Source organism: Salmo salar, chromosome 02 (genome assembly GCF_965601325.2).
Source record: "Salmo salar chromosome 02, fSalSal1, whole genome shotgun sequence".
Classification (NCBI taxonomy): Eukaryota; Metazoa; Chordata; class Actinopteri; order Salmoniformes; family Salmonidae; genus Salmo; species Salmo salar.
Window position 1 is genome coordinate 63,884,671 of NC_138292.1, and position 286,595 is coordinate 64,171,265.

Genomic DNA, 286,595 nt, shown 5'->3' on the forward strand with positions numbered 1-286,595 from the left:
TTTCAATTCACTGATTTCCTTATATGAACTAACTCAGTAAAACCTTTGAAATAGTCACGTTTATATTTTTGTTCAGTGTGTGTGTATATATATATATATATATATATATATATATATATATATATATATATATATATATATATATATATATATATATATATATAAATAAATGACTCATTCTTCATTCTCATTGTACCAATACATAAAGAGCTTTTGACTGTAGCAATCTAATAAGACAAATTACAAAGTCCAGTCCACTGGATTTGGTGTTTTATTTTGCAGTTCTTTACATTTTAGAAAAAGAATCCAAGAATTTTCCCTCCTGTGTGTTTCCGTCTGGCTTCTTCGTGGTCCATGATGCCAGCTGAGGTGGTCAGCACAATGTATCTGAAGAAACAGACAAGGTGTGTAAGACATGAGTTTATAAACATTCACAACAGGCAGAACTAAATTAATGGCAAGCAGTAGGGAAATTCTACAACAAAAGTACATTTAACATTAATAGACAAAGACCATGAAACACCAGGAAAACTTGATGCCATACAACACTTAAGCAAGCATTTCCTAACCTCACCCTTCAAACAGCTGCTATAAACCAATTGCAGACCATCATTACCGTATCAAGACAACTGAAAACTACAGAGGGGTTTTTAAGGTACTGTATTGCTCTCCACTCCTGAACCAGGATCACTTTTCAGCAGTAACTATGTAGCCTACATTTATATTGTATGGAGGCCAATATGATCCTAAACATTAAATGCTTTTCCAATCAAGCAATGCATGTGGATGTACAGAGTGAAGCCTATCACAAGCAATGCATGTGGATGTACAGAGTGAAGCCTATTACAACAAGCAATGCATGTGGATGTACAGAGTGAAGCCTAACACAACAAGCAATGCATGTGGATGTACAGAGTGAAGCCTAACACAACAAGCAATGCATGTGGATGTACAGAGTGAAGCCTAACACAACAAGCAATGCATGTGGATGTACAGAGTGAAGCCTAACACAACAAGCAATGCATGTGGATGTACAGAGTGAAGCCTAACACAACAAGCAATGCATGTGGATGTACAGAGTGAAGCCTAACACAACAAGCAATGCATGTGGATGTACAGAGTGAAGCCTAACACAACAAGCAATGCATGTGGATGTACAGAGTGAAGCCTAACACAACAAGCAATGCATGTGGATGTACAGAGTGAAGCCTAACACAACAAGCAATGCATGTGGATGTACAGAGTGAAGCCTAACACAACAAGCAATGCATGTGGATGTACAGAGTGAAGCCTAACACAAGAAATGCATCAAGGCAGTAAAACTATTCCTGATAGTCACTATCCAAATCACATCCAATCTTTACTTTTAGAGGCAACAAACGTTATGAAGTCATACAGGGGGACTGGAATAAAAGCCCGCACACCCATTAGCTCTCCTGGAGGATGGTCGACCACCCTTTATGAAAAACATTACAACCAAATATGGCTCATGCCTTTTGAAATACATTTGCTCATTCAATATATCAAATGGCTATGTAGGCTACTAATCGTTTTATTCATCTGAATCAACCCCACAACATTTCTTCAGGAAATGTAGCTTTTCGAGTTTAGTCATATTTATCTTAGAAGTGTTTACTTTGCAGGGAGTCTAGCATCTATTGAGTTTCAATGTCCCATACATTGGAGGCCCAAATCAACTGGAAGTATATACAAAACAAGTTCCTAAAATGAATGTTAAGGATTCACAAATAATCTTGATTCGAATCCCAACTAATACAATGGCAAAGTGAATCATTTGTTTCTTCAAAAATAATTGAAATGAAACAAATTGTTAAGTGAATCAACTTTGCATGGCCTTATTCGCAAGCGTCTGAGGAAAGTTTTTTGGAACATGATAAAAACATTAATACATGCTATTCTTTGCTAAACCATTAGAGGGTACAAGATGTTTGGAATTGGCTACCTAGTCTGTTTTCGGTCATATTTTATAGACTAGGCCTACCTGCTGCTGCAATGTTTAACTGTCTCTCTCCTTGAGCAACAGCCCACACTTCTCACACATGCAGGTGATGCTCGCAAACTCAGACACGCTTAAGTGTAATTCTGATTCTGTCTGATGTACATTTTTATTTGATTGATAAAATATTTATACCATTCCTAAACCAATTGCATTAACAGAAATACAACTCAAACTTGCCCTAAACTTTTGGGATCCTGGAAAACACTATTTTAAAATTCCATGTCCTTTCCAGGATTTTCATGACCTTACGAACCCTGACCATGTTGCCAAAATTCAGTCCATCTACAATGGCGCAAACCATATAAGTGCGCTAAGTCACATCAAATGAGCACCAACCAGGGTCCAACACAAACCCTTTTCCCCTCACTGGCCTGGATATGGGGTAGTTTATAAATGCATTAGACTCATGCAGGACCTAGGTTGACATGCTTTCGCTCTATTTAGCTAGTATTAGGCTGCATTTAGTTATGATGGCATATAATAAAAAGCTGTGTAATATAATGTAGCAATGCAAGACATTCTATTCTTTAAAATTGCATTAATTATATAAAAATGTTTCTAAAGTACATCAATTTAAGGAATAGGACGTTGCCCCTTTAAGATGAGGGCTTTTCAAAAGAGATATTGACATGGCTACAGCAGGCCAAGACGAATGCTAGGTGTCTCTTTGTAGCTTTCTTTTTGCAGACTATCAATAGTTGCCATTAGCCAACCTATTGCAAATTTTTTTCAGTATTGGTTTACTTTTGTAAATCACTTTCCCTAAAACAAATAAGCGCAGCGAGTGGCTTGATAAATGCTTATTTCTACTCTGGACAGTTTGTGTGCCACGTGAACGCCTCATGTACGGCCAAGTTCAAGAAGTTGCGAGTTGAAGTTGAATGAACTGCCAATTATATTGCTCAAATACAAATAGCATGACTTTTCCGCCTGTAGCCTTCAAAGGTTTTCTATGGCAGACTGACACAGGTAAACGTCACAGAAGGAATGCCAAAATGTGCCAACTATAGATGGGTTAGCTGACAATGGCAAGAAAATGCACATGCTTTAAATGGGGCAGAAGTCCAGGCATTGTTGTGGAAGGCCAGATAGCTAGCAAGAATGACAAGAAACTGCCCTGTGGGGAATCGTGACTTGTTTCAGCTAGTTCATCTCATTCTTGATGCCATGTCTTGTTGAGGTGTTTTGACTGATTTCACGTCATTGCTAATGGCTAAAGTTCGCTAGCTAGCCAACCACTGTAACAATGTATTTGAGAGACAAGTGCTTATTGTGCAAATGTAGGTTTTCAATAAACATTGGAGACAAAATACAGTCCACATGTCAACAACCTAAGCCAGCCCAGTCGGTTTTCCCCCATAGTTGCGGACGAGTCATTGTGACACACCCATTGGATTTATCAGTCCACACATATCAATAAATCTGTGACCGTGCCCTCACTACATCCACCATTGGACTTAAGTAAAGCTGAGAGCAATTTCATGCGCATAGTGATATTGTCAGAACATACTCAAACATTCAACCATATTCACCCCCTTTCCTACATGCAGGTCAAATTCTGTTCAAGAGGCTGCAGCAATCATATTTCCATGGATGGATTCAGTAGAAAGTGGGAGCACACAGAGGACACTCAGTCCCAGGGACCCAAGTTGCCCATCCCCGACTTAGGATAAAGGTTTTAGTTCCCGTTGCCCAGGCTCCCCTCATCTTTTCAAAGAAAGTGCATTTCAAGGACAGTTCCAATCTCCAACCCAGCCAGCTCCCAGCATCAATAAATATTTGACTAATGCTGCATTTGCTTGCTCTCAATATTATCAGAAGCTGAACATTCAGGCACGGAAATAAAAGGTGATTAGTTTAGTTGCTTTGACATCCAAATAAACGTTTAGAGATTTAAAGTCTGTGAAACTCGGGGCATAATTTTATACACCCCAAAGGAGCACATTAACACGACATCAAGAGATGCATTCATACGTGAAACACCACAGCAAAAAAAGTCGCCACTGACCAATACCTCCCTGTTCACAAAGTTCCACTGCACAACCGTGATACGGCCACTCCAACATTCATGCCACCATTAGGGTGCTGCTGACTGATTCTCACCCGAACTGTCTTGAGGGCAGGAGGTTGTTCTGCCACTTCTCCAGATCCTTCAACTGGAGGTCAAAACGAGGGCTGATCACACCACACTGAAATGAGCAAAAGAAAGATTAGAAGTGACAGATTCAAATATACAATTATGCAGGTAGGCTGATAATGCCACAATGCAGAATATGAGCAGGGGAAAAAAACATGTCAGAGAAGATGAGCAAAACAGGGGGCTCAGATAGTCTATCAATCTACCCCAATACAAAAGATGCGTAAAATGAAGTAGAATGGCACTCAAAAGGTCTGATGGTAGTCCTTGTGATGCAGTATATTGAAAGTAAAAAAAAATGTATACCTTGTTCAGCCTGCCAGTGAGATTGACGACAATTTTCCCAGCTCTGTGGTCGTCGATGATCTCAAACTCACCAATGTAACCTGGGGAGACAAGGGAGGCAGGGAATCAAAACCAAGTACAGACACACAGCATTGTCGACAGGATGTTACAGGCCTCGAATTCAGATCCCTCAACCAGGGGTATGCAATTCCCCTCCTGGAGGGAAGCGGGTTATGCAGGCTCATGGTCCTACCTGTAACTGACACCTGCACATCTTGTTGACCTCCCCCTTGACTGGACCCATACCACTTACAAAACAGATGATACATTTCAGTAACTCACCGTGCTTCATCATGACGGTCAGGAAACGTACAATGACCTTCGAACACGGCCGGATCAGAACCTGGCGTTTCCCACGTTTCTCAGCATTGTTGATGCTTTTGAGCGCATCCGCAAGAACGTTCATGCGCACCATGATGCCTGTCGATCAGAGATACATAAAAAAGCTAATTAGTTCAGGAGTTGTAAGGTAGCCAACTACTGCCCAGCTAACTAGTTAATAGTAAACATTCAGTCTAATAGTGGTTTGTTCTCCTAATAACATCCTGTGAAAACTGGCAAGCTAACGTTAGCTGCCTAGTCTAGCTAGCTATTGATTTGACAAATAAGCCAGCCAATAAACTGATTGTAAGCTAGCTCAAATGTAGATAGATGGACACCATTGAGTATGCAATGACAATTTGAGTATAGGTTTACCTAACGTCAGCCAAGATATTGCCTAGCAAAGTATTGCCCAACTAGCTGGTTAGCTAACGTTACGTGGTTACTTTGGTGAAGAAAATAGAAGGCTACATACTAAGGTAGCAACCTCGATAGACATTATGCTAGCTAGCCAAATTATCTGGTTAGAGCTAACCGTCTACATTTCACTGGTCAAGACATAACATTCCAATGGCTAACGCTAGCACCAACAACTTTAAAACTGGGACAAACGTTGGGTCCTTTGATAAGAAATTAGAAGAGGTTTGCACGACCATGCAAACACGTTTAACCACCACCATCGTGACTGTCTACCACGCATGGAAGGTCTACATGTACGGGCCAAGCTAGCTAGAAGACTTGGTTGGCCAACCAAACTGCACTATTAACATTTATACCATATCTTGACAATAAAGCAAATTTGTCGACTACTTAAGAACACAACGTAATTAACCTAGCAGTATTAATTGTCGGGTTTTATTCATATGCTCTAGCTACCGACAAAACACACCAGTAAAATGGACAGTGATGGGGACAAAACGAATCACAAGGCAAACCACCAACATCTCACAACATATCGACACAATAACCATTTCATGACATTAGTACATTATTAAACGTTTATATAATTTCATAAATTGTGTTTTAGACGGCTGGATGGGTTAGATTTGGGGAAGATTGACAATGAGATTTTAGAAGGGGGCCTTACCGGTTCTGCAATATGGCGGAAAGAGGAAGTAGGAAGACCTAGCCATGCATTGTGGGCAAAAACTAAGATTTTTTACGACTAGTTCACGCGATCACCAGCTGAAAACCACTGGGTTTATGAAAACTTGATACAAAATAAGGTTGATAATTAAATATATATATTATATTTATTCAGTGATTTAGATGCAAATGCATCCTTATTTTAGTCTCATTACTTTATTTTCCCTTTAGTCTAATGCAAACAAACTTCCAAGTTGATAAAACAGAAGCATTCAATTCATGTTGCTGATTACATTTGTGCAAGAAATAGAGATGTCTACATTAAAGACAAATCTACCAACATTTTTTAAATGTGTCGGTAAGAAAATGTAAACGTCCAAAACATATTACAGCCTTTCTGAAACATCTCTGATGTCGCTCTTTTCATATTTACAGTAGTAGTTGGGGAGTCTGTAATCCCTTTTCAAACTATAGTATCTTATGTGGGGCTTTGGTTAAAATCTAAAAGATCGCCAACTAGTGGTTGGAGTGTGGGAAATAAATACAGTATGATGTTTTACCAGTAGGCCTACCGAGTAGATTATGCTTTATTGAAACTTGGAGGTTTTTCTTTCATCTCAGAGCTTTAGAATTTGAGGACGAATTTAAAATAATGATTTAATGACAGGAGGTTCAATCAAAGAAAAAGTAACAAAGCTCACTCTGAACAGGTTTTCAAGGATAATCCAACCTTTTATTTATTGTTCTGTATTCAATTCAACATACATCCACTATATAATGCCTGTCAAGTTATAGTTCTGTTTACAAGGTAAATATTTCAAGCAAAATAGGGTTCATTACATACAATTTTAAACAGTAGCAAATCAAACAATTCTGATTATAATTACCATACAATAGATTAGATATAATCACATTAAATGAATCTTTAATGATGTAAATTATGTTGATATTACAGTACATGACACACTAGCTGAGTAGTATCGACTACAGTGTTTTTGAAGAGGAAACATCACTTAAAAGGGCCCATGGGAAGATACATTAGGTTCAAACACACTTCACGGTAAACTCAAAGAAAGAAGAGATGGTCACGACCTTCTCTTGATAATATACAATATTATAAAGCATGACAATTACTCTTCATTTGGGCCACTTTTGCAAGATCAAACATCCCTTACTTCACATGCATATCAAAAATATATATATATATATATATATATATATATATATATATATATATATATATATAAAGTCAACGTTGTAATTGCAGCAGCAGTAGAAATGTGGGCAATATAAACTGTAGGCTGTGTGTGTGTGTGTGCGTGTGTGCGCGTGTGTGCGTGTGTGTGTGTGTGTGTGTGTGTGTGTGTGTGTGTAGAACACATTCAATAAAAGTTAGAGAATGGTCTTGGCACTGCAAGTGTCCTTGCATGACAGTCCTTCATTCTCTGGCAGTGTTTGAGCTTGGACATGGATCTAAAATAGCAGACTCATTTAATATATCCTTCCAGTCAATCATCTACATTAAAATGTACATTTCCTCTGAATACTGTACCAGTCCTATGTTGGCAAGATGATCAAATGTGCCAATAGCTTATTCAAAAATCCTCAAAAGCAGTACGTTTCACTTCACAAAATGTTGTTGAAGTTTTGTATAGTACATGTAATTGGGTGAAAGTGTGTTGCAGGTTTGGTGTCTGACTGGTTAGCTACAGGTACCTGGCACTCCTCGTTCTCCCTTGAATCAAATCAAATGTGAGACACAACCCAGGGGTAAACTGGAATCACTCCCCTCCCCTCTTTAAACTGTCCAGGAGGGATCCTGGAGGCAAACTGTAACGTTACAGACAGACATACTGTAAGCCCAGTGACATACCCACCGGTCAAGACGGCATGGTAACAGTGGAGCACAATGGAATGGCTGAGCGGCACAAGAGAAGTAACCAGATTCTGTACCTTTCATGGTTACGTCATAACTCATAAAAAATGACCCTTTACTAAGCCAGAGAGTGGGCTTCTATACTCCTTGTCTTAGCCACCGTTACTGACCATGCTAGTTATAGAGCTACTGTCCCTCCTGAGGTCCAGGCCTAGTTTCTGGAGGTCCAGGCCCATGCCCACTAACATCTGGAGCAGGGTGAGCTCCTGCTGGGTGGCCTGGTCCACCAAGGCTGGGCAGGTGGGGTTGCACTGGGGCCAGTGGCAGGTGTCGATCAGGTGGAAGGGACAGCCCTTCAGGGGGGTCTTGCTGTTACGGTTGGCTTCTTGGAAACTCTTATCCCAGCACTGCAGAGCCCGGGGCAGGGAGGTGCCTTTGACTTGAAACGTCATCCAGTTACTAATATAAAGAACGAGGGAGAGGGGGAGGGAGAGAGAGAGAGAGAGAGAGAGAGAGAGAGAGAGAGAGAGAAAGGGAGGGAGAGAGAGAGAGAGAGAGAGGGGAAGGGAGAGAGAGAGAGAGAGAGAGAGAGAGAGAGAGAGGAGCGGGAGTGAATGGGTGCCAGAGAAAGGGGAGATGATTGAAGTAGGTTACTGTGAGAAGAGAGAGAGCGTGTTGTGCCACTTGAGCCCTGTATCTTCTCACAAGCAGTTTGCCTTGGCAGGCTGTGTCTCAATTGGTACCCCAGCTGTGCCCTCCTTGTGTTCAGCCTCCAATACCACCACCATAACCACCAACATAGCCCTGCATTAGATTACAAAACTGTGAAAATATGATCCACCTACCACACACTAGTATGATTAGGCAACCAGCTCCTCCCATCTCCAACCCTGCCCTTTACTGTAACATAGGCTCCACCTTCTGCCCTGTCACTGACCCTATGTCCAGCTGGAGAGGTGTGTGTGTTAAGTATGCGTGATTTTATGAGTGTGTGTCTGTGTGTGTTCCCTTTTAAGTCTGTATGCGTTTGCTTGCTTTAAGGGCTGAGTTTGTGCACGTTTGTGGATTTTTATTTATTTATTTATTTCACCTTTATTTAACCAGGTAGGCAAGTTGAGAACAAGTTCTCATTTACAACTGCAACCTGGCCAAGATAAAGCAAAGCAGTTCGACACATACAACAACACAGAGATGCACATGGAGTAAAACAAACATACAGTCAATAATACAGAACAAAAACAAGTCTATATACAATGTGAGCAAATGAGGTGAGATAAGGGAGGTAAAGGCAATAAAAAGGCCACGGTAAAATACAATATAGCAATTAAAACACTGGATTGGTAGATTTGCAGTGGATGAATGTGCAAAGTAGAAATATTGGGGTGCAAAGGAGCAAAATAAATAAATGAACATGGTGGCAAAGTAAATACAATATAGCAAGTAAAACACTGGAATGGTAGATTTGCAGTGGATGAATGTGCAAAGTAGAAATACTGGAGTGCAAAGGAGCAAAATAAATAAATAAATCAGTAGGGGAAGAGGTAGTTGTTTGGGCTAATTATAGATGGGCTATGTACAGGTGCAGTAATCTGTGAGCTGCTCTGACAGATGGTGCTTAAAGCTAGAGAGGGAGATAAGTGGGTGGATGGGTGCGTGTGTGTGGGTGGGTGGGTGGGTGTGTGCGTGCGTGCGTGTGGGTGCGTGGGTGCTTGTGTGTGTGTAAAGCGTGCTGGGGGGTTAGTGAAAGTGTGAAATGTCATTCAGTGACACGCAGAATGCGGTTTGATGAACGAGCTACACAAAAAGAGTAGCATGAGCTCACTGGGTAGAGATGGGTCAGGGTAGGGGTGAGGGGTAGATGGGACAGTGGATGTGCTTTTCGGGGCCCCCAGGGAGTCAGATGTCCTTACCTTTTAGTGACCAATGTGTGGGACAGGCAGGAGGGTGCGAACACAGCCCTGCAACACACACCACAGCATAACGTCAGCACTGAGCAGCGTGAAATCTTTGATAGTGTTGGGAACATGTGGAGAATATTGCTGTTGATTCATTTTTGTTAATCTTCCATTTCAGCTGATCAATAGTATACACTGACAGTACAAAACATTAAGAACACCTGGTCTTTCCATGACATAGACTGACCAGGTGAATCCAGGTGAAAGCTATGATCCCTTATTGATGTCACTTGTTAAATCCACTTCAATCAGTGTAGCTGAATGGGAGGAGACAGGTTAATAACTTTTTTTAAGCCTTGAGAAAATTTAAACATGGATTGTGTATGTGTGCCATTTTTTTTCCTATTGTGTTATTGACTGTACGCTTGTTTATTCCATGTGTAACTCTGTGTTGTTGTTTGTGTCGCACTGCTTTGCTTTAGCTTGGCTAGGTCGCAGTTGTAAATGAGAACTTGTTCTCAACTAGCTTACCTGGTTAAATAAAGGTGAAATAAGGGTGAATGGGCAAGACAAAATATTTAAGTGCCTTTGAACAGGGTATGGTAGTAGGTGCCAGACACACCGGTTTGAGTATGTGAAGAACTGCAACACTGCTGGGTTTGTGTGTATCAAGAATGGTCCACCACCCAATCGACATCCAGCCAACTAGACAGAACTGTGGGAAGCATTGGACTCAACATGGGCCAGCATCCCTGTGGAACGCTTTCGACACCTTGTAAAGTTCATGCCCTGACAAATTGAGGCTGTTCTGAGGGCTAAAGGAGGTGGTGCAACTCAATATTAGGAAGGTGCTCTTACTTGTTTTGATTCTTGGCCTATATGTCATGGATCAATCTCAATGTCACATGTCTACCACATTCCACAGTCACTTGCGTGGCTGCAGCAGCACACTTACGTGACATCTTTGAGTGAGTTCTTGATATCCTTTCCCAGGTTCTGCATGTAGGTCCACTGCTGTTCTGACAGGGTCTGACCCCCCAGGTAGATATTCTCCACTCTCAACTGCTCCTCATCAAACAGCCACTGCACCACAAACAGAGGGGCTATGACACACACACACACACACACACACACACACACACACACACACACACACACACACACACACACACACACACACACACACACACACACACACACACACACACACACACACACACACACACACACACACACACACACACAGTATGAGAACAGAGTTAGGGTGTTGCTTGTACCTATAAGTGTTTTATTGAGTAACATGAGGGACGTAACATTTATTGGTATCTTGATGGGTAACATGATGGACATAAAGTTTACTAGCATTCTGATTCATGACCCTTCAGCTTTGATAGATGAAAGATACATTCTTACAAGATGATGGTAGGTAGTAAAGACACTCACAGGTCAGGGAGGAGTAGAGTTTGTGGCTGAAGAAGCACTGCCACTCCTCTCCTTTCTTGTACTGCTGCCGACACTTGTCTGGGACCACCCCGTTCCACAACCTAAGAAAACAGCCATTGGAGAATAATGGCTTCCAGTGCGCATTGAACATAGACAGGGCAACTGTTATATGCTAAAATGATTGGTGAACTTCAAGCCAATGGAAATAAAGCTACAAGTGTGATGAGATGCAATGCTTTGTTCAGGGCATCTGTCATTATAAGGTCCTATAGACATGGATAAGCTGAAGGGAGAGAGACAGATGTGCTTTACTTGAGTCCTCTCTTGATGGCATCTACAGGTGAGCAGGAGACACTGTCTGGGCAGTCAGGAACCCTCTGCTGTTTACTCTCCAGAAACCAGCCTGAATCCACCAGGCCTCGAACCTGGGCCTCTGCCCCCAGCTGCTCCAGCTGACTGGACACCCTCTCAATGTTCAGTAGCACTCCCGTCCCTCCAGCACTGCAGAGGAGCAAAGAAACTGGGTAAAAAGTCTGTGTCTGTGACCGTTTCCCCGCATTGGCACACTGCCAATTGGAGCCAAAATGGCCGACAGCTAGCCACAATAACGCTATGCTGTCACAGTCAGACTTAACTGTGTGTTCTCGTTTTAGTCCTCAGGGTGTCCCACCAAACATGTTGCTAACCTGGGAAGAATCTCCAGAACTGTGTCCTCCTTTATGGAAGAGGCCCCTAATAGACATTATGTCATTGTCCCACACTCTACGGCCAATACAGGACAGCAGGGCTCGTAAACATCTTTATGGTAGACAACAGTTACAGGACGTCCTAAAATAGACTCACTCTGTCAATGTGTGTGAGTGTGTGGAGATGGGTAGCGGAGACAGACGGTGCCAGACAACGGGGGTAGATTGGGAACAGACCCAAAGCAGAGGAGAGGAACTCACCTTGTGCCAGCCAGCATGACAACCTTGGCCTGTTTGATGCCTTTAGGGACTAGGTCTTTGATGACCTCACGGATGATCAGGGAACCCATGAAGGTATACTCAACTGGAGGGAAACATAGATATGCAATCAATAGAACAAACCACCGTATTGAAATGGCTTTGGTGTTGAGGAAAATAATGAGGATCTGCTGGTGGTGAGAGGACCTACTGGCATCTTTCTCCTTCTCTTTTCCCGGGCCTCTCTTCTCCTTGGTGGATGTGGGCCCTGTGCCACTCCACACGTCGCTGGAGCAGTACGGGATGAATCTGCAGAAGAGGAGATACACAGCCGGGTCAGAGCCACACACTCTCTCACACACACACACACACACACTCTCTCACACGTATTCATGTCCATATGTAATAGTATTAATGGGACCTACATCAGAGGTCCATCCCTCATTGTGAAGCAACCTGTCATGTTTGATATTCATCATCTCAGCCTGCAGTTGGCTTCTTCAATCACACAGATCCTGAGAACTTTAGTTAGCAGTCCAGTATGTAGGACAACATGTACCGGTAACATAAAACAACCGGCGTGTTAACAAGCATACTTACACAATATTAGTGTTATACCAATGAGGGTTTTCTTCCGCCTGGGCTGACAATATTCCACTTCCTGTAAAGCAACCAATAGAAAGTCAAGCAGAGACAGTGGTGACCTCTCATTGGACATACAGTAGGACACAACACTGATGTCATATGACAATCAACAACCCATGACACAATGTATATTGGGAATGGGACCAAACATGGACGCCCATGTAAAACATGTATGATGGATGATGAGGATGCATTCTAAAACAGAAGGACCCCTACCTACCTTTACGCGTTTGGGGCCAGTCGGATGAGGTCATGAGTCGCGGGATATTTTTATATCTGGTATCGCAGGAGTCTTTGTTGTAGCAGCACCAACCACCTAAAAATAAGACACTAATATTAGCTTCTCACATCCGGTTTCAGAAGCTCAGAAAGGGAGACCCCCTTGTTAGCCCATTTCAGAGGCCTGAGAGGAATGGGGGTTGGGAGGAATGGGAGAGGGAGGGTAACTGAGGCATCCACCTGCAGCTCCATCTGCTAGCCTCTGGCCAGGCTCCCGAAGTGAGGGAGTGTCTGTGGGGTCTGATGCACATGTACGGCAATTGACTGTTGAATAGAAACAGCAGGGATATAAATGTGGCTATTCTGTGACTGCTTCCTAAAATCCCACCTGGGGTCCATTAACGGTAGAGTTATAATCTTAACCATAGCTATGTGTATATGCATATCTAACATGTAAATAAAATGTAAGTCAAGTCTTTTGGAGCCATACCACCTGCTGAGAAAATGAACAAATGAACAAACTGTGGGATTTGTGACCTAATCAGATACTTGCCGTATAAAAGAGTGGACATCTTGGTACTTGTTTACCTGTATCCAACAGCAAAGTACCTCTGATGTAGGATATGTACGTTGGGACATTTCAACCGGCTGAAATGTTTGTTCTTAGAGGATGTGACACATCCGGTTCTAGGTCTCAGAATACACGTGTGATGTCACAACGCAATCCTCATAAATATCCTATAGCGACGGAGGGGCGAATGCCAGAGGAGGCGTCCAATCAGAGTGACAGACAGCCGCCGAAAAAGACGAAAAAGGGAAAGGAGATGACCACCGGTCCAGATGCCGATGAGGGCGTCACGCAAACATGCCACGCGCTGACCTCTCAAGATCAAATTAACCAGAGGAGTTTAAAATACACACCTTCCAGAAATATCAGCCATCGCTTACTCCCTTTGAACTCCTTTAGGTAAAACCTGTGGACCACAAATAAACATGGATGAAGGGCTGTGAATGGTGAAACCTAGAGAACACTGCTATATAGGGTCATGTGTTGGCCGATCCTCCAACCATAATCACTCATCATTGTAACTCTTTATCAAAAAAATGATGCTAAGTACCATAAAGTATGTGACAATTCCTGAATTATTTTATTTCTTCAAAGTTCAACCACAAACTCTAATTCAAAGTCCTTTGATAGTAATTAAAACCATTTACCACTTGCCGTCACCAACTTATATAGCCGATAGCTGAGGACTCGATTACTACTTTATCTAATATCAAAACACATTTCAGTGTAATAACAGCTGTAATAGCACTGATAGACACAAAAACATGAACAACTGAATAGTTATTTCAGTGTTTTCACGCCACTATTTGATTCCTTATCACATCCATTTTTGCTGATAGATTGTCTTATGTCCTGAATACAATCTCTAGAGCTTTTTTATTATCTAAACAGCCATCATTTGCCTCAATGAATAGTTTTCCAGAGCATCTTACCCTGCCGCTGTTCCATCGTTGCACGTGACCTGAGTGTTCTTGAGGACATGCAGCTTCATATCATCTGAAGCCTTGTTGTTCTGTGAAGCTGACTGCTGGGCTGCCGCCCGACCTCCAGAGTTACCCTCCCTGCCCGACTCCACTGGCCCAGGATGGGGCTCATCTTCTGGGGCCGACTGGGCTGCCTCGGCCCCCTGGTTCTGGTTCCCCTGGTTCTTCTTAGATGACTTGCCACTAGGTTTGGCATTGCGGTTGTTCTGGCAACAAATCCCTCCTATCAGCAGCAGGAAAACCACATGGCCCAGGATCTTCATAGTCAATCCAGCCTAAGAGGAGAGCACAAAACATGCTACATAAAACACTCAACTGACACTGAAACACGCCATCCTTACTCAATGGTATAGGCGAGAGATGCAGTTTGGTTTAGAGTAATTGGGCGCCAGCATTGCAAAACGAATGAAGGTTAATGATATGTTAGGCAAATTGACTTAAGATACCAAACATCCTTTTCAAAAGTTAAAAGAGATTAAAGCAATGATCAATAACAATCAGGATCCATTCAGTTCCACAGAAAATCAACATACCCCTTTCAGTATCCAGTCCTGAAGAAGGTCACGTGTGAGGAAGGATCCTTGGGTAAAACAGAGCAGCGGTGCTACTGAGGAGACAGGTTAGGAGAGACTGTAGGTGAATGGATGCTGGCGTTGAGGACGGCTTGGCCAGTTTTTGGTAAAGGCTCTGGGTTGGCGGTGCACTTTATAGTGCCACCATATGGATCCTATTTCCCAGCATTCCCTTTGAGCTGCTGCCAGGTTCTGACTGTGCTATGTGACGACACGCTGAGGGTGTTGGATGGTTAGTGGCGAGGAGAAAAGATAACACACGCTCTGCTGAACATATTTCAAGCACCCCCACCCACTACCGACCCACACCCACACATCCACCCACCTGACCCAGTCCCACAACAAGAAAAAACTATACCTCCCTCACCCCCTACTCTCCCCTCCTCTCATCCACCCCTCTACCCTCTGTTCGCCTGTGCTTTGATTTAAACACCTACATGGCTGGCATATCTGCAGCATAATCCTTTTGTGTGCCATGTATCCCGCAGGTCAAACACACTCCGACAAGACCGCATAACCCCTGTATGTTGAACTCATGTTGAAAGATCCAGAGGACATACACAAAGGTAAAGAGTGGTTGATGCACGTGGCAAAAGCATGTGGTGGCTGTCTTGTTGAGCGATGGGTTTCCAACTTAATAATGATATAGATAGAAGCTCTAAATTAATGTTTATCAAGCCGCACTTTACCCTTTGTACCTCAAATGTTCAATTTGCCAACTGAAGGAAATGTGTTGGGAAACAAATGACAGCAATAACAGTTATGTGAAGTATATGTGTTTTACTTTGCTTTCATAAAACTGCTAAATCAATGCACTACAGTAAAACGTTTAAACATAACAATAAGAAAATAACATGTGTTGAATGAAGGCTATTAATGTTAATAATATATACAATTATTTTTTAAATATATTGATTAAAAGTTTACAATATGTGCAATTGAATATGCTATGTATATATTTTACTTTTAGTCAAATTCATCATCATTCTATGACAGAGAACTAAAATGCAAAGCATCGAGCTAAAGCCATCCAAACAGCATTGCGTGCAAAACACTGCCATCAAAACCTTTTCTAATCGTGAAGGGTTATTCATCTTAAAACATTGTCTGGCTTGAAACACTGAAACAATGCTTGAAATATAACTGTCTGGAGTATAAATCACTGTTGCTGTTATTACTGCACCTGCTGGGGTAGCCTATATTGTGTGAGACTTGAATAGGACAAGTGACAGTTAAAAGCGTTAGAAAATGACTCATACGAATGATAAAGACCCCCAATAACCAATATTACAACAAATATAAGGATAATCATCAGGAAATTGAGAAATAAAACAATTGAGGGTTGTGGATTATTTTACAGTGCATATATTATCTGGCTCTGTATTTACATATAAATAACATAGGGTAAAGTTATAACATTGTTGTTTACTAATAATAATAATAATAATAATTTGTTTCTTTGGGATTCGTTAAAGCATGAAACGTTATGTATAATTTTGTAGTTACCAAATCTGTTTACAGAAGCACCAAAAAGTACCCACTGTGACCGTAATATCTTCCTCTATAATTTCCAGGCAAATATTTGTTGAAAAAACAACGCATTACCAGTAAAATCCCCAAATCCCCTTTACACCCTATGCAATATATTCTCAAGTCATATATTACAGATCTCAGCATATGCACAGTACAGAAGTAAATCCAAGTTCTACACGATATGGCGGTAGTCGACCGGCTGCAAGCTGCTTTACCTTTTGCTGTGCTCCTGTGGGGGCCAGGTTGGGCTGAGGGCTCCTGGACAGGACAGAAGGTTTGCCACTGAGGGAAGAGACAGGGTATTTGAAACCGATCTCACGTCCTCCCTGGGATAGCTGTGGGGTGACGTACTGATCAGTACAGAAGAAGTTCACGAGCCCGGCCTCTAAAATTCTCATCAATGAAATGCACACCATCCTGACGTGTCAATCAAGTCCCTTAACGAGGCCCTGGGACTGGGAGAGACAGCAGAGAGGCTGGGGTTAAGGGACTGGGATAGGGGCTGGGGATTTTGGGACTGGGGCTGGGGACTTGGAGAGAGGCATGGGATAGTTACATACGATATTTGACACAAAAGCATTGATCGCAGCACTAGGCAGCCTAGACCATTAGCGTTTTGACTACTTACAAAACACTCTCACTATTCCTTTAACTGAGCGTCGGGTACCTTCATCTAAACGGCTATGGGTTGTGCTGTGTTTGCACACTATACACCAAACAGTTACAGCAGACAGTAATCCAGGTGTATCTACAACACAGAAATTATATCCAGAAATGTTGGTATTTTGGTACTGGTATTTATTAGGATCCCATTAGCCGCTGCAAAAGCATCAGCTACTCTTCCTGGGGTCTACGTCAAACATGACATAATACATAGTACAGAACATTATTAGTCAAGGACATCAATTATATCCAGAAATGACATCAATTATATCCAGAAATGTTGGTGTGTCTAGTCTCGTAAACTAAATGTTATGTATAAAATCAGACATTTATAGTTAGTCTTATTGCTTTGGCATTTTCAAGAAAGGTATTATTTAAAAAAATAAATCTCATTCTGATTCACATTCTCACTTCTCAATAGAAAGCTTCTTCTAAAGCATTTTTTTTTACTTTCAAGTTATGCCAGAAGGAACATACGTGAAAATATGTCTGCGAGAAGAACGTATGTGTCGAAACAATAAAATGAAATCTAATGACACTGCTATTCTGAACTTGATCTACTGAGCTGAACAATTTCTTCATTCCTTCGGTCGTCTTGAAAGCATGCACACAACCATCTGTCTTCCCAGAAATCAATGCAACAATCTGTTTAACAGATACCTCAAATAGCTGAGAAACTAAAGAAAAAACTTGTTGTAAATCTATCACCTTTTCGCTAGAACGCCTTGAGCAGAGCGCTCGAGATGGCATTGCTGCTATTTTGTTTTCTTTGATATGGGATTCGACAGATGATCATTTTTTACGCACGGGCGGGCTTCAGATCAATAGCGAAAGCACATTCAATGTTCTCAGCTCCCCATGTTGCTTTCAACTCTCTGAACCAGCTAGAGGTCAGGGGCCAAGCCTCTGCAAACCACAGTGAGGACACACACACTCATCTCCGAGGTCCATTACCTACTCCATTACCTACTGCACTTTACTTGTAAAGAAAAACATTTAGCATAACCTCACACAGAATGTGCCGAGGCCGTAAAGACCTTGCTGAACTTAACACTAGCAGGGTTAGAAGCTTGACCCCTGAGCACATAAGAGGCATACTTTCTCCCTGTGTTGTTTTTTTCTCACGTACCCTACGCATCTTCAAGGTCAGGCTATAGACACCTAAAGCTTGGGTGGTCCAGGGCACTTTGTCTGCTGAGCATGTGTGTCATCACCAGTGTCAGTGAGCTGATGGCGAGCCAGAATATCTGTCGGCAGAGAGCATCAAAGAATTGACATACACCACATTTTATGGAGACACACCACAACACAGAAAAGGTTATGACCCACAGGTAACAACTTCAAAATCAAGCACCCGGCCAGTAAATGCCCACCATATGCTGGCCACATGGGTGTCCGCCGGTGAACAGTATTCATAGCAACTTGAAGTCAACTTGTAAGAGGACAGAATACAGAAGCTCTGTGGGTGTGAATACTGGCCGCAGTGACATACAAACCACACAGGAGCTTATATTGGCAATCTGCTACCACATCACCCTGATATCAGGGTTGTCACCAGCGCTGTAGGACATCGGTGAGGGGAGAGGGCCCGTGACTGATGAGCCAGGAGAGTGGCATGTTTACGAGCTGCATGAAAGCCAGGCTCAGCGGAGAGCAATGGAGCCCAGTGAGAAACATCATTGCCAGGACTCACCCTTCAATCAGCCCAGTCGACAGAAGGGACTTGACCGGGATTGGTGCAAAGTGTGAAACGGCCACTAAAGAGGACTAACAGGTGGAGTGGGCAACGCCCTCGACTAGAGCCAGGTGTTTAGAGGCCTTGCGTGGCAACCTTCTGCAAACTGTCAACCACTCAGCGTGATGGATGGTGGGGACTGATAGCAGTGAAAACGGGATCGGCTTCAGGAGCAGGGTAATGTAACGGCCATAGACACGGTGGCATGACATACTGTAGGCCCATAGGTATGGTGGGTCCGCGAGAGGCCACAGAGGGGTGCATCTAATGCTCCCACCTCTCAGCCCATCGTCTGCGTGCCTGGCGCATCTTTGCCAGAACAGATTTCATCAGTAGATGATGAACTGCACACCCCCTATCCTCCAGCTAGCAACTGTAGTGTGAGTAAAGAACGAGGCAAGACAGAGAGAGGGGGTATAAATCCATGACTTCAGAAGAACAGGCCTCTTTGGTCTCATACAACAAACCCTGGAACTTAAAGGTGTGAAAACAAATGACATTTTGAAAGCAAATACTATTGTCAAAAAAAAAGTTTCAACAATGTATCATCTGAGTCTTGAACCGAGCCCTGTGGCACACCGTTTACCAAAAAACACCCTATAAACCAAAACAAACTCAATGAAAACACAATAAAATACCAATTTTGTCTGACGCGACATACACTGGACCCTAAAAGTGTCAAAACAAATGAAACTTTGAAAGCAAACACCATTGTTAAGGAATATTTGTTATTTATTAATTGGGTGAAGAACCGAGCCCTGTGGCACACCTAGTAGCAAAAACACAACATTAATCAGAGAAATTGTACTTGCAAACGTACTAGCAGAGTACTGCTGAGTCCATGAACGGTCTCCCGTTGCCCAGGTCATTGTCCTCTTGCCAGGGTCCCAGGGGGGCCTGGGGACATGCTTCAGTGAATAGCTTGAAGAGTCGTTGGGGCTCATGACACAGAGGAGCAGCAACGTGGCCTTGGAGTCATGCTTGAGCGGCCGAGCACCCAGCCTGTCACTGTGCTGATGTATGTGCCTGCAAGGTCACACTACGCACAGAGGGAAGCAGGCAGCAGGGCCTTGGCCCTCACATAAGCCTCTTCCCAGCTGATCCACAACACAGGGTGCCAACTGCCAACACAGCTGCCCAGGCCTGGCTGCTGAGGACAAGCACACGTAATGATTGCTACCACCAATGAATTAGAGAGCTATCGGAGTCTTGGGAGTTAATGTTAATGTCCTGAATCTGTAAAAGTAGATTCATGTTAATATTAAACCTTTAATTTCAACCATATTCTCAATTCTTGTCTGATGATGATTGATAATAACAAAGTCTATGTTCACCAGTAATAATCCTCACAGTGAACGGTAAGACTACTAGTAACTGATCTTAAAAAATTTAACATATATTGACAAATATGCAATGATGTCACACTATAAAGGAGCCCTATGCCAGAGTCAAATCTATTTTGACCCTGACCCCAGCATCCATCCACTATGACTATGTGACCCTGCTAAACACTTCATAGGAAACATATAACCCAGATACAGAACATGACCTTGGCTGGATTTCTCTGTAGCTGGTAGATGACGGTCTTGCTCATGTCGGGGTGGCCGTAAATCAGGGATTCCTGCTGAGGTGATGTCAGTCCTTTACATCATGTGTTGTGGCTCCCCACTGTGTGGACACGTGGGCACAGCTTTTCTACGAGCCCCGCTTTCACAGGGGGAGGGAGGGGACCCACCAGCCCGACCATTTACTGGAAAGAGAAGTCAGTTTATGTATGAATGTACGGTATCTTTCAAAAAACATGTGAGCCCCGCTTATCATCTTTCACTCCCATGTCTAGCTAAAACAGGCAGTATAGATAAATGTTTTTTTTTTTTACTTTGACAACCAAATTTGGGTACAGAATTGGCCACTGGCCAACACCATTGTGTTCAGTGCTGCACTGGCTCAGATCAAGCTAATGGCCCCTCGCTTCTCAGAAGCTCTCATAAAGGTTGCAGGCATGAATGCTGTGACAAACAAGAACAGAATTCGAACATACAAACACTGCGTAGGAATTCTGCTTGAATTTATGGTAACGTGACAGCTAGCATCTGCGCTAGTACGCTCTGATAATAAATGAGGGACTCTCCCACTGGTCTGACTGATGTTGTGATACAAACAAAACAAAATATGATTGGCTAGTTGCCCTTGTTATAGCCTTAATCTATCAATGCAACTGTTACAAGATGTGTAAAATATATGTTTAATTTTAAAGTCAAATCAGTCTTTTGAAAATAATCGTGAATTATTTTTTTAGGTCAGTAAAACCCCCATAACAGTACCAAGCACTCGCACCTGGTTTTGCAATGTTTAAAACAGATAAAACCCAATAACTTTACAAAGAATACGGAAATTAACCAGAACAATGTACACAAAGAAGACAGATAGGAGGTGCTACTTTTTATTTAACATCAGAAGCATGGGTTTTTCGGCTTAAAAGTCAATGTCCAAAAAGTATCAACATACAGCATTATGGGAAAGTTGAATATGTTATTTTGATACAAAGTTGTTTTTGTAATAAAGAATCTCAAAGAAACAACATTTATATTTATTATTAAGGTAAATACTAGGTATATATAGCAGGCTGGAAAATGCCAATCGCCTCAAAACGTATACTACATTTTAGGAGCTTAAGACGGTCCATGGGGAAGCCTCTTGAATCCACAAATAAATGAACAGGGTCTTAACCTAACGAGTGGCTTCTTCATATCAAGAAACTCCGGTTATGTTCCAATATCCACACATTCTTAGTAGTATGATAGTGTGGATTTCAGAACTGAGCTCTACTGTGATCCTGCTGAGAGAATGGCACCGTATGATTAATGTCAGTCAGATTCTATCCCAAAGCAGGTGATGGACAACCCTGTAGATCTAGGTCAAGAAACAATATGCTCTGCATCCGAAAGCCTTTATGACTCATATGAATTTATATTGTCCACATGCACAAAATTTACAGCCTTGATTATTCACGGTCCCATTCGGGAGTTTTATTGCTATTTTCAAATTCTTGTTGCTGATTTCTCGGTCGATATATCAGCAGATTCCTTCTGAGGTGAATCTAGGCGAAGAAGCCGAACAATTCAACCACAGTTCTCCTGATTGCCATGTTTGGATGCTAAAAATAGCTTCATAATATTATGTAAAATGTCAAGGAAGAACGTTACTCAGCGTCATAAAAAAGATGCATTTCTGCTTGAGTCGTAACGAAATCCTACCGTTTATGGAGTATCGTTGCTAATTTAGAAAACGGGTGCTAATTTAGACGTTGGGTTTTATGGTTAACTGTTATTAACACCTGCATCATGACTGAGTCGTCACTCGTGTTTTTATTTAACAGCAAGTTTGTCACCCAAAGCTGTGCCAAAAATGCAGTTGTGCACTTGTTGCTTTTTTAAAAGACTTGCATCTTGGCTATAAAGCTGTCAACACTATTAATCTGGAACAGAAATAATATGTGACGATCAAACTTTAGTCGCAAAATAAATCCCCCCCCCGGCGCCCCACCATATGGGTCATGTATCTTATTGATAGAACCCAACTGTCTCATGCAGCTTATCTATAGGTGGTAACTTCCTGTTTCAATAAATAGTATGCAGCATACTTTTTATTTCTCGCTGTGACAAAGAGGAGAAAATGTAATGCCTGTAAAAACCAAAATATCTTCTTTAATTTTGAAGCTAGTAAGCCTGGCAAGAATGTACAGTACGTAGACATGGGAAGAGTTAGGAACCATAATAGCAGGACATGCATTTTCTATAGGACTCAGTTACATTGTCGCTTATTGGAACGATTTCATTCCACAACACCAGGTAGCCTAAGCCTGCTAAATATACTAAACTCAGCAAAAAAAAAGAAACATCCCTTTTTCAGGACCTTGTCTTTCAAAGATAATTTGTAAAAATACAAATAACTTTACAGATCTTCATTGTAAAGGGTTTAAACACTGTTTCCCATGCTTGTTCAACGAACCATAAACAATTAATAAACATGCACCTGTGGAAAGGTTGTTAAGACACTAACAGCTTTCAGACGGTAGGCAATTAAGGTCACAGTTATGAAAACTTAGGACACTAAAGAGGCCTTTCTACTGACTCTGAAAAACACCAAAAGAAAGATGCCCAGGGTCCCTGCTCATCTGTGTGAACGTGCCATAGGCATGCTGCAAGGAGGCATGAGGACTGCAGATGTGGTCAGGGCAATAAATTGCAATGTCCGTACTGTGAGACGCCTAAGACAGCGCTACAGGAAGACAGGACGGACAGCTGATCGTCCTCGCAGTGGCAGACCACATGTAATAACACCTGCACAGGATCGGTACATCCGAACATCACACCTGCGGGACAGGTACAGGATGGCAACAACAACTGCCCGAGTTACACCAGGAACGCACAATCCCTCCATCAGTGCTCAGACTGTCCGCAATAGGCTGAGAGAGGCTGGACTGAGGGCTTGTAGGCCTGTTGTAAGGCAGGTCCTCACCAGACATCACCGGCAACGGTGGGCACAAACACACCGTCGCAGGACCAGACAGAACTGGAAAAAAGTGCTCTTCACTGACGAGTCGCGGTTTTGTCTCACATGGGGTGATGGTCGGATTCGCGTTTATTGTCGAAGGAATGAGTGTTACATCGAGGCGGAGGGTCCGTCATGGTCTGGGGTGGTGCGTCACAGCATCATCGGACTGTGATTGTTGTCATTGCAGGCAATCTCAACGCTGTGCGTTACAGGGAAGACATCCTCCTCCCTCATGTGGTACCCTTCCTGCAGGCTCATCCTGACATGACCCTCCAGCTTGACAATGTCACCAGCCATACTGCTTGTTCTGTGCGTGATTTCCTGCAAGACAGGAATGTCAGTGTTCTGCCATGGCCAGCGAAGAGCCCGGATCTCAATTCCATTGAGCACGTTTGGGACCTGTTGGATCGGAGGGTGAGGGCTAGGGCCCAAAAACATGAAACCATGTGCAAAGCTGCAAAGTCATAAACACATGATGATTGTGGCCTGTGGAATGCTGTCCCACTCCTCTTCAATGGCTGTGCTAAGTTTCTGGATATTAGCGGGAACTTGAACATGCTGTGTACAGGTCGATCCAGAGTATCCCAAACATGCTCAATGGGTGACATATCTGGTGAGTATGCAGGCCATGGAAGAACTGGGACATTTTCAACTTCCAGGAATCATGTACAGATCTTTGCGACATGGGGCCATGCATTACTATGCTGAAACATGAGGTGATGGCGGCGGATGAATGGCACGGCATTGGGCCTCAGGATCTCGTCACGTTATCTATGTGCATTCAAATGAATATCAATAAAATGTCATTGTGTTTGTTGTCTGTAGCTTACGCCTGCCCATACCATGTCCCCACCACCACCATGGGGCACTCATAACGCTGACATCAGCAAACCGAGTGACCCACACGACGCCATACACACTGTTCGCCATCTGCCTGGTACAATTGAAATCGGGATTCATCCATGAAGAGCACACTTCTCCAGTGTGCCAGTGACCACCGAAGGTGAGCATTTGCCCACTGAAGTCAGTTACGACGCCAAACTGCAGTCAGGTCAAGACCCTGGTGAGGACGACGAGCACGCAGATGAGCTTCCCTGAGACGGTTTCTGACAGTTTGGGCAGAAATTCTTCGGTTGTGCAAACCCAGTTTTATCAGCTGTCCGGGTGGCTGGTCTCAGATGATCCCGCAGGTGAAGAATTTGTGTTTAGTGTATTTTTGTTTGGTGTATATTAGTAGCTAATTAGCAATTCGCTTGCCAGATATCCAACAATAGAATGTAAGCCTATTAGCAGCGTTTGCCAAATGCATGGCTTGCAGAGATGCCTTGTTTGTCCAACCCTCAGATTTATAGACTGTTTTGCAACAAGAGCTAAAACAGGAACTTTATGATTGATGATGGGTAGCCTATAAGTCAGCGTTTATTAATATTGAAAGAGACTCATTGGCGGTTCAGATACGTACACTTGTATCTTTATGCTGTGATATCATAAGGTATTAAAAGGTACATGAAAACATAGTACCAAGGAAGAGGGGAGGGGGTATGGGACTAGGTCACAGAGCAAACCAATCCATGTCAGTCTGTGTATCCCATCATGCCAAAAAAAGACTTCACCTACATATATACAGTTGAAGTCGGAAGTTTACATACACTTAGGTTGGAGTCATTAAAACTCGTTTTTCAACCACTCCACACATTTCTAGTTAACAAACTATAGTTTTGGCAAGTCGGTTAGGAAATCTACTTTGTGCATGACAATGCTCAAAAACCGCTATAAAAAAAAATTACTACAGTTTGCAACTGCACATGGGGACAAAGATTGTACTTTTTGGAGAAATGTCCTCTGGTCTGATGAAACAAAAATAGAACTGTTGGCCATAATGACCATCGTTATGTTTGGAGGAAAAAGAGGGAGGCTTGCAAGCCGAAGAACACCATCCCAACCATGAAGCACGGGGGTGGCAGCATCATGTTGTAGGGGTGCTTTGCTGCAGGAGGGACTGGTGCACTTCACAAAACAGATGGCATCATGAGGTAGGAAAATAATGTGGATATATTGAAGCAACATCTCAAGACATCAGTCAGGAAGTTAAAGCTTGATCGCAAATGGGTCTTCCAAATGGACAATGACCCCAAGCATACTTCCAAAGTTGTGGCAAAATGGCTTATGGACAACAAAGTCAAGGTATTGGAGTGGCCATCACAAAGCCCTGACCTCAATCCTATAGAAAATGTGTGGGCAGAACTGAAAAAGCGTGTGCGAGCAAGGAGGCCTACAAACCTGACTCAGTTACACCAGCTCTGTCAGGAGGAATGGGCCAAAATTCACCCAACTTATTGTAGGAAGCTTGTGGAAGGCTACCCAAAACGTTTGATCCAAGTTAAACAATTTAAATGCAATGCTACCAAATACTAATTGAGTGTATGTAAACTTCTGACCCACTGGGAATGTGATGAAAGAAATAAAAGCTGAAATAAAACACTCTCTCTACTATTATCCTGACATTTAACATTCTTAAAATAAGTGGTGATCCTAACTGACCAAAGACAGGGATTTTTTTACTAGGATTAAATGTCAGGAATTGTGAAAAACTGAGTTTATGTAAACTTCCAACTTCAACTGTACATACATGTGCGTCTCTGTTTGTGTCGTCATAAGTCATCACGGACTGCTAATAGTACGCTGGGTGGACGGGTAAGGTTTAAACAAAGTGTTCCCGGTATAGGACTCGTAATACGTTTGAGTAGTTTTGTCCATCTTGGGGTGTGTGCCAGCCGGCCCGCTCGGTGCATTACATGAGGGGAGGAGGGGCTATTTTTAAGGCAGAGGGCACAAAAAGAGCAGAGTTACAGCATGTTAACCTTTAGGGTCAGGTCTGATACGTAAACCCACCCCATCTAAAAAAAACTCCTCTGAACTCATGCTGGGGAAAATAACTCCCTGCCTGAGAACCAGCGGCCTGGCCCCAGTGAGAAATGACTCTTCAGTGGGCCATTCCTGGGCTGGTAGGGGCAGAAAACAGCTGGGGTACAGGTGACGAAACACACACGGACACACACAATGCCTAGTGAAGTTTAAAGGGATATTACACTTCCAAATTAAAGTTTGTCAGATTTTTTCAGACATCTACTGTAGTCTCATGTCAAGACAAAAGCACGTCCCTCGACATTGGGGCAGATAACAGTTCAGTGGGCTGTTCATGGGCCTTGGCTGGGGCGGCAGGAGCGGAAACAGTTCAGCGGGCCGGCAGGGGGAGAAAATACATAAGTGGGCTGTGGCTTGGATGCCAGAGGCACCCTCGCATACAAGGCACAGAGCCAGAGTAGGATCGGTACTGTCAAAGAATAATATACGTCAAAAACATGATATCACATTGTTCCTTTTGACCCTCTTTGTTGCACCAACAACAACGCAGCTTCTTTGTATTCTCTCTTTGCTACTTTACATTCTGTCGTAGACATTGCACGTGGAATGGAGGTCAATACGTCTCTCTGTGCTAACTGATGTGTACTATACACTGCATCTAAAGTGGCTAGGGCAGATCTCAGGCACTAGGTCAGTACAGAACATACTATAAGGACACTTCAATCCCTATAGTATTGTAATTACTTCGCCATCATGCCTATTTATTGCCTTACCTCTTTTATCCTACCTCATTTGCACATGCTGTATATAGATTTTTCTACTGTATTATTGATTGTATGTTTGTTTATTCCATGTGTAACTCTTTGTTGTATGTGTCGAACTGCTTTGCTTTATCTTGGCCAGGTCGCAGTTATAAATTACAACTTGTTCTCCACTAGCCTACCTGGTTAAATAAATAGTCAATACAGGGGTCTCTGGGAGTAAACTGAATCACCGGAACACTTTTCTCTGCAGTGCTGAACGGCATAGATTAGCTAGACCCCCCTGCCAGCACATCAGTTGTCAATCCTTCCTTCACTCTGATCTAAGGTACTGGAACAGCTGTGTAAGAGGCTTAACCATTCATCTGGACTGACAAGCCATTGTTCATTGTGATTTATGACACATAACGTGTGAAAGAGGATAGTTTGTTGAAAGGTATGGTGATGGCGTGACAATGCCAATATCGATATGTCCTCGTTAGAGCTATGTTAGATATTTATCTTTCGGGGAATAACAAAGGCATGGGTGGGGGTTTTCAGTGGAAAGGTGATTAATCATTCAAACAATTAAACCTAACAGATAGGTAATTACAGTATCAATGATGTTACAAAATGAACTAGATAAGGAAGATAGGTTCCAGCTCTGTCAGTGATGACCACAATACCTTAGTATAGCAGGATAACACACTACCCCCACCCCCTAGACCAGACAGAGGGTAGAATTACACCAACTTTCCCACCAATATCTCTTTGACAACTGGCTTATTCTAGGATGCCAACTCAGAGAGGTTTCAGCATTGAGATGGTACCTATATGGTTTGGCTGTTAGTGCTAGCATTGAAGTAAATGACAACATCTAGGTTACAATTGGACAAAAAAAATATATATATTTTTTATGGGAGTCCTTTTTTGGAAAAGTGCACTGACTATTACATTGTACAAAGTAGCCAGGTTCACTTTACATATCCATTTACATCACTTAAATCATTATATTTTTTAGACAACCATCTGTGAGAAACTGAATTAATGATTACTTTATAGGCGCTGAGACACGAATATTGCGGCTGTGCAGCCAAGTTGTATTGCACTCTTCAAAAGCTTGTATCCGGGGAGCTAAAACAAAAGAAAGAAAACAAGAAAACCTTTATCAGAAGAGTTCAAAGTATATGACGTTTGACAGTAAACAGTGAAGGAATGGAACACCACAGTGTTCCCAAGCCGCATGCAATCTTTCCCACCATGAGCCAGTTTTGGAGGAATCAAAGCATTTGAGTGGGAGATAATGAGACGGAATCCCTTCCTTGTTTTTATGGAACAAATTGAAAAGGAAAACCCATAATGATCCAGGGACAATAAACCACAACATAAAAAGACTGGGGAACACTGAGACATCACTATGCAACAACAACAAAACACAAAAACATCATTATTGACCAATCATGATATATTGCTTGCTTGATTTTTGCTCGAGGCGCTTTGAGATTCTATGGAAAGCGCTTCAGAAATGTAACAAATTATGATTAATTACTATTAGAACTGAACTCAATCAATTGTCCCGTGTGGCTCAGTTGGTAGAGCATGGTGTTTGCAACGCCAGGGTTGTGGGTTCGATTCCCACTGGGGACCAGTACGGGAAACAAAATGTATGAAATGTATACATTCACTACTGTAAGTCGCTCTGGATAAGAGCGTCTGCTAAATGACTAAAATGTAAAATGTAAGATTCACTCCACCAGCCATAGCTGTTGTCAATAAGAGAATAACAACAGAAGCTTAAGAAAAGGATTAAATGGAGTAAAACCTAAAGATCAAAGTGGGAAAGAGGGCTTACAGATTCAGCATCGTGCTCCAGTCCTGTATCATGATGTTCCATCTCATCATCTCGGAATTCCTTTATTAACTGTATGGAAAATAAATGGCCACATTCACTTCTCAGAAATCAAGACAACAAACACTCAAGACAAAGTACAGTATGCATTAGTAAATAATAGGGGTAGGGTTTTACCCGACCAGGAAAGTACGAGGGTCCTCACTTGCTTCTATAGCCACAAAGTCATAAATCCCGCCCATTTCTACAATTTCTCTTCTTAAAGTCTGATTTTAAAAGTACCTTAACCACACTGCTAACCTTATGCCTAACCTTAAATGAAAGACCAAAAAGCCTACATTTTGACTTTAAGGCTGTGGAATCTGACTTTGTGGCTATAGAAGCTACTGTAAACCAAGTAAGAGCCCTAGCTGGGGCACAGAATTTTTCTTGATAGAGCCCAGAGTTGTTCCTGGTCAGAAAAACTCCAGGCCCCATGGTATGAGGGATGGTTCATTATCTTACTTTTAACAGCTCTACGTATCTGTCTGGGTCCTCCTCCATGAGGGCTCTGATCTGGCTGTTGTAGTGCTCAGAGATGCTCTCCTCCACAGCCACAGTACAGGCCATGGCCCCTTCTTTACCCAGCAGAGCAGTGCCTGCTCCTGGGGGGGTCACACAACAGAATATGGTCTATCCCCCCCGAGTACCATATGTATCATACTGTTGTATTGGATTATTGTCTTATTGCAACAGAACTCACAGACACAGTATACATGACAATAGCACTTTTTAAGTACTTACCTACAGACCCATTTTATTTCATTAAACCTAGGCTACTTATTTTAGAATGTAAAATATACATCCATTCACTGTGTTTATTTGTCAGGGATATGTGACAACTGTTGACCGTCTTGTTCCTTACCTAGTAAAAAACCTGCAACGTTCCAGAGGGGCAACAGCAACGTTGGGCGAACTCTGTTCTCTGCAAGGATCTCATTGAATTTGGCAAGATGCTTCTTCTCTTGATCCCACATTTCCTTGAAGCATAGTGAATATGAATATATAATTGAGGATGCTGGAATGTCAACATTTTGTTTTTGTGGGTCACCAAGCACTGACAACATGATTACATCCATTCACTTTAATTGTTGTCATAATGTTAACTTTGGGATACTGGAATGGTAGCCAATAGTGACTCATCTAAAAAACAAAACAAGTAGTTAGGCTATTGTCGTCTGCCAGAATGAAAGAAAAGTAGCTACATCTGTGCATGTGTAATGCAGACTACCTATACCTGAATAAGCGGTCCTGTCTGTGACCTTCCCAACACTGCCATCTGGCCGGCGTAGATGCGGTTGGCACCGTATTCCCCTGCGTGGTCCACCCGCAACATACTGTGCAGCAAAGCCTTCTCTGCTTCGTCGCGCGGGGGCGGTATCACACTGTATGCCCGAGAATTGAGCTGTACTGGTAGTGCTTTAAACAGGACGAAAAAGTTTATTAAAATATGTAGCTATCTTACTTTGCAGTCGAACATGTCACCTGAAATACCGTTTTTTTTTTCAGAACAACATGGCTATAACGAATGAAGTGTCCCACCCCTTACAAAAGCACCATGTAAACAAAAGGTGAAATTGCCAGTTAAGTTAGTTTGTTAGCTAACGTTAGCTAATAACTAGCTCTAGCTGCAAAGCTCACTTGAGCTGCTATGAGGATGCAAGTAAGACAGAAACTGACCACTGACAAATTATATATGACTAGCTAAGCCATTCGTAGGTCAGCATTCATGTATGAACACTGAGCAGACTTGTTTTTAGCATTGTAGCTAACTAGCTAAACAGCATTGAGTGCCTACCTCTGTGCTTCAAACAACATTGCCGTATCCTCAAAGGACTGAAAACATGCGTCCAGTCATGCAATGCAATATGTGCAAAAACGGCTCGTTGCATTGCTAAGTGAATAGTTATTTGGCTCTATTACTCTGTAATCAACATATGTTACATATGCAGGTTGTCATTGAAATGTGCCTGCTGTGGAGGTGGCGCGGTCAAATGACGTCTCCTTCTTCCATGGTTTAATAGCGGCCCGAAAATAAAGGTTTAAGGTGCATGCCGCCACCTACTGTCCTGGCATGTGTGGTCAATCACGGTTTTCTACATTGTTATGTACAGTGCATTCGAAAAGTACTCAAACCACTTTACTTTTTGTACATTTTGTTACGTTACAGCCTTATTATAAACTGGATTAAATACATGTTTGTCCTCATCAATCTACACACAATAACCCATAATGACAAAGCAAAAACAGGTTTTTAGAAATATTTAAAAATGTATATAAAATGAAAAACAGAAATACCTTATTTACATAAGTATTCAGATCCTTTGCTATGAGACTCGAATTTGAACTCAGGTGCATCCTGTTTCCATCGATCATCCTTCAGATGTTTCTACGACTTGATTGGAGTCCACCTGTGGTAAATTCAATTGATTGGACATGATTTGGAAAAGCACACACCTGTCTATATAAAGGTCCCACAGTTGACTAGTCAGGATCGAAGGAAAGATTAACGGAGCAAAGTACAGAGAGTAACCTGCTCCAGAGCGCCCTAAGAACACAGCCAAGACAACGTAGGAGTGGCTTTTGGACAAGTCTCTGAATGTCCTTGAGTGGCCCAACCAGAGCCCGGACTTGAACCTGATCAAACATCTCTGGAGAGACCTGAAAATAGCTGTTCAGCGACGGGTCTGAATACTTATGCAAATGTAATATTTACGCCCGACTAGCATCACTACTCTGGACGGTTCTGACCTAGAATATGTGGACAACTACAAATACCTAGGTGTCTGTTTAGACTGTAAACTCTCCTTCCAGACTCACATTAAGCATCTCCAATCCAAAATTCAATCTAGAATCGGCTTCCTATTTCGCAACAAAGCATCCTTCACTCATGCCGCCAAACATAGTCAGTTTTACGAGGGTATCTTACCGATCCTTGACTTCGGCGATGTAATTTACAAAATAGCCTTCAACACTCTACTCAGCAAACTAGATGTAGTCTATCACAGTGCCATCCGTTTTGTCACCAAAGCCCCATATACTACCCACCACTGCGACCTCAATGCTCTCGTTGGCTGGCCCTCACTACATATCTGTCGCCAAACTCACTGGCTCCAGGTCATCTATAAGTCTTTGCTAGGTAAAACCCCGCCTTATCTCAGCTCACTGGTCACCATAGCAACACCTACCCGGGGTACGCGCTCCAGCAGGTACAGTGGGGGGGAAAAAGTATTTGATCCCCTGCTGATTTTGTACGTTTGCCCACTGACAAAGAAATGATCAGTCTACAATTTTAATTGTAGGTTTATTTGAACAGTGAGAGACAGAATAACAACAAAAAGTCCAGAAAAACGCATGTCAAAAATGTTATAAATTGATTTGCATTTTAATGAGGGAAATAAGTATTTGACCCCCTCTCAATCAGAAAGATTTCTGGCTCCCAGGTGTCTTTTATACAGGTAATGAGCTGAGATTAGGAGCACACTCTTAAAGGGAGTGCTCCTAATCTCAGCTTGTTACCTGTATAAAAGACACCTGTCCACAGAAGCAATCAATCAATCAGATTCCAAACTCTCCACCATGGCCAAGACCAAAGAGCTCTCCAAGGATGTCAGGGACAAGATTGTAGACCTACACAAGGCTGGAATGGGCTACAAGACCATCGCCAAGCAGTTTGGTGAGAAGGTGACAACAGTTGGTGTGATTATTCGCAAATGGAAGAAACACAAAAGAACTGTCAATCTCCGTCGGCCTGGGGCTCCATGCAAGATCTCACCTCGTGGAGTTGCAATGATCATGAGAACGGTGAGGAATCAGCCCAGAACTACACGGGAGGATCTTGTTAATGATCTCAAGGCAGCTGGTGACCATAGTCACCTAGAAAACAATTGGTAACACACTACGCCGTGAAGGACTGAAATCCTGCAGCGCCCGCAAGGGAAAGCACATATACATGCCCGTCTGAAGTTTGCCAATGAACGTCTGAATGATTCAGAGGACAACTGGGTGAAAGTGTTGTGGTCAGATGAGACCAAAATGGAGCTCTTTGACATCAACTCAACTCGCCGTGTTTGGAGGAATGCTGCCTATGACCCCAAGAACACCATCCCCACCGTCAAACATGGAGGTGGAAACATTATGCTTTGGGGGTGTTTTTCTGCTAAGGGGACAGGGCAACTTCACCGTATCAAAGGGACGATGGACGGGGCCATGTACTGTCAAATCTTGGGTGAGAACCTCCTTCCCTCAGCCAGGGCATTGAAAATGTGTCGTGGATGGGTATTCCAGCATGACAATGACCCAAAACACACAGCCAAGGCAACAAAGGAGTGGCTCAAGAAGATGCACATTAAGGTCCTGGAGTGGCCTAGCCAGTCTCCAGACCTTGATCCCATAGAAAATCTGTGGAGGGAGCTGAAGGTTCGAGTTGCCAAACGTCAGCCTCGAACCCTTAATGACTTGGAGAAGATCTGCAAAGAGGAGTGGGACAAAATCCCTCCTGAGATGTGTGCAAACCTGGTGGCTAACTACAAGAAACGTCTGACCTTTGTGATTGCCAACAAGGGTTTTGCCACCAAGTACTAAGTCATGTTTTGCAGAGGGGTCAAATACTTATTTCCCTCATTAAAATGCAAATCATTTTATAACATTTTTGACAAGTGTTTTTCTGGATTTTTTTGTTGTTATTCTGTCTCGCACTGTTCAAATAAACCTACCATTAAAATGATAGGCTGATCATTTCTTTGTCAGTGGGCAAACGTACAAAATCAGCAGGGGATCAAATACTTTTTTCCCTCACTGTATATTGCACTGGTCATCCCCAAAGCCAAAACTTACTTTTGCCACCTTTCCTTCCAGTTCTTTGCTACCAATGACTAGAACGAATTGCAAAATCTCTGAAGCTGAAGTCTTATATCTCCCTCTCTAACTTTAAGCATCAACTCAGAGCAGCTTACCGATCACGGTACCTGTACATAGCCAATCTGTAAATAGCACACCAGACTACCTCATCCCCATATTATTACTTACCCTCTTGCTCTTTTGCACCCCAGTATCTCTACTTGCACATCATCATCTGCACATATATCACTCCAGTATTAATGCTAAATTGTAATTATTTTTGCCTCTATGGCCTATTTATTGTCTATTTCCCTACTCTTCTACATTTGCACTCATGGTACACAGATCTTTATATTCTTCTTTTCTTTTGTGTTATTGACTGTACGTTTGTTTATGTGTAACTCTGTGTTGTTTTTGTCGCACTGCTATGCTTTATCTTGGCCAGGTCGCAGTTGTAAATGAGAACTTGTTCTCAACTGGCCTACCTGGTTAAATAAAAGAGGAAATAAACAAAATAAATTAAAATCTGAGCACAATTCTGACAGGTTGAACATCCTCCACTGCACTGGAGGGCAGCTACTATTGCCAACAATCCAACAGATTATACAGACAGTTCATCTGTTAGTTTTCTATATACTGTATCTGCACATCAAATTCAGGAAAGTAAACACCTCCTCCTGTGCGACCACAATCTGGGTCCTTGGAGCCATCTGTGAAATGCGGTAAAAATGCATAAAAGTGTCTACTAATGTAATTGTCAACCAGTTTCCCTATATCACTGACATCGGGCCAATCTTTATTTTTTTCCCCCCAAGGTTAGATCAACAATAAGAGCCAGTAGTAACCACGGAGGAACATCCCCCATCACCACAGAAGGGCCAAATTCCAACTCCCTCAGACCACTCTCCTCAGCAAGCTTTCCAACTGTTCATCCAAAGCCACTGCCTTGTCTACTAGTATTTTCCCAACATTCATCTAGAACAATAAAAATGGGCTGATCAACCTCACGACCTTTCAGTCTAATCCAATAAGATAATGATTTTTTTTACTGCGTATGTCCAAATGCATCTCTCCTGCCTCCACTAGTAATGCACTTACAGATGTTGATTTAAATGCACCAACACATATCCTTAAAGCGCTATACTGGATTCTGTCCAGCCTCTGAAGCCAAGTCTTCGCTGATGCTCCATAAACTATGCCACCGTAATCAATTGTCGTCCTCATCAGAGCTCTATAAATATCCATCAGCGATTCTGTCAGCACCCCATTCATATAACCCGAGACCGAGCACATAAGATTCACCACCTTCTTACACTTTGTTTCAACATTTATGACATGATCTTTCCATGTATCTCTCATTGAACCATATACCCAAATATTTGAAGGTAGAAAGCCAACCGATTGGCTGTCCATACAGAAACAACTGTATATTAATCAGCAACTTTCTTCTTTGAGAAGAACATACAGCAAGACTTAGCCACTGACAATTTAAAACCACAGTCAATCGACCATCTTTCAACAGCCACTATAGATTGTTGAATAGATTTGGTCACATGAGAGACATTCCTTCCCCACTTCCAAATAGCTCTAAAGTCAGCATATAGGGAAGCCCCAATGCCCCTACCCACATTCGTAAACACATTGTTAATCATAATATTGAATAGGACTGATAGCACTGCCTTGAGGAATACCATTGTCAACTCCATAGGCATTGCATAAAATGGATCCTATTTTAACTCTAAAAAATAGATTCAATATGAAGGCCAAACCCTAGTTATATAACCTCCCACCAATACCCAGTCTCTCCACATTGTGTCGTAGGCTTTTTCAATGTAAAAAAAAAAAAAGACAGTAGCCATTTAGCTACTTCTTTCATGACCAAAGTTTTTTCAACTTCATTGCTCACCTTTACTAATGCATCCAAGGTAGATCTACCTTTACGGAATCTACTTTGATATTGACTCAATAATCATCTATGTTCCAGGAAATAGGACAGTCTGTTGACTATCATCTTTTCCGTCAGTTTACACAAGTTAGAGGTCAGTGCTACTGGTCTGTAACTATCAGCACATGAAGGATCCTTACCAGGCTTTACAAAAGGTAATATTACTACATGTTTCCATCCAGAAAGTATAACCCCCTGACTCTAAATCTTATTAAATAATCCCAGGAGAACATGTATGACCTCATCAGGTAATCAAATGACATCACGTTCGCAATGCACATTTATTACCCTCCAAAAATAGCCCAATCAAAACATTTTTGGCAGTCAAATAACAAAGAAAAAAATATTTACATACAAAAACATTGTTATCATCTTCCATGAATACATCTTTCTTTTGTGAATACACTTGCTAGGGGAAAATACAGTATCTGTAATCTCATTCAACAATGCAATAATTCACCAATAATGCATTGGGAATATAACTTAAACTACCTGTATGCCAGTGGAGGCTGCTGAGGGGAGGACGACTCATAATTGTCACCCCTGCTCCCACTCTTCCCCCCTGGCGCTCAAAGGCACCAGGCTCCCCAGCATTGCGCACTCCTGCCATCATCATTACGCACACCTGCCTTCTCCCCGTCACACGCGTCGGCGATTATTGGACACACCTGGACTCAATCACCTCTGTCATTACCTTCCCTATATCTGTCTGGTTCACCGCTCTGTTCCCTGCTTCTACATTGATTGTCATATGTCCTTGTTTACCTGTGTGCTGATGCTGGTCCTGTCCTGTTACCTGTCTGTTCCTCATTAAATGTTCACCTCCCCGAACCTGCTTCTCATCCCTGGCGTTGGTCGTTGCAATAATAATGGCTGGAATGACATCAATGGAATGGTATCAAGCACATCAAACACATGGTTTCCATGAGGTTGATACCATTCCGCTGACTCCATTCCATCCGTTATTATAAACCATCCTCCCCTCAGCAGTATCCACTGCTGTATGCTGTTATCAGGGATGCTCTTTGCTGTTATTGTTTCAGTTATGAAATAATAATTAGTATTTCCCTATGTGACCCATAGATGGCAGTCTTATACAAACATATTAGGCCACACAACTTGGGACAACGTCAGAAGCCTAGAAATATCCAATAACTTTAATTTAGTGTGGATCAACAATTCAAAGTTTTGCCACAGTGAATGATCATCATATACAAACATCCAATAAATTGCATTGATATTTTATAGAGCAACTTCATGAATCGGGCCTTTTATGATTTACACGTAGACCGGCATGCAGCAGTCAGTCAGTCAGTCAGACACCGTCATTCTGCAGGTTTATAAAAGAATGTGCAGAGACATCTGAGGAATGGTGAGGCTGACTGAGATGGTGCTGTGATGGCCCAGGGTAAACAGAGATGAAACTGGTGAAGTTAACGGAATAGCTGAGGCTGGCTGTGAGGAAGACTGAGCTTGGGGCAGTTAGAGCTGAGGCTGGCTGTGAGGCAGACAGACTGAGGCAGTTAGAGCTGAGGCTGGTTGTGAGGCAGACTGGAAATTGGGAAGGCAGCGTGGTTGTGTGTGGGGCTGACAATGGATGTGGGGCAGTCTTGGACTGAGGGGTTTGGGCTAGGGATGTGGGGTGTGGATATGGGGCTGGAGCATGGGGCTAGGGGAGGCAGGGCTGAGGTGAGGGATGTGGGGCTGGGCAAGACGGATGGGGCAGGAACAGCGGGCTAGAGCTGCGGGGGGTAGGTTGTGGCGGTGGGAGGTGTAAGAGGTAGCAGGCACTTGATTTGGAGTGAAGGAAGACAGCTCTGTTCCTGCTGTCAGGCTGCCTGGCTGGTAGTGGTGTGGCATGGAGCCTCAGTCTAGTGCTGGAGGACCAATGTTCATTGTCCTGGCTAGATCCACATACAGTGGCAAGAAAAAGTATGTGAACCCTTTGGAATTACCTGGATTTCTGCATAAATTAGTCATAAAATTTGATCTGATCTTCATCTTAGTCACAGTAACGAACAAACGCAGTGTGTTTAAACTAATAACACACAAATTATTGTATTTTTCTTGTCTATATTGAATACATCATTTAAACTTTCACAGTGTAGGTTAGAAAAAGTATGTGACTTTTCCAAAAGATAATTGGAGTCAGGAGTCATCTAACTTGGAGTCCAATCAATGAGATGAGATTGGAGATGTTGCTTAGAGCTGCCCTGCCCTATAAAAACACACACAAAATTTGAGTTTGCTATTCACAAGAAGCATTGCCTGATGTGAACCATGCCTCAAACAAAGAGATCTCAGAAGAATTGTTGACTTGCATAAAGCTGGAAAAGGTTACAAAAGTATCTCTAAAAGCCTTGATGTTCATCAGTCCACGGTAAGACAAATTGTCTATAAATGGAGAGAGTTCATCACTGTTGCTACTCTCCCTAGGAGTGGCCATCCTGCAAAGATGACTGCAAGAGCACAGTGCAGAATGCTCAATGAGGTTAAGAAGAATCCTAGAGTGTCCGCTATAGACTTACAGAAATCTCTGGAACATGTTAACATCTCTGTTGACGAGTCTACGATACATAAAACACTAAACAAGAATGGTGTTCATGGGAGGACACCAGGGAAGAAGCCACCGCTGTCCAAAATAAACATTGCTGCACGTCTGAAGTTCGCAAAAGAGCACCTGGATGTTGCACAGTGCTACTGGCTAAATATTCTGTGGATAGATTAAACTAAAGTTGAGTTGTTTGGAAGGAACACACAACACTATGTGTGGAGGAAAAAAGGCACAGCACACCAACGTCAAAATCTCATCCCAACTGTAAAGTATAGTGGAGGGAGTATCATGGTTTGGGGCTGCTTTGCTGCCTCAGTTTATCAAGACATTTTGCAGGAGAATGTAAGGCTGTCTGTCCACCAATTGAAGCGCAACAGAAGTTGGGTGACGCAACAGGACAACGACCCAAAACACAGAAGTAAATCGACAACAGAATGGCTTCAACAGAAGAAAATACGCCTTCTGGAGTGGCCCAGTCAGAGTACTGACCTCAACCCGATTTAAAATGCTGTGGCATGACCTCGAGAGCGGTTCACACCAGACATCCAGAATATTGCTGAACTGAAACAGTTTTGTAAAGAAGAATGGTCCAAAATTCCTCCTGACCATTGTGCAGGTCTGATCTGCAACTACAGAAAACGTTTGGTTGAGTTTATTGCTGCCAAACCAGTTGTTAAATCCAAGGGTTCACATACCTTTTCCACCTGACACTGTAAATGTTTACACAGTGCGTTCAATAAAGACCTGAAAACGTATAATTGTTTGTGTGTTATTAGTTTAAGCAGACTGTTTGTCTATTGTTGTGACTTAGATGAAGATCAGATAACATTTTATGACCAATTTACGGAGAAATCCAGGTAATTCCAAAGGGTTCACATACTTTTTCTTGCCACTGCAGGTACAAGCCCCGTCTAGCCTTATCTCCCGGTGGATTTGTAAAAAGGCGTTGAACTTTCGTTGGTGTCTTTGTGACTGTGAACCTGACCCGAGCATCAAAGGATTATAGGGCAGGTGGTCTCATTTCAATCATGGCTGAATTAAATGTTATTTGTCACATGCTTGGTAACAGGTGTAGACTAACAGTGAAATGCTTAATAACTGGTCCTTTTCCAACAATGCAGAGTTATATAAAAAAAATTATAGAAATAGTGACATGAGGTATAAATGCACAGTGAATAACGAGTACAAATATCATGAGGGAGTACCAGTACCTAGTCGATGTGCAGGGGTACGAGGTAACTGAGGTAGCTATAGGTAGGGGTAAAGTGACTAGGCAACAGGATAGATAATAGACAGTAGCAGCAGTGTATGTGGTGAGTGTGAAAGTGTGTGTGTGTGTCGTCAAAATACATGTGTGTGCATGCTATGTGAGTGTGGGTGTGTGTGTGTGTTGGGGTGTAAGTGTAAGTATGTGTGAGTCCAGTGTGTGTGCATAGAGTCAGTGCAAGAGAGTTAGTTAAAAAAGGGTCAATGCAGGTGGTCTGGGTAACCATTTGATTAGCTATTTAGTAGCCTTGGGGGTAGAAGCTGCTCAGGGACCTGATGGTTTCAGACTTGGTGAACTGGTAACGCTTGCCGTCCGGTAACAGAGAGAACAGTCTATGGCTTGTGTGGCTGGAGTCTTTGACACTTTTCTGGGCCTTCCTCTGACACCGCCTGGTATAGAGCTCCTGGATGGCAGGGAGCTCAGCCCCAGTGATGTACTGGACCGTACTCACCACCCTCTGGAGCGCCTTGCGGTCGGGTGCCTTGCAGTTGCTGTACTGAGGGAAAGATTGAGAGAAAGCTTGAAAGAGAGAGGGCAGTTGTTTTCCCCTTGTTGTCTGCAACTGGTGAGTGGATCAGGGCTGTGTGCAGGTGCATGTGTGTGTGTGTGCTTATGTACTACACGCCTGCGTCTCTCTGTTTGTGTATGTTCGTATGTGTACACCCTTGCTCCAGGGTTCTGGTCAGACAGTGCATAGCTGTGGTGGGGCTCAGGCTAAGGACCCTTAGGCTAGAGTGAGTCAACACGTCTGTACACAGAGGGGGGGCCTGGAAGGCAGCACTACCTGGCTGAAGGACATGACATGTCTTGTCTGGTCCTGGTACGACAGACACCCAGTTTGTTTCCTAAATGGCATCCTATTCTCTATATAGTGCACTACTTTTGGTGAAAAGTACTGCTCTATTTAGGGAATAGGGCGTAATTTGGGAAGCACCCCCCCCGAGACTGTGTATGTATTTATGTATCCAAGTTGTGGGTCGTAACTCTGCTCATAGAGGGGGGCCAGGAAGGCAGCGTTGCCTGGCTGCGACATGACATGTCGTGCCTGATCTTGGTCCTCCCAGTCCTGTCAGGACACCCAAAAAAACAGAGTGTGTCATGTGTTTATGTGTCCAAGCTGGAGAGCATAGATTTCAAAACCCCAAGTCAACCCCAAGTAAACAACAAACAAGTATAGTCAGTTCAACAGCTTGTTAGTCAGCTTCTCCCTAGCTTGGGTTAAGATGTCAACATGTTGAGATTTTATATTGGTGGCACCTTAATTGGGGAGGATGGGCTCGTGGTAATGACTTGAGCTGAATAAGTGGAATGGTAACAAATACATCTCTCAATGCATAGAAACACCACAATTGCCCACAATGTTCGTTTCTATGCTATGGCGTTGTACCTATTATGTTTGAAAGTGGCATGTGGTTTACATACTGTATATGTTTTGATTCCGCTGTGGATTTGAGAGTCTTTGTGTTTCAACGTGTTGGCCTCTTAAAATCAATATCCCAAGGAACCGCAAACTGTACACACTGTACATGTGATTGTGTTTCCTTGCATACATACATGCATGCGTACTGTCATCTTGGATAACTGTAGGCACTCAGGTGTTCTGACATGTAGCCTTTGTTAAAGACAAAGTCTGTAAATGTTATTCACATGACAAGTGGACTAAGTCACCTATTCAGGAAACATGTCTTTCATAATCATTATACAAAGAGGCCTGGAGACGGTTTCTCAAAAGCATCTTACGTCTAACTTTATAGATTTTGATGGTTCTAACAATGAACTTAGCCTTCAGATGCTTTTGGCAAGCCCCAAATCCTCCTACATTACCCTCCCCCTAAACCTGGTAAGGAAAATTAGGTCGACAGACAGAAAAATCAAGGGTTACGCAACATCGGCCTCATATACAAAACTCTCAAAAAGTCAACCATTTTTATTGCTGTAGCGGTATCCTTCTGGAAAAGGCTAAGTTGTCTCGTAAAAAGCTAACAATTCATTTTCAGATTTACATTTCTGTCTCCCCGAAGCCACCCAACCCTTTTTATAGAGGCCTTTATAAGAATAAGAACTGGTGGAGAGTGATGTTTCTGGCATTATTGAAGTGTTGACACTCAAGAAATCACTTCATTTTGCGTTCCTCGGCACTCAGACCTTGTTAAAGCACCGTAAACAGACTGTTTTCATGAACATTGGCGATCCAGTGTGTTTAATGTAGCTATGTCTAGGGTTGAGCAAATAAGCCATTGCCTGTCTGAAAGTGTAGCTCAAGTTGTAATTTTCTCAGGAGAAACGCAGGCTCAAGGCCTTATCCCTCTGTAGAGGGATAAGTGTGAGCTGCATCTGTGTGTGAGCTGCATCTGTAGATGAAGAAGTTAACGATTTTTTCATGTCAGGACATATCTCACCCAGGTAGGACATTGGATGTCTCAATGTAACCACCCTTATAATAACTGCTATTACAGAGGAAATCGTTGGGCTAAAAAACAATTACTTGATTTGTTGTTGTATGGTTTCTATGGCACTCCTAAACAGATCTCCAACTCTAGGGTTTACACAAGTGGAAGAGAGAGCTAGTCGGAGTAAGTTGCAGAAAGAGGCAAGCAGGAACATGTCAATGGTTTTACAGGAGAAACTAAAGTTCTTCATGAAAACATCAACTACATGCAATGCTCTTGAGGGTTGATAGACCTCAAGCTGATATAATTTGAATAGTCAATATAACACAAATTAAAAGACTTGTGTCAACAACCATGAGGTATTATTTTTTATCTTATTTGTTTTGAAGACTCTTTTTTAAATAACGATTGATCCATTACTTAATGCAGTGGTTTTACAGTCTAGTAATGTTCAACATCAGCATACATAACATTGAGTCAAGCCCTAAAATAAGCCACATTTTTCTCTCCTATTTGTAAAGATCATCAGTGCTAACATTAGACTAGCTAAGTGCTAGCTAAGAGAAAACTGTAAGCTCAGGGCAGGGCCAGGGTTAAAGGGTTGTGATGGCAAACGAAACCAGACCTATTTATCATAAAACCTATCATTTACCAAGCATTACCTGTTCCTGTTAGTCACAGGATGTGGTCATCATGCTGATGTCTGCAGTGGTGGAAAAAGTACCCAATTTTCATACTTGAGTAAAAGTAAAGAAAATGACTCAAGTAAAAGTGAAAGCCACCTGGTAAAATACGACTTGACTAAAAGTCTAAAAGTATTTGGTTTTAAATATACTTAAGTATCGAAAGTAAATGTAATTGCAAAAAATATACTTAAGTATCAAAAGTAAAAGTATAAATCATTTCAAATTTGATTATATTATGCAAACAAAATGGCACAATTTTCTTGTTTGTTTTTTATTTATGGATAGCCAGAAGCGACTCCAACTCTCAGACATCATTGTACATTTTACAAATGAAGCATTTGTGTTTAGTGAGTCCACCAGATCCAAGGCAGTAGGGATGACCAGGGATGTTCTCTTGATAAGTGCATGAATTGGACCATTTTTCTGTCCTGCTAAGCATTCAAAATGTACTCTTGGGTGTCAGGATAAATGTATGGAGTAAAAAGTACATTATTTTCTTTAGGAATGTAGTGAAGTAAAAGTAAAAATTGTCAAAAATATAAATATTAAAGTACAGATACCCCAAAAAACTACTTAAAGTATTTTTACTTAAGTACTTTACACCACTGGATGTCTGTGGAATTATGGGAATTACCCCTAGAGTTCTGTAACTGACAACGACAGTTTCATGACGTCTCTTCCATTGAGATCCTATGATTCTATATGTAATTCTAAGCTCTCCTAAGCTCTCCTCATCCTTGGTTTAATAGAGAGCTATCTGAAGGGTTCCAAGGAAGTGCACACTAACGAGGAACTATACGAAGAAAATGAAGGGTTCGAGTGTCAAAACAAGTTCATATTTTTACATCTAATGTTGGTTATTTTTTAAGACATTATTCGAAAGCACATATGGGGCGTTCACATGCTGTCGGAGTTATCGGAAGTTCGGAGTTCCGACTGGGAAGTTTCACTTGAACGACTCTCCAAGTCATAATTACAAGTGGGAAACTCTGAGAAAATGTTGTTACCCGTGTTGCCGAGTTGTGACATTTCACCACGACCTTTCACCTTTTCAACCAAAAGATGACAACATATCAATTTTTGACAATTACAAACGTATCAATGCAGATAATGAAGCCCAGCTAGCAGTGGTGGTTGTAGCTTGTATGGCTCCCTGGGCGACCCCCCACTTCAGCCACAAAAAAGCATCCTTAGCAGCAGGATTTTGGTGGGGATTCTAATGGAGAGCACATGGGCATTAGTTTACACACGTTATTCACAGCATTTATAGTTTTATAGTGGTGGAACATCCCACATACATACCCAGTAATAATAAAATCATCATTGTTACCTACAATATGGAAGCATAAAACTTTGCAAAAGGGAAATAATTGATTTTGTTTATGTTATGCAGGGATGCACACATTAACACATGTGTGTGTACCCACACACACACGCATGCACACAAACACACCTGAAGAATCCTGCTGGGGAGAAGTGGAAGCAAATGGGTCTTCATCCTCATGCTCAGACAACATTTGTGAAGACACCTGTGTGGCTGAGGAGGTGGATAGCTCCTCATCCTGAGGCTCCGAAGTAATTTCTGAAGAGGCCTGTGTGGCTGAGTAGGTAGATGGCTCCTCATCCTGGCCTGTGCCAGAGGGTACTTCAAAATATTTAATAGATTCCCCCTCTCCCCCTAACTTGGGCTTCCAGTGGGGAGACCTGAGGTCAACCTACACCGCCCCCCTCCCCAACTCGCACTTCTGATTGGGAGACCTTCCCAGGCAGTAGCCTGCCTAGCTCACAAACTAGAATCAGGGCGCCAACTCCGACAAGGTTAATTGACCCACAGTCCCACACGGTGACATGATATCATTGACGTGACGTACAAATGAGCGATATAAAACCGATCGTGCAAATGTCACCATTCCAAATTTTTGGGTGCGGGCGCCCCGTGCCGCCGTGGGCGGCTGCCCATGTCACCTATACCTAAATCCGCCACTGCCAGCAAGTTTGACAATATTTTCAATTTATGCAAGCTAGCCAACTTTATTATTAGCATTGTTAGCTAGCTTATCAAGCTAGCTAAAACCTTATTGGTTGAAGAATTGGTGCAACTTCAAAAGCACTTCAAAACAGTCATGTTGGATTTACAACTTCCCAATTCACTTCTCAGCCCAAATCCCAGCAACATACCACCCTGTATCCCACTGCTAGCTTGTCTCTGAAGCTGAGCAGGGTCCATCCTGGTCGGTCCCCTGGATGGGAGACCAGATGCTGCTGGAAGTGGAGTTGGAGGTCCAGGAGGGGGCTGGCCCTCTCCCCTCTGGTCTAAAGAGATCCCAGGGCAGTGAAGGGGACATTGCTCTGCATAGGGTGCCATCTTTCAGATGGAATGTTAAAACGGGTGTCTAGACTCTCTATGGTCACTAAAGATCCCGTGGCAGTCATCGTAAGAGTAGGTGTCCTGGCTAAATTCCCAATCTGGCCCTCATGCCATCATGGCCACCTAATCGTCTCCAGCTTGGCTCAGTCATCCCTGCTCTTCCCCAGGTCATTGCTATAAAAGACATGTTCTCAATCAACTTACCTGGTAAAGAAAGGTTAAATAAATAAATAAAAGCCCATGAATGCCCCAATAGGCCATAGGGTGCACATACTGTATATATGTCACATGTTTATTATTACGGTGAATTTTAGGCGGGAAGTGAGTCCGAGATGGTCAGAATATAGGGGGAATTAAATGTGCATAGTTGTTTGTGTTTTTAATTGACATAATTTACATCAAATTTTACACAACCTTAATGTGTTATATATATATAGTTTGTTTTGGGGTGGAGGAGATAGGGCGCCTTCTTTTTTTGTTTAGGAAAATGACTATACGAGAGGTCGACTGGGCTATCCTGGGTTGGTTCTATATGAAAAGATATTGGTTAAAAACATTTAAGAAAATGGCTCTGGCGTTATTTTGCCACTTTAATCTAGGGTAATTGCTGTGTTTACATGTCGCTTCGCTGCTGTTCTTGTGCAACAGGCGGTTGCAGAGGCACATATGGGAAACAGCTGCAGAGTGAGAGAGGAGAGAAGGAACCAACGGGAGTGGACCAGGAAGTTCGACAGACCAGATAAATGATTCCCTTCTTCAGTCAGATAGAATCAAATCAGCTTGACACAATTCAAAACAATAACTTTCAACTACATTCTTTACTTCAAAATGTACTTTCTTAGAAAAGGAAGATCCCAGATAACGAATTACAGTATTAATAGGACCTTATATTTTGATGTCACATGACAAGATATTATATACTATTACCTTAAGCATAGAGTGGGACATTTCAACCGAACAACTGAACATATCTTACACCTAGATAGCCTACAGTAGGTAAAGTTTAACCCACTTTTATGTTAGTTTTCCCAGACAGACTCCAGACAAATCAGGCTTCTCTAGTCACAACCCTACAATCACATAATATACCATAACCCATATATTGAACCCCCATATATAGTACAGTTGGCTAAGTAAAGCTGAACCCACTTTTTGGTTTGTTTCCCAGACAGAGTCCAGACAGATAGGGTTCTCTAGTCTTACCTCCCTCTATAGACAGGAAGTGATGACGATGAGGAATGATGTTGTGATTACACCGTTGAAGAAAACCACAGTCTTGCGGAGGTACGGCAGCCAGTAGAATGGAGGTGGTGAAGACTCATCAACAAAATGGTTGTCTATTTTTTGCCTACTAAAGGCTCTTAAAAAGTATCTGACAAGCGGAAGCTGTGTTAATTAAAGCTTTGATGCAGTAATTAACGTACGCTTTTTTTCCCCTTCACATTTCTATATTCTCACATTACAGTGTAAGTACTGAGTCACACAGTGTGTGGTAAACTCTTCTTCCTCTTGAAGCTTGTCAGAATGTATATTCCTTTGTCTCATATTTCATAAGTACATTAGTGATATCATGGCTAACTGTTGTTGCTATTAGCTTGCTCCACCTTAAGCCACACAGTGTTTACATGTATCTTCTCTATCCCTTCTATTGTCGCTGACCTATCCGCTTGGGGATGTGAAGGAAATTGGGATCCTTGAAGTTAAGAAACATCACAAACCGAAAAATTATCAACATCGACAGGGCTGTAGTGGAACAGGTCGAGAGTCCACATCACTAAGGAATTAACATGGTCCACACACAACTTTACCCCTACCCACAACATCACACAACTTTAGAGAGTTGGGCCAGTAACTGAAAGGTTGCTAGATCGAATCCCTGAGCTGACAAGGTAAAAATCTGTCATTCTGCCCCTGAACAAGGCAGTTAACCCACTGTTCCTAGGCCGTCATTGTAAATGAGAATTTGTTCTTAACTGACTTGCCTAGTTAAATAAAGGTTAAATAAAAAAATACATTTAAAAAAAAATGTTGCCCACTCCTCTTCAATGGCTATGCCAAATTTCTGGATATTAGCGGGAACTAGAACATACTGCGTACACGTCAATCCAGAGCATCCCAAACATGCTCAATGGGTGACATGTCTGGTGAGTATGCAGGCCATGGAAGAACTGGGACATTTTCAGCTTCCAGGAATTGTGTTCAGATCCTTGCGAAACATGAGGTGATGGCGGCGGATGAATGGCACGACATTGGGCCTCAGGATCTCGTCATGCCATCTCTGTGCATTCAAACTGCCATCGATAAAAAATGCAATTGTGTTTGCTGTCCATAGTATATGCCTGCCCATACCATAACCCCACCGCCACCATGAGGCACTCTGTTCACAACGTTTGCATTAGCAAACCGCTCATCCACACGATGCCATACAAGTGGTCTGCGGTTGTGAGGCCGGTCGGACGTACTGCCAAATACTCTAAAATTACAGAGGCGACTTATGGTAGAGAAATTAACATTCAATTCCCTGGCAACAGCTCTGGTGGACATTCCTCCACTCAGCACGCCAATTGCACGATCCCTCAAAACTGTGGCATTGTGTTTTGTGACAAAACTGCACATTTCAGAGTTATTGTCCCCAGCACAAGGTTCACCTGTGTAATTATTATGCTGTTTAATCAGCTTCTTGATATGCCACACATTTCAAGTGGATGGATTACCTTGGCAAAGGAGAAATGCTCGCTAACATGTTTTTTTTTAACATCATTTTTGAGGGAAATAAGCTTTTTGTGTGTATGACTAACTAGGACCATAACCTATACACTTCACGTTGAATGGGTCTCCAGATTATAGCCTCAACTAGGGGAAAGAGGTATTATGCAACCAGTATAAAATGAATAGTTTTTTCTCTCAGAAAAATATCCCATTATTCTTTACCGAGGAGTCACACTAATAAATGTCACCGCATTCTTGCCTCCCCCTCAGTTTTCAGCGACGCTATTCTTAGGGTGCCATTCATTGAATAAAACCAACGGGTCGTCTGTGTCAACAGTGTCTCACCGCCACACCACTGTGTCGTGACTCGTTGTGACGTTGTGGAGCCTGCCTACGTCAGGGAAACCCGGTTGAGTGGGTGGAAGGGCCCCAGCCCGCATTAGGACGAGTGGAGCAGTCTCCAAAGTTATTGGCCATTATGACGGTGAGACCATCCCCATCCTAACGATTTCCATACCGATGCTATTTTAGGTTGAACCCGGGTCTGTTTTGACTTTTCTCCCCAAAGCCACAGCATTGTTAACGGAATTGAGCAATGTTTACTAAAAGGCTTGCCTGCCTCAGTCGAGGCAGATGGGCGAAGAGACTGATAGTAGGAATGTGACAAATGGAAAACATTTCTTAAAGTTTAAACTGCAATTTTTGGGGGGGTTTCCATTAAAATGTATACAATTCCACGTGAATTAACAATGGAGCTGTGCTGCTGCCAGCAACAGTTTGGGTCTCACAGTACGACCCTGAAGCACTGCACCTGTACTACCATTACTGTACCTCAATTGAACCTCGCAAAGTTTGCATTTGCTTGTAATATAAAGTATTGCCATACAGAACTTCGCTGCTGTCGCTTGCCTTTCTTTGTCATTTTTCCAACTGTTAACGACGATGATGTAGTGGTGGAGAGTCGACTCCAAAATAATTGATTCCTCGACTCCTTGCGCGTCGACTCCGGGTGTCAACTCCCATTTCTGAGTGTCGACTCCTAAGATTCAGTATTTTTGGAACTGAAGAGACTGATTAGTTGCAGTACTTCCGAGAACACAAACATTCACGTGTTTAATAGCGAGCATGCGAGGGATTGAGAGAGAGGGAGGGGCACAGTATAGGCAGGTCGGCCACCAGGCAGACAGTCGGAACCGTGCACTAGGCCTATCTATTGGCAATCAAACCCACTGGGCACACACTGGTTGAATCAATGTTGTTTCCACTTCATTTCAATGATATTACGTTGAACCAATGTGGAATAGATGTTGAATTGATGTCTGTGCCCAGTGGGAAAGCTGTATCTCGCAATTTCTTGGCTTGTAATGTCTCGCAACTTCAGAAAAGCAGGGTCTATTATCAAATGAATAGGCTAGGATATTTTTTATCAAATAACATTTTATTTGTCACGTTTCGTAAAACAACATGTGTAGACTAACAGTGAAATGCTTACTTATGGAACCTTCCCAACAATACAGAGAGAAAAATAATAGAATGATAACACCACCGCCAATGAGTAGCGTTAATTATGTGCAGGGGTACGAGGAGAGGACATTGAGGTAGATACTGTATGTACATTTTTCACTGTTCGTCTACACCTGTTGTTTTACGAAACGTAGCAAATAAAATGTTATTTGATTCAAAATTCACATGGAATTGTATACATTTTAATGGAAAACCCCTCAAAATTTCTGATCCACAGTATCTGCATATCTGTATTCCCAGTCATGTGAAATCCATAGATTAGGGTCTAATTAATTAATTTCTATTGACTGATTTCCTTATATGAACTGTAATTCAGTAAAATCTATGAAATTGTTGCGTTTATATGTTTGTTCAGTATATATGGTTATATACAGTGGAGGCTGCTGAGGGGAGGACAGCTCATAATAATGGTTGGAATGGAGCAAATGGAATGGCATCAACCATGTGTTTGATGTATTTAATACCATTCCGCTTATTCCGCTTCAGTCATTACCACGAGCCTGTCCTCCCCAATTAAGGTGCCACCAACCTCCTGTGGTTATATAGTATCACACGCCCCCACACACACACACACACACACACACACACACACACACACACACACACACACACACACACACACACACACACACACACACACACACACACACACACACACACACACACACACAGACACAGGTAAATCCAGTCTCTTTGAATAGGCAAGGCTCTATTGCAGGTGCCAGGACAGCAGGGTGGTAAATACTTTTGGAGCATGACACTCACAGTGGCATGTGAGACAGGTCTGGAGTCTGAGACAGACAGAGGCCTCACACACACACACACACACACACACACACACACACACACACACACACACACACACACACACACACACACACACACACACACACACACACACACACACACACACACACACACACACACACACACACACACACACACACACACACACACACACACACACACACACACACACACACACTCCCTCCTGTCTCATCTTCAGGGACCAGAGAGAGGGAAGGGGAGGGCAGGAGTCCAAACTCAACGAAAGAGGGAGGCAGAGAGTGGCAGCAGGGAGGAAAGGGGGAAGGAGTGAGGCGAGGAAGGGAGGGAGAGATGGAGGGAGGGAAGGAAGGGGGAAGGAGTGAGGCGCGGAAGGGAGGTAGAGATGGGGGGAGGGAGGGCGAGCAAGCAGTGGAAGACAGAACCCAGTTATAATAGCTTGCGTAGGCTGACACATCTGAATGTATTTTACAGCCTGCAGCTGGAGTCAAGCCACGCATCTTAACACCGCTTATGAAAAAATGAAAAAATACATATTTTGTTCGCTATGTTTCTTAATCGGTTTCAGCAGCCGAAAGCCAACCCTCCCCTGGTTGATGCTGCTGGTCGGATGCTATATTTATCCCCCTAGCCTAGCACTCCAGCCCCAACTTAAGAGCCCAAAATTTCACCATTTTTTAGACTAGACTGTTTTCCCTCTGGAGGAGAGGAAGAGGAGGAGGAGCAGAGAGGAGGAGAGGCGGAGGAGAGGCCAGAGAAAGTGTAGGTGACCTGGGTCGGTTAACCACCACTGGCAGGGCTGGCAGGGGCACAGTTGGTACCGACACCCTCTCCTCCGCCACCTCCCTCCTCATCTCTCGCTTGGCCTCTGCCTCCGACTGCTAGACCATCACAGCTACTATACTCCGTAACTGCAAGTGGCCCCAGTCCAGCGACAGCCTCCCATTGGCTCGTCCCGACCTTCAGTCTCTCCCCATTGATGTAAACAGCTGGTTAGTGCTGTTTTCTGTATGGTGTTGTGTTCTCTTTTCTGGACCAGATGGTCATTTTGTGGACAGACATACACCTTGGGGCTCAGTGGTTGGTTTACACAGTCTGGCATATATCATGAAGATTGTGTAAGTGTGTGTGTGCGTGTGCAATGTGCACCCTTGGTTCGCAGGATTGCAACACCTCCAAATCCTGACCTCCTCCACTTTCCTGTCTCTCTCCAGCTGAAACGTCTTGCTATAAGGCCAAGTCTACAGGCCATAGAGTTAATTCTGGACACAACTGTAACATTAAGCATTCCTCTGGACTCCAATATACACCTATGATTGACTGAGGTGAGAGTTAACGTTGTTAACGTTGACCAATGGACTTTTATAGAGGGCAGTTACAGACAGACAACAGACCAATTTCACATTGTTCGCCTGTGAGACACAAACGGTATATGTGAACTGGTAAAGTGAAGTGGCAGTCAGGTACACATTGAGCTCCTTAATGTTGCACAAATCCCCCCGAAAATAGATTCCCCGATTTGTCCAATGCACCAGACGTTGTTTTACTACCGTTCAATTACCAGAACATACTCCTCTGTCTGGTCTGGAGTTGATTAGTAAAGACTAACAAGCTTAGCCGCAATTCTTTTTAAAAACGTTTTATTCCCCCGGATGAGTGTGTTTTTAATCACAGATGGGGCCAAACACAGGTTTTGAGGCCTAACTTCTCCATAAGTATCACTTCTGAGCAATTACCAGAGTGGAGAATAGTGAAATAAACATCAGACAGGCCGGTGTTATGGTCTCTCTCAAGGCCCCCCTAGTTGTGGTGGTGTGTGCCTTGTTATTGCCATTGGTTGACTCGGACCATGTCCTTCCCAGTAAAAACACTCCACTCAGAACTCAGAGCTCTGGAACCCTGAGACATAACTGAGACAGGTCATTTTTAGTTCTTGTCTGGAACTGGTCTGTCTGGTGGGTGAAACGGCTGGTAGGGTTTAGGGTTGAACTTTAGGGTTGAGCATGTATTTGTCTCTCTTTGCTTGATGGTCCTGTCAGAGTTAATGGTATGTTGGCTCTAGTCACACTGATTAAACTACACTATATCCAGATAGCACATAAAAACATCAGACAACCATGTGTGTCCTAGAGCTTGGTGAGAGCGTGGTTGACCTATAGTTATTTCGTGATTATATTCTCAAATTGTTCAGAGAACGTTAATAAAACTTTCCATAAAAAAAACACAAGAAAACGTAAGAACGTTCCAAGAATGTTTTTTAAAAACATATATACATTCCGTTCTCAGCATCAACAAAACTCTCTCTATCCTCTGTTAAGTGTGTTCAGATGTGTTGGCCGTGCCCACTAATCGGCCACACCTGATCTTAATGATAACTTGTTTCCTTTGAAATGGGGTCTGTTTGAACAGACTGAAATGAACAGCTTTGTATGTCTAAAAAAACATGGCATGCTAGCTCCCTTCTAGTGGAACAGTGGACTAATTCCATGGATAGAAACCAGAAGATCATAGGGTCAAATCTCACTGATGTCGTGTCACAATAAAAAATAAATGTGTTTGCATTATTAATGCCTAAGGAATTGAATTGCCATGTGTCCTATCTGTGCTTGCAGTTAAAAAAGAAATACATAAATAGCATTGTTATTAAAAGTTGTAAGGAAGTTATTAAAAAACCTCCAAATAACCAATAATTTCCATTCTCAGAGTGTTCATAAAACTTTCAAGGAACCAGAGTAAAAGGTCCTCAGAACCTCACTGCACTCTACAAATAAATGTTCCCAGAAACATAGTGTGTGTATATATACAGTTGAAGTCAGAAGTTGACATACACCTTAGCCAAATACATTTATACTCAGTTTTCACAATTCCTGACATTTAATCCTAGCAAAAATTCCCTGTCTTTGGTCAGTTAGGATCACCACTTTATTTTAAAAATGTGAAATGTCAGAATAATAGTAGAGAATGATTTATTTCAGCTTTTATTTCTTTCATCACATTCCCAGTGGGTCAGAAGTTTACATACACTCAATTAGTATTTGGTAGCATTGCCTTTAAATTGTTTAACTTGGGTCAAACGTTTCAGGTAGCCTTCCACAAGCTTCCCACAATAAGTTGGGTGAATTTTGTCCCATTCCTCCTGACAGAGCTGGTGTAACTGAGTCAGGTTTGTACAACTCTTTGCTCACGCTTTTTCAGTTCTGCCCACACATTTTCTACAGGATTGAGGTCAGGGCTTTGTGATGGCCCCTCCAATACCTTGACTTTGTTGTCCTTAAGCCATTTTGCCACAACTTTGGAAGTATGCTTGGGTCTTCCATTTGGAAGACCCATTTGCGACCAAGCTTTAACTTCCTGACTGATGTCTTGAGATGTTGCTTCAATATATCCACATAATTTTCCATCCTCATGATGCCATCTATTTTGTGAAGTGTACCAGTCCCTCCTGTAGCAAAGCACACCTACAACATGATGCTGCCACCCCGTCCTTCATGGTTGAGATGGTGTTCTTCGGCTTGCAAGTCTCCCCCTTTTTCCTACAAACATAATGAAGGTCATTATGGCCCAACAGTTCTATTTTTGTTTCATCAGACCAGAGGACATTTCTCCAAAAAGTCCGATCTTTGTCCCCATGTGCAGTTGCAAACTGTAGTCTGTCTTTTTTAATGGCGGTTTTGGAGCAGTGGCTTCTTCCTTGCTTAGCAGCCTTTCAGGTTATGTCGATATAGGACTCATTTTAGTGTGGATATAGATAATTTTGTACCTGTTTCCACCAGCATCTTCACAAGGTCCTTTGCGGTTGTTCTGGGATTGATTTGCACTTTTCACACCAAAGTACGTTCATCTCTAGGAGACAGAACGCATCTCCTTCCTGAGCGTTATGACGGCTGCGTGTTTATACTTGCGTACTTGCATGGTGTTTATACTTGCGTACTATTGTTTGTACAGATGAACGTGGTACCTTCAGGCGTTTGGAAATTGCTCCCATGGATGAACCAGACTACCAGTACACCTCCAATTGACTCAAATGATGTCAATTAGCCTATCAGAAGCTTCTAAAGCCATGACATCATTTTCTGGAATTTTCCAAGCTGTTTAAAGGCACAGTCAACTTAGTGTAAGTAAACTTCTGACCCACTGGAATTGTGATACAGTGAATTATAAGTGAAATAATCTGTCTGTAAACAATTGTTGGAAAAACGACTTGTGTTATGCACAAAGTAGATGTCCTAACCGACTTGCCAAAACTATAGTTTGTTAACAAGAAATTTGTGGTTGAAAAACAAGTTTTAATGACTCCAACCTAAGTGTATGTAAACTTCCGACTTCAACTGTATATATATATAAACTCAGCAAATAAATAAATGTCCCTTTTTCAGAACCCTGTCTTTGATAATTCGTAAAAATCCAAATAACTTCACAGATCTTCATTGTAAAGGGTTTAAACACATTCCCATGCTTGTTCAATGAACCATAAACAATTAATGAGCATGCACCTGTGGAACGGTCATTAAGACACTAACAACTTACAGACGGTAGGCAATTAAGGTCACAGTTATGAAAACTTAGGACACTAAAGAGGCCTTTCTACTGACTCTGAAAAACACCAAAAGAAAGATGCCCAGGGTCCCTGCTCATCTGCGTGAACGTGCCTTAGGCATGCTGCAAGGAGGCATGAGGACTGCAGATGTGGCCAGGGCAATAAATTGCAATGTCCGTACTGTGAGACGCCTAAGACAGCGCTACAGGGAGACAGGATGGACAACTGATTGTCCTCGCAGTGGCAGACCACGTGTAACAACACCTGCACAGGATCGGTACATCCGAAGATCACACCAGTGGGACAGGTACAGGATGGCAACAACTGCCCAAGTTACACCAGGAATGCACAATCCCTCCGTCAGTGCTCAGATTGTCCACAATAGCCTGAGAGAGGCTGGACTGAGGGCTTGTAGGCCTGTTGTAAGGCAGGTCCTCACCAGACATCACCGGCAACAACGTCGCCTATGGGCACAAACCCACCATCGCTGAACCAGACATGACTGACAAAAAAGTGCTCTTCACTGACGAGTCGCGGTTTTGTCTCATCAGGGGTGATGGTCGGATTCGCGTTTATCGTCAAAGGAATGAGCGTTACACCGAGGCCTGTACTCTAGAGTGGGATCGATTTGGAGGTGGAGGGTCCGTAATGGTCTGGGGCGGTGTGTCACAGCATCATCAGACTGAGCTTGTTGTCATTGCAGGAAATCGCAATGCATAGCGTTACAGGGAATACATCCTCCTCCCTCATGTGGTACCCTTCCTGCAGGCTCATCCTGACATGACCCTCCAGCATGACAATGCCACCAGCCATACTGCTTGTTCTGTGCGTGATTTTCTGAAAGACAGGAATGTCAGTGCTCTGTCATGGCCAGCGAAGAGCCCAGATCTCAATCCCATTGAGTACGTCTGGGACCTGTTGGATCGGAGGGTGAGGGCTAGGGCCATTCCCCCCCAGAAATGTCTGAGAACTTGCAGGTGCCTTGGTGGAAGAGTGGGGTAACATCTCACAGCAAGAACTGGCAAATCTGGTGCAGTCCATGAGGAGGAGATGCACTGCAGTACTTAATACAGCTGGTGGCCACACCAGATACTGACTATTACTTTTGATTTTGACCCCCCCTTTGTTCAGGGACACATTATTCCATTTCTGTTAGTCATTGTTCAGTTTATGTCTCAGTTGTTGAATCTTGTTATGTTCATACAAATATTTACACAAGTTTGCTGAAAATAAACCCAGTTGACAGTGAGAGGACATTTCTTTTTTTGCTGAGTTTATATTCACACACAGTACCATTCAAAAGTCAAATATTTTATAGGGCCCCCCATAGAGTTGTTTATTAATCATTATTTGACCAGGTATACCAGTCAAATGTTTGGACACACCGACTCATTCAAGGGTTTTTCTATATTTTTCTACATTGTAGAATAATAGTGAATACATCAAAACTATGAAATAACACATATGGACTTGCCTAGTTAAATAAAGGTTAAATAAAATAAATACGTGGAATCATGTTTAAGCTGTCATCAAGGCAAAGGGTGGCTACTTTGAAGAATCTCAAATATAAAATATATTTTGATTTGTTTAAAGGTTTTTTGGTTACTACATGATTCCATATGTGTTATTTCATAATTTTGATGTCTTCACTATTATTCTACAATATAGAAATCAGGAAAAATAAGGAAAAACCCTGGAAAGAGTAGGTGTGTCCAAACTTTTGACTGGTACTATTTATACACAGTATATATATAGCAGTATGTACTATAAATGCACAATAATTAGACATACTGTCCTGTCTATACAGTATATTTGTAAGTCGCTCTGGATAAGAGCGTCTGCTAAATGACTTAAATGTAATGTAATGTATATACAACATCCTCATTCCATAGAGTCATTTGGATGCATCTAACTACTTCATCATGTTTTAGAGAATTCTAGTGCTACATCCTATTACTTCACCTGTATGTGACAACAGACAGCATATAGCATCCGTGACCATAGACTACGTTACCCACACACACCAAAACATGGATGACCCAGTAATTAGGAAGATGGCCTTTCATGATAAAAGCTAAAACATTTACCGTAGTGGTGCTGGTGGTCAGGGAGATATTGCTCTCCTCTAAACCCCTCCCCCTGTCACTATCACCCTGTTGCCTTATCAGCGATGTTACAGAGCAACCCAGAGTGGATGAGTCACACTTGAGAGGAGGGATATCAAGCACAACGACTATGACACATCTTTGACCTTTGTTAAGGAAGACACAAAAAAGGGGGCCAATGAAGAATATGCGCATTATGTCAGTATCACTCAATACATTTAGTATATATATGTTTTATTCTATAGGCCAGAACACGTCATAACACCTGAAGTTACATTTAATAGAATATATCTAATTGAATATTGAATTGAATTGAATATATAACTGGATTCTACACAGACTCCAAGGGAGAGACTACTGGGTAGTGTTACCCCCCAGGTTTCACACCATGGACAGACAAGTGACCTTGAGAAGAACTGATATGTTTATGACGATGATGATTCACGTTGAAGAAAAATAGAGTAATATTTTCTTTCACGCTCTTTGGACGTGGTTAGACACAGCAGAGGGCATGGTGGGTTGCTTCTGCCGTGCCATCCCTCCCTCTAGCCCTCCCTCCATCCCTCCCTTCTTTCCATGTTTCTCTACTGTGGTGTCGGTATTACCAGACACTGTCATACTTTCCCCGTGCACCATCTGAACTTTCCCTTGGGTCTTCACCAGGGTGATGGTCATCAGTTAGTGTGTCTGATGTTAGACTACCGTACCTATAAGCAGACTACAAAGACCCTTAAAGGACGAGAGACACAGACACTGTTTTTATTGGGTTTTAGCGAAATATTCCATGAGGTTCAGATGAGGATGGATGTCTGTTGGGGTCAGTGTTTGTGAGGAGTTTTTTTGAAGGTTTGGCTGAGGTTTGGAGGAAAGGGAAGTGCTGCAGGGTTACTCATCCTCACATCTGGCACTCTCCTCACACAATAACTGCCCCACACACATGCACGCGCACACGTGCACACACACATAAACGAACGAACGCACACACACACAGACGCATGCATGAGCAAGCGCACACGCACATACACACAGACGCACATGCACGCACACACACACACACAGAGACGCATGCATGAACAAGCACACACGCATATACACATATACACAAAGTTCCTCATACACACCCTCCAACTCCTTACACACACACTATCCATAATCTCCTCTCAGAATTCACACCCCAAAAAACGAATCAGTAAGTTGCTGCATTCCACACAACATCATGGACGGCTATATATCTCAGAAATGACACCCTCTCTCTCTCTGTCAACTCCATGGTGCTGGCTGGGGCACTGATACACTACTGTTGCCTGTGTGTGTGTATGTGGTTAGCTAGAGTGGCATGGCACGGTTATGAACTACTAAATCATTACTGTGCGTGTGTGTGTGTGTATATATATATATATGTGTGTGTGTGTGTGTGTGTGTGTGTCTGTGTGTGTGTGTGTATGTATATATATATATATATATATATATATATATATATATATATATATATATATATGTGTACGTGTGTTCCGCTCTTGCTCAGTGTTTCTCACCTGAATGCTGGTAGGAAATTCATGGCATTCCCATGGTCCTTTGTTTACATAGATGTCAAACAGCTGGACATACATATCTAGGTTATTAGGACAAGCAAGGGGCCAGGAATGAACTTTGAACTCTGAAAATCGCACCTAATTAACTGTGTCAATGCAAAAACAAAACTCCTCGTGGTCACAGAGGGAGATAAAGCTGCTACTTTACTACAGGGAGAGGACGGGTGTCGAGGGGAGAAAAGGAGAAGGGAGAGAGGGAGGAGAGGAGTGTTTCTGGGTGTGGAACAGACTGCCATCCTATCAAGGGGGAGTAGCAAGTTGTGGTGTTTTGATCAAGATCCAGCAGACGTTGGAGAAAAAGAGGGGAGAGAGAGAGAGAGAGAGCGACAGAGAGAGAGAACGAGAGAGAGAGAGAGAGAGAGAGAGAGAGAGAGAGAGAGAGAGAGAGAGAGAGAGAGAGAAATACTTCCACCCACCTAACAGGGAGACACACTCATAAACAGCGGAGACACAGAGAGGGACTCAGAACTGCTGGAGGAGCACAAGGTGTCAGAGAGAGAGAGAGAGAGGAACACTTGACTTGAACACTAGAACACTTGAGTGGCTTCACTAACATAAGTATTATACTAACACAGACACACACAGTGTACCTTAACACAGAGACTCACACAGTGTACCTTAACACAGAGACACACACAGTGTACCTTAACACACAGACACACACAGTGTACCTTAACACAGAGACATACACAATGTACCTTCATTGAGGAGAAGTCTAACACTGACACACACTGAGTGACTAGGCTACACCTGAGAGCAGCGATATTTTACTTCAGAAAGGAGGAGTCTTACACTCATACAGTACCTGTGCCCATCCTGAGAAAATATATTGTACTCCAGAGAGAAGTGAGGAGGAAGGAGAAGGGGAGTGGATGGATGCCTTTTGTGAACTCAGTGGCCTGGATCCTCTATGGGTGAGTGCATGATGGACATCATGTTCAAAAGTTCACTTGTTTGAGCAAGTACCGGTAGTCAACTGTTTGAAATCTATTTAGAATACAGTGCCTTCAGAAAGTATTCACACCCCTTGACTTAACTTTTTTTGTGTGTTACAAAGTGGGATTAAAATTGATTTAATTGTCATTTTTGGTCAACGATCTACACAAAATACTATGTAATGTGGAAGTGGAAGAAAAATTCTAAATTTGATTAAAAATGTATGACAAATAAAACCTTTGGAAGTGAGACTTTTTGCATAGGTCTTCAAGCTCTGTCAAGTTGGTTGTTGATCATTCCTAAAAAGCCATTTTCAAGTCTTGCCATAGATTTTCAATCCGATTTAAGTCAAAATTGTAACTAGAACACTCAGGAACATTCAATGTCATCTTGGTAAGCAACTCCAGTGTAGATTTGGCCTTGTGTTTTAGGTTATTGTCCTGTTGAAAGGTGCATTTCTCTCCCAGTGTCTGTTGGAAAGCAGACTGAACCAGGTTTTCCGCTAGGATGTTTCCTGTGCTTAGCTTAATTCCATTTATTTTTATCCTAAAACAAACTCCCCAGTCCTTGCCGATGACAAGCATACCCATAACATGATGCAGCCAAACTTGTGGGATGCATTTGCGGTTTGTTTTGGTTGTGTTTCAGATTATTTTGTGCCCAATAGATATCAATGGTAAATAATGTATTGTGTCATTTGGACTCACTTTTACAGTAAATAACAATGGAAAATGTGGATGCTACCATGATTACGGATAATCCTGACTGAATCATGAATAATGATGAGTGAGAAAGTTACAGAGGCATACATATCATACCCCCCCAAAAAATGCTAACCTTCCCTGTTATTGGTAATGGTGAGAGGTTAGCAATAGAGGTCTTCACGGGTCCAAAACGTTGGTCTCATTCGAAAATGGACCTGGGGATTTCCCACCCATATCCGATATGCATAAATACAGATCCGTTCTGAAGTAACCCGAGGAAAACTAGACCCTTTCTGTATAGACCTGGTAGAATCCTGAACAGGTCTGATCCGAGTGATGGGAGCAGCAGAAAAGTCCTTTGTTAAGCTACTTTATTAACCAGAGCTGATAAAGTGTGAGAGGAGGGAGAGAGAGGTGCCACTCTACTAGGCAGGGGAGGAGCCTTAACTGTGAGCGAGTGACACAGGGAGCAGGGAGTAAGAGATGAGAGACAGCAACCAACCAAAAAGCCGACTCGCACTATAGTAGACTAATAGCTGCCATAGCTAGGTTATTTATCATCAAACATGGTGACGTAGTACCTGTCTTGACTGCATCAAACCGGGTGAAGCTATTAAAGCTAATTAATTTTAGCTAGCTAGGCTAATTGAGGCTGCAGTGCATGCGCTTTCTCATCCTCCAGTTACAAATAACAACAACTCCATTCAGAATACTAAGCAGAAGTCTACATGTTGGCTCTTGGTCGTTGTAGCATATCCTTCTCCTTTAACTTTGAATTTCATCATTTTAATTCCATCTTCCAATGATTAGATATCTCCTAACTTTTGCCACACACAGAGGCTCTATGACTGTAGCCTATTGCCGCATTGCTGACTTATGATTGGCCAACAACAACAAGCTACACGCTCCTCTCTCTCTCTTTCCCTCTCTCTCTCATCCACCTACCCGAAACCTGTGACAATCATATCAGAGCCGACCCAGACCCGTGACATTATTTAGAATTCTGGATCCGGACCCGCTCGGGTCCTGGGTCGAGTCTCAGGTATTCGGATACAGGTGGATAGCATGTCTTGGGAGTATGATCTTTGGGGTATGATCAAAAGCTTCAAGTTCCTTGGCGTGCACATCACTGACAACCTAAAATGGTCCATACACACAGACAGTGTGGTGAAGAAAGCGCAACAACCTCAGGAGGCTGAAGAAATTCTACAGATGTACCATTGAGAGCCTCCTGTCAGGCTATCCCCACATGGTACGGCAATTGCTCCGTCCACAGCTCTATGGCTCTCCAGAGGGTGGTGTGGTCAGCCCAACGCATCACTGGGGCACACTGCCTGCCCTCCAGGACATCTACAGCCCTTGGTGTCACAAGAAGGCCAAGAAGATCATCAAGGACCTCAGCCATCCGAGCCATGGCCTGTTCTCCACGCAACCATCTAGAAGGTGGAGACAGTACAGGTGCATTAAAGCTGGGACCAAGAGACTGAAAAACATCTTCTATCTCCAGGCCATCAGACTGTTAAATAGTCACAACTAGCCGGCCTCCGCCCAGTACAATGTCCTGAACTTAGTCTCTCTTACTAGCCGGCTCCCACCCGGTACTCTAATTTGCACCTTAGAGACAGTTGCTCTATGTACATAGTGCTGCCATATGTATATAGTCATTGAATCCTATATAACTACGACTGTACACACCTTTTCTGTTCACATACTGTCCATATGGTCTATACACACCATTTCGGACTCTGACATTGCTCGTTCTGATATTTTTGGGATTTGTGGGTATTGTTTTGTGCTGTTAGGTATTACTGTACTGTTGGAGCTAGAAACATAAGCATTTCAACACCATCCAACACCTTTAGGATGAATTGGAACGCCGACTGTGAGCCAGGCATAATCGCCCAACATCAGTGCCCGACCTCACTAATGCTCTTGTGGTTGAATGGAAGCAAGTCCCCGCAGCAATGTTCCAACATCTAGTGGAAAGCCTTCCCAGAAGAGTAATGAATGTCTAGAATGTAGCGTTAAGATTTCCCTTCACTGGAACTAAGGGGCCTAGCCAGAACCATGAAAATCAGCCCCAGACCATTATTCCTCCTCCACCAAAATTTACAGTTGGCCCTATGCATTGGGGCAGGTATCATTCTCCTGGCATCCGCCAAACCCAGATTCATCCGTTGCACTGCCAGATGGTGAAGCGTGACCCATCAAAATAACGTTTCCACTGCTCCAGAGTCCAATGTTGGCAAACTTTACACCACTCCAGCTGACGCTTGGCATTGCGCATGGTGATCTTAGGCTTGTGTGCGGCTGCTCGGCCATGGAAACCCATTTCATGAAGCTCCCGACGAACAGTTGACGTTGCTTCCAGAGGCAGTTTGGAACTCGGTAGTGAGTGTTGCAACTGAGGACAGACGATTCTTATGCGCTACATGCTGCAGCACTCAGCGGTCCCGTTCTGTGAGCTTGTGTGGCCTACCACTTCACGGCTGATGAGCCGTTGTTGCTCCTAGACGTTTCCACTTCACAATAACAGCACTTACAGTTGGCAGCTCTAGCAGGGCAGAAATGTTATGAACTGACTTGTTGGACGGTGCCACATGGGACAGTCACTGAGCTCTTCAGTACGGCCATTCTACTGCCAATGTTTGTCTATGGAGATTGCATGACTGTGTGCTTGATTTTATACACCGGTAAGCAACGGGTGTGGCTGAAATAGCCAAATCCACTAATTTGAAGTGGTGTCCACATACTTTTGTATATATAGTGTATCATGCAATTATTGTGGCAGGACTATGTATTGTTCTGCAGGGTTAAATGCATCTTGGCAGAGTAGTGTGTACTGTGTAGGATTGTCTTCTTTACTAACGTTCTGCCAATTTACTATAAGGTGCTCATTGGTGGTTGACTTTATTGTCCTGAAAGAATTCAGTTCAAACCGTCCCATCATGCACACGTTGACACATTTAAACCTATAGGGCGTAGAGTAAGTTCAGAGTTCAAGCATTTCAAAGTTAGGTTACTGAAGACTTTCCAGGTAGACTTCTCTGCGGTACAAGGAAGGTACAGTTGCACAGTGTCTGCATTGACCTTTCGCAAATTACATTAGAGCCATAGGTACCTATGTAAGTGCACTTAGGGCACATAGGCAGACAGGAATAATCCTTGCCAAGAAAGACCTTAGGCTACGAGGTTCCAATATCCACACTAGCATACCACTTAATGAAGAAATCTATGTATTGGACATGCATTCTAATCTAAGTAGAGTGCTGGCTGTAATCTAAGTAGAATGATGGCATGGATAGTGGCACGAGAATTGGAGTCTCAAAGAGCTTAAGCATCCTATGTGATGCTACCGTAGGTAATGTAAGGATATCTGAGAATATCAAGTACAGCAATGCATGTGAATCAATCAGTATGTGGACAGCTGCCGGTAATCCCTAATAGTACACATAGGAGCAAAGCTCCACATTCTGTATCTTGATTCCAAAAATTTGAGAATGGCCCTGATCCAGCTAGTCAATCACCCCCCCTCTCTCTACCCCCCCCCCCCCCCCCCCCCCGCCCCCCCCACCTCTTTCTCTATCACTCAGACCTGCTACTCACATGCCAGCCTTATTCAGATACACATGTGAACTATCGTTGATGTAAGTGTACTTTTATTCGAAAATTGGAGAATGGCATTGATCCAGGAAGAAAGGTATCACTCACTCTCTTTCTCTGTGCCCCTCTCGCTCTCTCCCTGTGTCATTCTCTCTATTCCCCCTCTCTTTTTCTTTCTCTTTCTTTCACACACCTGATATTGACAGATCAGTCTTATTCAGGAATAGACATGCAAACACTAATTGAGATTTCATCCATAGAACAGTCTGCTACTTCTAGAACAATCTGCTACCAAGTAACATGCCATAAAAGTTATATTGCCAACAAAGCCAGAAAAAACATGGCCATTATCAGTCGATGTCCCTTCAGAGCTCACCAATCTAACTGTATACAAAGGTGGCCTACCTAATCTTGTGCCAGCAGCCTCTTTAACAAAATTTCCAACGTGGGACAAGATATAAAACATAATGTTGTGAATGGGAGAACTCTGGAACATCCAAATGAAACATTTACAGAAGGTGAAACATAGAACGCATAAAAGATATGTAGTAATTTTATGGCAACGTATGTCCCTGGGCCCGGGGCCATTACCCTTCAGAGTAGTGCGGCTACATCAAAAACATAATCTTACTTTGGTAAAAGTTCTCGTCAAAGAGCTGAAAGGTGAAAAGAGAATTATTTCATCCCCTCTCAATCAAATGTTATTATCTTGCATTGTGGATTATGACAATTTGACGTAGAGAATCCTGCATTCAGCAAGAGAGGTGTGGTTCAGACAACACCTACTCTGCAAACTGGAGGGATTGTATTGAAACCCTGCAATTCAACATGTTTTGAAAACATTATTTTAAATCAAAACTACTCTGCAATTTGGGGTACTTGACAAAGGCAGTGACGAACAGTCCTGTCGAGACAATTACAACATTCTCTAAATGACAATGAACAGATCCAATTTAGCTAACACATACACTCCATATGCCAAATGGCTGAGATCTTTAGACACATTTATGCTTGCAGTGACGTAAAGTATTACAGTGAAGAATTGAATGATATCAAAAAGGAATCAGAATGTATCATTTCTCTCAGATAACTGAAAGGTGCACAACACAGTCCATGCAGGCTCTCTCTCCTCAGTTCACATCACTGCGTTTGATAGGTAAAAATAGACCTTCCATTTCCATCCAAACCAAGGTCTGGAAGAAGCTTCTGTAGCCAATTCAGAAAACGCTGAGCAAGGTGACCAAGAAAAAGCTTTTGAGTTTGTTTGACAACTTACGATTCTTATATAAAAGTTGTAAAAGTGTTTGTTCGCAGGCCTAAATTGACCACAGGAGCCAAGGAGAGACTGTGAAAAAGACTCCCACTCATTGAGTCAATAGCCATCTAGCACTTCAGAAGAATACCTGTTACACGGAGAAAATATTCAGTAGGTGGATGAATTTCCTCACACATGATCTGGAGTATTTTATGTAGTAGGAGCAGAATTGCCTCTTGTGGGATAGATAAACTAAACTGAAATGAATAACACATTTGTTACAGTCTAGTAACACATTTGGTGTTGCTGTTGCGTAATGACCCAACATGCAGCTGTTATGAATTGTGGTCACTCTCCCTTATGCCCTTGGGAGTCTGCCTTGCCCCGCTGCTACAAGCTGCTGCTGTGTGTGTATGTGTGTGTGTGTGTGTATGATTCACAATGCTGCATTGCTGCCGCTCAACAAGTCCATCCGACCGTAGTAGTTAAACCCACTTCCTCTCGCGACTCGGCAGGCACCTCTTGCTCCTCCAAAATGCAGACTGCAGCCAGACACCCAGCCCCTCGTTAGAGGGCTTAGAGGAGATAAACAGGGAGAGGTGAGAGTACAACAGAGCACTTAGAGGCTAAGAGTATTTTGGTGCTTTTACAGTCAGACTTCCTTCCTTTCAGCCCACCGTCGCCGGGGGCTGCAGGCTTGCATGATGCAATCTCGACACACTTCGGCCGGCACAAACAGAATACATCCCACTGTCGTCTAAGTGGGTTTGTATCGTCATCATGTACTGTAATATTTTGACTGACTTCGCCCTTCCAAAGGGGAAAGTTTTTAAACGTGCTGGAGCCGTGGGTTAAAATATTCCAGGACTGACTCAGCTCTGTAGAAAAAAAGACGAAAAACTCCCAAGCTCCAACCATCCAACCAACGCACGCAGATTATGTTGACTTGCTGTGGTTTCACTCTCCATTGCCTAGATACACAGACCGGGACATTATACTGTAGCCAGCGTCCAGTTTCTCTGGACTGGACTCAGCCCTGCTTCAAGCAGTTAATTTAACAATCCTTGCCCTCAATAATCTGTCACTAGGCTAATACCCTGACAGGAGTAAACTGTTAGACTGATAAATCAAATTGACGTTCCTCAAGTTGACAGTACAGTAGGCGAAGCTTGGAGGAAAATTGGTTGAATTGTATTTATTTGAACACAGCCAATTTAGAGACTGAATGAGAAATGATGTACCTAAAATGAACTCATGAGAACAATGAACAATACTCCATTTCATAAATGTAAATCTGTATTGAGTCAAGAAAGAAATGACTTCTACTCAGTGCAGAGAATGGTGCAGAAACCTACTCCTCCACTCTCTACCATCCTAATTTTAAACTGCATATTAACGGGTCTATCTTTGTCTTTTCCAGGACTGGAATCGAACGTGGTACACAGACAAACCGGACCTGACAGAGTGCTTCCAGAACACGGTGCTGGTCTGGTTCCCGTGCGTCTACCTCTGGCTGTTGGCGCCCTTCTACGCCCTCAAACTCTACTGCCATGACTGTGGATGCATCCGAATCTCCACTCTCTGCACCGCCAAGACGGTGAGCCAACCCATAGAATCCCAATATGGTCAACGGTCGGTCCAATGATCACAGAACAGTGACTTGAATTGTCCATTCTAGTCATTCTCTCTCTATGAGCCAAACCAGCCTGAGTTTATAAGCACATCCAGTGACCTGCAGATGCAGGGTACAAAAAGTAAAGTCATGAAAGAAAAATAGATACCCAGTACCCACACACTGTTGGATGCTCCTTTAGTGTTATTCAGTGCAACGGTTCAACCCGAAAGTACAACCAGCCTGCACCAACCAGTCCTGAGCCTTAAGACCAGTCTTAAACCAAACCGCAAGAGTAGACATGGCATGGCCATTAACATTATACAAGACCAGGCGAGTGTTCGAGTGCACCGACCATATCTGCCATAAACTAATATGAGTGTGAAGTACTGTGAAAACCAAGCACCACACGGTGAGTGTTTATATAGGGCCGGCCGGGGACAATTTCATGCCTTAGCGAGCAAGAGGAGGGGATATCAGCGGGGAAAAGCCTTGAAGGTTTAGAGAGTAATCAAGAAAGCATGGAGAGTTTACAGGACGAACGTAAGAGTTTATAGGATGGCATACATGGCACTCCAAGAGGGTTACATGTACATTTAAATGTATTGATCCCTTCTCACTTTCCACTGTTATGTTCCATGTGGTTGTACTTCAGACTGTATAAAGTATATAAAATACTTACAATATGGAGACATGCGGCTTGACAATATGGATTGACAGTTCCAGAGTCTCTTGAGAGTCCAGATTGTCATTTAGGTGCTAAAGATGCATGTTTCTGGTTTCCCCAGTAACCAAAACATTTGAATCAATCAAAATGGCAGTACTGTAGACCTCACTCTGCTTCCCTCCCGGTGTCTGTCCATCCTCCAGGTGCTGGGGTTCCTCCTGGCATCATTTGGCTTCGTGGAGTTCTTCTACATTCTTCTGGAGAGGAGTCATGAGATCCAAAACCACATGGTCTTCCTCCTCAGTCCCATCATACGCAGCTTGACTGTGGTAAGTACTGTAACCATCAGCCAATGTCTTTGTCTCAGCTTCTTTCTTCACGATTGCCCTCTCTCTCTCTCTCTATCTACTGTTTATGTCTCAGTATCTGCTGTTGACTTCTCTTCCCTGACAGTAGATCCTGGGGGGTGCTTTTCCCCCCTACCTTTATTTAAGCAGGTGAAATACATGATATATATTTTGAATGCACCCCCAGGATCTGCTGTCAAGGAAGAGAAGTCAAGAGGCGATACTGAGACATAGTAGATGGAGAGAGCAATCGTGAACAAAGAGGCTTCCCTGACAGAAGATCCTGGGAGTGCATGCGTATAGCAGCAGCTTGAGTCGTTTACTCCTGATTTACTCTTGGATAGGGCAGGGGCTAAGTAAAGCACTCCATGACCTCTGTCGATAAACACTGTGTGACAACTTTTACAATGATTACAAAGACATAATGTACTCTACTCTCAGATCATCCTCCGCACTGATTTACAGTACTGGGATCAGGCAAAGAAGAACGTCGGTGGAAAGCAGTGCAGTGCACTATGGGAGGTCCAGCTAGATAGAATAAAGTTCTGTTTACTACAGTGTGGGGGGTATAACGTCAGATTTAAGACAGAGGCAGAGGTGTAAGGGGTTGGGAATAGAGGGAGGAGCGGAGGAGGCCGGATGTAGGGCAGTGTGCCTCCTGTAGCTGACTCACAGAGCCATGACCCCCCTACCCATAACTCCCCTCTCCCTCAGAGGCCGAACACAAGTGCTGCACAGACTCAGTCCCTCCAAATCAGACAGCCTGGCCCACCTGTGGTCACCTCAGACTCTTAGGTCAATATCAGCAACTGTTTGGGTGAAGAAATACTGAATGCATCTCTTGTACCAGGTACACAAGGCATCCATTTTTAAAAAGGTCACTTTTTTATCACATTAGGGACCCGGATTTGAAATCCAAGACCTTGCTACAGTTAACCAGCCAGGATATTTACAGTTGATTGGTTGGTTGCTATATAAATAAAAAGCCAAGGCCAATAATTTTCTGGACACAGAGCCATAATGGCAGCCACCACCCTCTGGTTTCCCATACGTAAAGCTAAGGAACACTGTGTCCAAAAGAAACTACGTTATTTTGCTTGTTTCTCGTCCTCGTCGACCCATATACAGTCAATGTATGGGAATTAAAAAAAATTCAACAGACTCACTCCTGGTTCGTGGTCATGGTCGCTCTCCCTTCCTACCATGAGAGCTGCTTGCAAGCCACGCCATCTGCTGTAATCAGCGACACCATGACGCAGAGTTATTTTTCCGCCCCAATGACCAAGACTTCCTGTATAATTACTAGGTAGGGAATTGAGTTAGGTTTTAGTAATGGACTTAGTTCCACCCACTGACTTCCATTCAAGGAAATGGGTTCCTCTCAGAAGGGAATGGCCATTTCTTGCTTGCAATGTGGCTAGTTAAGCAACAGGCCAAGCAGCATAGAAACTGGGAAATGAATCTGACATCCAACCACACAGCATAGATATTTTTCTATATAGTGTTTCTACCTAGCCTGGTCCCAGATCCGTTTGTGCTGTCTTGCCACACTATAACCTTTAGGAGTTGTCAAGGTAGCACAAAACTATCTGGGACCAGGCTAGTTTCTATGGTGTCGTTGATCTATCAAGAGTTTATACTGGTAATTATGAGGCTGGAGGCTGTTTCTTTGCCTGCAATGTGGCTAGTCAGACAATAGGCATAGAAACTGAAAATTAACCCAACAATCACCATATTTGTGTTGTTGATCTATCAAACGTTATATAATCATGGCTGGTTGCTTAAAAACAGGACAGTTCAGTGGTTTTGATGGCTCATCCATCCCGATCCAATGGAACCAGTATGGTATCTATTATGCAACTCTATAACCACACTCTCCTTTTAGTGATGAGCTGGCAAGGCTAGATGACTTCTCAACTTGACCAAACTACAGACAGTCAGAGATAATTACAGCCAAAACACAGTCCGTGGAAAGACAAGGGATTTTTCGGATAGACACTGGTGCCCCAAAACATGGAATCAGTCCTGTTTTATCTACTTATTTTACTAAACCTTTATTTAACCAGGCAAGTCAGTTAAGAATGTTATTATATTTACAACGACAGCCTGTATTCGAACAAAATAGAAGAGTTCAGAGACGTTTTTGAATAAGAGAAAATAAATGTAGTGCAATTAAGGCAAAAAGCAATGCATGGACGGAGGGATGGAAGGAAGCAGGGGTGGAGGGCATAGTACTATACATCTGTTGTTTTATTGAAGGAAGTCAGCAGGATAACAGCTGCGTCTGTGGTCAGGGAAATCCCAATCTAACCTCTTTCTCCAAAACCAACAAAAACCAAATCCAATCCTTACAAATATTTTCTATTTAGCCATTGATTCTTCTCAGCTTTCTTCTCAGCCCCAGAGACTACTGGGAATGACAGTGAATGCTGATACAGAGGATTTATTGAGTGATTCCTTTTCATCTTCAAAGTAATAGTTAGTAGACTCGCTTGCCAGTCCTCAGTCGGGGGTCTCTCCTTTCAAAACACTCGCTTGACTTTCACTGTCCGTTGTAATGCAAGTCATGCTAATCTCACTCTCACTCACTGTCACACTCTCTCTCCCACTCTCTCACTCACTGTCTCACTCTCCCACTCTCTCCTCAGGTCCTGGCCATATGCATCATCCAGTTGGAGAGGATACGAGGCTGTCGTTCCTCCGTCTTCCTCTTCCTGTTCTGGGTCCTGGCGGTGGTGTGTTCCCTGGTGCCCCTACGGGCAAAGATCCAGCTGGCTATGTACGAGGTATGGTGGTAGTAGAACATTACTTTATTCTCTATGGTCTATGGGAGAAGTAGCAGGTGTGATGACACAGGCACTAACATACTCAGTGTCTGCATGACTGATATTACTGATAAGTAGTCAAAATTATTCTCACACGCTATGTGAATGTAGGTTAATAGAGACTACTGTCAAAACAGTCATGACACACAGTAATTTTGTAACGTGGGAAACAATTTACTTGGATGAATATGCTATGCCTACATCCTGACTGTTATGTCTGCTTAGGTTTGCACTCAGTGACCCCGCAGAACCAGTTTGCCTGAAGGGTTGTCTAGGGTCTAGGGTTGTCTACCCATAGTCTAGACTTAGAGGCTAGAGAGTGCATTGCTTGATATAGAGATGCTGTTGTGCCTACTATGCTTTATTCGTAACTCCACAAAATTAACCAAGTGTTCTCTAGTCTAGACTTAGCATGACTTGGGTATAAATGCATTGCCTCCCCAAAGTCGACAGAGGAAACCCTGCAGTGATGGTAGGGCGGATGACAGACACCGCCAACTCTTGTCTCCCTAAAGCCTCTGTAGATTGCTAGACTCCCCTCCTCTCATCCGGTGTCTCTTCCTTCTAGACACTGCAATCATTGTCCTCGTATTTTGTCAAAGCGGTAACAGCATTCGCGTTTTTAGAAACACACACATCCATATCACATCCTTATCGCCTCCAGTATGACATTACCACACGTAGTGTTTAGGCCAGCGGTAATGACAGCTCTGAGGTAAAACCGATAGTGATGGTGAGACAACCCAACATGGCAGCCCAGGGTAAAACCAGAGGTACGTCAACACCACTTTTATAGGCAGGAACAGCCAGCAAACACCTACTGGGACCGACCTACTGGGAAATACAGTATTTGTATTATCCACTCAACACAGTCACATACACCGGGAGAACAAAACATTAAGAACAGCTTCCTAATATTGAGTTGCACCCCCTTTTCCCCTCAGAACAGCCTCAATACATCGGCACATGGACTCTACAAGGTGTCGAAAGTATTCCACAGGGATGCTGGCCCATGTTGACTCCAATGCTTCCCACAGTTGTGTCAAGTTGGCTGGATGTCCTTTGGGTGGGGGACCATTCTTGATACACACTAGAAACTGTTGAGTGTGAAAAACCCTGCAGCGTTGCAGTTCTTGACACACTCAAACTGGTGTGCCTGGCACCTACTACCATACCCCGTTCAAAGGCACTTAAATATTTTGTATTGCCCATTCACCCTCTGAATGGCGCACATACACAATCCATGTCTCAATTGTCTCAAGGCTTAAAAATCCTTTGTTAACCCGTCTCCTCCCTTTCATCTACACTGATTGGATTTAACAGGTGACATCAATAAGGGATCATAGCTTTCACCTGGATTCACCTGGTCAGTCTGTCATGGAAAGAGCATGTTTTGTACACTCAGTGTATAGACGGACACATTCTCAAACGTGCACACACATGGCCACCAACCGGCTCCTCTGGTAGACTAGCAACAACATTAGAAGACAGTTCCTGTATCTCAACATGAGACATTTCACTGCAGCGCTAAAAGGTCTGAGTGTACAGAGTTCATGTTTGGTTTGGTTTTGCAGACCCAATTCCCTCGGCTCGTTGGTCAGACCAACTGACCTATGTTTACAGGCATATATTACCACCCACTCCTGGCCCCATACTATCCTGACCATGTTTTCACTATGCGGCCAGATCTATTTTGTTCTCCCTATCTGCACTCTGGGCGCAACATAGTGTGAGGTTGTCATCAACTACAGGAAATGGAGGGCCAAATATTCCCCCATTCACATGGGCTGTAGTGGAGCGGGTCGAGAGCTTCAGGTTCCTCAGTGTCCACATCACTAAGGATCTATCATGGTCCACACACACCAACACAGTCGTGAAGAACGCCTGACAATGACTCTTCCCCGTCAGGAGGCTGAAAAGATTTGGCATGGGCCGTCAGATCATCAAAAAGTTCTACAGCTGCACCATTGGGAGCATCTCGACTGGCTGCATCTCCACTTGGTGTGGCAACTGCTCGGCATCTGACCGCAAGACGCTACAGAGGGGGGTGCGTACGGCCCAGTGCATCACTGGGGTTGAACTCCCTGCCATCCAGGACCTCTATACCAAGTGGTGCCAGAGGAAGGGCCTAAAAATTGTCAAAAACTCCAGCCAACCAAGTCATAGACTGTTCTCTCTGCTACCGCATGGCAAACGGTACAGGAGTGCTAAGTCTGGGACCAAAAGGTTCCTGAACCGCTTCTACCCCCAAGTCATAAGAGTGCTAAATAGTTAACCGGAATATCTGCATTGACCATTTTTGCACTATTTTTGACTCTATGCACACACACTGGTCTCTACCCACACATACTTACACTGACACTCCAACACATACATACATTCGCCACACACACACTCATCACATACAGTAATAGACAATAGCAGCAGTGTATCTATCCTGTTGCCTAGTCACTTTACCCCTACCTATCTGTACATACATTTTACATTTTAGTCATTTAGCAGACACTCTTATCCAGAGTGACTTACAGTAGTGAATGCATAATTTTTTTTTGTACTGGCCCCCCATGGGAATCGAACCCACAACCCTGGCGTTGCTAACACCATGCTCTACCAACTGAGCCACAGGGAAGCATATCTACCTCAGTTTCCTCGTACCCGCGCACATCGACTAGGTACTGGTACCCCCTGTACTGTACATAGCCAAGCTATCATTGCTCATAAGCATTTCACTGTAATTCTACACCTGTTGTTTATGAAGCATCTGACAATTACAATTTGATCATAAGACGCACCTGTGCGGCAGATAGCCTAGCGGTGAAGAGCGTTGAGCCAGTAACCGAAAAGTCTCTGGTTCAAATCCCTGAGCCAACTAGATGAAAATATTTAGCCCTTGAGCAAGGCACTTAACCCTAACTGCTCCTGTAAGGGCTGGATAAGAGCGTCTGCTAAATGACTAAAATGTCAAAATCACTCCAACGGCCGTTTACTATGGCTCTAACTTTCACACAAAGGGAAACGAGTAAACATTAGGTTGACATATGGGCCATCAAAAACAGGCCTGCTGGTCTCTTATAAGTTAAGAATAACATGTGAAAACCACATTTCACATAATACGCGGTTAATATCACTGTTTTGGCTGTCATCCATTGAGAAAGAGGGAGGGAGGATTGGTTTGTGTCTGCTTCACCCACAATCTCTCTATTTACAGATATGGGTCGTAGCGTGACTGCAGGGAGCTTTTTACTATTTCTTCATTTATATAAAGCGACGTATTAAAGACTTTGGTTTTACACCACGATTTGGCTTTACGGTTCAAAATAAGCTTTATTGAGTCTCTCTGTGATCGTGGCATATAACCATATCCTGTCCTATATAGTGTGCCTTATGTTGAGTTCAAGTATGGGAAATCTTGAAATCTTTATCTGGGAAGAAAAGCTTGCATTTTGACAAACTCACGCAAACCCACACTGATGAAATAAAAAGTAGCACAATTAATGATACAATTTTTACCAGTTGTGACAGAGCATTTAAATTGAAACATGATTTCCTTGATGCCACAATGCTGTGTGTAACCAACCCATTTCCCTATGTCTTAAAACTCACAAATGGTTACACAACTATATGTTGCATGAGAAATGCAATTACAACGATAATGTTGACAATTCTATTTATTTAACCTTTATTTACTTAGGCAAATCATGTAATATTCAATGTTTTCTTTTTTAACAGGGTATCACCACCGATATTGTGAGATACACAGCGTTTTTCTCCTACTTCTCACTCCAACTGGCCCAGCTCTTCCTGTGTTGTTTCGCTGACCAGCCTCCAGAGGGAAAAACCGTCCTCGTCAAGGTAGGAATTAGATCAGAACGTGGGCTATATTTCACTTCCGTCAAAATGCTCTCTCCTTCCAAAACATGAGAGAATGCTTGGGCAGAGACTGGGATTGAGAATAGAAGCCATCTTGTGGTTTTCGACTTTCGTTGTCAACACACTCACTGAGTTTCCCTTTTGGTGGAAGCTCAAGTGATTCACTTCCTCTCTCTGCCCACTTTCCTATGAGGACAGTGTGAATGAATGAATGAATGTGTGTTGTCTACTCTGTCCATTCCATACATACGACTCACACACCACATGAACCATGCTACGATCGTTACACCACTACTACACCAACACAGTTCTGTATTTTTGCGGTTTACGGAATCATACTCTCTCACGGTCGGTACAATCAAAAAAGACTGATGAATCATGTTCCAACCAAACAACCATAGCGACTATAACAACTCCTGTTCTAATCAACTTGACTTTGCTAGTGGTAGCTACAGTGAAGCCTATATAGTCCATGACATGACATGATACTGTATCTTGAGAGAAAAACAAGAAAACAAACGGTCCCAAAAAACTCTTTCAGTATCTGTCCCGGTTGGCCAGCGGTAGTGAGGTTCAGAGGACTGGAAGCCACAGCCTGGTGCAAGAGCCACACCCTAGTGTGTTCTCTGCTCTCCCCACATCTTGGTCAGAGATTCTCATAGTCAGTCACAACAACAGAGAAAGCGAGGGATGGAGAGGAAGAGTGAGAGAGATGGAGAGAGAGAGACAGAGTAAGACCTCCGGTGAGGGGGCGGTAAAGGGAAGAGAGGTTGCCAAAGATCGAGCATGAGCACAAATTGCTAGTGTGTAGGTGTGTGTGTTCAGCATGGTGCCACAGTGACGACATGTTACCACCCAGCATGGACCTCAAATTCTCCTCCCAACCCTAGCTCCAACACTAACTCTAACTGTTTACGCGCTTTACTCCTGTCCACAGTCTCCAGCTATTTACACATGCAGTTTCCACTGAGGACCACCTTACTGCATCATGCTGTTTAAACTCATTAGCATCCAGTAAATAGACTCTACAAGTACATCATAGAACCATTACAGTCAGCCACAGAGGAATCCTATGTTTTACCAAAGCCTTTAAACATTGAGAGATTTACATGGTGGTCAAAGTCAGTGACATTCACCCTCTAATTTGTTTCAGAACCCATGTCCAGTCAAGGATGCCTCTTTCCTGTCGAAGATGCTCTTCTGGTGGTTTACTGGGTAAGATGGTTTAATGAAACTCTCAAACAACATGTTGACTTGTTTGAAAAATCTTTTATACTGCCAATCTTATAATGTACGTGGGTGTTTGTGTATAACTTATACACTGAGTGTACAAAACCTGAAGAACACCTGCTCTTTCCATGACACCAGGTGCAAGTCAATATTAGGAAGGTGTTCTTAATTTGCACACTCAGTGTATCATCGATGTTCCCCTCAGGCTGGTGGTTAAAGGTTATCGTACCCCTCTGGAAGCTGGAGACCTGTGGAACCTGAGGGAAGAGGACACATCGGACAAGATCATCTCTGATCTGGAGGAGGAGTGGACAACAGAATGCGCCAAACTGCAACAGTAAGAACCAATTACAATATGCATACTCTCGCCAAACTAATTCTGTAGCTTCAGAGACTCAGGAATCAATAAACTTAATTTTATGACATTGACATTGTGGTTAAACTTCAGAATAGTGTATGCCTAGAACTCTAGATGATCGAGGTCCCTTGAGGAGCTTGTGTAGTTGTAATCGGAAAAACAAGCTGTCTCGCTAAGGGACACTTAAGTCCGAAAATAGGTCAAAAGAAGTCCCCTAAGGACAGCATACTGTAACGTCGAGACACTAGCTTTGAAGATCCCATTGTTAAATTCCAAAACCTTGCGTTAAGCGCTCCTCTACTCACGTGTGGGCAGGATAATGCCTTTTATGGCTGTTGAAAAGTCTTCTCTTCACATTTTTGCATCGGAGATGTCAAATGAACAACAATGACTGTTGTTGAATGTTTTTCATCCCTTTGTTTCATATTTAAAAAAGTAGGCAACATGTAGGGCCATCAAACCAAGATGTCCTCTCTGTCTGTTTGTTTTTCCAGGCAGGAGAAGACCATGGCGGCAGGCGTGGCGCTGGGCACCAGACTGCCCGACCAGGCCCAGATACTCAGGAAGCTGCAGAAGGAGCAGAGCTCTGGCTTCTGTCTGCTGAGGACACTGGCCAGGAACTTCGGACCTTACTTCCTTACTGGGACGATGTGCATCATCTTCCACGACTTCTTTATGTTTGCCATCCCTCAGGTGCTCAGGTAAAAATGGCTAAGGGTTTGACGTTAATTCTACACAGGAGACTAAGCTCCCAAAACTCCATGGCATCACATCGTAAACAAAGCCATCGTAAACTGGGCAGCACTTGACACAATAACCCCTTGCAAGACAGACAGATTCCACGTCTATTTCCAATGCCCTTGACATTGATATACATACTAAAATGTCAATTTGGAAACCTTAAAACTGGATCCGCCATGCTTGACCCCATCTCTGGCACCCAATGCCAGTCTAGACAGGAACCTTGTTGTTGTTGTTGCACAACCATGGCTTGGTGGAAGTGTTAATTACAGTCAAGAGAAAGCAGTCAGAGACCACAGCTTTCTGCCCCAACATGGAGAGTCAAGGACATTAGCTTAGCTTAAGGGAGGGAAGAAAAGAAAGAAAGGAAGGAAAGAGAGAGTGAAGAGAAGGCTCTAAACGGCAGAAAGGTTGAGGTTGCTCTGGTGGACCACAATAAGAGAGCCACTAGCCAAGTGTTGAGGCCAGCCCAGCCACAAGAGGAGCACTGTTGTGCAACTAGAGACGGCTTTGTGTCGACCAGCAGGCACTGCGGCCACACTAATGATCATAGTCCGCATAGGGCTGCATGGCAAAGCAGTGAAAGTGAAGGAACATGACAGGGGTAAACAAAGCTGACAGAGAACAGTACAGTGTCTGTGCTTATGACTCCATTAAATGCACTGCATTGGCAGTGGCACAGTGTCCATGTTCAGTGTATAGGCTTATGTTTTATAGTATGAATAAGACTCTGTTGAGTTGAGTATGCTGAAAAGGCTCCAGAAACATGATGCAGAACGTATCCACAGGAAGTACTGTATGATATTACCATGTTCTCTCTTTCACCCTTATCCCCTTTCCAATAGTCTTCTTCTGGGCTTCATGAACGAAGAAGACGCCCCCCTGTGGAAGGGTTACTTCTACGCTACCCTGATGTTCCTGTTGTCCTGTCTCCAGTCCCTGTTCAACCACCAGTACATGTACACCTGCTTCACCGTGGGCATGAGAGTGAAGACAGCCGTGATGGGACTGGTATACAGAAAGGTACGTCGTCGTGCCAACCAGTAGACAGTGGGTGACTGGGCTTCACGTTGTAAACATTGGCTCTTAATGCCAGGCTTGAAATTCCAAAGTAAATAAACTATACCTCGACAATTAACATATTATTTTTCCAAGGACCAAAAAAAAAAAAACCTGAAAAATAAATATGTTAATTGTCGACATATAGTTTATTTACGTTGGAAACATTGAAACCAAGTGTTACATAATATTCATTTACTGGAGGTTTAACTTGAGGTTGTTCGGTTTTTCCTCTAGTCTTTGGTGATCAACAGTGCATCCAGGAGGACGTGCACAGTGGGGGAGATCGTCAACCTGGTATCAGCCGACACTCAGAAGCTCATGGACTTTGTGGTTTACTTCAACGCAGTGTGGCTGGCTCCTATCGAGATCGCCCTCTGCCTCTTCTTCCTCTGGCAGGTATGGATGGCACCGTCACTTCTGTTTTGTTGGTACTCATTGATGACAGACATATGTTTTCTTTGGTACTCATTTATAACAAACATTGATTTTGATGACTTGTGCAAATCGATGCCATTTTACAGCACCTAGGCCCATCTGCGCTAGCCGGAATTGCCACCGTCATCCTCATCTTCCCACTCAACGGATTCATCGCCAAGAAAAGGAGCAAACTGCAGGTACGGACTTGTCCTATGAGGAGATTCATATGCACTTTGACCTCAGTGCAAAAAGATCTGGGACCAGACAGTCTTTCCAGGCTACTTTGACCCCAGGCAGTAGCCGAATCAGAATGTGATGTTGCATGTTTGGTCAGGGATGCCACAGCTGGTTTACATAGCCGAAGCAGAGCTGTGTGGGAGTGCGGGTTGGATGGATGTCTTCACCATGTTATGCTTTTGAAAAACAACCACAGAAAAAAAGGGGCTAAAAAAGGCTATATTTTTCATTTGTTTTTTGGGAAAAACAACAGACAGTTTTGGCAATAATGCCTGTTTTAATCTAACTTACAGTCGTAGAATGTCACTGACCGCTTTCCTGGCCGCTTTGTTGTTTCCTCGTCGTAAAACTGCTAAGTGTTAAGAACTGTGTTCAATACGGTAACACAGTACAATTCTAATTAAATTAAACAAGTACATACTTCTGTAGAGTGCTTAACATTAGCTGTTACTTGACAAGTATTTGCAGCTGTAACTGACAACTAACTCTATGTCTATAAAATCCAATTAAATCACATTTTATTTGTCACATGCTTCATCAAACCAAAAACACACAAAATAGCAGAATTGGTCAGGAGCCCGTAAAACGGCTACTATCCACTGCAGCGCCATCTTGAGATGAGTAATATGCTGGTGCAACAACACTTCCATAGGTTTTTTATTGTGCTGTTCTCTTGTGGTGTTGCTGTCTTCTTCCCTCTTTTTAGAAGGGCCGACTATCTATTTAACCATGTCTTTCAATGCTTCTCCCTAGGAGGTACAGATGAAGTTTATGGATGGGCGAATCAAGCTGATGAACGAGATCCTGAACGGGATCAAGATTCTGAAGTTCTATGCATGGGAGAAGGCCTTTCTGGAGCAGGTCCTGGGATACAGGGAGAAAGAACTGAAGGCCCTGAAGAAGTCCCAGATCCTCTACTCCATCTCCATCGCCTCCTTCAACTCCTCCACTTTCCTGGTATGTGCAATACAATATAACTAGTAGTAATAGTTGTTTGGTCTTTCGGAGTATAGCTCAGTGTCTACTCTTTACTTTTTTTCTTTAAAAAAAAAAACTTTATAGATTTTCAGATATAACAACAAAAACAGTACAACCCCAACCCCTCATTCTCCCATCCATCCATCCCCTCCCTCCCTCCCTCCCTCCAAACCACCCACCGACCAAGGCATCTATAAAAGTAAGTTAAATAGGAAAGAAACAAACAGAAACAAACAGTAATAGAAACAAAAACAATGGGGGAAAAAGTTAAATAAAAATTCTTAGCAGCACAAATGGCCACTAGGACAGACATGACTGCTTACCAAAATATGCAAGTTACACTAAGTAAAAGACAGGCTCTCCACGTATTGTATTAATGGGGACCAGGTTAAGTCGAACTTTGTTGGAACCCATGCACAATGTACCTAACCTTCTCCAGAGGCAGAGATGACATCACCTCCTTAACCCACTGCATAAAGGAGGGCGGCTTTGCAGACTTCCAGTGAAAGAGGACAAGGTGGCGAGCTAGCAGTGATGTAGCATTCTGGTCTAGGGGAAGTACCCCAAAAATGGCAGTGACCGGGTTGGGGTCACTGCCCCCAAAACATGTGGGGTACATATGTGTAATACAAATGTTTACACATATGTGAGAATGCCTCAAAAATGGGGTCCCAGAGGCCTCTTAAAGATTGGCATGACCAAAACATGTGTCCCACAGTCGCTGGACTCTGGTGGCATCTCAAACACTTGGGGTCAACATTTGGGTATATTTTTGCCAATCTGTCATTTGAGTAATGGAGAATGAGCAAAACCTTAAACTGAATAAGCCCATGCCTTATGCAAAATGATGATGTGTGGATACGCTCAATACTTTGTTGCCATATATCATCGGGCCTGCCTATGTCTTGCTTCCATGCAGATTTTGTATTTGCCAAGGAAGGCGGATTTATGTTCTGTATTATGTCGTATAATCTGGAGATTTTGTCCTTCAGATACGGGTTAAGATCTAAGCACCTGTCGACTGGACACTTAGTGGGCTCGAGTGGAAATGAAGGGAAATGTTTTTGGGCAGATATCTAAAGAAGTGGGTATTGGGAATATTATGGTCAACCTTCAGAGTATGGAATGAGACGAATGTGTTATCAACAAATAGGTCACAAAAAAACAAAGTGATTTATTTGGTGGAAAGATTGTCAAATTTTCGATTGGTGTAGCAGTCTCTCTTTGTAGAGTTCAGGAGTCGGAGCAGAGGCATATCTGTTGTCCACATTTAGAATCAGTTTAGATAGCTCCGATAAGCATTTGGTGCGCTGTTTGTTGTCATACAGTGTGTATGAAATAATTTGGCCTCTTAGATATGCTTTTAACGACTCCCACACAGTAGAGTGAGACACATCAGGGGTGCAGTTGATCTGTAAAAAGACATCAATGTGAGTTGATGTGTATTTTTTAAAGGCACTACAGGATAGTAGTAGTGGGTCAAGTCTCCATGTGACACAGTACTGTCCGGAAAGTGGATATCTAGCTGGACAGGGCTATGGTCTGAGATAATGATACTGCGATTTTGGCTATTAGTTACAAAATGAAGAATTCTATTCTCCAGCAGGAAAAAGTCAATCCTAGAATATGAGCTGTAGACTGGAGAAAAAAAAGGAGTACTGTTTAGCAGTGGGATTGCTCCTCCTCCATGGATCAGACAAATTATAGGATTCTAGAAATGAGTTGATTACTGCGCCTGATTTTGAAATTACATTGTTGGGCTTCGGTCTGAATCTGTCTAGACTTGGATGCATTACACAATTGAAATCTCCGCCCAATATCAAATGATGAGAGTTAAGGTCAGGAAGTGTTGCGATGAGGTCAGAGAAAAATGTAGCGTCATCCCAGTTAGGACCATAGAGGTTAGCCAGAATAACCTGTGTGCTAAACAATTTCCCCATTACTATAATATATCTTCAATTAGTATCTGAAATGACTTTGGAGGAGACAAACGGTGTGCCTTTTCTGATAAGGATGGCTGCCCCTCTGGCCTTAGCACCAAAGTTGGAGTGAAATATTTGGTCTACCTATCCTCTCTTTAGTTTATCATGGTCGCTGGACCGGAGATGGGTCTCTTGGAGAAAAACAATGTCCAGACTTAAGGACTTAAGATGAGCATACACTCGGCTACGCTTGACCACCTGGTTAATTCCTTTCACGTTCCAGCTGACAAAGCATGTGGAACCTAGAGTATGTTAATTAGGCATAGTCATAGTAATCAGAAATGAATGTTAGTACGATCACATGGCAAGTGTGCTGAAAGGTCAGAGTAATTAAATATAAAGAAAATAAAAAACAGCTAAAACAGCTAAAACAACAAAATACCTAAAAGAAAACCTTGGACCCCTATGCTGGAAGGCTGCATCTACCTCTCTTAGACTAGAGCTAAATACTACCATGTTCAAATGAACCTCAGTAGAACTCTATCCAGGGCCAACATAATAAAGTTTACAACTAGGGAAGGGATTCTGGAGGGAACCACCAACGTTATCTAAGGTATCTTGTGCAATACGCATATTTTAAGGATAGTAAAACAATATATAAAAAAGGAGGTATAGGTGTATGTTTCCCCCTCAACCCCATCCACTTGGGATGACTTAAAACATACATACATATTTATATATACATATTTATATATACATATATATATATATACATATATACACATATATATACATATATATATACATATATATACACACACAACTCTCAAAACATTTAATTAAATAAGTAAATAGAATTAAAAAAAAGTTAAATTCAACATTTGTATAAATGTAACCCTCTGTTGAACATCCTAACAAGCCAGAACACCGAAAATTGACTGGAAAATGCATGGTAAATAATACCCGTGCTGCAGTGTTCGCTCGGCTATACAGGTCTACTCTTTTCTATCAATAGCTTCAAGCCTCACAGTAGAAATGTATCATCGCTGAATTCTTTGTGTGATGGTTACAGTTACAGCTTCAGGTCACCATGTCCCAATCATGCTTATTTGTTTTTTCCCCCAGATTGCCTTTGCCATGTTTGGTGTCTATGTGCTGATTGATGACAAGAATGTCCTAGATGCCCAGAAGGTCTTTGTCTCCATGGCTCTCATCAACATTCTGAAGACCCCACTGAGCCAGCTACCCTTTGCCATGAGCACTACCATGCAGGTGAAATACAATGTCCAGTATTCAACAGACCAAACCAATGTATAATGTTTGTGCTGCTGTTAAAAAAAAAATAAATCTTTGAATTTTAGGCCATTGTCTCGCTGAAGCGCTTAGGGAAATACCTGTGTTCTGAGGAGCTGAAAGACGACAATGTAGCCAAGGCCCCTTTGAGTACTGGTAAGAACACCTACTGGTGCCATGTATGTTGACATACTTGACCTATAACTTTTAGCTCCAAGTGGAGCAAAGGGCTTTGTATCAGCCTATAGCAATTAATCAACAAAAACACTCATAGCAACTCTTACCCAGTGGGAACTGTGGTCTGCATCTCTGCCTGTCGTAACCAATAAAAACAAGCCTCCGAAGATTTGTTGTTTATATCCATGGCATTCTATCCAGAACCCTTAATGGTAATGTTATGTTGTCACTTCCTGTGATCGAGGTCGACTGGGGAGACTGAGTAATGATATGATGTTGCCATCCAGTGGTTGAATGTAAATTACTTCTAGACAGTCAGACGTATGATTCCGGATAAATAAAAGCAGTTTTCTTCGCCTGTAATCCGTCAACACTTCCTTAAGACAGCTCGTAAAAAGAACACACTGTAATTTTAGACCTCTTGTAATTATGTACACTCTGCAATTTGACATGTTACTTAAAAGGACATTATATATATTTAACGTTGGGTAGTTGTTGGGTGCATAAACGGGTGCAGAAACTGTTATGCCTGTATGCAGAGAGGAAATATTACTGTATTTTTTCAATGGTTCCTCTCTCCCTCTGTTTTTCTATTTTCTTCTCAGATGGGGAAGGTGTGTTGATAGACAATGGAACGTTCAGTTGGACTAAAGAAGGTCCTCCATGTCTTAAAAGGTAAATCATAACAGTATTCCCATTTTCACAAGTTCTGAAGTTTAAGTTAAGAGACTCAACTCCACTCCTCTGTTTACAGGATTAATGTGTGTGTACCCCAGGGTTCACTGGTGGCGGTGGTGGGCCATGTGGGTAGCGGGAAGTCCTCCCTGCTGTCTGCCATGCTTGGAGAGACAGAGAAGAGGAGCGGCAGTGTCTCAATTAAGGCAAACAAGTTCTCTTAAAATAGGAAGCAACAGAAGTTGAATATATTGAATCTAAGGATTTCAGTTTCAGTGTTACAATCTGTCTGTGAGGGTCTGGTTTACACTCAATGTTCTTCTTCTTCAATTCTAATGTTCTTCCATTTATTTTTCTGTCTCCACAGGGCTCAGTGGCCTATGTACCTCAGCAGGCCTGGATCCAGAATGCCACGGTCCAGGACAATGTTATGTTTGGTCGTGAGAAGCAGAAGACCTGGTACCAGCGGGTGCTGGACGCCTGTGCTCTGCTGCCTGACCTGGAGATCTTGCCTGCTGGAGACTCCACAGAGATTGGGGAGAAGGTGTGAAAATAATCTTCTGGAATTCCACCTCCTTTGACTAGATGGCCAATCAAATGGTCTTCTAGTATGTTCTGGAATCTGGAGTCATGTCTTCTTCTTGATTGTTCTCCCTGACAGGGTCTGAACCTCTCGGGTGGTCAGAAGCAGAGGGTGAGCCTGGCAAGGGCTGTGTACAGGAAGGCTGACGTCTATCTGCTGGATGACCCCCTGTCTGCTGTGGATGCTCATGTGGGGCAACACATCTTCGACAAAGTCATCGGACCCAAAGGAGTGCTAAGAGATAAGGTAAAAATATGACCAAAATATTATCTCTATTAACAGTCAGAATGACACTTGTAGAAATCAATATTAGAAGCTTACATGTTCCTTGTGTGGTTTTGAGATGGAAATGCATGATTTTGCAGATTCTTCAAATCAAATACACCATTTGTATTAGGCTAGTTCTGCTGATCGTCTATTTTGATTAATCCTGCTCCTGTGGTTTATGCTACCAGACCCGTGTCCTAGTAACCCATGGGATGAGCTTCCTGCCCCAGGCGGACCTCATCCTGGTGCTGGTGGACGGGGAGATCACAGAGAGTGGCTCCTACCAGGAGTTGCTGAGCCGCCACGGGGCCTTTGCAGACTTCATCCATATGTTTGCCAGCAACGACCGTAAAGAGAGCGTCACAGAGACCGCCGCACAGAGAGGTAGGACCTCATTGTAATGAAATGTGGGAGAAGTCATTATCGCCATTGATGAACAAACATTTGCTTCTCACCAACAAGCTATTCACCATGTAAATGAACATTTTGTACCATTGCTGCAGGTGCCAGGAGGGCCAGCTCACGGCTGAGTGTGACAGACTTCATGCCATTCTCAAGAGATCTATCCCAAGAGCAGCTCATTGGGTAAGTGCATTTCCAGTGCACATTACATCATAATTTTCCTGATAATATCATGGTTCTAATTGATTCAATGGCATAATAAACGTCTATTGGAGAAAACATCACATTGAGCATGCCAAGCGTCTTAAAAATAAAAACCTAACTGAAACCCCTCTATGTTCTCTAGGGGAGACACCAACAGTACTAACCTGCAGGGTATGGAGCCCATGTCTGAGATAGACGAGGAGCAGGTTCCTGAGGACTTGGGAAAGCTGATGGAGGTTGACAAGGCACACACTGGGAGGGTGAGTCTAGAAGAGCTGATTTTTGACTGCACCTCTTATGGTTAAAAATGGTTCAAACTAAATTATAAAGTCTCCATAGCCATACAGGTTGTACCCATTTGAGCGCTCCAGTACATTGTTTCTTTAAAACAAATGGAGCTTCTTTCTCCCCTTTCACATATTAACAGGTGTTTGTCAATTTCTAGCAACTGATTGCCTCTTTGTTTTACCACAGGTGAGGCTGGAGATGTACATGGAGTACTTCAAGACCATTGGCATGGCCTTCATCATCCCCATCGTCTTCCTGTACGCCTTCCAGCAGGGGGCCTCGCTGGCCTACAACTACTGGCTGAGCCTGTGGGCCGACGAACCCATCGTCAACGGCACCCAGGTCGACACAGACATGAAGCTGGCCGTCTACGGGGCTCTGGGCTTCGCACAAGGTCAGTGGTGAATGCATTTTACTGGGAAAAGACACCAAAGATAAAAGTAGGTCCTTTTGACTTGGATGAAGAGAAACAGCATAGACTACAGTTTATCTAGAATCCTTAATTGTGAAACAGCATAGACTACAGTTTAGCTAGAATCCTTAATGGTGAAACAGCATAGACTACAGTTTAGCTAGAATCCTTAATGGTAAAACAGCATAGACTACAGTTTAGCTAGAATCCTTAATGGTGAAACAGCATACACTACAATTTAGCTAGAATCCTTAATGGTAAAACAGCATAGACTACAGTTTAGCTAGAATCCTTAATTGTGAAACAGCATAGACTACAGTTTAGCTAGAATCCTTAATGGTGAAACAGCATAGACTACAGTTTAGCTAGAATCCTTAATGGTAAAACAGCATAGACTACAGTTTAGCTAGAATCCTTAATGGTAAAACAGCATAGACTACAGTTTAGCTAGAATCCTTAATTGTGAAACAGCATAGACTTCAGTTTAGCTAGAATCCTTAATGGTGAAACAGCATAGACTACAGTTTAGCTAGAATCCTTAATGGTGAAACAGCATAGACTACAGTTTAGCTAGAATCCTTAATGGTGAAACAGCATAGACTACAGTTTAGCTAGAATCCTTAATGGTGAAACAGCATAGACTACAGTTTAGCTAGAATCCTTAATGGTGAAACAGCATACACTACAGTTTAGCTAGAATCCTTAATGGTGAAACAGCATAGACTACAGTTTAGCTAGAATCCTTAATGGTGAAACTGCATAGACTACAGTTTAGCAAGAATCCTTAATGGTGAAACTGCCACGTACGTTTGGGGCTATCACAACAACAAATTAGTTACGCCGAAGAACGAACACAGTTTTTTTCCCCTCAGACATTATTGCATGCACGACTGAACAGCAGAATATGTAATGCATTTTGTTTTACCACGCTGCTTGACACACCTCAATTTCGTTTCGTCCACAAAACAAAAACAATAACAACGAAGGTGCTGGGGCGGACAGTGGCGCTGTTTCCCCTAATGCGGATTCCATCTTTAATCCCACTAATGTTTGTTTATTTGGATCTGTTATAACCCTCCATTGTACTAGTCCTCCAAGAGTCCTTCTGTGAGATTGAGAGTTTCAGTATATGATATAAACCACAGTTGCCAAACAGCATGGATCCTAACAGCAGTTTATTTTATATTTCAGGAATCGCTATTTTCGGCACCACGGTGGCCATTTCGGTCGGAGGTATCATCGCGTCCCGGCACCTCCACATGGACCTCCTGAAGAACGTTCTCCACTCCCCCATGTCTTTCTTTGAGACCACCCCCAGTGGGAACCTCCTAAACCGTTTTGCCAAGGAGATCGACGCTATCGACTGCATGATCCCCGACGGCCTCAAGATGATGCTGGGCTACCTCTTCAAGCTGATGGAAGTCTGTATCATCGTCATGCTGGCTACACCTTTTGCGGCGGTCGTCATCCTGCCCCTCGCCATTCTCTACGCCTTCGTTCAGGTATGTTTCTAACCGACTGAGACACCGTTTTGTGGGGGAATAATAGTTTTAGACTCTTGAAAACCAAAATAGCAGATTTTGCAAGTTGTTGGTTTTGCATAGTAGTGCTAAGTAATGGCAGGCTACATACTGTAAATCTACTAGAAATGCTGGAGTGGAAAACCCACTTCCACACCCATACACCACCTCTTGGTACTTTCGGTTCATTAAAACGTAATGTTTTATTTTTCCGTTGTGCATTACAGAGTTTCTACGTGGCCACTTCCTGCCAGCTGCGGAGGCTGGAGTCGGTGAGCCGCTCACCCATCTACACCCACTTCAACGAGACAGTGCAGGGAGCCAGTGTCATACGGGCCTTCGGAGAACAGCACCGCTTCATTGTGCAGGCTAACAAGAGGGTCGACTTCAACCAGACCTCCTACTTTCCCCGCTTTGTGGCCACCAGGTTAGGTTTGATAGAAAAACAAATTCACCTTGCAGTACATGCTCTGGAAAAATAAAATATCCAGTTGGTGTGGTGACTGGTGTACATTGTTCCGTTTTCGGATTTTTTAAAAATAAAGCCTGGAATAAAAGAAAAGGGGCGACCTATAATTAAATTATACAAATATTTAGCTCCAGACATAGGCCTATAGCAAAGTGCATGTATGCATATTGATTGTGTGTAGGCCTATAATCGCTCACACTTCAATCTTCTCTTTGTAACAGACCGGTTTTAAATGCCTTCCGTGAAATTTTTCTGTATTTATTTATCTGTATTTCTTTCTTCACTACTCTAGGGTTATTATTATTGCTTGGATAACCTTATCTCTATTATGTATTGATTTATTTGTCATTCTTTATGCGGTGCGTACTGCGCAGAACACCTGAAAAATTACAGTGAGGGAAAAAAGTATTTGATCCCCTGCTGATTTTGTACGTTTGCCCACTGACAAAGAAATGATCGGTCTATAATTTTAATGGTAGTTTTATTCGAACAGTGAGAGACAGAATAACAACAAAAAAATCCAGAAAAACGCTTGTCAAAAATGTTATAAATTGTTTGCATTTTAATGAAGGAAATAAGTATTTGACCCCCTCCGCAAAACATGACTTAGTACTTGGTGGCAAAACCCTTGTTGGCAATCACAGAGGTCAGACGTTTCTTGTAGTTGGCCACCAGGTTTAAAAACATCTCAGGAGGGATTTTGTCCCACTCCTCTTTGCAGATCTTCTCCAAGTCATTAAGGTTTCGAGGCTGACGTTTGGCAACTCGAACCTTCAGCTCCCTCCACAGATTTTCTATGGGATTAAGGTCTGGAGACTGGCTAGGCCACTCCAGGACCTTAATGTGCTTCTTCTTGAGCCACTCCTTTTGTTGCCTTGGTCGTGTGTTTTGGATCATTGTCATGCTGGAATACCCATCCACGACCCATTTTCAATGCCCTGGATGAGGGAAGGAGGTTCTCACCCAAGATTTGACGGTACATGGCCCCGTCCATCGTCCCTTTGATGCGGTGAAGTTGTCCTGTCCCCTTAGCAGAAAAACACCCCCAAAGCATAATTTTTCCACCTCCATGTTTGACGGTGGGGATGGTGTTCTTGGGGTCATAGGCAGCATTCCTCCTCCTCCAAACACGGCGAGTTGAGTTGATGCCAAAGAGCTCCATTTTGGTCTCATCTGACCACAACACTTTCACCCAGTTGTCCTCTGAATTATTCATATGTTCATTGGCAAACTTCAGACGGGCATGTATATGTGCTTTCTTGAGCAGGGGGACCTTGCGGGCGCTGCAGGATTTCAGTCCTTCATGGCGTAGTGTGTTACCAATTGTTTTCTTGGTGACTATGGTCACCAGCTGCCTTGAGATCATTAACAAGATCCTCCCGTGTAGTTCTGGGCTGATTCCTCACCATTCTCATGGTCATTGCAACTCCACGAGGTGAGATCTTGCATGGAGCCCCAGGCCGACGGAGATTGACAGTTCTTTTGTGTTTCTTCCATTTGCGAATAATCGCACTAAATGTTGTCATCTTCTCACCAAGCTGCTTGGCGATGGTCTTGTAGCCCATTCCAGCCTTGTGTAGGTCTACAATCTTGTCCCTGACATCCTTGGAGAGCTCTTTGGTTTTGGCCATGGTGGAGAGTTTGGAATCTAATTGATTGATTGCTTCTGTGGACAGGTGTCTTTTATACAGGTAACAAGCTGAGATTAGGAGAACTCCCTTTAAGAGTGTGCTCCTAATCTCAGCTCATTACCTGTGTAAAAGACACCTGGGAGCCAGAAATCTTTCTGATTGAGAGGGGGTCAAATACTTATTTCCCTCATTAAAATGCAAATCAATTTATAACGCTTTTTGACAAGCGTTTTTCTGGATTTTTTTGTTGTTATTCTGTCTCTCACTGTTCAAATAAACCTACCACTAAAATTGTAGACTGATCATTTCTTTCTCAGTGGGCAAACGTACAAAATCAGCAGGGGATCAAATACTTTTTTCCCTCACTGTATCACTGGGAATTATCACTGGGAATCATTGTAATGTTTGTTTATGTGTCAATTAATCCAGTAAGGGATGGGTTGCCAACTGGCGATTTGACACAATCAAAACACCTCCATGATGAATGGTGGAGGCCAAAACTTTCTCCACAACTAATCAGGCTTTCATCTCCTGATATCCGCAGGTGGTTGGCAGTTAATCTTGAGTTTGTCGGTAACGGTGTGGTCTTAGCCGCAGCTATTCTCTCAGTGATGGGGAAAGACACCCTGAGCCCTGGCATTGTTGGTTTGGCTGTGTCACACTCCCTCCAGGTAAGATATTACACCCTATACCATAGTCATTATGGGTAAACGACTCATTTAGCAACAAAGAATAGTCCTTTTATTATTTTGTACCCGGCTACAATCACACAAAACCCATTACAGGCAATCCCTTTTATTGCATCAGAAGGTGTGTGGTTTACCAAACTGAAAAAAAAGCAGAAGAATAGCCTACCTACGTGCTGCACAATCCTAACTGCATATTACCTTAAACGAGAGAGCTCTGTTTTAATTTGAACCTTGCAATTGTCTTGTGCAGGTGACTGGCATTCTGAGCTGGATTGTGAGATCATGGACAGACGTAGAGAACAACATTGTGTCTGTTGAGAGGGTGAAGGAGTATGCTGACACTGCAAAAGAGGTAAGCATCTGCATACCTTCTCTGTTAGCTAATACCCCCAATGAAATGAGCTGTTATATAAGTAATATGCATGACATGAGTCATGACATTAACATTGTAAGTTATGTCGGCAGTTACTGGTTTATGTGTGTTATTCATTCTCTTTTTTAGGTTTACAGTAACTGAAGTGTTGCCAAACTAACCATTTTCTAGCCAGGTTTACAGTAACTGAAGTGTTGTCAAACTAACCATTCTTTAGCCAGGTTTACAGTAACTGGAGTGTTGCCAAACTAACCATATTCTAGCCAGGTTTACAGTAACTGAAGTGTTGCCAAACAAACCATTTTCTAGCCAGGTTTACAGTAACTGAAGTGTTGCCAAACTAACCATTCTTTAGCCAGGTGTACAGTATCTGAAGTCTTGCCAAACTAACCATTATCTAGCAAGGTTTACAGTAACTGAAGTGTTGTGCAACTAACCTGTTTAGATCTATAGACATAGAGGAGCAAAGAACATAGATATAGAGACACAGATCCATTTAATCTTAACTGTTCTCTATACTCACCAGGCTGTGTGGACCGTGGAGGGCAGTTCCCTGCCTCTGGCCTGGCCTCAGACTGGCACTATAGAGTTCCAAGACTATGGACTGCAGTACCGCAAGGGCCTGGACTGGGCACTGAAAGGCATCACCCTGAAAATCCAGGAGAGAGAAAAGGTCAGTACAATCTAGAATGAGGTAGCCTTCTACAGTACCCATAATGCTTTGTTTATGATATTCAGTTTTGTCTGAAGCAACATACTCCTTTTACAGTTTTATCATACTTAGGACCAGGGGTATTTTCCCGGGCCATGTTACCTGACCAGTAAAAACTATTTGATCCTATCTAACGAAGGGTCTCATTTGTCATTCTTAGGTTGGCATTGTGGGCAGAACCGGAGCTGGAAAGTCTTCCCTTGCCCTGGGGATCTTCAGAATCCTAGAGGCAGCCAAGGGAGAGATCTACATCGATGGAGTCAACATCGCAGAGATCGGACTCCACGACCTCAGATCCCGCATTACCATCATCCCACAGGTACTACAGTTATTGATTGATCGATTTTATTTGATAATCCCCCAAAATGTCTTACTACAGTGATGGTAACTGACTTTTGCTTCTTCCTCCAACAGGACCCTGTGTTGTTCTCCGGCTCTCTGCGTATGAACCTTGACCCCTTCGACACATATACTGACGAGGAAATATGGAGTTCGCTAGAGCTTGCTCACCTCAAGAACTTTGTGTCCAACCTGCCTGACAAACTGAATTATGAGTGCTCGGAAGGAGGAGAGAACCTCAGGTACAGACAATTGATATATTTGACCAAATAACATAATAGTATATATAAATATATAATATATGCCATTTAGCAGACACTTTTATCCAAAGCAACTTACAGTCATGCGTGCCTACACTTTAGGCATGCATATCTGTCACGCCTGCTCCCGCTCTTCCCCTCTGGCGCTCGAGGTAATCACTTTGTTGATTACCCCATGTATATCTATCTGTCTGTTCCTTGGTTGTGTTCCCTGTCTGCATTGTTTGTTATGTGTTCCTGTCCAGGCGCTGTTCCTGTTCCGTTTAATGTCCGTCAGCTAATAAACCTTCACTCCCCGTACCTGCTTCTCATCTCCTGCGTCGCTCCCGTAACAATATGTGACACATATCAACTGAGCTACAAAGAACCACCAAAGACCAAACACAAAGCATATAGGCTAGGGCTGGTGTCCTGCATCCCGATTTAGCCTATTCCTGGGCTAAAAATTATATTTGCTTCATCTGGTCTACTATATCTGGTTCTATCATCTGTCAACCTCTATGTTCTGTGCTTTGGTGATCAAAGGTTTAAGTGTCAATATTCAACCTTCCTTCATTTGTCTCCTTCTCTAGTCTGGGTCAGCGCCAGCTGGTCTGCCTGGCCCGCGCTCTCCTCCGTAAGACCAAGATCCTAGTTCTGGACGAGGCCACGGCCGCTGTGGACCTGGAGACAGACACCCTGATCCAGTCCACCATCAGACAACAGTTTGAGGACTGCACCGTGCTCACCATCGCCCACCGCCTCAACACCATCATGGACTATACCAGGTAAGGCTCTCTGCTATACTTTTTGCCCAGTGCCAGTTTTCTCAAGTTTGGGATGTGCATATCAATTCCTTTCCTACACTTAGTAGCTACTACGCCCCAGTCAAATGATGTCGCAACATCAATGGTTCAGTCACAGAATTTGACACTTCTTCTCTCTCTTCCTTCCACAGAGTGATAGTGATGGACAAAGGCCACATCTCGGAGATGGACTCCCCAACCAACCTCATCTCAAACAGGGGACAGTTCTACCGTATGTGCCGAGAGGCTGGGCTAGTCTAAAAGCTACCCAGCTCCGAGGTGGCTCTGGCTAGGGGAAAATTCTGATGGCCATGGCTCTTCCAAACAACACATGTAGAATCGGCCATTCCAAGCTCCACGATCCAGGCAGTTCAAACTCTTCCGGAGAGCAATGCTTTTAGAACGACCCGGAACTGAAGTCGATGTAAACCAAAGATGACCCAGAAGTGAAGCTGATGACGATTTAGTGAACAGTATGTGCTCTCTGGTCACAATAAAGACATGTAACCTACGCACACTCAAACTGGTGCTCGGAAGGGGAAAGAGACATCAAGCCCCGATCTCAAAGACTGTAATTTATGAAGCTCTTATTGGACGCAGATGGGTTGTTGCTAGGAAAACATTTAAAGTATTGTATATAGGCTGTGCCAGTGAAACTTATGGAGTTCAAAGTCAGATTGAGTGAAAAATCCAAAGGACTTTGGTTCTGTCTCTGAATGTGAACCAAATCATTTTTGTAGATCTGCTACATTTTATGAAGCATCTTTTTGAAGAACACTTGGGTACCTTTGATGTTGAGTTGAAGTCTCAGGCAACCAAATCCGACTATTTTGTTCATATCAGTGATGGTAACTGACATTTGGGTCTTCCTCCAACAGGACCCCGTGTTATCAACTCATCAGACAGAAAAAAAAGTTTATAATAAATTCTCATACCATCCAACCACAGGGTAAGTCTAGAGAAAGTCGAGCAATATTCTCTGACCGACCACTAGCCTTAAAGGGCTGACCCTGTAAAACCCAGAAAACACAAAGCTTTTCACAGTCATCAATCTAAAATTGAACCCTATTCCACAGAATATAGTGCACTTTCTTAGGTTTTGTACTATATAGGGAATAGGGGGCCATTTCAGACGCACAAACACACTCATCAGTCTGATTCCTACCCAGCCATTTCAGTGTTTTATGAGTCTGGTCAAAGAAGAAAACACAGCGAGCCAAGGTGCTTAGCTAGCCTAGCATCCAACTATTCTGCGGTATTTGTTTATTTCAGTCTAAGTAAACACATAAAACGGTCAATAGAATCTGTACGGTCGGGTATGTAGGACTACAATACCTGGCCATTCAACTGTTACAGTGGTGACGGGAAACACAACATGAATGAAGAGAACGACTTTTCAATACAATGGACAAAATGTGTAAAAAAAAAAAGGGAAAAAAGTTTCTGTCGACTTTACATCTGTCAGTCGTTCCACCTACACACACACGCGCACACATAATTCTCACAGCTATGGGTGCGACACACGTGCACACACACAGACCACCTAATTCTCAAAGCTATGGGTGACATATTGAGGTAACAGACTCTCATCACATACCATTCAATGTTAGTGTTATTGTTGTTATTCCTTTGGTTCCAGTTATGACTGACTGTAAATAGACATTCCTTCCTGTTTATATCTATAACATGGACTTTTCCAAAAGAAGTCAAAGGACCTTAATATTTTTGTCTTACTGGTTTAGACAATATGCTAAGAAGAAACTATACAATATTTGTGATATAATGAACATGGAAGTTGCCTTCAAATTCTAAGAGATTGTATTATATTTATACTTTTTGTATTCAATCTGTTATTTTTTTGATTGAACATTTTACTGTGCAATAATTCATGCTGGAAATAATAAAACTGTTTTGAAAATAATGTTTTTGCGAGTCTTGTCTGTGAAACCTTATACAATTATGCCTTATATAAGTATGAGCCAAGTATGACTGCAGGCAGTTGGGTAATGTAATGACTGTAATATAAATGGGATCACATTTTCCAAAGCCTGTCATTGACAGGGTGTGCAGACCACAGGAGGCTGCTGAGGGGAGGACAGCTTATAACAATGGCCAGAACAGAGCAAATGGAATGTGTTTGATATCATTCCAACTCCACTCCAGCCTTTACCACGAGCCCGTCCTCCCCAATTAAGTTGCCACCAACCTCCTGCAATGCAGACAGTAGGCATAATTTGCTTACAGTAAAGGCACTAGTCACCACAGCTAAAGTCATAAACCCTGCCTATTTCTACAATGTCTCTACTTAAAATGTGATTTTAAACCTAACCTTAATCACACTGCTAACATTATGCCTATACCTGACCTTATATTAAGAACAAAAAGCTAATTTCTGTTTTCATAAAGGTTTACGACATAGACCCCTTTGACTTTGTCGCTGTGGGAACCGATTTGGTCATGCCCAGGCAAGTAACCCATTTAGACCACTAGGTGGGAGCAAAAGTTACCTTGTGCAGCTAACAGTTTACCCTTTGAACTCGGTGAGGGACACGAACGCCATTTGTTTATACCTGTTGCAATGGCGACCATAACGGAACTGAAATGCGGTAAGCATTGTCCTTTCTTTCACTTTAAAGTCTATATTACATGTATTAAAGGGAAGCGAATTGCAACTGTGCAACTATTTCATAGTTCGTGCAACGCACAGTGTAAGACGACACTAGGTAACGCTAGCTAGCTAGCTAGCTATCAAAGTTTGCCTGGCTATCGTACAGAACAACACACCTTAAATTGTACGTTATCAATATGCCCCCACAAGTTGCAGAGGTTTTTATGATGCCATTTTCAACAACTTATCTTCTCTCCCAGCTCTGAGAGAGAGCCTGGAGTCTCGAGGTGTGTTGGGTCAGCTGAAGGCTCGGATCAGAGCTGAGGTGTTCAATGCGCTCGATGATCAGAGCGAGCCGCGTCCTGCGCTGTCGCACGACAACCTTCTAATCAACGAGCTCATCCGCGAGTACCTGGAATTCAACAAGTATCGATACACAGCGTCAGTGTTGACAGCAGGTGAATATTATTTCAGAACTGAATATAAGTGCCGTTGGTAGGTTCACAGTTATTCAATTAAAAGTTGGATTTTAATACCTTATCAAATCAATGTTTTTCAGAATCAGGTCAACCTGAGGTACCACTTGACAGACAGTTCATGGCGAATGAGCTGAAAGTGGTGGAGGACCCCAGTTCCAGATCTGTGTAAGTTTACCTAGAAATTATTCATAAAAGGCCACAGGAAACTGATTCCAGACCTGAAATACTTATCCTATCCTGATTGAAAACTGTAAATACTACTATTAGGCCTAGTAAAGACATACATATTGTGTATTTTCAGGCCTCTACTTTACGGCTTGCTATCCCACTTCCTAAGCAGCAGTGGAGACAGTGGAGGGAAGCTGTTTCTCAGGGGCTCAGCACCTGCTACAATGACCAGAGACCCTAACACACTCCCTGGTCCTGAGTCTTAACACAGGTGTGTCCTGTCTGTCACTCCAGATTTCACTGGGACTGGGGGTGTTGAGCGAATTATTATTATTATTATTTATTTATTTGCAGTTGATGTCAAGAAAGCCTTAGTAGTGTGTGTTAATGTTGCCAAAACTGGTTAAAATCAACAGGTCTGAATTTTGTTTCATTTGGCCAATTGTTTGTTCCCTGAGAGTCTGTAAATGGAGTAAGTTTTTCACTACTGCTATGTCCGCATAGCTGTACATACTGTAGTAAGCGTTTTATGTGCCAATTGCTCATGAGGATGTATCTCAAATAAATAGTTGTTTTAATACATTTTTATTTTAATAAAGCATTTTTAGCATATTTGTAATTATTCGATTTTAGGTATAGGCTTCACATGTTGATTTTGTTGATGTGGTAATCATTTCTATTTTGGCATTAGGTCTATTGTTTGTAGCCAATGGGTTTATCACTTTAACTGTTTTATGTTTCATCACACAGTGGCAGTAGTAGCACAAAATAATTCTGCCTGGAGTATTCAGGCATTTTTACAGTGTATCTTCACTCCCACATTCTCATAAAACTCCATGATAAACACCTTCCACTGAAGAAGTGCACAGAGGCAATAAACTGTCTCGAATATATATTGTGGTCACGACAAACAAAACCTACATTTATGAAGTAGGTATTGAATGTTTATACAAGTTTTATCTCATGGTCTTAGCATATAGGCATGTACTGTAGATCATAACATATACAGTGCCTTGCGAAAGTATTCGGCCCCCTTGAACTTTTCGACCTTTTGCCACATTTCAGGCTTCAAACATAAAGATATAAAACTGTATTTTTTTGTGAAGAATCAACAACAAGTGGGACACAATCATGAAGTAGAACGAAATTTATTGGATATTTCAAACCTTTTTAACAAATAAAAAACGGAAAAATTGGGCGTGCAAAATTATTCAGCCCCTTTACTTTCAGTGCAGCAAACACTCTCCAGAAGTTCAGTGAGGATCTCTGAATGATCCAATGTTGACCTAAATGACTAATGATGATAAATAGAATCCACCTGTGTGTAATCATGTCTCCGTATAAATGCACCTGCTCTGTGATAGTCTCAGAGGTCCGTTTAAAGCGCAGAGAGCATCATGAAGAACAAGGAACACACCAGGCAGGTCCGAGATACTGTTGTGGAGAAGTGTAAAGCCGGATTTGGATACAAAAAGATTTCCCAAGCTTTAAACATCCCAAGGAGCACTGTGCAAGCGATAATATTGAAATGGAAGGAGTATCAGACCACTGCAAATCTACGAAGACCCGGACGTCCCTCTAAACTTTCAGCTCATACAAGGAGAAGACTGATCAGAGATGCAGCCAAGAGGCCCATGATCACTCTGGATGAACTGCAGAGATCTACAGCTGAGGTGGGAGACTCTGTCCATAGGACAACAATCAGTTGTATACTGCACAAATCTGGCCTTTATGGAAGAGTGGCAAGAAGAAAGCCATTTCTTAAAGATATCCATAAAAAGTGTCGTTTAAAGTTTGCCACTAGCCACCTGGGAGACACACCAAACATGTGGAAGAAGGTGCTCTGGTCAGATGAAACCAAAATCGAACTTTTTGGCAACAATGCAAAACGTTATGTTTGGCATAAAAGCAACACAGCTCATCACCCTGAACACACCATCCCCACTGTCAAACATGGTGGTGGCAGCATCATGGTTTGGGCCTGCTTTTCTTCAGCAGGGGCAGGGAAGATGGTTAAAATTGATGGGAAGATGGATGGAGCCAAATACAGGACCATTCTGGAAGAAAACCTGATGGAGTCTGCAAAAGACCTGAGACTGGGACAGAGATTTGTCTTCCAACAAGACAATGATCCAAAACATAAAGCAACATCTACAATGGAATGGTTCACAAATAAACATATCCAGGTGTTAGAATGGCCAAGTCAAAGTCCAGACCTGAATCTGTGGAAAGAACTGAAAACTGCTGTTCACAAACGCTCTCCATCCAACCTCACTGAGCTCAAGCTGTTTTGCAAGGAGGAATGGGCAAAAATTTCAGTCTCTCGATGTGCAAAACTGATAGAGACATACCCCAAGCGACTTACAGCTGTAATCGCAGCAAAAGGTGGCGCTACAAAGTATTAACTTAAGGGAGCTGAATAGTTTTGCACAGCCAATTTTTCAGTTTTTTATTTGTTAAAAAAGTTTGAAATATCCAATAAATTTCGTTCCACTTCATAATTGTGTCCCACTTGTTGTTGATTCTTCACAAAAAATTACAGTTTTATATCTTTATGTTTGAAGCCTGAAATGTGGCAAAAGGTCAAAAAGTTCAAGGGGGCCGAATACTTTCGCAAGGCACTGTACATATGCTGTAGCTCACATGTAATGAAAGACTTAGGCCTGCCTGCTATCACATCTATCCTGCTGTGTCCCAAATGGCACCCTATTCCCTTTATAGTGCACTACTTTTGACCAGGGCCTATAGGGATTCCTTATCACTATTATAGGGAATAGGGTTCCGTTTGGGACATAGCAGGCAGGCCTATGGGCTATCACATCTCTCATGTAATCTAACTAGTCTAGTGCATAAAACTCCTTTACCAGAGCTGATTTCTCTCACTTGATAAATGGCTGCTATAAATTCTATCTCTAAGGCCAGATGACCATACACTCTTCGAAGGAAAAAAAAGGTGCTCTCTTGAACCTGAACGGTTTAAACCTGGAACCAAAAAGGGTTCTCCTATGGGGACAGCCGAAGAACCCTCTTGGAACCCTTTTTTCCACGTTTACAGTCAGAGCACCGTACTGTTGCTGTATAAGGAAAGATTTGAGCAATGCTCTCCCAGTGCTGCCAAAATCTAAAAGGTTGAAGTTGTCTTGGAACAATGTCCCCTGTGGACTTCTGTTGATTTATCTACATAGTCTACCTCTCTGATGTTAGGAAGGTTATGATGGAGATTTCAAACAACTGATAACAGTGTAGTGGATGCAGATTTGAGACACTTTTGCCCAGAATCAGCATGCATTCACCCTTTTAGTATTAAATATCTTGAAATCGACATATTGTTGACAAGCCAAGTAGACATAGCCCTTTACTATGCAACTCCTATCTGCTTTCACATTTCCACAAGTAGAAGGTCTATTTTTTTTAGTTTTTTTTACTGTTATTTTACCAGGTAAGTTGACTGAGAACACTATTCTATTAATAGAATTATCTAAATTATCAAATGGGAAACGTCCACTTCTCCCTCTCAACTAAATTATTTCTGAGAGATATCCATATCAGTTGAATGAAAAACAATAATATTTCTACTAATCCCTATATTTACCTAAACCAGGATTCCTCAACTGGCAGTGAATCTATTTGGCCACCCAAGACTGTAAAAACACCAGCAAATCAGCTCCAAGTGACTTTAATTTTGTAAATCTGTTCCAAAGTATTCCCACGCATAATAGAGAGATACAATGAGTATACCAAACATTAAGAACACCTTCCTAATATTGAATTGCAGGCCCCGTTTTGCCCTCAGAACAGACTCAATTCATTGGGGAATGGACTCTACAAGGTGTCGAAAGCATTCCACAGGGATGCTGGCCCATGTTGACTCCAATGCTTCCCACAGTTGTGTCAAGTTGGCTGGATGTCCTTTGGGTGGTGGACCATTCTTTAAAAACATGGAAACTGTTGAGCGTGAAAAACCTAGCAGTGTTGCAGTTCTTGACACAAACCAGTGCGCCTGGCACCTATTACCATACCCCGTTCAAAGGCACTTAAATATTTTGTCTTGTCCATTCACAATCCATGTCTCAATTGTCTCCAGGCTTAAAAATCCTTCTTTAATCGGTCTCCTCCCCTTCATCTACACTGCTTAAAGTGGATTTAAGTAACATCAATAAGGGATCATAGCTTTCACCTGGATTCACCTGGTCAGTCTATGTCATGGAAAGAGCAGGTGTTCCTAATGTTTTTATACTCAGTATATGTGATCGTGTACAAATGTAAGTAATGTTTGAAATGGTTATGTTTTAGTCTAATATTATATCTGTTTGGGCTTCTTGCGGTCAATTTGCAGTCTATTATTTGTAATTATGTTCCGGCCCTCTGACCATCCGCTCAAGACAAAATGGGCCAGCAGCTGAATCTAGTTGATGATCCCTGACCTAAACTGATTGTGAAGTGGGAAACTTCCTCCTCCTTCTCTCTATCTCTCCCCCCCCCCTCCCTCTCCCTCTCATCCCTCCCTCCTCCTCATGTTCCGTGGGGCAGCTCAGAACCGTAGCTGGAGAACCCTAGTGACGTCCCTGTGTGGCCTAGACTCAGCGCAAGTCACACAAACATCTGCCTGCTGCTGCCGTGGGCCGGGCCTCTCTTTTCCCTCTCTCACCCGTCTCCCCATCCTCATTTCCTCTTTCGCCATAAAAGGGAACACAACATTCTTATCTCACTCTGAGAATGACAATGCTCTGAGCCCTGGAAACTCAAGTCTATACCCAGAGTCAGATATCTTTCTTTACCTTGCCTTCTGTTTCCCCAGTCAGATATCTTGTACTGTAGTGTTACAGGTTGTTGTATTGAACTGTACTGTAACAAAGACATGACTTGAATAGCCTGCCATTGCATCAGCAAGTCATCTAAAGAGAAACTAGTTATGAATATGATGGCTAACCATATTCTATAAGATGAACAGGTGTTCCTGTACCTGTTTGTTTTCTGAGTGTTAATTCATGGAGATGTTATTTTTGCTGCTCCTGTAGACACAGTATCAATGGCGACAGCAAAGATGCTTTACAGAAGCAACCTGCTTTTGGCATCCCTAGGAGTGATGCCATGCACTATTCCTAGAACTCTTTAGCTAATTCGTAGAACTATAGCTCTATCTGCGGATCTCCCTAGCCTTGCCTAGGTTGCACCTCTGCTCAGGCAGTCCAAATCTTTTCTCAGACAGATACATAGCTATATATGCAGAGGAAATAGAACTATGACTGTTGTTATTCACTGGGCAGATTGCCTGAAAATAGGTAGCATTGTTCCACCATTTATATTATACATTGGAAGTGTGTGCAACATCTGTATAAATACGAATGAGTACAGTGCTGCTTCACACTGCACCAGAGAGCAGCAATGTTTGTTCTGAGCTTAAATTAGAACGCAATTACATTTCTATGGGGACAAATGTATCTACAAACATATGGCTCTGTCAACTGTTCGTCCATCTATGGCTACAAATGGTAGTCAGGGGGGCCGCGGGGGACACAAAGTGTATGTATGGTAAATGACTTATAGAACTCCGAAAATATGTATTTGTGTTGGATAGTTTTCAGATCCCATATAGATTGTGCTGTATAAGGAGAATTTGGTTATGGACTAATACTCGTGTCAATAAATCATTACATTTTTATGCCGTTTTTGGAGGTGAGGGACAAAGCCAGCGAGATTGATTGGCACTTACGATATGCACCAAGTACTGTACTTGTGCATGGCAAAACCCTTCATCTCTCTTTACATTCTTGTAATCAACAACATGATCATCAACAACAACAATACCCTTGTTTGGAATGGCGTCCATTTCCTCTTCTACTGTAAGTAACCTTCTTCCAGTCATAAATGTTGACACCCACCCTCATCACCACCTCCTCCGCATACCCCCAGTCAGACACTTTCTGTCAGAGATGAGTTGAGGCTGAATGAGGCAGGCATCTTGGAGAACCAGAGGAGGGGAGTATGTCTTGGCTCGGACCTATCAGAAGGGCTTCTTTCTCGGCTACAGGCTGTGCCTGGATTGCTGCCTCGTCCACCTCCTCCGTCCTTCATCTCTCCCCCCGCCCCTCCCACTTTTCTTGGGTCATACATCATGTCTACTGCCTGAGATACAGTCTGTTGCACTGTCATTAAAGGGCAATGAATAAACCAAGAAACAAACAAACAGCGCAGTGAGAGGAGAGGTGGAGGGATGAGCAGGGCTCAGGGAGCAGAAAGTCTATACAGACTAAATAACTCCTAACTGTGGTGTGTGCTGGAGAAATGGCGCTTTGAAAATAGTCAGCACAAGTACATCATGAAATATAACTTCACGGAATCAACACCCTAGGAATAAGATGACATTTCACAAAAGTGAACTATCCCTTTAAACACACAAATTGCATGCTAATCTGTCGAGGTGATGTCATAAACATCATATGAATGTATATTGATAATAACCAATACTGATCACCAAAACTCTCATAACAAAGACTGATATATTATCTAATTATTTATGTTATGATAAAAAGCACTGCGATGTCATCAGAGGGAGATGCTACATGTAAATAGTGCAGAGTTATCCCCATAGAAGCACCCCTACTTGTTTGAACAATACCATTGCTGCTGGACCATATTTAGTCACTGGGGCCCAGGCCACCTGCACTAGACTTTTAAGCTGCCCAGATTCCATCCAGACCCGACAGTCCTTATATGGCACAGTGCGTTGCGTCTCTGCATTTCTCTTTCTCTCTCTCTCTCTCTCTCTCCTTCCTTACTACACACCATCCTCCCTGATCTTGATGTTGACCAGAGACCCAGCCAGCAGGTTTCCAACCCCTAGTCATCCCCCTCCATCTTGGTCCCTTGAACTGTCATCGTCATTTTGCACACATACCAATGGCGATGTGCTGTTTGGCACGGGAGAGAAGCCCAGTCATGGCATCACAAAGCAAGGTGATTTATTGAGCCAATCAGGAGGTGTCCTTATATAGGACGTTCCATTGGACTAGAGATAGAGGAGCTGGAAAGAGGGAGAAGAGGAATGCGATGTGTGTAACAATATGGGGACACACAAACACGTGGTACGCATTCCCTTCCTCCCCCATCCTCCCCCTTCCTCCCTCGTCCTCCAGTAGTGTGTATCAAGGGGAATCTCCCCCCCCTCTCTAAAGTCCATCAAAATGGATTTTCTCCTCTGGTAACAGCTGGGCTGCCTTGTTGGGAGTGGGACTGGACCCTTGTATATACAATAGAACTGTATGTCAATGGGACTGGACCACAGAACCTCTGGGACAAAGTGCCATCTAACATCATCATAAGTGTCATGGACATCAGCCAATGGAGATGAATTGCCCATATTATTTATTTTGACAGGCCTAAGTACCATCAATTGAACAGACAGACTGTAGAGACACAGACTGTATATATATCCATGGGATATACTGAGATTCCCATGATTTAGAGTTCAAAATTGAGAAAAAGGGAGCTAAGTTTGAGTTAAATTGATGTAATTTCCAAAGGTTCTGCGTGATATGATGTGTGCCGAGGGCTCTTGGTGTTGATGGAAGTGTGCCATTTGGAAAGAGACAGTGACAGTGTCAATCCTAAACATCATCCTTAAAAACGGACAAATGACACTGATAACCACTGCTTACTATAGATGTTGTTGCATCCTTGAGCTCCTCGGGCCATATTCCCACAGTGGGTCCATAGGAGGGTCATATAGTCCTTGGATGACTCATCACCCACATATTCAACAGTTTCTATGAAGGTTTAATATTAAATTATTACCATTAATTTAATTGCACGTACAAGTAGGCTATACATATCTACTGTAAACACACCCCATAACGTTTGCCATTATGCTCAATGAAAGAAAATGAATATGAAGAGATACTAAACTGTGCTATGCATACCAGATTACTTTAAAGTGTGTCCGCGTCAAATTAAAATACGCATGTGCGCGCAGCCAAATTGCAATTCGTTCTGCTTTTCAGCGTCAAGCACGCTGTGTACATTACAGTACCACGGAGTTTTCAAACAGTACCGTCTTGGACAGTACTTTCGCGCTCTGCGGTAGAATTTGATGCTTTTCTGCTGTAAGATCAGAAAGAGGAGGGTCTGCGCGTGCGACTCCACCCTCCGGGTTTAAATGGTAAAGCGAGGTATTATACCAGGGTAATTTGGACTGTTAGTCATTGGAGTAGGCTACCCTGTCAACCGCAGGACGCTCCAAACCATAACTTTCCGAATCCAAATCCCCCCTGCTGATTCGAATTCATCAAATTTGTAAGTCATTTATTTTTATGCAAGGCCATTGTTTTACTTTGATACAAGTTGGAGAGAGTGAGAGTGCACTTGTTGTTTTGCGCGCACTTTAATTACGCACGCTTAGCGACATTGATTGTGGCTCTTGAAACTTACATTTTTGTTCATCATATGTAGCCTATATTGTAATTCCTTCATGTGTTTAGGTTTCACACACTGCATGTATTACTGAGCAAAATGGCCAGAAAATAGATATCAGATATCAATTGTCACTGTTGATCTCTGTTACAATTGCATGCTTTTGACAGCTGTTTTTGCACGACTCTAATGTAAATGCAGAACAAGCCAAATCACCCCAGAAGAAATGACTATCAGTGGTAGTCTATACAATGTAACTGCTGTGCTGACATCTGTCTGACGCAGTCATATGATGATGTGGTTCAAGAGTCTGTGACCTCTGCATGTTGGCCATCTTTATCAGCGAATTCTTCCCTTTATCAGTGCTGCACAACATTGCCTAACAATGCCTTTCTTTACCATGTTTTCTATACCCTAACCAGTAATGCTATACAGTAGTCATGTTATTTACACTGTAACAGCTTGACTGAATTATTTACACCAGAAGTGCCATGCCATAGGGTATAGGAAGTAAGGGGAAGTCGACTTTGTATATCTGAAAGAAGAAACAGGCTGAACGCTAAGCAGGGTGTTTCCTGTTCTCCTAATATGGTCGTTTAAAGCTGTCTGTCTTGATGCCGAACTTTGTGGTGTGGTGGCTTAGGGTAGACTTGTCACTTGTGAGACTTGTATCCTCTCCAGTTTGCAGTAAAACAAACCAGCATCAAACTGGAAAATGTCATCATAGTAGCTGAGGTTGACCTGATGTTGAAACATAACCTAGTAGTTTGCTGACAGGAAAAGTGATTATCATATGATTATGCTGCATGGGAGTTTGAGTAAAGCAAGCATGTGGTTTTCTATCTCAGTCTGAGGACTTTGTTACCTCAGCTATCTTGTCTCTGGTTGACTTTGGAGATTCATTTTGACGGTCTTTGTCGATCCACCACAGAGAGCCTGCAGCATCATCTAAATTGTGTTTTCAATCGACTTTCATCCAAGTTTTTTGGTGAACTAAAGCACTGCTCCAAGGCACAAGTGAAAACAACATGGTCTATCAGGTCTATCAGGAGAAGATAAAGGCAGATACTTTTAGAGGTGGAGAACGGCCAAACTGCCTAATAAGAAGAGAGATGTTTGGAGCAAGCAACACGTGAGACACAATAGCAGTAGAACCCAAGACTGAAATGCATCGTACTCTGACTATCTCTGGGCAGGTAGTTACAACGTTAACCTTAATTACTTCTAAATGGCCTAACACAATTGTGAGTTCATAGGCTTCATTCTTCTTCAATATTACAGGACCAGGCTTTTACATTTTTATTTGGATGTACTGGATTGGGGTGTTGTTTATTCATCATCACATACCTCAGCATGCAAATCTATTTGAATCCGGTATCATTACACCTGGTTTTTGCCCACTAGGATAACTGTGTCTGCATTTACATGTGGGCCTGTTGCAGTTCATCAGGACTCAGAGCGCAGCAAATCAGTTGCCTGGCTACCCAAACTCCTTGCTCCGGCCAAACGCTACGTTTCTTCTCCACAATGAGTCTGGATCTGAGTAATTCCCTGACGATTTCTAGAACGCAAACACATTCTAACTGTTCTGATTGGGCCCAGAAACCCGACTGCTTTTAGACATTTTTTAATTGACTTTGATACTCTGATTAGTTAGAAATGATCCTATTGCTGATGACTTTGTTTTGTCCAACACTCCTCATTTTGACATCACCACCAACGACTTCAATGATGGCAGTCTCAGACTGAAGTATGTAGCGAACATAGAGCTGAGTTTGAGCCATCAGGCAAGAAAATAAGGGCCTTAGTGTTAGTTGATGCAGTATACCAGCCGATATACCAGAGTAGGGAATGTGTTAGATACTGTGATAGTTTGGGAGAATTACCTTTATTAGGCCTAACTCTTATCCTGGCATAGCTGAGTGCAATCCACTTGAGTCGTCAAGGCTTGATGATAAAGTGTTTAGTACAGTAACTATTAGGAAATTTGTTTTTGCAATGAAGCCAGGAATCAGGGAAGGGATGGAATGATGAGGGAGAGAGTAAAGCCTTTCACAGGCCCAGGGGTCACCATTCAGCCCCTACAAATAGAGAGGTCAAGTGGTCTCCTGGGCAACCAGCCCATTCATACACAAATAATTTAAACAGTGGTTTATTTGGAACTTAGCGGGTCAGTGGATGTGCGTGCAAGACCACAGGAGGTTCCACTCTTTAATTAAGATGGTTCCTACTCAATCATACTATTCTGTGATGAGTTGGACATTTGGCCCAGTCTGGTTAAAGATCAGCAGTATCAAGGACTCAATCACTCCTTCAGGTATTTGCTGTACATTGCTGTAGTGTACTAGATACCAGGGTTAGATACGACAATCAATGAGTTCTTATCTGATGATACATGAAGTGACTCCTTATCTTCTGGCTTTGCTTCATGGAAAGACCAACTTTGCTACTGAGAATTTCACCATAATTTTACTGTACCCTCCCCTTCCTCCTCTTCTCCTCTCCTCCCGCTCCTCTCTTCTCTACCCTCTTTTCCTCTGCCCCTCATTCTCCTGACAAGTCTTGACAAACAGAATCTTCTAAGACTCCCCTCCTCCACCTCATCCTCCCTCCTCATTTTCTCTCCCTATCATGCTCTTCAAGTACGGACTTATAAGTCTCTACCCAGGCTGGACTGCTTCCTATCAGCAAACTGCCACCCTGTCAACCCCCTACTCAGACAGCTGTCGTCAGTGTACGCTGGCTGAGAACAAAGGTGAACACGCATTGACACAACAAGATGAAGAGCGAGACAGAGAGGGGGGGGGGAGAGAGGAGAGAAGGGGGTGAGGAACCACTGACCATGCGTTGACACGACAAGAAGGGAAGGAAGGTGCTGAAATGTTAAGGATTAGGGATAAGAGTGAAAGATGGATATACAAATAGTAGAGAGAGGGGTCTAAGTTGTTTGAGAGGTGCAGAAAAGTTCAAGGGAGTGATGACACTTGTCTTGCTGCATCTACAGTAACAGCACTGGAGGGGAGTGTCAGGAAAAGTCCACTTATCCTCAGTCAGTAAAGGAAATAGTTCATACTGAATCAGCTGTAATGTCTCCTCTTCATACACAACCTTGCACTACTGTGTTAGAGCTGCATGGTGTTGTGTACTAGTACGGCCCCAGTTTATTCTGTGCTGTGCTCTACAACCATTGCAAATAAGGAACAGGATAGAGGACAATGTCCTTTTTCCTAAAAATGGTGTTTCACTCTGGCTAAGTGGATATTTATGCTTTTGTGGGTAGTTTGGCTCTGGCAGGTCCCAGGGAACGCAGTGACAATCTTTCCTAGGAGGACTTGTGACTTGTTTGCATAGTTCCCATTTTCAGTCCTAGAAAAGGCATGCCAGTCTGTAACTGTGACTGGGCTGGATAGGAATGATGGGTGCAGGGACTCCATGATGTAGTGCAATGGATTATAGTCTGAATCTTATCGAGCAAGAGTAGTTTGATTTACCAGCACAAAGGTCAACATTTATCATTATGTCTTATGTCTGCATAGTCTGATTGGACTTTAAAAGATCATGTGTGTCAGAATCATTTAGACACTAGTACTATAAACTGGATCCATTGCAGTGGAGGCTGCTTCCATTGATTTCATTCCAGCCGTTATTATGAGCCGTCCTCCCCTCAGCAGCCTCCACTGACCTATTAGGGTGTTAAACAAGTTATTACCAAGATTCCAGTAATGCATTCATAACAGCACTGAATGATAAAATACTAGCACTGAGTTTGCCATAGAACTGTGCACCTGCCGTGGCTCCATTTCCTACAGGTATGACTCAGAGCCCAGCAGCTAGCTAGCTAGCATCGCTCCCACCACCACACTACACTGTACAGCCACAGAGAAGAACAGCACAGCGGCAGGACCATGTGAAGCATGAACATGAAAACCCCCCAAACGAGCTCTCCCTCTCCGTCCGTGTTATCATTTTGGAGTAAACTCCATATTGCGTGGACCAGCTGTAGACATACTCTTCCCTATAAGGGCTTTGTTTGGGAGTTGAACTTGCCTGGCTGTTTAGGTCCATCGAAAGGCCTGCTCCAGAGAAGCAGGCCATATATGGGCATCACAGCACGGGACTGCAATGTAGCGTATGGTGCTGCACAGGAGAGAGAGGGAAAGGGAAAAAAATGGATTTTATTGTTGTTGGAGCATTTTCTTTCTGATTACGGTATGGGTAAACCCCTCACTTGTAAAAGTGTATAGTACTTACAGTACACGAGTTGAGAAGATCGATATAAGTCCTTATCGCATATGGTACAGTTACTTAGAACTCATTTCCCAGAGTCTATCTTCATATCTAAACTAGGCATGGTTGTAGTCTCCCTTGTGGCTCGTGTGTGAGCGTGTAGGAGGCTAAGCCCGAAGAGGGGGGTCTGTGAGAATTACTGTATTCTGGGAGTTTCTGGATGGATGAAGAAATGTTATTAACCCTTTGAGTGTCCATGCCTTCTGTGGGCGTATGGCTGGCAGTGGTAGGAGAGTGTATATGTAGTGTCTGACTTATACACCATTTAGTTAATAACCCCTTGAGTATGTTTTTGAAGTGCTTGACTGAAAACAGTTTTCTGTGTGAGAAAGTATTTACAGAAAGAATCATGCAATTTATGGAGCTATGCCACTTCTTTTGATATTTTTGTAATGACTCAAACTACTTGACCCCTGACCTGTGATTGCCATGCACGACCCAGACCATAACCCCCTTCTCTCAGAGTCAATGACTAGCCAAACCATAAACGCATAAACCAAACCAAGTCAATCCAAGCCAGTCTTTTAACATTTTAAAATGTCTTCTCTTTCTCCCACCTTCCCCCCTATCTCTATCCCCATCTACAGCTGCCCCCCCCCCCCCCCAAAAGACAGAAGATCTTAGAAGATCCAAGATCCTCCACCGACCACCAAGATGGCTAATAAAAAACAGATGACTGAGGATGAGAAGTTCCTCTTCCTGGACAAGGACTTCATCAACAGTCCCATGGCCCAGGCCGACTGGTCAGCCAAGAAGCTGGTGTGGATCCCCTCAGAGAAGAATGGCTTCGAGGCGGCGAGCGTCAAGGAGGAGCACGGGGACGAGTGCTTGGTTGAGCTGGCCGACAATGGGAAGAAGGTGACGGTGAATAAGGACGATATCCAGAAGATGAACCCTCCCAAGTTCAGTAAGGTGGAGGACATGGCCGAGCTCACCTGCCTGAACGAGGCATCGGTGCTGCACAACATCCGGGAGAGGTACTTCTCCGGACTCATCTATGTGAGTTGGACTCTACTTTCACACAGATACATACAGTCATACTTGTACAGTACACACTCTACACAACCTGAGGTAAATGAATTCTGTCCCACTGGGACAGACGTCAATTCAACGTCCATTCCACTTTGGTTCAACTTAATTTCCTTGAAATGACGTGGAAACAATGTTGATTCAACCAGTGTGTGGCCAGTGGGATAGGCCCATCTACATGAGAAGATATGGTCGTAGAAGCACACAGACCCATAAATACTCAGTCTTCACAACCTTAGAAAGAGGTCCTTGCTACCAGCAAAAAGGACTGTGATACACATGACAGTCAAGGGTAATTTCAAACACAGCAATTTAATAAGTGTAGAATAACCATGTTGGCTTATTATCAATAATAAACAGGGTGGTTCGAGCCCTGAATGCTGATTGGTTGACAGCCGTGGTATATTGGCCATATACCATAAACCCCAGAGGTGCCTTATTGCTTAATAATAACCCTGCTCATCCTTGTTTTCTCTCTGCAGACATACTCTGGCCTGTTCTGTGTAGTGGTGAACCCATACAAGATGCTGCCCATCTACTCTGAGAAAATCATTGAGATGTACAAAGGGAAGAAACGCCACGAAGTCCCCCCTCACATCTACTCCATCACTGACAATGCCTACAGAAACATGATGCAAGGTAGGGTCATCGTTCATAGTTACACCTCTTCCTGTTACTGTAGCTTCTTTGTCTGGGAAGGCAGGGCTGGCGTCGATTCAATTGACTGAAAGGGAATGTTTGGAATTTCAGTTTACCTGCTGAATTGACTGAAATGAATGACATTTGATTTGATCCCAACCCTGCTTGAAGGCCATGGTATCTCACCACAGCTATTCTTCCTATCTCGCTAGCTACTATCTTGGGAGAATTAAAAGTGGTTTGCATAATATCAGCTGCTACAAAACAGTGATTGCAACAGTCTTGTGTCAGCTGTCTTTAGGTCAACAAACCAACAAAACAACATTTTCAATAACTCAACGATAGCTAGCTCTTCAATACTCTTCAAAAGGTACAATATTTTATAAACTCAGCAGCAGCTGAACTGCAGTGCAGAATACTGCAGAGATATAATTAAGCAATAAAGCCCGAGGAGGGGTGGTAAATGGCCAATATATCACAAACCCTGAGGTGCCTTATTGCAATTATAAACTGGTTACCAACATAATTAGAGCACTAAAAATAAATGATTTGTCATACCTGTGGTATACGGTCTGATATACCACGGCTGAGCCAATCAGCAATCAGGGCTCGACCCAACCAGTTTATAATGCACATGGGCCATATACCACAAACACCCGAGGTGCCTTATTGCTTAAATATACTGTAGCCTTACACGCTATTTCAATGCCCTCTATGGTCAAAAACCTCTCTTCCTGTAGTATGTGGGCTGTGAAACTGCATAAAAACAATGTGAAAACGGCTTACTTCAATGAAAGTTAATGAACAGAAGCAGAAAAATCCTTTTAGTAGCTCATTCGAAGAGAAGTCTGGACACGAGGTGACAATGGGCTAACTCTGCTTACAGTAAATGCCAGTAAAGGGCTCTTGGCTAGCCCCTACAGTGCTAAGACTGTGAGAAGATAAGAGGCTAATATCCTGATGTGGACAACTCAGCGTTTCCCACAAGGCTTTGTTATGTGGTGCCAGAGGTCAGGGGTCATGCGGACCTAGTTGACCCCAAGGATTTTATAAGAATTCTGGGGGATTTTCAGAGGAGCTTACTGACATCTGGTATTAGAGAGATTGAGGACAGGAAGTCGGAAGACAGTTCCTGTTCGAATCTTCAATAAAATATGCTCTCCATTTTTCCTTTTCTGTCTGTTGCTTTAGGATTAAAGATAAACTATGGAAGTTTTAAGTTGCTAACTTCTGACAATATTTCTGTCCATTTTTAAATGACTCATTTTGGCCCAAAAGCAAAAGTTCCCAGAGACAAACATTTCCGTATTTACCTCTTTGATTCAAGCATTTTGTATAATTTCTTGTAAATTCTAATCAGATTGTGGATATCAGCCCCTTTTATGTTTTAAATTCTACATTTGACATTTTAGCTATAAGTAAATGTTAACAGTTTATTTAAATGATCATCACTTTTGTGACAGTACATGTCAATTATGCGAAGATAAATGACACTATACAACAACATGTTCTCACAAGGGCTTTGTGGTTTTATCACATTTCTACGACTGTGTCTTTTTTACAGCCAGTCACTGTGTTGCTTATCATGCATCAACAAAACTTAGATCTGACTTACTCAAACAAATCAATAACCACACCAAGCAGAAGCAGATAAGGCTGTTGTTCCTCTGCTAAGTTTGTTGGCATACAACGTTCCTTACCAAGTCACTACTTCAGAATGGTTACACTTCACCAGTATTACACCACTGAGCCAAGCTGAGCCAAAACATATTGCACTGGCCTGCTTACTCGTCTATGGTAGTTGTGAAAAGAATGTGACACAAATGTATCTGAGTCAGCACAGTATGGTTCAGGTTGGCACGATGGTCTAAAAAGAGTATTAGTGAACCTAACATTGCAGTCAAAGAGCGGCTAGTCACCTCCTTGGGAAAAAACAACACCATCTCTCCTTTAGACCTCATTTTGACCCTTTTCTGACCAATGGGGTCCTCCCAGAACATGACCTTGGAAGCACATTGTAAATGATGTAAGAACCAACCTTCTCCATTGTTCAAAGTGCTGCAGCATGATGAGAGAAGTTAGAATAAGCCCTGTGATGCTGGCCAATCAGAAACACAATGACCTCACTCCTACTCGAGCTCAAGTTCCCTATTATGTAGTACCGGGTTTAAGTACTGGATACATTTCTAGTCATACATTACAAAGAGGAGAGCAAACACACTGACTTGATTATCCTCTGTTTTTATCAGTCACTCCAACTTCATAAACTTGAAACCCCATGTTTATATCATTTGGATTTAGGTCTTAGATGGACTTTCTTACACTCGTAAGTCACAGGTTAAGCCTGTGTGTGCGTGCAGGATACCGTGCTTGTGTGTGTGCGTTATCTTTGAATTTACACACACACACACACACACACACACACACACACACACACACACACACACACACACACACACACACACACACACCAGATCCCCCTAGGAGCTGCCTGCAGTTCTGTGGGTTCTTGTCAGATAGCATTTGACATTCCAGCTTAGTCAGAAGTAACACATTACTGTGTGTGTGTGTGTGTGAGCGCATATGGGTGTGTGCACGCAGCTCCTAGTGGGATCTGTCAGGTGAACAGGAAACAAGGCAGGTTGAGGTTAAACAAAACCACAACAAGAATGTTAAGCCCTCATTGGATACATTTATGAATTGTGCCACTGACACGTTTATAACTACCTTTGAGTAGAATAACAAATAGTTAATCAATGTTTTTACCAGTGATTTTTTATTTTTTATTTATTTTTTTACTACGTTTTATCTACGTTGGTCTATGATTGTTACTCGATTTGATCTGTTTTGAGAAATATGGAGTAATTTAAACAGCATTTTAAACAGCAGCTAGCTGTAAAGATCTTTTAAGTTGCTAGATGTGTAGGCGTGCTTATATGAAGTGTTTCTTTCCAAAACGCTATATATCCATTTTCAGAAATTTTGGAAAATTTGATTTTATTGTTTAAAGAACTTATGAAAGAGATTTGAGGTTTAGAGTTTTTTTTTTTCACTGTCTAATCATGGCATGGGGTTGTTCAATCACAGACATGTATTTGTTTGAAATCTATCACTTGATGGTTTCATTTCGGAGAGAAAAATAGTCATGTTTTTTGCTAAACTATATTTATCTGCCTCATTCTCAGAGAAATAAGTAGTACTGCTAGGTTTTACAAAGCCAAATGTAACAAATAACTACGTTTTTTTAATTAAAAAAACTGTACAAATGATACATTTTGTGACATCTATCTAAAAATGACTCAATACAGTAATGAGTATGTAAAACATTTACATTGACATTTTAGTCATTTAGCAGATGCTCTTATTCAGAACAACTTAGAGTGCATTCATCTTTGGTGACCCCCCCATATCACAGCCTCCCTCAAAATACACTGAGTATACCAAATATTAGGAACACCTTGGATTCACCTGTCAGTCTATGTCATGGAAAGAGCAGCTGTTCAGTGTATATACACTCAGTGTATAGAGTTTAGCAAAAAACAAACACATTTTAATACACACCTAAAATTGATCAATAAAAATGTCTGAGAACAATAATATTTGAGGGGGCCCAAAGCAAAATGTTGCAAATTTCCTGCAATTCTACTCATTTTGTCATGGTGTGGAGAGAGAAATGTGCAGTTTTACAGCTAATTTCCTGCAATTGTATACAATGTCATAGGGTGGAGATAAATGTTTTTAATATGATATCTGACAGAGAGTGACTAACAAAATCAATAGGGGCCCTCCGGTCGGTAATTCGACCATGATAGCTGCCTAGACTAATTTAACCCCCCCCCAAAATGTTGCTGACATGGGCTGACTGTCAGTGACTGACTGACACAACAACAACAAAAAATGCAGATGCACAACAACATTTCGAAATTGCACCTTGTGTGTTCTACTATTCTAACTCCCAACAGTAAGTTAAGACCCCGACTCAACTTATTTTGTATTTTTTATCAGCGGGCCTACAAAAGCTGCCCATCTCTGGTGTAGTGTATGACTCGTACTTTCTGTTGATATGCTGTATGTGTAGGAATCTACCAACTTAATTGCATGTACACACAGGAAATGTCAGTGTGTGCACACAGCTATGGTGTGTGCATCCAGGGTCGTGAGTAAACATTATGACGATGGATGGTCAATAGCTCGCTGTCTACTCTGTCGCTATATTTAGATTTGAGTGTTGGGAGTTTTTATTGTTAACAGACTGATAGGATTTCCCACGACAGAATAGAGGAGATGACTAATGGTATGGTCCAAACAAACCCTTTAGGGGGGTGTCGCCCTGTCGCCGTGGCGATCTCTCCATGGGTCTACATGTACATTAAGAGGAGCAAGACTGTCAACAACCCTTGCAGTGTCTGATATGGCACCCTATTTCCTACAGTGCATTCGGAAAGTATTCAGACCCCTTGACGTTTTCCAAATTTTGTTACATTACAGCCTTATTCTAAAATGGATTAAATAAATAACAAATCCTCAGCAATCTACACACAATACCCCATACTGACAAAGCGAAAACAGGTTTAGATTTTTTTTGCAAATGTATTAAAAATAAAATACAGAAATACCTTATTTACATAAGTATTCAGACCCTTTGCTATGAGACTCGAAATTGAGCTCCGGTGCATCCTGTTTCCACTGATCATCCTTGAGATGTTTCTACAACTTGATTGGACTCCACCTGTGGTAAATTATATTCATTGGACATGATTTGGAAAGGCACACATCTCTCTATATAAAGTCCCATAGTTGACAGTGGGTGTCAGAGCAAAAAACAAGCCATGAGTTTGTAGGAATTGTCCATAGAGCTCCGAGTTAGGATTGTTTTGAGGCACAGCTCTGGGGAAGCGTACCAAAACATTTCTGCAGCATTGAAGGTCCTCAAGAACAAACTTCTTCCATTCTTAAATGGAAGAAGTTTGGAACCACCAAGACTCTTCCTAGAGTTGGCCGCCTGGCCAAACTGAGCTATGGGGGAGAAGGGTCTTTGTCAGGGAGGTGACCAAGAACCCGATGGTCACTCTGACAGAGTTCCTCTGTGGAGATCGGAGAACCTTCCAGAAGGGCAACCATCTCTGCAGCACTTCCCCAATCTGGCCTTTATGGTAGATTGTCCAGTTGGAAGCCATTCCTTAGTAAAAGGCACATGACAGCCCGCTTGGAGTTTGCCAAAAGGCACCTAAAGGACTCTCGGACCATGAGAAACAAGATTCTACCAAGATTGAACTCTTTGGCCTGAATGCCAGCGGCAGGGACTGGGAGACTAATCAGGATCGAGGGAAAGATGAACGAAGCAAAGTCCAGAGAGACCTCAGACTAGGGCGAAGGTTCACCTTCCAACAGGACAACGACCCTAAGTACACAGCCAGGACAAAGCAAGAGTGGCTTTGGGACACGTCTCTGAATGTCCTTAAGTGGCCCAGCCAGAGCCCGGACTTGAACCTGATCGAACATCTCTGGAGAGACTTGAAAATAGCTGTGCAGCGACGCTCCCCATCCAACCTGACAGAGCTTGAGAGGATCTGCAGAGGAATGGGAGAGACTCCCCAAATACAGGTGTGCTAAGCTTGTAGCATCATACTCAAGAAGACTCGAGGCTGTAATCACTGCCAAAGGTGCTTCAACAACATACTGAGTAAAGAGTCTGCAAAAATGTATAAAAACAGTTTTTGTTTTGTCATTATTTAATCCATTCCGAATGCACTGTATGTAGTGCAGTACTTTTGACCAGACGCAGCCTTGCCTGTCTGCTACATAATAACAGATAATAGTCTTATGGAGTCTACACTTTCTTAAGTGTCTTAACATGGTTATCTACAATCAGAGTCTCTGACAATTCTGTGAAATCTTGGCTCTCATCTCTCCTAGGAATACTCACATTCCTTCACTAAGGCTTAGAAATTTGCCCTGCCTGCTCTTTGAAGTTTGAAGGGAATATAGATGGGAAGTTCTCATGCGATTGGGTTTTGTGTAAAACGTTTCAGCTGGTGAGGATGATTGAAATGTTGTTTTTCCAATGCCATTGTCATAAGGGGAATTTATATTCATCTCTTAAATGTTCTGTATGACGGTGATTTGATGACAGGTCTTGGCTTTATCTCTCTGGTGAACTCGTGATTGGGATGAGACTAGAGTGACCTTGGAATTTTCCCTTTAAACCAATTGTAATTTGGGAGACTCCTTCTCATATCTCTCTCTGTCTGTCTCTCTCTCTTTTTTCTTTCTCTCTCTCTGTATTTTATTTATCTCGCTTTGCACTAGGAAATGGGGTGCCATTTCAGATTGGCCCCTACTCTGTTTGGCGTTTCCCCCTCTCCCAATGCCTCCCGTTCCCCCGTGAGGTTCTACTCCCTGGCTCAGAGTTACATTTGGTGTCAGTGTTGTGTTTGAATCTGTTTTGAGCGTGTTTGGAAATGCTGCACAGCCCTGGATGCCCCTCCTCTCCCTCTCTCCCCTCTGTGCCTTAATTAGGAAGAAAGGGGAACAGACAGCATTTTGCCGTGTGTGGAATGGAACCTAGCCCACTGCCAAGTCACGTCCAAAATGAGGAATAGCATCCTAGCGCTCAGTTCTTTCCAGCCTGAGCAAAGCCATACAGGCTAGCCTGGCTAGTGTAGCCTAGCGTAGCACATGCCCAGTAGGACCAGGGATGGGAATGATGGCCAGTAAGGAGAGATTTCAGTATGAGATTTCGGAGTTACGCTAAATGACAAAACATACGAGCCATGGGCTTTCTATTAGCAGTTAATTAAGGATAATGCACAGGGGGATTAACTAACCCTCTCTGCCGCTCCTTATTTCTTTCACTCTCTCTTTCTTTCTTGCTCTCCTTCTGCCCCCCCCCCCCCCGCTGTTTCACATAGGTCATGTTTAGATTGCACTGGGCTCCAAATACTTTAACTTGATAATTGAACTAATAATATCCAAATGGTCTTTCTTCTTAACAGCATTCCCCAGACTCCAGACACACACAAGCACATACACACCCTGTCTAGCATTTAAAGGGGGATACTGTTTCGTTATATCCCTACATGGACCTTTAGTATTTTCCTAGGATTTGTGACATAGTCTATTTTTAGGATCACATATCAGGAATTGATAGTCATCGTATTGCTTAACACATCAGGTGGACATCTTTGATTTTGGAAAATAAATATTGTCTTTTTTTGTTGTCTTGTTTTCATGTTTTAGGCATGGGAAAGCCCTACCAATTTCTCACTTGAGCAGATGATTAAAGTCATGCCCTGTTTGTACAAAGGTTCAACGCATGGCTGTACAAAGATGTGAACACTTGGTTGATTTCTCTGGAGTAATAAAGCGTATGTTTCATATGATAGGCTGTGGACTGCACTGTACATCGAGACAAGAAACAACAGAACGTCATCATCGCTTATAAGTTATTACTCAGGAGCACCACTACTGAATACATCATATAGGAAGAGTTATAAAAATGAAATACTATCCAAATATATAGGTAGCAGACAAACATACCAATACTGTATATGATTTACACATGTTTAGAAATGATTAATATATATATCATGCTAAAGCAACTTAAAGTAGAGTGAGTATGTTTTTGAATTTGTGGCCCTAGTGGGAATTGAACCCACAAGCACCATGCTCTTACCAGGACCAGAAAAACACAACTTCTTCATTAACCAATCCAATTGTCTTACTATATGGTGTACTGATGTCAGATGCCTGTCTTTATACTGCATATGTGCATGTATGAGCAACCCTATCCTGACATCAGGATTTGTATTTTTTTCTGCAGATCGTGAGGACCAGTCCATTCTTTGCACGTGAGTAAAAAAGTATAACATTTGACACTATCCACTACACTTCACACTATACAGTACGTTTGATCCTAAAATACACCTTGTTGTTTTTTCTCCCCACATTTTTCCTAGACGTCACATGGTTGGATGAGGGGGATGTTGAAGATAGAACAGTAACAGTTATGTAACCAATGGGTTACATAAACACACACTGTGTCCGAAATGGAATCCTATTCCCTATGGGCCCTATGGGCGCTGGTCAAATGTAGTGCACTACATAAGGAATAGGGAGCCATTTCAGACACAGCCACAGTTAAACAAATGAGATACCTCTAACGTCAACATGACCTTTTTCCAGCCTGCTACTGCACTACCCTAACACACTGTGGTCTGCCTGGTGGGAATGAACACTTTGGGGGACAACTATGGTGACATGTCTTATTGGTTTGACAATAAGGATGACAGGAAGTTCAGTGGGTATTTTGGTGAATCTTAGCTGAAATACTCATGTCATACAGATGTAGGATTTTAATTTGAGACAGTTTGCTACAGCTGGAGAATAATCCTGCAGCATCAAGAAATGTGAATTATTATGTGGCAAATAATAAACATTTTTGTAGGGGTTGGTACATTTTTGGTTTATGGCAAATAGTCTGAAATTTCTAAGTGGAAATTACAAACTTTAGAAGTCGTTTGAAAACTCAAATACACTACAAGTTAGCATTTCCTGCTGTGCATGACAATGCTAAGCAACAAAATAGTGATCAAATTAAGATCTTACATCTGGGAACCATTATCCAGGGAGTTGTGGGGTTAGAACACTTCTCTTCTCCTCTCTTTTCTGCTCTCCTTTCTACTCTCCTCTCAGAGAGACAGGAAGTGTGCCCTGTCCTGATTATAAAGACAGATTCGTTTTTGTTTGGGCTCCATTTTGTTTGTTTACTCATTGCAGAGCAATTATTGAGAATCACTCTGGGAGAGAAATAGAATCTCTTGTCTCATTCTAGTTACTATATAGGCTAGGAGTTGTCAGGCCAAAAATTCAGGAACATCTTTGGGCCGTAGTTCTAGGGGTTTTAGCTCGTCAGGTCTACTACACATAACAAAACCCAATAAACTTCAGCACCTCTTGGCATGTTGTTTGTCTCGTGCCTATTTACAGTACTCTACAGTACGTCAGAGCACCTTTCCTGTCAAGCATCCAGTGTACCCAGTAGAGGAAATAGGAGGGTCCCTGTCTAAAGTAGACTGCCCTGGAGCTCCAGGCTCCTTCTATTCTAAACCGATTGATGCCAGGATGCAGCATTCTCTGATCAAATCGACTCACTTCCTGAAGTTTTGCCTGAACAATTTACCAGAGGAGGCTTATTTGGAGAAGTGGGGTTTGTTTGTTGTAGTCAGGGAATGGGAGGTCGGTAATGCAGTAGGGTTGTGGATGGAAGCAGGGATGTTTGGAGCTATAGGGTTTCAAAATTCCAGAAGTGTTCCTAATGTTTCCCCCATGTTTTTCCAAAATCCCTGTTGAAAGATTCCTGGAATCAGTAGGGGGGGAAAAAATCATTTCAAAAATCATCCTCCAACAGGGATTTCAGAAAAACCTGGGAGCTTTTTGATTATTTTTTTTTTGCCTCTAGTTGGGTCAGCTAGGTATAAGCATGCTCTCTATCCATATATAGGAGAAACGTACACTACGGGGAATTCCATGTATGACATGCTCCCTGAGTGTGTATAAAATGAGACTGATGTATTATAAAAACATATGAACCAGGGACTGACTGTGTTGTCGTCATAGTAGACAGGGGTTTGACCTGGTGACGATAGCATTACTTTGTGAAGTATATTGATAAACATGACATAGCACAAGTCATGGCATACATAGTCAACATACAGATGTTGGATCTTAATTTGATCACCCTGGTGCAGGATAATTTTTCTACAATGCAGAAAATGTAAAGGTTGTAGTGTATTTGAGGTTTCAAAAGAGTTCTGAAGTTTGTAATTTACACTTCAAACTTGATTTTCCCATACGAAAATGTATTAACGTCTACAAAAATGTCCATTAATTATAATCCACATAATTCACATTTCCTGTTGCTGCTGGAGTATTTTCCTGCTGTAGCAAACTGTCTCAAATTAAGATCCTACATCTGTATGGCGGCAAACAATGTACTGTACCATCATCTTTTGAAGTCTAGAGATTTTAATTGCATTTGGTATGACAATGTAATAGCATTTATATGACAGCGCTGTTTATAACAGCATTGTGTAGGCTTTGTGACAGACACCTCTTATAAATGGTTAGTTTTGTAAGATGCGTTTCACATAAAAGTGTGAACATGGACAAAACGTGCTAATGGACTGCTGTTAGGGTGTGGTATGTTGACAATAAGATGTTATACACAGACACACACTGCAGTTTCCCATTCCATTGCTGAGTTTCTCCTCACAATCCTTAGTTACAACCAAAATAACAATGCATAGGTAGTAGCCACATAGCTCACTAAATCCTTGCTTGGGGTCTTGACATCTCATTTATATGGGGTCATCTCTTTCTCTTTACAAGAATTAGAGTGTAGTAAGAGACCTAGCATCATTCCCAAAAGTGAACCAAACCTGGGTTCAAATGCTATTCAAACTCTTTCAAATACTTTGAGCGGTTGCTCTATTCTGCCTGGAGTGCCAGATGGGAGGGGGTTGACTTTTTGGGATTATTCTATTATGTCCAATAAGCCAGGCAAGCTCAATCAAGCACAGACAAGGTATTTTAAATTATTTTGAATAGCATTTGAACCCAGGTCTGGAATGAAAATGGCCAAAGCCCAGGATGCTAACCAGCCATTTAGACCAGTGATCCACGGTGGCCACCCTGACCCTGGATGGTTTAAGACAAACTGTGTTAGAAGAGGAATCCCCTCACTTAGATATACAGAATGGGAGGTCTCTGTCTCAGGGCCTATAGGTCTCTCAGAGGATATTTTCAGGGATTATGGAGTTCTGTGTTTTTACAGTGTGTTGAGGCCTGGGTAGTGTTGTTCTAGACCTGGTGTAAGGAGTGACGCTGTAAGTGGTGTGTGAGTTGAGGCCTGTGTGTGTTGATGCACAGAGTTAGTGTAGTGTGATTTTAGGTTTTTGTAAGACAGTTAATGTTGGGCCTGATGTGAGTCTTGGTCTGTTGTATTTCGGTGAGGTATGAATGTTATGACAGAATTTTATGATAACATTCATAATGAATGTAGGTCTTCGTAGGAGTGTAGTGTGAATCAGACCTGATGTACAGTATATGCTGTAGTATGAGGTTACGACCTTGTATAGTGTGAGATGAGGTCCTGTGGATGAGGTACAGATGTAGGATCTTAATTTGATCACACTTTTATTGTTAAGAATTTTCCTGCACCTCAGGAAAGACGGATGAGCTTTGTGATTTACATAAATTCACTGAAAACTTGCACTAACACACGGTTATATTAACAGTGTTGCACTTTTCATGTAGTCTACTATTGGCCAGCTAATAGCCTAACCACTGATCAAGCAACATTATGGACTAAACGTTAAAATTATTATTTTGCTATGACAATATACGTCAAATTAAGATCTTACATCTTTATGGTGGATACTGGATAGATTCCTGCCGGCCCAGTCGGCCCCATGACAGACAGCCTCTGGTGGATCTTACGAACACCTCTCCTTTTATGGAGTTGTTAGAGCCAGCTGGACTCTAGGCTGGGATCATTCAGACAGCAGCATTGCGGTTGGCGTCTCCAGCATCTAGAGATCAAAGGCCAATAAACTACTCTCCCTCATCCTTCTGTAGTTTCCTACCTCTGTTAAATATGTCCAATACCCACCCTTGGCCTTCTGGTTTAGAAGTGTAGGATATGTCTTATACATTTGTTCCCTGCCTTAGTCTTCCTTAAGCCTCAAATACACTGGATTAGAAATGCTGTTTTACTTGATCTGTCTTCAGTGTAGATGGGTCTTTTCAGGTTATCAGACTTTTCATTGGACCCCCTGGTCTGGTAGTGGGGCAGTCCGACCCTTTAGTTTCCTTTCATCATGGTATAAAGCAGTAGGTAGGGCCAATCATTTGGTAGAGGCACACAGGAAGAGGTTGGATGGCATTACATTACTTTGGACAATGACAATAACATTGCGCTTGGGTGTTGATGTTGTTATTTCACTCAGTCACTCAAGTGGTTCGCGGTTTAATTAAAGTGAGTTATTGAACTGTGAACAACCTGTCAGTTCTGTTTTCTCTCTCTCTCTCGCTCACCCTCTGTTTTTCTTTCTTTCTTTCACTCTCTCCCTCTGCCCCCCCACTCCTCTCTCTTTCTGTTCCCCTCTCACACCCACCCTCTCTCTGTTTCTCTCTCTCTCTAACCCGTGTCTCCTGCTCTCCAGTGGGGAGTCTGGTGCGGGTAAGACAGAGAACACCAAGAAGGTCATCCAGTATCTGGCTCTAGTGGCCTCTTCTCACAAAGGCAAGAAGGACACCAGTGCTGTAAGTATACTGCAAACTACAACGTTTTTTTTGTATCGTTTTTGCCATTGTGACGTCAATGACAAGTGGCTATTGTGTGTCAAAAGTGGGGACCTCCCCAAGCCGGTTTCTATGCTCTAAGGGAGACTTGGCCAATGTGTGAGGAAACTGCCCCGTTGAATGATAATTCTGTACCGCAATTTCCTCCAAATAGACACAGCCAGGAGCATTTGTCCACGTGAGTAAAAAAAAGGGAATGACCCAAGTGTGTTTTGCGTGTGGTGGTGTATGCGTGTTTTCTCCTAGAAATAAGGATTGCATGCGAGAGTGGCTCACTGACAGGTCTTTTGTAGTAAAAAAATATATTTCTGACAAGATCCCCCTCCTATCAAGTTCCCCATCTCCTTTGTTGTTGAGCTCAAAATAATACATTTAAAATGTACAATAACATGAGCAATATCATCCCATATCCCCATTGTGTAACAGTGTGCTCATAACTTCCTGATATTACCAGTTATGGACCTCACAACTACAAACTGCATGATAGTGATTTTTTTTAATTAACATGCAGCCCTCTCATCCAAATACAAAATGGTAGATAATGTCAGATGATTTACTTTATATTCCCCCTGAGTTTGGTTGTTATTGTTATGTCGTCCATGGTTTTCCAAAAACACTTTCACTGCCTGGGGTTGGAGCCCGGCATTGAAACGGTTAACCACCACCACAGATCAACAGAGCACAGTGTGAGCATGTCCATCTACCTTTTTCCTGTCTATCAAACGACATCATATCCTGTCACCGAACCCCCCTACCTCATCCCCTAATCCTAACATCCACCACCTGCCATTTTGTCCTGTGGGCGTTGTGGCGGCGTCTTGCTCCTCCGTAGCGTTACACAGTAGTTGTTCTACCACTTTTGATGATTTGCACCAGTGTGGAATTTTTCAGACACCATGTGACCTACACGTGACCTTGTGATCTCTGACCTTTGACCTTTTCATCACAACAGCCAGCTCGCTCTCTCTTCGCCCCTGATTTAAAAAATAAATAAAATAAAAATAAAATAAAAAATACATGCATTTTCGGACAGCTCTCTACTGTCAGAATCATGCCTGAGTGAGATTCAAATAGTTGGGGGTACGGGGAGGGGAGGGGAGTAATAGTCATCATTGTACAGCAATGAAGGGATTAACTTCCAGGTCAAGGGTCAAAAGATGTGTTTTTCTTTGTCATTACCCCTCAAGACCTTCAGGAGATGCAGTGAAGCCCAATCATAATTTCATTGTCCAGCCTTCTCTACTACCCACTGGGCACACACTGGTTGAATCAACGCTGTTTCCACGTCATTTCAGTTAAATTACATTGAACCAACGTGGAATAGACGTTGAATTGACGCCTGTGCCCAGTGGGTACTTAGTATGAAGCAATGTATCGGCCATGCATTCTAAGTAGTATGCTAGTGTGGAGATTAGAATGTAATACATTTTTTAGAAGCCTACCACCAGCAGTGAACTTAATACGCCTGCTTTAGAACTAGAATGTGTCTCTCTCTTCTCCTTCCTCCTCTCCTCCTTTATCTCTCCATTTCAACAGCATATTAATGACTGATCCTTCCTGTCATCTGTCATTTCCCCTCGCTGTTTCTTTCTCTTTGCTTTTCTGTCTCTTTTCTCTCTCTCTCTCTTAGTGGCTGTCTGAAGCGAGCAGGGCCTTCTTTTCCCTGCTGAAATGTAAAGTATCTGGTTGCTACTCTCTTTTCACTCAAGTACCAGTAACTTATTCTGTTTTAAAATCCATTAACTTGGGTGAGGTTTATCTTTATCTTACTGGGAATTTGTCAATAAGGAGATTTGGCTGATGTGTTCTCATCAAATAGTTTTCTCATAGATCCAGATCTGAAAGGCATGTGACAGACACCTCTGAACTACAGTTAAATCATTTACCTCATTTACATTCATTTGCTCTGTGGTTTTGCACAACATTGTCCTGGTTTCAACTCTCCAGTCTAAAAACACTCATTAAAAAAACAGGTGTCAGGACCACAACAAGCTATCATTCTCGGCTAGTCAAGATGGGAGAGTTTAAGCCATCCACTGCTCCCCCTAAGCCAGAGGAGCATTAAGTATGTGGGTGTTTGTGTACACGTGCACATTTCCGTGTGTGTGTTTGACAGAGGTATGCCTGCCTCTGACCCAGCCAGTAAGCTAACGCAGGCCCTTTGATCAAACTGCATATTATCAGATCTGTACAAAGCCTAGAGAAATGCAAAATATTTGATTTCTAGGAAGCACCTTTCTATAGAAATAACAATCCTGTCATTTCTGCGGACCTGGAACACACCCACTGCCTACCTACTAGCACACACTCATATCGCCACCCTCTGCTCTGGCCCCTCTCCAGACCAGCAACACTCTGAATCTACCACCTCCAGCCACTCCCTCCTCACATCCTTCCCCTGGCCCAGCCAGCAAACACTCTAGTGGGCCTCATTTGAACAATCAGGCCCTGGTTGTCTCAGTTTGAGGCAGATTAGTAGTGAAATAAGTCATGTTGGTAGGACATGTGTCCTCAGTGCATAGAGACTAATAGGGGATTAGACGTTCTGGAGTAGTAGGTGCTGTCCGCTCAGTTATAATGCTATTAGGCCCAGTCACAGTGTAGATGTACACAGTGTAGAGATGATGATATAGGAGTCGAAACTGTTGAAAACAACTGGGTTTGTTGTTTAGGTTCTATCTTTAGAAAATGTTCTTTTTTTCAATTGACTTTCATAGGGCTTGTGCTGCTGTTCCAGCCTTTATTTGACTATTCTATTCACAAATGAATGTCACAGATTTAGTTTAATGTTTGTCATTACGTTGTTATGTCCAGGGGGAGCTGGAAAAGCAGCTTCTGCAGGCTAACCCCATCCTGGAGGCCTTCGGGAACGCCAAGACCATAAAAAATGACAACTCTTCACGATTTGTGAGTTCACCTTTCGCAGACGTGTAGGCCTAAAGTATTTGAGTGGGTCACAGAGTAGTGTCCACTTTTCATTAATCAATTCATTAATTCAAACTATTGATTCATGTCATTTGCATAATGACCCATATCTTTTTTGTGTTATTTAACATTCATCTGACTGTAATCCTGGTGTACTTGTTCCCTTTAGGGTAAATTCATCCGCATCAACTTTGACGTGACTGGCTACATCGTCGGAGCCAACATTGAAACCTGTATCCTTACACAGTGTTACATACTGTAACTCTAAACTGGGGGATCCAGGTTCAGAAAAGCTGTTTTTTTGTGTTCACTACCCTGGGAAAACAGCTACAAAAGCTCCTGTGACTTCTGTGTTTGAACAGTAAACATGAACCCAGACCCAAACCTGCGGTATTGGACTGTTGACACATTCCTGTTAGAAGTGTCATGGGTTCTCCTGTGACCGACGGTCAACACTGGGGAGGTCGTTGGCATCTGCACAATGAGTCTAAAAAGTGCTGTCACTCCAATAACTCTTAAGTTCCCATGGAATGGAATGATGAGATAAGAAATGTTTAGGTTGGAATTATGTATTTGGGTCATGTTGTTTAAAGCTGTTTTGGCACAGAGCCCTATTTGTAAAGGTTCATACCTACTGTAGTTACAAGGTGCTGAACCGTCCATGGTATCACATACAGGTTGCCAAGAACGTATTAGAAATTGAGATAATGAAGCTCCAGTGTCATCTAATATAATGTATATTCTGTGTATAGTTCACCGTGTATGTTCACTGTAAGATGACAAAGTAGACAAGCTTGTTTGTAAATATGTTTCTTTGGACTGTTTTCCTCTCAAGCATAAACTTGAAACTCCATCCAGAGCATTAGAATGTATATCCTTAACGGCTGTTCTCAGACCTGCTGGAGAAGTCTCGTTGTATCAGACAGGCCAAGACAGAGAGAGCCTTCCACATCTTCTACTACATGGTCGCTGGGGTCAAGGACAAGCTACGCGGTAAGATCTGGGTTGTGTTCCCTATTCCCTAGGTAGGACCCATTTGACCAGGGTCCATAGGGCTCTGGTCAAAAGTAGTTCACTCTGTAGAGAATAGGGTGCCATTTTGGATTTAGATCAGGGTTCCAGATCAACCTGATTGTCATGGTGGAGGAGAGTAGGCGATTTAATCTGTAGTGCAGGACGGCAGTTGTGGAAGTCCCACTTTTCATTCCATTGACCCCAGACAACCAGAAGCGGAATCATTCTGTTTCACAATCAAATATTATTATTTCTTGATAATACAGAGCTCGAATTTCTAGAACTCTCCACTCCATCAATGAAAACCCTCAACCGTTGTTCTTCCAGATGCGCTCCTGTACGTGATTGAACGTAGAGCTAGAATTTCTAGAACTGTCATAATTGAAAACACTGAATCGTTGTCATTCCAGAGGAGCTTCTGCTGGAGAACTTCAGCGCCTACCGTTTCCTGATTGAGGGCCATGTCTCGATCTCGGGCCAGCAGGACGACGAGATGTACGAGGAGACCATGGAGGCCATGAACATCATGGGTATCATTGAGGAAGAGAGGACAGGTACTGTATTAATCAATAAATTAATCCATTTATCAAATCAACAAATCACCACAAAAAGTCCTGCATGTGTCGATAAACATCATGGGCCTCACTGAGAACAAGAGGATAAGTAGTTCATTAAATGAATCAACAAAAAAATGAATTGATACATCAATCAATTATTCAATCACCTTAACAAGTCCTGCGTGAGACCATGCATAGCATGGGCCTCACTGAGGATGAGGGGATAGGTAGGCTAGAGCACAGGGCCATTCTATTCAATCACAACAAACTCTTCATTACTAGGGCAGTTACACTATAATGTTATACGATATAACATTAAGGAATAACCAGGCTATGACTTGGGTCTAGGTTTTTTTTCTTCAAGATCACATGGTCAGGATAACCCGGTGGCCCTACATCAGCACGTCAAATACATTACACAGTAAACTAGGTGTGCAGATCTTAGATAGCTAATGGTGACTGACTAGCTAGGCTGCCAAGGCATAGAATATGGCATGTCATGGTGGCCATTTTGATTTGTCCCTGTACTCTCTGTGCTGTCTGTGTCCTCTAGGCATCCTGAAGGTGTGCTCCACGGTGCTGCAGTTGGGAAACATAGAGTTCAAGAAGGAGAGGAACCAGGAGCAGGCCACCATGCCTGACAACACAGGTTAGAGGAGGACATGAGATGGCAGATAGTGCACAAGTTATGTATATATTATGTTATTTGACATTGTATGTTATAGTACATGTTATATGTTGTGCTATGCATATGGTATGTTTTATGCCACTTATATTAAATGTAGTACATGCTGTATGTTATTAATGTGTAGGACAATATCACATCTGCTTTCTTTCTGAAATGTGTCTTACCTCTCCAGCGGCTCAGAAGGTGTGCCACCTCCAGGGCATCAACGTGGTAGACTTCACCAGAGCCATCCTCACGCCTCGCATCAAAGTGGGCAGAGAGGTGGTACAGAAAGCACAGACCAAAGAGCAGGTACATGTTGCTTTGGCAGGCTGAAATTCAGACAGTCCTGCTCGCCTGTTTCCCAGACTCAGATTTTAGCTCCTGGACTAAAAAACATATTCAAAGGAGAATCTCCACTAAAAGTGCTTTTTGGTCCAGGAATAGACTATACTGCTGGGCTGAATTTGAGACAACTGAAAACTAAACATCGTTTAAAACTATCTATATTTTATTCTGTTTCCTCCAGGCTGACTTTGCCATCGAGGCCTTGGCCAAGGCTATGTACGAGCGTCTGTTCCGCTGGCTGCTAGCTAGGGTCAACAAGGCTCTGGACAAGACCAAACGCCAGGGAGCATCCTTCTTGGGCATCCTCGACATCGCTGGCTTTGAGATCTTTGAGGTGAGTGAGGGGATTCATATGATTGCATGGAAGGCTTCATAGGGTTGTATGTACGATATCTTGGATAAGACTTGGACTGCATGCTATACGTCAAAGCTGAGCTATTAAGTTGTATTAAGATGAAGGAAAAGACTTGGGGGCCTAGCACACAACCTTGTGGCACACCAAACTGTCTTTGGTGAAAACTCAAATTCTTCTTCTCTCCCTTCTCTTGCAGGATAACTCCTTTGAGCAGCTGTGCATCAACTACACAAACGAGAAGCTGCAGCAGCTGTTCAACCACACCATGTTCGTCCTGGAGCAAGAGGAGTACCAGAGGGAGGGAATTGAATGGAGCTTCATCGACTTCGGCCTGGACCTGCAGCCCTGCATTGAGCTCATTGAGAGGCCGGTGAGTGGGAAGACTGTAAAAAAAACACTCTTTAGGTGTAAAATGTTTGCATTCAAGACATTAAATAGATACAGATTAAGACTAGTCCTTGACTAAATAGCATTCTCACGGTAGATTCTACATTGAAAGAGCTTTTTAGTTCAGTGCTAGGCTTAATCTGTGTCCTGGAAACCTTTCCTAGATATATTACGAAACCAGGAAAATATGTATTTGAGTTATGTTTTCTCCACAGAACAATCCTCCTGGTATTCTGGCCCTGTTGGATGAGGAGTGCTGGTTCCCCAAAGCCACAGACGTCTCCTTCGTGGAGAAACTCATGAACACCCAGGCCAGCCACCTCAAGTTCAGCAAACCCAAACAGCTGAAGAGCAAGACAGAGTTCTCTGTGCACCACTACGCTGGAAAGGTGTGTATCTATCATTTTTGTGGTGCTGTGTGGCTCAGTAAGAGGGTAAGAGGGACAAGTTTGTGAGTTAATTTCCCACAGGGATCACATACAAATACAAGAAATGTGTGGTGTTTTGCCTGTAGGTGGACTACAATGCTGATAATTGGTTGACAAAGAACATGGACCCTCTCAACGACAACGTCATAGCACTGCTTAACAGCTCGTCCAACACGTTTATCCAGGATCTCTGGAAAGATGGTAAGTCCCCCTGGACTCCAGTTTATAGTTGCCTTTTTAGCATCGAGATGGAGTCTCAAGATGGATACATATACCCTTTAATTTTGTGTGACTAGCTCTGATTGAAAATATTGCCTCCTAAGTGTGGTAACCAGATCTATTCCATGATTAGCCAACTGGTATCATGTTTGACATACAGGCTGCCAGTGTCCTAACCTAACCCAAATCCTAAAACAAACCCCCTCTCTGTCATAATGTGCCTCAGCGGACCGCGTGGTGGGCCTGGAGACCATGGCCAAGATGTCCGACAGCTCCATGCCCAGCGGCTCCAAGACCAAGAAGGGCATGTTCCGGACCGTGGGTCAGCTCTACAAGGAGTCCCTGGCCAAGCTCATGACCACGCTGCACAACACCCAGCCCAACTTCGTCAGATGTATCATCCCTAACCACGAGAAGAGGGTAGGCACTAGGCATAGACATTATTCACAATGTGGCCATTGTTCAATAGAACGTTCAGCTGTGAATAAGATCTATTAGGTTGCAAGTCAAGGGAGGTTCCCTTCACCCTGTTGCCAGTGTCTAAGTGGAGTGAATAAATCCACTTGATTCAATTAGAATTCTCTTTGATTCAATTCTAGCCTACTTCAGTTCACTACTATTGTTCCCCTTGTAGGGGCATTCCTTTTGAAGTGTAGTTTGTTGATGCAGAAGAGGTGTGCAAGCAACTCCCTCTATAAAATGGGAAAAAATACCATATTAGATTAGCGGCAAGATGCCCTGTTTGTCTGATAAAGTCAATTTAGGACATTTGAATGGAATTAAGTGTTTCCTCCCCCAGTTGTGAAGGAGTGTTAAGTATTTTCTTCTCCAACTGCTTTTTCTACTTTTTCACTTTCAACCTTAACCTTTTTAGAACAAATCTAAAGAATAACTCTATGTACTTATTTCTATTCGTAAGGTAAGGAGCCGTAAATAATCTCGCCCTTACTTTAGTATTTGCTATGCTTGGGTATTTGTAAGAAATTGATGATGTTTGAATACAACATATGAACTAAATGTAATCATATTCATTGATCCTATATCCTGACCCTTTGTCCTCAGGCGGGGAAACTAGATGCCCATCTGGTCTTGGATCAGCTGAAGTGCAACGGTGTGTTGGAGGGCATCCGTATCTGCCGGCAAGGATTCCCCAACCGAATCCTCTTCCAGGAGTTCCGTCAGCGGTGAGTAGACTTGAATGGAAGAATCAGTTGCCTTAGCCTGGTTAAACCAGCCTGGACACTGTCGCTCACCATGGTTTCAGCGTTCAGTCTGGTTTAACCGGACTATACTATTGCCTACTATCCAGTGCATTCAACATTGGCATGTATCAAACACAGCCTGTGGGAAACATTTCTCTTAAATCAGACTTTGTCTCCGTCTCAATATTTTCACTCTACAGTTACGAGATCCTGGCGGCTAGTGCTATTCCCAAGGGATTCATGGATGGCAAACAGGCGTGTGGTCTCATGGTAAGAAAGTAGAGCCATTTTCAAACCCTAGCATCAGGACTTTTATCAAGTCTATAAAAACAGCCTTACATATTCCCTTCTCTGGAATTCTACCAAGACACCAAGTACCAATATAGAAACCAAGCTGGTACCAACTCTGCCACATACCAAGCTCAATTCCCCTTTTCTCACATTCCTTTCCTGTCCCATTTCCTGGTTCTGTAGATTAAGCACCTGGATCTGGACCCAAACTTGTACCGGATTGGTCAGAGTAAGATCTTCTTCCGTACCGGCGTGTTGGCCCAGCTTGAGGAGGAGAGAGATCTGAAGATTACGGTGGTCATTATCGCCTTCCAGTCCCAGGCTAGAGGTTTCCTGGCCAGAAAGTGAGCAATGGCCTCAGAGTGTTGACACTGCTTTAATATAGTAAAGCTCTGTCTATATATCAATTCTACCCAGCTAATAAAATGTTGTCCTGGGAACGTCCCCTAAATGTTAGGAAAGTCCAGGGGACGTCGCAATGTAACGTTCCCAGGACAGACGTTTGTTCTACTTTTCTGATTCTGGTTTCGAAAGTGCCACTATGCATGCTGTTATTAGCACAGTTCACAATTGTTACTGAATCAGTGAAAATGACTTTTATGAGCCAATAAATGCTACATTACAGTGGTCAATGTTGGTTCCGCTCCTGTGTTCTAACAGGGCCTTTGCTAAGAGACAGCAGCAACTGATGGCCATGAAGGTGATTCAGAGGAACTGTGCTGCCTACCTCAAACTCAGAAACTGGCAGTGGTGGAGACTCTTCACCAAGGTAGTGTTTCAACAACATTAACTATTCAACTCACTCCATTAATTGATGTCTGTCTTACTTACCAAGGACATCAGATTTAGACTTTGGTGGCGGATGCAGTGTTGACCAAGTCAGTCCGTTCTGACCTGCAGGTCAAGCCTCTGTTGCAAGTGACCCGCCAAGAGGAGGAGATGGGCCTGAAGGACGAGGAGCTGCAGAAGGCCAAGGAGTCTGCAGTGAAGTACGAATCAGAGCTGAAGGAGATCACCCTGAAACACACAACAGTATGTAAAGGGGTCCATTCGCCAGGAACACCCCGTCTATGTGCTTTCCACAATCTTTGTAGGGATTATGTTGCCATTTTTCAGATATTAATTTGAATTAAATTACTATTGTAACCCTTTTCACTACTTTCATTGCCTCCAAAAAAAAGTATTGGCATTTACATAAGTGTTATGAAATAAAAACCATTTAAACTCAAAGTTTGGTGTACCACAGGGTTGTGTGCTGGGCCCCCTACACTTTTCTTTCTATTAAGCTCTCTTTGCTTTTTCTCTGGCTCCTCCTCCATCCAGATTATGGAGGAGAGGAACGCACTGCAAGAGCAGCTGCAGGCTGAGACCGAGCTGTATGCAGAGGCGGAGGAGATGAGGGTGCGTCTGGCCGCTAAGAAGCAGGAGCTGGAGGAGATCCTCCATGAAATGGAGGCCAGGTTGGAAGAGGAGGAGGACCGCGCTCAGGCCCTGCAGGTGGACAAGAAAAAGATGCAGCAACAGATGCAGGTTTGTTCGACCTTTTCTTTCTTTCACATTGACTTTGTATTTTGGAGTTCGGGGTGTGTGTTGCTTAGGCTTGTGCCCAGTCATGGTGGTAGCCTAGAGGTAAGAGGGTTGCTGGTTTTGAATCCTAAGTCTGGCAGTTCTTCTTGGTTCGTTTTTAGGACCTGGAGGAGCATCTGGAGGAGGAGGAGGATGCCCGTCAGAAGCTGCAACTGGAGAAGGTAGCATGTGAAGGCAAGATCAAGAAGTTAGAGGACGATGTCTTAGTGATGGAGGACCACAACACCAAACTGTTAAAGGTCAGTTATAGTACCATGTCTCAGGCGTCATATGAGACATATTGTCAAGGCTATGGGCCATTAAAGGAACATTTGAGTGTTTCCGTCTATCAAGAGAGACTGTGTCAGTTACCATGTTATGTCTCAAGCATCATAAAACTAGCATTGTCAAGTCTCTGGGTCCATGAGTCCAATGAAGATTTGATAATGACAGTTGATTCTGTTTTCCATTTGTCTACTCAATCGGCATTTGATGAAAGCAGGGTTATGACATTTAGGATTTACACTGTGTTTACCTGTTTGCCATGTTTACCCTGTTTTAGGAGAGGAAACTAATGGAAGAGAGGCTAGCAGATTTCAGCTCCAACCTGGCAGAGGAGGAAGAGAAGTCCAAAAACCTGACCAAGCTTAAGAACAAACACGAGTCGATGATCTCTGAACTTGAGGGTTCGTATCAATCTTTTACCCCATCCAGACATCAAATAAAGCACTCTCAATGGATACCACACCTATTCAGTTATCAAGCAACAATGCACATCTTTGTCCGTACAAATAGTGGCTTTGGGGGTTTTCCTGACCATGTGACCTGACCAGGAAAAACTCCTAGCCATATCCATACGGGAGCATCCTATATCGAAACCAATCTGTGTTGTCCTTAAGTTTTGTCTGAAGAACTTATTGAAGCTATTCAGCCACTACACACATCTTCATCCATAGAGGAACATTCCATATTACTTTATCTTTTGTCCTCTAGTCCGTCTGAAGAAGGAGGAGAAGGGTCGGCAGGAGCTGGACAAAGCAAAGCGTAAGCTGGAGGCGGAGTCTAACGACCTCCAGGAGCAGATAGCCGACCTGCTGGCCCAGATCGCTGAGCTCAAAGCCCAGCTGGCTAAGAAGGAGGAAGAGCTACAGGCTGCTCTGGCCAGGTGGGCACCAAACACTGTATTTCGATATTTATTTTTTGTAATTGTCACTTTTCATTATTCTTTCCTTTTTGAGCCCCCTTCAGTTGTTTTATAGATCCTCACATGATACTGTGATAAAGTCCACATTACACTTGTATATGACCTCTAAAACACAGCACCAAATGTAACAGTGCCATCTATTGATATGAGCATCAGCTCAGAATACGCCTTGTTTTATTAGTGATACGTTTTATTATCTTGAAATCATCCACAAACAACGTATTAACAATGTATAAACAACATGTAAACAATGTTCACCTTTTTCGACCTAGGCTAGAGGACGAGATGGCCCAGAAGAACAATGCCCTAAAGAAGATCCGGGAGCTGGAGGGCCACATCTCAGACCTTCAGGAGGACCTGGACTCAGAGCGCCAGGCCAGGAACAAGACTGAGAAGGCCAGGAGGGACCTGGGAGAGGAGCTGGAGGCCCTCAAGTCTGAGCTGGAGGATACACTTGACAGCACCGCTACCCAGCAGGAGCTCCGGTGAGTCCAAATACTAGGCAGTGGCTCTGTTCCAATATCCACACTGGCATACCACTTAGTATGAAGCAATATATTCTTAGTGAATGCTAGTATGGACATTGGAATGTAGCCATTTGGTCATTTGTCTGTATATTCATACAGTCTAGGGTAGTACTTGGTCTATTCAATCACTCATGCAATTCATCATCTATTCATCCATCCATCTCTGCAGGGCGAAGAGAGAACAGGAGGTGACCCTGTTGAAGAAGGCCATGGACGACGAGGGTCGGACCCACGAGGCCCAGGTGCAGGAGATGAGACAGAAACACACCCAGGCCGTAGAGGAGCTCACAGAGCAGCTGGAGCAGTCCAAACGGGTAAGGAAATGTAGCTATACTGCAAGGCCTGTTCAAGTGCCCAAAGTTCTGTATCTGATTGTGTAACGTCATCACTGGCCAGATTTGACGTGACTCTAACTGACTACATTCTGAAGCATATGATAACTTCATGTGTGCATGAATCCATCTTCCACAGAACAGGATACATTTGACCGTTCTGTTATGGAAGCTCTATGTATTAGCACTCTGGTTTCAGGATACGGAAAAATGTAGGCCTACCTACATTATACAGTATTTCCATTGACTGGTTGAATCCCCTTCCGCTCTGTGTCCCCCAGGTGAAGTCGAACCTGGACAAGGCCAAGCAGGCCCTGGAGAAGGAGACGTCGGAGCTGACGGTGGAGGTGCGCTCACTGACCACGGCCAAACAGGACGTGGAGAACAAGAAGAGGAAGGTCGAAGGTCAGCTGAACGAGCTGCAGGCACGCTTCACCGACAGCGAGAAGCAGAAGGGCGAGCTGGGAGAGCGCTGCTCCAAGATCACTGTGAGTGACGACGATGAGTGGTCGCACAATGATGACATCGTCACACAGAGCCCATATGGCCATAATTCATAAAATATGTGGACCTGCTGGAACACCCATAGACCCACACGGGGACCCTATTCTTTGTTCTTTGTAGAATGATATTAGTTATGTAGAATGACACGCGATGCAATAGATTAATGGATGAAATAGTCCATAGATATAGAAGACAAGTTTCACTAGCTAGATGAGATACTGACTAATATCCCATCTCTTTCTCTACACAGATTGAACTAGAGAGTGTCACCAACCTCCTGAATGAAGCCGAGGGGAAGAACATCAAGCTGAGCAAAGATGTCTCCACCCTCAGCGCCCAAGTCCAAGACACACAAGTACACACACAATACATCCTGTTTATTCTGTACTGCATATTCATGCAAGCTAACATTTCATTGTAAGTATATTTTAAGTGAGAAACTACCAAAAGGACTCACTGTAACTGCTCTATGTGTTGTTCAATGCTGGTTTATGATATCCTGTATGTAACACTTGTTGCTCATTGGTTGGCGGTTGATACTGAACTTTGACCTTGTCTCTGACTTCCTCAGGAGCTGCTGGCTGAGGAGACCCGTCAGAAGCTGCAGTTCTCCACGAAGCTGCGTCAGATGGAGGACGACCGCAACAGTCTGCAGGAACAGCTGGAGGAGGAGGTGGAGGCCAAGAGGAATGTGGAGAGACACGTTTCCACCCTCAACATACAGGTCAGAGTTCACACACAGGGTTAGACACTGGAGTCATACGGTAAAACCTCATTGAGATGGATACTGCATGTGAAGAGATCCATCTTGTTACCATTTCAAGTGGACATTTCCTGTGCGTTATGTTCCCAAAACATGAGATTGTAGTGGTCATTCGGAGTTAGCGTATGGGGACAGTCAAATACAGCATCCACTTAAAATGAAAACTAGCTGGAAATGAGAAGGTGTTCTCAGTCAACTAACCGGGTAAAATAACAGTTAAATGAACAAATAATAAAAACATGAAGAAAGTACATTTATACATTTGTTTACACAATTTTCCTTGTATCACCAGCTATCAGACTCCAAGAAGAAGCTAGAAGAAATGGCCGGCAACAATGAGCTCCTGGAGGAGAGCAAGAAGCGTCTTCAGAGAGACCTGGAAGCGTCCAACACCCAGTTCGAGGAGAAGGCCTCTGCCTACGACAAGCTGGAGAAGACCAAGAACCGTCTGCAGCAGGAGCTAGAGGACATCCTCATGGACCTGGACAACCAGAGGACCATCGTCTCCAACCTGGAGAAGAAGCAGAAGAAGTTCGACCAGGTCAGTCAACCAACCAACTGCAAAACTGGTCTACATACCATTATAAGGATGGAAATGACGCAATACCAACCAGTTTTGCCTGCTGGTACAACAGACATACCAAAATGGCTGACACTAATCAAAGCAATTGTGATGCATGTTATGTTAAAGATAAACAGGGTGTAGGAGAATGTAAATGAGGAGAAAATATTTACTTCAACCATGCAACAACAAAAAAAGACTACTTTCTCTGCCGTGTAAGTGAAATCACATTTGGACTTGAAAGTCATCTGAACTTACCTTCTCCACTTCACTCTTTCTTCCAGATGTTGGCTGAGGAGAAGACCATCTCCAGTAAGTACGCTGATGAGAGGGACCGTGCTGAGGCAGAGGCCAGGGAGAAGGAGACCAAGGCTCTGTCTCTGGCACGTGCTCTGGAGGAGGCCCAGGACAGCAGGGAGGAGCTGGAGAGAGCCAACAAGTCCCTGAGGACTGAGATGGAAGACCTGGTCAGCTCTAAGGACGACGTGGGCAAGAGTGTGAGTGTGGACAATCAACTTCTCTGGACTCTATGGGCCAGTTTCCCAGGTACCGATCAAGCCTAGTCCTGGACTAAAATGATCTTTCAATGGAGCCTCTTTCCATGGAGATTGAGCCTGATTTTTAATCCAGGAGTAGGTTTAATCACCTTTTTTAAATTGAAATATTCTTAAACAACCTATAGGTGGCAGGCATGTCCACAACCTTTTCTCACCCACCCCTCCATCCCATCCGTAGGTCCATGAGTTGGAGAAGGGGAAGCGTGGGCTGGAGGCCCAGGTGGAGGAGATGAAGACCCAGCTGGAGGAGCTGGAGGACGAGCTGCAGGCTGCAGAGGACGCCAAGCTGCGTCTGGAGGTCAACATGCAGGCCCTGAAGGCCCAGTTCGAAAGGGACCTGGTGGGACGTGACGAGATGGGAGAGGAGAAGAAGAGACAGCTCATAAAGCAGGTAGGGGAAGAAGAAAAGCTGTAAAGAGGAAAAGCCACCATTTTGTTACACAGAAAAACCATACTGACACACATTCACAGCAACAAATGATATTGCTGAATTGAGCTTGTGCTCAGCCTTTGCTTTCTGTATGTGTGCTCCCCAGGTGCGTGAGTTGGAGACAGAGCTAGAGGACGAGAGGAAGCAGAGAGCCACGGCGGCAGCAGCCAAGAAGAAGCTGGAGGGAGATATGAAGGACCTGGAGGGACAGATTGAGATGTCCAACAAGGGACGCGACGAGGCCATCAAACAGCTGCGCAAGATCCAGGTGAGTGGGAGTGAACGATGATACTGTAACACATTACCTTACAGTGATACTGTTATGTTTATGTAGCAGTATGACAGCCTATTCCTTATTTAGTCATATGTAGTATGTCATATGTAGTCTTATGTAACTGACATTCATGGTGTAAAATGAATCCAGCTCGTGTGAGATTTGGCTATGGCTTTGACATAACACCTGTTAGGTTCTAAATAAACAGAGTAAAACTAATGGACAACTATGAAAAGCTCTAACCAAGTTTATTCACCCAGTTGGTCAGACAGCTGAAAGGACAAAGACGTATTTACACAAGCACTGGTATTTAAACCATGCTCCTATGCTGAGTCCCCTCCTTACACATCTGGACAGCTGATACATCTCTGTTGCTAGACAGGACTTTAGTGATGCCCAAATTCCTCACTCCTCCCCAACTCACGGCTGTCCTCTTGACTTGTACCAGACTGTGGCCCGTATCCTTTCCATAGGATACCTGATGTCTATCAATAACATGTTCTGACAGAATGTAAACGTTCTGCATTCCCCTCTATCCCTCAGTGACATTTCATATTTGAAGTTTAGAAGTCAGAACCCATCACACCTTATAAAGCATTATGAAAGCCTTATAATGTAATTGTCATTATGTCATTCCATCTCCAGGCCCAGATGAAGGACTTCCAGAGGGAACTGGAAGATGCCCATGCAGCCAGAGAAGAGGTGCTGGGTACGGCCAAGGAGAGCGAGAGGAAGGCCAAGAGTCTGGAGGCTGAGCTCATGCAGATTCAGGAGGTAACGTAGCCTGGCTTACTGTAGATGGCATGGCAAAGTGTGAAATAACACTATTTCCTATATAGTGCACTACTTTAGACCAGAGTGCTATCGTGTGTGTGTGTGTGTGTAGGAGCTGGCTGCTGCTGAGAGGGCACGGAAACAAGCAGAGGCTGAGCGGGACGAGCTGTCCGACGAACTAGCCAGCAACACCTCTGGAAAGTAAGTTGAATCTTTACTAAATTAGTGTGATGTTAACAGCATTATAATGCCTCTTGTATTTCACAATTTTTACACAGTCAAATGAGTGAAATGAATTGGAAACAGTGAATTGAACGCAGCATTAGATGGTGGTGTAGTGGATCATTGTGCGACTGAAACATTGTGTGGTAATGTAGTGGAATGTTGTGTGATTTAAACATTGTGTGGTGGTGTCCGGAACATCGTGTGTCTGACTGTTTGCTGTGCGCTGTTTCCAGGTCAGCCCTGTCTGATGAAAAGCGTCGTTTGGAGGCTAAGATCTCCCAGCTGGAGGAGGAGCTGGAGGAAGAGAGCAGTAACATGGAAATCCTCAACGACAGATTGAGGAAGAGCACTCAACAGGTTAGACTGGCAGGATCCATCCTCCTAACGACCTTAAACACACTGTGACCACACCTTAAACACACTAGAACAGGGCTGTCCATCCCTCTTCCTGGAGATCTACTGCCCTGTGGGTGTTCAGTCCAACCCTCTTCCTGGAGATCTACTGTCCTGTGGGTTTTCAGTCCAACCCTCTTCCTGGAGATCTACTGTCCTGTGGGTTTTCACTCCAACCCTCTTCCTGGAGATCTACTGTCCTGTGGGTTTTCAGTCCAACTCTCTTCCTGGAGATCTACTGTCCTGTGGGTTTTCAGTCCAACCCTCTTCCTGGAGATCTACTGCCCTGTGGGTTTTCAGTCCAACCCTCTTCCTGGAGATCTACTGCCCTGTGGGTTTTCAGTCCAACCCTCTTCCTGGAGATCTACTGCCCTGTGGGTTTTCAGTCCAACCCTAATTTAACACACCTGATTCAACTAATTAGCTGCTCAACAAGACCTTAAATAGCCGAATCAGATATGCTAAATTAGGGTTGGACTGAAAAACCTACAGGACAGTGGATCTTTCCTTCCAGTTCTCTGCTGGAACGAATTGCAAAAATCGCTGAAGTTGGAGACCTATATCTCCCTCACTAACTTTAAACATCAGCTATCTGAGCAGCTTACCGATCGCTCCAGCTGTACACAGCCCATCTGTAAATAGCCCATCTAATCTACCTACCTCATCCCCATATTCTTTGTATTTACTTTTTTGCTCTTTTGCACACCAGTATTTCTACTTGCACATCATCATCTGCACATCTATCACTCCAGTGTTCATTTGCTAAATTGTAATTACTTCGCTTCTATGGCCTATTTATTGCCTTACCTCCTCACGCCATTTGCACACACTGTATAAAGACTTTTTTTCTATTGTGTTATTGACTGTACGTTTGTTTATTCCATGTGTGTTGTTTGTCACACTGCTTTGCTTTATCTTGGCCAGGTCGCAGTTGTAAATGACTCTGGCCTACCTGGTTAAATTTAAAAAAAGGAAATCTCCAGGAAGAGGGTTGGGCAGCCCTGCACTAGAACCACAACTTGACCTTTTATCAGCCATGCTTTGAACCCTCATTGACTACACTTTCAACCCTCATTGACCACCTCTTAGACACACATTGACCAACTCTTGGACGTACATTGACCATACCTTTAACCGTCAGTGACCAAGTTTTGAACTCACAGCGTCAGTGACCACATCTTGACCACTCTTCACACTCAGGTGGACCAGCTGAACAATGAGCTGCAGACTGAGCGCACCACCTCCCAGAAGAACGAGAGCGCCCGGCAGCAGATGGAGAGGCAGAACAAGGACCTAAAGGCCAAGCTGCAGGAGATGGAGAACCAGGTCAGAGATAGTAGTAGATTTACGTAGATGTGACTACCTAGGGTTTCTCTCCATTGAAAAAATATTAAGTGTCCCTACTTTCCGGTCCATCTTAGTGGGCGTGTAGTGTACCGTTAAATTGTGGGGTATCGGTTTCTATCATCTCTGACCAGGTCAAGTCCAAGTTCAAGTCATCCATCACCGCCCTGGAGGCCAAGGTGGCTCAGTTGGAAGAGCAGGTGGAGCAGGAGAGCAGAGACAAACAGGCCGTAGCCAAGGGCCTGCGCCAGAAGGACAAAAAGCTGAAAGATCTGATGATCCAGGTGGAGGACGAGAGGAAACAGGCCGAACAGTACAAGGAACAGGTATGCTGTTGTGTCATGCTGACACCAGTCTTATGAACACCCTCTTCTTCCTTTCTGCTAATGGCAGTGTTATGACACTTATGAACCCCCCCACCTTACTCCTCTCCTTTCCCCCTCCTCTCCCCAGGCAGAAAAGGGCAACACGCGGATGAAGCAGCTGAAGCGCCAGCTGGAGGAGTCGGAGGAGGAGTCTCAGCGCATCACGGCTGCCCGCAGGAAGCTGCAGAGGGAGCTGGATGAGTCCACCGAGGCTAACGATGCCATGAGCCGCGAGGTCAACTCCCTCAAGAGCAAACTCAGGTACAGTGTGACCCATGACCCCAGAGTCAGGGCGGTGTCTTTGGCAAGAGTCCCTGCTCCTGACCCCTCTCCTGTGTACTGTAGTTTCACTGTGCTCAAATCACTTGATAGAAAAGGATAACCCCACCCCAAATCAAGGCGGGTCCAATATATAACACTGAGTAGATTTACAACAACCACACTGACATTTCACACAATCAGCCATTCGCCAACCACAATTAAATCTTCTCCCAATGGGCAAATGAGCATAAAGTACCCTTTTTGGGGCTTGCAGATAACAAGTTGAACACTGTACTACAGTATATCTGTTTCCAACACCATGGCGAGTCCTCTGGAAATCAAAGCCTTTCTTGAATCTTTATTGCAGAGGCAACCCAATCCCAGAACCCAAGGAGTAACGTAGCAGGTACCTCTGCGCTCAGAAGTTTATCACCATTTCATTTTAACATTCCATAACTTACCCCATGCACTCTTGTCCAACTGACTGTGCCATTTCTCCGCCTGAAAGAGTGAAATATGGTTTATCGGTCAATATCTTCAATGGAGCTCCTCTGATAGAGCTCATAGTCTGAAACAGTGCAAGAAAAGTGTATTGCACTTCCATTGTGTTCTTTCTACTACTGGTGACCATATTTTTCTCCATGCTTGGTTTAGTTTCCCTAAACCAAACTCATTTCTCTGTGTCTGTCTAGCCTGGTTCCAGATCTGTTTGTGCTGTCTTGCCAAATCCTATGGACTCCGGTGACCATCGGAGTTGACAATACAGCACAAACAGTTCTGGGACCAGACTAGAGTTCGTCTAGACAGGAGTCAAATGAGTTAAAGATATAACCGGCCGGTGTGCAGCGTGCCTACTGTTACTATAACATCTCACTCATTCTGCATTTCAGCGATGCCATTTAATCTTCCTCGTGTTCAACACGAGTGTTTTTTACCCAAGTCTAACAAAACGTAATAGACAAGTTACATGAAATGATGTAGTTTGAACTTAATAGACCATTGTGGTCCCACTTCAAACAAAGTACAACTTAAAGGCTTTATATAGCATGCAAAAGGCCTCATAAGAACCACAAAGGCTTCATAAATTATCTATAAGCATGTCATACTCTATAAAGGGTGACAACCAGAGTAGGGTGAATTGCCAAATGTGACAAACGCTGTTTATACACCATTTTATATTATGACATATGCTCACAGATGATTTGTGAAGTATTTATGTAGTGCTTATGAAGCCTTTTATGTATGCTATATAAAGCGGGACCATTATTGTAATAAGATGTCAATACTTTATTAACAGTGACGATCACAACTGGTCTGGTAGGTATTGTTAGACATCCATTTTAACTTGTTAAAACAAAAAGGTGGATAAAGGCAGTGATATACAAACGCAGACAATGGGAGCAAAAAGTCCAACATTGTCCTGAGGTTACCAGGAAACCTAGACTGGTCTTGCCCATAACTCGTCTCATCTGTGTGTTTGTATGTGTGTCCTGTGTCTGTGTCTTGCATCGGTGCTGTCTGTCTGCGTTTCAGGCGCGGGACCGAGCCCTCCTTCAGCAGCGCACCGCGCCGTGTCGGGGGCAGTGCCCGGAGAGGGGTCATCGATGACGCGTCAGAAGAAGACGGGGACTCACAGGGGGACTACAACGGAACAAAGTCTGTTGAGTAGAAGAGCCCAAAACCATCCAATTAAATTCAGTATTACAAGCATCCAACCAATCAGACTCAGTATTACTGTCTGGCACCTGTGCCAGACAGATCTGCTTTACCAAAGAACACACAAGTGACTTCAACCTTACTTTCTTTCATATCACTTCCAAATATGATTCTCTATAATCAGTCACATATCGACTGCCTTCTCGTTCAGCGCACATAAGGCTTCACAATTCAACAGACAAAATGGAGGCATAAGAGACAAAGGCGTAATAATTAATTTTGTTTAATTTTAGTGCCTGGGATGTTAGTGTGATTTGTTATTTTGCTACACTGTTTTGTACGGCACTGAATTACTTGTCCCTACGATACTTCCTTAGCATAATGTTGTACCCCTCGAAGGTACGTAGGTTACATGTTGTTCCTTATACTCCTTTCATCTGGAAGGATAAATCCAGGTGTTACTATTCGTCACTTTAAATCCTAATTAATTATAGGCATCACATTGTATTTCTAGATTTATACATCTAGCAGTCATGTAAATCTATTTCTATGACGACATTGACTTGTCCCGTCTTCTACACTGCTGTTAACTTTTAAGATTGTTATAGAAGGTCAATGTATACTTTGACAAATGGTATACCCACCTAGCTAAAAAATAACTGATGTAGTCCAAGTGTATTTTGTTTGTATTCAGAATAGCTGCCCCAATATTGGCGCACGGTTGCAACTGTTCTGTTTTGTCTGTGGTAAGGACAGTGAATTGACCATATATATTTCATACTTTGAATATTTTTTCTGACTGTCAAGTATGGGTTGCAGAACACCGTCCTACTTTTAGAAACCAAAACCAGTCACCCCTTTCTCCTACATATTCCTATCAGACTTTTCTTGTTCCTAAAGTATCAACAAGACAGGTACTTTTTCAGTTGTGTACCTTGCCAAGTAGAATATCATCAGCAGGAATAGTGTCATACCATCAAGGCCATTTTGTGTATGTCCAGATGCATATTCAACAAAAATATATTTTAGTTTTTCCCGCCACTGGTCACCTTTACAACAATGTTTTGTCTTGTTTTTCCTCAATTGACGTTTACATGCCACTTCTTCAAATCTATAAATTGTGGAACCACCTGCACAATAAATAAGAGTGAAAAAGTAACCCTATTCCTCTACTATATGTCTGTCTCCACATCCTGAATGATATTGTCAAAAGCATGTTTAGAATGTCCATTTTATGTGTTCAATTTGATACAAAAAGGATTGCAAACCAACAGGTCGAGCACCTCAGGTGCATACATTTCAATGTAAATCCAGACAGAAGTTAGTATGTTAGTAACACACCCACAAACGGTTGCATGTACAGTTGTAAAAGAAGCTCTACAAACGGTACTTCCTGGTCCTTAGTTCATACACAATTGAATAAAGCACATATGGATGAAACCAATGATATATTCACATTGTTAGTAAGTACAAACGTTCCATCTGTTGAGTGGTGATATCGGGCTATTGCTCCTCATTGGAAAGACATAAAAGGCTAAAACATAATATTTTAAACAGTACGTAATGAATTCACATATCCACCAGAACTCATATGTCCAGCATTAACAGTAACCAAGGCATCATCTATAATGGTTTTGGAAATGTAGTATGAACTGTGCTTTATCTCAAAACCCTATTCTGTAAAATCAAACTCTAGTCTGTCAAATCTATTATTGCTATTTTGTCATCTTTGATAGCTCCCTGATCTGATAAAAGATCAGTCTTTTGACAGGAATTCTGGGTTGACTGTCCTGCTCAAACTGAACCAAAGCTGGCTTTAGGCCACTTCCTATTAGAAACATTTGTAATATAGATTCTATACATTCAGCAGTGCAGTGGTGCCCCCTAACTCTCCAACTCATTAAAAAACAAACTACAAATGGAGAGAAAAAAAATCTAAAACTTAAACACTGACGAAATGGCAACTTTATCAACTGTGGTAACAAAGAAATGTCTTTGCCAAAGACCTAGATTACATTTTAGATTCTCAGAAGTTTTAACTCGATGTACTTTCTCTGTTCCTATATCTTGCCTACCTTATAAAACATTCTGCAAATGCATGACCGGGTATTGGCTAGCTAGTCTGTGCATTTCTCACAGATAATACTTTTAAGTTAGCAGGTAGAATACCTTTAAAAGAAAGTATATTAATAAACCATTGACCTGTAAAGTAGTAGTACCCATAACAAACTTCATACCATCCTTAGCTTTTACAGCAGATGACAACACAGCCGAAGGAATAATACACATTCTCCAAAAGTTAAAACTAGCCTAACTTACCATCTCCGGGCACTTTACATGTATAGCCTCTAAGCACATGTGGCTTAGCTACGAACGGACATATCAGAGTTAGACACACAGAAGGAACCATGACTAGGCAAAACTTACATGTGGAGGTGATATTGATAAAAGGCAGCAATGCTAAATGCTAACACCACCAGCTGTCGACCAACTTCACTCTTCTGCTACAGTTGGCACACCAAGAATCCAAGATGGAGTCCAATCAGAGAATGTGGGTACAAGAAGGACCGGGTGTGAGGTAAGGGGGGGTTAGTGGCATAGTAGCAGGACTTGGGTTCAGAGGTCAAGGGATCAGCAGGAGGACATGCAGTGGGGTCAAGGAATCCTCACTTCTGTTATTCATTAATAAAATAAAACTAGCGTAGCATCATGATGCGGCGGTTCTTCTTAGCAGAGTCCATGCAGCAAATAAGTTCATAGAGGGAGCGGCTTCCTGGTTCGTAGTTTGACTGAGGGGGGAGGATGTTCAGCTGGTAGTGTAGTGAGAGGGGGACACAGTTTAAAGCCCTACTGATGGGTAGTACAGTCTGGTGCAGGGGTGTGGAGGGGGGCAGGGGAGGCCCTCGTTTCATAGCAGGATCTTGACTCCCCCCGATGGTGACTGGGAGCCATGGGAGTGGGAGGAGACCCCCCGAGGAGGCGCAGGTCCAAACTCTAACCGCTTCACCAAACTGAAAGACAGAACATCTACCATGATGAGTAACACGTAAATGAAGAAGTTAATTTTAATGTAGAACATCAGACAATGTTATGAGCAACAGGAACCAGATCCCACCCAGTTCATGTTCATTAGTTGTAGGATACTTAGTTGATTTCTCAGACCAGTATAAGTCTAAATGGAGAGTAAAGTACTTTTTAGTCCAGATGTCTGGCTATCTTGAGATGAATGCACTAGCTGTGGGTCACCCTGGATGGGAGCATCTGTTAAATGTTGTGCCATGTACACCGAGTATACAGTTGTGGCCAAAAGTTTTGAGAATGACACAAATATTACTTCTCCCAACCATCCAGGAACAGTTTGGTGACAAACAATGCATTTTCCAGCATGATGGCACACCTTGCCATAAGGCAAAAGTGATAACTAAGTGGCTCGGGGAACAAAACATCGATATTTTGGGTCCATGGCCAGGAAACTCCCCAGACCTTAATCCCATTGAGAACTTGTGGTCAATCCTCAAGAGGCAGGTGGACAAACAAAAACCTGCAAATTCTGACAAACTCCAAGCATTGATTATGCAAGAATGGGCAGCCATCAGTGAGGATGTGGCCCAGAAGTGAATTGACAGCATGCCAGGGCGGATTGCAGAGGTCTTGAAAAAGAAGGTTCAACACTGCAAATATTGACTCTTTGCATAAACTTCATGTAATTGTCAATAAAAGCCTTTGACACTTATGAAATGCTTGTAATTATACTTCAGTATTCCATAGTAACATCTGACAAAAATATCTAAAGACACTGAAGCAGCAAACTTTGTGGAAATTAATATTTGTGTCATTCTCAAAACATTAACAACACCTGCTCTTTCCATGACAGACTGACCAGGTGAAAGCTATGATCCTTTTTGATGTCACTTGTTGAATCCACTTCGATCAGTGTAGATAAAGGAGGGGAGGAGATGGCTTAAAAAAAATCATTAACATTTGAGACATGGATTGTGTATGTGTGCCATTCAGAGGTTGAATGGGCAAGACAAAAGATTTTTCAATTTTCACCTAAAATGACATACCCAAATCTGTCTGTAGCTCAGGACCTGAAGCAAGGATATGCATATTATTGATACCATTTGAAAGGAAACACTTTAAAGTTTGTGGAAATGTTAAATTAATGTAGGAGAATATAACACATTAGATCTTGAAAAAGATAACGCAAAGAAAAAAACATGATTGTTTTTGTATTTTTTTTTTTTAAATACAAGAGAAACGCCATAATGTATTGTCAGCCCAGGCTCAATTTAGTGTGCATGTGCAAAATTTTAGACTGACCCAATGAACCATTGCATTTCTGTTCAAAATGTATCAAGACTGCCCATAACTGTGCACTCTCCTCAAACAATAGCATGGTATTATTTCACTGTAATTGCTACTGTAAATTGGACAGCGCAGTTAGCTTAAATTCTTGTTAATCTTTCTGCCAATATCAGATATGTCTATTTCCTGGGAAATGTTCTTGTAACTTACAACCTCATGCTAATCACATTAGCCTACGTTAGCTCAACCGACCCACCGATCCTGTAGAGGTGTTTAAGTGCCTTTGAACGGGGTATGGTAGTAGGTGCCAGGCGTACCGGTTTGTGTCAAGAACTGCAATGCTACTGGGTTTTTCACATTCAACAGTTTCCTGTGTGTATCAATAATGGTCCACCACCCAAAGGACATCCAGACAACTTGACACAACTGTGGGAAGCATTGGAATCAACATGGGCCAGCATCCCTGTGGAACGCTTTCAACACCTTGTAGGGTCCATGCCCCAACGAATTGAGGCTGTTCTGAGGGCGGGGGGTGCAGAAGGTATTCCTAATGTTTGGTATACTCAGTGTATGTTATGCATTTTATTTGTTGTGTTTTGATTTCTGTTTGGACCCCAGGAAGTGTCCACTGCCTCGGCAGCAGCTAATTGGGAATCCTAATAAATACTACTACTAAGACAGCTGAATCTAGATACACACGAGACAGAAATATATATAAAATATGATTTTCCCATAGTAACCCATTTACCTGTCGTAGTGTGGAGGGCTCATGCTGCAGGCCTGGATCTCTGTGCCCCCCTCTATAGCAGAGGGGGTACCGGGACATGACGGAAGAGCTGGCCTTTTCGGCGACGTGTCGTATACTAAGTCTCGACAAGACGCCAACTTGGACTCCAGGTTCTAGAGCAACCAAGAGGGGAAAGAAGTTGTATTACAGTCTCTGAGATCCTCATAGACATAGAAACGGAGATATGTTAAAAAGGAAAATTCCAAACAAATACCAAAAGATCGTTTTTGTATGGAGTTTTCATTTAAGTCATTAAATTAGAGTGCTATTTTATTCTATACATCATTGAAGGTTCATGGTGATGTTATGAGGGTGGTATTAAATGCATAGGTCCTACTAAGACAATGTTTCTTACCCCGACTTTTCTTAGGAGCTCCCCGACGATGTTGAGTGCAGATATGCGAGCCGACGTAGTCAGGGGAGTTCCTGTTAGGTTATCCCCTAAACACAAACACATATCACAACATCAAACTACAGCTACTAAGGCACAGAGTTTATAAAGCCAGAGGCGCAACATCGCAAGATTTTCCCGGAACGCTTGCAAAACAGACCAGGCCAGGGTTTGGTGGAAAATTCTTCTTTAGTTGTACATTTTCTCAATCTAAATGCACAACCATGATTGGAGCCAGTGTCTTAAGTAGTTGAACATGTTATTACTCCAGCCTCGTGAAAGTGACAAGTTTTCATTTTCGTCAAAAACAACTTTAAATCGAAGGATTGCCATTGATTTGACGGCCTGCTCACGCGCAGTTAAACCCGATGACGTGTTTCTACGCACGAGCTTAGCTAGCCAACGTCGCCATGACACCGCCTACAAGTGTGATCGGGGATTTCTATTAGAAAAGCATTTTTAGCCTATCTATCTTCATACTGTACTGTCTTTGACTAAGAGATTTACTAGCATTCCACCATAATTAAATCATATTTTTTAAAATTAGGATGAAGTCATATGTCATTATTACAGTTTAACCCACCTCGACGAATGCTTGAGGCTGGGGTTCCTGGGAATGTACCAAGTGGTTTGGAGGGGGTGGTCGGTATGGTGGAGCGTGACGATGATTCGGTCCTGTCTTTCTCTTTAGAGAGGCTACTGGGGGGGCGTCGCTCCTGGACCTGCTGTACAGCTAGCTCCTGTCGTAAATCTGCCCAACACAGAGAGAAGAGACAACAGATCAGATCTCAATACTGAGGACATTTGTGACATTGATACTACAGTACAAATATGGAAAAAGTAAATCCAAGTAATCACTAATACACAATGGAAGTCCCACCTACTTCCTGGTTCAAGTTTTGAATGGGCTTCAAGCTTATATATCAAATTCATGAAAACGTGATCATTTAAGATACTGTACATGTAAAATGATATTCGTATTTGTGGATTCATTTACTTTTAACTGATGTCTTTCATGAAGGTTGTCGATTGCGTTTTTCCTCCGTAATCAAAAACCTTCATAAAAAGGCACTGGGTAAAGGTACATTAATTCACAAATACAATTACAGTATACATCTTAAAATGACCCCATTTTCATGATTATGATGATATATAAGCTTGAAGACCATCAAAAAAACAGTACGGGACTTGAACCAGGAAATAGGCAGGACATAGCTGTAAATTCTACACATAATGCCAAACTCGTAATCTCACATTCGCTCTGCTTACTTGGGTCTTGGGCAGGCGGCCCGAATACATGTCGGCCCGCCCAACGGCCTGGAAAAATCAGCAGTTCTTGATTAGAACATGAAATGAAAACCCTTATTGTTTCACTGCCCCCCCCCCTTTACACACACAAACCTCTGGCCTCATCCTTTAGTCTCTGGACAGACTCCAGAAGGTTCTCCTTTTCATCCAGCTCACTCTCCAGGAAGGCGTTCCTCTCGATCACGTGGTTCATCCTCTGCTCAAAGTCCTCCAGGGACATGATGGTCGCCCTGTGAGACAGGACATTGGTCAGTCAGTTACTATGGTTACATCTTAAATTACATCCTATCCTCCAGGGTGAGTGGAAGGACAGACATGGTTGAATCTGTATGTAGGCCTATGAAGTTTGTGACAAAATGGGTACACATTGGCTGGACACATTGGCAAGACACACACCAATCTCATTAGGGTGATTGGATAAAGAAGTGTCAGACAGACACTTCAGAGTTACAATACAATGACAACCCAGCAGAGACAGGCTTTTTTACATAGTTATTGAAAGTCCCTCATCAACATAACAGTCAGTGTCATTACGCCACAATAATAACAACCAAGTCGAGGTCAAAGTGTCTAGACTGACCTCTTGGCCCTCTCCAGGTCGTCGTTGGACTGCTCCAGCTCTCTGATGTACTTCTGGAGTTGGTCCTTGACCGCTGTGGTCTCTTCCAGGTCTCCCTCCAACATTGAGATCTGCCTAAACGCTTCAGAGTGCTGCGCCTCGTACTTCTCCTGCAAAAACACAGAACACTTCTTTTTGATGCATGTCTGCTCATTTGTGGTCTTAGATGTTCTCCCTTCACGGGCTTGTCCTTGACTGTCCCCCAGAAATTAAGGCTTTTAGCACAATCAAATATTCAATGACTTTAACCTTCCCTCTGGACTCAGCAGTATAAATAGTTGCTCAGAAGTCAGCTGCTCCGTGGTAATGAACACACAGGGCCTCTGGTGATGGTGGCTATGATTTAGTGATGCTAGAGTGACCGTGTGTGTACTATTAGACAACTCAAGACACAGAAGGCACTTTGAAGTCTACTAAAACATACAGAATATGGAGCCCAACCTTTAAGTCATGGGATGCAGAGTATACGAGATAATATGACATGGTGATGCAAGACTACAGAATATGAGTAGTGTTGGCCTTGACAATACAGGTGTTCTAGGTTCTAACCTGGATGTTCTCCAGTTCCATGCGTAGCCGGTTGTTGTTGGACAGTAGTTCTCTGTTCCGTGCTTCACACTGCTTCAGCTCAGTCTCCAGCTCCGCCTCATAGTCCCTACTCATTTGCTGGAACTCCTGCAACTCCTCCTGTGCCTCCTCAGCCCTGGACACAAACACACGTCAAAAACACGTCTAACCTTCATAGCTAAACTATGTAGAAGGAAATCGCCACTGAATTCTGATCTAGGATTAGATTCCATTTTTTCGCTGTTACTGGGTGAAGTTAGGATGGTCATGGCTAGAAGGGATCCAGCTTTTGTCAAATTAACATCAGATTTGACTTTTTGTAGCAGGTTAGGAGAACTTACACAGCAGGTTAGGAGACATTTCTTAAAGTTAGGAAAAGGTTTAGGGTTAGCTAAACACACACACAAAAAATACACTTTTGACGTTAATTTGACAAAAGCTGGATCCCTTCTAGCCATGACCGTTTAGGATTGATATATGGTAAACTTCCTAGATATACACTTACGGACAACTCCAGAGATACAGATTCGGATTGTTTCACTTCTATCCATTATCCACACATCTAGGACAACCATTTCGGCTGCTAGCTACCAACCATTGGTCGAATTCCTTACCTTTGCTGGTGTTTGTCTGACTGCTCCTTCCAGAAACTCAGCCCTTCTTCTATGGACCCAAATTTGGGCGTCTTGGGCTCCCCCATGTCTAACGTTACAGCTGACTCTATGGTTTCACAAAACCTAGTAAAACATCTAAAGTAAAGAAGGAACATGGCACTGGTCATGTTGAGGCAGGCTCTTGTTTGTCTAGCTAACTAGCTTATGGAGATCAATTAACCATGCAATGGAATGCATGATGCTTGCATGCATGTTGATACTTAACAGTTAGCCCAGTAGGGTTAGCTAGGTAACGTTAGACACTTGATAGCTAACTGTATGTTTTTTTACAGCCCGTTGGAATGTCCAGCTTGATCAGATAACTATTCAGTTACTTTAGCTAGCCTATTCAATAAAGACATTAATATGTTGGCTAACTAGCTAGTTTAGCGACATCACAACCGTTACGTGAATAACATATAAACTGTTGTGCGATACACGATAGTGAAGATTTCCGACTTTCAGAGAGTAAAATATACGGCAGAATGCTTACCTGAACGCTGATAGCTAAGAACATGTAATATTACCTACCTAGCTAACAGTAGATCAATAACATAGATAGCAAACCGCTATCAGGAAATAAACTGCCCTTCTACCCAAATCCAAACGATTACATCCCCGCGTTTACAGCACGCCATTGGTGGATTGAGAGGATGACGCAGGCATAGGCCTTTCAACCAATCAAATTATATTTCCTGGAAGACTGTGAGTGTAGACAACGGGGTTCACTTTATTAGTCATTCGGTGCACCGTGTGGACACAAACAAAGGTTTCGATTTGATAAACCAATTTCCCACTAATAAAGTGGGAACATTACACGATTTGAAATTGACGGACGTTCCAGAATAGAGAGAACGTGTGCATTGCCTTCGTTAACAAATTATTTATTCCATTACAGGTTATTTAGTAGTTATTTTACATTAAAATGGCTATAAATTTGATCAGCATACTGTTGTAATTATGGTAAGTTTCGTTTTGAGGAATTTGATAACCAGCTAGCAAGGATATAACGATAAGCTCAGTGGCAAGGACACATTGAAACTAGTTGGGTGCTTTGTGTGCAATTGCGACAGTGGTGGAATCGTTTATGGCAAATGTATGTTAAAAAAACGTCTGGTTGCTAGGTAGACAGATAACGCAAAAACAATACTACGGAGGGATATGATGAGAAGAAAGGAAGTAAAGTAGCTAGCTAGCTCGCCAGTCAGGTAAGAAATAACCAGTTATCTAGATAAATACCCCATTCAAAAACGTTGACTGTTAGTTGACATAGCACGATGTTAGCCCTTGTACCTACTACTAAGCAGTATGTAGCAGGTGCTCTCTCAACAAACAATCGTCAGTTAGCATTAGCTGGCTACCTAACCAACCTAGGTTAGCTAACTTTAACGGTACTCTTATGTGAGAGAATGCCTGTCATTTGTCAAGGTAATGTTACGAGGAATTGCCACAATGGTTGTAGAGAAGAAGCTCTGTCGTTTAGGTTGTGCCGCAAAATTGTTTAGTTTTTTGTAACTACTTTCAAGCGAATCCATGTAGCTAGCTCACTCTGGTTAGCTGCTAACCAAACACTGAGATTGGTTTACGCAAACAGTCCTGTTAGCTAGGTACACTCGTTTCACCACTAAAATTAACCAGTGAATGATATGAGGGAAGTTGGTCATGAACATAGCAAACGGGAACACGCATTTAGTTTAATGGCACGTGTATAGCTAAACAGTAAATCCACACTAGCATGTCGCAACTGCATAGACAACTCAACTCCACGATTTAAAACTTTGTTTAATCGGCTAAACTCTGCAGTTAACAATTTGCTTGGTGCTGTATGCTGACATTTTCCACACGTGCTCCCAAGCACACAAACATATTTGAGGTATTCAAGCGGCAATCCGCAGTTGAAACGATTCCCGTCACTGTTTCGGTAAAAGGTTGAGGGATTGGGCTGTGGGAAATGTAACCACACTTAAATTCACAGACCGGCCATCATGATATAAAAGTACAGTTTTAACCATGTTTGAGGCTATAGTGTTTGTTTACATTTACTTTGTTTACAAACATGGGGAAAACAAGTTTATATTTTGGCTTCTGATGGGTTCTGACAGTTAAACTAAGCTCATGGGGCAGTTTAAGTTCTACTCTTCAGGAATCAATGGGTTTATCATTTATTTATAAGTCCAAAAATGTTACAGGGTTTATTGTAATTGAATAAATCTAGAAGATTTTTAAGATAGCCAACAGTGGGCATATATAAAGGTGGCAGGTAGCCTAGTGGTTAAGAGTGTTGGGACAGTAACGGAAAGGTTGCTGGTTCGAATCCCCGAGCCAACTTGGTGAAAAATCTGAGCACTTAATGCTAATTGCTCCTATAAGCCGCTCTAGATCAGTGTCTGCTAAATTACTAAAATAATAAATATATGAATCCTAGCTACTTCTGAAGCTCATCTGAAGAATCTACCTTTTCCTTTCTGTGCCACCACATGTTTGCATGCAGCTGCGGCACAGCGAAGAAATCGTTTCAACAATTATTACCTGGATTCTGTTTTTTAGGGGCACTGTGCTCCCAAGTTATAATTCCAGGCAGCACAGCTAAATATTTAGGCGCATATGCCCCCAAAATGGTAGCTCTGTAGAGCCCTGTGGGGGTAGGTTTAAACATTCTGTGGTGGTAGCTAGCTAGATAACGTTAGCTACCCTATTGCAGCCAGTGGAAACGTATGAAGACCAACTTGGAAACATTTAAAAACAAAGGGCTTCCTCTTTTCTCTATCTTAGGGAAGCATGAGAAGGAAGCGAAATGGTGAAAGGCTTTGCTAGGTTGTATGATGGAAGGCCTGGGAAAGGAGAGATCCATATGCAGTTCTAGGCCCTTCCCATGGCTCAGTCATCCCGAGAAAGAGGCCTCGTCCCGGCTCTGGAAACTCACAGACTGCTTCTCCACCTCCAAGCAGCAAAACTCCCCAAGTTACAACACAGACAAACAAGTATGTAACATCTCAGCCCAAGAGAACATTACATTCGCTCTCAAAACAATGTTCTGTGTAGCAGGTAGAACGTCACATTGACACGACAGGTGTGTAGTAGAGCTGAGGTGTAAGTTGTACAAAGATAGGTCAGGGTAAACTAGAATACATTTCCCCATCAAATCAAAGTTTATTGGTCACGTGAGCACTATTCAGTGAAATGCTTACTAACTCTCCTCAACAATGCAGTACAATATCAATCAGGAATCAAATGCCAAATAAAAAAATAAGTAGTAAGCATAAAATGATAATGCTGAGAAATAACCTTTTTGTTTGTTTAGTTTAGAAATAACCTTTTGTTTGTTTAACTTCTTTTCCCAGAACGATTACATGGACAACAGAAAGCCAGTATTGGAGCTGAAAGATCTACCTCCTCCTCCGCATCACACCGCTGCCTCCCAGCCCTTCCCCCTCGCCCCCCTCCCTCTGCCCCCTCCCTGTCTGCCTCCTCTTCCACAAGACTCCTTCCAACAGCTACCACAACAGGGGGGTAGTCCCAAAGTAAGCGCGTGCACTCACTGTGAGCACTGCAGCACAGACCCATTAGGTCGGGGTGGTTATGGGGTTGTTAGTGGTGGAGGTAGCGCTAGTAGTGGTGTCGGTGTCAGCAGCGGTGTCCCACTCTACCTCCCTCCAAGTTCTCAGGAAGCCACTTTCAGCAGGCTAGGAGCCAGTCAAATAACGCCAACCACCCTCAACTCACACCCGCACTTCCCCAGCCTTGGTGGTGGTGGAGGGGATGCTAGAGCCACGCTACTCCCCTCTGGGAGCTACAAGCTCCACATCCCCTCTGTAGATACCACGTCCCAGCCCCTACCCTTTCAGTCTCACTCCCACCTACCATGCTCCTGCTGTACAGGAGGCCTTCTCAGACCTCTCCACTCTTACCCCTCCATACCTTTACCCTGCAACGAGTCTAAATTCATTACCACCTCCGCCCCCCACTCTACCCCCCACCATAGGACTTGTAACCTGGGTACTCCCGCTGGGTATTACCCCTGTGGTGGTGATTACAACCCTGCCACTCTGGGGGTCCAGAGATCATTGGCAGCACACAGTGACCCCCACATACCCACCTCGGGACATATCTGTTCTTCTAATGCTATGCACTTCAATCTTGAACGCACAGCTTGTCGCACGGGGTCGCACTACTGCCGGGATTGTTTGACGAAGGTTGGTGGAATTCTCTTTGTTCACTGTGGTGGTGGCGCTCTATTATATTGGGTGTCACTTGTATACAAGAACGGGCAGTACTTCGTTCAGTTACATGCATACAAGTTACAATTTGTGTCATTTGCCCATCATTTAGAAATGACTCTTTGCCCATCCGTGACTGTACAATATTACAACATTTGAAGACATGAGTTGTTTTGTCTGACTACAGAATGATAACTTGTTCTTTCCACGTGTTCAGCCTGCAGACAAGTTGTGGCCTAACATTCCTCTGCCCTCGGCCCAGTCGGCCTCAGTGCCCATCCCCGTGTGTAACGGCTGTGGGACCTCCTCCGACGGCCTGCTACTGCTGGGTTCCAGCCTGGGCAAATCTGCAACGAAGTATGGTATGTATTACTGTAATGATGTGAGTCATGTTCAGAAGGGCACACTGTACCAACATTTTTCTCAAAAACAATTCTCACTAGAGACACGCAGGACAGTAGTACCTCCCAGTTTCGCTCAATTTCTGAACACGTTTGGTGTTTTTCTCCCCCCCTCCCAGGTTCTCCAGAAGGTCCTGAGAACATCCCTCCGGTGGGTGTTTTCTGGGACATAGAGAACTGCTGCGTTCCCAGCGGTCGCTCTGCTGCAGCCGTGGTCCAGCGCCTCCGCAGCCACTTCTTCCAGGGCCACAGAGAGGCAGAGTTCATCTGCGTCTGTGACATCAGCAAGGAGAACAAGGCCGTCATCCAGGAGCTCAACAACTGCCAGGTAACTTGTGTGTGATCTGATTCCCTCAGCTGGTAAAGTGTTCCGCTGTATTCTTCAGTCTCTGACTCTACCTAAATGAGCAATGTCTGATACTCTTCTGGTCACATTTTCTCCCAGGTGACGGTAGCGCACATTAATGCTACTGCCAAGAACGCTGCGGACGACAAGCTTCGTCAGAGCCTACGGCGCTTTGCAGAAACACACACTGCCCCTGCTACTGTGGTGCTAGTCTCTTGTGCGTGTGCTCATTTTACATTCTGGATGTTAAAACTGTTTTTCTTTCATTTCGTTTGTCCACTCCATACTTATGTAGTTAACCCCGGTTCCGAATCCGTTTCGCAGCTGACGTGAACTTTGCCAGCGAGCTGAGCGACCTCCGGCATCGCCATGGTTTCCAGGTGATGCTGGTCCATAAGAGCGGTCAGACGTCGGACGCCCTGCTGCAGCACGCCCACCGCCACGTGGCCTTTGAAGAGATGGTAGCTGACCTGCCGCCCAGACAGGCTGTCAAATCACAGGTAGGCTTCAGAGATGCTTGACTGATATATGTAATCCATATTGCAGAATGGCAGAAGGTCACTTTTTTTCAATAAATCTACAGTACTCTGACTGGTTGCTCAGAGAAAATATCTGCCCTTTAGGCATTACTTCTGGGCGATCTGAAATCTGCCCTTTACTCTTCCAATGGTTCTAGACCTCTTTACATTTTACTTTTGAGTCATTTAGCAGACGCTCTTATCCAGAGCGACTTGCAGTAGTATGTGCATACATTTTCATATTTGTCCGTACTGGTCCCCCGTGGGAATCGAACCCACAACCCTGGCCTTGCAAGTGCCATGCTCTACCAACTGAGCCACACGGGTCCTGTGTCTTCCCTCTCGTTCTACAGTGTGATCTTTAGTAGTGTAATGCTACGAAACACTATCACAAGACTCCGACCCTGCAAACCTCTTGTCATTTCAAAACACATTTCCAAAGAATGTTCAAAAATGTAAACCCAGAGCGGTCCCATCTTCTCTCTTTCCCTCCTCTCCTCCCCCCCACCAGCTCGGTTTCAACCTGCTCTATGTGTACAACCTGCCACCGGGCTGCGACGGCAAGAGCGTGGGCAACCGCCTGCGCCGCCTCTCCGACAACTGCGGGGGCAAGGTGCTGGGCGTCTCCATGGCCACTGGCACCGCCGTCCTACGCTTCGGCTCGCAGGAAGCGGCGGAGCGCGCCCGCAAGCGCATGGAGAACGAGGACGTGTTCGGCCGGCGCATCACCCTCTCCTTCTCAGCTCCGTCCACTGAGGGGAACGACCCGACCCCACCACCCTCCTCATCTGAGACTCCACCTCCGCTTCCAGTTCAACCTCTTCCCTCCTCCTCTTTTTCCTTCCTTCCCCTGGAGAAGCCGCGCTCCCCTAGGAGGAAAAGGCGTGCGAGGCGTGAGTGTCAGAGAGAGAGGGAATCCTCGCTCCCCCTCTCCGTTCCGGTGCCTGAGAGGCCCTACAGCCCCAGGAGGGGGAGCGGGGGGGCACTTTACCCCGTTCCCCCCCAAACCAGAACCCTTCCTCAGGTCAGCAGCATCCTGCCGCCCCCCCCCCCATCCCGCGTGCCGCCTGTCCTCCCCTAACCTTGTCCATGTCCTCCACTCTGCCTGCGCTAACCTGTGGCTTTTAAACTATAGCCATGCTTCATCCCATGCTTCATGTAGTTTAATGCCTGGTCTGTTTCTGTGCTTCGTTCAACATTTCATGTAATGTTTTAATCAATGTGTGGCATTTTAACACTTTGTCCTATGCTTCATATAATGTCTGGCTTATCCTTTTATTTCTTCTATTCATCGCGTCAATTAATGCCTCCATCAATGTTTCATCTAATGATTGCATATCTCTTTCTCCCATATCTTTGCTCTATCCCATGCCTCGTCTCGTCAGAATCCTGCTTCTGTTTGTAATCGCTTCCTGTCCTGCCGGCCGTAACAGTCTGTTTTTTTTATGGTCTCTTTCTTCTACGCTTTTGATCTGTTACTTTGATCTCTGCTCTTTTTATTCTGCTGCTCCGTTGCTTTGTCTCCACCCGACAATAGAGCTGAGGGGAAGACTGGAGAATGGTGATGATAATGTCAGAGTTATGGCAATACAAGAGGTTGAATAATACTAACAGTGGGGGAAACGTATAGCTCTTTTAATAGCTTTTGGGGAAAAAAATCACCATTCTCAAGGACCCCTTCCTCTCAGCTCTATCGTTTATCTATTAGCCTCTTCCACTTCACATCCATTCTGCCAAGCTGATGGCTATTCTAATACATTCATCACTATATATCTAGTTACACTTTGGTTGTCCCCCTGGTGCAGGAGCTAGGTGGACTGGAGACCAAGCCCAAGATTGGGGGCTTCCCCCTAGAGAAAGGCCAGCGCAACTCCTCCCCCAACAGTAACGGAGAGGGGCCGTCCCAGCAACACCCCATCAAGGCCGGCCTCATAGGAGAGTCTATGTTCAGCTGCAGGAGGTACGCTATGGACGCCAGGGGCCCTTTCAGACTAAAATGAAGAAAGAACAAATGTACTAATTGTTAGACGGTTCCATTCCAGTTGGTTCCCACAGGCTTGTATGTGTTTTTACCTTCAATATTGTAAAATGGCCTGCAAAAAGTATCCCTGCTATAGAGGGGTCCATCGACCCAAGGAAGTGTAGAACACATAGGCAGATGTAGGAATTAATAAGCAGCTGTTTCTAAATGAGGTGGTTTGTGCTCAAACTACTGGAGCTGAGGTGATGCCTAAAATTCGCATGCAGTTGTTTTCAGAGAGCTGAGTATGCCATAATGTTTAAACTTCTAGTTAATGTCCTCTCTCCTCTCCCCCATCAGGAGGGACCTCTCCAGCCCCCGCAGTGCATCTGACTCTGAGCGTCATGTGGACCGGAGCTCTGGAGAGTTCCAGGTCAGCACCCCCTCTGCCTTCAGCAAGCTGACCCTGCACAAGACCTTTAGCGCCTCGGTCCTCCCCCAGCCACAGGGCCTTTCCCAAGGCTCCTGGTCCTCACGGTGAGACCATCAGACACTACAGAATTACCCGTTTGTTTCCTTACTCTGTAAGCAGTCTTTAGGTGAGGAGAGATGTCAGTCCATGCCTTGGTTTTAACTTGAGCCTTTTTTGTCCCAAAAAAACTATGCAAGGGAATATCCCCCAAATTAGTTTTAAAATTTCCTGCACAAATCGTCTTAAAGTAACCTCATTGAGCTATACAAATATCTGACTCTTTGAGACATTTCACACTCTTTGGTCATGACATTTCAATCTATACCTTCCTATGGTGCTGCCAACCCACTCAACTCCTCTCACTCTCTCTGCTCCAGGAGTGGATCCCCCTGCATGTCGAGCCGCTCTTCCCCCCTAATAGGCCCTCCTCCCCGGGGCAGCAGCAGCCCCTGTCTGCCTGTGGGCCCCCAGGCCTCGGAGCCCTTCTCGGACGGGGCAGACTTACAGGTGGCCAACCTGGACTACAGGATGTCCCGTAAGGAGCTGCAGCAGAGCCTGCATGATGCCTTCTCCAGACACGGACGGGTGAGTCCTGTACAGACAGTATTCTGATGCTATTCATTACAGATGTATAGAGCTTTAATCTGTCTCCCATTTGATGCTAAATAGCAAGATGGTGAGGTCAGGATTTAGTAGTTTAGTGTCATTGTATTGGTTCAACTTATTCTGTCATTTTCTGACACGGCTTTTGTGCCAAAAGTGCTCTGTAGTATTTACATGGTAGCTTGCACTCTATGCCAGCGTTTCCCAAACTCTGTCCTTGGGACACCAAGGGGTGCATGTTTTGGAATCTTGCCCAAACATTACACAGCTGATTCAAATGATCAAAGCTTGATGATTAGTTGACTATTTGAATCAGCTGTGTAGTGTTAGGGCAAAAAACTAAACTTGGGGTTCCGGAGGACCGAGTTTGGGAAACCCTGCCCTATTGCAATGTCATTGAGGAAGGCGATGGGATTTCACTGTCACAATGAGGTCAAATTGCTTCTGCGTCATTTGCGGACACCGTAGACGACATGAGAAGCTAACGTGCGTGTCTCCCTCCAGGTTAAAGGCGTGGAGCTGAGTCCCCACACAGACTACCAGCTGAAGGCCACCGTCCAGATGGTCTCCCTACAGCAGGCCATCAGTGCTGTGAGCTGCCTGCACCGCTACAAGATAGGAAGCAAACGCATCCACGTCTCCCTCATCACCGGGGCCGGCAACAAGTCTCTAGCCATGCTCCGGTATGTACAGTACAGCTAACGTTGAGGTAGTACTCTCTCCCATACGTGTCACATCATCATTTGGCAGTTTCATGTCTTCGATCGGGGAACTCGTCACCATCCTTTTTTAAATGTCGCCAAAACATGATTTGTACCTGGTTTGAGATGGATTCGGATGGTATTAAACGGTTTCCTCTTTCTACAGCTCTGAAATCTTCCAGATTCTCCAGGACGCGCCAGCCAGCTGTCTTCCCCTTTTCAAGTTCACTGAAATCTACGAGAAAAAGTGAGTCATGTTGCTTCTCTCCTCCTCATCACTCAACCTCCCTCCACCTCTGGAGGAGTTAGTCCTATGCAATGTTAAGTACTGTGGCTGCGTTTACACTTTATCCCAAAAGCATCTTAATGCAAAGTTCAACATTGGAACTATGGGATCCAATGGTTCTAATGAACTTATCCTTAAGATGCTTTTGGGAAAACAGGCCCTGATCTTTTTTTTAATTAATTGGTCTTTTGACCAATAAGATCTGATTTGAGAAGATTTAATTGGTTAAAAGACCAATCATTGGGGAAAAAAGATCAGAATTGGGCTGCCTGTGTAAACGGAGGCTATGTCAATGTACTCCTTTCCACCCATCCCTCCACCTCTCCCCAGATTTGGTCGTAAGCTGGTGGTGAGCGACCTATACAGACTACAAGAGGTGGTGGCGGTGAGGGAGCAGGGTGGAGGCAGGCTGGTGTGTCTCCTCCCCAGTAGCCAGGCCAGACAGAGCCCTCTGGGGTCGTCTCAGTCCCAGGAGGGGTCCTCGGCAAATGGTAGTCCTGTGGTGTTTGAACAGTTGGAGTACCACGAGCCTGTCTGCAGTTACCACTACACACAGCAGAACTTCAGGTAGGGATAGCCCGAAAGACCCATATGCTCACACACACACACTCACTCACATTTAAGTAATTTTACAGGGCTCTTTTTGAAAAACTATTTCATAAGAGCTCGATCTCTCTGTCCCCCCTGTAGTGAGGCAGACTTTGACCCAGACTCGTATAAGATTCCTTTTGTGGTGGTGTCTCTGAAGACCCTGGCCTCCCAGGTCCACTGTCTGCTACAGTCCCATGAGGGAACCCTGCCCCTGCTCAGGTAACCAACGCTGTCTCTGCCTGGGTAGATTAACGGACAGTGGATGCTTAACAAAGTTCAATTCAATAAATGGAGTCGGAGAGATCTGCCTTGAAATCAGTGAACTTTTATGGGACAGACCTTTTAATGAATTAAATCAATATTTCAAGAACCCATTTCATACAAATGGAGTACAATGGCCATTTGGCATTTCGTATAACACTGTAAATGTTACTAGATTTTGTGTTTCATGAATATTCATTTTGCTTTCCTGTGACTCAGTTTCTCAGAGTGCTATGTATCAGAGTTGGGCCCCCTGGCGGTGTCTGAGGAGGGGGAGGTGGAGGGGAGTGTCCCCTTGGAGCACCTCATCACCTGTATACCAGGCATTAACATCGTCACTGCTCAGAACGGCTTCAAGGTCATCAAGTGGATCCACAACAAGCCGCCCGCATCCAACACAGGTACTGACCTGACTCGAAGCCCTAACCCTCGGGGAGAATTACATTGAAAACCTTTATTTAGACTCGCAGAGGAATCCCCTGGGGTTCATAAAAGCAATACAAACCTACAGAATTTAAACCCTATAGTCATTAAAAATGGAAACCCCTACCGCATAAGACCATTCTCAAGGACAGTTGAAGATACTCGGGAGGCAATAAGAATTGTGTCATATGTTGAGCTAAAAACTGCTTTCCTGACATTTTTAGTAGGTGGATACTGTGCTGCTGACACAGATACCAGCACTCCAAGACAGAGCTGCACCCGCACTACTATTATAATAGAAGTCATTAACCTCTTGCTGTTTGTGTGTCATAGACCAGTGGACGCAGCGGTGCAAGTCCCCGGTGGGGAACCCCCAGTTGATCCAGTTCAGTAGAGAGCTCATTGACCTGATGAAGGGTCAGCCCTGCAACCTGATGCCCATCAGCAAGTTCATACCTGCCTACCACCACCACTATGCCAAGCAGTGTAGGGTCTCTGACTACGGATACTCTAAGCTGCTGGAGCTACTGGAGGCTGTGCCTCACGTCCTGCAGGTATGAGACACACACACACACACACGCAGTTGAAAAAATCACTCCATTTCACAGATAATCAAAGATGGCAGTTACTCAAGCTCAATTAATTGACACATGATGGATCACTTTTAATCTTGCTCGTTTAGTGACTTCCTAGCTCAAACACACAATGAAGAGGCTGGTAGACCATCTGCTATCCCTTCTGACAAAGCCTTGCCCACTTTGTTTCTCATTACACACTTCAACAGCCTTGAGGTTAGATCCCTGACAGAAACAATTAGTACAACGTCTAATAGATTATTGCAGCAGGAAGTGGTGGCGACCCTGAAGTAAACAAAGCATGAATGAATCTGTTTTTCCTCTCTCAACTCCAGATCCTTGGCATGGGCACCAAGCGTCTGCTGACCCTGACCCACCGTGCCCAGGTGAAGAGATTCACCCAGGACCTCCTCAAACTGCTCAAGTTCCAGGCCAGCAAACAGGTGGCCATCACGGACTTCATGCAGGCCTACCATTGGTCAGTACTACCACAGGAACTGCCCACAGGAACTGCCCACTCCGCCACTCTCTCAGTAAATCGTACTGTCTAGCCAAAGAGTCTAAAATTCATGCAGGCCAACCACTGGTCAATTCTATAGGAGGACCGCTCATTCCCATGCTCTCAGCCAATCATGCTGTCTATCCCAAGAGCTAAGCACATTCCTGGCAGCTATTGTTGATTTAACAGTAAAGTATTTTTGTTTTATGACTTTATTTGGATTCTGTTTCTATTGGCTTATTTGGAGGTGTATTTACTTGTGATGGTGTTTATATGAATTCATTTGAAGTGTGTTTCTTTTCTGTGTCAAATGGCGCCCTGTCTGTGTGTATTTTCATACAATGTGTTTCTATTCCTACAGGTGCTTCTCCAGAGACTGGCGGGTGCTGGACTATGGGATGTGTGATCTGATGGACCTGCTAGCTGAGATCCCTGACACCACCATCACCATCACACACCAGGACTTGGACACTGTCATCTCTGTTCCCAAGAGAGGTGAGATGAGGTCCCACTCTATGGGTCTTAGGGTCGCAACATTCCGGTAACTTCCCCAAAATTCTCAGGTTGAAGGATTCTGTATTTTTCGTGGTTATTGTTCCGGTGTACTTCCACCTGGGATTTCTGGGAATTTGGGGAAAGTAACAAGAATTCTGCAACCCTAATGGGTCTGATATCAGGGTTATGGATAAACTACCAGAGGGTTGTTCTCTTTCTAGTACATTTGATCCCTTGGGGGAACATACCCAGCTTTTGGAAGGAACGTGAAATATTGGTTACGCTTGTTTAGAAAATATGTTGAACTTGGGACCAGATGGTTGGGTTGTTGGCTTGTTTGTGTCTGTAGTTGTACATTCGATCCCTGGGAGAAAATTGTGAAATATTAGTCACTTTTTTTTGTTTAGGATTTTTTTTCTTCTCACTTTTATTCAACCCAGAAATTCCCTTAGATATGGATAAGAATATCCTTGCCATGGGGGGGCATGGAATAAAGAAATGCATTTCACACACATATATGCCTGACTATCTCCTGACTGTGACCTGGCTGGTGTAGCAGTAATGCCGCAGCCTTCGGTACACGTCTACGGTGTCAGCATACAGTAGGTTTAAACCCAGCCTACTGCCTTTTGACACAACCTCCTATCTTTCCACACTGTCATCCTCTCTCTGTTCAATAAAGTCTGAAAATCCTCTGTTATACTTGGTATGGGGTTGGGGATCAGGTTGTTTTACCCCCTACCTGTTTTTTCTGTATAATCTTTAAAATGGCAAATAAAAAAAACGGCAAAAAAATGTAATGACCTGTAATAGGAATTACCAGGTGAGCAAAACAGAGAAGTTGAAGGTGAAGTAAATTTATAAATAAGTGGTTTGTTACAACAGGGAGACACCACCCAGCAGAGAGAATCTCTAACTGGCTTCTAAAAATATATATTTTAAATAAAAAAACTGACTTTTTAACTCTTGCCCTCCTTTGTCTCGTCCCCCTCAGATCGTACATCAGATGAGATGGAGCGGACCAAGCAGTTTGGTAAGGAGGTGGTGGACCTACTGCGTCACCAGCCCCACTGTCGCATGGCCTTCTCCAAGTTCATCCCTACCTACCACCACCACTTCGGACGCCAGTGCAAACTCGCCTACTACGGCTTCACCAAGCTCATGGAGCTCTTCGAGGCCATCCCCGACGTACTCGTGGTGGGTGGAGGCCAGAGTCATTCTCTGTCCCAGGAGGAATGTGTGTTTTTTATTTGTAGACTTCAGAGTACTGCAGGAGAAGCCATTGATAATGTCAGATTATCCTCAATTTATCCACAGCACTACCTTCATCTGGAATGATGTGGAAATTAATTGCAACGTCTGACAGTAATAACTCATACCCAGCAGCTATTTTTCTTTTCACCTGCCATAAAAAATGTGTGTAATAAATATTGGTGTGCATCTCATTTCTGTCCCATGGGTAATTTATTATCAGTACAAATAACATTATTCCTAGAGTAGAGTGGTCATTTTGTTATGGAACCCCTCTCTCTCCCCAGGTGTTGGAGTGTGGAGAGGAGAAGGTGCTGACCCTAACAGAGGTGGAGCGTGTGAAGGCCCTGGCTGCCCAGCTGGTCAAGATGCTCCGTTCCCAGAGAGACTCCAGCCTGCCTGCTGCCCAGCTACTGTCTGAGTACAGCAAGACCTTCGGCTACGGCCTGAGGCTCCAGGACTACGACGTCTCCTCCCTGCCCGCCCTGCTCGTCAACCTCTGCCACGTCGTCAAGGTATCAGTTCAGTCAAATACATCTGTAGTAGGCTGTTGTACTTAATAGATTTAGACCGATTTTAAATGGTTGTGATACTGCATGTTTTGATGGTTGTAGACTCCAACACTGAACAAGAACATCCTGAGCTACACAAGACCGTGTTTAAACAAGCAACATTATTTTGGCCCCTAAGGATGAGTCACAAGTATTTCTTGATATGAATTGATGTCACTGAAGTGGCTTTGATGAGGTTTGAGCATGCAGGCCCCTTATTGGTGCGTTGAAATGTCATCTTTATATTGGAAATGAGCTATCAATTCCAGATTCAGCCATGTTTTTCTGAATAAAAAATCTCTCGCCTCCAACTGTGAATGCACTTTGTGATAACTGCTGCAGTATAAAGGGATTTTATAAATACATCTGATTCATCTTCTCAGGTGGTGGACGGTGCTAACGGCCGTGAGGTCCAGCTGATCAACAGGAAGTCTCTGCGCTTGTTAACGTGCCAGCTGCTGTCCCTGCTGATGGGCCTGGGGCAGCACGAGGGAGACGGCTCCGTCAGCGTGGAGGGCTTGAGTCTGCTGTATCATTCTGTACATGGGGTACAGCTCAACCCCTGTGAATACGGCTTCCTCTCGCTCAGCGAGCTGCTGAAGAGCCTGCCTTACCTGGTGGAGGTCGGTGGACTGGACCATAGAGATATCATACTATACTAATGTTTAGTTCTATAGACCGGAACCTTTTTGCTCTACTGCCTATTTGTCTGATTTGAAGAATGCAGGATCATGGATTCCTGTGGAAAGCATTTTTTTATGGCTTTTTCACAGGGTCTTAAAGTTGGGTAGCATTTCGTTAGTCGGGTTTTGTAATTGTCTGAGACGTATTACACAATCCTTTTGAATGAAATACTGTGGTTTATATGTTAGAAAATTTGGAATGATGACCACTAGGTCTTTGTGTGTAGGTCTAGACCAGGGGTCGGCAAACTACGACCCGCGGGTTAAAAAACCCCTCTTTAACCTCAAACTAGACAAGATATGTTGAAAAGACAATGGACCTATACATTTTCAAAGAACTGCCTGTTCTGGCCCACCCCCCCAAAAAAATGTGTGTGGCCCTCTGTTTAATTTCAAAATCCCAATGTGTCCCTCGAGCCACAAAGTTTGCCCTCCCCTGGTGTTTCTCATAACTTCCCTTCTCCCCCCCCCCCCCCCAGCTGTTCTACGGTGAGGGTGAGGAGGAAGGCGAGCGTGGCGAGGAGAGAGTTAGACTAACCCGTCTGTACCAGTTTGCCCGTAGGGTGCGTGCCCTGCTCCACACCTACCACTACCACCAGATCTTCCTAACGGAGTTCCCCGGGGCCTACGCCAAGTTCACCGGACGCGGCCTCCAACCTCGCTCCTACGGCTACGGCAGCGTAGACGACCTGCTCAACGCCATACCACAGGTACAGAATTAGGCCAAACTTTTCTTTTTAAGTGCTTTTCTCAAATTCAAAGCTGATAGACAAGAAACGTCTCGTTAAACAACATGTTGGAAATACACAGATGTGTTATGGTAAGATGGGAATTGATAACACTTGTATCTAAAGAGTACTTCAGCATATGGACCTGCACTGGGATATCACTGCCGACGCAGCAGATGTGGTTAGTTGCCTTCTCTGTCCCTGCACTGTGTACGGCTTTAGCCCCACAGCAGACTCTGTGGTGACGGATGGATGGGGTTTGTGGTAATTAAATGGGATGTTGCTTCTGCCTGTGTGCAGGTAGTGTGGATCAAAGGACATGGCCACAAGAGGATTATCGTTTTGAAGAACGATATGAAAGGTAAAGGCAAATCAGCCTGACCGTCTGGCAGCAGGAACTGTGGAAACACATGGCTTTAGCCTTACCTGCATTTACTATTAACATAAGGGAAGGGATTGTTATCAGTTCATCTCATGGGCATCATGTTGTATGATCCTTCAACATGAGACAAGTTGAATATTACATTTAATGGGAACAGAATTTGTGGTGTTGTGCTTGTATGATGGGAACAGAAATGGTAGTGTTTTGAAGGTACAGTGTTTACTCTGTAATGGAAAGAGTGTAATAATTGTCTGTGGGTTGGTTCTCCTCAGCAGCACGAGCCACTGGAGCCAGCCCTGCAGCCTCAGAGGAGCCTGAGGACGGGGCCAGCCAGAGAGACAGCCCCTGTAGCAACACAGAGTCTGGAACTCACAGCCCAGGTAACTAACCACACCACTGGAGTCTTAGGCACTATTACCAATATTTTGATGTTCTTTTTGCCTTGTTGGTGTTTTTAAGCTTTTTAATAGTTGTTTATACATTGAAGCAGAAATGAAGTCTCTTTTTCTCCATCAGATGTTGGTGGGGTGGAGACAGAGCTGCTGTGTCTGACTTCTCCAGTAGACCTGCTGTGTGGCCCAGTACCCTCCTGCCTGCCCTCTCCCCAGCTGCACCCTGACCCCGTTCTCCAACAGGCTGACCTCATCCGCTTCGAGCAGACGCCATCACCAGCAGGTGAGCTGATCACGTGATCAACCGCGGTTCAAACCCAGGTCTTCTGTGTGCCATGAGACTGTTAGCCCTCCTAGGCATTAGCTTCAAGCTTACTCATGCTCCGCTATACACACAGCTGACATCTTCCCTTGGACTGACCAGGATATGTGTTGCCATTGTGTGTTTTTCAGAGCGTGATAAACCTGAGGAGGAAGCTGTAGCAGAAGAAGTAGCAGCTCCTGCTGTCTGTGACACAGCTGAGCCTATCGAACCACTAACTGACAACAACCAGAATGTTGTTGTTTTGGTTTCCACGACTACCAAGCCTCCACAGAATGTGACCCGCAAAACAGCGTCCGTTGAAAACAGCCCCAGCAAGAGGGCTCCTCGCAATAAAGTGAAGCTGGCAGCTAACTTCTCTTTTACAGCCGCCCCCTAAGACACTCACTGACAATCACATGCTGGAACAAGCACACACTCGCACATACACACACGCACACACACACATTCATCACACACAACTCGAAAATGAAGAGTTGATCAGCTAAATTGTAAAAAGCCCCAAAAAGAATGATTTTGTTTTTAGTCATGCCCCTCGCAACAAACTGTGACATTATTTCCTTTCATTGCCTTTTCCCCTAATCTTTTCAAACTCAATCATCATGTGGATGTAGGTGTTTCTTCACAAAGCCATGCGTTTTCTTGTTGCAGTTATTTCTGCCACAGCCATTCATTTTTCAAAGCCGTGTAATTTTAGTCAGATTAATGCATGTCCAGAAAGGTTTTGTGGTAGATATTAATTATATACTATGGATAAACTGTTTGGAAACATGATTCTCTGAAAGTGGAAGAGAACTTCCCCACATTGGACAATACAGCAACAGCAAATACTGAGGTAGTTGGCACTGTAGCCACGCGATTTGCAGTTTAAACTCAAAAGATGCCTATTTTACCACTGAATACCCTTACCTGAACTCAAAACCCCTCAGAGATTTAATACAGTAACTTGTTTAAAAATGGGAACTTATACAGGGATTTTATATCATGTGTCAAGGAAGCTCTGAGGGAAAGCTATATAAATATGTAGAGAAACGTCATTATTTTGATACTGCCTTGCTATGTTTCAAGAAAGGAACCGTAAAGTGTCTACTGCCCTCTCCGCTGTGTTGTCCCCATTGTATTTTGTCATCAGACAAATGCACTTCTTCATACAGCTAGAAGTAAAACAAATTATATTTGAGCTTTGCCATTGAGGCAGCTTTGGAGGTAGTATTGACAATTATCATTATTGAGTAACCATGCCCATCTCATTCTTTTAACTCTTTCTCTTGGGCAATGTTTAGCATTGTGTTCAGTTCACACTCCAGTGTTGGAGTCCTCAGACATCGTTCCACCTTGACTATGTTCTTTCATAAAGTAGTAGCCTATATGGCTGGTGTTTTCAGTTTATCAGTTAAGTATCGAGTCAATGGCAGGAGTGATCAAAATGGCTTCGAAGTAACTTTGACGGCAGTCTGGTCTCAGTCAAATCGATCTAAGCTTGTATCTGTGTGTTCTCAATGGGGTGTCGCAATCAGCTCTGTCTCCAATGTGTACGACAGTGTAAAAGAGAAGGAATTCTGATTCCTCAGTGATGAGTTTTGAACGAGCTCTTGGCGAGGTTGAGGGCCAGTCTGCCTTGGGCCGTTATTTAGGCAAGGCAGAAGCCGAGACCCTGAATACTTGGACCAAGTGTTAAAAAGCTTGGAGGCAGCGTGAACAAAGATATGGTGACACTGTTTGCTGCCGGAAGCTAAGTCGAAATCATTTCTGTTTTTGTATTTTTAGAGATTGAGTGCGGTTTACACTTGAATAACTTATAGGTGGTGTGTAATATGCATGTTGTGCATAAAAAATAAAACATTTATGCATGGTGTAAACCTATTAGGTCAGAAATCGGACTGTTAGTGAACAGCATTTTTTTAAAGAAATTAGTTGAAGTTCTCTTGTTTCCGCAGAAACCATATATTAGAGGTATTGTTTACATCACCTCCACTCCCCCACTCCTGGTTACTGTTTACACCCCCCCCCCTCCTGGTTACTGTGGAAATGCCCAAGGTTGTTTTTGTTCAACCTTGTTGCTTTTTGTCTACATTTTCAGTGTTGTCTCTACTGATTGAGTAGAGGAGCTGGGATTTTTGATTTTTAAAACAATGAGATAGACTTGGTGTTTTTAGTAAAAGTGGAGAGATGAGATGGGCACTTGTGTGCTCCAGCTGCACATGAAACAGCAAGAGGGGCCCCTGGAGGCCCCCGATAGGATCAAAGGGACAAAGGCCCTCGTGCGGCTCTGGACAACGCCTGGCTCTTACAATGGCTTGTATCTGCCATGGCGCTTAGTAAGGGATGGCGTCTGAATGGACTGGAGACATACCACACCTCATCCGTCTTTACATAACATTTTTACTTGTGATTGTCTATAGATTTATTTTTTGTTGTTGCCTATCCTACGTGTTGATGAGTGCTGATTGTACCAACCAACCCCAAGTTATGACATTGAGTTCCTACCTACAAGCATGGTTTGGAAAGTAGAAGGCATGACTTGATGTAAGGGAAAAACAGCATCCCTATGAACGGATGTTGAAAGATGCAGTTTTCGCTCTTGTGCTACTGTGTTGAAGATGCAGAAAAGACCAGAGAATTGGGCCAGGGCCCCTGATGTCCATCTCCTTTGATCCAAAATGTCTTCCTTCTGTCAGTGTTACTGTATGTGTTGGAGATTCAGTTGAAGACCAGAGAAATTGGGCCAGAGCCCATGATAGTGATCTCCTTGCCAAGAGCCAATATGGCTGCTCAGATTCCTGTCCTGTTAGTGTTTTTCCTGTTGACTGTGTTTCAAATTAGCATCTAATTTTATTCTCCTCGTTAGTTACTAGACTTTTGTGTTTTGAAGCCCAAGATTTCCTTCCTGTTTCTAATTACATGACTCACTCAGTAAAGGAGGTGGATTTCCCAGAATCTTGAGCGATTTCCGATACGGTATATTGAGGGATAACGGCTTAAAGGCTCAGAATCTTCCGAAAGTGTTAGACCCAGTTTTAACAATGGGCAGAATCTTATTTCTCTCTTTAACAAAGGGACAATCGGCACAAAAGTTGCCTTAAAATTGTGCACTAAAACTTAAATTATACTTTAGTTTGGCCTCGAAAGATACAACTGCGTTTTACGTTAGAACTAACTCCCAGGTGCTACAGTGTCCACTATCTCAGAAGGCAGAGTTAAAATAAGAGGTACAATTGTCATAAGTTTGCTTACATCAGTAAAAAGCAGCATGTACTGGTAAAGTACTCCGTATGCACCTTTGCATAGCTTTGGTTCTTGTAAAAGGTTTATTGTGGGTTTGTTCATTTGAGGTGAAAAAAGAATTGTTTTGCAAGGTTTTGTCGTTGGCTAATTTGTATCGGACTCCACTATAGTGCGATTTAATTGTATCTCGAAGTGAGTATATCATGGTCTGCATCTGAAACGGCAGCATATTCCCTATATAGTGTACTACTTTATATGAACTCTGGTCAAAAGTAGTGCACTATATAGGGAATAGGGTGCTATTTTGGATACTGCCATGTCTGTCAATGTTTGTTTGCACTTCTCTTACAGTCTCTCTGTTGTACTCCCATGGAACTCACCCCCCTCCAGTTTTTGTCATCAAGGTTATCCTTTGTGATCATTTTTCTGTTCTGTATTTGTTTCACTGAAGTATTCTATCGTTTCTTCTCCCTGTTCCCCCTTCATCTTACCTCACCATACACATACAAGACGTTGTTGTAACCGTTTCATTGATGTTGAGGGGACCAAATGATTTCTGTTGAATAAATCACTCAAGCATTACTCCTTCCTCTTATTTTTGACTTGAGTTTCTCTTATTTTTTACTTGCTGAAAGTGACAGTAAGTGCAAAGGGTTTTATGGTTTGCTAGCTGGTAATTTAACAATGTTACTAAAATTTCAAACTGAACGATCCCTTTAAATGACTTGGAAAACCAGTGAATTGCTGAAAGATGCCTTTTTATTTACATACAGTACCAGTCAAAAGTTTGGACACACCAACACATTCAATGGTTTTTCTTTATTTTTACTATTTTCTACATTGTAGAATAACAGTGAATACATCAAAACTATGAAATGACACACATGGAATCATGTAGTAACCAAAAAAGTGTTAAACAAATCAAAATATATTTGAGATTCTTCAAAGTAGCCACCCTTTGCCTTGATGACAGCATTGCACACTTGGCATTCTCTCAACCAGCTTCATTAGGAATGCTTTTCCAACAGTCTTAAAAGAGTTCCAACATATGCTGAGCACTTATTGGCTGCTTGTCCTTTATGGTCAAACTCAATTGGGTTGAGGTCAGATGATTGTGGAGGCCAGGTCATCTGATGCAGCACTCCACTCTCCTTGGTCAAAAAGCCCTTACGCAGCCTGGAGCTGTGTTTTTGGTTGTTGAAAAACAAATGATAGTCCCACTAAGCGCAAACCAGATGGGAGGGCGTAGCGCTGCATAATGCTCTGGGAGCCATACTGGTTGTGTGCCTTGAATTCTAAATAAATCACTGCCAGTGTCACCAGCAAAACACCATCGCACCAACTCCTTCACGATGGGAACCACAGATGCGGAGATCATCTGTTCACCTATTCTGCGTCTCACAAAGACATGGCGGGTTGGAACCAAATATCTCAAATTTGGACTCAACGGACCAAAGGACAGATTTCCTCTGGTCTAATGTCCATTGCTTGTGTTTCTTGGCCCAAGCAAGTCTCTTATTGGTGTCCTTTAGTAGTGATTTCTTTGCAGCAATTTGACCACGAAGGCCTGATTCACACAGTCTCCTCTGAACAGTTGATGTTGAGATGTGTCTGTTACTTGAACTCTGTGAAGCAGTTATTTGGGCTGCAATCTGAGGCTGGTAACTTTAATGAACTTATCCTCTGCAACAGAGGTAACTCTGGGTCTTCCTTTCCTGTGGTGGTCCTCATGAGAGCCAGTGTCATCATACCGCTTGATGGTTTTTGCGACTGCACTTGAAGAAACTTTCAAAGTTCTTCATTTTCCAGATTGACTGTCCTTCATGTCTTAAAGTAATGATGGACTGTTGTTTCTCTTTTCTTATTTGAGCTGTTCTTGCCATAATATTCCCACGGGGGACCAGTACGGAAAAAAATGTATGAAATGTATGCATTCACTACTGTAAGTCGCTCTGGATAAGAGCGTCTGCTAAATGACTAAAATGTAAATGTAAATATGGACTTGGTCATTTACCAAATAGGGCTATCTTCTGTATACCACCCCTACCTTGTCACAGCACAACTGATTGGCTCAAATGCATTAAGAAGGAAAGAAATTCCACAAAGTAACTTTTTACAAGGCACACCTGTTAATTGAAATACATTCCAGGCACCTCATGAAGCTGGTTGAGAGAATGCCTAGAGTGTGCAAAGCTGTCATCAAGACAAAGAGTGCTACTTTGAAGAATCTCAAATATAAAATATATTTTGATTTAACACTTGTTTTGGTTACTACATGATTCCATATGTGTTATTTCATTGGTTTGATGTCTTCACTATTATTCTACAATGTAGAAAATAGTAAAAATAAAGAACCCTGTAATGAGTAGGTGTGTCCAAACTTTTGACTGGTACTGTATATGTACAGGTATTTTCGGCTCATTTATGCATATTGTTCAATTTGGACATTAAAACATCACTAATATACTACAGAACAAAGTTCAGGGATGGGTCTCAGTGTTTTCCTCAATTCTTTGCTTCTCAAAACCTCCGATGGAAGCAAGGAGAAGGACTTGATGAGTCAAGGAAAATACTTCTGAGATCTACCCAAAGGGAGGCGTGGGGTTAGAGGAAAATAATCTGAAGTAGAGGGTCACTTTGTTGAACAGGACTCCCTAATCTTCTACAAACATTGGATTCCAACAAACTCTTTTCCAGAATCTTAAAGGCATGTACAATAAAGAATTGCATTCACCTTTTCTTGTTTTGCCGTAGAAATTGCAAGACTCGTAGTATGACGCTAATTGTTTTCCTTCCAATACTTATTCATTGTAATCATGAATAATATTGTAGTGATACTATGGTAATAACTACCACTATGTTTTGGTGAAGATAAGAATGACCAGTTGTAAGGCTGACTTTGTCTTAGCAACATAAATGCGTGTATACTGGTTATTGATACGTTAATATACATCATAGAGTAACAAAATAACTCAATCATGCGATTGTTGCAGCTTGCCAATGTAAATGGTATCATAGCAACTGTGTTCAGTAATACTGTTTATATAGGAAGTATACCTTTACAATAAAGGGATTAAAAAAATGTACTACAGTGAGTGAAGTGTTTCATTATCTACAGTTCCAGAGCAAGCATCAGGGTTGGATCAATTCATTTTAAAATCTGGTAATTCGGTAAGTAATCGACTGAATTGAAATGGTATTGACCCCACCCTGTTAAGCATACAGTCCTAAGTCTGAGAGGAGTTCTAGTTGTTCCGTTAAAGGGTTGGAATGGAAGCATACAGTAAATACCCGTTATCAAAATGACAAAGTGAATAACAATTAAGTCATGTCATTTCCTGGTGGACAGAGAACCTTGGTATGATGCATTTGTGGTTCGGTACGGGACGTTGTGCTTATAAATCTGAGGAATATATGTCATTATTGATCTCTGAAGAATGTTTCAATATAAATTGGTCTATTGAAATGTCATTGTAGCTTATGTTGCTTGCTTACAATACTGTACAGGTCCCATATATTCAATTTCCAATTGCCTTTTAACATTATATAGTGTCATGTATTTCATTTCCATCATTTACTGTATTTACATGTGGCCATGCCTGTCCATCTATCACCTCTATATGGGTGTCCATTTTGCACCAGGGTTCTCTGGATCACAGGAAATGATGTAACGATAGGTGATATGACACCAAGAGACCAGGTCAGGTGACAGATGTACAGTGTGACTGTGTTGTTGTTACTAGGGTGGTGCTGTGAATGGGAGGGTGTACTGTCCTCAACTCCTCTGTAACCACGGTTACATGACACAACACTGGGTGGCTCCGCAGCAGTCCTTGATGATGGTGATGGACTTGGTGATGGTCGGCTTGCTGGGCGGAGGATCAGGGACTTGTCTCTTGGGCTTCTGGGGATCTGGGGTAAGAGAGTATGGCCAAATCTGAAATGTCTATTCCCAACATGGTGCACTACTTTTTGCACTCCTACCAGGGGCTCGTATAAGGGTGCACATTTGGACACGTTCTCTGTGGTTTTAGATGGAAATGAAAAAGGCACAGCTATTTCTCTAAGATTCCCATCTTTGAATCTGTCTGAATGAAGTCCAAGCCACGATTAGATTAAATCAACGCCATAACAACTAAGACTGTTCTCGAATCGATATTCTGATATGATTTGAATCAGCTGTTATCACACTAATTCCATTACGTGGCTTGTCAGTTGTTCCTTGTTGCCACTCGATTTATCTCGGTCTTGACCTAATGTGACAGAGCCGGTGTGCCTGGTATGAAACTGTATGACAGTCAGGGCCACTCATATGGTCTGTGACTCTGGATATGACAGAACTAATCTGCTTGGTATTATATAATATCTACATCTTTACTGTATATGTGCTTTTAATATGTACTTGAGTGTTTTCATCAAGGCCACTGTGACCATGACTATGTTGTTGTTGCATTGTCAAGAGGGTGAACCTGTAAGCATTTCATTGCATTGCGTCCTACACGTGTATTGAATTTAAGCTATTGAGTGTGTACTAGTGTGTGTTTTGTATGAAGGATACTACTCACTTTGGGCAGCTTCTCTGGCCAGCTTCTCCAGAGGCATCAGCTTCTGTCTCAGGAACTCAGCCATCTCCTTGTCCTCCTCCTGCTCCCTGTAGAGAGGATATGGGTTACAGTTAGTGGTTACCCCTTACTCAATGGCCAAACGTCACAGTCTGTAGTCTGTAGAATACCCCCATACGTACGTACCAAAGCATTTGCCCCTAAACAGTTGTCACATTCCAGACTGTAACATACCCTGTGGCCATACTCCTATTCCATAAAGTTAGTGACTATTTATGGCACATAAAATCTCCATGCACATAGCTTTGTTTCCAAGAATGTCTCGCAATCTGTCCGTTGCAGTTTACTTCTCATTATCCTCAATACTCCATACATTCACTGAATGACACACTGTGATCTCATATCAGCTCTGCTGTCTGTAAGTAATCTCCATGTCGAAGAAAGGAGGACCAAGATAGCAGGCAGAGGATGGGGAGTAAGTGAGAGACCAAGGGGGACCAAGATAGCAGGCAGAGGATGGGGAGTAAGTGAGAGACCAAGGGGGACCAAGATAGCAGGCAGAGGATGGGGAGTAAGTGAGAGACCAAGGGGGACCAAGATAGCAGGCAGAGGATGGGGAGTAAGTGAGAGACCAAGGGGGACCAAGATAGCAGGCAGAGGATGGGGAGTAAGTGAGAGACCAAGGGGGACCAAGATAGCTGCCTAGGTAGAAGAGGAAGTTGAGATGATAAGGAGTTGAACTGTGGGCATGTGTCACCTCCCTCAGACTGTCTGGCAGTTAGACCGTAATCTCTCCAACTCCCTCAGACTGTCTGGCAGTTAGACTGTAATCTATCCACCTCCCTCAGACTGTCTGGCAGTTTGACCGTAATCTCTCCACCTCCCTCAGACTGTTTGGCAGTTAGACCGTAATCTCTCCACCTCCCTCAGACTGTAAGGCAGTTCTACCTTAATCTCTCCAGCTCCCTCCCTCCACCTCCCTCTCCCCATCTCTTTCCCTCTCTCCAGCTCCCTCCCTCCCTCCACCTCCCTCCCTCCACCTCCCTCCCTCCACCTCCCTTTCTCCATCTCCCTCCAGCTCCCTCCCTCTACCTCCCTCTCTCCATCTCTTTCCCTCTCTCCACCTCCCTCCCTCCCTCCCTCCACCTCCCTCCCTCCACCTCCCTTTCTCCATCTCCCTCCAGCTCCCTCCCTCCACCTCCCTCAGACCACAGTTCTACCTTAATCTCTCCATCTCCCTCCCTCTCTCCAGCTCCCTCCCTCCCTTCACCTCCCTCTCTCCATCTCTTTCCCTCTCTCCAGCTCCCTCCCTCCACCTCCCTCTCTCCATCTCCCTCCCTCTCTCCAGCTCCCTCCCTCCACCTCCCTCTCTCCATCTCCCTCCCTCCCTCTCTCCAGCTCCCTCCCTCCACCTCCCTCTCTCCAGCTCCCTCCACCTCCCTCGGACCACAGTTCTACCTTAATCTCTCCACCTCTGCATCGTCCACTAGGAAATCCCTCTTCTGCACCAGTTTATGGATTTTCAGGATCAACTCCTCCTCCCACTGTCTCTGTTTCTTGGTCTTCTCTCTCTCTGGAGGAAGAAGAGAGGGAGAGAGGGAGGGAGAGAGGGAAGGGGATAGAGGGAGGGAGGTAGAGAGGGGGTTAGATTTCAAAGATGATTGATGTTTTATATCAAACTAAAAAGTATATTTTTATCTTATATTAAATACATTTCTCAACTGATACAACATTTGTGAGATACTGAGCTACAGGGGAAGAGGAAACTTCCTGGGAAGGCAGCGTATGCTACCAAATAGTGATTCACATCACAAACAGTAGGGACCCTATTCAATCTGTAAAGCTCAAGTGATGGAAATGTAAAGGTAATTTCCAGTTGACCTGACATATGCAGTGATACCGTGAATGCAGTCTCTGCTAAAGCGGGACATTGCCTTTCAAGTTCAATCATGCTATAAAGCTGAACTTCTGCGATGCGGATTGAATAGAGTCCTAGATATTTAGATTCTTAAATTGTCCTCCTCGTGTTTAATTCATGAGAACTAATCGGGAGACAAAATATGCAAATGCTGTTCAATGATGCAATGTCCTGTCTGAATGGGGGAATTTGCATAAGCAGTCATATTAATGGAATTAATCTCAAATGTTACCCTATGCCCTACACAGGACATTACTTTTCACCAGAGCCCAATGGGTTCATTTGCATAAGCAGTCATAAACTCCGAATCCAATTCTCTGGAAAGGATTTCGACTTTATTCCCCTGACCTTCACACTGAACTCAAAATCAAATTTATTGGTCACATACACATGGTTAGCAGATGTTAATGCGAGTGTAGCGAGATGCTTGTGCTTCTAGTTCCGGCAGTGCAGTAATACCTAACGAGTAATCTAACAATTTCACAACTACCTGATACACACAAATGTAAAGGGATGGAATAAGAATATGTACATACAAATACACTGCTCAAAAAAATAAAGGGAACACTAAAATAACACATCCTAGATCTGAATGAATGAAATAATCTTATTAAATACTTTTCTTTACATAGTTGAATGTGCTGACAACAAAATCACACAAAAATAATCAATGGAAATCCAATTTATCAACCCATGGAGGTCTGGATTTGGAGTCACACTCAAAATTAAAGTGGAAAACCACACTACAGGCTGATCCAACTTTGAAGTAATGTCCTTAAAACAAGTCAAAATGAGGCTCAGTTGTGTGTGTGGCCTCCACGTGCCTGTATGACCTCCCTACAATGCCTGGGCATGCTCCTGATGAGGTGGCGGATGGTCTCCTGAGGGATCTCCTCCCAGACCTGGACTAAAGCATCCGCCAACTCCTGGACAGTCTGTGGTGCAACGTGGCGTTGGTGGATGGAGCGAGACATGATGTCCCAGATGTGCTCAATTGGATTCAGGTCTGGGGAACGGGCGGGCCAGTCCATAGCATCAATGCCTTCCTCTTGCAGGAACTGCTGACACACTCCAGCCACATGAGGTCTAGCATTGTCTTGCATTAGGAGGAACCCAGGGCCAACCGCACCAGCGTATGGTCTCACAAGGGGTCTGAGGATCTCATCTCGATACCTAATGGCAGTCAGGCTACCTCTGGCGAGCACATGGAGGGCTGTGCGGCCCCCCAAAGAAATGCCACCCCACACCATGACTGACCCACCGCCAAACCGGTCATGCTGGAGGATGTTGCAGGCAGCAGAACGTTCTCCACGGCGTCTCCAGACTCTGTCACGTCTGTCACATGTGCTCAGTGTGAACCTGCTTTCATCTGTGAAGAGCACAGGACGCCAGTGGCGAATTTGCCAATCTTGGTGTTCTCTGGCAAATGCCAAACGTCCTGCACGGTGTTGGGCTGTAAGCACAACCCCCACCTGTGGACGTCGGGCCCTCATACCACCCTCATGGAGTCTGTTTCTGACCGTTTGAGCAGACACATGCACATTTGTGGCCTGCTGGAGGTCATTTTGCAGGGCTCTGGCAGTGCTCCTCCTGCTCCTCCTTGCACAAAGGCGGAGGTAGCGGTCCTGCTGCTGGGTTGTTGCCCTCCTACGGCCTCCTCCACGTCTCCTGATGTACTGGCCTGTCTCCTGGTAGCGCCTCCATGCTCTGGACACTATGCTGACAGACACAGCAAACCTTCTTGCCACAGCTCGCATTGATGTGCCATCCTGGATGAGCTGCACTACCTGAGCCACTTGTGTGGGTTGTAGACTCCGTCTCATGCTACCACTAGAGTGAAAGCACCGCCAGCATTCAAAAGTGACCAAAACATCAGCCAGGAAGCATAGGAACTGAGAAGTGGTCTGTGGTCCCCACCTGCAGAACCACTCCTTTATTGGGGGTGTCTTGCTAATTGCCTATAATTTCCACCTGTTGTCTATTCCATTTGCACAACAGCATGTGAAATTTATTGTCAATCAGTGTTGCTTCCTAAGTGGACAGTTTGATTTCACAGAAGTGTGATTGACTTGGAGTTACATTGTGTTGTTTAAGTGTTCCCTTTATTTTTTGGAGCAGTATATATGGATGAGCAATGGCCGAGCGGCATAGGCAAGATGCAATAGATGGTATAAAATACTGTATACATATAAGATGAGTAATGCAAGATATGTAAACATTATTAAAGTGGCATTTTTTTAAGTGACTAGTGATCCATTTATTAAAGTGGCTAATGATTTGAGTCTGTATGTAGGCAGCAGCCTCTCTGTGTTAGTTATGGCTGTTTAACAGTCTGATGGCCTTGAGATAGAAGCTGTTTTTCAGTCTCTCGGTCCCAGCTTTGATGCACCTGAAACTGACCTCGCCTTCTGGATGATAGCGGGGTGAATAGGCAGTGACTCGGGTGGTTGTTGTCCTTGATGATCTTTTTGGCCTTCCTGTGACATTAGGTGCTGTAGGTGTCCTGGAGGGCAGGTAGTTTACCTCCGGTGATGCGTTGTGCAGACCGCACCACCCTCTGGAGACCCTTGCGATTGAGGGCGGTGCAGTTGCCGTACCAGGTAAGATACAGCCCGACAGGATGCTCTCAATTGTGCACCTGTAAAAGTTTGTGAGGGTTTTAGGAGACAAACCGCTGTTGCGCCTTCTTCACCACACTGTCTGTGAGGGTGGACCATTTCAGTTTGTTTGTGATGTGTAAGCCGAGGAACTTAAAACTTTCCACCTTCTCCACTACTGTCCCGTTGATGTGGATAGGGGGGTGCTCCCTCTGCTGTTTCCTGAAGTCCATGATCATCTCCTTTGTTTTGTTGATGTTGAGTGAGAGGTTGTTTTCCTGACACCACACTCCGAGTGCTCTCGTCATCATTGGTAATCAAGCCCACTACTGTTGTGTTGTCTGCAAACTTGATGATTGAGTTGGAGGCGTGCATGGCCGCGCAGTCATGGGTGAACAGGAATTACAGGAGAGGGCTGAGCACGCACCCTTGTGGGACCCAGTGATAGACTGACACACACACACACACACACACACACACACACACACACACACACACACACACACACACACACACACACACACACACACACACACACACACACACACACACACACACACACACACACACACACACACACTGCAATAGATGGAGAACAGTGTACAGTGTTGTTGACAGTCTCAGCTCTTTCTCTCCCACCGGGATAGAACTGGATTGTACAGCCATTCCCTGGAGTCACAGTGTTCCCGGAACACATAGACGGATGCAGAAATCGGAATGTCAAATGGAAAAGGAAAAGCAGCGGGGGCTAGGGCCTTTCTCTGTACTGAGGTAATAACAAAGCTTGTTGGGTCACATACATATTGATACATAGAGTATGGTATATTATGACTCATAATGGTGTAAGGAATTAGATTTGATTTGGAATGTGTGCTAAATGTCAATGAATGTCATGCATAGTGTACTGGATTTAGCTTCTATGTAAGCAGTATGGCATCTGTACAGTATGTAGGCTTTATGTGTGCTCTAATGAACAATTCATTCCATTGTTCTTGTTTGTTGCGATTCCAGATTATCACTAATACAAATCCAGTCACTATGTCATCACAAGTTCATAAGTAAAAGGAGAAACTAGCCTGGTACCAGATCTGTTTGTGCTGTCTGGGACCAGGCTAGACAGCTAACTCTAGACTGTGACGTTGTAGAGTTGTGAAGTTGTAGTGGCTATTTGACTCCATCTGCTGTCAGCCGTGGCCACAAATAGACCTAACATCATTTGTGGAGGAAAGTATAAATAAAGTAGTATTCGTTGAAATAATCTTTGGCCACAGTCTCAGGAAATGGACCATTGGCTCATATAGCCATTACGGTTAGCTATAGGTGTGTGTGTTTGTTTTTCTCCTCTACCCTATTTTTGGGTCTATACTCACTACAGCAGGGGTGTTTTTCCTTTCAATTCAGACCTAGACAACCAGGTGAGGGGAGTTCCTAACTAATCAGTGACCTTAATTCATCAATTAAGTACAAGGGAGGAGCGAAAACCCGCAGACACTCGACCCTCTGTGGAATAAGTTTGACACGTGCTCTACAGCATGCAGAAGCAATTTGGCTAAGCTAAGGGTACACTGAGGATACATCCTGATATGCTTGTTCTATTTCCTAGAGGGATACACAGTATAGCTCATTTTTCTCCCTGTTATGTTGCCGGGTAGAATAGGACAGGGGAGGGCGGTGAAGTGGATTTCTTGGCTGTAGTTATATATGGTTAATACTATATGGTACATTTTTCTCTCTGTTGCCAGGTAGGATAGGAAAGGCAATTGGACAGGAGAGGGCAGCCAGTGGAGGTCTTGTGATGTCTGTGTTGCCGTTAGTTACCTGGATATATGGTTATTGGTAAACTGGGTGGTTCAAGCCCTGAATGCTGATTGACTGACAGTCGTGGTATATCAGACCGTATACCACAGTTATGACAAAACATTTATTTTTACTGCTCTAATGACGTTGGTAACCAGTTTAACTTCCATGGGATTGGTGTCGCTCCCACAGGGAGGTTGAGCTAACGTGCGCTAATGTGATTAGCATGAGGTTGTAAGTAACAAGAACATTTCCCAGGACATATCTGATATGGGCAGAAAGATTAAAATCTTTTTAACCTCTACGGGATCAGTGTCCCCCCCGGCAGGGACGGTTGAGCTAACGTAGGCTAATGTGATTAGCATGAGGTTGTAAGTAACAAGAACATTTCCCAGGACATAGACATATCTGATATTGGCAGAAAGCTTAAATTCTTGTTAATCTAACTGCACTGTCCAATTTACTGTAGCTATTACAGTGAAAGAATACCATGCTATTGTTTGAGGAGAGTGCACAGCTATGAACTTGAAAATGTATTAATAAACCAATTAGGCACATTTGGGCAGTCTTGATACAACATTTTGAACAGAAATGCAATGGTTCATTGAATCAGTCTAAAACTTTGTACATACACTACTGCCATCTAGTGGCCAAATTAAAAAGTGTGCCTAACCTGGAATATTACATTTTGGCCTTTCTCTTGCATTTCAAAGATGCAAGATCTAATGTGTTATATTTTCCTACATTAATTTCACATTTACACAAACTTCAAAGTATTTCCTTCAAATGGTATCAAGAATATGCATATCCTTGCTTCAGGTCCTCAAGCTACAGGCAGCTACTGTCATTTTAGGCGAAAATGGAAGAAAAGGGTCCAATCCTTATTATAATAGCAATAAGGCACCTTGGGTGTTTGTGGTATATGGCCAACTGCTAAGGGCTGTATCCAGGAAATCCGTGTTGAGTCGCACCTAAGAGCAGCCCTTAGCCGTGGTATATTGGCCTTATACCACACCCTCTTGTGCCTTGTTGCTTAAATATATACCTCAGGTATATGGTTGATATATGGTCGATTTTTCTGCCTGTTATTGGGTAGGATAGCTGTGGGCAGTGGAACTGTTGTGACTGTGATTGTCTCTATTTGTTGCTGTTAGTTACCTGGTACAGTTACCACCTTCCTCAGCTCCTGTTTCAGACTCATGATGTCTTTGCAGAGCTGGATGTCGTCCGCCCTGGAAAAGACAACAACATTTCTTCCAGTTAGGAAGGGTAAAGCACAGTGTGACTCTATGGCCCTGTTCCATTTTGGTTCCTCCAAGTGACCTGGCTATTGGAGGCCTATTGACATAATTTGCATTCATCTAGTTATTTCAGATCTGTGAGCTAGGGGGACCGGGATAGGATTTGAAAAGGTATGGTGCCCGCTATCCACTCTATCCATTTCCTAACATAAAAATGCCCTACTATATATCAATGCGGCCCAGTACATAATAAACACACTGTGCAGTCATACTGACAGATATCTTATACAAATAGTGTTTTACAGTAATATAAAAGATAAAGCAAACATCCACATATAAAAGCTATAGGGGGAAATATATAAAGTTACACCCCCCTTAGGGAAGAGTGTGGGCAGATGAAAAGTGTTGAATGAATCACTCCTCTACCAGATCCTCTGGTCCTGAAGACCCACCCTGAGGACCCTACTGGTACCTCTCTGTCATGTCATCCCCCTCTCTTCTCCTCCCCTTCCTCCCTCCATCCCTTGTTCTTCACCTCCCCTCCCTCCATCTCTCCTTCTCTCTCTTTCCACTCCTTCCCATCCATCCCTCTCCTCCCCTCCATCACTCCCTCCCTCCCTCCTTCTTTCACTCATTCGCGCTTTCCCCTCTCTTCTCTGCCCCCTCCCACTCTCCCTCTCCACCTCCTCCCATTCATCTCTCTCTTCCTCTCCTCCCCTCCTTTCCCTCCCTCCATCCATCCCTACCGTTCTCTCTGCAGCGCTGTGACAGCTACCAGGGATTTAAGTCTCTCTGTTGTAAATCACAGACTGATGACTCATCCACCAGCTCCCAACACCTCTCCCTCCTCCTCCTCCTCCCTCCATCTCTCTCCCTGTTCCTCCTCAGTCTCCTCTCACTCCCTCCCTCCATCCCTCCCTTCATCTCTCACCTCCCCCTCTGCCTCCTCCACTCTCTACCTGTCCCTCTTCTTCATCTCCCTCTCTTCCTCCTCTTCCTCCATCCCTCTCCCTGCTATCCTCCCTACCTCCCTTCATCTCTCTCCACCTCCTGTAGTTCCCTCTTTCTCCCCTGTTCCCATTCTTCAGCCTCTTCTCCCTCTGCTCTTTCGACCCCCTGTAATTTCTCACCCACTCACTTGTTCCTGTCTCTCAACCTCAACATCTTTTTCTCTCCTCCTCACTATCCTCTATCTGCCTTGTGTTGTTTACTCACTCACTAGAACCCAACGGTGCTTCCAGCAGGCTTTGCCACTCCATCTGCTACATAATGTGTGTGTGTGTGTGTGTCTGAGTCACACATAGCTGGAGGTATTGGCATCACTGTTCGTTGATGAAGCCATCCAAGCTAATGAAGCCACACTTCCCATCGATCTCTTTCCAGTTTCTATTGATTGTATTTGCCACCACACCAAAACATTTCACTGTTTATTTTCTCAATGTTTATAACTCAATAGCGACACAATATGGTGGTCCAAGTTCCCCTGAAAATCAAGCATGAACTTCTGATCATCTGGTCACCTGACCCCGTGACAAGACCAATAAGATCACCAACGACCTGTTGATGGCGGTTGCAGGCTCCCCCTGTCTCCTGATCGTCCTGGACTTGAGAGCAGTGTTTGACACTGTCAACCACCCTATCCTCCTGGAACGCCTCCCGGGACACCATCGGACTGTCTGGATCAGCTCTGAGCTGGTTCCACTCCTACCTCTCAGACAGGACTGAGTATGAGTATTGTGGTGTCCCACAAGGATCTGTTCTTTGACCCATACTGTTTGTCCTCCTCAGTCGTGTCATCAGCCGGCATGGAATCACATTGCACTACTATGCTGATGACACCCAGCTGTATCTAAAAATGGCCCCCTGTCCCTCTGATGCAAGTGCCCGTCTGAACACCTGCCGTGAGCAGATAAGGGCACGAATGAAGCAAAACTTCCTTCAACTGAACAGCAGCAAAACTGAGGCCCTACTTCTTGGCACCCCCCACCAGGACCAGCACTCACTGTTAACACACCTCATCATTGCAGGACAGATCACTCCTCTCTTCCCCTCAGATTCCAATCTGCCTGTACAGCTTGATTCCTCCCTGACCTTTGACAGCCACATCAGACGACTGTGTAAATCTTGATTCCTCCCTGACCTTTGACAGCCACATCAGACGACTGTGTAAAGTGTTATTCTATCACCTTAAGAACATTGCCAAACTCCGTCCCACCCTCACTCAGGCTGACGCAGGGAAGCTGATCCATGCCTTTATCTCCTCAAGGCTGGATTACTCTCTTCACCGGGATCCCTGACAGGAGTCCTCAGAAGCTCCAATACGTCCAGAACAGCACTGCCAGGATCCTGATGTGAGTGAGGAAACACCATCACATCACCCCCATCCTGGCATCTATGCACTGGCTGTCTCATTCCGGGTTGAATTCAAAACCCTTCTGCTGACTTTCCAGTGTATTCATGGCAAAGAACTGCTCTCCCTCCATAACTCTACCCGCACCCTCTGGTCAAGTGATAGACTGTTCCTCCTCGCCCCCAGGACCTAGCTCCTTGTCTCTTGTAGAATCAGCTGGGTTCTCCACAATGAAATAGGGTGCAGGCCAGGCAGCAGGCTGTTAGCCAGCCTGCCAGCTTAGTGGAGTCTGCCACTAGCACAGTCAGCGTAGTCAGCTCAGCTTTCCCCATTGAGACCGTGTCTGTGCCTCGATCTAGGTTGGGCAAAATTAAAAATGGCGGTGTTCGCTTTAGCAATCTCACTAGTATAAAGACCTCCTCCATTCCTGCCATTATTGAAAGAGATTGTGATACCTCACATCTCAAAATTGGGTTACTTAATGTTAGATCCCTCACTTCCAAGGCAGTTATAGTCAATGAACTAATCACTGATAATAATCTTGATGTGATTGGCCTGACTGAAACATGGCTTAAGCCTGATGAATTTACTGTGTTAAATGAGGCCTCACCCCCTGGTTACATTAGTGACCATACCCCCCGTGCATCCGGCAAAGGCGGAGGTGTTGCTAACATTTACGATAGCAAATTTCAATTTACAAAAAAAAAACCAACAATGACGTTTTCGTCTTTTGAGCTTCTAGTCATGAAATCTATGCAGCCTACTCACTCACTTTTTATAGCTACTGTTTATAGGCCTCCTGGGCCATATGCAGTGTTCCTCACTGAGTTCCCTGAATTCCTATCGGATCTTGTAGTCATAGCAGATAATATTCTAATTTTTGGTGACTTTAACATTCACATGGAAAAGTCCACAGACCCACTCCAAAAGGCTTTCGGAGCCATCATCGACTCAGTGGGTTTTGTCCAACATGTCTCTGGACCTACTCACTGCCACAGTCATACTCTGGACCTAGTTTTGTCCCATGGAATAAATGTTGTGGATCTAAATGTTTTTCCTCATAATCCTGGACTATCGGACCACCATTTTATTACGTTTGCAATTGCAACAAATAATCTGCTCAGACCCCAACCAAGGAGCATTAAAAGTCGTGCTATAAATTCTCAGACAACCCAAAGATTCCTTGATGCCCTTCCAGACTGCCTCTGCCTACCCAAGGACGTCAGAGGACAAAAATCAGTTAACCACCTAACCGAGGAACTCAATTTAACCTTGCGCAATACCCTAGATGCAGTTGCACCCCTAAAAACTAAAAACATCTGTCATAAGAAACTAGCGCCCTGGTATACAGAAAATACACGAGCTCTGAAGCAAGCTTCCAGAAAATTGGAACGGAAATGGCGCCACACCAAACTGGAAGTCTTCCGACTAGCTTGGAAAGACAGTACCGTGCAGTATCGAAGAGCCCTTACTGCTGCTCGATCATCCTATTTTTCCAACTTAATTGAGGAAAATAAGAACAATCCGAAATTTCTTTTTGATACTGTCGCAAAGCTAACTAAAAAGCAGCCTTCGCAAATGGAGGATGGCTTTCACTTCAGCAGTAATACATTTATGAACTTCTTTGAGGAAAAGATCATGATCATTAGAAAGCAAATTACAGACTCCTCTTTAAATCTGGGTATTCCTCCAAAGCTCCATTGTCCTGAGTCTGCACAACTCTGCCAGGACCTAGGATCAAGGGAGATACTAAAGTGTTTTAGTACTATATCTCTTGACGCAATGATGAAAATAATCATGGCCTCCAAACCCTCAAGCTGCATACTGGACCCTATTCCAACTAAACTACTGAAAGAGCTGCTTCCTGTGCTTGGCCCTCCTATGTTGAACATAATAAACGGCTCTCTATCCACCGGATGTGTACCAAGCTCACTAAAAGTGGCAGTAATAAAGCCTCTCTTGAAAAAGCCAAATCTTGATCCAGAAATTATAAAAAACTATCGGCCTATATCGAATCTTCCATTCCTCTCAAAAATTTTTGAAAAAGCTGTTGCACAGCAACTCACTGCCTTCCTGAAGACAAACAATGTATACGAAACGCTTCAGTCTGGTTTTAGACCCCATCATAGCACTGAGACTGCACTTGTGAAGGTGGTAAATGACCTTTTAATGACGTCAGACCGAGGCTCTGCATCTGTCCTCGTGCTCCTAGATCTTAGTGCCGCTTTTGATACCATCGATCACCACATTCTTTTGGAGAGATTGGAAACCCAAATTGGTCTACATGGACAAGTTCTGGCCTGGTTTAGATCTTATCTGTCGGAAAGATATCAGTTTGTCTCTGTGAATGGTTTGTCCTCTGACAAATCAATTGTAAATTTTGGTGTTCCTCAAGGTTCCGTTTTAGGACCACTATTGTTTTCACTATATATTTTACCTCTTAGGGATGTCATTCGAAAACATAATGTTAAATTTCACTGCTATGCGGACGACACACAGCTGTACATTTCAATGAAACATGGTGAAGCCCCAAAATTGCCCTCGCTAGAAGCCTGTGTTTCAGACATAAAGAAGTGGATGGCTGCAAACTTTCTACTTTTAAACTCGGACAAAACAGAGATGCTTGTTCTAGGTCCCAAGAAACAAAGAGATCTTCTGTTGAATCTGACAATTAATCTGGATGGTTGTACAGTCGTCTCAAATAAAACTGTGAAGGACCTTGGCGTTACTCTGGACCCTGATCTCTCTTTTGAAGAACATATCAAGACTGTTTCAAGGACAGCTTTTTTCCATCTACGTAACATTGCAAAAATCAGAAATTTTCTGTCCAAAAATGACGCAGAAAAATTTATCCATGCTTTTGTTACTTCTAGGCTGGACTACTGCAATGCTCTACTTTCCGGCTACCCGGATAAAGCACTAAATAAACTTCAGTTAGTGCTAAATACGGCTGCTAGAATCCTGACTAGAACCAAAAAATTTGATCATATTACTCCAGTGCTAGCCTCCCTACACTGGCTTCCTGTTAAGGCAAGGACTGATTTCAAGGTTTTACTGCTAACCTACAAAGCATTACATGGGCTTGCTCCTACCTATCTTTCCGATTTGGTCCTGCCGTACATACCTACACGTACGCTACGGTCACAAGACGCAGGCCTCCTAATTGTCCCTAGAATTTCTAAGCAAACGGCTGGAGGTAGGGCTTTCTCCTATAGAGCTCCATTTTTATGGAATGGTCTGCCTACCAATGTGAGAGACGCAGACTCAGTCTCAACCTTCAAGTCTTTACTGAAGACTTATCTCTTCAGTAGGTCCTATGATTAAGTATAGTCTGGCCCAGGAGTGTGAAGGTGAACGGAAAGGCTGGAGCAACGAACCGCCCTTGCTGTCTCTGCCTTGCCGGTTCCCCTCTTTCCACTGGGATTCTCTGCCTCTAACCCTTTTACAGGGGCTGAGTCACTGGCCTACTGGTGTTCTTCCATGCCGTCCATGGGAGGGGTGCGTCACTTGAGTGGGTTGAGTCACTGACGTGGTCTTCCTGTCTGGGTTGGCGCCCCCCCCCCCCTTGGGTTGTGCCATGGCGGAGATCGTTGTGGGCTATACTCGGCCTTGTCTTAGGACGGTAAGTTGGTGGTTGGAGACATCCCTCTAGTGGTGTGGGGGCTGTGCTTTGGCAAAGTGGGTGGGGTTATATCCTGCCTGTTTGGCCCTGTCCGGGGGTATCATCGGATGGGGCCACAGTGTCTTCTGATCCCTCCTGTCTCAGCCTCCAGTATTTATGCTGCAGTAGTTTATGTGTCGGGGGGCTAGGGTCAGTCTGTTACATCTGGAGTATTTCTCTTGTCTTATCCGGTGTCCTGTGTGAATTTAAATATGCTCTCTCTAATTCTCTCTTTCTCTCTTTCTGTCTTTCTCTCGGAGGACATGAGCCCTAGGACCATGCCTCAGGACTACCTGGTATGATGACTCCTTGCTGTCCCCAGTCCACCTGGCCGTGCTGCTGCTCCAGTTTCAACTGTTCTGCCTGCGGCTATGGAACCCTGACCTGTTCACCGGACGTGCTTGTTGCACCCTCGACAACTACTATGATTATTATTATTTGACCATGCTGGTCATTTATGAACATTTTAACATTTTAACATTTTGACCATGTTCTGTTATAATATCCACCCTGCACAGCCAGAAGAGGACTGGCCACCCCTCATAGCCTGGTTCCTCTCTAGGTTTCTTCCTAGGTTTTTGGCCTTTCTAGGGAGTTTTTCCTAGGGAGTTTTTCCTAGCCACCGTGCTTCTTTCACATGCTTTGCTTGCTGTTTGGGGTTTTAGGCTGGGTTTCTGTACAGCACTTTGAGAATATCAGCTGATGTACGAAGGGCTATATAAAAATAAATTTGATTTCTTTGTGTCAGTTGCCCTGTCTAGCCGTGTCCATTTTCTTCCTTCTATTTGTATTTTATCTTTTTTTTATGCACTTTAAGAATATTCAGTATAATGAAAAGCGCTTTAAAAATGCAATACATTATTATTATATGTAAGTATAATGAATTGTCATAGAGATGATATGAATGGGAACGTACAGTGCCTTCGGAAAGTATTCACACCCCTTGACTTTTTCCACATTTTGTTGTTACAAAGTGGGATTAACAGGGATTTAAATCAATCTACACAAAATACTCTGTAATGTCAAAGTGGCATTGTGTTTTAGGTTATTGTCCTGCTGAAGGGTCAATTCATCTCACAGTGTCTGGTGGAAAGCAGAGTTAACCAGGTTTTCCACTAAGATGTTGCTTGTGCTTAGCTCCATTTAGTTAATTTTTTGTCCTGAAAAACTCCCCAGTCCTTAACAATTACAAGCATACCCATAGCATGATGCAGCCACCACTATGCTTGAAAATATGGAGAGTGGTACTCTGTCATGTGTTATATTGGATTTGCCCCAAACATAACACTGTATTCAGGAGAAAAGTTAATTGTTTTGCCACATTTTTTTGCAGTACCTTGTTGCAAACAGGATGCATATTTTGGAACATTGTTATTCTGTACAGGCCTCCTTCTTTTCACTCTTTCAATTAGGTTAGTATTGTAGAGTAACTACAATGTTGATCCATCTTCAGTTTTCTCCTATCATATCATTCAACTCTGTAACTGTTTTAAAATCACCATTGGCCTCATGGTGAAATCCCTGAGCGGTTTCCTTCCTTCTGGCAACAGAGTTAGGAAGGACGCCTGTATCTTTGTAGTGACTGGGTGTATTGATACACCATCCAACGTGTAATTAATAGTTTCACCATGCTCAAAGGGATATTCAATGTCTACTTTTTCATTTTTACCCCTCTACCACTAGGTGCCATTCTTTGCGAGGCATTGGAAAACCTCCCTGGTCTTTATGGTTGAATCTGTGTTTGAAATTCAAGTGCTCGACTGAGGTACCTTACAATTATCTGTATGTGTGGGGTACAGTGATGAGGTAGTTATTCAAAAATCATGTTAAACACTATTATTGCACACAGAGTGAGTCCATGCCACTTTTTATGTGACTTGTTTTACTGCTGAACTTGTGTAGGCTTGGCATAACAAAGGGGTTGAACATATTTCAGCTTTTCATTTTTTCTGAATTTGACATTATGTGGGTATTGCGAGTGGGCCAGTGATAAATGTAATACATATTCAATTCAGGCTGTAACACAACAAAATTTGTGAAAAGTGTGAATACTTTTTTAAGGCATTGTAATAGAATGGATGCCATTCTGTTTCTACTTTAGCCAACTCCTTTCTGTATTGGCATGGAGCAGCCTGGCAATCAAGTTAACTGATTATTCACAGTGTCAGAAATATGGCTTTACTACATCTACATCAGGATAATATCATTATCATCAGGATACACAGTATAAACCTATTAGGCTTATGTGTATGGGTGTCATTATTTTCAAGGGTCCCAAAGAGTCTACGTACTATCTTTACAGTACATAATACATTCACCCACTCTTGGAATAAAATGGAAATTCAATGTATCTATTCCAATGAGCTTCTATATTGTTCAAATCCAACACGTCTTCGTGTCTCCTGACCCCTCCTGTCTCAGCCTCCAGTATTTATGCTGCAATATTTTATGTGTCGGGGGGCTTGGATCAGTCTGTTATATCTGGAATATATCTGGAATATTTCTCCTGTCTTATCTGGTGTCCTGTGTGAATTTAAGTATGCTCTCTCTAATTCTCCCTTTCTTTTTCTCTCTCTCTCTTTCTCTCTTTCTTTCTTTCTTTCTTTCTTTCTTTCTTTCTTTCTTTCTTTCTTTCTTTCTTTCTTTCTTTCTTTCTTTCTTTCTTTCTTTCTTTCTTTCTTTCTTTCTTTCTTTCTTTCTTTCTGAGGACCTGAGGCCTAGGACCATGCGTCAAGGCATTCCTGGCCTGATGGCTCCTTGCTGTCCCCAGTCCACCTGGTCGTGCTGCTGCTCCAGTTTCAACTGTTCTGCCTGCGGCTATGGAACCCTGACCTGTTCACCGGACGTGCTACCTGTCCCAGACCTGCTGTTTTCAACTCTCTAGAGACAGCAGGAGTAGTAGAGATACTCTGAATGATCGGCCAACTGACATTTACTCCTGAGGCGCTGACCTGTTGCACCCTCTACAACCACTATGATTATTATTATTTGACCCTGCTGGTCATCTATGAACATTTGAACATCTTGGCCATGTTCTGTTATAATCTCCACCCGGCACAGCCAGAAGAGGACTGGCCACTCCTCATAGCCTGGTTCCTATCTAGGTTTCTTCCTAGGTTCTAGCCATTCTAGGGAGTTTTTCCTAGCCACCGTGCTTCTACACCTGCATTGCTTGCTGTTTGGGGTTTTAGGCTGGGTTTCTGTACATCACTTTGTGACATCAGCTGATGTAAGAAGAGCTTTATAAATACATTTGATTGATTTATTTACTAAAGCCGCAGTCTGTAATTATTTTATCGTGGTGTTGATGGTCTGTGTACAGTACTCACATAAAGCGCAGTTCGGACTCCCTCCTTACCAGCACCTCCCTGAGGCGCTGGATGCGAGCCATCTCCACTTCAATTTCATCTGGAGACATGATGCTCTCCGCCATGGACACATCTGACTGACCTGGAGGGAGAGAGGTAACTTTGTGTTTTAACACTATTGTGAGTTACATCATTCTAACACATCGGGAGAAGGGCAGGAGGGAGGGAGGGAGGGAGGGAGGGAGGGAGGGAGGGAGGGAGGGAGGGAGGGAGGGAGGGAGGGAGGGAGGGAGGGAGGGAGGGAGGGAGGGAGGGAGAGATTTCTAAATATTTGGGCCTTAAATATTTCAATAAATCATTCATAAAATACCAATACAATACCAACTTCTGGACTTCAGAACCAAAGGGCCTATTCTATTGATGCCACCATCAAATAGTCTGAAGAGGAGACCTATTCCCTATTTCCCTCTTTCCTCTGACTTAAAGAACAGTACATGGAATCACAATGGACTTGGTCCTGCCAAGCATTACTGCATTACTGTCTAGCCTTGCATATTGTTCCCCTCCCTTTATCCAGTACAATGCCCAAGGCTTGTTTGGCAGATTTATTTTACAGTAATACAACACTACTCCCTGCTCCATCCAACGTCCTAATTATGAATGTGACGCTCGAGTAAGTCAAGGGACAAGATACGCATAGTAAATGATCTGAAATGTAAATGGAGTTTCTCTCTTGACTAAATGAAAAGCACGGTGTTGCTTTTGAGCTGTCTTTTTCAAGTCTTGTCTTCAAAGCAAAAGCTAGTCTTCAAAGCAAAAAACCTGATTCACTCAGACACTGTCAAAGTGCTTCTTGGCAAACCTAGACAAGTCCAGATGATAGCTACGGTATGTGTCATTGTGTTTCACAGTACCCACCTAAAAGGAATAGAAGGTTCTAGTAAAATGGCTGATGACTAATAAAGAAGTAGCTGACTACCTTAAATTCGATGCCAGATGCTCAGGCACTCTGGTGTGACGCTCGCTGAATCAAGAGCATAAAAATACATAATGGAAGGAGTCATTGACTCTGAGTGTTAGTGAGGTTTTGGAAGGGCTGACGGGTTGAGGTCTTGAAGGCGGTGGTTGTGTCCCAAATGGCACCCTATTCCCTATATAGTGCATTATATAGGGAATAGAAAGCCATTTGGGATGCAGACAGTGGGAAGGGCCTCAAGCCAAAGAGATGAGAGTAATCTGATACTGGTACTGACATAGATCAATGACCTGGAGTAACTCTTCACGGATTGGACTAATACACCCTGAACTGGGGCCAATGACCTCACAAAGCCACCTATTCAACCAATAGCAATCAAAGACCGGACACAGCAACACAGTGAAGCCAATAGAAATGCAAACTGATGGAATAATTAACCTATATTGCTAGTCACTAATGCAGCGTTCAAGTGCTATTGGAGTTATCGTGAGCTCCTAGTTCCTAGTGGGAAATTTCACTTTAATAACCCACCAAGCGGGAAACTTGGAGAAAATGTTGTTAGCCGAGTTGCTGAGTTGTGACGTTTCACCACAACCTTTCACCTTTTGAACCAAAAGATGGCAACAAATCTGTTTTTGACAATTACAACCTTATCAATATGGAGAATGAAGTTAGTTCCACCATATTATCAATGTTAAACAAGCTAATTAATGTTATTATTGGCAATGTTAGCTAGCTAAAATCTTATTGTTTAAAGAATTGTTCCGACTTCAAAATCACTTCAACACAATCATGTCAGACTTACGACTTCCCATTTTCCACGAGCACATGAAGCCAGCATAAGCAACTGAATGATCATCGCAATCCCAATGTCAACCAACTGAACACACTACTAACAATAATCCTAGGCTTCTCCAATATGTAACCTATGTCAGCAAGAAAGCAAACTGGGGGTGATTAATAAACGCATATTGCAGTCAATAGCACTAAGCCACAGAACAATCATCACGCTACCATTGTCAGAAAGAGTGCATAGGTCTCAGGACGCTGGTGAAGGTAGAACGGCTCATAATGACAGCCAGAATGATGGAAATGGAATGGCATTAAACATCTGGAATCCATGTGTTTGATGTATTTGTTACCATTCCACTAATTCCACTCCAGTCATTACCACGAGCCCGTCCTCCCCAATTAAGGTTCCACCAACCTCCTGTGGCATAGGCCTAGGGGGCAACCACCTATCCTCTAATGTCACACCTTGGACATCCATTGTAAACTATAGCCTCCCACCCCCCACTAGGCAGGACGTAAATATTTCACTCAGGGTTAGAAGGACGTACTGTATAGTACTGATGGGAGACAGGCCTTACAGACAGATTTTCTTTATGGAGAGAGACAGGCTACGAGGCCAGAATGGTGAACTGACTGTTCTGTGACTCCTCAACCAACTACTGGTAATGCTATCCATCCAGAGACCTTTACAAGGTGCTAATGTGGAGGCAGGACTCTTAAAGACAATCGACAAAAGGGAAAGTAGTGGCGTTCCAAATCTTGGAAATAACTAACAAAAAAATGATGTCACCTCAATTTTGTCCCTCTATTGTTTTTATTTGGCTGGATGAGATTTTGACATTCATTTGAGTGACTGCTTTTGTCCAAGACAAATGTAACAAGAATCGAAATTGCATCCTGTGACTGTTCATAGCTGATGAGATTCAATGCTTAGCTCGACGTCGAGTCCTTGAATAAAAAGTAGCAGCCCAGTGTTTTCCCTGCTGTGGTAACCGCAGCATGAAAACATTGCTGATACCAACATAGTTGTCTCTGCAGTCAATAACACAGTGTGGTAAACTGTGGAGGATTTATACCAAGTGGTTTCTCTCTCTCTCTTTCTCTACCCCTCACTGCTCTCTCTATCATTCTCTCCCTCTCCCTCTCTCCCTTCCTATCTCTTTACCCTCTCCTCTTTCTCTCCTTCGCTACTCTCTTTCTACCTCACACAAAGACACACACACACACACACACAATTTGCTGCTGACTGTCAATAGGACCGAGCCACACAAAATCCTGACTGGCCCATTATGATGGCAGAGAGCCAGGTCTATAATGAACAACACACAAAGGATCTAAACTGCCGACTGCTCTGAGCTGAGGAAGTTATCTTAACGCAGTACATACTCAGTCAGCACACACTCCGGTACTCAGTAGCCCACCTTCAGCCATCAGCAGGATTAGAGAGGAGGAAGATATTACTCATGGGGGTCTTCAGATACACTCCTGGCTACATGGCAAATGTTAAGTATGGAAGACTGAGGCTCTGTGCCAACATACACAGCACCATACCAATTAGTACGAAGCAATGTATTGGGCATGCATCCTTCGTGGTATGCTAGACATTTTAAAAGTGAATGACTGAGACAAACATTTGAAATGTCTTGAAATAAGCACTTGTATGCATGACAAACCGTGTCCCTGTCATGCAGATGGATACTGATGCTTTGTGGTCTAATTCACTCCTCAATAGTTTTGCCACTACAAGATGAGGTCTAGTTTTATTTTAGTTAAATGTTGCTTAAAGTGTTTTGTTTTTCTGTTTCACCATGGAAGGCAGCATTGAAAGACAAAGTAAGAATCATGCTAAACCTACTACAGGAAAACAGACACAGTATGGCCTATAGACAGAACTGTATCGAAAAGCAAAAGCCAAAATAATAATAATCGCTGAAGTATCACGGAAGATCCGCCTTATAGCTGAAATTTAAAGGCAATGTTCCCGCGTTCGCGGAAAACGCTGTATATGTCGACTCAATCGGAAAATACCTTGACATTTTAATGCCGATCTTCCGCAATACGGATTGAATCTACCTCTAAATCTATACAGTAACAGCGTCATTTGGTCCTCCCCAGTCCCCACAGTCACTATTAGAAGAAATACCAGGCTTCCCTATCAATGTAGCTTCACTGTCATCACTGGCAGAGCCAAGCTAGTTATTAACCCAATGTAATCACACTAATTGCATTAAAACAAACTGCCTAATCAATACCCTGAACATCTGTTTATCAATCAACTGATCAGCATAATGAGAGCCTTGACAGAAGGAGGAGGGCGGACAGATGTCTGCTTGATGAGGAGAAGCAGATCTGTCATGTGAATATCATCTGCGTAGCAGCCACTTCAGGGTTATGATCATTAGGGCATGCAATGGATTAAAAAAAATAGGTTTTTGTAATGGAAAACGAACATGAGCTTTTCTTATTGGACAAAGTCTGGTAGCCCCTCCCTGTTTCAGTCTTCTTTCCTCCTAATGAACAGGGCCCAGACGTACTGTGTTAATTGTAATGTTCCCCACTGTTTTAGTATCTAGCTATGCGTCTCCCAACACAGATGGAAGTTGAAAGTTGGAACACACAAGGAGGAACCAGGGGAAGGGAATGATGAATAGGTGTGTGTGTGTGTCTGTCTGTCTGTCTGCCTGTCTGTGTGTGTGGGGGGGGGGGGGGGGGGGTGAACTGGATGGGGAAGGAGAATGGGGACAGAGAGTCTATCTCTAAAAATAGCTGCAGCCTTCTTCTATTCATATTCATGAGCTGAAGAACTCAGAATTCATCTTAGACTTTCTGCACCCCACTCTCCTCTCGTCTCTCTTTTTCATTCCTGTTCTAACTCAATGGAATTAATGAAGAGGACACTCAAAGTATATATTATTCCAATATCCAATGGGCTGATTTCTGCTGAAAGTTCGATTCAGGCTGTTATGGTCAAATAGCATAGGAAGACATTGTGAGCATCTGAATGCAGATAAACAGTCATAATTGCAGTTAGGCCTATACAGATGTCACACAGACAGTCCTACACAAAATAGACAATGAAACATAACTACCGGTATAAGTCAAGTGAATATTGAACTTAACCCCTGTAGGTGTGTGAGGCTGACTCATGACAGGACTCTCTGCTGTGGATCTCTGGTTACATAAAGCACACAATATGACCTCTTGTTATGACTCTGTCATTCCTGACCTCTGACCTCTCACCTCTGACCTCTGTTTACCCCCATGACCCTCTTTATGTCTGTATTATTAGACATATATCATCCTGTTGTGACGACAGCTTCGTGACACTAGCCTAGCCTACCCATAACATCACAAATAGATACCAGTAAAATTAAGATGACCGTGGCACGTCATATAAACAACATTATTGAAACATTTATTTTAAAATGTATCTTCCTTCGAAAGACCTTTCATAATGCCTAGATATCTTACTGATAAAAAAGGGATGAAAACGAGGAGGATGAAAATCTCTTGCCTGTCTCTACAGTTTGTTTATATCACCTTCCTTGCTGGTATCAGTGCTGGTGATGCCGGTATTGACTCACACACTCACAGCCCAGCAGGTAGGCTTCTAGCTTGTTCTACCCTGCTGCATCAATCGACTGGAAGGGGTGCAGTTCAATATATTAGGCCAAAGACCCAGTCAGACAACTTTGGAATGTACAGTCAGCTGAAAGCGAAGAGCTGGGCATATTTCAGTCCTTCTTTAGTGTTATGGAAATAGGCTAGTAGATATGGGGCATTACATACGTGTATACATTTCGGGGCTCCTATCCTTTGTGCTATAGTAATATATACTGTTAATACAGTGGGTAAGCTATTGTAAATGGGAACTGTTTTTTTGTAATATGCTTCTGAGAAAGATCTTCTCAAATATGAATGATATGGTTATTATCACTGAATAACTGGTCAAATGCACCTCCAAAATGCATTGAAAGCAAAGCACATGCATGGAGATGTCTCCAGTCTATTTTAAAGGCACTGGGAATGACATTTGGGAAACAATAATAATGCACGGACCCATTGTAATTAACGGGTGTTGTTTTGCAACGCAACATCCCCTATCTGAAACCACATGCTTTATTCTGCACAGAGCAATAACTATTATAACAGGCCAAAACGTTACTTTGCAATGAATGACGCTCACCTTTGTCTTTTGTCCATTCCGTTTCCGATACAGAGCCGTAGCTCTTCAATGAGCGCTCGGTATCAGAAATTGATTTCTTCAATTCCATAGCTGGAATTGATTTATGATACACTATGACTTTAATGGGTTGTGGAAAGGTGTGTTAAAATCCTATATTCAGTTCTGCTCTTCTGTTTTCCTTTCAGGATAAATCAGTTTCGCCGATTCGAAGGCACCACCGAGCAGAGACGTTGAGCATCTTTATTTAAGCTTACAAATTCCTCGATGTGTGGTACACAGATGGATGCAGAGCGCACGCGCATTGCGAACCAGAGAAAGGGTGAAAAACGGCACCGAGCTTGCATTGAAACAGTGTCATATTTTTCAAATACAAAGCTGGAAATCGACATTTTCTATACATTTCTACTAGTTTTCCATAAAATTATTTATTAGAAGAATTTCTAGCAATAGCATTTTTTTCAATGAAGATGTCAAGATGACACTAAGCCTAGGTGCTGAATATGTGTAGCAGAAGGCTTACAATAGAAAAATGTTTCACTAATACAGTATCACTCTCGAAATTGCAAGTCCTTCAAACGACTGAATGTCAAAGAATTGAAGATACTCTAGGGCTATGCACTGAAGCTGAGTAGCCAGAGCAGGTGGGACCTTGTTAGGGGTCTGTTCAATATGGCTCTGACGTGATGACTCATTTCACGCTGTTGAACCTATAGGCTGTTGCTTTGTTGATGCACGACTGAGCCAATAATCAGTTTCGCTTGGACGTTTTTGATGTGTAAAATATATGTGTTAAGAGATTCATTAAAAAAGACAATAGACCAGCATTGATTATTTTTTTTATTTTAATTTACAATAATAAATATATTTAATCTGAGGCAAGGTTAGTCTCTCAATAGACTTGGATTGATGTGCATCAATAGGCCTACATTCAAAATATTTAGTGAAATATCATATTAATCGTATTACAATGTATAACATTTGTGCACTAGTAGAAATACAGATATGTTTTTAGATTGATCCCACAGATAAAAACAATTGAATATAGCCCTATAGTACCGACAGGTACATACTGCCCTGCTAAACATTATGTACTAGTTGGATCATGTACAGACATGATAGGAAATATAATATATATCATGACAACAGCAGTAGTTTCAGCGTTCTCCACACAATATCTACTGTAATCCCAGTTATTAAGACATTCAGTACAATTTGATCCTCCCAAGTTCCCACAATCACTATTAAAATAAGAACCAGGCTCCCCTATCAACGTAGCTCCACTGTCATCACTGGCAGAGCCAAGCCAGACACAGATTCTAATTAACCCAGTGTAATCACACTAATTGCATTAAAACAAATGCCTAATCAAGACCCTGAACATCTGTTTATCAATCAACTGGTCAGCATAATGAGAGCCTTGACAGAAGAAGGAGGAGGAGGAGGAGGAGGAGGAGGGGGTGGACACAGATGTCTGCTTGGGGAAGCAGATCTGTGATGTGAATATCATCTGCGTAGGAGCCACTTCAGAGTTATGTTCATTCAGGACGTGCAATGGAAAGTCTTTTCAAACATTTTTTAACGGATAATAATATCAAACAAAAATCTATATCGAGCATTGATGATCAACTATTGTAAATAGTATTAACATATGTATCTACTACTATAGATTGGATAAATGATTAATGTTGTCCGAAATATGTGATGTTTGACAGGAGATAGGAAATATTTGCAAACAAATAAATAACAAGATTCGTGTATCACTGTAACTCAATGCTAATTGGAAATGCATACTCATTCCTTCAGACTTCAGAGATAAGAGCAGAACACTTAAAATGACCTACATTGTACAACACACTGATTTTACAAGTTGTCTGTCAATAGGGGGAGAAAGAGAGAGAGATGGAGAAAGGGGGGAGATCAAAATAGGTACAGTAGAACAAGCACTTCTATGTTCAAGTATGCTTTGTTCAAGAATGCTCAATCCAATTGTCATCAATAACAATTTCAATAAATACAAAGCCCCTTTGTATAGCAATACGTTACACCGTGCCGATATCTTGTGCAGTAGCATAGCACATTGGAATTGTACGTTTCAAGATGAGAACATTTTGCGATATAAGATTCATAAATAGACAGTATTCTTATCTGAAGGTTCTATAGAACTAGAATCTGCCAGAGATTCATTTTGAGTCAGTGCTTGTCTGTGGTCCCGTCTCCTGGCTAGGTGTTGTGTCAGTTTGTGCTCCCTTGTTCAAACTAGCCTCCACCTCCTTTGTTCGTGCTTGGTCGTCCTGCTTAACGGTGGGTGTTTGTCTCCTCTTTGGGGCTTGGGTTCTCTGGTTTGGGTCCTTCTGTGTCTAGTTTGGGCCCTGTCTGGTCCACTTTTGGCCCTGTCTGGTCCACTTTGGGCCCTAGTTTCTCCACTTCAGGCTCTGTAGTCGTATCCTGTTTTGGAGTAAACATCCATGCGAGGGCGGCGTTAGCCGTGCCGTCCCCACTCTGACGTGAGAAACACAGGAAGGTGGCCCAGACGAAGGCACAGCACCCTGTGAAGGTGGTTCGCATGTACAGAGGCACCATGGAAAAGTTCAGGAACTAGGAGAGAGGGGAAGGAAGAGATGAGGGGAGAGGAGGAAGAGTGGGAGGTAGGTGAGAGAGCAAAGTCTTGTTCATTGTACATTTGTAAATGTTCATGGGATAGAGTAAATATATCATGAAACCATAATGATTGACATTGTTCAAGTTAGTAGTACTGGGTGGACAGGATGTGCGTTGTTCAAGGCTTTCATATACACTAAGATATGATTATACAAAGACAGTAATTTACCTGCATGAATGGCCAGAACATGAGTCCAGTCTGCAAGAGAAAAGCGTAGCAATCATTACAAGATCAGACTTTGTCCATGTTTTTAGACTTTGGGCTGTTTTTAGACATCCCAAAGGCACTGCATCGCGTCACTACAGATCCAGGTTTGATCCCTGGCTGTGTCGCAGCTGGCTGTGACCGGGAGACCTATGAGGCAGTGCACTATTGGCCCAGCGTCGTCCGGGTTAGGGAAGTCCTTGTCCCATCGCGCTCTAGCGACTCCTTGTGGTGGGCCGGGTGAATGCACGCTGTCTTCGGTCGCCAGCTGTACAGTGTTTCCTCCAACACAGTGGTGCGGCTGGCTTCCGGGTTAAGCGAGCATTGTGTCAAGAAGCAGTGCGGCTTGGAGGGGTCGTGTTTCTCCAGTCTATTTTAAAGGCACTGGGAATGACATTTGGGAAACAATAATAATGCACGGACCCATTGTAATTAACGGGTGTTGTTTTGCAACGCAACATCCCCTATCTGAAACCACATGCTTTATTCTGCACAGAGCAATAACTATTATAACAGGCCAAAACGTTACTTTGCAATGAATGATGCTCACCTTTGTCTTTTGTCCATTCCGTTTCCGATACAGAGCCATAGCTCTTCAATGAGCGCTCGGTAGTCCATATGGGAGTTGCAGCGATGGGACAAGACTGTAACTACCAATTGGATATCACAAAATTTGGGCGAAAAAGGGGTGAAAAGTACCTCCCCTCCCCCCCAAAAAAGAATGAAAAAAAAGAAGGGGGGCTGATTATATGTGATAAAGTGAAAATCTAACACGCAAATATAGAAAATGCATTGTAGGCTACAGTCAAAGATGGCGGAAACAATTTTTGGAGAGTTTGTGCAGGATTCTTTTGTTGCATGGTTTAGATATGTTTCTGCTTATAATTTTCGACATTTTGGTAGACTATTTGTTAGTCAACTTCTCTATAATTAGATACATTCAGCTTCTCTTCTGTCATTATATGTTGCCCTAGAAGACTAAATAAATCCTTGCTCACCAGAATGTCATAAATCAATAGAATGAATGCTTCAATCTAGTTGACATCGGTAAAGTTTTCTCTGTCATCTTCTTTCACGGAGCAAAGATGTTTAGGGACCGGGGAGAAAGCGCAATAACTCAACAAAAAAACTAAATGGGAAAGATTTTCTGTGCGAAATGTCCAAATGGTATCAGTTTGACTGGTTGTAAGGAAATAGAAAGCTGTGAAAACAACCCAACATGTTTCTGATAAGATTTCAGTTAGGCTTGCATATTTTATGTGGTTGAAATACTAAGATTTTATGATGCTGATAAAGATACCACCTCTACAGATGATATCTAACTGAGCATTCTCATTCTCTCAAGATGCTGAAAAAAATAAATCATATTTCTCGACTCCTGTTCCCAAGTCAACATTTTGCCTACATTTGATGTATTATTTACCTGCAAGAAAATATTATTCTGCAGTAGTTAATACTAAGGCTATGTGAGAGGTTATCAGTGGTGTAAAGTACTTAAATAAAAATACTTGAAAGTAGTACTTATGTAGTTTTTTGGGGCATCTGTACTTTACATATTTTTGACTACTTTCACTTTTACTTCACTACATTCCTACAGAAAATAATGTACTTTTTCTCCATAAATTTTCCTCGACACTCAAAAGTACTCATTACATTTTGAATGCTTAGCAGGACAGGAAAATTGTCAAATTCACGCACTTATCAACAGAACATCCCTGGTCATCCCTACTGCCTCTGATCCGGCTGACTCACTAAACACACATGCTTCGTTTGTAAATTATGTTGGAATGTGCCTCTGGCTATCTGTAAATAAATAAAAAATTAGAAAATGGTGCTATCTGGTTTGCTTAATAAAAGGAATTTGAAAGGATTTATACTTTTATTTTGATACTTAAGTAATTACATTTACTTTGATACTTAAGTATATTCTAAACCAAATACTTTTACTCAAGTAGATTTTTACTCAAGTATGAAAACGGGGTACTTTTTCAACCACTGGAGGTTATAGACCTACAGTCAGTGTCCAGATTCTTTTTTTAACCTTTATTTAACCAGACAAGTCAGTTGAGAACAAACTCTTATTTTCAATGATGGCCAACCTTTCAGTTACTAGTCCAACGCTCTAACTACTAGGCTACCTGCTGCCCCGATTTCAGCTTCCATTTAACCCATCTGAACAGTAGGCTATAGTTCCCTTGAACTTCCCTATTTAAAGTCCCCGTCTTGTGACTATCGAATTTGTATAGCGCCTCACAATCATCACGCATAACATAGCAGGCACTGCGGGTTATGAGTCAACCTGCGCATGACACACCAGGGTATTTCCTAACCAACTCACTGACCTGACCAGTAAAATAGGACCCTATAACGGCAGGCATGATTGGAATTTCTCTTCAGACTATAGACTCACCTTATATGTATTCAGGAACTTCTCCCTCCAGTCCTGGAAAATGTCCTCTTTGCCCTCCAAGAAACTCACCCCTAAGGGAGAACACAGCTCAGTGTGTTTGGTCTCATATCTATTAGCCTACATTTAGAGACAACAATTGACTTGAATGGCTACTTTATTTAGTTGAAACCAACATTAGTAGGTTTTAAATATCAGATATGTCATATATGGAGCTCACATCTGTTCAAGTCTTTCACGTGACCTCAGTTAGGCCTACATACAGACAGACAGAATGAACTTTGCGAATAGATTACCAATTAGAATGAACAGTTTAAGGTCCAATTGTTACATATTCACAGAAAGGGCCTAGAACACGTGCTGGAAGTGAACAATTAACTGTCAAGAATATATCACATAGGCTAGCTATGCGGAATTGTTTGTCAATCATCAAATCAAATCAAATGTATTTATATAGCCCTTCTTACATCAGCTGATATCTCAAAGTGCTGTACAGAAACCCAGCCTAAAACCCCAAACAGCAAGCAATGCCGGTGTAGAAGCACGGAGTGTTCTCGATCGTTCTGACTAACCTGTGTAGAATACACTAGTGGCCAGAGGAGCGGCTGTGGTCTGGTCCAAGAAAAGTTTACGCACAACCATCCTGACCGAATTCCCGGGAAATCTGCGCTCCAAAAAACGCATCCAGAAGAAGTTAAAGTTGCCATGGAAACTGAAAGCGACCACTGCCACATTGCGTGTGTGCCTCCAGTCCATTTTGTCATTCCGCGAGAACAACTGGTGAACGAAATCCCCACCGGCAAACAGGCAACCGTAGAGTGTTACGTTGGTAAGCCACGGAAACCTTTTGACGTGTTTTATGAATGCCTTTCTCATGTTGTCGACATCAAAATACAGAACCTTGAATAGAATATGACAAATGGAACGAGGTCGATATCAAGCAGTAGGTGGATGGGGTCTTCGCCGTCTTCTGTCTGAAAAGCCCATTTGGTATCATCTCTCACTCACACATAGGCATTTCGAATGTAACATACATTTCAATTCAATTCTATTTTGACAAAATATCAACGAATTCCACTAAATAAGCCTAGGCTAAATTAATGTAAAGCAAGAGCATAATACTGGTGAAACCAGCAGAGGGGTTTCGTGCGTAAAATCCGAAACGTCAAGTGACACCATAGCGCCGTACTGAATTATGCATAAAATGGGAACGCCCCCCGTGACGTAAAATCAGAGCAGAAGACGCCATATTCAGGTGGAGCTTATTGGCCACTGTATTACAGTCCAGTACACAGATCTCAAGCAGACGATCATTTAAAGATGATATCTTTATTATACAATGAACCTTTATAATATAATTAGATTTTTATCTTAAATGTAAAAAAATGCACAAAGCCCATAATGTGCACTGTGCAAAGCCAACTGAGTTTTTCAATGCTATACAACACCAGTCTCCACTGTAAAATGTGCAGAATAAAAATATAGACAACAGGAACTTCAGGATTAAATAGTTACAAAAAACGGAAATATTCTGCATAAATGTGACTTTTTGCTAATCTTTACTTTCGTCTCCTTCTGTTCCTGAAACAGTCTTTCAAACTCAGCTTTCAGCTCGTACTGCTTACGCACACCACTGTCCACCTCTGCTTTCAGCTCATATTGTTTTTGCATGTCCACCTCTGCTTTCAGCTCATTTAGTTCCTGGTTCTGTTTAGGTCTGCTTTCAGCTCATGTAGTTCCTGGCTCTGTTTAGAACCAGTTCCTCTTTTAGCCTCTTAAACGTGTCTTCTGCATCTTCAGTCACTTAAAATGGGAAAAAACACAGACAACATACATGAATACAGAAACTACTCTATTAATATAAATTAAGTTTATAATGGTACAGCCAGAATAGGACTGGCAACCCTCTGAGCCTGGTTTTCTGCCCACTGTGCTTCTGCTTCTGCATTGCTTGCTCTTTGGGGTTTTAGACTGGGCATCTGTAAAGCACCGTGTGACTACTGCTGATGTAAAAAGGACTTTATAAAGGAATAAAATATAAATCATTTGATTGATTGATTGATTGATTGCAATACTCATCCATCATTATTGGACTGTTTCAACAGAACAACATTTGTATGCAGAGCTCAGGGAGTTGCCCCAAGCCACATTAGTTTGGGATTTATTGTAACGTTACCTCTGTATTTAGCTAGTGTCATTAATTCATATGCACATTTGGGGGGAGCAACCCGTAGCTTCCCCGTCTCTTCAATCCAGGTTTCCATGTTGACCCCCCACTATGACCCCCAGACTCAGCCATGTTTTGACCCCCCACTATGACCCAGCTATGTTTCGACCCCACACTATGAACCCTAGACCAAGCTATGTTTCGACCCCCCACTATGACCCCTAGACTCAGCTATGTTTCGACCCCCCACTATGACCCCCAGACTCAGCCATGTTTCAATCTAATTTCACCCCCTTTATATCTTCTTACCAGTGGTTGCTGTTTATGGCCTGCTGTCGGCCTTTTCCTTGCGTGCCATGTTTCTTTGTTTTGTCCTCATTGTCCTCATTGTCCTCAGTGCCCTACGATCCTGTGCTCGAGATTGGCACCTGCACGGACCGAAAGGTGAAAATATTTATTTTGGATTATCATACAGGTTTGAGCATGAATTGGAATAATAGTATGACCAACAGAAGTTCAAGATCAAGAATGATGTTGCAGTGCAATGTGAGGAGCAAGCTGCACATGTGTTCTGCTACATTTTAGGTTAGAGTATATTTTCTTTAAAAAAAAATCTGATGATGTATATAATTTTTTTAAACATATTGTCAGATGAGAAAAAAGAAGGAACCCGCACAATGCTCTTGCTAGTATCACTACTCTTTAATAAGCTTTACATAACGACCTCACGGCCTTCCTCAGAGCTTTTGTGAGTTTTTTTTATTAGCACCCTTATGTAGACATAGCTCCACCCGCATTGCATAGAATGGGGTTGGAGTCGATGGAAAATAAGTGTTACCAAATATAACAATGTGCATTTCATAAGTATTCGAATAAAGGGTGTACATATAACATATTAAACATGTCTGTAACATATTGTGTGAGCAAATGTGTTAATTTAAACAATCATAATATGAAAACATTTAATTTAGAGAAAACATTCAAACAAAGACACAGGCTTTTTTAAACCTTTATTTATACAGGTTTTTTCTCATTGAGATAATACCTTTTTTCCAAGAGAGACCTGGTCCAATAGCAGCAGGGGGAACAATGTTTCAGACAAAACAATTTACATACACTAACAGAACATTAAACAAAACTATAAACACACATACAGTACAACAATTACATATTACATTAAAAACACAAACATCTTGACTTCTATATTAGGATTTGTGTTTTTTTTTTATATCAGAAATACCAAAAAGAAAAAACATTTATAGCTCAATAAATCATATTAAAGATGAATTAAATATAGAATAGAATGTCCAGTGCAAAAATCTCCTGGTTAGCTGGGTACCAGGGTGAGGTGCACTGTGATAAGGTGGGTTTAGTGAGCGCCTGAGTGCAGACTTTTGAGTGAACAAATACAGTATGGGAAAACTGTGGGTCAACAGAGGAAATTCTGTGGTGATACATATTTGAAATAAAGTACAATATGAAAACAGAACCGTTTTGAAATCATCCTTACAATGTATCACCTTTCGTTTTTATTGCAAAAGAGTATATGTATATGGCATCTCACATTTGTTTATTTAATTCACTGAAATATATGCATTCATGCTCAAGCCTACTGTGCTCTATGTTAAATGTGTCTCTGTGGAATCCTTGAACAGTGATCATTTAAAAAGCTGAGAAGAATATGATTTATGTCTTCCGAAGTTCTCAAGTCTGCTACCATCCTTCTCTTCTGCGGCTGTCAGAGTAAAATCCAGAGCAAACTGCCCTTTCGTTTGAGTAAATTCCCTTGCTGTTTGTACATAAAGATTCTACTACTGATATATATCTACAGCTACTGGAAAACATGACTACACCAGATAATAGTATAGTAATAGTATAGTAGGACTCAGATCAACACAGTCCATCAGGTCGCAAAGGGTGCAGACATTCACCCCCACACAATAATAAAAACCTCTCAACAACAACCATCAGTTACAGAGAGACAAAGAGAGAGAGAGAGGGCGAGAGAAGGAGAGAGGGCGAGAGAGAAAGTGCATCTAACAAACCAAAATTGTTTCTCTGAAAAGTCCCAGAACATTTGTTAGGTTGTGGCAAATGTTATCATAACACAAAAACTGTCCAGTTGTGCTGATGATTATACAATGTTTGTATAAAACATTCGCCTGATGTTGCAAGAATGTTCCCAGAACGTTGCGCTTACATTTTGTTGCAGCAGTATGTTCTAAAAACATTGCTGGTACATTGTGTTATTACATTACCAGGAAACATAACGAGAATGTTTGGGGAATGGTGGTTGTTACAGATGTGGTGCGTTTTTGTGAATGTTAGGAGAACGTCCTAATTTTGTATAAAAACCCTTTCTTATGTTCTGGGTATGTTCCCGGGTTTGCTGGGCAGTCTGTCCTGTCTCTTCATTGGGGTCAGCCAGTCAAGTCAGGTGAGCCATGAGAGTGGCAGTCCATACAGCACAGTCCATACACTACACACTGTAGCAATAGAATAGCGTTGACATTCAAAAAAGTGTCACTGATCCTTATCAAATCCTTTAGATTTTGTAGAATCTGCTCCCTCTTCTCTCTGGCTTTCATTTTCCTCGGCTTTGACTGTGATGGAAATATCCCTTGCTGCTGTGGCAGCTCCACGGACAGCATAACTCACAAGAACAGACAAAATAATGCCTATAGGAATCCCAATACATGCGCCAAGTGTTCCATGTTGTGCACCTGCAACCGCTCCCATGAGTGCCCCCACTACAGCTGTCATAATCACTATTAGTGGTTTGACGTAGTGGCCCACCACAGACAAGGCCTATTCCCTATATCCTTGCTTGACGGCCTGTAGGTCCACCTTCTGATGGTCAGCCATTACCGACCTGTCCTGCTTCTCTGTGCTTACTTCAAAGAACAAACACACACACAGAGACAGTTCATGAATCAGATCACCGTTACAGATGTAGGATCTTAATTTGAGCCAGTTTGCTACAGCAGGAAAATAAACCTGCAGCAATAGGAAATGTGAATTATTATGTGGATTATTTTTTAAAGGACAGTTCTGTAGTGGTTGATACATTTTTTGTTAGGGCAAATCTAGTCTGAAATGTCAAAGTGGAAATGACTAACTTTAGAAGCAATTTTAAACTTATCATACTTACTACTGGGGGGGAAGTAGTTGACTGCTACTTGTCCTCTTCATCAACCTTTCTTTAGGCTTCTCTTCTTCTCTATACTTCTTCAGCTCTTCTTCCTTTTCTTTCAACTCTGTTTTGTATTTCTGTTTCAGTCTGTCCTCTCTGTCTTCATACATCCTTCTCAGCTCGGTCACTTCTCTTGGCATTGTAGTCTCCATCAGTTCATAGTATACTTGGGGATTAAGAATTCTTCACAGTTTTCTGCTACCATGGGGTCTATCTTTTTCAGGAGCTCAGAAATCTTTGAAGGAGAATTCCCACACTCAAGGAGATGGTGTCTGTCTCCACATTTCGCTAGAAAACTTTTTGCTCTGTCGATCATCTGATTCTGTTGAATGGATGTGCATTTCTCCTCAGCCTCACTGACAAACAACACCACGGTAAACTTCCATGCCCTTACTGACAATAGCTCCATGTGATACCGAATCGCCTTTCTTTCTGCGGAGGAGAGAGGGTCGCCCATGGGCACCACCAGAAGAAGAGCATGGGGTCCTGGAGGACATAGGGTCACACTATTCTTAATTTCTTGTTTGAGGTGTGTGGACGTGTACTTCACAGTGTCCCAGCCCGGGGTGTCCACCACGCAGTGGCGGTTCTAGACCATTTCAACTGGGGGGGGGGGGCCAAGCTGGGGCTAGTTGTACTGTTAGAGGGGCCAGTTACATTAGACGTTATTGTTGTCATATCGTTTTCTTCACTGCATTAGCAGGCAAAAGACCATGTTCATAATCATCATCGTTGCCACTGTCTAATAACGGATGTAAAAAAAAGAACGATAACACATTTTTGCTATGTCAAAATTATTTCATACTCCACATTTAGGGGGGCCACAAGGGGGTCCAAAATTGTTGTCACATGGGGCACTGGATCTCTGCCCAGGATGGTTTTGGCTACTGTACTCTTCCCAGCTCCTACTCTCCCAAGCAGCAGGAGTCTAAGATCTGACTGGGGAGGAGGACCCCCTGCATCAGAGGGTAATAATCAGGCACAAGCTTAGCACACAGTCTAACTAACACAATGTGTTTCAAACACACGCTGTGTAAAGGAAGGAATTATCAAAAAGTAATAACATGTCCAAATGTAGGCTAAACATTAAGGAACGCTGAACTGGAATTTACTTACCATAAACATTTGTGGAGCGTTCACTCGCCATTGCACAGGTGAGTAACTTTGTTTTAATGTCGTCACTCATAGGTTTCCTCTCACATGCTGTTCTTTAGCTGTCTTGCATTGAAACACATATTAACGCAGGTTAAATTATGGTGCAGGTTGAATTAGGTCACCATGGTTTATACACTTAAAGTGTCCCATACCATTCACAACAATACACAATCTATAGAATATTACTATGCCTCTGTCATCGTCATTAACATCATCCATGTTATAGACTAGGTTAGAATGAGTTACAGAATGAATAGACAGTGATATGACTTCATCTTTCATAAACACACTATGTACGTCGTAACAAGGAAGTGAAGGAACCAGTAACACAGGAATCCCAGGTGATAGAGATGACATTCGATAGTGATTACACATGCATTTTAAATCGACTGTCCCTCGTAAAATAATTATGTTTAACTTACATTTATATTATTTTGATAATTCTCCGTTTCCAATAGCTAACAGTACGACATGGGCAGAAGCAGACAGACGTGCACGTTAACACTTCCTGAAAACTTAAGAGGTGGTTTATGAGCATACAGTGTATGCTCTCTCAAATGACACGATAGACTTCAGTCTAGTAGCATAGAGTAGGCCTGTACATAAAAGTCACATGCAACACTATAACTGTGTAAAATAAATGTAAGGACAAAAAAAGCAATTTAAAACTAAATGAAAGTGATGTTATCCATCTATGTTTCGATGTCTATCCCTGTTGGCCTATCCATCCATCTGTCTATATATTTGTGTGTATCATACTGTACTGGAGTTAGTGAAACGTGAGGTTTCACTCACTTTTTCAGGAAGGCTTTCTCACGTGATTGACAGTGATGTAGTTTGGCAGTATGCCTTGCTCCTGATGAGTCAGGAACTCTCTGATGAGCTTTCTCTGTAAGACAGGCCATCATTAGCTCTGGAACCAGTGAGCAGAGCTAACAGGCAATTCATTTGAACACATGGATGTCGCTGGCTACTGTAGAGCACAGCATTAATTCAATACTAATCAAGGTAACACTACCCAAGAAGACCCTTGGATGGATGTAGAATCGTTCATATTTGCTCCAAAGTGTAACCAGGAGACCAGTAAAAACACAAGCTTTCTCTACAGAAAACTAAACTAAAACGGCAATAACTGGGCTGAAAACTGCTAGGTCACAAATAAGACCTATACATCAAGAAATACAAGCAACACAAGCGGTGTGAATAGCAGTCAATGTAAAACGTATTTGAAATTCAAAATTAGAGTCCAGTAATTCACGCAATAATCGACATTGACTCGTTTGTATTATGACATCACCACTAGATGGCGCGCGTTGACAATAAATAAAATAAATTCACTGCTGAAGGACAGCGTTGTATTCATCTCTTTCCGTCACAGTAGGCTATCCATCCTGTGTGACAGAAATAGAAAAACGCTGCAAAATGTTAAATCTTATCAAAAATCAAACCTAAAAAAAACACATTGGTTGGAAACATCAAGTTTATTCAATTTTCGTCCAATAGCTTCGTTTCATACTAATGAAAACAAGTTGATTACGAAACCTAAGTGAATTAATTGTATACAGATAGCCTATTTAATAATCAATAATTCATAATCAATTGCAAAACAAACTGTCGTAAGCCTACATAAAACAGATGTTAAAATAAATTCTCTCTTGAATGTAGGCCAACCCCAAATAGCTTACATGTTCGTGATTAACAGTGATCAAATAAACTATTTGCACGAACATTTACACGCTGTAACCACAGGATAAGGCACCTGCCTCCACAAACACTTTCTGCCTGCAACACCTGTCCCCACCACCACAGTCTCCCTGTCGATCCCGGCCATCCCTCTTAACCCATCCCCGCCTCTCTCTTCGCTGCTCCAGCAGTGCCAGGCCAGTATCTTTATCTGTGTGGTTTGGGCCTGCCGGCATGCCATCCCGCTAGGGAAAGAGCAACTCCGCGAGCCACCAGATTTTTCGCAGTCGGTGTGGCGTAACCAGCGGGGCCAGAACACTGGAGCTAACTGTACCCACTGGTAGCGCATTCCACAGGTGGCCGAGCGGACCAGCCAGTCACGCAGAGTGCTGGCAACGTCTGCAGGAAGTTCACTCAAGTCCAAATCCTCTGCGTCGTTTTGTAGTTTTCGTTGGTAGCGCGCTGCACCCTCTGTCAGCTCTGGAGACGCGCCGAAGTTGAACCCCTCGTTGGTGGTGTAGTTTGGTAAGGCGGGAGGAGCGGGCGGGTCACCACGAGACGCAGTTTGACCAGCAGACGCATCGGTGTCGACCCTTGCTTCGGCTGGGCGTTCTATGGACATCCAGAACGGATCGAAAGACGAGCCCAAAATGCGCAGGAGCCGGTTGTGCCGCAGGTGTTTGGGTTTCGGCGCGTAATGGTAATCCCCCTCATTCATCGAGAGTGAATATGGCCGAATCGGCTGCGAGGAAGATACGAAACTACTTGATCTGGTCCGTAGAAAGGATACATCATCGAAATCCGTGTCCTTTTGGCCCACAGGGGTTTCACTGCGCACCTGCTCCTGGTTGGGAATCATTGAAGTTGCGCGGGTGAGAAAGACAACCAGATATGTCCAGCACAGTAAAACGCTCCTTAACCAATTTATCAATACATTCATTTTCCAAAGAATGGATGTCTAAAGTGAAGTCAATCACAGTTGTAATAGGCTTAGGGCATTGAATCAATAGGTACAAAGGACTGTCCCACTTCACTGGCTCCTCTCCACTAGCTCCGGCAAGTCTAATGTGGTTTTTCCGTCTTCCTCTCATAATACATGGTTGTTTTGTAGTCTTCATGAACCCATACAGTCAGTGTATCAGTGCACACATCCTTGAACAAGGACACAACAATACACAAATAGAGCTGATGTCAATAAAGTAGGAGCAGGGAGGAGTCTCTCTTATCACCTGAACAGGGATTTTATCGGCTATGGCTGGAACAGGCAATACTGTCCACACTGTCTCTCTCTCTCTTGTATGATCGCTCAGCCAAAGACCTAGTGTTGAAACACCATAGGCAGGAAAGGAGAGAACGCTAGAGTGGCGATGGTTTGCAGTGGTGAGAAGCGTGAAGGAAAGGTGTGAGTTGTTGACCTTCATTTTATCACAATGGCCTTACAGTACTGGAAACAGTTGATAATTCCTCATACCATCCCATGTATGTAGCTACAGTAGGCTACTAGGAACAGGTGGGAAACCCTGTGGCCAGGGGAGTGTCATGCGAGGTCATAATCACACAAGTTCCTGATACGTCACAAACATAACTAGTATCTGCAACGTGTGGATCACCCTGAGTCTGAGAGACTGAAACATAACAAGCTGGCAGCCCAGACCAAATATGTTTGTCAGGACAAGAGCCCCTTTCATTTACGGTTACTGGAATCACCTCTTCATGGTCAAAGCCACACAATAGCACAACAACATAACATATCAAGACTGAGGTTTCACTATAATAAATAATAATACTGTACTATTGTTTTCAAATATCAATTTATTTTATTTTCATTAATAATACTAGGCTTATATATACACACACACACAGTTCACAGTGCAGTACATGAACTATCAAACTTCAGGAATTAGAATTAACTGAATCTCCATTAAAAAGGTTGTTATTGTTTTCTGCATTAATTCAACTGGTCTCAGCATTCAGGAAATCTACATAGCACAGATTGTAAATATACACTAAGTGTACAAAACATTAAGAACACCTGCTCTTTCCCTGACAGACTGACCAGGTGAAAGCTATGATCCCTTATTGAGGTCACTTGTTAAATCCACTTCAAATCAGGGTAGATGAAGGGGAGGAGACAGGTTAAATAAGGGTTTTTAAGCCTTGAGACAATTGAGATATGGATTGTGTATGTGTGCCATTCATAGAGTGAATGGGCAAGACAAAACATTTAAGTGCATTTGAATGGGCTATGGTAGTAGGTACCAGGCGCATCGGTTTCAGTGTGTCAAGAAGTGCAACACTGTTGGGTTTTTCACACTCAACAGTTTCCTGTGTGTATCAATGGTCCACCAGCCAAAGGACACCATCCAACTTGACACAACTGTGGGAAGCATTGGAGTCAACATGGGCCAGCATCCCTGTTGAACGCTTTCGACACCTTGTAGAGTCCATGCCCAGACAAATTGACACTGTTCAGGGGGGATCAATATTAGGAAGGTGTTCTTAATATTTTGTACCCTCAGTGTATAGGCTTTGAATGATGTGATACCCGAGTGGGGGCTCCCGAGTGGCGCAGCGGTCTAAGGCACTGCATCTCAGCCCTCGAGGCGTCATTAGACACCCTGGTTTGAATCCAGACTGTATCACAACCGGCTGTGATTGGGAGTCCCAATTAGGCCGGTGTAGGCCGTCATTGAAAATAAGAATTTGTTCTTAACTGACTTGCCTAATTAAATAAAGATTCAATAACATTTTTTTAAATACCACCACGCAGTGTGTGTGTAACCAAGCACGCATACTCAGGTGATATATATATATATAAGTGGTATAGTATATATATATATATATATATATATATATACACACACACACATACACCTTGGTAAGGTAAAGTAAAGTGCCACCACAGCATAACCGATTGTCATCATGTCATAGACTTTAACTACAGCAACAGCACAAAGTGAAGACTGAAAAAGATCTTCATTTCAAAGTAGAAACACTATGATTAAAAAGGTAGCAAGGCACTGTGCGTGTTCATCCTATGTGTTGGCTAGAACTATGTGTCCACCTGTGAGTCCACCTCTGCTGTGCGTGCGCCGTTCTCTCAGAGTGAGAAAAGCTGGTCATGGGAGCTCTCCTGTTGCCGGGCGGATTGTGGCGGGGGCCTGGACGAGACGGGGGGCAGGCTGCGTGTTGAGGGAATGTGGTCGGCCACCTTCGCCCTTTCCTCCAGAAACTTGTCAAACTCTGAGAGGGAGGGACAGAGAGAGAGTTAATGGTGTGGGTATTGTGCAACACTGATTTCTACTGGCACAGGCTGAAATAGGATCTTGGCAATGATGATGGTTAAAAAGGGAAGGAAAAAAAAAGACTTACCCTCACAGGGCAGCCCTTCCCTGTCCCCAGCCTCTGGTTGCTGTAACATGAAACAAGTTCACGTAGCAACTCATGGCAACCCATTCATGTTTGTTGAAACGTCAAGAAAACACACCACATTAAAAAGTCACCGTCTTACCGTTTCTGTGTCCGCAGACAGCAATCTGTCAATGTCTTCCAGGGTGGAGTTCTTAGGGCTAGGCTTAGACGAAGGAATCTGAGGGGGAGGGAGAGAAACAGAACAAAGAAGAAGAAAGGTAGAAAGGAAACAGAGGGATGTTTGAGTCTTAGTAGAATGGCACAAGGCAGATGTTTGTAGTGGGGTCTAGTCCTCAGGGCCTCACTGTGTGAATGCATGTTTTCATTCAAACCCATTTCTGCATCATCGCTAATAGAGTAGCTCCTTAACTGTTATTTAACTGGGACTGTGTGTTGGACACTGGCTCATTGCTGTTGTTTGCATCGAAACAGTCGCTTCCGGAAAGTTACACCCTTATTGCTGACAATAACAGTATGATTCAGAATGTAAATCAACAGTAAATTGAAGGCCTTTAAGTCAGTATTTTTAGACCAAAATATATGTAATCCTACCCTGTGATTTCCGTAGGATATGTTATGTTGACCGTAGATAATGAATGAGAAACATTACCGCTCCAGTGACCTGTAACCTGGTGTCCAGGGCTCCAGCCAGTCCTTCCACTGCTCCTGGGTCCTCGTACCGCATACTGGACACACACAAGACTACATCAGTGGAGGCTGCTGAGGGGAGGACGGCTTATAATAATGGCTGGAACGGCGCAAATGGAATGGCATCAAACACGTGGAAACCATGTGTTTGATGTATTTGTTACCATTCCACTGATTCCGCTCCAGTCATTACCACAAGCCCGTTCTCCCCAATTAAGGTGCCACCAACCTCCTGTGGACTACATACCATAATATGTATAACAGTTGCCTTTGGTGTACATTTCTTCGGTGTGTTTCGATATTTGTATACTGATAGAACACCCAACAGCACTACAGTGAAGGTGTCTCACCTCTTCCTCTGATCGGCCAGAGAGCTGCCCCTGGTCTGGGCAAACATGTCAAACTCATCCTCCTCTGGTGCACCTGACACACAGAGACAGGCTGTGAGACAGAAACCAACATCACCTTCTCTTATTCAATGACCACGGCCTCAGAGTAGGAGTGCTGATCTAGGGTCTGTTTTGCCTTTTAGATCATAATGAATACCATTATATGGACAGGGAGGATCTGATCCTGGATCAGCACTCTTACTCTTGATATATTTGGAATACGGGCTCTGGTTTTTGTGTAGATGCTTTTTGTCAATGTTTTTTCATACTTTGGTAATGTTAAAGAGAGATTAAAAAAATGGAGTCCGACAGGCCTTGCGTTTTAATGCAAAACAGATGCTACTCACTGTGGTTGGCTGCCTGCCTCTGATCGGAGGGAGCGCTGAATGCGGGTTGGCTGGCGGCCGCAGAGGTGGTTGCTGGTTGGCTGAGGGACTGGGGCACAGGGCTGAGGTCAATGAGGTTGGCCCTGGCAGGAGTCTGCTATAGGGCAGAGGGAGAGGATACATTGGGTCGTGTTCAGCATGGTGCAGCGTATTGAACGTTGCAATTAAAGAGAGCTGAAATGACTGCTTACTGTACACGTCAGTGAGGCATGTCTGAACATTGTGCCCTACTGAACTAGATGTAAAACACAAAAACAAAAAGGTGAAAGATGACTGTACCTGCTCTGTAGCTGTTCTCTGGGCCTTATTGAGTCTGTCAAACCTAAACAACATGGGAGAAAAAGAGAAAGTACAGACTTCAGAACATGGACACTCTGTACTGTGTAATACATGTGCCTCATTTTCAATGTCTTTCTGACTGCAAGTAGCCGAGTATGTATGTGTGTGTGTGTGTGTGTGTGTCAGACCTAGTTTCAAATAATATTTAGGGTATTTCAATTATTTTCAAAGATATTTGGAAGTAAGTACCTGGATATTTGAAAAGACAAGTAGTTGAATATTGGAATGTACAGCATTTGGAAATACACTTAGACAGTATTGGCATGCATTTGAAAATACTCATATACAGTAGTTCTCTGACTCAAATACAATCCCATGCATTTAACACATGTATTTGAAAATAGTATTCGAAATAAGTATTTGAAAATACTTCCAAGAGAAGTAGTTGATTCGAGCCACATTATTTCAAAATACTCAAATACACAGAACATAAGTAACCCAAGTCTGGTGTGTGTGTGTGTGCGCACGCGTATTTGTGTGTGTGTCCCCGCCTTACCTGTCGTAGCGGATGAAGGCATTGTTTAAGTCATCGTTGACGACCAGCAGCTCCTCTATGAGGCCCTCGTCCACCAGCCTGGGGATCAGCTCCACCACACGGCTCTGCATCTCCCTACACACCTGGTACAACTGCTGCTCACACAAACAGAGGGGGTTAGAGGGAGAAGAAGAGAGAAAAAGACAGTGCGGCAGATGGGGGGGGGGGGCGGTCAGAGAACATCCAGGATTCACTCCCTGATAACACTGAATTGGAATATATGACAGAGGCGCATTTGAATACATGAAAGCAATAACCAGGGAAAGAGACCGCAAGAAGAAACAGAGCGAGAGAAAGAGAGGGAGTAGAGAGGCAGGAGAGGAAGAAAGACACGCAGACCGACCTGCAGTAGCTCCGAGTCCTCCTGCTGGCTCTGTCCAGGCGTCAACTGGTTCAACATCTCAGTCATCACAGTCAGGTTCCCCCTGACCAGAGCCAGGTCAACTCTCAGCTTCTGGGCCTGAAAGTTCATCAACAGTAGCATCCTTAGGCTCTTTGTCAATGCTTTCTCAAATGAGGCTTTGGGGAAAGACATGAGGAGAGGAGGCAAAGAATCATAGAGGCTACGGAGTTGTCATGGATGGCCTTACCTCTTTAACCACGATGGTACATACAGAAGTTTCCCCTAGGCACTTTTTCCAACAGTTTGAAGAGATAAGTCAAAAGTGGTCTTAAACAGAACCAACACTTTAAACACAGGTAACCAATGTTTAACTGTAGCTAGTATTTACTCTTTACTCACACCGTGTGTACATGAGTATTACCACAATATCAAAAGGGTAATGCGTTTATGATCTATTCAGTACCTGTTCAGGTGAGATGGAGATGGGTCCGTCGCTGAGTTGTGGGGGCACGGCAGCCAATGCAGCCTGGGTAGGGGATGAGGCAGCAGGGGCAGCAGGGCCACGGGGAGTCTGACCCTGAGGTGGTGGAGCTGGCACTGTAACAGAGGAGTGGTTCTCTGGAATGCTCTAGGAAACAACAGAAAGAGAGCCACGTAATAATAGAGCCAGTTAGCACATGATCTGATCCAAAACAGCAGATGTGTGGCTCATGCCGAAATGCAAACATCATGCTCCAACCAACTGAGCTATCGGAACCTCAACATAGTAAAGAGTATGTTTTGTGGGAAGGCGGTGTGTGTGTGTAAGATAAATAGTGGTCTATCCAGAGATAAGACATGGAAGGTCAAAGTTCACCATAGAATTACATAACAAATCACCAGTAAATTATAGGATCTCTATGAGCCTTACCCTGAGGGGGGTGTGGATGGGGGAGAGGGCGTCCAGGTCGGTCATAGGGAACTCCAGGCCCCGCCTCCTCAGATCCTCGTACACACAGACCACACCTCCCAGAGAGGGAGAGCTACGGAACGCGTCGGCCCACGCCTGAGAGACAGAGAGAGAAACAGAGAGATAGAGACAGAGATAGATAGAAAGACAGACAGACAGAGAGGCAGGGAGATAGAGGGAGAGTGGAAAAGAGTTTGAGAGGGGAGGAGAAAAAGAAGATACTTTATGAATGAACAGAGAAAACGTGCATTTGTCTACCATAAAGCTCTGAGTTTGTAATGAATGTTGTCATTCCAACCAATTTCTCCATCATCTTTAATTGATCAATGACTTTACATTATGTATGAATGACCATAGACGATTGACGTGATAATTAAATCACTGCATTAACCCCATCATAGCCTATAACAAGGGACTCTACAGTCTTGCAATAGTGGGATAATGTCCAAGCTAAATCAACAGTCAATAAACAGCGGAGTGGTACAGTGCCTGTATATGATCCAAATGGATCGTCAGAAATGGTCCCCTATTCACCAGAGCCCAAACGTGGTGCACTATATACGTAGGGAAAAGGATGCCATTTCACACTCTACCTGTGAGATGCAACCCACCTGTATGAGGCTCAGCACCCGGTCGTGCAGGGTGGTGGGAGGGTTGTTCTTGGGCAGGATGGCTCGGACCAGAACCCCCTCCACAAAGTCCTGGGACGCCACTAGAACATGGAACCGGTGGCCACAGTTCTTTACACATGCCTCCAGAACCTAAAGATAGATACAGGAGGAACGACTGAGAACACACACTGAGCAGTATGTGCTGTATATAACCCCATTTAGTTCAGTCACTCCCTGAAGTCACTCAGTTCCCGTTTTCTTCAAACCCCAGTGAGAGACCCAGATGATTCAACATTCCCCATCAAGAGAACTCCAAAAATAACACTCACTGTCAAAGCCAACATGATCTCCCTGAAGCTCTTATTACCAACAATCCTCTTCTTTATGGCTTTGACTGCATCTTTGGGTCTAGGGAGGAAAACCACACATGCGCACTTCCAGCATCAACTCCCAGAAAGACTGTATTTATTGTCATCATATTATCAGTATGGCTAACTGTTTGACATCGAAAATGACGCAGTACAAAACAGTCATCAATATAAACACCATAGAAAACAAAATGGCCTGTGTGACTCCATCCATAGTTACCCTTCGTCTGTCTCGTTGATGATGTCACATATCTCCATGTTAAGGGCCCAGTCCTCTGAATGCAGCGCGGCGCTGGTGGCTCGTTCTGTCAACATCAACAGGAGATATTATCCCCTTATTATGACTGTCTGAGACGACAAACAATATGATATTATTCTCTTATTATGACTGTCTGAGACGACAAAAAATATGAATATTATACTCTTATTATGACTGTCTGAGACAACAAAGAACATGGATGATTAATCATGCCTACTGTATGCAGATAGACACACAACATGGATGATTATGCAGATAGGCAGACAACAAAGTCACATTTTATACCCCAATACAGCTCGGTATCAAGATAACACATAGAATACCACCTAGCCTATTAGCGACCGTAAACATAGGCCTATTGTAAAATCTATTCAGCAGGCATTGACCTACATGTAATTGTTAAACAATTGCTGGTTGATTTTAATTGAATAATGATTCAGTTTAAAGTATTTACAATCCAGCAAATGATCTAAACTCAGCTAAATGGCATTTATTGAGGAATGTTTGTTCCCATTTCATCCTCTTCGTACTCCACTCTGTGGCCTCTTGAGTTGGTCCTTATAATTCTCTGCTAATCTCCCTCTCAATCTCTCACCCACACCTTCCCCCACTCACTTCAATTCAAGGGGCTTTATTGGCATGGGAAACACATGTTAAAGTTGCCAAAGCAAGTCACTCTCTCTCTCCCCCTATTTCATGTGACTGTCAACTGCTTCTGTTCGCATTCCCTCCGGGGTAGTCTATGCATATATGCCATGTGAGAGAGAGGGCGAAGTGGATGAAGTAAGAGGAGTGTGTGTGTGTGTGATGTCAGGAACATAAGGTCAGCAAGGATGTCAACACTTTCACGAGACTGGACAGTAGACATAACTTTCCATAGCTCATCTCCATCAAAACACCTGTGACATAAAAACATGATCTGCATTTGACATAGACAGTTTGTTGATATCAATGACATAATCTGTTTATGTATGCCATAAAGGCCCTTCAAGACATGATGTGGAAGTTGACCAACTTTGACTGCAATAATGCTATGTCAGTTAAGAAACCAGATATCTAGGATTTAAATTCTTTGGGCATAAATTGTGAAATGTTCATTGGTTTGGCTGATAATAATTTCAGTCTTGAAATGGAGCCTAGTTTAAACGGTTTGTGAGCCAAGGTTTTGAATAAGGAACTAATCAACAACTACTATGCCCCTAAACCCACCCATTGGCATCAGTGATTCGTCAATATTGCTGTCCTGTCACCATAGATTACGAATCACATGAGCGATAAGAGTAATTTAGACTGCTTCTAGTATTTTATTGGTTTGAGAACACATCTTTCGAGGCAGATATCGACCATAAGTTCACATTAACGTTCGTATATAGTACTTAGCAAATAAAAGTAGCTGAAATTCCTATTTTTCTGTCTGAACCTCTATAACAAAACAGCCCTGTAACTTTAACAAAATGTATTAAACGTTTGAACAGAAATAAATACCTAGCTGGATAGATACAATTTGCAAGTTTCTAAAGTTTAGTTGCGATGTCATTCAACGTTGCAGAGCGAGCGACGCATAATTAGCTTGATGGCTCCGCTTTGAACAACTTTCTGCAATATTTCTCCCGACTTACCAATTCGTTGTCCAACAGGAGAAGAGAAGGGGCTTCCTATGAGAAACTCCATATTTTCCACGAAGTCGTAATTCCAAAACGGTACTTTTTTCACTCCCAATTCCCCGTTATTTCCCCGTTCGTAAGTAGACCTGTATGACGCTAGACACAATAAGGATTAGCCACAATAGTGGATTTTAGTGGCCTTCAAAATAAAGGTTCCCCCTGGAAAGTAATGTAAACGGATACAAACAGTGTAATCATGCCATATTTGGACTAGATAATGCTAAACAAGGTTATAATGTTGTTACATAATTTAAAATGAAGTGAAATAATGCATTATTTGTGTCAATAAACATATATATATTTAAGTCCCGCTGTGGCTGTATTCGACCACATCATTGCCTTTGGTGAATACTAATATGCACTGTACAGCCTAAACTAGAGATTGTGCTCCCTTGAAATGGGGTATCAGCCTACTCAGTGACACCCACAGAAAGCAACTTTGCTCTTATTAGGGAACTTTAACTGTGGGAAATCAGCTCACTATACAGCCTATTGAACATTCATATTGGACTGTGCAAGAGCTAAGACACAAATATTTGTGTAAAGTCCACACATTTGTGTTCGGTGAGTGTCAGTGAGTTGGCTGATACCCCATTTCATGGGTGCACAATCCATAGGTTACGCTGTACAGTGTAATATGAATGTCCAATATGCACAATAGACTCACAGATCACTGCACCTGTACATAGCCCATCTGTAAACAGCCCATCTATCTACCTACCTCATCCCCATACTGTATTTATTTATTTATCTTGCTCCTTTGCACCCCAGTATCTCTACTTGCACATTCATCTTCTGCACATCTACCATTCCAGTGTTTATTGCTATATTGTAATTACTTCGCCACCATGGCCTATTTATTGCCTTAACTCCCTTATCCTACCTCATTTGCACTCACTGTATATAGACTTTTTGTTTTCTTTTGTTCTACTGTATTATTGACTGTATGTTTGTTTATTCCATGTGTAACTCTGTGTTGTTGTATGTGTCGAACTGCTTTGCTTTATCTTGGCCAGGTCGCAGTTGCAAATGAGAACTTGTTCTCAACTAGCCTACCTGGTTAAATAAAGGTGAAATAAAAATAAATGAAAAAAGACTGACTGGAAAGGTGATTTCCCTCAGTCAAGTCCTGCAATAAGAGCAAAGATGTGAATATTTGTGTAAACTCTACACAGTTGTGTTCTGTGAGTGTCACTGAGCAGGCTGATACCCCATTTCATGGTCCCAATATCCATATGTTAGGCTGTACAGTGCATGTAAGTATGCCACCAGTGCTATTCTAAAGTCTAATACATACACAGTGTGATTTCAACTGAATTTAACTTTTTGGTGTGAAATTAACTAATTATTGTATTTAAAAAAAATGTATATAACAACATTCCGACCTTGTTTAGCATGATCTAGTCCAAATATGGCATGAATCAACGATTTGTATTGTTTTGAATCACTTTCAATGGGGGACATTTATTTTGAAGGCAAACCGCAAATTCCCCTATTGTGGCTAGCTTCACACAGATCGTAGGTTGATCTTTGGACGCGCGGTCACGTGAATACCACCAGGCCAGGCTATGGTTCACGGCACTTCGATACAAAGTGATTTTCGTAGCAGGTTAAGAGAGCATTTTTGCTAACCCTAACCCTTTCCCCAACCTTTAACCTCGGTCTTCCAACCTGTTACGCATATTCTCCTAACCTGTTAAGTTTTCCTAGCCTCTACTAAAAAGTAACTTTGGAATCGAAGTGTCATGGAAATAGTTTTTCCCGCGTGGACACTCAGCAGTTGAAGGGCTGTTGAAGGGAGGATGGCTCATAATAATGGCTGGAACAGAGCAAATGGAATGTATTTGATACCATTCCATTCATTCTTCTCCGTCCATTACCACGAGCCCGTCCTCCCCAATCAAGGTGCCACCAACCTCCTGTGGTGGACAGTCTGCAGAAGCAGTGATGACAGTCAGTGAGCTATGCCCTCATGTGTTAATATCTTGTCTTTAGGTATAAAAAAATACTTATTCAAACAAATACCGAAGAGGGCAATTGAGACAGACTGGTATAGAAGCCTACATGGCCTAGGTCCCAATACTGTACTCAATTTGCTATAAAGAAAACACCCAAACACAAAATATTAAAATGTTCTCCACTTTATTCAGCACTTATGTGCAAGACAGTAGTCAAAGTGGTATCAACAAGGTTTGTTTGCATACAAACTGTGATGTCCTCACTCTTTCTAAACCCCTCCTTGGAAGATTGTTATCATCACTAAATCAATCAATACAAATCTATGACAGTATTGACTATCAGCAATAGTTACACTACGAACAGGAAACAATAATTTAATATTTATGGTTATAATACATTGCAGATAAATGATAATGTGCGCTTTAGTCTACCTAATACTACAAAACAGATAAAGATGAATACATTTATGATACAATACATTTGCGGTTTTAGCACCATTCTTTGTGATATTGTGTTGAGCAATTTACATTAGCAGGCCCCTATAACCACAGGACTCAGTTCCTATATGCGTCTAGCTTCTCCTCAATATTACAAAAGCTTGGATCAGACATGCCTTTTCTTACATTACCCAAAACATATAGTTACAGCCGGCACTACGAGTACTGTAGCTACCAATTTCACTTGTGGCTGGTCTCGCAAAGTCCCATAACTCGGTCTGCTCCCTAAAACGTGGACGAAACCTCTTTGTGTTTGTTTTCTATGCCCTTATAAGGACACTGTTGGGAGTGGTTGATCCCTTCTCAAGAATGTAGCTTCATGATGGTGAAATGGAAGAGAGTATTTTCTCTCTCTCCAGTTTACATAGTAAAGAGTCTGTTTAGAAGGGAGGAGGTCCATAGTATGCGGTGTATGCTGCAATGATGCCTGCTGTCTCCGCCATGTGCTCACAGGCCAGGTTGAGCTCGCACACCTCACTCAGACTGGACGAGAGAGAGAGAGAAAGTTGGGGTTAATTGACTTCTCATCAATTACACATAACTGTAGGATAAATGTACTTTATCAATTTGTTTCATGTGATTTTCTTTACAAAACAGCAGTGATATTCTGCATATTTGGCTCCAGTCATTTAGCTTGTATGAAGTACAGTAAGAGTGTTGCCTAAATGTAAACATGTGTAGGGTAAAATGTAAACAGATTATTTGGCTTCTTGGCGGTGACGATGCAATTAACATTCCACACACTTTTTCCCAAGTATCATTGCAACGTCACACATTCTAACACCAAATCATGTGAGGTAACACCCTTGACTGTAAAATGACTAAATGAGGCATTCAGGAAACGCGAACACCCCTAATTATAATAGGTCACATTTGACATGGTTGTGACAGCTGTTTGCTGGCAGATAGCCATAGTAGAGTGTGTGTAGTGTAGTGTAGTGTTGAGTTATGGTAGCAAAAAGCTTGAGTAAAAGTGCTGTAGTATTGAAGTAGTGTACAGTATTGGTAGGGCATTTGTCTATTTGCTATAGAGAATGTTGTCTTAATGTAGAATAGTCTATTAGCTTGTACATTTGCTATAGAGCAATATTAGAGTAGTTCTGTGATGTGTTTTAAAAGTGTGTGTGTTCTAGAATTTCGAGTTCTAAAAGTGTATTGGAGCCTACCTCTCCACCTGGGTGAGGGTGAAGGCAGCAGCTGCAGGTCCAGCCGCTCTCTTCCTCCTCAGCAGCACTGAGGCCAGGTCTCTCTTCATAATCACGTCTGGCTCTGTAGCTGCAGCTGGGTCCTCTGCCGTAGCTGGAATACACACACACACACACGCACGCACGCACGCACGCACGCACGCACACACACACACACACACACACACACACACACACACACACACACACACACACACTTCAACCCTTACACAGTACAAATGTGGTTTTGCTTCCTTTTTCAGAGCCTATATTTATGAACAATTTTACTTCCCATTTTTTGTAAATGTCAACACAAACCTGTACACATACTCTTACACATTTCCTTAAACTGACACCATTACAAATACAAACACAAAGAAGGCTACCCTCTTCCGTTTCTATGCAGATCTGCATACACTGCATACACTATCTGCTAGTATCAATGCATCTGTTAACTTTATACCAGCACACTGCTGAGCAATGACACCATTTAGAGTTAGTTAGAGAGATGCCAGACCTTCAGCACTAGCTGACTCTGAAGAAGAAGACTCTGAAGAGGATGAGGAAGAGTCAGAGTCCGAGGAGTCTGAGGCAGAGGCTGATGAGTCGGAAGCCGAGGAGGAATCTGATGAAGATGCGGAGGAGTCTGCGGCTGGTGCTGGTTCAGCAGCAGTGTCAGGAGCAGGATCGAGAACCACATCAGGAGCCAGATCTGTTGAACAGAGAAAATCACATTGGCTCGTTGTAAGCATGTATGAGCGTTTATGTCTTATTAAAAAACGTGTTACGTTAGTTCTCTTGTTAGTTAATCTCTTTCAGAATACATTGTCACAATCAGAAGTTATGATGAAACAACACAATATGCTTTCCCAACTTACCGTTCATGGACAGAGAGACCGACAGAACGGCACAAATGGTCAGGAGAGTCAGAGACTTCATGTTGTTTTTGGGTTGTTGTCTTGCTGCTTTCTTGAACTACCAGTGAGTGGTAGTAGTAGAACTTCGGTTCTTTCTCTCCTTCTTTCAATGCCTTCTTCACTGTATATCCCTCCATGGTCAATATATACTGTAGTCATCCCCCTCCCAATCAGATACACACAATGGTCAGACTATGTGATTGGTTAGGGAATCGAATGTCAACTTGTACCACTTCCACTTCCCTGGACACTCATCACATAACAACCCACACACCCGACAGGCACAGGAACTGGCTAAAACACACCCACACAAACATACACACTCGATATGGCATACATACATGTACACACAACCCATATAGCGGAACCAATAAAATGAAACAAGTAGGGATGTGTAAGAAGGTTTCTAAAAATGGAATTCCTCTTCTATGTAGCCCCTTTAATTGCACAGGGACTACTACATTTGATCTAGAATGGACCTTACATAATCATCACACCAAGAATATTGTGTCTGAAAACAGAAAAGTGCTGGTTTGAAAATTAGTATAGGCTTTGAGTTGAGAAATATTATTAGAAACATAGGCTATTTCTGGCATTGTTATTGTTGTAGTGTACAGGTAAAATAAAGGAAACATCATCATAAAACATCTTAATTCAATTTAGTTGAGTCAAAGATCTCAGATCTTGTCACAAACAAAATTAAGGTCAACTGGGCCTGCTCAGCTTTTTTTATACATGACCCTAAGCATGATGGGGACCAGGAACCACACCTGTGTGGAACTGGTATTAATGTCTATGGTGTGGAAGCACCTGCTTTCAATATACATTATACCCCCTAATTTATGCAAGTGTTTCCTTTATTTTGGCAGTTACTTGTATGTGCATGCTAAATTAAATCCTGTAAGAGTTATATTCATTCACGCCAATTATTCTGAATTCCACCAATAATTTCCCCCCATTTGGGTCTAAATGGAATCAATCCTGAAATTCTCCTGAATTCGATTCCATCCCCACCTGTCACGTCCTGACCAGTATAGGGGTTATTTTTTATTGTAGTTTGGTCAGGACGTGGCAGGGGGTATTTGGTTTATGTGGTTCGGGGTGTGTGTCTATGTAGAGGGGTAGTTGATTTATGTGTTCTGGGGTTTTTGGTCACTGTTCTATGTTTATGTATTTCTATGTTCTATCTAGTTTAATCTATTTCTATGTGTAGGTAATTTGGGTGTGGACTCTCAATTGGAGGCAGGTGTTTTCTAGTTGCCTCAGAGTCCTATAAATAGGTATGTGGTTGTAGTTTGTGGGAGGTTGTTCTTGTTTTGCTGTATGTTGCCTTCAAGACTGTTTTTTTTGTTGTCGTTCAGCGTTTTGTTGTTTTTGTTTGTTAATAAGTGATCACATTAAAATTTCATTATGAGCACTCAACCTGCTGCGCCTTGGTCAATTCCTCACGACGAACGTTACACCACCATTCATCAGTGTAGTATAAATAATCCCAACAGAAATATCTCAAAGCCAAACGGGTCAGAATAGAAGCAATATATGCCTCTAAATAAGACATTGTCTATAAATTGTGACTGGATTTAAATCAGGCCCCAGCCAGTGGCGTGTAGCGGATGACCTTGGATCTGAGTTGCTGAGAGGCTCTGCTCCTCGGCTGCTCGCCTCAAACTCCCACCCCCACAAACCCCAAACTACAGCCCAGGTCTACCACACACTACTAATCGAGTGACTGGGAACAGCACCGAGACTCATTATGTGACAGAGATTAATTACAGCCTACCAGTGTCCCACTGAAGCCACAGCCGTTCACTATATAAAGGCTGGGGCCATTCAATTCCAGACATATCCACAGCCACACGGTTTAAACTAACTTAATGACCCAACTGTTACAGCCACACTTGATGTATTTTTGCATAGGCACAGGTATAAACAGCTTGCCTGTGTTGCCCATATGTTAAATGCACAATGATGTGTGTGATATGCATATGGATTGGATAGATTTGTTTTGGTGCGGGCCTAATATAGACTGTGGTTGGTTGATATATAGAGATACAAGCTTGCATCTGATATCGGCTGATTTCAATTTCCAGACTGTGGACAGGGAGTAAAGCCATATTGAAAGGTAAATATGGTAGATAATCCAATATGTCTTGATGTATATATTTATATATCTCGGCGCTGACACCAGAGGCCTGGTTGTGTGTTACAATGAGAAATACCATTGCCCTCTGCTGTAGCAGACTGATCTTGTTGTCAATCTCTTGCTGGTCTGTTCTTGATGTTAAAGGGGCAATCTGTAGTTGCTACCTCCATTTTTTGACAAATTATATGGTATGTACCCATTGATTCTTGAAGAATATAACTTATAAATGCCTCATGAGCTTAGTTCAACTGTCAAACCCCATACAGAACCCAAAATATGAGCTTGTTAAATTCCAATGTCTCCACGTAAATGTAAACAACCACTGTATAGCCTCAAAACATGGTTAAAACTATAATTTTGAAATCCTGGCTGGTCAGTCCTTGAATTTCTTCTGTCTATGAATTTGAGACTGGTTATATTTCTCCAGTCCCATCACTCAGCTTTTTACCGAAACTGGGAGAACGCCTTGTTTTGTTTCAACTGTTTGGTTATGGTTTCAACTGCTGATTGCCGCTTTAAGGGTTTTTCTTGGATAGTGTGGGGTGTAATTTCAATGTCTGGTCCAGCATCCATTTCTGTGAACGCGTTTCAATGCAGGAGGACTAAGTTTGAGAAAACATTTGCCACAAAATCCCCGGTCGAATAAACAAAGATGTTAAGAGTCTAGGCTTTTCTGCAGGATCAGGTCTGTTTTAGTGTGCATTTTCATCCTGAAAATCACATACAGTGCAAGCCACATAGTAATCTGGACAAAATGTTTTACGGTTCTCCCAGTGCCGAAAGTGACACGGTTACAGACAGAGACAAGTGGCCCTTAACTCATTCCAGACAGACAAGTGGCCCTTAGCTCATTACAGACAGAGATAAGGAGCCCTTAGCTCATTACAGACAGAGATAATGGGCCCTTAGATCATTCCAAAGACACAAAACTCTGCTTTTTTTATTTTGCATACATTGTAAAGTTTAAACAAAGTAGCTGACGGTTTTGTTAGTGCATGTCTCCCCTAGGGGACAATGTGGCAGTGTGCTATATAGTAACTATAATATTGTAATTTTGTATTTGTAGTATGAGATGCTTCCATAGTCCTACTTGTTAAAACCATACACTCATTAATTCAAAGGCCTTATGTATATAATCTTAAAGAGTGTTCAGTCAGCCATGACTGATATAAGAGGGGTTTTCAAATACCCTGTTGGACATTTTAGTAACTACACTGCTATTATTACACACCTAAGGGTAGAGATGAGTAGGCCTAATTATTTGAAGCATCCTTGCACATTGACCCTGTACAATATTGATTTACAATATTACAATATTATAATATTGATACAATATTGAAGAATGATTGCCTACGGAGCTGTGAAGGGAACGGCACCTCCATACCTTCAGGCTCTGATCAGGCCCTACACCCAAACAAGGGCACTGCGTTCATCCACCTCTGGCCTGCTGGCCCCCCTACCTCTGAGGAAGCACAGTTCCCGCTCAGCCCAGTCAAAACTGTTCGCTGCTCTGGCACCCCAATGGTGGAACAAGCTCCCTCACGACGCCAGGACAGCGGAGTCAATCACCACCTTCCGGAGACACCTGAAACCCCACCTCTTTAAGGAATACCTAGGATAGGATAAAGTAATCCTTCTAACCCCCCCCCCCCCCCCCCCCCCCCTTAAAAGATTTAGATGCACTATTGTAAAGTGGTTGTTCCACTGGATATCATAAGGTGAATGCACCAATTTGTAAGTCGCTCTGGATAAGAGCGTCTGCTAAATGACTTAAATGTAATGTAAATGTAAATATTCCCTGCCGTTCTCTGAGTGCAACTTCACTCTATAGTCGGTCATTAAAACACAAGGGAATTGGAGTTTCTGACCTTACAGAGTTGAGGCCAGTTGTATGACTAGAAACAGTGAAGTACACTCCTTTACAGAACCTGTGTGAATTGTTTGCTTAAAAAAAAAATCTGGTCTTGCAAAGAGGGAAAGCTGGTTGAGGTGTAGGTTTTAGACTGTGTCTGCAGGAGGAAATCTAGGGGTCTGAGGTGTAAAACAGAATACAGAGGAGTCTTAATGTACTGTCACATGCCTATTTTGATATCTATTTCCCATACCTCTTTATTTCTCTTTGTCGCTCGCTCTCTCTCATTTCCTTTTTCTCTCTCTCTCTCTCTCTCTCTCTCTCTCTCTCTCTCACACTGCAGTGGGTCTGTACCAGTCAGAGGTGAAGGGGCACATCCTGCTCTTCATCAACAGGGGGAGTGGTGACTATGAAGTGCTCAAGGACCGGCTAGTTCAGGAGCTCTGGCCCCAGAATTCGTTCAAAAGGTATGAGCAGGCAAGCAGCTACTGGACCTGAAAAGAGCGACTCACGAAAACCTCTATTATATTGGCTATTTGATTCAGATCTTAAGATAATGTTCATAAACCACTATTTGGAACAAGTTATTTTGAATCAACTCTTTAATTGCAGCTTGAATTGAATTTGTAAATTGATTCATTGGAGTCAGATGTTTTAAACTGCTCTGTGAACTGAGAAAACCCTTATCAAATGCAGGAGATAAGGAACTGCCCATCAACAAAATTCATATATATATATAATATATATATATATATATTGAACTACTGTTGACATTGGTCTCGTCCAATAAAACCACAGATTTTAGTTTTAGTTTCGGTTGCAGAACGTTTTGCTACGTTGTGCCCTACTGAACATAACTATGATTTATTTGTCACAGTTCCTGTTTGTGCTGGTAAACAGGGTGAAGTACAATGAAAAATCTCTGAGCTACTTCAGCCTGATGTCACGTGACCTTTGCCGCGTGGGCATTTACGACGGCGTGTCAGACATGAAATGCCTCATGCCCGAGGGAGAGATCTCCACTCACTTATAAGAGGCGATCTCAAGGTTTGAGGTGAAAACAAACCTGAAGTTGGAGACTTATATCTCCCTCACTAACTTTAAGCGTCAGCTGTCAGAGCAGCTTACCGACCGCTCCAGCTGTACACAGCCCATCTGTAAATAGCCCATCCAACCAACTACCTACCTCATCCCCATATTTGTTTTTGTTTTGCGAACAGTTTTGACTGGGCTGAGCGGGAACTGTGCTTCCTCAGAGGTAGGGAGGCGAGCAGGCCAGAGGTGGATGAACGCAGTGCCCTTGTTTGGGTGTAGGGCCTGATCGGAGCCTGAAGGTACGGAGGTGCCGTTCCCCTCTCAGCTCCATAGGCAAGCACCATGGTCTTGTAGCGGATGCGAGCTTCGACTGGAAGCCAGTGGAGAGAGCGGAGGAGCGGGGTGACGTGAGAGAACTTGGGAAGGTTGAACACCAGACGGGCTGCGGCGTTCTGGATGAGTTGTAGGGGTTTAATGGCACAAGCAGGGAGCCCAGCCAACAACGAGTTGCAGTAATCCAGACGGGAGATGACAAGTGCCTGGATTAGGACCTGCGCCGCTTCCTGTGTGAGGCAGGGTCGTACTCTGCGAATGTTGTAGAGCATGAACCTACAGGATCGGGTCACCGCCTTGATGTTAGTGGAGAACGACAGGGTGTTGTCCAGGGTCACGCCGAGGCTCTTAGCACTCTGGGAGGAGGACACAAGGGAGTTGTCAACCGTGATGGCGAGATCATGGAACGGGCAGTCCTTCCCCGGGAGGAAGAGCAGCTCCGTCTTGCCGAGGTTCAGCTTGAGGTGGTGATCCGTCATCCACACTGATATGTCTGCCAGACATGCAGAGATGCGATTCGCCACCTGGTTGTCAGAAGGGGGAAAGGAGAAGATTAATTGTGTGTCATCTGCATAGCAATGATATGAGAGACCATGTGAGGATATGACAGAGCCAAGTGACTTGGTGTATAGCGAGAATAGGAGAGGGCCTAGAACAGAGCCCTGGGGGACACCAGTGGTGAGAGCACGTGGTGCGGAGACAGATTCTCGCCACGCCACCTGGTAGGAGCGACCTGTCAGGTAGGACGCAATCCAAGCGTGGGCCGTGCCAGAGATGCCCAGGTCGGAGAGGGTGGAGAGGAGGATCTGATGGTTCACAGTATCAAAGGCAGCAGATAGGTCTAGGAGGATGAGAGCAGAGGAGAGAGAGTTAGCTTTAGCAGTGCGGAGAGCCTCCGTGACACAGAGAAGAGCAGTCTCAGTTGAATGCCCAGTCTTGAAACCTGACTGATTAGGATCAAGAAGGTCATTCTGAGAGAGATAGCAAGAGAGCTGGCCAAGGACGGCACGTTCAAGAGTTTTGGAGAGAAAGGAAAGAAGGGATACTGGTCTGTAGTTGTTGACATCGGAGGGATTGAGTGTAGGTTTTTTCAGAAGGGGTGCAACTCTCGCTCTCTTGAAGACGGAAGGGACGTAGCCAGCGGTCAAGGATGAGTTGACGAGCGAGGTGAGGTAGGGGAGAAGGTCTCCGGAAATGGTCTGGAGAAGAGAGGAGGGGATAGGGTCAAGTGGGCAGGTTGTTGGGCGGCCGGCCGTCACAAGACGCGAGATTTCATCTGGAGAGAGAGGGGAGAAAGAGGTCAAAGCACAGGGTAGGGCAGTGTGAGCAGGACCAGCCGTGTCGTTTGACTTAGCAAACGAGGATCGGATGTCGTCAACCTTCTTTTCAAAATGGTTGACGAAGTCATCCGCAGAGAGGGAGGAGGGGGGGGGGGAGGGGGAGGAGGATTCAGGAGGGAGGAGAAGGTAGCAAAGAGCTTCCTAGGGTTAGAGGCAGATGCTTGGAGTTTAGAGTGGTAGAAAGTGGCTTTAGCAGCAGAGACAGAAGAGGAAAATGTAGAGAGGAGGAAGTGAAAGGATGCCAGGTCCGCAGGGAGGCGAGTTTTCCTCCATTTCCGCTCGGAAGAGATGATAGGATGGAAGAGGCGAGAGTAGCGGGAGAGAGAGAGCGAAGGTTGGGACGGCGCAATACCATCCGAGTAGGGGCAGAGTGAGAAGTGTTGGATGAGAGCGAGAGGGAAAAGGATACAAGGTAGTGGTCAGAGACTTGGAGGGGAGTTGCAATGAGATTAGTGGAAGAACAGCATCTAGTAAAGATGAGGTCAAGCGTATTGCCTGCCTTGTGAGTAGGGGGGGAAGGTGAGAGGGTGAGGTCAAAAGAGGAGAGGAGTGGAAAGAAGGAGGCAGAGAGGAATGAGTCAAAGGTAGACGTGGGGAGGTTAAAGTCACCCAGAACTGTGAGAGGTGAGCCATCCTCAGGAAAGGAACTTATCAAGGCGTCAAGCTCATTGATGAACTCTCCAAGGGAACCTGGAGGGCGATAAAGGATAAGGATGTTAAGCTTGAAAGGGCTGGTAACTGTGACAGCATGGAATTCAAATGAGGAGATAGACAGATGGGTCAGGGGAGAAAGAGAGAATGTCCACTTGGGAGAGATGAGGATTCCAGTGCCACCACCCCGCTGGCTCGATGCTCTAGGGGTATGCGAGAACACGTAGGCAGACGAGGAGAGAGCAGTAGGAGTAGCAGTGTTCTCTGTGGTAATCCATGTTTCCGTCAGCGCCAGGAAGTCTAGGGACTGGAGAGTAGCATAGGCTGAGATGAACTCAGCCTTGTTGGCCGCAGACCGGCAGTTCCAGAGGCTGCAGGAGACCTGGAACTCCACGTGGGTCGTGCGCGCTGGGACCACCAGGTTAGAGTGGCAGCGGCCACGCGGTGTGGAGCGTTTGTATGGCCTGTGCAGAGGGGAGAGAACAGGGATAGACAGACAAATAGTAGACAAGCTACAGAAGAGGCTACGCTAATGCAAAGGAGATTGGAATGACAAGTGGACTACACGTCTCGAATGTTCAGAAAGTTAAGCTTACGTTGCAAAAATCTTATTGACTAAAATTACGTAAATGATACAGTACTGCTGGCTGGTGGAGTAGGCTAGCTAGCAGTGGCTGCGTTAGGTAACCTCGATAGTTTCAGTACTACCCCTTGTCATGATACAAAGCAACTTTGTAGCTAGCTAGCTAACATAACACTAATCAAGACGTTCCTTGTAATGTATTTAGTTTCTACAATGCTGCTCGTCGGTAATAGTTGGCTGGGTTAGGAAAAATGGCGTCGCGGGGGACGGAAATAGCTGGCTAGCTGACCTCAATGGCTGGCTAGCTAACCTCGGCAATTACTAGACTACACAATTATCAAGCTATGACAAAGACAACTAAGTAGCTAGCTAGCTAACACTGCACTAGTCAAATCGTTCCGTTGTAAAGTATTAGTATCTACAGCGCTGCTAGTCGGTAACGGTTGGCTAGCTAGCAGTGGGTTAATGATGACTAGGTGTGTTGACTAAGTCTGGCGCCGCGTCGCGGCTGGCTTGCTCACCTCGATAATTACTCAAACTACACAATTATCTTAGATACAGAGACAGCAAAGACAACTATGTAGCTGGCTAACTAACACTAACACCACACTAATCAAGTCATTACGTTGTAATGTAATAGTTTCTGCAGTGCTGCTAGTCGGTAGAAGTTGGCTAGCTAGCAGTGATGACTAGCTAGCTAGCAGCTAGCAGTGTTGACTACGTTAGGATGACGAAGATAGCTAGCCTCGATATTTACTCTAATTACTCTAAACTACACAATTATCTTTGATACAAAGACGGCTATGTAGCTAGCTAAGAAGAATTGCTCAGATCAAACAAATCAAGCCGTTGTAATGTAGTGAAGTGTAATATTACCTGTGGAGCGAAGCGTAGTGCGACTGCTCGCTCCAAACCGGAACCATGGGAACATTATTTTGATTGAGTTTCTATTTCCCAAATTAACTCAAAGGATATCAGAATATCGATTTTACAACAGTTGCTAAATTAATCAACCTCTTGTCTCATGTCTGAACGTCGCATAATCCGGGAATCTGCACGGACCCGGGTCCCACCAATGAGTTTACCATACCAATCTTAGTTGATTATTTATTTACTAGCAAGCTAAAATGATGATAAAAATACACATACACAAAACACAGTATAGCTATTGATTAGGACTTAGTATAACGGGCCAACACACTATGGCGAGTGTTACCCAAAATGGGGATTTAAAAAAGAGAGAAACCAAGAAAGTACACGAGAGAAATATACATTTGGTTCATTTGTCAGCCATGCTTATTTAAACCTAGCCTTGCCCCGAACTGCCGCTCTTATGGGTCAGAATATAATGATGTAATTACGTGTTGGAGGTCTCAGGTGGGAAGCTCCGCATGTGTCGTTTAGGCTTCTCAATGACGCACTTCTCCGGCGCAACTCTCTGGTTGTCCTCACGATGTCAGTGTCCTTCTTGGCTTAGGGGTCTGATCCCTCGCCTTTGATCTGAAAGGGGTCTTCTGAGGACAGACAGCTCTGTAGCTCAGAGCTCACAGTTTTGGACTCGAACGGTGTAGATACCACGATTCAATGGAGAGTGGAGGCTGGGTGGTTCGGCTTGAATTCACCCGCTTAGACACAGCTACTCGTCCGTAGCTCGTGTAGAAAAAGATTTCTTTGTCTTCAACCTTGTGTTTCGTTTTGGGGTTCGTTGACTTTGTTAGACCTTCGCTGCAGCTTGGGGTCAATTAGTCTGATATGTTAATTCTTCACTCTCCTGTCTTATACCCTCGGGTCAGAAGTGGGCGTAACCGCCTTTAGGGAAATTCTCTGGGCGGACCAAGTTAAGGGGCAAGGCCTAGATTTGACTAAAATCCTATTTTAGACACTACCTTCACATCTCATCTTTACCAAAACATTCTCTTTGATTTGGATATTTTCCACACAACGTACAATGTATAAACATCAGGCATATACTGGGAAAACTCTTAAAGGTACAATGTTTTCATAATAACGTCATCTCTTAACCTTTAATAACAATACAAAAGTTACATACATTTTCATATTCCACCTCTCGTCATGACCACCATTGTGGCTGACGGAAACCATTGTTCCAAAGTCCCTTTATTGCATGTTTAATGTTCTGAGGCCAGTTCTCCATTGTGAGGACAAAGGAATTTCTCTGTGGCCTAAGGTTTATTATGGGCGTGAGGGGTCATAAAACCCCCACATCTTCAGACCCCTAGATCTCTCCTCCTCTGTTGGGGGTTTGGGAGATAATCTGTAGGGTGGTGGTCTCCTGTACCCTGACCTGATCAGGACAGTCATGACAGTCCCCCTCTGGTAGGTTCAACTTGGAATGATTCTGCATGTTGCAACCCACCATAAGAATGACCATCGGATGTCCTGGTCTGTGGATCATCAGAGCAGCCCCCCCCCCCCTTTGGTGGTTCACCCTGGTAGGCTTTCCGCAAGCTGTGGATCACCACCAGAATGGACCTAGGAGGTCTGGCAGTGGCTCTGTGTTCCGGCCCGTCGTCCGGTTATCCCGGCTAGTGGACCTAGTCAGTAACTTGGCAGACGTTAATAATGCACAACACTCAGGCAATACATCATTACATTTCCTCCCCAAACGAGCGGTGTCTTGGCTCTAAGGCTTCCTAAGTGTCAAAGGTAATGAAACGAAAAATTGGAATAAAAACATAAAAGTATACAAAATATGTCTACCACACCTTAATCATCTAATATGGACTATGTTCTATATATGTCCAAGGTCTAGGCTAAATAGCTCTATCATGGCATTGTCTCTAATGTCATGTCTAGGGTGATCCTACTTGCAGGTGGGTAGTTAAGGCACTTGCAAAAACTTGGCCCCTGAAGGCCAAAGCTTACATCAGGGACATTACTGGACTGACCTAGCGAGTTCGGGAGAGGAGGCTGGGACTGGGCCCTGTAAGAGGGTTTCCGGATCCATTGCCAACTTTCCAAAAATCGGGATCGCTTCCGTCCCACGGGTGATCCTAGTATAAGACCTCTTTAGGTCTTCCATTGCACGTGTGTGCCTGTGTACGTAGTATGTGCACACGCCAAGGGAAATGAGACCAAGGATCATGGTAACAGTCAGGATACTGTCCGGCACCGTCCAAGAGCGGGCGACAGACCAATCTTTTGGTCTGTAGTCAGTCGGGTCGACTAACAGTGCCTCATCCAGTACGATAAGATCAACAGTCATGGGTCCCTCGTACTGGATTTGGTATTGAATGGCTTGTGGTAACTCAAGGGAACGTTTAGCAAAAGCCTCCGGCATTTCAATCTCTGTGTCTATCCGGTCGTCGGGAAGGTGGTATAGAGCGAGGTCGTCTACGTGAATAATCGCCCCCTCTGGTACCGTAACAAAAACAGTCTGGTTGGGGAGGTTCAATTGGGTGATGGAGTCATGGCGTTCGTAAGTCATAGTGGCGGACGCGAACGGTGTGTTGACCAACCATCGGTTCCCTACCACCTCCACTTGTGTGGTGGTGGCCCCATCCCTGGCTGTTAGTTTGGCTCTACAGCGTTCTTCGCTGGTGATAGCTTTAATACCACAAAGACGTTTGGTGTTATCCCTGACAAATGGTTTGCTAGGACAAAGGTAGTGGACATCTTTGGTTAGAGTACACATTAGCAGGTTAGGGGTGAGATAGAAATCTGGGTTGTTTTCCTGGTAAGCTACAACTGGGGGCGTGGCAATCTTTACGTGGGTACTGTCGCGCCAAAATCCTACATTGAGAACCGTTTTCAATCTATAGATATTCTCCAGTTCAACAACCGGCAGCGTCAGTAGAAAACCCACTTCATTACGATCAACATCAACGTGTATTGGGATGGTCGACCCCAGACTATAGGCCAAATGTGACTGTAACGGCCTTATCGTGGTTGAAGTAGCTGAGGTCAATATGTCGTGCACCATTGAGAGGGGCACTAGATATGAGGGGATTCGATTCATGGCCAAGTGGTCCATAGAAGAGCTAACTTCACGGAGAAAATCCTCCAGTAACAATCGAACCAATTGGACATGGGCATAGTCATGGTTCATGACCTCTGCTAGCTTTCCTACAGACAGGATAGTTTTGTTCAGGAGAGTAGCGTGTGTGTTGACCACCAGAATAGTGTCCTGGAGAGACTTTCCCACATGTTGCAACCTAAGGGCCTGTGCCTTCATCTGCTGCTGGATAAGTGGCATCTCTTCAGTAATCTCCCTAACATTCCTCTTGACTGTGGCTAGACTGACTGCGTTGACGGCAGTGGTACCTAGGGCAAATAGTGACCCTACGGCTGCCCCTATCGATAGTAGCACCCCGATGAATCGTTTTTCTCGCCTGGGCTCAGCTAGTTCTGACTGGGTTATTGTGAACTTTTGGAGTTGGGCCAACATATGGGCAGTGTCTAGCTGGGCGTGCTTAATTGCCTGGCTGGTCCAGTCAGCCCCGGCCCAACTCAAATGCGCCGCAGGTGGAATGTGTTGGCGGTACACATTCTCTGCATCTAGGCGGACATATACCCTCTGCGTGTGTACTCTGCAGTTAGTTATGAGGAGTCCTGGATCGTCGCGGAGAACGATTCCCGTAGGGGGTCCGTTCGTGATTACGTCTGCTGGGTTGGTTTTGACCAGGGCGCAGAGTGTCAGGATCATCCAAAGGAACTCCATCCTACAGAAACGCATAATCAGAGATTGTTGGATTATTTCAGTTATTTGTGTTCGTAAACAAAAATTGTTTTGACAACTATTTTTCTGTTTTTCTTATTTTTAATCAGTACAGCGCAGGACGATATCACTAGTGACAACAGATGTATATCTGGTAGCTGGGAAGAGAATAAAATATGTTAGGTGCAACGTACTGGTCTCCTGGAAGGGATCAGCTGAGGGTACTTAAGAATTTTCTTAGTACCTCTGGTTTTGCTAGGTTTTTATCTATTCGGTGCTGGCTAGCACCCCTTCTATTCCCATGGGGGGAGTGTACAACTTGATTTGGTTCCGGTGGACCTACTTTAATGTGGCGTTTTGTCAACCTTTGCTGATTTTGATCTGGTAAGCTACAGGTGATAGCTTCACCACAATCTCGTGTGGCCCCGTCCAGTGGGGCAGGAACTTTGTTGCGATGCCCGCGGGTTTGGTGTATATGTAGTACCACACCTTATCTCCGACCTCGAACACCTGGTGTGAGGCTTTTTTGTCGTAATAGGTCTTGTCACCTTCTGCACTTCTTTCCAATTGTCCTTGAGCGTACGCAAAGGTAGTCTGGAGATGGTTCCGCAAGTCGGTCACGTATTGATGAGCCATGTAGGCGGTGGCTGCGGCGACATCTCCCGGTTGGTACAGGAGATGCAGTGGAAGGGTCATTTGCCGGCCCATCATCATCTCAAAGGGTGTCATTCCCGTAGACCTGTTGCATGTGGCTCTGATTGCCATCAGTACCAATGGGAGTTTGAGGTCCCAATCTTTGTGGTTGGCTGCCACATATTTCCTCAAGATTCTGACAATTGATTGGTTGCTCCTTTCTACCCCCCCGAGCTCCTAGGGTGGTACGCGATGTGGAGTTTAGCTTTGACTCCCAGGAGTTTCCACAGTTCGGTCATTACAGCTGCCGAAAAGTGGGTTCCTCTGTCGCTGTCCACGGTTTCTCCTGGCAGGCCGAAACGACTGAAAACGTGGTTTAGCAAAAGAACGGCAGTGGTTTCCGCTGTGTCATTGGTCGCCGGCAGGCACTCCACCCACTTTGTGAATGCGCAAGTCACTGTGAGGAGGTACTTGTTGCCTCTGGCCGACCTGGCAACTGGGCCGACCCAGTCGATCTGGATCGAGCTCCAGGGGTAAGACACACCCTTGCGTTGCAGGGGTGCTCTGTGAAGTGGCTTGGTGGGTTGAAACTGGCAGCAAACTAGACACCCCCTCACGTATCGTGCCACGTCTTGTTCCATGTGAGGCCAGTGGGCCACCTGTCGCAATGTTTCACATGTAGCCTTGACCCCCCTATGGCCTCCGCATGGCTCGTCGTGGGCATGAGCTATCATTATCCCCCTCTGTGTTTTAGGAACCACCCACCTTCGAGCGGTGTCGGTTTCTGAAACATACACCAATAGGTCATCTACAAGTGTGAAGTGCTGTTTAGTTGCGTACAGCGAACGCAAGTCGTGTGAACCTGCCAAAGCCAGTTCGGACACTGGGTGGTTGACAGGATCCGACAGGAATGCCATCAAAGTGGCGAGGGACTCATCTTGGTGTTGCATTGCTACCAGGTCGCCATTCATGAATGAATGCGTTAGCAACACATTATGTTCGTGCGAAGACGTTTTCCGTGGTGCTACATGGCTACGCGTTACCGCAGACACCATAGCTTCCTCAGTGGGTTTCTCGTCTCGAGCATCAAACACCCAAGGGGTGCCGTGAATTGCACCAGATTTCGCCATGCTGTCAGCATGGTCGTTGCCAAGTTTGTCACGACCAGGTGATTTGGAGTGTCCCTTGACTTTCTTCCAATACACCTGTATGTCGTGTTTGGTGATGAGGTCATCACAAGCTAGAATGAGCTCTTTGTTTTTCACCTCTTTACCACTTGAAGTAGTCATGTGCTTTTGTTTCCAAAATGGCAAGTGGCATAAGAAGGTGAGTCTCGCGTAGTTTGAGTCAGTGCAGATCGCCAGTTCTGCCAATTCATGTTTTACCGCTGTTTGCAGGGTGATCAGCACGCCAGCCACTTCTGCAAACTGGCTGGTCTTGTTGCCAAGCTGAAATTGAAGTGGTTTGCACGGAATGTCGTTGTGCCCTACCAATCCCACCCCAGCTTGCAAGTGGTCTAGATGGCGGTAAGAACAGCCATCTACAAATGCCATCGGCATGTCGAGACACACGTTCTCTTCGAAATAGTGATGGTTCGAAGGCAATGGCGGAGCGATGTCACGCGGGGGTGGTCCGGAGTCGGTTTCATCGTCACCACAGTGTTGACACACCGCCAAAGCACTGCCCAAAGGCAGGTTTTTTGCTTTTGCGTAGTTGATTACTACATCATGGCTCTGCAGCGTCATGAGCCAAGCCGCTATCCTGCTGTTGTGTACAGCACCCTCACGGATTCGTTGGCTTTTCAGAAAAGTCACAGGCTGGTGACATGTTTCTATGATCACCTTTTGTCCGCCGACATAACTGGTGAAGTGTTTGATTGCCCAGACTGTCGACAGCAGCGCTTTTTCGCAGTCTGAGTATTTGTGTTCGGCGGGGTTGAGTGTTTTGCTCGCGTAAGCAACCACACGTTTGTCTTGGTCGTATTTTTGGTACAACCCAGCACTAAGGCAGTGCTCTGAGAAACCGACTTCCAAAAAGAATGTCTTGTCTTTGTTGAGGTATACCAGGCAGGGTGCCTCGCAAAGCAGGTTTTTCAAGGAAGCCACCGCTTCGTTGTGAGTGGCATCCCAAACGAATGGCGTGTCTTTCTGAAGAAGGTGAGTCAACGGTTTTGACAAGTCGGCATAGTTTTCGATGAATTGACGGGAGTAATTACATACTCCCAAGAAGCTGCGCACCTCGTGAAGGTTTGTAGGTGTTTTGATGTTGCGGATTCTTGGATTCTGTTAGACTGTGGCAGGATGCCCTCGGCACCCACCAGAAGCCCAACGTAGTTTACCTTGGTCCTGCACCATTGTCCTTTCATGATGGCCAACTTAGCCCCTGCAGTCCCGAGTTGGGTGAGAACGTGTCAATTTCATTGAGGTGATGTGACCAAGTCTCACTTCTCATGAGAACGTCGTCCACGTAAATTATCGTCCCCCTAGAGGCTGCGTCTGGCATCGCCTTGTGCAGGAAGATGTTGAACTCTGAGGGGGAGTTCGCATACCCGAATGGGCAACGATTGAACGTGAAGAGCTTGTTCGAGAAAGAGAAAGCCAACTTGTGTTGGTCACGCGGGTCGACTGTCATGGTCCAGAAACCATTTGCCACGTCGACGGTGGAGAAGTACTTGGCGTTTGCCACCTTTGGCAACTCTTGGTCGAGCTGTGTCATTGGCCAACGAGACAACGGAACCCGTTTGTTGAGTTGTCTATAGTCAATGGTAAGACGCCATTTACCTGTTGGTTTCAGAACGGGCCACACAGGAGCGCTGTACGTACTGTTACATTCCCTGATTATCCGTTTAGCTAATAAGGAATCGATAATCTCTTGTACTGCTGCGTATGCTGTGAGCGGGATTTTGTATTGTCTAACAAACGTAGGAGTTGCTCCGGGTGGCGTAGGAATACGCACCACATGGATACCCGTAACCCCGCAATCCAGCGAGTCTGTCGACCAGATCTCACTGTGTTTATTAAACAATTCTCTCAACTGATGGCGTTCAGTGTCATTGACAAGAGCATCAGCCTCCGACAGTAGTTGTATTACCTGTGCATGGAAACCAGGATATGGTTCGGCGACATTGTACAGGTCTTCATCGGGTGGTGACGGCATGTCACTTTTGGAAGAGTCATCGGTTGTTACCTCACAAGAGTGTACTTCGCATGCAGGAGGAGACGCAATATCATCCTCCGTGACGATGGAGTATATTAACAGGTTGCTGTCAGGATCGACATCCAGCCGGAACGCCGATGTGTCGTCCAGTGGCAATACGGGAGTTAGTGCTATTGCTTTTGACTGACAAGTAAACAGTGTACCTCCCTCGCCATCTAGGTCTAGGGAGGACGGAAGAGGCCCAATCACGGGAACAACTAGTTCAAAATCATGGAAGGCGTAATTGATCAATGTTCCTAGCTGAGTGTGCCGAGGAATGGAAATATCCGCTTGAGTCAGATTTTGTACCAGGAGGTAAGTGGATCTAGCGGTTAGTTCCAACAGTGGGTTGCCATTGATAGTTAGCCCCAAGTCGAATAGTTTTGGAGAGGGTTGGAAGAACGCAGTGGTGCCTTCCATCCGGTATCCGGGAGCCAGGTTCAGTCTTACAGAAACCTCTGTGGTTCTTGCCGGTATCAACATGGCGGACTCAGTTATCGCCTTGCAAGCTTCAGGAATAGTCTGCCCGGAAGCCATTCGCACCGGGTCGAAAGACAAGGCATGTTGGTTTGGCTGCGCCAAAGACCAAAGAACTTGGTGTATGGTATCAAGTTTAACACCCAATCTTACCAAGATGTCCGCTCCCACATAGACTGTATGTGGGAGGTCCGCGACAACCAGTAGGTAGTGGGATAATTCCTTGGTTCCAATGCGGATCGATAGCGCACACACCCCTATTGCGGTGAGTGTTGTCTGGGGAGTTGTTCCCAGTGGAAATCTAAACGTTTTCGGCACAAGGGGATGGCAGTTAGCTGTTTTTCGAAATTTCGTTGAACATTTCCAAACTGATTGCGGATTTTTCTGACCAGGTGGCCAGACTGGTATCCTCAGCCATAGTGCCGTTCAGGCCCACGCCCCCTATCAGAGGAGGGCGGTAAGTGTCGGCTGGTGAATCACCCAAGCCACACAAGAAAACCTCATGTTCGGTTAAGTTCCGAGTCGAACTCACATTGTCATTTGCCACAAATGGCGGGCTCATGGCCAAGTTCACCGGGTTTGCGTCAGATGCTGACGTCGGACCCACGTCGTTGCACAATGTATGGCAGGTAGCCTTGGAAGAATGCGGCGAAGTCAACGGAGTTGGCATAGGTATTTGTGACCAGATTTGATTGGTTTTCCAATCCATTAGTGGTACCAAACGGTCAATTAAATCACTCCCAATCAGCATCCGTTCGATTTCGATGCTAGTCACATACACGGGGTGTATCAGTGACACGCTTTCGAAGTTGAGTTTAAGTAGGAGACGTTTGGTTAGGGGCGAGGTAGCTTGAGTGAAACCTTGAAGATTCGTATCGCAATGTTCCGTTTTCAACCAACGTTTTGTTGGGTCCACTGCCCTTTTTAGTTCATCCAGCAAGGTTTCGGATATGAGGGAAATTGTCGAACCCGAATCTATCAGAGCGTGACAGGTCACACAGTCCTCCAGGACTGTTCTAAGGTATGGCCTGTTCGAGTTGGTTTTTCTCGTCATATCCCCAACAAAATGGAGTGGGTTGGGAGAACGGAGCGGTTTGTAATCTGCGTCGATTTCAAGACAGATAAGTCACCTACGTGACCCCGTGGGTCCTCTATCGGAATGGGAGAGGAATCATCTGTTGCAAAGCTGCTTATCTCGTGCATCTCCACCTCCGTGTCAAAGTCTGTAGACAAAACCTGCGGGCTTGTGTCTAGAACGGGCGGTACCTGGACAGGGATTTGAGTGGGGGCGGGGGTAATGGAAATGTTTGCGTCCTCTTGAATTCCATGAATTTCGGCGGACTCGGTTTCCAACGATTTTACGCCTAGTCATGAGGACTTATCCTTGTCCTCTTTCTCAAATTTCTTACGATGCAGTACATCTTTTATCAGAGCTTCTATATCATTTCGGTTAGCGTTTAAATCATTGTTGAACACTTTGTTGCCCTTGTTACGCTTGTTACCCTTGTGTCCTGACCCTTTGTGAGAGTTAGGCGGAGGGGCATGTCGGCTGGGTTGATCTCTACGGGACCTGTTAGATTGGGGACGTTCATCGTAGCTATTGTTACGGCGGTGGTTGTTGGGGTGGTGGTTACTTGGTAGCCACCCCCTTTGATTGTCATCTTTTACCGCATATGTCCCTGATGCAGCCCCTTCTTATTCGAGTGATGGTTCCCGCCTAAGCTCGAAAGTCGAGGTGTCCGGGCTCTTAGCCCGGCTTGCTTTTGATGCTTCAAAAGCGGTGCTTGCCAGCTCTCGGAGCGTCGAAATTGGCAACCCGACGTGGGCAGTAGGGCCCAAGTAGTTAATGAAGTTGGGAGACATGTTTGACAGAAAAAGTTGTTTGAACGGTAATAGGTCTTCCATTCCTGTTTCAGTGAGCATGCCAAAGTAAGCTGAACGAAGCCGGTGGTAGTAGGCTTGTGGGTGTTCATTTCGAGCTTGTCTGATATTGTTAGCCAACGAACTATCGTGTTTGCGAGTCGCAGAACCACTGAATTCTATTTTCAAAACCGTGGCAAGTTTAGCATAGTCGTTTTGCACGTGTTGCTCTTGTAGACGGATGAACCGTGTCACGTGTCTGTTGGATGTTCGCTTCAAAAGATAGAGCCTGTCTGCATTCATAGCGTTTGGGTAGCCATCCAAGGCGTCCTCTATGTCTGCTAAGAATGTCTCAGTGTCGTTTGGCTTTCCCGGAACGGGGTCGAAGAGGCGGAAGTTTTTGACGATTTTGTCAAGGCGATCCTTGCCAAGTGCGCGGGGAGCATCTGCACTCTCCCGTGGAGAATTGTGGGCCGAGAGGCCAAGAGGAAAAGTCAAGCTGTGGTTGTGTTGGCGAGGAGGCCCCAATTCACTGTGGGCCGAATGGCCAAGAGAAAGAGGCTGAAATCTCCTGTCATCTACATTCCCTCGTTCTCTTAGCTCCGGATGTGAGCTAGGTTGCTTGGTTTGGTTGTCCCGCGATAGCGCGTGACTGTTCTGGAGTTCCTCCAGATGATACCTAAGGGTGGTGTTATGCTGCATCGCAGAGTCCACCTGGGAGTTGAGGGTGTTTATTTTCGACACGTAGGTGTCGCCCTTGCTTCGCTCGGCCTCATACTTATCTGTCATGGTTTGCAGGGAGAGGTCGCGAGTGTGGAGTGAGAGATCCAGTGATGAGATGTCCTCCTTTTGTTTAGAGGTCACATTTTCCAACTTTCTCACCTGGTCTTTCTCATCCTTCATTAAATCAGCGACTTCAATGAGTTCTGCTGTTTTGTCCTCCAACTTGGTCATTGTGTTCATTAACTGATAGTCTTTGGTCTGCAGCTTTTGGAATAGAGCATTATTGCTTTGAGTGGTTTCATTCACAACTGCTTGCAGGGCATCAATTTGCTCGCCCCGTTTTCTAGCTAGCTCGTCCGATTCATCTAGTTTCGCGTGGACTTCATCGTATTTAGTTTTGGCTAAACCGAGTTGTTCTTTTAGAATACGGGCTTGGTCAAGAGTTTGTTTGCGTTCTTTGTTATAAGTGTTAGACAGATCTTCCAATTTATCTGTTCTCACACACAGTTCCTCGGCTAGCAGTAGCTTATCTTTTTCGGCTTTCGATGCCAGCTCCTTGGTTCTCTCCACCTGTACCCTGAACTCCCCCGCTTCCTGCTCGTGCCTCTGCTGGGCACTGAGGTACTGGTGCACTGTCCATCTCTGCTGGTGGGCATAGTTGAGGGCTAAACTGGAGAGAACCTTCACAAGGCCTCCGCCTGATGGTCTATTTTGAAGAGCGTCTGTCGCAATGTCTGCATTTTTCTCGCTTATGGCATTGAAATCTAACATTTCCAGCCCCTCGGCATAGTTAGGATTTGCATTGTTGCTGAGGTCCGCGATCAATCTTTCCGTGGGTGAAGGTCCACTGATTAGAGGGGAAATGGGTGGAAACCCATCTGATGGATTGCTCATTATTATGATTGTCAGTTATTTCAATTTACGTAATGTTTGGGTTTTTTAGTTGGAGGCTGCAAACACGATTTAACTCAGTTTGTAAACGTCAATGAATCATCAAGACTGGGTCAGTAATGTGAGTTAGTTATTACTGAACTTGCCAAAACAGGTTTAATTGATTAAATCGATTTTAATGATAAATCTAACCTGTATAGGCTATTTGGGAATTTTTATTTTAATTCACCTGAAAGAGTTGCTATCTCTAAGTTAACGTTGAGAAGTTTAACTATGTCTCATTGGTTAGAACACATTAGTTTGCGTATTATTCCAATAACCAACCTGGACAGGTAGTGTAGCAATTTAATGTATATTCAATTGAACGAGACAATGATATCCAATCAGTTGAGACTGGTTAGATATCGTACAGTATAACCTGAATTATTTAAAAATAATTACTGGTGATTCTTCACCACCGGAGGTCACTGTTAACACAAGCTAAAATCGACAGCGTACCAGTGAAAATAGAATTTTACAATACTGTTAAAAAGTCTACCTAAACACCATTAAGCTGGTAAAACAGCTTTAATCTATTAATCAATTTGAATGATTAGTCAACCCTGTATAGGCTAAAGGAATTAGCTTTAATTAACCTGAAGTAGTTGCTATATCTAAGTTAACGTTGAAAAGTTTAACTATGTCTCATTGGTTAGAACACATTAGTTTGCGTATTATTCCAATAACCAACCTGGACAGGTAGTGTAGCAATTTAATGTATATTAAATTGAACGAGACAATGATATCCAATCAGTTGAGACTGGTTAGATATCGTACAGCATAACCTGAATTATTTAAAAATAATTACTGGTGATTCTTCACCACCGGAGGTCACTGTTAACACAAGCTAAAATCGACAGGGTACCAGTGAAAATAGAATTTTACAATACTGTTAAAAAGTCTACCTAAACACCATTAAGCTGGTAAAACAGCTTTAATCTATTAATCACTTTGAATGATTAGTCAACCCCGTATAGGCTAAAGGAATTAGCTTTAATTAACCTGAAATAGTTGCTATATCTAAGTTAACGTGGAACAGTTTAACCATGTCTCATTGGTTATGGCACATTCGTGTGTGTATTATTCCCATAACCAACCTGGAAAGGTAGTGTATCAATTTAATGTATGTATAAAATTGAACAAGACAATGATATCTAATCAGTTAAGACTGGCTTGATATCCTACAGCGTAACCTGACTTATTTCATGAAAAATGACTGGCGATTCTTCGCCAGAGGTTACGGATAGCCCAAGCTGAGATCTCACAGGATTCCCGTCTAACGCGGGAATTCACTATGAACAAAAAGGAAAACAAAAATGGCTGCTCCCCTTTGTTAGCTTAGCATCTGGCGCAATGCTTAGCTTTCCTTGCACGGGGTTTCCCCCTCGCCGCACAAGGGAAGTTCCCTCCAACGTCTCACGTTCAACCCTTAACCTCTTCCCGTTACCAAACGCGAGAGGTAGAGAGATAATAACTTCGCTTCGGTCAAACGAATAGATCTACTCTAATTTCTGTAATGGCTGGCTCATATGTCCTCTGCTCTAGGAATTACTTATGACCGAGTCAGATCACTCCTGAAAGCGATCGACAGAAATAACACTACGTTAGGCCCAACTAGTATTATTTCTCAGAATGCCTACATCGGCTGGTACATATGTCCTAGCTCGTAGCATTCAGTAGACCCCCCTTCACACTGGCTTTGGTCAGATATACAACAGGGGTCGTTCTCTTCCGACCAGTATCTGGGTGAAATGGAACGACACACACACTTCTCTCCCGCACTAGTCCTGCCTATAGCTATTAATGGAATGTATATATCTTGCTACACAATTGATATGGACTCACCCAACAGTGCGGCCTAGTCCTATCTTAGACTCCTCACAGGGGGCCCCATATGTCGTGACGTTGTATTAGTTAATGTGACGACTGTTGCTCATCGAATGATTAACGGTTTATAATTGCGTGATTAAATGAATTAAGCAATGAATCAAGCAATTATTAACTCATTAACCTGGGGCACCATGGGAACATTATTTTGATTGAGTTTCTATTTCCCAAATTAACTCAAAGGATATCAGAATATCGATTTTACAACAGTCGCTAAATTAATCAACCTCTTGTCTCATGTCTGAACGTCGCATAATCCGGGAATCTGCACGGACCCGGGTCCCACCAATGAGTTTACCATACCAATCTTAGTTGATTATTTATTTACTAGCAAGCTAAAATGATGATAAAAATACACATACACAAAACACATTATAGCTATTGATTAGGACTTAGTATAACGGGCCAACACACTATGGCGAGTGTTACCCAAAATGGGGATTTAAAAGAGAGAGAAACCAAGAAAGTACACAAGAGAAATATACATTTGGTTCATTTGTCAGCCATGCTTATTTAAACCTAGCCTTGCCCCGAACTTCCGCTCTTATGGGTCAGAATATGATGTAATTACGTGTTGGAGGTCTCAGGTGGGAAGCTCCGCATGTGTCGTTTAGGCTTCTCAATGACGCACTTCTCCGGCGCAACTCTCTGGTTGTCCTCACGATGTCAGTGTCCTTCTTGGCTTAGGGGTCTGATCCCTCGCCCTTGATCTGAAAGGGGTCTTCTGAGGACAGACAGCTCTGTAGCTCAGAGCTCACAGCTTCGGACTCGAACGGTGTAGATACCACGATTCAATGGAGAGTGGAGGCTGGGTGGTTCGGCTTGAATTCACCCGCTTAGACACAGCTACTCGTCCGTAGCTCGTGTAGAAAAATATTTCTTTGTCTTCAACCTTGTGTTTCGTTTTGGGGTTCGTTGACTTTGTTAGACCTTCGCTGCAGCTTGGGGTCAATTAGTCTGATATGTTAATTCTTCACTCTCCTGTCTTATACCCTCAGGTCAGAAGTGGGCGTAACCGCCTTTAGGGCAATTCTCTGGGCGGACCAAGTTAAGGGGCAAGGCCTAGATTTGACTAAAATCCTATTTTAGACACTACCTTCACATCTCATCTTTACCAAAACATTCTCTTTGATTTGGATATTTTCCACACAACGTACAATGTATAAACATCAGGCATATACTGGGAAAACTCTTAAAGGTACAATGTTTTCATAATAACGTCATCTCTTAACCTTTAATAACAATACAAAAGTTACATACATTTTCATATTCCACCTCTCGTCATGACCACCATTGTGGCTGACGGAAACCATTGTTCCAAAGTCCCTTTATTGCATGTTTAATGTTCTGAGGCCAGTTCTCCATTGTGAGGACAAAGGAATTTCTCTGTGGCCTAAAGTTTATTATGGGCGTGAGGGGTCATTAAACCCCCACATCTTCAGACCCCTAGATCTCTCCTCCTCTGTTGGGGGTTTGGGAGATAATCTGTAGGGTGGTGGTCTCCTGTACCCTGACCTGATCAGGACAGTCATGACATTTGTTTATCCCATATGTATCTCTGTGTGGTTGTTTTTGTCGCACTGCTTTGCTTTATCTTGGCCAGGTCGCAGTTGTAAATGAGAACTTGTTCTCAACTGGCCTAACTGGTTAAATAAAGGTGAAATAAAAAAAATAAGAACAAGTACATTTTTCTAAACCAAGTATTGTTGGTGAAATCATCTAACTACATAGTATGAGAACTCAGACCTTAAATGGATCCATTTAAGTTCCAATGATGAAGCCGGCAAGGCACTAGGAGGGAAGCTTAGCTAGGATACATGGAACTCATTCACAAACATTGACACAAATGAACACATGTGCCTGCTGTAGTCGACTGCCTGTTTGGCCAAAGACTCATGACACGGGATGAAATTGTATACGCATTCAATGCTCTGCTTTTATGTAAAAAAATGTAATTCTGTGTTGTCGGACAATCTCTTGTCTACCATGCAGTAGCACTCAAATTTGGACACCCCTACTCATTCAAGAGTTTTCTTTATTTTTACTATTTTCTACATTGTAGAATAATGGTGAAGACATCAGAACTATGAAATAACACATATGTGACCCGATTCAGGGAACTAGGCGTATGTCGCAAGTCACGACGTCACAGGAGAGCCGTTTGAACGTAAAAATCTAAATGCGTTTTTTGGCAGAAATTCCTTCTCGAACATGTGAACTTTCATGTGCCTTAATAACAAACATGTATGCCATCTGTAAATACCAATACAATTGTTAAATTACGAGCCTTGCTGGTTAAGCCACAGTAAAAGTAAGCAAACTTCTCACTAGCCATGATTGTTTGAGATAATGAGTGGGCTGGACATGCCGAGAGAGGAGTTCGGATTGGTCTGCCATATTGAAGTCGTCTGTCTATTTGAGTTCGTCAGTCTGTGTTAGTAATCCTGTCGAACGCTGCTTTAAAAAAAAATTGTATAGTGGAGCTGCATAAGTGTTTCTCTCCGTTTTCTGGAGGATCAACATTTGAAATCAGTGTAATTAGAGTATGATAGCTAAAGAGATGGAGAAAACACCTGTCTCCGGATAACATCTTCAAACCGTGCAACCATGGTATGGCATTCCTGACAGGGAGACCGTCCATGATGCATGTTTATAGTCTAGCATTAGCTAGCTACATTTTCAGATATGACACATTTGTAATTTTGACAAAGTGGTTTCATTTCAAGCTAAAGTGTACAGTTAGCTGGCTGGTTCCCTAGCTGACGTTATTATTTGTTTCCCAGAGCCATTTGCTTTTCTAGTTAGAGCCTAATGTTAGCTAGCTAACATTGGACCTGGTTGGTTAGCTCCCAGCACTGTGGCATTGTTGCCACTTTGTTCATTGTTGTTTATCTAGCTAACGTTAGCTGGCTAGCTCGTTAGCTAACGTTACGTGACGTGTGTACAACACCCGTTGAATATGGCCGATGTCAGTAAACGTCTGCAAGAAAGCATCATGAAATTGTTTCCAGCAGAATTGGTTAGGCTGTTTTCATGTTATCCAGAGGTAAACAAATCATCGTGAACGATGCTGAATGGGTGTAGACAAAGAAGAGCTCTAAACTACATACCAAAACATTCAAAAGTGATTTTCTCAAAAGTGAGATTAAAAGTTAATCAACTGTCATGATATACACCATTTTGAAGCTCTGAGTCTCTACTTTTAGCAGATGTAAAAAAAAAACACAATTTCACATTTTACTACATAAGATCGAATCCAGGTGGTGAGTCACATATGGAATCATGTAGTAACCAAAACAAGTGTTAAAAAAATCAAAATATATTTTATATTTGAAATTCTTCAAAGTAGCCACCCTTTGCACTGGGTGAGCTTAATAATCAAGTGCACCTTTTATTTCACGCTAATTAATATCCTGCCAGGGGCTTTTGCAGGTGCAACCTCAGTGGTCCGGTAGAAGTGTGATATGCAAAAATATATTTTAGATTTTTCAAAGTAGCCACCCTTTTCCTTGATGACAGCTTTGCACACTCTTGGCATTCTCTCAACCAGCTTCATGACGTAGTCACTTGGAATGCATTTCAATTAACAGGTGTGCCTTGTAAAAAGTTTATTTGTGGAATTTCTTTCCTTCTCAATGCGTCAGTTGTGTTGTGACAAGGTAGGGGTGGTATATAGAAGATAGCCCTATTTGGTAAAAGACCAAGTCCATATTATAGTGAGAACCATTCAAATAAGCAAAGGGAAACGACAGTCAGGAACATTTCAAGAACTGAAAGTTTCTTCAAGTGCATCAAGAGCTATGATGAAACTGGCTCTCATGAGGACCACCACAGGAAAGGAAGACCCAGAGTTACCTCTGCGGAAGAGGATAAGTTCATGAGAGTTACCAGACTCAAAAATTGCAGCCCAAATAAGTGCTTCACAGAGGTCAAGTAACAGACAGATCTCAACATCAACTGTTCAGAGGAGACTGCGTGAATCAGGCCTTCATGGTCGAATTGCTGCAAAGAAACCACTACCCAAAGAAACCAATAAGAAGAGACTTGCTTGGGCCAAGAAACACGAGCAATGGACATTAGACCGGTGCAAATCTGTCCTATGGTCTGATGAGTAAAAATTTGAGATTTGTGGTTCCAACCGCCGTGTCTTTGTGAGACGCAGAGTAGGTGAACGGATGATCTCCGCATGTCTGGTAACCACCATGAAGCATGGAGGACGAGGTGTGATGGTGTGGGGCTGCTTTGCTGGTCACACGGTCTGTGATTTATTTAGAATTCAAGGCACGCTGGCTACCACAACATTCTGTAGCTATACGCCATCGCATCTGGTTTGCGCCTAGTGGGACAATCATTTGTTTTTCAATAGGACAATGACCCAACACACCTCCAGGCTGTGTAAGGTCTATTTGACCAAGAAGGAGAGTGATGGAGTGCTGCATCAGATGACCTGGCCTCCACAATCACCCGACCTCAACCCAATTGAGATGGTTTGGCATGAGTTGGACCATAGAGTGAAGGAAAAGCAGCCAACAAGTGCTCAGCAAATGTTGGAACTCCTTCAAGACTGTTGGAAAAGCATTCCAGGTGAAGCTGGTTGAGAGAATGCCAAGAGTGTGCAAAGCTGTCATCAAGGCAAAGTGAGGCTACTTTGAAAAATCTAAAATATATTTTTGCATATCACACTTCTACCGGACCACTGAGGTTGCACATGCAAAAGCCCCTGGCAGGATATTAATTAGCATGAAATAAAAGGTGCACTTGATTAAGCTCACCCAGTGCAATGGGTAGGTAGAGTTCACTCTTTAAAACCATTGGATTTGTCCATGATGCGCAAACCCTCCAGCACACCAGCTGAATGAAATCAAGCGCACCTAATCTCAATTGGGAAATTGGACCAATGGAAATGATGTTCAGTGGCTTGCAGATGTACCTAATTAACCAGCCAGATTAGAAGGGTCTAGGATTCCTTTGTAAGGCACAGCAAGAAAGACAATCAGATACAATATCAGGGATCTCCTGGTAAGGCTTCTGGCTACCATTAGTTCTGAATACTGAGGTTTTGATGAGAAAAATGGCTGTGAGTTTTGAAATGTCTTTGAGGTAAGTTGTATGGCTCTAGTTTGTTTCCCTTGTCTTCCATGTTTTACAGGTAGCTGTATTTAACTGACTAGGATGTTTTTCTTTTTCTTTAGAATTTCTTGGATTTGTTGCCTGCTAATTGGAGGGATAACCTGTTATCCTCCACCTAAAGGTGTGTTTTGTTCTACACATTTAATTCAGTAAAAATAACACTGTATAAATCCCAGAACTTCAAATGCTGGCATTTTACGATTTGTAACTTTCTTTTATTTCGTAGGTAACTATAGATATATTCCCCCAAATAAATTAAAAGGAACCACGACTGGCCCAAATACTTTAGGTGGAGCAACTGGATCCCGTACCTCAGCAGCAGAAGCAGCCACCCACAATGCCTCAGCAAGTGCCACGACTGGCCCAAATACTTTAGGTGAAGCAACTGGATCCCGTACCGCAGAAGCAGCCACCCACAATGCCTCAGCAAGCGCCACGACTGGCCCAAATACTTTAGGTGAAGCAACTGGCCACAGTGCCTCGGCAGCGGCCCCCCGTAATGCCTCGGCAGCGGAAGCGGCCACCCATAATGCCTCGGCAAGTGTGGTAACTGGCCCAAATACCTTAGGTGAATCACCTGGCCACAATGCTTCATCAGGTGTCACGGCGTGCCCAAATACCATGGGTGAAGCATCTGACTCCCGTGCCTCAGCAGCAGCAGCAACCTGAAATGCCTCAGCAAGCGTCACAGCTGGGCCAAATACCTTAGGTGAAGCAACTGGCCACGGTTTCTCGGAAACAACTGGCCACAGTGCCTCGGCAGCGGAAGCTACTGGCCACAGTGCCTCGCAAGCGGCCCCCCATAATGCAGCGGAAGCGGCCACCCATAATGCCTCAGCAAGTGTGCTAACTGGCCCAAATACCTTAGGTGAAGCAACTGGCCACAATGCTTCATCAGGCGTCACGGCTGGCCCAAATACCTTGGGTGAAGCATCCGACTCTCGTGCCTCAACAGCAACCCGAAATGCCTCAGCAAGCGTCACGGCTGGGCCAAATACCTTAGGTAAAGCAACTGGCCACGGTTCCTCGGCAGCAGAAGCAACTGGCCACAGTGCCACCCACAATGCCTCGGCAAGTGTGGCAACTGGCCCAAATACTTTAGGTGAAGCACCTGGCCACAATGCTTCATCAGGTGTCACGGCTGGCCCAAATACCTTGGGTGAAGCAACTGGCCACGGAGCCTCGGCAGCAGAAGCAACTGGCCACAGTGCCACCCACAATGCCTCGGAAAGCGTGGCAACTGGCCCAAATACCTTAGGTGAAGCACCTGGCCACAATGCTTCATCAGGTGTCACGGCTGGCCCAAATACCTTGGGTGAAGCATCCGACTCCCGTGCCTCAGCAGAAGCAGCCACCCACAATGCCTCAGCAAGCGTCACGGCTGGCCCAAATACCTTATGTGAAGCAACCGGCCACAGTGCCTCAAGTGCGGAATCTGGTTCAAATGCCTCGGCAGAAGCGACAGGCGCCCTTGCCTCGGCAGAAGCGACAGGCGCCCTTGCCTCGGCAGAAGCGACAGGCGCCCTTGCCTCGGCAGAAGCGACAGGCGCCCTTGCCTCGGCAGAAGCGACAGGCGCCCTTGCCTCGGCAGAAGCGACAGGCGCCCTTGCCTCGGCAGAAGCGACAGGCGCCCTTGCCTCGGCAGAAGCGACAGGCGCCCTTGCCTCGGCAGAAGCGACAGGCGCCCTTGCCTCGGCAGAAGCGACAGGCGCCCTTGCCTCGGCAGAAGCGACAGGCGCCCTTGCCTCGGCAGAAGCACAGCCTTGAACAGGAGGGCCAACTCCTCAAGCAACATGGATTTTAGCAGCAGTGATGTTTCTCAGGATTTTGTGTCTGATGGTGACAATGAAGGCACCTAATGTGTCAGCTCCAGCAGCGTTCAAGGCAGCATCGTTGAACAGTCAGTTCTCATCCCAATATAGTTACAAATCGTTTATGAGAATGGCAGAACTGTCTACTCCCAATCCTGCCACACCACTGGGGAGGTTATACCTTTTTGATAGCGGAGAAGCATATCCCCACCTGCTAAAAACTCACAACCTGTTAAAGGAACCCCACCACAAGGGAACGGCTACTGGGATGCAATGTATAACTTTTACACATCTGAACTTTGCGTTCTGATTTTGAAATCCTTTGTACTAATCATCTATCAACAGAATTGTAAATGTAGATTCATCCTTTGGATGACAATTCTGAGTTGTTGCTGACACTTTCTTTAAGCTTCCACTGTATGCTTTTGCGACGGCCAGGGAGTTGCTGCTGCTCATGCTACCCTGCATTACTTGTAAAACAATAAAATATTGTACCTTTAAAAGTGCCTCCTTGTGTTTTTGAAATATTGTGTGTTTAATGTCTACCTTTGGCTTGCTGGTTGAGAACAGTGTTGGTTGCCAGTGCAATTTGTAGTAAAAGGGAATGTGGTTCACAGTTCCTAATCTTTTGGATTTCAAATGTATAATTTCTTTGCTGCTGGTTGACAAATCCCAAGATTGGCTCTACATTAAAGCCACTGAACCACGTTTACATGGATACTGAAGTATTTATTTTGTGTTGACATGTAAAGATCAAATCCTGTTTTACAAAAACCTGAAAGCTTGTACCCTGGAGATGGGCTACTATGGCATGTAAACATCTTAATTCTGTGTTTTGTAGTATGCACAGGCTCCGTTTCGCATTTCATGGTTGTCTGACTCTGTCAAACAAATCAATTTAAAGTTGGCTACCTGCTCAGTTTGATCCACCATAACTGAGTTTAATGGCTACTTTCACCCCTAATTTGGACAAGTTTCTGCTTACTTACATTAGGTAGGCCATTTGTCAACTATAGTTTAATACATGCAACTTGTTGCCCCATAAGACTAAAGTAGTGCTCACAAATGTCTTACGTTGATAGACTGAATGCATTACTAATCTTAACAGGTAAAATGATTGAAGGCGCAGGTAGCATGCTAGAACACATTGGTCCTGTGCCAAATGTCATTTTGACAGATGAGGAAATGGAAAGCTGAGAATGGTAACTTCAGTTAGTCTTGGGTGTGTATTTTATGTGGTTGAAATGCTGTCTGTTAGCAAAAGTGTCAAAGATTACACATGCATTCGCATTTACCCTGAGACGCTGATAGAAATATTTATCAACTCCTGTTCCCAAGACAATTTAAAGATACATTTTTATCATTTCACTGCAAATGAAGTTAAAATAAACTCAAAAGAAACGTCCTCTCGCTGTCACCTGTTTTTATTTTCAGCAAACTTAACTTGTAAATATTTGTATGAACATGAGAACAGACATAAACTGAACGAGTTCCACAGACATGACGAACAGAAATGGAATTTTGTGTCCCTGAACAAAGGGGATTCAAAAGTAATAGTATCTGGTGTGGCCACCTGCTGCATTAAAACCTCTCTAGGGTAGGGGGCAGTATTTTCACGTCCGGATAAAAAACGTACCGATTTAAACTGGTTACAACTCTTTTCCAGAAATGAGAATATGCATATAATTGGTAGATTTGGATAGAAAACACTCTAAAGTTTATAAAACTGTTTGAATGGTGTCTGTGAGTATAACAGAACTCATATGGCAGGCCAAAACCTGAGAAGATTCCACACAGGAAGTGCCCTCTCTGACCATTTCTTGTGCTTCTGTGGCATCTCTGTCGAAAATACAGGATCTCTGCTGTAACGTGACAATTTCTAAGGCTCCCATAGGCTCTCTGAAGGTGCCAGAAAGTGGAATGAGATCTCTGCTGTCTCTGGGCTAGGTACAGGAGCACTGTTTGTGAGTGGTCAGGCTGGTGGCTCAGAGACAGGAGATGCGTGGCCCCGAGAAGTGGCCATGTTTTTCTTTCAGCCTTTGAACGAAAACAACGTTGCCCGGTTGGAATATTATCGCTATTTTACGGTAATTTTAAACAGCGTTTGACATGCTTCGAAGAACGGTAATGGAATATTTTGACATTTTTTGTCACGACATGCATCCGCGCATCACCGTTCGGATAGGGACCTGAACGCACGGACAAAACGGAGGATATTTGAACATAACTATGGATTATTTTGAACCAAAACAACATTTGTGGTTGAAGTAGAAGTCCTGGGAGTGCATTCTGACGAAGAAGAGCAAAGGTAATCCAATTTTTCTTATAGTAATTCTGAGTTTAGTGAACGCCAAACTTGGTGGGTGTCAAATTAGCTAGCCCGTGATGGCGAGCTATCTACTCAGAATATTGCAAAATGTGCTTTTGCCAAAAAGCTATTTTAAAATCTTACATAAAGGAGTTCTGTATCTATAATTCTTTAAATAATTGTTATGTATTTTGTAAACGATTATCAAGAGTAATTTAGTCAATTCCCCGGAAGTTTTCGGTGTGTTTGCTAGTTCTGAACATCACATGCTAATGTAAAAAGCTGGTTTTTGATATAAATATGAACTTGATTGAACAAAACATGCATGTATTGTATAACATAATGTCCTAGGAGTGTCATCTGATGAAGATCATCAAAGGGTAGTGCTGCATTTAGCTGTGGTTTGGGTTTATGTGACATATATGCTTGCTTGAAAAATGGCTGTGATTATTTCTGGCTGGGTACTCTCCTAACATAATCTAATGTTTTGCTTTCGTTGTAAAGCCTTTTTGAAATCGGACAATGTGGTTAGATTAACGAGAGTCTTGTCTTTTAAATGGTGTAAAATAGTCATATGTTTGAGAAATTGAAGTTATAGCATTTTTAAGGTTTTTCGTATTTCGCGCCACTCGATTCCACTGGCTGTTGACTAGGTGGGATTTCGTCCCACATACCCGAGAGAGGTTAAGTACTGCAGTGACTCTCCTCCTCATGGACTGCACCAGATTTGCCAGTTCTTGCTGTGAGATGTTACCCCACTCTTCCACCAAGGCACCTGCAAGTTCCCGGACACTTCTAGGGGGAATGACCCTAGCCCTCACCCTCGGATCCAACATGTGCCAGACGTGCTCAATGGGATTGAGATCCGGGCTCTTTGCCTGCCATGACAGAACACTGACATTCCTGTCTTGCAGGAAATCACGAACAGAACGAGCAGTATGGCTGGTGGCATTGTCATGCTGGAGGGTCATGTCAGGATGAGCCTTCAGGAAGGTTACCACATAAGGGAGGAGGATGTCTTCCCTGTAACACACAGCGCTGAGATTGCCTGCAGTGACAAGCTCAGTCCGATGATGCTGTGACACACCGCCCCAGACCATGACGGACCCTCCACCTACAAATCGATCCCGCTCCAGAGTACAGGCCTCGGTGTAACACTCATTCCTTCAAGGATAAACGCAAATCCCACCATCACCCCTGGTGAGACAAAACCGCGACTCGTCAGTGAAGAGCACTTTTTGCCAGTCCTGTCTGGTCCAGCGAAGCTGGGATTGTGCCCATAGGCAACGTTGTTGCCGGTGATGTCTGGTGAGGACCTGCCTTACAACAGGCCTACAAGCCCTCAGTCCAGCCTCTCTCAGCCTATTGCGGACAGTCTGAGCACTGATGGAGGGATTGTGCGTTCCTGGTTTTAATTATCTTTTTTTTTATTTCACCTTTATTTAACCAGGTAAGCTAGTTGACAACAAGTTCTCATTTACAACTGCGACCTGGCCAAGATAAAGCAAAGCAGTGCGACACAAACAACAACACAGAGATACACATGAAATAAACAATCATACAGTCAATAACACAATAGAACAAAAAGAAAGTCTATATACAGTGTGTGCAAATGGCGTGGTGAGGTAAGGCAATAAATAGTCCATAGTAGCGAAGTAATTACAGTTTAGCAAATTAACACTGGAGTGATAGATGAGCAGATGATGATGTGCAAGTAGAAATACTGTGTGCAAAAGACAGAAAAGTAAATAAAAACAATATGGGGATGCGGTAGGTAGATTGGGTGGCCTATTTACATATGGGCTATGTACACCTGCAGCGATCGGTTAGTTGCTCAGATAGCTGATGTTTAAAGTTAGTGAGGGAAATATAGGTCTCCAGCTTCAGTGATTTTTGCAATTCGTTCCAGTCATTGGCAGCAGATAACTGGAAGGAAAGGCGGACAAAGGAGGTGTTGGCTTTGGGGACGACCAGTGAGATATACCTGCTGGAGCATGTGCTACGGGTGGGTGTTGTTATCGTGACCATTGAGCTGAGATAAGGCGGTGCTTTACCTAGCATAGACTTATAGATGACCTGGAACCAGTGGGTCGGGCGACGAATATGTAGCGAGGGCCAGCCGACTAGAGCATACAGGTCGCAGTGGTGGGTGGTATAAGGGGCTTTGGTGACAAAACGGATGGCACTGTGATAGACTGCATCCTGTTTGCTGAGTAGAGTATTGGAAGCTATTTTGTAAATGGCATCGCCGAAGTCGAGGATCGGCATGATAGTCAGTTTTATGAGGGTATGTTTGGCGGCGTGAGTGAAGGAGGCTTTGTTGCGAAATAGGAAGCCGATTCTAGATTTAATTTTGGATTGGAGATGTTTAATATGAGTCTGTGTCAGGACTTCTGCCGAAGTCGGTTCCTCTCCTTGTTCGGGTGGCGTTCGGTGGTCGACCTCACCGGTCTTCTAGCCATCGTCGATCTATTTTTCATGTTCCATTTGTTTTGTCTGGTTGTCGCACTCACCTGCTTTCAATTCCCTAATTACATGTTGTATATGTCCCCTCTGTTTCCCCCTCTGTTTCCCCCCCCTCTGTTTTCCTTGTCGGGAAATGTTTATTGTAAGTACGTGTGCTTTATGTGACTGGTGCAATACGGGTTTTGTGCCCATGTGTTTTGTTATTTTTGTATGCCGGTAGTTATGTACATTAAACGGCTCCGGCTATTTACCAAGTTCTGCTCTCCTGCGTTTGACTTCCATGCCACCAGTTACGCACCCCTGACAGAATTCCCGACCCCAATGGTCGACGAGATTTTCAGGGACCTGCACAGGCAGGGTGTAGTGGTGTATATCGATGACATTCTGGTATACTCCGCTACTCGCGCCGAGCATGTGTGTTTGGTGCGCAAGGTACTTGGACGACTGTTGGAGTATGACCTGTACGCCAAGGCTGAGAAATGCCTGTTCTTTCAGCAAGCCATCACCTTCCTAGGGTACCAGCCTTGTTAAAACTATACCGTGGCATCACATCTTTGTATTATTAGCCTTTCATGTTCAGTCATATAACCAGACTATACCTACAGACAGTTAATGTACTGTCACATGCCTATTTTGATATCTATTTCCCATACCTCTTTCTTTCTCTTTGTCGTTCGTTCGCTCTCTCTCATTTCCTTTTTCTCCTTTCTCTCTCTCTCTCACACAGCAGTGGGTCTGTACCAGTCAGAGGTGAAGGGGCACATCCTGCTCTTCATCAACAGGGGGAGTGGTGACTATGAAGTGCTCAAGGACCGGCTAGTTCAGGAGCTCTGGCCCCAGAATTCGTTGAAAAGGTGAGAGCAGCTACTGGACCTGAAAAGAGCGACTCACCAAAACCTATATATATATATATATATATATATATATATATATATATATATATATATATATATATATACACAGTATCTCACAAAAGTGAGTACACCCCTCACATTTTTGTAAATATTTGAGTATATCTTTTCATGTGACAACACTGAAGAAATGACACTTTGCTACAATGTAAAGTAGTGAGTGTACAGCTTGTATAACAGTGTAAATTTGCTGCCCCCTCAAAATAACTCAACACACTGCCATTACTGTCTAAACCGCTGGCAACAAAAGTGAGTACACCCCTAAGTGAACATTTCCAAATTGGGCCCAATTAGCCATTTTCCCTCCCCGGCTTCATGTGACTCGTTAGTGTTACAAGGTCTCAGGTGTGAATGGGGAGTAGGTGTGTTAAATTTGGTGTCATCGCTCTCACACTCCCTCATACTGACTGGTCACTGGAAGTTCAACGTGGCAGCTCATGGCAAAGAACTCTCTGACGATCTGAAAAAAAGAATTGTTGCTGTACATAAAGAAGAAGATTGCCAAGACCCTGAAACTGAGCTGCAGCACGGTGGCCAAGACCATACAGCGGTTTAACAGGACAGGTTCCACTCAGAACAGGCCTCGCCATGGTCGACCAAAGAAGTTGAGTGGACGTGCTCAGCGTCATATCCAGAGGTTGTCTTTGGGAAATAGATGTATGAGTGCTGCCAGCATTGCTGCAGAGGTTGCAGGGGAGGGGGGGGTCAGCCTGTCAGTGCTCAGACCATACGCCGCACACTGCATCAAATTGGTCTGCATGGCTGTCGTTCCAGAAGGAAGCCTCTTCTAAAGATGATGCACAAGAAAGCCCGCAAACAGTTTGCTGAAGGCAAGCAGACTAAGGACATGGATTACTGGAACCATGTCCTGTGGTCTGATGAGACCAAGATAAACTTATTTGGTGCAGATGGTGTCAAGCGTGTGTGGCGGCAACCAGGTGAGGAGTACAAAGACAAGTGTGTCTTGCCTACAGTCAAGCATGGTGGTGGGAGTGTCGTGGTCTGGGGCTGCATGAGTGCTGCCAGCACTGGGGAGCTACAGTTCATTGAGGGAACCATGAAGGTCAACATGTACTGTGACATACTGAAGCAGAGCATGATCCCCTCCCTTCGGAGACTGGGCCACGGGGCAGTATTCCAACATGATAACGACCCCAAACACACCTCCAAGACGACCACTGCCTTGCTAAGGAAGCTGAGGGTAAAGGTTATGGACTGGCCAAGCATGTCTCCAGATCTAAACCCTATTGAGCATCTGTGGGGCATCCTCAAACGGAAGGTGGAGAAGTGCAAGGTCTCTAACATCCACCAGCTCCGTTATGTCGTCATGGAGGAGTGGAAGAGGACTCCAGTGGCAACCTATGAAGCTCTGGTGAACTCCATGCCCAAGAGGGTCAAGGCAGTGCTGGAAAATGATGGTGGCCACACAAAATATTATATATATATATTTCTTCAGTGTTGTCACATGAAAAGATATACTCAAATATTTACAAAAATGTGAGGGGTGTACTCACTTTTGTGAGATACTGTATATATTGAACTACTGTTGACATTGGTCTCGTCCAATAAAACCACAGGTTTTAGTTTCCGTTGCAGAACGTTTTGCTACGTTGTGCCCTACTGAACATAACTATGATTTATTTGTCACAGTTCCTGTTTGTGCTGGTAAACAGGGTGAAGTCCAATGAAAAATCTCTGAGCTACTTCAGCCTGATGTCACGTGACCTTTGCCGCGTGGGCATTTACGACGGCGTGTCAGACATGAAATGGCTCATGCCCGAGGGAGAGATCTCCACTCACTTATAAGAGGCGATCTCAAGGTTTGAGGTGAAAACAAACCTGAGTTCAAATAGTATTGGTTTTCTTTGAGGGTTGATTGAGCCTGCCTGGAGTGACAAACTCAATTAAGAGCAGCTAAAAAAGTATTTCAAAGAAACAAATTCTATTTGAACACATGTCTATGGAGCAGTATACGTTTAAGTGGCTTTGATAATATATAGAAAGCAGCAGTAAATTATACTGAGTTGCCTCTTTATAATGTCTCTATATTGCTTCTCAAATATTTTTTTCTTAATTTTAGGAGGTGAAGCAGGCAGTACTACCTGATCCTAAAACTGAGTTGTAAAACAAACAAATAAATGAATGTAAATAATAATTGTGTCTGTTTTGGAGTCAGTATTGATTTCTACCTGAATCGTATGTAGGCTATGTGTGTGCTCTGGTGGGCATGGTGTGTCTATATGTGAGGTCAAGTCTGCCATCGCGAGTTGACAACAGCTCAGTGGCTACTCACCACTGAAATTTTGGATCTGATGGTTACAATCACAACTGACTGACCTCAGTAGACTAATAGGGCCTGGAGGGTCTAACAGAAAGAAGAATTGGAATCTGTCTTCAGAAAAAAATAACAGTTGAGGATTTCAAATATAATCACAAAGAAACAACAAATACAATAGAATATGATGCAGTATATTACAATACAATACATATTTGTGTATTTTCATGCAAATGCTACATTTAAGCGCAGACCTGTGTTCAAAAACATTTGTATTTCAGGATCTTGTAATACACAGCCCCCCCCCCCAAAAAAAACAACGTATTTTTGTATTTGAATGCTTATTTGTAAAAACCAAATAGTCGGACAAATTGTATTATTTGACAGTATTTTCAAATACTTTGCAGTGGAGTGTATTTGAGTGTGTGAATTTGAGTTTTTCAAACACTTTCCAAGTGTATTTCCAAATACATAAAAGCATTTAACTACTTATCTTTTCAAATAAAAGATCAGAATACTTACTTTGAATGTATGTGAAATTAATTGAAATATTTTAAATAGTATTTGAACCCAGGTCTGATTTAAGTGACATACATTTGTGTTCCAGTTACAGTAGGCCAGCCTATAGCAGTGGAAGAGGGGAGTGAGTGCAGATTTCTAGACATTAAGGGCTGTATAATAAAGTAAAGAAGGATTGGAGCACTTGGGGTGAATATAAAAGAACAGATTGTCTGCCTGCTGTGCTTAAACAAACAGGAGAAGAAAAGGAGATGGGAATTTTCAAGGCACAGACTTGGAATCAAGTATAATTATCAGGGATGGAGTGCAAAGTGGAAACATCAGTCGGAATAGGGAAAACACTATTTGGCAGATTTAAGGGGGCTGGAGATATATGCATAGCTATCTAAACAGTTGCATTCCAGTTTATGTGTTTGTGGATGTGTACTACAATCAAAGTTGAGACAACATTGGAAAAAAATGCTTCCACAAAGGAGGGTAGACGGTCAGAGGATGATGAGATGGGTTGTTGTCTTGTGTTTTATTTCATCCACATGAGGGAGACATTTTATGGAGATAGTGGGCACCTTCGAGCCGATCACTATTGTCAAGTCGGTGACAATTGTTGGTCACCGCCTTTCAAAGTGTGTTGCGTTCTGGGAATAAAACATTTCTGACGTGAGTATATATGTGGACTGCATGAACTTTACAAAAATCTCTGCTCTTCACCAACTTCATCCTACAGCCGTCACCTGTCACGTGGAGGCTCCGTCGTGTGGTGGCTAATTTCTGCATTACTAAATGAGGAGAGTTACAAACTTCACACACCAGTCAGAGTTATACTTAAAACTACATCTTTAATAATTAAGATGCTTTTGCAAAAGCACTTGACTTTCAATGATGCGCTATCTCTAATGAACCATTGAAAAGTGACTACACAGAAGTACAAAGATCTTTCATAGCCAAGATACAGCCCTCTCAACGTACATGACGAACCACAGATACATAGAATGGGTCACAAGGTTAAGTTTTGTATGAAAGATATCTATAAAACATAGCAGACAGCAACTGCTGTGTCAACAGTGTTCATTGTATAGACCATTGTCTGGTCCTCCTACCCCAAACTGGAACCATCTCTCCCTGGTACGATATAGAACTGAACCATTAGCTCATCCAATGGCATAAATCAATTGACAACTCTAGATACTCTCATCTCGAGTAAACCCCCTCTTGACTCTACTCCTGGACAAGCTCACTGAGGGGAGTGAGCCTCTAGGTCATACACTATCCCAAGATAAGTGCAACATCAGAGAGGACATACAATGGTCCAGACACTGCCATACACCTTCCCCCAATGCCAAAGGAGGGAGTGACTTGCGCACAGACATTGTGGAGACAAGTAATTGGTTCCCCATTAATCACGCCATCCCTCCACATGGTTTAACAGATGCATTCACATATGACAAGTATCTCACATGAGCATATTATGCAAATAAAACATCTTAATTATCTATGTTACCCAACTAATTCTGATTCATCCGCCATTAGTGTTTTTGATTGACCCATGCAAACAAAAACATGACTGAAACAGGAACCAATTTGCTGCAGTTAATGTGTAGCCTACAGTGCATAAATGAATGACGTGATTGAGGCTCTCTCTCATTTATTGATTGTATAATGTACACACAAATTATTTCAGTTTGTGAGTGGGTGTTGGAGACATGTTTTTTTTACATTATAAAGGAAACCTTTTATAAACAATGGCAACACTGCCATGGTGATCTGAGCCTTGCTGTTGGAAAATAACATTAGTATCCGAATTTTGGGTTGTGGCAGATGCACCTTTCCTGACTTTACTTCTTGACTTTGGTCTACAGTCAGTTGCTTTAGCATTACCATTCAAATGAGCCCTACTATATGTTTGTGTCTGAAAAATTAAAGACTCAAATCATCAAAAGCATATGTGTGTGGTGTGTTTGCATAATGTGAGTGTTTAATTGGCGTCTGTCTGAATTCAGAATTTGTCCAAGATGATGCGCTATGTACACCTGAAACTTGTTAACCATCTACTCTTCCTATGCTGAATGAAACACACTGTTTAAAAGAAGGCATGTGTAAAAAAAATGGTGCCTAACTGCTCATTTAGCCTCTAAACTTCAAATGAATCAAGTGAATTTTGTACAAGCAATAATTTAAACCCGATCAATGAAGTGCCAAGACAAAATGTGTTTCCTACTTGAGAGCAGGGTTGTCAAACTCATTCCATGGAGGGCCTAGTGTCTGTAGGTTTTAGTTTTTTCCTTTCAATTAAGACCTAGACAACTACTGTAGGTGAGGGGAGTAATTAGTGGCCCTAATTCAGCAATCAAGTACAAGGAAGGAGCGAAAACCCACAGACACTCGGCCCTCCGTGTAATGAGTTTGAAGCGTGCTTTAGAGTAAGGGCTGTCACACCTGTCAGGAACTCAATTAGAGAATCAACCACACCTGAGTACATTTCTGAATTCCAAATCAACCCCTAGCCCCTACACCTACCACTTAGTCACTTATGGGCATTTGAAACGATCAGATAGGTTATAGCAATATGGTAATTGCTTCACTTTGCCTTCTGATAGGCTGGATGCAATTGTGGCCATATTGCTTATACCTATTCAATCATTTCTGATTCACAGGAGTGTTTAGGCCAGGGTGTAGGATTTAGGGGTCAATTTGGAATTAGGAATCAAATGTAGTTCATGGGTTTACAGCTGTCCTTAATTAGCCAATGACATTAGAAGGGTCTGGGGATTTGTTTAAAAGGAGCAACCAAAAGCCTGCCAGATACAGCAAAAGGGTTATTATGCTAGGGCTTATACTGACCATTAGTTCTGATTACTGGGGAGGTTTTGAAGTGCAAAAGTGGACATGATGATTGGAATCGCTTTCAGGTAGGTTTTTAAAAGTATTGATCTAGTTTGTTTCCCTTGTCCTTCAGGTGTTACAGGTAACTATGTTTATAACAGACTTTCTTTTTTTTTTAAAGAGTTTCTTGGCTTTGTTGCCTGCTAATTGGAGGGATAACCTGTTCTACATCAAGTGAGTTTCTACACATTAATTTCAAATAACAGTTGCGGTTCCAGTAACTTCAAAGGCTGGCATTATACTTTACTTTTTCTAACCTAGGTGATGGGTATCCTGCACTAGGGTCTGATGCAGCATGGCTCTATGCAGGCTCACTTGGGTCTAAAGGATATGGTAATTACAGCTCTCCAACAGCTCAAATGCAAGCGCAGCTGACCGAAGGGCAACAGAAACATCCGGCTGCCATCCTGCAAAAACAACTGGTCCCCATGCCCCAGGCACCTCAGAAAACGTGGTATCCAGCTCAAATGCCCCAGAAGCAACCAGCTACTGAACTTCAGCATCAGAAGGAACAGGCCTCCATACCCCAGCTACCTCAGCAAGTGTGGTATCCAGTTCAAATTCCCCAGCAGCAAAAGCAACCAGCTACTGGTCCTCAGCAGCAGAAGGAACTGACCACCATGCCCCAGAAGCAACTGGCTCCAATGCCTATACCGCAGAAACAACCAACAGCTATGCCACAGCAAGCATGGTATCCAGCCCCAATGCCGCAGAAGCAACCGGCCGCCATGCCCCAGCAAGTGTGGCATCCAGCTCAAATGCTGCTGAAGCAACTGACTGCCATGCCCCAGCAAGTGTGGTATCCAGCTCAAATGCCCCAGAAGCAATCGACCGCCTTGGCCCAGGAAGTGTGGACTCCAGCTCAATGTACCCAGCAGCAGAAGCAACCGGCTGCTGAAACTCGGCAGAAAATTGAACCGACTGCCATGCCCCAGCCACCTCAGCAAGTGATGCATCCAGCTAAATTTCCCCAGGAGCAGAAGCAACCAGCCCCAATGCCTTTACCGCAGAAGGAACTGACCGCCATACCCCAGCAACCTCAGCAAGTGTGGCATCTGGCGCAGAAGCAACCGGCCCCTATGCCCCAGCAGCCTCACGACGTGTGGTATCCAGCTAAAATGGTCCAGAAGCAACAAGTCGCTGCACTGACCGCCATGCCGCAGGCACATCAGCAAGTGTGGCATCCAGCTCAATTTCCCCAGCAGCAAAAGCAACCAGCTACTGAACTTCAGCAGCAGAAGGAACCGGCCGCCGTAACTCAGCAAGTGTTGCATCCAGCTCAAATGCTGCTGAAGCAACTGACTGCCATGCCCCAGCAAGTGTGGTATCCAGCTCAAAAGCCCCAGAATCAACCAGTCCCTATGCGTCAACCGCAGAAGGAACTGACCGCCATTCCACCACAACTGTGGCAATCGGCTCAAATGCCCCAGCAGCATAAGCAACCGGCTGCCACGCTTCAGCAAGTGTGGCAAGCGGCCCCCATGCCCCAGCAGCCTCATGATGTGTGGTATCCAGCTAAAATGGTCCAGAAGCAACAAGCCTATGCAACTCGGCGGCAGAAGGAAATGACCGCCATGCCTCAGCAAGAGTGGCATCCAGCTCAAATGCCCCAGAAGCAATCACCCACTGAACCTCGGCAGCAGAAGCAATCGACCACCTTGGCCCAGGAAGTGTGGACTCCAGCTAAATTTCCCCAGAAGCAACCAGCCCCAATGCCTTTACCGCAGAAGGAACTGACCGCCATACCTCAGCAAGTGTGGCATCTGGCGCAGAAGCAACCGGCCCTTATGCCCCAGCAGCCTCACGACGTGTGGTATCCAGCTCAAATGCCTCAGCAGCAACCGACTGCTGAGCCTCAGCAGCAACCGACTGCTGAGCCTCAGCAGCAGAAGCATCCGGCCACCATAACGCCGCAAGTGTTGCATCCAGTGCACATGCCCCAGCAGCAACAGGAACTGGCCACCATACCCCAGCAAGTTGGGTATCCAGCTCAAATGCCCCAGAATCATCTGGCCTCCATGCCTCTACCGCAGAAGCAACTGACCCCCGTGCCTCAGCAATTATGGCATGTAGCTCAAATGCCCCAGAAGCAACTTGCCCCAATGTCTCAGCAGAAGCACTACGAAAGCACTGAAGATGGTGTCTCTGGTAGCTCTCAGGCCAGCATTGTTGAACAGTTGGGTGTCATCCCAATCTATTCCTACAGTTCCAAATCACACTACGAGAAGGGCAGAACTGTCTTCTCCCAAACCCGCTACACTCCTAGGGAGGCTATGCCTGTTGACAGTGGAAATGCTCCCAAGGATAGTTATGTTGGCATTGGTGCACCAAGCATACATCCACCACTAGTGAAGGATTCTGCAAGGTAATGGTTAACTTTAACCTTCTCTTAACTTTGCTCTGACTTTGAAGTTCTGTGTACTAACCATGTGTTTATCAACAGGGAAATGTAACGGAGTCATCCTCTAGAAGCTCTAATGGTGAGAATTGTTTTTGACATTGGTTACTTAACATTCTGTGTTGCTGACACTGTTTGCATTTCTTTCTGCTTTTGTTTCGACCAGGAAGTTGCTGGTGCTCTAGCGTGATGGTATCAATAAACAATTTTATTTTCAAAAATGTTTTGTCTCTTTGAAATAATGATTCTTGTGTCCATTGCTTGCTAATTGAGAACAGGTGGTGTGCAGTCTGTAGTAAAAATGACTGCTGTTAAGTTAATTCTTTGCTTTTCTAATCTTTTCACCTTTGCTACTGGTTGTTCAAAATAATAGCTTGGGTCTACATAAGAACATTTGTCAAGGGGTGACTTGTCAGACATTCCTCATGTTCATACTTCAGCTGTAGGCATGCATTGGTGAGTAAGCTAATGTATAGGGAATTGTTTTTAGATGGCTCATTTGGCATTAGAATTGAGTGACCTTTTAGTTTTAAACTTGCATTTGGCCTTATACTATAGCCCATATGGCAAAGTCAAATCAGTTTAGGTGTCTGTCCCATATCTAGGTGATGGCTCAAATGTTATTTTGGACACTTCAACCCCAGACTACTTCATTTAATTTGACACAATCTCAATGTGTCTGCAGCCTTTATGCACAACACATTTCTACCGGACCACTGAGGTTGCACCTGCAACAGCCCCTGGCATTAAAAGGTGCACTTGATTTAAGCTCACCCAGTGCAGTGGATAGTTAGATTTCCCTCTATAAAACCATCGGATGGGTCCATGATGTGCAAACCCTCCAGCACACCAGCTGAATGAAGTATAGCGCACCTAATCTCAATTGGGCCAATGGAAGTGAAGTTCAGTGGCTGGCAGGGTCTAGGATTCCTTTATAAGGTGCAGCAACAAAGATGAGCAGCTACAATTAGGAAGATCTCCTTAATGCTTCTGGCTACCATTAGTTTTTCATATTGAGGTGTGGATTTGAAAAAGGGCTGTGACTTTTGAACTACTTGAGGTGAGTTGTATAGCTCTAGTTTGTTTCCCTTTTTGTTCCAGGTTTTACAGGTAGCTGTTAACTGACAAGGATACATTTTTATTATTCCTTGGATTTGTTGCCTGTTAATTGGAGGGATAACCTGCTATGCTCCAGCTAAAGGTGTTTGTGCTACACAAAGTAATTCAGTTAAAATAACACTTTGTATAGTGCCAATAACTTTAATAAATGATGGCATTTTACTATGCAGAAATGTCTTGGCTCCTAGGTAATTATTGATATAAAGACACCAGCTCCTATTCTAAAGCAACAAAAGGGACCAGCTCCTATGCCCCAGCAAGAAGGCCTCCCGAGTGGTGCAGGAACTGCATCGCAGCGCTAGAGGCGTCGCTACAGACCCGGGTTTGTTCAGTGCTGTATCACAAATGGCTGTGATCGGGAGTCCCATAGGGCAGCGCACAATTCGCCCAGCGTCGTCTGGGTTAGGGGAGGGTTTGGCCGGTGGACTTCACAAGTAGGCGGTCACTGTAAATAAGAATTTGTTTTTAACTGACTTGCCTAGCTAAACAAAATAAACTGTCTTGTGTCCCAGCAACAAAAGGAACCGTCTCCCATGCCGCCTCGGCAGAAGCAACCAGCGACAATGTCTCAGCAAGTGTGGCGGCTAGCGCAAATATCTTCGGTGAAGCAACCGGCTGCTGTGCCTCAGCAGCAGAAGCAACCGACTGCCATGCCACAGAATCCTTAGCAAGTGTGGCATCCTAAGCAACCTCAGCAAGTGTGGTATAAAGCTCCAATTTCCCCAGCAACTGTGGCATCTGGCTCAAATGCCGCAGCAGCAGAATCAACCGGCCCCCAATCCCCAACAAGTGTGGCATCCAGCTCCAGCAGCAGAAGCAACCGACTGCCGTGCCCCAACAAGTGTGACATCTGGTTTAAATGCCCCAGCAAAAAAAAGCAACCGGCCACTGAGCCTCGGCGGCAGACGCAACCGACCGCCATGCCTTAGCAAGTGTGGCGTCCAGCTTGAATGCAGCAGAAACAACCAACTGCCATGCCTCAGCAGCAGAAGCAAGTGTGGCATCCAGCCCAAATTCCCAAGCAGCAGAATCAACCGGCCCCTATGCCCCAGCAAGTGCGGCATTCCGCTCCGATGCAAAGCAGCTGGACGCTGATCCTAAGCAGCCTCCGCTAGTGTGGTATCCAGCTCCAATGCCCCAGCAGCAGAAGCAACTGACTGCCATGCCTCAGCAAGTCTGCCATCCAGCCCAAATGCCCCAGAAGCAACTGGCCCCATGTCTCAGCAGAAACACTACGAAAGTACTAAAGATGGTGGTTCTGGTAGCTCTCAGGCCAGCATCGTTGAACAGTCCCAATCCGTTCCTACAGTTCCTGTTGACTGATTATGCCTGTTGACAGTTGAAATGCTCCCAATGACAGTGATGTTGGCATATTTGAACCAAGCACATACCCTCCACTAGTAAAGGATCCTACAATGTAACGTACAACTTTAATCTGATCTTATCTTAACTTTGCTTTCTGTATTTGAAGTCCTTTTTACTAACCATGTATGGGCCAACAGGAAAATCTAATGGTGGAGTCATCCTTTAGAAGCTGATGGTAAGACTTTTAATGTCAAATTGATTAAATAAGATTCTGTTGCTGACACTGTTTTAATTTCTTTCAGGTTTTAGTCATGCTTTTGTTTTGACCAGGAAGTTGCCGGTACTCTTGCATGATTGAATAAATAAAAATGTGTCATTGAAATACATACTGAGGGTTCTCCTGTGCCCACTGTGCTTGCTGATTTCAAACATATGATGTGGGTTGCCAGTGCAGGTTGTAGTAAAAGGGAATGTGGCTCAGTTTTCAAATATCTGGTGTTTACATTTGCTACTGGTTGTTCAAATTCAAATATTGGCTCTACGTTAGTGTTGTCAAGTGGCGAAATGTCAGACCTTCCTCATGGTCCTATTTTGTGTATGTTGACACCCCTTCAAATGACTGGATTCGGCTATTTTGGCCTCATCAGCGTATAAAATCGAGCACACAGCCTTGCATGCAGCCTTACTGAAGAGCTCAGTCTCAATAACATTCTAGACAATTCTGTGGTTCCAACTGTGGCAACAGTTTGGGGGGAAGGCCCTTTGCTGTTTCAGCATGACAATGCCCCTGTGCACAACGCAAGGTCCATACAGAAACGGTTTGAGATTGGTGTGGAAGAATTTCACGGGCCTGCAAATAGCCTTGACCTCAACCCTATCGAACACCTTTGGGATGAATTGGAACGCCGACTGCGAGCCAGGCCTAATCAATCAACATCAGTTTCTGACCTCATTAATGCTGTTGCGGCTAAATGGAAGGAAGTTCCCGCAGCAATGTTCAAACATCTAGTGGAACGCCTTCCCAGAAGAGTGGAGGCTTTTATAGCTGCAATTGGGGGGGAGCAAACTCTATATTAATGCCCATGATTTTGAAATGAGATGTTCAACAAGCTGCTGTCCACAAAATGTTGGTCATGTAGTGCACTTTAGATGTAGTTATGTAGGCATGCATTGTACACGGTGTTGACAATCCAGACGTATTCTTCAACCGCAGTCTGAGCCTTAGGGAGAGTACTAAGCTAACATAAGGAATTGTTTTAAACGTTCATACCATGATCAATTAGCTGTATACATTTTTGGGACACTTTAGGTATCAATATTTTATCACAATGTTTTGATAAAATATAGAATTTAGCCTTTGCTGCCCACAGAAACACATTGAATAACACCTTTCTATAAATGGCAAAGTTTTGAAGTCTGTCCAATATCTAGGTGATGGCACATATTTAACCCTTTATGTGTGTTGACACAACTACCTCCATACTTCCATTAGTTTGTATGGGTTACGTTCAGATGAGTCCGTGAAACTTGTTGGGGTCGTAGAGCAAAACGGAACCATATTCGTGAGTCTCCCCTTTCCATAGTGGTCATAATAGTTTGTAGGCCAAACCGTTCAGATGCCACAGATGCTTTCGTGAGAAGATGGATTTCTGTTATGTCACATGGTCTGACAAACTCCGCTGTAGCTCAGGTGCACCAGATGCGGAAGGGCGACATGGGCAGGCGGATAAAGTGGATTAAGATGCAGCCCATTCAAAAACCTGATATGTTTAGCTTAAATTTATCGATTTCTTTGTTACCTATACTGATTCACATGAGCGTCAATAGATTTTTAACCTATAGCTCATTCCTCCTGCAAGTCCATATATCGTACCACAGGGTCTTAAAAAATGGATTCAGCGTACTTGAACTTTACAATGCCTGGAACGGTTTAACCTATCAATTAACAAAGATATTCTTGAACAGACTATAGAATGTCAACAAAGCCTCCTTCACTCATGCTGCCAAACATGCCCTCATAAAACTGACTATCCTACCGATCCTTGACTTCGGTGATGTCATTTACAAAATAGCCTCCAACACTCTACTCAGCAAATTGGATGCAGTCTATCACAGTGCCATCCGTTTTGTCACCAAAGCCCCATATACTACCCACCACTGTGACCTGTGTGCTCTCATTGGCTGGTCCTCGCTACATATTCGTCGCCAAACCCACTGGCTCCAGGTCATCTATAAGTCTTTGCTAGGTATAGCTCCGCCTTGTCTCAACTCACTGGTCACCATAGCAACACCCACCCTTAGCACGCGCTCCAGCAGGTATATTTCACTGGTCATCCCTAAAGCTAACACCTCCTTTGGCCACCTTTCCTTCCAGTTCTCTGCTGCCAATGACTGGAACGAATTGCAAAAATCACTGAAGTTGGAGACTTATATCTCCCTCACTAACTTTAAGCGTCAGCTGTCAGAGCAGCTTACCGATCGCTCCAGCTGTACACAGCCCATCTGTAAATAGCCCATCCAACCAACTACCTACCTCATCCCCATATTTGTTTTTGTTTTTCTGCTCTTTTGCACACAAGTATTTCTACTTGCACATTCTCAACTGCACATATATCACTCCAGTGTAAATTGCTAAATTGTAATTACTTTGCCACTATTGGCCTATTTATTGCCTTACCTCCTTACTTCATTTGCATACACTGTATACAGATTTTTCTATTGTTTTATTGACTGTACGTTTGTTTATCCCATATGTATCTCTGTGTGGTTGTTTTTGTCGCACTGCTTTGCTTTATCTTGGCCAGGTCGCAGTTGTAAATGAGAACTTGTTCTCAACTGGCCTAACTGGTTAAATAAAGGTGAAATTAAAAAAATAAGAACAAGTACATTTTTCTAAACCAAGTATTGTTGGTGAAATCATCTAACTACATAGTATGAGAACTCAGACCTTAAATGGATCCATTTAAGTTCCAATGATGAAGCCGGCAAGGCACTAGGAGGGAAGCTTAGCTAGGATACATGGAACTCATTCACAAACATTGACACAAATGAACACATGTGCCTGCTGTAGTCGACTGCCTGTTTGGCCAAAGACTCATGACACGGGATGAAATTGTATACGCATTCAATGCTCTGCTTTTATGTAAAAAAATGTAATTCTGTGTTGTCGGACAATCTCTTGTCTACCATGCAGTAGCACTCAAATTTGGACACCCCTACTCATTCAAGAGTTTTCTTTATTTTTACTATTTTCTACATTGTAGAATAATGGTGAAGACATCAGAACTATGAAATAACACATATGTGACCCGATTCAGGGAACTAGGCATATGTCGCAAGTCACGACTTCACAGGAGAGCCGTTTGAACGTAAAAATCTAAATGCGTTTTTTGGCAGAAATTCCTTCTCGAACGTGAACTTTCATGTGCCTTAATAACAAACATGTATGCCATCTGTAAATACCAATACAATTGTTAAATTACGAGCCTTGTTGGTTAAGCCACAGTAAAAGTAAGCAAACTTCTCACTAGCCATGATTGTTTGAGATAATGAGTGGGCTGGACATGCCGAGAGAGGAGTTCGGATTGGTCTATCATATTGAAGTCGTCTGTCTATTTGAGTTCGTCAGTCTGTGTTGGTAATCCTGTCGAACACTGCTTTTTAAAAAATGTTTTGTATTGTGGAGCTGCATAAGTGTTTCTCTCCGTTTTCTGGAGGATCAAGATTTGAAATCAGTGTAATTAGAGTATGATAGCTAAAGAGATGGAGAAAACACCTGACTCTGGATAACATCTTCAAACCGTGCAACCGTGGTATGGCATTCCTGTCCATGATGCATGTTTATAGTCTAGCATTAGCTAGCTACATTTTCAGATATGACACATTTCTAATTTTGACAAAGTGGTTTCATTTCAAGCTAAAGTGTACAGTTAGCTGGCTGGTTCCCTAGCTGACGTTATTATTTGTTTCCCAGAGCCATTTGCTTTTCTAGTTAGAGCCTAATGTTAGCTAGCTAACATTGGACCTGGTTGGTTAGCTCCCAGCACTGTGGCATTGTTACCACTTTGTTCATTGCTGTTTATCTAGCTAACGTTAGCTGGCTAGCTCGTTAGCTAACGTTACGTGACGTGTGTACAACACCCGTTGAATATGGCCGATGTCAGTAAACGTCTGCAAGAAAGCATCATGAAATTGTTTCCAGCAGAATTGGTTAGGCTGTTTTCATGTTATCCAGAGGTAAACAAATCATCGTGAACGATGCTGAATGGGTGTAGACAAAGAAGAGCTCTAAACTACATACCAAAACATTCAAAAGTGATTTTCTCAAAAGTGAGATTAAAAGTTCATCAACTGTCATGATATACACAATTTTGAAGCTCTGAGTCTCTACTTTTAGCAGATGTAAAAATTTTTTTTTTTTAAATAACACAATTTCACATTTTACTACATAAGATCGAATCCAGGTGGTGAGTCACATATGGAATCATGTAGTAACCAAAACAAGTGTTAAAAAAATCAAAATATATTTTATATTTGAAATTCTTCAAAGTAGCCACCCTTTAAACTGGGTGAGCTTAATAATCAAGTGCACCTTTTATTTCACGCTAATTAATATCCTGCCATGGGCTTTTGCAGGTGCAACCTCAGTGGTCCGGTAGAAGTGTGATATGCAAAAATATATTTTAGATTTTTCAAAGTAGCCACCCTTTTCCTTGATGACAGCTTTGCACACTCTTGGCATTCTCTCAACCAGCTTCATGACTTAGTCACTTGGAATGCATTTCAATTAACAGGTGTGCCTTGTAAAAAGTTTATTTGTGGAATTTCTTTCCTTCTCAATGCGTCAGTTGTGTTGTGACAAGGTAGGGGTGGTATATAGAAGATAGCCCTATTTGGTAAAAGACCAAGTCCATATTATAGTGAGAACCATTCAAATAAGCAAAGGGAAACGACAGTCAGGAACATTTCAAGAACTGAAAGTTTCTTCAAGTGCATCAAGAGCTATGATGAAACTGGCTCTCATGAGGACCACCACAGGAAAGGAAGACCCAGAGTTACCTCTGCGGAAGAGGATAAGTTCATGAGAGTTACCAGACTCAAAAATTGCAGCCCAAATAAGTGCTTCACAGAGGTCAAGTAACAGACAGATCTCAACATCAACTGTTCAGAGGAGACTGCGTGAATCAGGCCTTCATGGTCGAATTGCTGCAAAGAAACCACTACCCAAAGAAACCAATAAGAAGAGACTTGCTTGGGCCAAGAAACACGAGCAATGGACATTAGACCGGTGCAAATCTGTCCTATGGTCTGATGAGTAAAAATTTGAGATTTGTGGTTCCAACCGCCGTGTCTTTGTGAGACGCAGAGTAGGTGAACGGATGATCTCCGCATGTCTGGTAACCACCATGAAGCATGGAGGACGAGGTGTGATGGTGTGGGGCTGCTTTGCTGGTGACACGGTCTGTGATTTATTTAGAATTCAAGGCACGCTGGCTACCACAACATTCTGTAGCTATACGCCATCGCATCTGGTTTGCGCCTAGTGGGACAATCATTTGTTTTTCAATAGGACAATGACCCAACACACCTCCAGGCTGTGTAAGGTCTATTTGACCAAGAAGGAGAGTGATGGAGTGCTGCATCAGATGACCTGGCCTCCACAATCACCCGACCTCAACCCAATTGAGATGGTTTGGCATGAGTTGGACCATAGAGTGAAGGAAAAGCAGCCAACAAGTGCTCAGCAAATGTTGGAACTCCTTCAAGACTGTTGGAAAAGCATTCCAGGTGAAGCTGGTTGAGAGAATGCCAAGAGTGTGCAAAGCTGTCATCAAGGCAAAGTGAGGCTACTTTGAAAAATCTAAAATATATTTTTTCATATCACACTTCTACCGGACCACTGAGGTTGCACATGCAAAAGCCCCTGGCAGGATATTAATTAGCATGAAATAAAAGGTGCACTTGATTAAGCTCACCCAGTGCAATGGGTAGGTAGAGTTCACTCTTTAAAACCATTGGATTTGTCCATGATGCGCAAACCCTCCAGCACACCAGCTGAATGAAATCAAGCGCACCAAAACTCAATTGGGAAATTGGACCAATGGAAATGATGTTCAGTGGCTTGCAGATGTACCTAATTAACCAGCCAGATTAGAAGGGTCTAGGATTCCTTTGTAAGGCACAGCAAGAAAGACAATCAGATACAATATCAGGGATCTCCTGGTAAGGCTTCTGGCTACCATTAGTTCTGAATACTGAGGTTTTGATGAGAAAAATTGCTGTGAGTTTTGAAATGTCTTTGAGGTAAGTTGTATGGCTCTAGTTTGTTTCCCTTGTCTTCAATGTTTTACAGGTAGCTGTATTTAACTGACTAGGATGTTTTTCTTTTTCTTTAGAATTTCTTGGATTTGTTGCCTGTTAATTGGAGGGATAACCTGTTATCCTCCACCTAAAGGTGTGTTTTGTTCTACACATTTAATTCAGTAAAAATACACTGTATAAATCCCAGAACTTCAAATGCTGGCATTTTACGATTTGTAACTTTCTTTTATTTCGTAGGTAACTATAGATATATTCCCCCAAATAAATTAAAAGGAACCACGACTGGCCCAAATACTTTAGGTGGAGCAACTGGATCCCGTACCTCAGCAGCAGAAGCAGCCACCCACAATGCCTCAGCAAGTGCCACGACTGGCCCAAATACTTTAGGTGAAGCAACTGGATCCCGTACCGCAGAAGCAGCCACCCACAATGCCTCAGCAAGCGCCACGACTGGCCCAAATACTTTAGGTGAAGCAACTGGCCACAGTGCCTCAGCAGCGGCCCCCCGTAATGCCTCGGCAGCGGAAGCGGCCACCCATAATGCCTCGGCAAGTGTGGTAACTGGCCCAAATACCTTAGGTGAATCACCTGGCCACAATGCTTCATCATGTGTCACGGCGTGCCCAAATACCATGGGTGAAGCATCTGACTCCCGTGCCTCAGCAGCAGCAGCAACCCGAAATGCCTCAGCAAGCGTCACAGCTGGGCCAAATACCTTAGGTGAAGCAACTGGCCACGGTTTCTCGGAAACAACTGGCCACAGTGCCTCGGCAGCGGAAGCTACTGGCCACAGTGCCTCGCAAGCGGCCCCCCATAATGCAGCGGAAGCGGCCACCCATAATGCCTCAGCAAGTGTGCTAACTGGCCCAAATACCTCAGGTGAAGCAACTGGCCACAATGCTTCATCAGGCGTCACGGCTGGCCCAAATACCTTGGGTGAAGCATCCGACTCTCGTGCCTCAACAGCAACCCGAAATGCATCAGCAAGCGTCACGGCTGGGCCAAATACCTTAGGTGAAGCAACTGGCCACGGTTCCTCGGCAGCAGAAGCAACTGGCCACAGTGCCACCCACAATGCCTCGGCAAGTGTGGCAACTGGCCCAAATACTTTAGGTGAAGCACCTGGCCACAATGCTTCATCAGGTGTCACGGCTGGCCCAAATACCTTGGGTGAAGCATCCGACTCTCGTGCCTCAACAGCAACCCGAAATGCCTCAGCAAGCGTCACGGCTGGCCCAAATACCTTGGGTGAAGCATCCGACTCCCGTGCCTCAGCAGAAGCAGCCACCCACAATGCCTCAGCAAGCGTCACGGATGGCCCAAATACCTTATGTGAAGCAACCGGCCACAGTGCCTCAAGTGCGGAATCTGGTTCAAATGCCTCGGCAGAAGCGACAGGCGCCCTTGCCTCGGCAGAAGCGACAGGCGCCCTTGCCTCGGCAGAAGCGACAGGCGCCCTTGCCTCGGCAGAAGCGACAGGCGCCCTTGCCTCGGCAGAAGCGACAGGCGCCCTTGCCTCGGCAGAAGCGACAGGCGCCCTTGCCTCGGCAGAAGCGACAGGCGCCCTTGCCTCGGCAGAAGCGACAGGCGCCCTTGCCTCGGCAGAAGCGACAGGCGCCCTTGCCTCGGCAGAAGCGACAGGCGCCCTTGCCTCGGCAGAAGCGACAGGCGCCCTTGCCTCGGCAGAAGCACAGCCTTGAACAGGAGGGCCAACTCCTCAAGCAACATGGATTTTAGCAGCAGTGATGTTTCTCAGGATTTTGTGTCTGATGGTGACAATGAAAGCACCTAATGTGTCAGCTCCAGCAGTGTTCAAGGCAGCATCGTTGAACAGTCAGTTCTCATCCCAATATAGTTACAAATCGTTTATGAGAATGGCAGAACTGTCTACTCCCAATCCTGCCACACCACTGGGGAGGTTATACCTTTTTGATAGCGGAGAAGCATATCCCCACCTGCTAAAAACTCACAACCTGTTAAAGGAACCCCACCACAAGGGAACGGCTACTGGGATGCAATGTATAACTTTTACACATCTGAACTTTGCGTTCTGATTTTGAAATCCTTTGTACTAATCATCTATCAACAGAATTGTAAATGTAGATTCATCCTTTGGATGACAATTCTGAGTTGTTGCTGACACTTTCTTTAAGCTTCCACTATGCTTTTGCGACGGCCAGGGAGTTGCTGCTGCTCATGCTACCCTGCATTACTTGTAAAACAATAAAATATTGTACCTTTAAAAGTGCCTCCTTGTGTTTTTGAAATATTGTGTGTTTAATGTCTACCTTTGGCTTGCTGGTTGAGAACAGTGTTGGTTGCCAGTGCAATTTGTAGTAAAAGGGAATGTGGTTCACAGTTCCTAATCTTTTGGATTTCAAATGTATAATTTCTTTGCTGCTGGTTGACAAATCCCAAGATTGGCTCTACATTAAAGCCACTGAACCACGTTTACATGGATACTGAAGTATTTATTTTGTGTTGACATGTAAAGATCAAATCCTGTTTTACAAAAACCTGAAAGCTTGTACCCTGGAGATGGGCTACTATGGCATGTAAACATCTTAATTCTGTGTTTTGTAGTATGCACAGGCTCCGTTTCGCATTTCATGGTTGTCTGACTCTGTCAAACAAATCAATTTAAAGTTGGCTACCTGCTCAGTTTGATCCACCATAACTGAGTTTAATGGCTACTTTCACCCCTAATTTGGACAAGTTTCTGCTTACTTACATTAGGTAGGCCATTTGTCAACTATAGTTTAATACATGCAACTTGTTGCCCCATAAGACTAAAGTAGTGCTCACAAATGTCTTACGTTGATAGACTGAATGCATTACTAATCTTAACAGGTAAAATGATTGAAGGCGCAGGTAGCATGCTAGAACACATTGGTCCTGTGCCAAATGTCATTTTGACAGATGAGGAAATGGAAAGCTGAGAATGGTAACTTCAGTTAGTCTTGGGTGTGTATTTTATGTGGTTGAAATGCTGTCTGTTAGCAAAAGTGTCAAAGATTACACATGCATTCGCATTTACCCTGAGACGCTGATAGAAATATTTATCAACTCCTGTTCCCAAGACAATTTAAAGATACATTTTTATCATTTCACTGCAAATGAAGTTAAAATAAACTCAAAAGAAACGTCCTCTCGCTGTCACCTGTTTTTATTTTCAGCAAACTTAACTTGTAAATATTTGTATGAACATGAGAACAGACATAAACTGAACGAGTTCCACAGACATGACGAACAGAAATGGAATTTTGTGTCCCTGAACAAAGGGGATTCAAAAGTAATAGTATCTGGTGTGGCCACCTGCTGCATTAAAACCTCTCTAGGGTAGGGGGCAGTATTTTCACGTCCGGATAAAAAAGTACCGATTTAAACTGGTTACAACTCTTTTCCAGAAATGAGAATATGCATATAATTGGTAGATTTGGATAGAAAACACTCTAAAGTTTATAAAACTGTTTGAATGGTGTCTGTGAGTATAACAGAACTCATATGGCAGGCCAAAACCTGAGAAGATTCCACACAGGAAGTGCCCTCTCTGACCATTTCTTGTGCTTCTGTGGCATCTCTGTCGAAAATACAGGATCTCTGCTGTAACGTGACAATTTCTAAGGCTCCCATAGGCTCTCTGAAGGTGCCAGAAAGTGGAATGAGATCTCTGCTGTCTCTGGGCTAGGTACAGGAGCACTGTTTGTGAGTGGTCAGGCTGGTGGCTCAGAGACAGGAGATGCGTGGCCCCGAGAAGTGGCCATGTTTTTCTTTCAGCCTTTGAACGAAAACAACGTCGCCCGGTTGGAATATTATCGCTATTTTACGAGAAAAATAGCATAAAAATTGATTTTAAACAGCGTTTGACATGCTTCGAAGAACGGTAATGGAATATTTTGAAATTTTTTGTCACGACATGCATCCGCGCATCACCGTTCGGATAGGGACCTGAACGCACGGACAAAACGGAGGATATTTGAACATAACTATGGATTATTTTGAACCAAAACAACATTTGTGGTTGAAGTAGAAGTCCTGGGAGTGCATTCTGACGAAGAAGAGCAAAGGTAATCCAATTTTTCTTATAGTAATTCTGAGTTTAGTGAACGCCAAACTTGGTGGGTGTCAAATTAGCTAGCCCGTGATGGCGAGCTATCTACTCAGAATATTGCAAAATGTGCTTTTGCCAAAAAGCTATTTTAAAATCTTACATAAAGGAGTTCTGTATCTATAATTCTTTAAATAATTGTTATGTATTTTGTAAACGATTATCAAGAGTAATTTAGTCAATTCCCCGGAAGTTTTCGGTGTGTTTGCTAGTTCTGAACATCACATGCTAATGTAAAAAGCTGGTTTTTGATATAAATATGAACTTGATTGAACAAAACATGCATGTATTGTATAACATAATGTCCTAGGAGTGTCATCTGATGAAGATCATCAAAGGGTAGTGCTGCATTTAGCTGTGGTTTGGGTTTATGTGACATATATGCTTGCTTGAAAAATGGCTGTGATTATTTCTGGCTGGGTACTCTCCTAACATAATCTAATGTTTTGCTTTCGTTGTAAAGCCTTTTTGAAATCGGACAATGTGGTTAGATTAACGAGAGTCTTGTCTTTTAAATGGTGTAAAATAGTCATATGTTTGAGAAATTGAAGTTATAGCATTTTTAAGGTTTTTCGTATTTCGCGCCACTCGATTCCACTGGCTGTTGACTAGGTGGGATTTCGTCCCACATACCCGAGAGAGGTTAAGTACTGCAGTGACTCTCCTCCTCATGGACTGCACCAGATTTGCCAGTTCTTGCTGTGAGATGTTACCCCACTCTTCCACCAAGGCACCTGCAAGTTCCCGGACACTTCTAGGGGGAATGACCCTAGCCCTCACCCTCGGATCCAACATGTGCCAGACGTGCTCAATGGGATTGAGATCCGGGCTCTTTGCCTGCCATGACAGAACACTGACATTCCTGTCTTGCAGGAAATCACGAACAGAACGAGCAGTATGGCTGGTGGCATTGTCATGCTGGAGGGTCATGTCAGGATGAGCCTTCAGGAAGGTTACCACATAAGGGAGGAGGATGTCTTCCCTGTAACACACAGCGCTGAGATTGCCTGCAGTGACAAGCTCAGTCCGATGATGCTGTGACACACCGCCCCAGACCATGACGGACCCTCCACCTACAAATCGATCCCGCTCCAGAGTACAGGCCTCGGTGTAACACTCATTCCTTCAAGGATAAACGCAAATCCCACCATCACCCCTGGTGAGACAAAACCGCGACTCGTCAGTGAAGAGCACTTTTTGCCAGTCCTGTCTGGTCCAGCGAAGCTGGGATTGTGCCCATAGGCAACGTTGTTGCCGGTGATGTCTGGTGAGGACCTGCCTTACAACAGGCCTACAAGCCCTCAGTCCAGCCTCTCTCAGCCTATTGCGGACAGTCTGAGCACTGATGGAGGGATTGTGCGTTCCTGGTTTTAATTATCTTTTTTTTTATTTCACCTTTATTTAACCAGGTAAGCTAGTTGACAACAAGTTCTCATTTACAACTGCGACCTGGCCAAGATAAAGCAAAGCAGTGCGACACAAACAACAACACAGAGATACACATTGAATAAACAAGCATACAGTCAATAACACAATAGAACAAAAAGAAAGTCTATATACAGTGTGTGCAAATGGCGTGGTGAGGTAAGGCAATAAATAGTCCATAGTAGCGAAGTAATTACAGTTTAGCAAATTAACACTGGAGTGATAGATGAGCAGATGATGATGTGCAAGTAGAAATACTGTGTGCAAAAGACAGAAAAGTAAATAAAAACAATATGGGGATGCGGTAGGTAGATTGGGTGGGCTATTTACATATGGGCTATGTACACCTGCAGCGATCGGTTAGTTGCTCAGATAGCTGATGTTTAAAGTTAGTGAGGGAAATATAGGTCTCCAGCTTCAGTGATTTTTGCAATTCGTTCCAGTCATTGGCAGCAGATAACTGGAAGGAAAGGCGGACAAAGGAGGTGTTGGCTTTGGGGACGACCAGTGAGATATACCTGCTGGAGCATGTGCTACGGGTGGGTGTTGTTATCGTGACCATTGAGCTGAGATAAGGCGGTGCTTTACCTAGCATAGACTTATAGATGACCTGGAACCAGTGGGTCGGGCGACGAATATGTAGCGAGGGCCAGCCGACTAGAGCATACAGGTCGCAGTGGTGGGTGGTATAAGGGGCTTTGGTGACAAAACGGATGGCACTGTGATAGACTGCATCCTGTTTGCTGAGTAGAGTATTGGAAGCTATTTTGTAAATGGCATCGCCGAAGTCGAGGATCGGCATGATAGTCAGTTTTATGAGGGTATGTTTGGCGGCGTGAGTGAAGGAGGCTTTGTTGCGAAATAGGAAGCCGATTCTAGATTTAATTTTGGATTGGAGATGTTTAATATGAGTCTGTGTCAGGACTTCTGCCGAAGTCGGTTCCTCTCCTTGTTCGGGTGGCGTTCGGTGGTCGACCTCACCGGTCTTCTAGCCATCGTCGATCTATTTTTCATGTTCCATTTGTTTTGTCTGGTTGTCGCACTCACCTGCTTTCAATTCCCTAATTACATGTTGTATATGTCCCCTCTGTTTCCCCCTCTGTTTCCCCCCCCTCTGTTTTCCTTGTCGGGAAATGTTTATTGTAAGTACGTGTACTTTATGTGACTGGTGCAATACGGGTTTTGTGCCCATGTGTTTTGTTATTTTTGTATGCCGGTAGTTATGTACATTAAACGGCTCCGGCTATTTACCAAGTTCTGCTCTCCTGCGTTTGACTTCCATGCCACCAGTTACGCACCCCTGACAGAATTCCCGACCCCAATGGTCGACGAGATTTTCAGGGACCTGCACAGGCAGGGTGTAGTGGTGTATATCGATGACATTCTGGTATACTCCGCTACTCGCGCCGAGCATGTGTGTTTGGTGCGCAAGGTACTTGGACGACTGTTGGAGTATGACCTGTACGCCAAGGCTGAGAAATGCCTGTTCTTTCAGCAAGCCATCACCTTCCTAGGGTACCAGCCTTGTTAAAACTATACCGTGGCATCACATCTTTGTATTATTAGCCTTTCATGTTCAGTCATATAACCAGACTATACCTACAGACAGTTAATGTACTGTCACATGCCTATTTTGATATCTATTTCCCATACCTTTCTTTCTCTTTGTCGTTCGTTCGCTCTCTCTCATTTCCTTTTTCTCCTTTCTCTCTCTCTCTCACACAGCAGTGGGTCTGTACCAGTCAGAGGTGAAGGGGCACATCCTGCTCTTCATCAACAGGGGGAGTGGTGACTATGAAGTGCTCAAGGACCGGCTAGTTCAGGAGCTCTGGCCCCAGAATTCGTTGAAAAGGTGAGAGCAGCTACTGGACCTGAAAAGAGCGACTCACCAAAACCTATATATATATATATATATATATATATATATATACACAGTATCTCACAAAAGTGAGTACACCCCTCACATTTTTGTAAATATTTGAGTATATCTTTTCATGTGACAACACTGAAGAAATGACACTTTGCTACAATGTAAAGTAGTGAGTGTACAGCTTGTATAACAGTGTAAATTTGCTGCCCCCTCAAAATAACTCAACACACTGCCATTACTGTCTAAACCGCTGGCAACAAAAGTGAGTACACCCCTAAGTGAACATTTCCAAATTGGGCCCAATTAGCCATTTTCCCTCCCCGGCTTCATGTGACTCGTTAGTGTTACAAGGTCTCAGGTGTGAATGGGGAGTAGGTGTGTTAAATTTGGTGTCATCGCTCTCACACTCCCTCATACTGACTGGTCACTGGAAGTTCAACGTGGCAGCTCATGGCAAAGAACTCTCTGACGATCTGAAAAAAAGAATTGTTGCTGTACATAAAGAAGAAGATTGCCAAGACCCTGAAACTGAGCTGCAGCACGGTGGCCAAGACCATACAGCGGTTTAACAGGACAGGTTCCACTCAGAACAGGCCTCGCCATGGTCGACCAAAGAAGTTGAGTGGACGTGCTCAGCGTCATATCCAGAGGTTGTCTTTGGGAAATAGATGTATGAGTGCTGCCAGCATTGCTGCAGAGGTTGCAGGGGAGGGGGGGGGTCAGCCTGTCAGTGCTCAGACCATACGCCGCACACTGCATCAAATTGGTCTGCATGGCTGTCGTTCCAGAAGGAAGCCTCTTCTAAAGATGATGCACAAGAAAGCCCGCAAACAGTTTGCTGAAGGCAAGCAGACTAAGGACATGGATTACTGGAACCATGTCCTGTGGTCTGATGAGACCAAGATAAACTTATTTGGTGCAGATGGTGTCAAGCGTGTGTGGCGGCAACCAGGTGAGGAGTACAAAGACAAGTGTGTCTTGCCTACAGTCAAGCATGGTGGTGGGAGTGTCATGGTCTGGGGCGGCATGAGTGCTGCCAGCACTGGGGAGCTACAGTTCATTGAGGGAACCATGAATGTCAACATGTACTGTGACATACTGAAGCAGAGCATGATCCCCTCCCTTCGGAGACTGGGCCACGGGGCAGTATTCCAACATGATAACGACCCCAAACACACCTCCAAGACGACCACTGCCTTGCTAAGGAAGCTGAGGGTAAAGGTTATGGACTGGCCAAGCATGTCTCCAGATCTAAACCCTATTGAGCATCTGTGGGGCATCCTCAAACGGAAGGTGGAGAAGTGCAA

At 43.5% G+C, this 286,595-nt stretch overlaps 14 protein-coding genes, 4 long non-coding RNA genes and 1 other non-coding gene across 33 annotated transcripts; 7 read left to right on the forward strand and 12 right to left on the reverse strand.

Annotated features, from left to right (window-relative positions):
- Nucleotides 1-253: 253 nt before the first annotated feature.
- LOC106589173 (small ribosomal subunit protein uS8) lies at nt 254-6,027 on the reverse strand. The gene is made up of 5 exons (XM_014178911.2): nt 5,911-6,027; nt 4,785-4,922; nt 4,464-4,543; nt 4,124-4,209; nt 254-387 (listed from the first exon to the last, which is right to left on the reverse strand). The coding sequence occupies exons 1-5, from the start codon at nt 5,954-5,956 to the stop codon at nt 294-296; spliced, it is 444 nt and encodes a 147-aa protein (XP_014034386.1). The 5' UTR covers nt 5,957-6,027; the 3' UTR covers nt 254-293.
- A 1,130-nt stretch (nt 6,028-7,157) lies between these two features.
- LOC106564593 (carboxylesterase notum2) lies at nt 7,158-15,152 on the reverse strand. The gene is made up of 12 exons (XM_045707339.2): nt 15,016-15,152; nt 14,432-14,757; nt 13,853-13,905; nt 12,933-13,028; nt 12,668-12,728; nt 12,279-12,376; nt 12,071-12,173; nt 11,436-11,624; nt 11,124-11,224; nt 10,636-10,783; nt 9,696-9,743; nt 7,158-8,244 (listed from the first exon to the last, which is right to left on the reverse strand). The coding sequence occupies exons 2-12, from the start codon at nt 14,743-14,745 to the stop codon at nt 7,938-7,940; spliced, it is 1,518 nt and encodes a 505-aa protein (XP_045563295.1). The 5' UTR covers nt 14,746-14,757; nt 15,016-15,152; the 3' UTR covers nt 7,158-7,937.
- Nucleotides 15,153-20,598: 5,446 nt separating this feature from the next.
- On the reverse strand, nt 20,599-31,041 carry coq7 (Ubiquinone biosynthesis protein COQ7 homolog). 2 transcript variants are annotated; one of them, XM_014178885.3, is made up of 7 exons: nt 30,834-31,041; nt 30,273-30,454; nt 29,901-30,015; nt 29,501-29,640; nt 29,000-29,068; nt 28,203-28,281; nt 20,599-20,735 (listed from the first exon to the last, which is right to left on the reverse strand). In XM_014178885.3, exons 1-6 carry the CDS (start codon nt 30,925-30,927, stop codon nt 28,204-28,206), a joined length of 678 nt encoding a protein of 225 aa, XP_014034360.1. In that variant the 5' UTR covers nt 30,928-31,041; the 3' UTR covers nt 20,599-20,735; nt 28,203.
- A 27,720-nt stretch (nt 31,042-58,761) lies between these two features.
- On the forward strand, nt 58,762-94,101 carry LOC106588920 (multidrug resistance-associated protein 1). Its single transcript, XM_014178470.3, has 31 exons — nt 58,762-59,251; nt 66,256-66,432; nt 67,318-67,443; nt 70,110-70,247; nt 74,016-74,138; nt 75,310-75,371; nt 75,592-75,723; nt 76,239-76,445; nt 77,331-77,508; nt 77,782-77,943; nt 78,069-78,161; nt 78,955-79,158; nt 82,227-82,373; nt 82,463-82,550; nt 83,177-83,246; nt 83,326-83,452; nt 83,614-83,790; nt 83,908-84,075; nt 84,285-84,480; nt 84,600-84,681; nt 84,845-84,962; nt 85,177-85,384; nt 86,594-86,904; nt 87,150-87,349; nt 89,567-89,693; nt 89,962-90,063; nt 90,611-90,757; nt 90,957-91,115; nt 91,211-91,377; nt 91,968-92,162; nt 92,333-94,101. The coding sequence occupies exons 1-31, from the start codon at nt 59,210-59,212 to the stop codon at nt 92,439-92,441; spliced, it is 4,542 nt and encodes a 1,513-aa protein (XP_014033945.3). The 5' UTR covers nt 58,762-59,209; the 3' UTR covers nt 92,442-94,101.
- On the reverse strand, nt 72,843-72,917 carry trnaa-agc (transfer RNA alanine (anticodon AGC)). The gene has a single exon. It is a non-coding gene; the product is annotated as a tRNA-Ala (tRNA).
- LOC123730490 (uncharacterized) lies at nt 75,438-95,108 on the reverse strand. Its single transcript, XR_006761928.2, has 3 exons — nt 94,965-95,108; nt 90,608-90,733; nt 75,438-75,643 (listed from the first exon to the last, which is right to left on the reverse strand). It is a non-coding gene; the product is annotated as an uncharacterized LOC123730490 (long non-coding RNA).
- cp063 (LisH domain-containing protein C16orf63 homolog) lies at nt 94,714-96,044 on the forward strand. Its single transcript, NM_001141564.2, is given in 4 exon segments — nt 94,714-94,786; nt 95,049-95,246; nt 95,348-95,432; nt 95,569-96,044. Coding segments are annotated over 4 exon segments (444 nt in total). The 5' UTR covers nt 94,714-94,758; the 3' UTR covers nt 95,702-96,044.
- Nucleotides 96,045-108,718: 12,674 nt separating this feature from the next.
- Nucleotides 108,719-143,451, forward strand: LOC106589071 (myosin-11). Of its 3 annotated transcripts, XM_014178763.3 has the most exons (42): nt 108,719-109,130; nt 109,643-109,799; nt 117,622-117,649; nt 122,024-122,123; nt 122,317-122,340; nt 124,977-125,069; nt 125,257-125,320; nt 125,982-126,080; nt 126,512-126,655; nt 127,212-127,307; nt 127,519-127,637; nt 127,855-128,007; nt 128,225-128,398; nt 128,631-128,804; nt 128,930-129,044; nt 129,289-129,482; nt 130,125-130,246; nt 130,465-130,534; nt 130,739-130,899; nt 131,216-131,324; nt 131,456-131,587; nt 131,879-132,085; nt 132,244-132,381; nt 132,684-132,807; nt 133,115-133,286; nt 133,598-133,810; nt 134,022-134,166; nt 134,466-134,672; nt 134,939-135,043; nt 135,260-135,412; nt 135,744-135,992; nt 136,298-136,510; nt 136,749-136,961; nt 137,107-137,268; nt 137,920-138,048; nt 138,161-138,249; nt 138,507-138,630; nt 139,867-139,992; nt 140,145-140,336; nt 140,464-140,636; nt 141,004-141,042; nt 142,170-143,451. In XM_014178763.3, exons 1-41 carry the CDS (start codon nt 108,786-108,788, stop codon nt 141,032-141,034), a joined length of 5,838 nt encoding a protein of 1,945 aa, XP_014034238.3. In that variant the 5' UTR covers nt 108,719-108,785; the 3' UTR covers nt 141,035-141,042; nt 142,170-143,451. The 3 variants fall into 3 exon arrangements, with proteins under 3 accessions (XP_014034238.3, XP_014034226.3, XP_014034230.3); XM_014178751.3 differs by lacking the exon at nt 141,004-141,042; XM_014178755.3 differs by lacking the exons at nt 122,317-122,340; nt 141,004-141,042.
- A 54-nt stretch (nt 143,452-143,505) lies between these two features.
- Nucleotides 143,506-151,572, reverse strand: LOC106589116 (nuclear distribution protein nudE homolog 1). Of its 3 annotated transcripts, none has more exons than XM_014178823.3 (9): nt 151,457-151,572; nt 150,887-151,021; nt 150,255-150,408; nt 149,667-149,815; nt 149,180-149,316; nt 148,362-148,529; nt 147,743-147,828; nt 147,349-147,500; nt 143,506-145,303 (listed from the first exon to the last, which is right to left on the reverse strand). In XM_014178823.3, exons 2-9 carry the CDS (start codon nt 150,970-150,972, stop codon nt 145,201-145,203), a joined length of 1,035 nt encoding a protein of 344 aa, XP_014034298.1. In that variant the 5' UTR covers nt 150,973-151,021; nt 151,457-151,572; the 3' UTR covers nt 143,506-145,200. The 3 variants fall into 3 exon arrangements, with proteins under 3 accessions (XP_014034298.1, XP_014034306.1, XP_014034290.1); XM_014178831.3 differs by having other exon boundaries at nt 151,419-151,553; XM_014178815.3 differs by having other exon boundaries at nt 150,887-151,542.
- Nucleotides 151,573-151,644: 72 nt separating this feature from the next.
- On the forward strand, nt 151,645-171,389 carry LOC106589040 (meiosis regulator and mRNA stability factor 1). Of its 7 annotated transcripts, XM_082965831.1 has the most exons (28): nt 151,659-151,694; nt 151,824-151,888; nt 153,698-153,906; nt 154,267-155,118; nt 155,360-155,504; nt 155,663-155,871; nt 155,989-156,106; nt 156,214-156,389; nt 156,919-157,431; nt 158,213-158,367; nt 158,728-158,904; nt 159,217-159,424; nt 159,947-160,125; nt 160,310-160,390; nt 160,760-160,996; nt 161,120-161,239; nt 161,501-161,682; nt 162,038-162,258; nt 162,615-162,757; nt 163,140-163,273; nt 164,268-164,470; nt 164,812-165,039; nt 165,459-165,698; nt 166,238-166,468; nt 166,787-166,847; nt 167,141-167,248; nt 167,385-167,543; nt 167,714-171,389. In XM_082965831.1, the coding sequence occupies exons 3-28, from the start codon at nt 153,745-153,747 to the stop codon at nt 167,959-167,961; spliced, it is 5,490 nt and encodes a 1,829-aa protein (XP_082821957.1). In that variant the 5' UTR covers nt 151,659-151,694; nt 151,824-151,888; nt 153,698-153,744; the 3' UTR covers nt 167,962-171,389. The 7 variants fall into 7 exon arrangements, with proteins under 7 accessions (XP_014034176.3, XP_082821958.1, XP_082821962.1 ...); XM_014178701.3 differs by having other exon boundaries at nt 151,645-151,888; XM_082965832.1 differs by having other exon boundaries at nt 151,645-151,888; nt 167,144-167,248.
- A 159-nt stretch (nt 171,390-171,548) lies between these two features.
- Nucleotides 171,549-198,618, reverse strand: LOC106594632 (bMERB domain-containing protein 1). Its single transcript, XM_045707372.2, has 6 exons — nt 198,196-198,618; nt 192,263-192,383; nt 182,840-182,913; nt 176,828-176,942; nt 175,373-175,458; nt 171,549-174,719 (listed from the first exon to the last, which is right to left on the reverse strand). The coding sequence occupies exons 1-6, from the start codon at nt 198,281-198,283 to the stop codon at nt 174,604-174,606; spliced, it is 600 nt and encodes a 199-aa protein (XP_045563328.1). The 5' UTR covers nt 198,284-198,618; the 3' UTR covers nt 171,549-174,603.
- Nucleotides 198,619-199,018: 400 nt separating this feature from the next.
- Nucleotides 199,019-204,634, reverse strand: LOC106589036 (mpv17-like protein). Of its 2 annotated transcripts, XM_014178687.3 has the most exons (4): nt 204,038-204,634; nt 203,469-203,539; nt 201,023-201,052; nt 199,019-200,790 (listed from the first exon to the last, which is right to left on the reverse strand). In XM_014178687.3, exons 1-4 carry the CDS (start codon nt 204,339-204,341, stop codon nt 200,491-200,493), a joined length of 705 nt encoding a protein of 234 aa, XP_014034162.3. In that variant the 5' UTR covers nt 204,342-204,634; the 3' UTR covers nt 199,019-200,490. The 2 variants fall into 2 exon arrangements, with proteins under 2 accessions (XP_014034162.3, XP_082821966.1); XM_082965840.1 differs by lacking the exons at nt 203,469-203,539; nt 204,038-204,634 and adding an exon at nt 201,609-203,442.
- Nucleotides 204,635-206,627: 1,993 nt separating this feature from the next.
- LOC106589059 (uncharacterized) lies at nt 206,628-210,514 on the reverse strand. The gene is made up of 3 exons (XR_014381650.1): nt 209,942-210,514; nt 208,784-209,781; nt 206,628-208,526 (listed from the first exon to the last, which is right to left on the reverse strand). It is a non-coding gene; the product is annotated as an uncharacterized LOC106589059 (long non-coding RNA).
- A 1,180-nt stretch (nt 210,515-211,694) lies between these two features.
- LOC106588948 (noggin-2-like) lies at nt 211,695-212,381 on the reverse strand. The gene has a single exon (XM_014178530.3). It carries the CDS (start codon nt 212,379-212,381, stop codon nt 211,695-211,697), a length of 687 nt encoding a protein of 228 aa, XP_014034005.2.
- Nucleotides 212,382-214,267: 1,886 nt separating this feature from the next.
- On the reverse strand, nt 214,268-221,676 carry LOC106589018 (target of Myb1 membrane trafficking protein). 3 transcript variants are annotated; one of them, XM_014178665.3, is made up of 15 exons: nt 221,521-221,676; nt 219,863-219,947; nt 219,604-219,682; nt 219,275-219,424; nt 218,625-218,759; nt 218,178-218,342; nt 217,715-217,831; nt 217,333-217,466; nt 216,777-216,819; nt 216,459-216,591; nt 216,073-216,145; nt 215,685-215,760; nt 215,175-215,252; nt 215,036-215,075; nt 214,268-214,906 (listed from the first exon to the last, which is right to left on the reverse strand). In XM_014178665.3, the coding sequence occupies exons 1-15, from the start codon at nt 221,570-221,572 to the stop codon at nt 214,764-214,766; spliced, it is 1,503 nt and encodes a 500-aa protein (XP_014034140.1). In that variant the 5' UTR covers nt 221,573-221,676; the 3' UTR covers nt 214,268-214,763. The 3 variants fall into 3 exon arrangements, with proteins under 3 accessions (XP_014034140.1, XP_014034132.1, XP_014034148.1); XM_014178657.3 differs by having other exon boundaries at nt 216,459-216,594; XM_014178673.3 differs by having other exon boundaries at nt 216,459-216,594; nt 219,863-219,990; nt 221,521-221,656.
- Nucleotides 221,677-223,882: 2,206 nt separating this feature from the next.
- On the reverse strand, nt 223,883-226,350 carry LOC106589049 (osteocalcin 2b). Its single transcript, XM_014178725.3, has 4 exons — nt 226,084-226,350; nt 225,723-225,917; nt 225,188-225,320; nt 223,883-224,504 (listed from the first exon to the last, which is right to left on the reverse strand). The coding sequence occupies exons 1-4, from the start codon at nt 226,142-226,144 to the stop codon at nt 224,402-224,404; spliced, it is 492 nt and encodes a 163-aa protein (XP_014034200.3). The 5' UTR covers nt 226,145-226,350; the 3' UTR covers nt 223,883-224,401.
- Nucleotides 226,351-253,388: 27,038 nt separating this feature from the next.
- On the forward strand, nt 253,389-255,113 carry LOC106593622 (uncharacterized). The gene is made up of 3 exons (XR_014381652.1): nt 253,389-253,542; nt 253,635-253,693; nt 253,799-255,113. It is a non-coding gene; the product is annotated as an uncharacterized LOC106593622 (long non-coding RNA).
- An 11,555-nt stretch (nt 255,114-266,668) lies between these two features.
- Nucleotides 266,669-271,106, forward strand: LOC106588940 (uncharacterized). The gene is made up of 4 exons (XM_082969335.1): nt 266,669-266,768; nt 266,864-266,916; nt 267,004-269,107; nt 270,986-271,106. The coding sequence occupies exons 1-4, from the start codon at nt 266,746-266,748 to the stop codon at nt 271,104-271,106; spliced, it is 2,301 nt and encodes a 766-aa protein (XP_082825461.1). The 5' UTR covers nt 266,669-266,745.
- A 4,069-nt stretch (nt 271,107-275,175) lies between these two features.
- LOC123730493 (uncharacterized) lies at nt 275,176-278,679 on the forward strand. The gene is made up of 3 exons (XR_014381653.1): nt 275,176-275,376; nt 277,960-278,018; nt 278,123-278,679. It is a non-coding gene; the product is annotated as an uncharacterized LOC123730493 (long non-coding RNA).
- The last annotated feature ends 7,916 nt before the right edge of the window (nt 278,680-286,595 follow it).

Coding starts and splice junctions, on each gene's coding strand:
- LOC106589049 (XM_014178725.3), bottom strand. CDS start 226,144: ATGAAGTCTCTGACTCTCCTGACCATTTGTGCCGTTCTGTCGGTCTCT. Junction 225,321..225,722: donor AGAGTCAGCTAGTGCTGAAG/GTCTGGCATCTC, acceptor TGTGTATTCCAG/CTACGGCAGAGGACCCAGCT. Junction 224,505..225,187: donor ACCCTCACCCAGGTGGAGAG/GTAGGCTCCAAT, acceptor TCTCTCGTCCAG/TCTGAGTGAGGTGTGCGAGC.
- LOC106588940 (XM_082969335.1), top strand. CDS start 266,746: ATGATGATTGGAATCGCTTTCAG. Junction 266,769..266,863: donor ATGATTGGAATCGCTTTCAG/GTAGGTTTTTAA, acceptor TTTTTTTTAAAG/AGTTTCTTGGCTTTGTTGCC. Junction 269,108..270,985: donor CTAGTGAAGGATTCTGCAAG/GTAATGGTTAAC, acceptor CAATTTCCCCAG/CAACTGTGGCATCTGGCTCA.
- LOC106589036 (XM_014178687.3), bottom strand. CDS start 204,341: ATGAGAAAGGCATTCATAAAACACGTCAAAAGGTTTCCGTGGCTTACC. Junction 203,540..204,037: donor CACTAGTGTATTCTACACAG/GTTAGTCAGAAC, acceptor GTTCTCCCTTAG/GGGTGAGTTTCTTGGAGGGC. Junction 200,791..201,022: donor TGTTCTGGCCATTCATGCAG/GTAAATTACTGT, acceptor CCTCTCTCCTAG/TTCCTGAACTTTTCCATGGT.
- LOC106588920 (XM_014178470.3), top strand. CDS start 59,210: ATGGATGCCTTTTGTGAACTCAGTGGCCTGGATCCTCTATGG. Junction 67,444..70,109: donor TCATACGCAGCTTGACTGTG/GTAAGTACTGTA, acceptor CTCTCTCCTCAG/GTCCTGGCCATATGCATCAT. Junction 70,248..74,015: donor TCCAGCTGGCTATGTACGAG/GTATGGTGGTAG, acceptor CTTTTTTAACAG/GGTATCACCACCGATATTGT.
- LOC106588948 (XM_014178530.3), bottom strand. CDS start 212,381: ATGAATGAGGGGGATTACCATTACGCGCCGAAACCCAAACACCTGCGG.
- LOC106564593 (XM_045707339.2), bottom strand. CDS start 14,745: ATGAAGATCCTGGGCCATGTGGTTTTCCTGCTGCTGATAGGAGGGATT. Junction 12,174..12,278: donor AGAGAAGGAGAAAGATGCCA/GTAGGTCCTCTC, acceptor GTTTCCCTCCAG/TTGAGTATACCTTCATGGGT. Junction 10,784..11,123: donor ACTCTACTCCTCCCTGACCT/GTGAGTGTCTTT, acceptor TGTGTGTCATAG/CCCCTCTGTTTGTGGTGCAG.
- coq7 (XM_014178885.3), bottom strand. CDS start 30,927: ATGCAACGAGCCGTTTTTGCACATATTGCATTGCATGACTGGACGCAT. Junction 29,069..29,500: donor GATACGTAGAGCTGTTAAAA/GTAAGATAATGA, acceptor TTTTCCATACAG/TTAATAAAGGAATTCCGAGA. Junction 28,282..28,999: donor TGGAGCACGATGCTGAATCT/GTAAGCCCTCTT, acceptor CTTTTGTTTTAG/CTCCCCGGATACAAGCTTTT.
- LOC106589071 (XM_014178751.3), top strand. CDS start 108,786: ATGGCTAATAAAAAACAGATGACTGAGGATGAGAAGTTCCTCTTCCTG. Junction 125,070..125,256: donor ATGACAACTCTTCACGATTT/GTGAGTTCACCT, acceptor TGTTCCCTTTAG/GGTAAATTCATCCGCATCAA. Junction 140,637..142,169: donor TCCCTCAAGAGCAAACTCAG/GTACAGTGTGAC, acceptor TCTGCGTTTCAG/GCGCGGGACCGAGCCCTCCT.
- LOC106589018 (XM_014178657.3), bottom strand. CDS start 221,572: ATGGAGTTTCTCATAGGAAGCCCCTTCTCTTCTCCTGTTGGACAACGA. Junction 219,948..221,520: donor TCCTGTTGGACAACGAATTG/GTAAGTCGGGAG, acceptor TGATGTTGACAG/AACGAGCCACCAGCGCCGCG. Junction 214,907..215,035: donor GGAAGGGCTGCCCTGTGAGG/GTAAGTCTTTTT, acceptor CCTCCCTCTCAG/AGTTTGACAAGTTTCTGGAG.
- LOC106594632 (XM_045707372.2), bottom strand. CDS start 198,283: ATGGAATTGAAGAAATCAATTTCTGATACCGAGCGCTCATTGAAGAGC. Junction 192,384..198,195: donor GGAATGGACAAAAGACAAAG/GTGAGCGTCATT, acceptor CTCTCCCTCCAG/GTCAGTCAGATGTGTCCATG. Junction 176,943..182,839: donor GAAGGTGGTAACTGTACCAG/GTAACTAACAGC, acceptor TTCTTCCTCCAG/AGAGAGAGAAGACCAAGAAA.
- LOC106589040 (XM_014178701.3), top strand. CDS start 153,745: ATGATGGAAGGCCTGGGAAAGGAGAGATCCATATGCAGTTCTAGGCCC. Junction 160,391..160,759: donor ACTGAAATCTACGAGAAAAA/GTGAGTCATGTT, acceptor ACCTCTCCCCAG/ATTTGGTCGTAAGCTGGTGG. Junction 167,249..167,384: donor GTCTGGAACTCACAGCCCAG/GTAACTAACCAC, acceptor TTTCTCCATCAG/ATGTTGGTGGGGTGGAGACA.
- LOC106589173 (XM_014178911.2), bottom strand. CDS start 5,956: ATGGCTAGGTCTTCCTACTTCCTCTTTCCGCCATATTGCAGAACCG. Junction 4,923..5,910: donor TCCGCCATATTGCAGAACCG/GTAAGGCCCCCT, acceptor TCTGATCGACAG/GCATCATGGTGCGCATGAAC. Junction 388..4,123: donor CTGCCCTCAAGACAGTTCGG/GTGAGAATCAGT, acceptor CTGTTTCTTCAG/ATACATTGTGCTGACCACCT.
- LOC106589116 (XM_014178815.3), bottom strand. CDS start 151,053: ATGACCAGTGCCATGTTCCTTCTTTACTTTAGATGTTTTACTAGGTTT. Junction 150,409..150,886: donor TCAGACAAACACCAGCAAAG/GTAAGGAATTCG, acceptor GTTTGTGTCCAG/GGCTGAGGAGGCACAGGAGG. Junction 147,829..148,361: donor AGCCTCAAGCATTCGTCGAG/GTGGGTTAAACT, acceptor GTTTGTGTTTAG/GGGATAACCTAACAGGAACT.